Source organism: Ostrinia furnacalis, unplaced genomic scaffold, assembly GCF_004193835.3.
Source record: "Ostrinia furnacalis isolate ACB-3 unplaced genomic scaffold, ASM419383v2 OfSCF3000, whole genome shotgun sequence".
In the NCBI taxonomy this organism is placed as follows: domain Eukaryota; kingdom Metazoa; phylum Arthropoda; class Insecta; order Lepidoptera; family Crambidae; genus Ostrinia; species Ostrinia furnacalis.
In genome coordinates, this window is record NW_021133239.1 from 1 (window position 1) to 266,257 (window position 266,257).

At 37.1% G+C, this 266,257-nt stretch overlaps 4 protein-coding genes and 1 long non-coding RNA gene across 12 annotated transcripts; 2 read left to right on the forward strand and 3 right to left on the reverse strand.

The window, feature by feature from the left end:
- The first annotated feature begins 8,696 nt into the window (after positions 1–8,696).
- On the forward strand, positions 8,697–24,551 carry Cpr (Cytochrome P450 reductase). Of its 2 annotated transcripts, XM_028310305.1 has the most exons (13): positions 8,697–9,084; positions 17,235–17,421; positions 17,808–17,957; positions 19,749–19,873; positions 19,972–20,166; positions 20,332–20,459; positions 20,543–20,784; positions 20,915–21,112; positions 21,198–21,361; positions 21,723–21,897; positions 22,135–22,292; positions 22,476–22,917; positions 24,307–24,551. In XM_028310305.1, the coding sequence occupies exons 1-12, from the start codon at positions 8,903–8,905 to the stop codon at positions 22,618–22,620; spliced, it is 2,049 nt and encodes a 682-aa protein (XP_028166106.1). In that variant the 5' UTR covers positions 8,697–8,902; the 3' UTR covers positions 22,621–22,917; positions 24,307–24,551. The 2 variants fall into 2 exon arrangements, with proteins under 2 accessions (XP_028166106.1, XP_028166107.1); XM_028310306.1 differs by lacking the exons at positions 8,697–9,084; positions 17,235–17,421; positions 17,808–17,957; positions 24,307–24,551 and adding an exon at positions 19,247–19,383 and having other exon boundaries at positions 22,476–22,896.
- Positions 24,552–25,464: 913 nt separating this feature from the next.
- Positions 25,465–35,154, reverse strand: spoon (A-kinase anchor protein spoonbill). 4 transcript variants are annotated; one of them, XM_028310309.1, is made up of 8 exons: positions 34,989–35,154; positions 32,811–33,673; positions 32,395–32,635; positions 32,179–32,318; positions 31,856–32,027; positions 31,300–31,518; positions 29,162–29,295; positions 25,465–27,457 (listed from the first exon to the last, which is right to left on the reverse strand). In XM_028310309.1, the coding sequence occupies exons 2-8, from the start codon at positions 33,645–33,647 to the stop codon at positions 27,386–27,388; spliced, it is 1,815 nt and encodes a 604-aa protein (XP_028166110.1). In that variant the 5' UTR covers positions 33,648–33,673; positions 34,989–35,154; the 3' UTR covers positions 25,465–27,385. The 4 variants fall into 4 exon arrangements, with proteins under 4 accessions (XP_028166110.1, XP_028166111.1, XP_028166108.1 ...); XM_028310310.1 differs by lacking the exon at positions 34,989–35,154 and adding an exon at positions 34,350–34,777; XM_028310307.1 differs by having other exon boundaries at positions 25,516–27,457; positions 31,856–32,033.
- Positions 35,155–37,943: 2,789 nt separating this feature from the next.
- eIF1A (eukaryotic translation initiation factor 1A) lies at positions 37,944–38,843 on the reverse strand. The gene has a single exon (XM_028310316.1). The coding sequence runs from the start codon at positions 38,733–38,735 to the stop codon at positions 38,289–38,291; it is 447 nt and encodes a 148-aa protein (XP_028166117.1). The 5' UTR covers positions 38,736–38,843; the 3' UTR covers positions 37,944–38,288.
- Positions 38,844–72,949: 34,106 nt separating this feature from the next.
- Eip75B (Ecdysone-induced protein 75B) lies at positions 72,950–184,238 on the forward strand. Of its 4 annotated transcripts, none has more exons than XM_028310312.1 (5): positions 72,950–73,505; positions 170,913–171,001; positions 177,094–177,238; positions 182,027–182,262; positions 182,373–184,238. In XM_028310312.1, the coding sequence occupies exons 1-5, from the start codon at positions 73,235–73,237 to the stop codon at positions 183,897–183,899; spliced, it is 2,268 nt and encodes a 755-aa protein (XP_028166113.1). In that variant the 5' UTR covers positions 72,950–73,234; the 3' UTR covers positions 183,900–184,238. The 4 variants fall into 4 exon arrangements, with proteins under 4 accessions (XP_028166113.1, XP_028166116.1, XP_028166114.1 ...); XM_028310315.1 differs by lacking the exon at positions 72,950–73,505 and adding an exon at positions 135,982–136,203; XM_028310313.1 differs by lacking the exon at positions 72,950–73,505 and adding an exon at positions 166,890–167,499 and having other exon boundaries at positions 182,373–184,084.
- LOC114356921 (uncharacterized) lies at positions 88,164–89,553 on the reverse strand. Its single transcript, XR_003656261.1, has 2 exons — positions 88,989–89,553; positions 88,164–88,572 (listed from the first exon to the last, which is right to left on the reverse strand). It is a non-coding gene; the product is annotated as an uncharacterized LOC114356921 (long non-coding RNA).
- Positions 184,239–266,257: the final 82,019 nt, after the last annotated feature.

Here is a 266,257-nt window from a genome sequence, read left to right on the forward strand (position 1 = left end):
AAAACAACCTATATGTTATTCTGGGTTATAAACAATAATACTGTAAAGTTTCATCAAAATCAGTTCAGTAGTTTTTGCTTGAAAGAGTAACAAACATCCACACAAACTTTCGCGTTTATAATATTAGTAGGATGCATGCAGTACAAAATTTCAGTGTCCTAGATAGGCTAGATATGATATTTACAGGTATGCGCTACTATCAATGCTGGGTTATTATAATTCCGATTTTTTTCACTTCACATTTTTCGTTCATGCCATGGACGAAATAACAAAAATGATAATACCATGGAGTCCATGGTATTATCATTTTTGTTATAATCTTACTAATTAAAAGTTCTGTACACTTTTACGAAAACAAACATCGTTGGTTATGAGTCAGAAGGAATAAAAAAAGGAAACAGTAAAAATGTGAACACCAAAACACAAGAAAAAGAAATTATTGCATGCAAACCTACTTAATTTAAATAAGTTGGTGTTAGTTTGTACTTATTACTATCGTGCGTGATACCTTTATAATACTATGTACCTGTTTTGTCTAATAGGTAGTTGATGAAAGTAAGTAATTAAGGGTTACTCATTGTTTTATTCTTAAAACCAACATCTACCAGCTGACAGAGGTAAAACCTAGCATATACTGAATTCGAATGGTAAAAGCTCGAAAAAATCGTCGTATTTTCAGAAATACATACATTTACCAACTCATGTCGGTAAATCCTAAGACTTACACTTAAATCTTAAGATTAACCGTAGTTCGAGCTTTTACAGTAACATATACATCATACGTNCAAATTCAGAACTTGAATATTCAACTGCAATGTCTGCTCATGAACGCTTCAAACTCGGTACTTCTTTCCCAATTCCATAAAATTCAAAACTTAGAAAGTGACAAAAAAATTTAAAATAGGTAGTTGAAACAGACTACAGCTAATTTTCATAGTGGACTGTACCATACGATAAACATGTCAGTCAATTTGACAACCTTTGTCGGAAACATTATTCAATGAAAATATTGTCCGAACCCTTAGTATTTGTCTTCGACAAATACATTAACACATCGTGAACCACTTTTCTTTCACGACTATAAAAATATTTTAGCAATTTAATACACGAAATCAATTGCACACATTTAAAATAAAGTTTGTTTACCTACACTTTGACAACAATAGACTGACATGCATGGTGACATGTGAATGAAGTTTTCAGTTACTGTTGCCATTAAAAGAAATTAGTACCATTAGTTTTCCGCAACATGGCGAGGGTTTTTATGTTCCTGCCCCCCTAGACAAAACGCACTTTTTGATCGAATCGAAAATCGAATCTGTCAAAACTCCATACAAAAAAAGGGCTTTTCGACCACTTTTCGACTGGTTTGCGATCATAATTTGCACTTTGTCTAGACCCACTGGTCAGGCTATAATCTATTTAATTACCACAGATAACTCATATTTTACTAACTAAACAAACTGTTTCCAGTGTTGCCAGTAGGGTCTTGTCAGATTTACCAGAAATAGAAAAAAAAGTAACCCTCACACGTGCGATTGATATTATAGCCTGACCAGGAACATAAAAACCCTTTTAGGTTCAAATTCGACTGCTCTAGTGGACGCACGGAACGGCAACGTCGCAGTCGACCCATATTATTTGAATTATTTGGCGGGAAAATAGTTTTTGGCTTTTAATTCTGAAACTAAGAGGCCTAGAGATTTGAAATTATGTCTCGTGTGTACTTCAATTATAACGAATTATTTGATCTTTAAAACGCAACTCTAACTTATACGGTTTTAATAATCCACCGTGTGTTACGTGTCACCAGCTTACACATACGTATCGGTTCGTAGTTCGAAAACGGTTCGAAATAAAGCTTTGAAAGAATTGAAGTCGGGTTTTTTTATTCGACTTTAATTTATGAGATATAAAACATTGATGTAGCTTAAATATTTACGAAGATACAGATGTGTAAGCTGGAGACACGGTACTCCAGCTCGCACATAGTTTTTTGATCGTGGTTTTAACAGTATTTGAGCTAAAGTCTTGAAAAGTGGAAAGCCTACTATTTGGATTCGACTGTAATTTTTGAGGTATAATACATTATCGTAGCATAAATATTTACGAAGATACAGATGTGTCAGCTGGAGACACGTGTCCTCAGCTTACACATAGAAAACAACTCATAGTTATGAAGTTCTAATGGCTCTAATTGAATGACTGAGAGGTTTGATGACTCTAATTAGGCTTTTATTGATGGTATACTTGGAATTGCTCTAGGGCCAATGAGGAAGTTGGAGACATTCTCTTCGCACGCGCCCTCCCCCCGGCGCCCCGGCCGGCCCCCCGCCCCGCCCCGCAGGCGGAAGCGGAAGAGTGGCCGCCGCTGCCGCCGCCCGAACGCGTGGCCCCCCGCGCCGCCCCTCCGGCGGAAGCGGACGAGTGGCCCCCGCTGCCGCCACCCGAGCACCTGGCCGACCCCACCTCCTTCGTGCGCCAAGCGACGGACACGATCGTCCAGGTCCTGTCCGACCTGGCGTACGGAGAGGAGGATCTTCGTGAGACGGCGCAGCGCAACCTTGCGCTGCTCCGCCAACGCTTCAACATGGAGTAGAAATCTCCCCTGGCGCCTCGCTCGCCCGCCTGCTCGCTGGTAGCTCACTGGGCCTCGACGAACGTCGACTCACCCGGTGGGTTGTACCGCGCCGAGGGCGGGCCCAGGGCGCTAGGGTGGAGACTAACGCCTCGCAATGAGGCGAACACAGCCACCGGACGGAAGAATCTGCCCGAGAAGACGCCCGGGTAATGAGCGTGAAGCTCGAGACCCGCACCGGCCTAACAAGCCGAAGAAGCCAGGATCGATCTTAACTACGAAACAGATTAATTACTTAATTTGAACTAATTGACATGATGTTGCTAACATTAATTCTGACTCTCTTTGACGTCGCTAACAGTTACATTATCGTACTTAAATAGTGCTAGCGACGCGTGTGTCCATAAATTACCAATTTTAGGAGGACATTTTGAGTCGCTTTATTTAACTTCTTTTTTTGCACAAATGAGATCAGTATCAATAACTCATTACCCAGATTTTTTTTTTCGGTGATAAAAATTTTGTGGTGTATAATATCATTGGGATTGAGGAATTTTATTATCCCTTAGTTTAGTTATAAGGCTTAGTTATACGCCTACCTACTTATTTTCCTTGGTCATGCACGGCAGCATCACGCGTGAACGGCTGGTAAAATTTCCTAATTAATTTACATATTTTTTGAAATAGGAATGACTTGTAAATATAATATATTTTTTTATTTTATGATAATGCCTCACTTATCTAAGTAATTTGTTTGATAACTATGTTTATCATTGATGAGTGTGTTTGTTGATAATACATTACTAAATATGGCAATTATAGGTAGGTATAGAGGTAGTACGAGTACGACCTAGGTATGTAGGTAGATACTACTACACACTTTAATTATGTCTAAAAATTACGCATCTATTATTCGGCATGTGACGATGCACAGCATCTGGTGAGAGATGCGTCTACTTCCGGTGTAGTTTTTTACCTTTTTATACCTTAAATGACGTCATTTCCGCAATTATTTAATAGGAATTGATTTGACTTACTTCCGTTTGCCGCCATTTTAGTCACCTGGGGGCGAGCTTGCTCGGAGTTCTACATAGCGTCTTTAACTTCCAAACTAGCAACATCGTAAGCAGAAACTCTGCTCAGATTTTTACTGAAATAATTTATTTCTCAAGGTTCTTATACTAAGTTTAAAATTAAAAAGTGCAATTGACCGCGCGTGTGTGACCACGAACGACATGTACGTGATGGTGGTTGGCGCAAAAGGGGACGAGTGTCTTCCGGACGACGAGCAGGTGGACCCAGAGCGTCGGATACCGGAGAAACTCGGACCCCGGCGAGATTCAAAACGGATGAAACGAGGTACGTGGGATTCTGATAGCTTTAACACTCTTTTCGATCAAATGAGCATTCTCGTGAATCTCTATATTGTATTAATAGATTGAATAACGTACCCACAACCATCTTATCCAATTTTAACGGCGGCCCCGTCAGCCCCAATCGCAAACATTACCAATCAAAATACGTTGTTAGCATCACCACAATCGAACGATAACTCTTTCTGGTACGAGTTTCTTAATAAATACCCATTTAAACTACAACTATTAGTAGACTGGGTGGCCAACCCCAACACTGAGCCAGCTTACAGCTTGAATTATTAAATTCTAATGTTTTTTGCAAATCAAGAAGCTTAATAAGTATGAAAAAATGTGCTAAGTGCATCGAACATGTATACTTTTATTTTGCAACAACATATAAATTGTAATGTGAAATGCAATAAACGTTTTTGAATTTGAATTTGAACATGTCACGAGCGTATTCTGGCTAAAATTCCTAATAAGCATTGTGCGAGGAGCACCCTCCCAGTGCTGGATTTTTGTTCGGCAAAATCACCCTGTGCTCGTACTGGTGATATCTAAAAAAAGCCATACGGGCAAATTATATCAATACACACTCAATCTGCATTTTAATGAGGAAAGAATTTCTGAATTCAGTTCAGTAGCTTTCCAGTTTATTCATTTCAAACATACAAAAGTACAAACCCTCCTACTTTGTGATATTAGTGCTGCTCTCACTGTGCATTTAGAACAAAACATGTTAATACCCTGAAATTAATCATGTTCTAATCTAGTTCTGTTACAGAAACTCGAAAACTTTCATCACATAGCGCCATTGGCAAGTAGTCACCAGGAGCTAATAAACAAGTCTCTCACCAGATGCTGTGCATCGTCACATGCCGAATAATAGTACAAGTTTTACAAAACAATAAAACTTGTATTATTGAGCAGAGACGATGCACAGCATCCCAAGAAGGCCTCCTGGTGAGCTCTCTATGAAGAACTCCGAGCAAGCTCGCCCCCAGGTGACTAAAATGGCGGCAAACGGAAGTAAGTCAAATCAATTCCTATTAAATAATTGCGGAAATGACGTCATTTAAGGTATAAAAAGGTAAAAAACTACACCGGAAGTAGACGCATCTCTCACCAGATGCTGTGCATCGTCTCTGCTCAATAATACAAGTTTTATTGTTTTGTAAAACTTGTACTATTAAGTAGGTAGGTAGGTAGGTACTGTAAAAACCGGCCAAACGCGTGAATTTTTTTTTTAAATTCTAGTTATTTGTATGAAAGATCTGAAACGTGGCCTCTCACTATAGGCCTTATACAGAAGCTCAAAGTTGCACAACGTGCTATGGAGAGGGCTATGCTTGGTGTTTCTTTGCGAGATCGAATCAGAAATGAGGAGATCCGTAAACGAACCAAAGTCGCTGACATAGCCCGACGGATTAGCAAGCTGTAAAGTGCCCCATAAGGGCTACCTTTTTCTTTTTTTATTATTTTCTATTGACGTTCATAAGTGCCACTTGTGGTCTAAACTGAATAAATATTTTTTGATTTTGATTTTGATTTTGATTTTTGATTTTGATTTTGAAGTGGCAATGGGCAGGGAGGGCACATAGTACGCAGAGCTGACGGCCGATGGGGCAGAAAGGTTCTGGAATGGAGGCCGCGTACCGAAAAACGCAGCGTGGGACGTCCACCTACAAGGTGGACCGACGACATCGTAAAGGTAGCAGGGAAGCGCTGGATGCAGGCCGCTACCAATCGATCAACATGGAAAGCATTGGGGGAGGCCTAGCAACCTTTTTAGTTGTGTTTTTTTTATTATAATATCTAATATTCTTTCTAATATCGTCTGACCCGGTAATTTCGTAATTGTCAAAATGTGTTGGCATAAGAACTCACACAGAGCCATTGAATAAAGATATTTTGAGTGTTTTACAAGACCCAGATTTGTTGTGTGATGACGAAGAAGACAAATTAGTGTATTTTTGTACCAAAATGATTTATTTATCTTCACACATTCGATTTCACACATATTTAATCAGAAAATGTACGCAAAATTAATGTTTATTCATATTTTTATTAACGTTCTTTACGGTTAACATCTTTTTTTTTTTAATATATGATATAAGTAATATGTGTTTATTTTAATGAAGTATTATTCATATAACACATGTTTCGCAGTTTATTGTAATGCTTGGACATTTTAATGACAGCCATCAATTATTAGAACCTTGTATTTATCTGTTATCTACCTAAAAAAAAAATTTCACCAACACTAATTATTAATTGCTAGAAAAATCAAAGTGACCCTGTGTGCCGTGCCGTGCGTGACCAAGGAAAATACCTACCTTTAAAAATTCCTCAATCCTTTTGGTTTGATCCATACTTGCAGAGACACCCTGTATTTAAGAAGATTATCTTTCTATTATTAAAATTCTCCACCAATTTTTAAAATAAATATCTATATAGTTATATAAAAGAAAAAAAGTCGTGTTAGTTACTGCTTATAACTCAAGAACGGCTGAACCGATTTAGCTGAAAATTGTCAGGGAGGTAGTTTAGAGCCAGGAGAAGGACATAGGATACTTTTTATCCCGTTCGAAATAAAAAAAAAGTCTGCTTATTTATTGCCATTAAGGCGGAACAAAGTTCGCCGGGTCAGCTAGTAATAAATATATAAACTGGTGTTGGTGAGTAGTGACACAGACTGACACATATCACAGAGTTTGTTGTTAATATCCGAGTAACGTGCTCCGAGAGTCGAACAAGACCCTCGTCTTCGGCTTGCCGAAGTGAAAATCAAAGAGGGTCTCAGTCTGCAGGACTCTCACCTCTGGTTTGCATTAACTGGACGCGCCATGTTAACATTATAAATGCTAATGGTGAAGTCAGTATTGATATCATCATTTTAATTATTTTAATTTTCATACAAACGATCTTATTAATCTAAGCAAACGATTTTATAAAATTTATTTAGTATGAACTATGAACATTTAAAAATTTGTCCAGACCTATAAAAAAAATTAGACTGAAGTCGAATAAAAGTCTCTAAGTCGAATTTTCACCACGTCTTTACTTAATGCTCGGGCCACACTAACGGGAAATGCCATTAATTATTGCGATAATGGATTTTAACCTTAGGTGTAGCCACGACTTAACGCGATAATTTGAGACTAAAACTCGAGATTAATGCGATGAAGCGGCCACACCACACTACGTCAGTGTCACAATAATGGAGAAGTTTCCTGATGTTGAAATCTGAAATCTCTGAATAGGATTAAAATATAGACCAAAACTAAAAAGACGGTAAAGGTTTTTTTGAAATCCATCAAGAAATGGCTGATAAATTAATTACTTAAAATACCTATTAAAAAAAAACTCCAGCCAAACTATTGGTTTTAGAGAAAAACTTGTGCAGCATTCATTCATCAGAATAACGTAACCTATCGACAAGTATTTTTTTCAAATAGAAATTGTGAAAAAAGTCGCTATGTCCATAAATCGCAATTTCGATCCATAGCGTGGCGCGAATATTTGTTATGCGCAACTTTAGGACCCTGTAACTTCTTTATTTGTAGATATTTTCATGATTCTCTCACAATTATTATAAATAAGTTTTACTTATATTTTCAAGTTTTATTAAAAGAAAAAACTTCTCCATTATCGCGATAATGGGCATTGACGTTAGCCGTTACTGTGGCCCCAGCTTAATAGGTACCTACAGACAGTCTAAAGAAAATCATAGTTAACTAGGTAGTCCTGCAAAAATAAAAATTCATTCACTTACTTACGGGGCTGCGTTTTTGTGGAAACGTTTCTTTTGGTTACGTAAATGCTGATGGTCCCCTACAATACTTAAAGAAAATGATGTTTTATTGCGATATTAATTTAGGTTAATTGTACATAGGTATAGATTTATACATAAATACCATAAACTGTAAAGTGTCGGCCCCACGCCGGCCGTCACCTTGAGTGGCTGACCCCTTATTGCGTCACAACAAAATACATAATTAAAATCGAGGACAGTGTTCCTGCAGAGTCGTCTTGATAGCATACGATTGTGGCCTCGAGTTCGCAATTTAGTTTCGTTAAGATTATGTTAAGAGGTACCCTCAGATCATAGAAAGGGAATAGATATGAACTCGCGCGTAACTTCTACAACTGACGTACCGAACCTACCTAAAAGTATGAGGTATTTTTCGAAGTGCACCCATTTTGAGGCGCACCTAAAGTATTTCTCGAAGCGCACCTATGTTTACTATTATAAGATTTTAAACTTTAATATTTGTTTACTAAGAGGAATAAAAACTAAAAAGTACCAGTCAAAAGTTTTTTTGACCTAAGTCTAATTACTTAATAGAATGAAGAACCTAATTCAGATTAATTTCTGAGATTAATGCGTTAATTAGGTAGGGTTAACGTAACGATTATCGTATTTTTGTGACCATTAAATTTTACACAGAAAATAAAGGAGTAAAGGTTAGCAAAGTCATTAAATAAGTTAAAATCTCTAAAAATTCACAGTCACTGCAAGAGCAGTGCCGCATCGCGGCATCGTATGCTGTTCGCTTGCAGCTATTTCGCGGAGCTCCATTCGAATTTTCATAATTCGCTGATACGTGGCACGTGGAACAAACTTGTTTTAAAGTTTACATAGACACTCTCGTCTCTCACGTACCCCCGTCTTTAATCGGCTAAACTCGGCTACAATCGTTAGTTGTCGTGTCGACGGAATATGCCGATAGTCATTCGTATTCACTCTGATAACACGAATTCCGTCAGCAAACTCGCACACACAGTCAAACTACGTCAAACTTTAGCAATTTAGTACTGTTCAAGTAGAGTGTATAGTGGGACGTGTCCATGTTGAGTGTCATGTGTTCGTCGGGTAATGTGTTAGACAATTAATAACGAATTTATACCTCTATCTAAAAAGTTATTGATACATAACGTGATTATTGTGCAAAGACATAACCTCAAAATGTCAGATAACGCGCAGGACGTGCTTCAGGATGCAGCCGCCGCGGTCGCTGGCGGATCACTATTCAGCACATTTGATATAATTATGCTCGTCGTGTTATTGGGAGCAGCGGTTTGGTGGCTTTACAGTTCTAGGAAGGAAAACAAGAAGGACGAAATCATTCTTAGCAAATACTCAATACAGTAAGTATGATCGGCTGTTGCTGTGGCGTAAGTGATTGTTTATGCAGTTAATTACTCAGTAATCATGATAGTGCAAAATCATTTTTTATGTTTATAAAAATTGGGTACGTATGAAGCACTTGCGCAATAAGTCTTAATATTGTTAAAAGAATAAGTCCTTAGTTAAAATAAGTTCAATAAACTGAATATCTACTCATGATTATTAGGTAAATATCCTCCACCGACTCTCTCTTATATCAAGTTACTAGATAGGTATTACACAATAGCTACGTACAAAATATAGCAGTAATCATTACATTATGTGATTGGCAAGACTTTCGCTGAAGTTAAAACTGCATGTGCAGTTTATTAATGTAGTAGAGTTAAGCAATTGACACAAATTAAATTTAAGAATTTAAGAAACTAATTACAAAACTTATAAAATTATAAGAGTAGTTAGCCTTAAATAAGAACAGTTGCATTGTTCAGATTTAGTGAACCTGGCACCCATAAGAATTGACACCCATCCACGAATCCATAATAATGTCAAAAACAGATTAGTCAAGCAAATAGGATCCGAATGATGTAGAGATAAGGTGTATTATTAATCAACCGTAGTAGACGGCACTAATACCACTAATTACTCGAAGTAGTTGGTAGTGTCCTGTGACTCCTGTGTATTTATTAAAAGCACCTTATGCCATCGCAATTTTTATTCTGCATTACGCAGGCTATGTATAATTTTTGTCTAAATAAGAATTTAAAAACTGATATAGAAAAAAAAATCTGTTTGCAATACATTATAATTCGAGTGGCCTTAAGCCTTATGGCAATGGCAATACTCTAGTAAGGTAATGTCGCACTCAACAATTTTGCAAGTATAATTCCTATTTTGGAACGTGCTGCCAGCCACTTCAATGGTAAACCTAGAGGTAGGTACATAGTAGCCTGTATTCTGTGGTGTAGGCCGGTTGTGTAATGTAATAATTTTAAACCTTGCTCAAGGCAGGCGTAGACAGATATCATAACCAACAGCCGAGTTACGTCTGAGGCAAGACCCGTAGACGCAGAGAATGGTCAGTTTAATAACGATAACGTAAGGCAAAGACCTGGACTTGCTGAAGGTCAAGTTCGACTAATTAAATATGCGGACCCAATTTGCGTTATCTTAAAGAATTACCTACTCACAGTATATTTTTTACGAAGACCAAGATGGAGGTTCTCAAGAAAAGACTACGCACAGACGCCTTTACCGCGAATAAAATAATCTTACGCACAATCATTGTTATCATAGTTACAGTTGTTATCCGCGGTTCGAGTATACAGTTGATTACCTAGTACTATACTAGTATTATATTATTTGTGCTACTATCATGTCATCCATGCAAAGGGTTACCAACCGTCCGGAAATGTCCGGACTTTTAGACCAGTCCGGCTCGCGGCTCTTTAATTATTATTTTATTTTAATTAGATGGATATAAGTATTAAAACTAACATGCCTACCATACCACTATGAGGTGGGTATTCCTCAAAGCGCACCCATTTTGAGGCGCACCTAATAAAGCGCACCTATATTTCTCGACGAAGCGCAGTCCTATTAGTCCTATTACTTAGTTTAGGTGCGCCTCAAAATGGGTGCGCTTCGCTTCAAGGACGATTTTTTTTAATTGTGACTAGAATGTCCGGCCTTTTATCGAAATTTCAGGCCAGTATTTTTCAAATTCCAATTCAAAGTTTAACGTTACAGGCATCTCGCTAAAAGAGTGAAGAAAGTGCATGCACACAAAATGTGGTGGTGCAAAGCTCCGAAATTACTTAGCGATCCGCGTAGGTACGCGCTGCTAAGTAGGTACTGTGTTTGATAATGTCGAACTCAAGTCTCACACATAATATGTATAAGGTAAAATGGCAAAGTATTTTCAACGGCTTAATAATTGTACATGAACCATTTTACCTTCGTGATCGTGACACACCTAGTTTTCCTTCTAAGCTACCATTCACTGCACGGATCTTTGTACGGTTAGAAATAAATAAATCTGAAGCAGAGAGCTATCGTATTGCTTGTTGGGCTGCTGCTGAATGCTGCTGGCTAGAACAGTGACTCCAACTGGTGCGTGCGAAACAAATTACATATGCGCCACTGGGCGAGTAGGTCGTTCCTGAAGTCCTGACACCACCTAGGCACCTGACAGAGTAGTACTTACTAGTTAGTAGCTTTCACTCACTAGGTACCTATAACGTATTTACAAACGATGCTTGCTTATGTGAAGCAGCAAATCGAACGCTCAGCGTTGAATAGAGCTCTACTGTGAATGATTCATGTGTCACCCTGTGCGTCCACGCGCACTGTGAGACCTCATAGTAATGTTTGTGAATACGGGCGTTGCAAAGAGCTACAACTAACTAATAACACTATTTTGCTAATAGGCTATTCCCCATTCCAAGTAATCTATGCTCAAGTCATAAAATTCTTTAGAATGTAACTGTAGCATTTACGTAGGCTAGTTGCAATAGGTGCTAATTTGTAACAAATAGGCATACATTTATGTAAAATATGAATCTACGAGTAACTTCAGTTAGGTATATTATAGACCCCTACCTACTACGAGTACGGTATAAAATACTACGGCGCGCGTACTATAATAAATAAAATAGATGTCGACGTCATTCAGTTTGAATCAGGTTGTTGTTTATCCGTGGACGGTAAATGGTTAAATGACGTATTCCTTAATAATTATTACTCGTATGTTTTTTTATAGAAATAAACGTCAAAGTAGTTATTTCCGCAAGTTCCGCAACAAATACCTACCTACTTAGTTGTGTAATTTACAAGTATGAAATCATAAAAGTGGTTGTATAATTATTTAAAAGGATAGGTACCTTGTTTTTAGTATTTAACACAAATAACGTATGATGTATATGTTACTGTAAAAGCTCGAACTACGGTTAATCTTAAGATTTAAGTGTAAGTCTTAGGATTTACCGACATGAGTTGGTAAATGTATGTATTTCTGAAAATACGACGATTTTTTCGAGCTTTTACCATTCGAATTCAGTATATGCTAGGTTTTACCTCTGTCAGCTGGTAGATGTTGGTTTTAAGAATAAAACAATGAGTAACCCTTAATTACTTACTTTCATCAACTACCTATTAGACAAAACAGGTACATAGTATTATAAAGGTATCACGCACGATAGTAATAAGTACAAACTAACACCAACTTATTTAAATTAAGTAGGTTTGCATGCAATAATTTCTTTTTCTTGTGTTTTGGTGTTCACATTTTTACTGTTTCCTTTTTTTATTCCTTCTGACTCATAACCAACGATGTTTGTTTTCGTAAAAGTGTACAGAACTTTTAATTAGTAAGATTATAACAAAAATGATAATACCATGGACTCCATGGTATTATCATTTTTGTTATTTCGTCCATGGCATGAACGAAAAATGTGAAGTGAAAAAAATCGGAATTATAATAACCCAGCATTGATAGTAGCGCATACCTGTAAATATCATATCTAGCCTATCTAGGACACTGAAATTTTGTACTGCATGCATCCTACTAATATTATAAACGCGAAAGTTTGTGTGGATGTTTGTTACTCTTTCAAGCAAAAACTACTGAACTGATTTTGATGAAACTTTACAGTATTATTGTTTATAACCCAGAATAACATATAGGTTGTTTTGTTTTTCAACATTTACCGTGCTATTAATGTTAATCCTAAGATTTACCAACGAAATGGTGGTAAGAGTTCGAATCGCAAACCTTTTGGGACATTTACCATTAGGAATTGGTAGATCTTAGGTTTTACTGGAATATCTTAGGATTTACTGCAATTCGAGCTTTTACAGTAACATAATATACATTTAATGGAATTAGACATAACTAGAAGTGCTTGCTCCAAAAATATCAACTTTACCAATGTTGCAATTGCAAGGCTACAATAATTGCTTAAGTTGCTTGGCATTGAAGGCCCGCAAGCTTAAGGGACATGAAACTTGCACAAAATATGTCTTGTCTCAGCTGCAAAAAACTTACACAGCGTCAGCCCAAAACTCCGCCACAAGAGTGGCGTTGACAGTTCAGCAGCCTTCGTTAAATCTTCCTGCGTGCAGTAACAGTTTTTGGGTTGAAAGTTGAATTCATTCCTTTCTTTTTTTTATAAATAATCATCAACATGATGATTGTCTTACATTCAGAGAGAATCGCGTTTTGACTGCCCCAAAAAATTGAATTCAGCCAATGATTGGTGGCGTGATATCGTCAAACACCCTATTCCCAATTGTAAATTTTATATTTATTTAGAACTTACATGCACATAACACTGTACATAAGGCGGACTTAATGCCAGTCGGCATTCTCCTCCAGTCAACCTTAGGGTCAAACTGAGAATATCGTAGGAGGTACAAAATTAGTATTACCACAGAATGATAATACTGGTATAATTCCATCGCACAGTGTTAGACTGTGAAACTGTGATACGGCGATACATCGACATTCTTGTCAAGTCATTCCAAACGGCGATAAAACTAACGGATAAAATCATACGTCATCAATAACCAGGCATGAATCCGCTTTGTAATGTTCCGGCCAGCAGAACAATGTATATTACTACTGGCACAGTATATTATTTTGAATTGAAAATCATTAAAAGAACGGGAAATATAGCGCTCTCTGAAAAACATCAATCTTATAAACTGCGATCTCCCGCTTGCCAAGCGTGGGGATTATGGCAAAACCCTCCACTATATGTATAGTGCAAGAGGTTCATGGTCCAGCACAGTGGCGGATTTACAGTTTTGCCGCCCGTAGGCTAGGGTGGAGTTGGATCTTTATTTAACTTTTATCTTCTGAAATCGAGTAAGCGTCATCTGAAATCTGCCGCCCCTAGGCCGCGGCCTATACTCGTACAGCCTATTGACAGATCCAGGACTGGTCCAGCAGCGGACTGTGTAGGGCTGTTGATAATGATTATGATGAAAATCATTAAATTTTTGTAAGGCTCTTAAAGAGCATTTTTTACGTTCCAACCTTACCACTGCTTCGGGCATGAGCCAGTGCTGAGAAGAAGCAGCGCAAAAAACAGTCACTATCCACAGTAATTATGTAATTTGAATAATGTAGGTACCCAGTATTAATTATAAATTTTTATTACTAGTCGACCGGTGGGTGTATTGTTTCGTAACGTACTATGCCAGAGGTTGCGGGTTCGATGCCTGCATAGTATGCATGAACATAATAATATTGTTTGTATTGGCACAGATAATATAATACTAGTGTATTGGTCTGGTTTTTTTTAACTGTTAATGTTAAAAAGTACATATTTATGATGTAGGTAACTATGTCATGTATATCAAGTTGATATTATCAACTGTCTGGTACCCTAAACTTTGGTTTGTTGGCGCAGTTTTTTTAGCATAGTAAACACAAAATAGTAGACTTCAGCTCTTCTGCTCAGGAAGACCACATCTTACGCTAACTTTGCGATCGATCTTGGGTTCCATAAGTATTTACTGCAACCATCGGTTTTCACAATGTTACAATAATTAAGAAAAAAATATAACGCTGATTAATTTCAAAATTGTTGTTTCTTATAGAATTAAGGAGTTAGGCGTCTTTTTAACGTCGGCACGTTAACCTAGTTTGTATTAAGTATAGTAATTAATTTTTATTTGGTTTTGTATCAATTAAGAACCCCTGTGCGGCAGACTAGGGTGCGAACTCGTCTATCAAACAATGGCTAATTGAACGACCATCTCATATTCATATTAGTTACCTAATTAATTGCTCAACTAAACTACTGATTTTTAACCTATTGATACAATAGTAGGTACACCGACCTACATTCTAAGTACTCGTTGTAAATAATCGATTTATGTTAAGATATTATAAATTTTACGTGTACTTACGTACCTACAATACAATAATACACAGACATTATAAGCCATTATTGGCTTAGGGATAGGTGTAAGCTAAAAGATTCCCTACGATCGCCTCGCAGCGAATTTTAATCGAACCAGTACCTCTAGTAGGAAAAACTTTCGAGTTCGTTTCGTTGCGTATTCAGTGTCATCGAAAAATTTTGTATGAAAAATTAAACAGCGCCCCCTATATTATAGCCGCCCTAGGGGGCGCTGTTTGTTGTTGCTGCAGTGACTCCAATTCCAACTGTGCAGCGCGATGCCGAACACCATTGGGCTATTGCTGAATGAATAACTAACTACATATTTAACTTTTGTTTTTATTAAATACATTGCTTATTAGTTTTTGACGAATTAAATACAAAATCCTTGGGGGGAGGTCATCTCATAAAGCACAAAATCTATTTTAAGTCTCAAGAACTTTTCATCAACGATATTAAACGGTATTCAATTCAATATCGTTGTTATGCTATGCAATTCGCTAAGTTTCCCAGTAGAATACCTAGCTATGTTTTGTTAATTAATTGTTATTATTCTGTTCTTTGTTTTACTAAGTAATGCTAAATTGGTGGAAATAAAGCATTATGTTAAAATAGAGAAACACGTATTTCTTATACGAGTTAAATGACGTAGGAACAATATAATAAAATCAAATAGTAATGTTATTCCTTATAACAAAAAGATAAAGAATGCTTTATTTTCTCACCACAACAACCATTTACGTACCTGCCTGTTATACATTGTAACTATTTAGGTAGCTTAGGTTACCTATCTAACTTACCTAGGTACTTGAAAACTTTCCAAATATGTAAATGTTTTGTTCAAACCCGCAGAGATTTTAGATTCATAGGTATACGATTACCTTATCAGTCAGGCAATCAGGATCTCTACAGTTAAGTAAGTACTCACTATAATCTATAAATGAGAAGATAAGTATAGATAGGAGTTCGTTACAAAAGTTAAGTAGTTTGACTCACAGTTCAATGCGTAAAACATTATTTATTTGATTTTGTAATCACGCACATATTGTTCTGTAAAAGACTGAAGATAAAGAGGGTCTTATCGGCAACTGGCGGGTATAACACCAGCCAGAATAATAAGTGATAAAGAAAGTGTCGAAGAATAATAATGGATTTTTAGAATTTGCTTTGTAATAATGACATGAAATAATTATGAATTACCTACCTATTTAATTAATTAAATTAATTTTGTAGTAAAATCAAAAAAAGACTACTACATACTTATAGGTACCAAGAATACCAAGTTATTCAGCTACAACAAACAAAAAAACACTAAATTTTGATGTCTAAATTGGCACTACCACACCTTCATACCTACTCAAATGTGATTTGCAACAAAAATATATAAGGTATTTATACAAGGTACTATTTATACTTACTCTGATACAGTGTCACGTGATGTCGACTGTACAAAGGTCAGTAAAGCATATATTTTGTACAATTTATGGCAATAGACAAAGACCGCGACGCGAACATGTGATATCATCGTGATTTAGTATTTAGAGTCTCTATAAACATAATTTGGGTAGATAACAGGAAAACCTGCAGATATATTATGTCCAAAGTCCATGTACAAATTACTCAGATTGGCCGTTTTTCTAAACGATGAAGATATTAGTAGTAGACTAGTATTATATTATCTGTGTTAGTAGTTAGGACTATCCTACATAAGCATCATTTAAAAACAATCCACATTATTTGTTAATTTTGCATTTCGGATAAGTAACTACCTATTTAGGTAACTATTTTACTTATAAATAGCTTGAAAAAATCGAATTGCCTCGAATCGAACCCACTACATATTAGGTAGGTATATTTATTGTCTTCTGCCTATCACTATTTTAGGACCACTTGGGACATTATGTCAATAAAGTAACTGCTCTGCATAGTCTGCATCCCAAATCTCTTGCGCAGATCCATATAGCACACATCCCCTCTCTTCATCTCTTTAGCTTAACTCACTTCTCACAGGTTTCCACCATAGCTAAAACCGAGGCGAGAGTAATGAAGGGATTCTGTTCGTTCTTAACCACATCCCCTGCTCGCTACCCATCGTCGCACATCTCTGGTCGAAACGCACCCTTAATGAGATATAAACAAGTGCCTAATATTGTTATGCCTACCTCTTAACTGTACCTATCTACCGACGGACATTACGATGTTTCTTACGTTACGATGAAACGACTAAAAATACAAATACACTTACAATTCATAATTTGTTACAGAACTGCGGGCTCTATTCAAGTCACAGAAAACTCTTTTATCAAAAAATTAAAATCATCTGGTAGAAGCTTAGTAGTCTTCTATGGATCGCAAACGGGCACCGGTGAAGAGTTTGCTGGTCGCCTCGCCAAAGAAGGTGTGCGATACAAGATGAAAGGCATGGTTGCAGACCCTGAGGAGTGTGATATGGTTTGTCCTGATACTAAATTATACTAGGTAATCTAAGTAAATAGATCTAGGCATTCACGAACTCGGCAACAAACAGTTGTATATTGTTGAGTTCAGAAAACGGGTATAAATATTAATGAAGTGATAATGTTGGTGGAATTCTACGATCAGTAGCTACCTATAGAAAGTTTAAAGAATATATTCTAGATTAGTTTTTTAAAATTCTGAAGTTTTTCGTCTAAGGTTGGTGTTTGTTTTTAGCAAAGCTAAACTTAAAAGATGCTAGGTACATCGAATCGAAAGTATATACAGATTTCGTTAATTACTTGCTTAATATCCATCTTCTCGGTTTATTCGTTATGATTTCCTGTATTGCATTATGAATGTATGTAACTTTTACATTTTAGGAGGAACTTACAAAACTCCAAGAAATCCCTAATTCGTTGGCAGTGTTCTGTATGGCGACATATGGAGAAGGAGATCCAACAGACAATGCCATGGAGTTTTATGAATGGTTAAAGAATGGAGACCCTGACCTCACTGGACTTAATTATGCGGTATGTATGATGATTATGTATACCTGGGACAAGTAGTCCAGATATAGGTAGGTCAAGCGCAGAGTTCTGGTAGCTTCTCGATATACCGCAGTTTCTCAAGACAAAAGACTTTGATCAGTGTGTTGCCAGTGACAGTGATGACATACAGAACGGATTCGTGGTAAGCTCACCTAAAATGCTATGGAGCGTGTTATGCTCGGAGTTTACCCTGCGTGATCGAATCAGAAATGAGGAGATCCACAGGAAAACCAAAGAGACCGATAAAAATTAATCAGAATTGCTAAACTCAAGTGGCAGTACAGTACAGTACAGTTAGGAGGAGCACACAGCTCGAGGAGCTGATGGCAGTTGGGGACTTGGGGCAGAAAGTTCTTGTAGGAAAAACTCCCACTAGGTAGACCAACGATCTGGTAAAGATACGGGTAGTGCAGAACCAGTAGTTGTGTGTGGTCTAAAGTTAAACAACCAAAAGGTGCCACCTACCCAGCGTTGCCAGTTTTTTTTTTCGCCAAGTCGGGACTTTGGTACTTTTTGAGTGAAAATAGCGGGATTCTTCCGTCAAAAGCGGGATATAGTAAAAAAAAAACGTATATAATCAAAGGTTTTCAAATATGTATCTTTTTATTGACTTAAAATTACGTTTACGTGACAATAGATAGCAAAAGTAGCCATAGAAAATGTATTTTAACAAAAAAAATTTATTTTAAATCAGATTTACTCTATAGTTAAATTCGTCTTTAGAATAAAAAATTAAAAAAGTTTTATTCTTTATAATAATATGGCGTTTCAAACAATAGTCTGGTGAAGTGAGTGTCTCTCTCCGAAAAGCGGGACAGAGCCTGTCCCGCGCGGGACATTTAAATTTGATTTAAAAATCGGGACGTCCCGCCAAAATCGGGACGTCTGGCAACGCTGCACCTACCACTCGAAGCTAAGGTGTTTTATCTTAGGCCTTTGGATAAATTAGGATTGAGCCAGCGCCGTCAATCGTTTCAATAAAAAAAGAAAAAGTCATTCGTTGATATGTGATATGTCAACATGACGTATTGAGGACACAGTTCAAATGGTTCAAATCGTGCAGTTTTGTAAATAAAAATACCTAAAATGTACAGAAAGTTTTACAATCACATTATTAAACGTGATTTGTTGTAAATTTCAGTAAAACTAATTATTATTAGCTTTACGGATCTAATCTGGACTTGTGATCGTAGTGAGTTTTAATTATGAGAAGAGTTTGATAGTTAGGTTAGATTTGTGAAGAATTTCATTGAATTTATTCTTATTAAAGTGTTAATATTAGAGAGTTACATGTATATTTATAAATATATTAAATATGAATGCGTTATTGAGGATAAATCCACGTTTCATAAGCGAAATTGTGAATGTTAGACGTATTATATCACCATTCAAGAAACTCAAGTATATGGTACGAAAACCTTAATTAATCTAAGACGAAAACTTATTTATTAGACTTAATGCTAATATTTTTAATATAAAAGCATATTATTGTTAATATGCAAGGTTTTTAAAACATATAAATAACATATTTATTGAACAAGACCTTGGCATAGTAGGTATACATAGATTGATGTCATACAAGGCTTAGATTTCTAATTATATCGGTTATATGCAAAATTTGTCTTTTTTTAATGTAAAACCGCCAATCAGAGCTAGATTAAATGATTTCTATTACTGTTAAGTAGAATTTTTAGAATGGTTTTTACATTATCTATTCAATTCTGCTTTAGTAACTAAATCTAGTATTGCCTAATATTTATGGATTGTTACCAGGTATTTGGATTGGGGAACAAAACGTACGAGCACTACAATGCTGTAGCCATCTATTTGGACAAGCGTCTTGAAGAATTGGGAGCCACAAGAGTATTTGAGCTCGGTCTTGGGGATGATGATGCAAAGTGAGTGTTGAATTATACACAAATATTCAATTTTGAAAATAGGTGCTAATAATATTAGCATAGGTGCTAATAAGGACTAACAAAAATCTTAATTTCAGTATAGAAGATGATTTCATTACATGGAAAGACAGATTTTGGCCCGCTGTGTGTGAAAAATACAACATTGAGAGTACGGGCGAGGAAGAGTTGACACGCCAGTTCCGTCTTGTCACTCATCCCCCAGGTGAAGTGGTTCCAGAAAATGTCTTCACTGGAGAGATTGCTCGGCTCCACACCTACCAAGTTCAAAGACCGTAAGATATCCATATTTTAATTAATATAATACTAATCTGCTATACACTTATTAATTTCAACAACACACACTATCTTTATAGGCAAAACATTATACTCAGAATAATATATTTTAAATATTGAATATTGTATTTGACTGAGGTTTCTCAATTTTCACACGATTTCAGACCATATGATGCTAAGAATCCCTTCTTGGCAGCAATCAAAGTCAATAAGGAATTGCACAATGGTGGAGGCAGATCTTGTCTACATGTTGAGTTGGATATTTCTGACTCTAAAATGCGATATGAAGCTGGTAAGTGAAATTTAAATTATTTTCAGATCAATATAATACATTTTGATCAGTCTTATAGCTAATTAATAACATTCCTATTACAGGTGACCATGTGGCTGTGTATCCAATAAATGATTCAAATCTTGTGGATCGTCTTGGAGCATTAACTAATGCAGATCTGGATGAAATATTCTCACTGATAAATACTGACCAAGAAAGCAGCAAAAAGAATCCATTCCCTTGTCCTACATCTTACCGTACTGCTTTGTCACATTATTTAGAAATTACAGCATTACCACGCACTCATATACTGAGAGAACTTGCGGAGTACTGTACTGATGAGGAAGTTAGTAGTTTTAAATATTATAACGACGAAATTAAAAATTCATGGGCAAAAGAAATTTTAACTAAAAACTTGTTGATTTATAGCAAAATAATTTATTTTGAAACAAAACATAATTTGATTCATTTCACAGGACAAGAAGAAACTTCTACTTATGGCTACCAACTCCCAAGAGGGCAAGGCTCTGTTCCAGTCATTTATAACAGATGCTTGTAGAAATATTGTGCACATTTTAGAAGATGTACCATCGTGTAAACCTCCCCTAGATCATCTATGTGAATTATTACCTCGTTTGCAACCTAGATACTATTCAATTTCATCAAGTCCTAAGGTATAATGATTTTATATTAGCTGAAATATCTCATCAACAAGCAATGAATGAATAAATAAATAATAATAATATTTAAACATTTCAGCTACACCCTGAGACTGTTCACATAACTGCAGTGGTTGTGGAGTACAAAACATCAACGGGTCGCGTCAACAAAGGCGTGGCCACAACTTGGTTGGCCAAACATAAACCTGAAGAAGGAAAGCCTTTGCCACGTGTCCCTGTGTACATAAGGAAGTCCCAATTCAGGTCTGAACCACCTTATATTGCACACACAGAAATGTATCTGATTCTGCAGTTAATTATACTTAATAGAAGCTGAAGTGTTTGTTTGGTAGAACGCGCTAATTTCAGGAACTACTGATCCGATTTGAAAATTCTTTTTGTGTTGGATAGCCCATTTATTGATGAAGACAAGGGCGGAGAAGTAAAGAAAAATGTTGCAAAAACGGGAAATATTATTCAAACTATTTTCACTCGTACAAAGTCGCGGGCACAGCTAGTTTATTAATAAAAAGAGTCGTCATTTTCTACTTTTTTTTGTGAGATTAGCAATCAAACTTCTTGCCATTTATGAATCTATAGTAACAATTATTGTTATTTTTTATAGGTTGCCACTTCAAACACAGACTCCTATTATAATGGTGGGCCCGGGAACAGGGCTGGCACCTTTCCGCGGGTTTCTTCAGGAGCGAGCTCACGCTCGCGCCAATGGCAAAGAAGTCGGCGAAAATATACTATACTTTGGATGTAGACATCGCAACCAAGATTACATTTACCAAAACGTAAGATTTATAACATTCGATTTCTCGTAACATAAAACCCATATTGACAGTGAGACAAGCTTCACTCCTTCAAGGCCCCCATTTAAATAATGCAGCGCAATTCGACTCTATTTATAGAGCGTCATGACCAAATTGTTGAGTCGCCATCATTACCGTAATTTACTTAATTACCTACTTTTATACTGGTATGTTGCAGTCCTATTCAAACATCTTTAATTATGCAATGTTTGTTTTCAGGAACTCGAGGACTATGAGAAGAATGGTGACGTTATACTTAATGTCGCCTTCTCTCGCGACCAAGAACATAAAGTGTATGTAACTCATCTTTTGGAGAAAAATATTGATAAAATTTGGGATATTCTTGGAAATCGCAATGGTCACTTCTATGTTTGTGGGTGAGTTATGGCATTGATTTATTATAATATTAATTTCGTCCGATAACAAAAGATAACTTATTCAATTTTGTACCATGTGTCGACACTGGTTTCATAAAGTCGAATGGTGAAAGTAATGTACATATAGCTACTTAATTTTTGATGTACATAATTTCGGAATTCATGTTGAAAATATTTTCCCAGGGATGCTAAGAACATGGCAGTTGACGTGAGGAATATCGTCCTGAAGGCTGTTCAAGAGAAGGGAGGCCGCACAGAAGCAGAGGCTGTGCAATTCCTAAAGAAACTTGACTCTATGAAGAAATATTCATCTGATGTTTGGAGTTAAGATTTTGTATCGTCTTATCATTAGATAATTACAACTACTGTAGGCAATTGTTCATTTTAATATAGTTAAATAAAGACGTAATTTCCTTGTTGTGATAATATGCAAGCTATGGGGCACAAACAGTGAATGGCGGGTTTCGTACCATTGATTGGTAACATTTTTATATTTTAAACCTATTGATTAATTGTTTTCGTCGATTCAATTTGAATGAGTGTGGTTTGTGAAAACGTAAAGTTATTTGCCTTAATCAGTTTATCTAAACCGTTTAATAGATAGCATAAGTACATGATATGATTGCATTAGTCCAGTCAATGAATGCCTTAACGACGGTGTAGAGAGAAATCCGTGGAACACAATTTCTGACCTCGGGACTTTATTTAGCCTAGTTAGGTGGTGAACATAGCAAAAGTCCCCGCCCTTAGCCCTTGAGCCGGCAGGGAGAGGGGGGTTTAAAGGTACCACTTTTCGGTTTTTCGCTTAATCCTCGGAAACTATGCGTCCTAGTGACATGACTACTATGAACCAAAAAAAGCCTATTCAATTTGCTACAGGTGAGACCGTCAAGTTTTTCTATATCTTGTATAGTTTTTGCGGCATCTGCTCTAGAAGGTCTGTAAAATTGGAAATTTTATTGTTGTCTTACATGTTCCTTTCAGGAGAAAATCGACTAAATCAACATTGAGCAAACACTATAGACATGCGGGAGCATGTTAAGCCTAGTTCCATGGAGGGGACTGCACCGTGCGTATATTTAGACGAACCAATTAGAGCCACTTTTGACTCCTCATCATTCAAAAACTACTGTGCATTAACACTTCAAATTTGGCTCATGTATTGAGACTTGCAAGATGTACATCAGCTTCAAATTTCATAAATATACCTCAAACGGTTATTTAGGTATTGACGTTCAAAAATCGATATTTAGAGCACTACTATCTATCTATCACATGTGAAATGTTAAAATTTACTGGTTTTTTATTTGTTCCTTTGTATTTACATAACTACCTTTCTGGATGCCAAATTTGAACCTTCGAGGTCATCTGGAAGTGGTTAGAATTTGGTCTATAGGTCAGACATGTAGATTTTTGGACGTCAATATCTAAAGAACCGTTTGAGGCATATTTATGAAATTTGAAACTGATGTATATCTTGCAAGTCTCAACACATGAGCCAAATTTGAAGTGTTAATGCACAGTAGTTTTTGAGTGATGAGGAGTCAAAAGTGGCTCAAAGTGATTCGTCTAAATATACGCACGGTGTAGTCCCCTCGCTGGAACTAGGCTTAACATGCTCCCGCATGTCTAGAATGATTGCTCAATGTTGATTTAGTCGATTTTCTCCTGATGGGAACATGTAAGACAAAAATAAAATTTCCAATATTACAGACCTTCTAGAGCAGATGCCGCGAAAACTATACAATTTATAGAAAAACTTGTCCATCTCATCTGTAGCAAATTGAATAAGCTTTTTTTGGTTCATAGTAGTCATGTCACTAGGACGCATAGTTTCCGAGGATTAAGCGAAAAACCGAAAAGTGGCACCTTTAAACCCCCCTCTCCCCGCCGGCTCAAGGGCTAAGGGCGGGGACTTTTGCTATGTTCACCTCCTAACTAGTCTAAATAAAGTCCTGATGTCAGAAATTGTGTTCTACAGTTTTCCATCTATAATGCTTTATTGACTGGACTATATGTGTACTGCCGTGTTTAATTCCACAGACTGTCGCTCTTCCATGATTTGCATAATAGTATATTTTTATATAGGCAATAGTAATATAAAAATACCATATATTTAGTGATTCTTATGTCGTACTGCGTGAACAATAATAAAATTAAGAACAGTTACTTCAAAACTAAAATTTTAGAAAAATGACTATTGTTGTTATGTGTAAATCATTTTTATGACTTGTTGGTAGGTTTATTTTATATTAAGTGGACTGGGATATAAATATATACGAAAGAAATAAAATATGTAATTTTTTATGTATAACTTGAATACAGTTTTTATTATATAACCCAACCTGTTTGATATTTTTACCCTGTTTTCAGATTTTAATATAGAGAGATACTAAATCATCTCTTGAGTAAATAGTTTTAGAAAATCCAAATAGAATGCGGGTGTACTCCGTAATACACCTCGTTTGCTTTTTTGTGTGAAATATTTTTTTTACTTTATAATACATCTTGAAGAAGTGTAGAACTTATCTTGCTTGTGTTGAATAAAGAAGTTATTGTTATCTGGGGTTGATAAACATTATTTGTGGTAAATGACACTATGAATATCAATTCGAATCATAATGGCCGCATAATTAAGGTTGCACCTTTATTTGATTTGTAAATATGGATCATTATGGAGATTCAGCGTTTTCGTGTTCCATTAAATTTGAACCTAAGAACAACGTAACGTTGTGTGTTGTGTCGTGGTAGGTGTAACATCACTAGCAACGTGAATTTTTATGAAGGTAGACGAAGATCTTCACTACCCGCAAAAATGTCGCGAGACACCGTGTATGCTGTGTAACCAGTCGCTTTAGTGGTTAGACACTCTAATCTGTGACCAGTCGTATAGTAATAGTCGAAACGTCACATGTAAGTAAAATACCTTCTCATAAAAATGACGTTTTGAGACCCATAATAAATTGGTCTCGCTCGACTATTGAGAATAGTGCATTTGCAGTCTCCTACATTTGTAGGACTAATGCGTTACAAAAAATCGAGAAAAGGTACATTCTTTATCCAACACTCAGCTTCAATACATTAGCCCACATTAAATCGATAATCCTATAATAAGAAACTTGCACAAAGGAGCAAAGGTCTTTGGAGAACGTACGTAAATAAAAGTCTTTTGTTAAAACGATAATTTATTGATTTAACCGCAAATATATTAGTTTATTTACAATAGGGACGTCAACAAAATGCAAACGGAGAGCCAGCTATCTAAGTAATCATTACACTAACCAATTATTTTTTGTTATGTACCAACTATGTATTCAACATGATTTTTAACATAACTTCTCTGGCTTGGTACTTTATAATCATAATAATCTAAGTCACGACTCGATGATGTAAAATTAACTACAGTCTAATAGTCACAAAGTTCCCATGAGTTTGCCAAGATTACTACACAATACGCATACAAAAAAAATTACCACTAAGACGAAACACTTATTTTTTCAACATATTAAAAATACTGAATTTACTAAAAGAACACTGAATATTGCTTTATAACTACTTAAACGCTCTATTATGTACACTATTATACTATCAAAATCAGGATAGTCAACTTGCTCATTATAGTTTCAGTTCAAACTAAATAATTTGTTAGTTACCACAAAGCTTCAATGCAGAAGTTGCACAAAGTTATTAAATGTGCCATCTGAAAGAAAATAGATTTAAATATTTGATCGATAGGAAATCAATATTCAATAAGATGGCCAGTTGTCTTGCAGATGTTTTGGCATTTGTGGAATGAAACTGGAAGTATGTTAATGTGTTGTAATAAAAAAAGGGGTTTAAAAGAAGTTTTGAAGAAAAGTTTTCAGTGCACTGCAATGAAATTAGCCACCCTATCAAAGTAATTAAAGGAAGATAAGGATTTCATATATCATACCAGTACAATAACATCTTTACTTGAACCAGCCACATCGTGATGTCCTATTGTACTTTTATACACAGATAATATACAACACTAATATACATTCTCAGTCATTCATAATTAATTACAAAGAAGATCACTGAAACACCGCTTCGTGTGGGTACAACATAAGTAAAATACTTTTTTGTCACAACATTGGTGAATCCAAGGTACAGTTCTTACTATTATAAGTACCATTCAAGAAGATGGTCAATTAGTACAAAAATTTGCATCATGTGACAAATACTATTTTAGATACATTTCATTTCATGTAATGAAATTAGTTTTTAATCACTGGAAATTAAAATTTATCAGAAGGCACGTCTTAAAAAGGCATTAATTGCCTTTATATTTCTACATAATAAGTACAAATTAAAAAAAAACTAATTCGGCAAAAATATGAATGCAACTTTTGGCACATTAGAAAAAAATAGCTATGTAATTACAAATTTGTAACAAAATTAACTAATTTTGTTTTGAGGATCAGAAATAACGTTTCTGGCGCGTTAATACGAAAATGCATAAGGCAGTGTCAACAAAAAATGTATAATGAGCGCATCCTGCATTTGTATCCAAAACCTACAAAATTTATCATCATTATCATAAAAGATAATTTAGGAAATGGACAAAAAGTCCCAAAAACGTAAAAATAACCTTATAATATAATTACAACAACAATTTGCGGTATACTTTATGAATTTATCTAATCAATCATATCATAAGCGTATTGTATCTAACAGTTCCTATTGTGGGAGCTCCGACAAAGAGTATCAATAGTAAGTTACAAGCGAATAGGGCTTTAGATCTAGGTTCGCGGTACTGATACGTACAAACAGTACATATTCCTATTCCCGTTTTAATTTACTACTTATACATAACGAGTCAATAGCAAAGTAGCAGCCTAAAGTTCTCGCTAACGAACCAAAAAAGAGAAACTGAAATCGTAACATTTATTAATTTAAGAGCTTACAAGTGACAACTCGCACAACTAGTCGTAGGTGAGAGACTACACGATCTTTCACTACAGCAATCGGTAAACGGTGACATTTAAATTATGTACAATCAATAGTGTCAATAGAAATGCAACCCCATAAAACTAGTCAGCTTCATAAAATAAAAGTAGTCTCGGAGCGGTTCACGAGTCCGGCGGCACGTCCCACTCCGCCAACCCGCGCTCCACCAGCTCTCGGTTCAGGAATATTACTTGCTGCGAACGAAAATAGCCGTTTAAATTGTCAATAGCCGAAAACATGCTAAAGTTTCAGCGGTTGCCATGGCGATGGCCATTTGGCTAACTATTTCTAACAAGCGCTATTTTCTGACAAGCGTAGCCAACAACTTTAGGATTCAGCAGTGGACGTCACTTGAAAGAAAAGATGACCCAGTTATAGTCTGGTCCGTGAGCACGTAGAATTTTGTCCAATGACCCCAAGCTACCCATCCTTATCGCTCGCGCGTAATTATGTTGCTGTTGCGCTTGCACACTCACTGCGGGCGCCCGTCGCACAGTCGCGGCAGCAATATAATTACGCGCCAGCGATAAGGATGGGTAGCTTGGGGTCATTGGACAAAATTCTACGTGCTCAGAGACCAGACTATAGCCGAAAACATGCTTAAGTTTCGGCGATTGCTATGGCGATGGCCATTTTGCTAACTATTTCTAACGAGCGCTATTTTCCGACAAGCGTAGCCAACAACTTTAGGATTCAGCAGTGGACGTCACTTGAAAGAAAAGATGACCCAGTTATAGTCTGGTCCGTGAGCACGTAGAATTTTGTCCAATGACCCCAAGCTACCCAACCTTATCGCTCGCGCGTAATTATGTTGCTGTTGCGCTTGCACACTCACTGCGGGCGCCCGCACAGTCGCGGCAGCAATATAATTACGCGCCAGCGATAAGGATGGGTAGCTTGGGGTCATTGGACAAAATTCTACGTGCTCAGAGACCAGACTATAGCCGAAAACATGCTAAAGTTTCAGCGATTGCCATGGCGATGGCCATTTGGCTAACTATTTCTAACAAGCGCTATTTTCCGACAAGCGTAGCCAACAACTTTAGGGTTCAGCAGTGGACGTCACTTGAAAGGAAAGATGAGCCAGTTAGAGTAGGCGCACACCGTTGATTTTTCGTCGGGCAGTTCGATCAGTATGGGCATGTATGGGAGTGCGCACACTACGCCGATTCGATTTGGCCGATTCTTCATACAATTTGAAATCGGGCACAACTATCGGCCAACTAAAAATCAACGGTGTGCGCCTACTCTTAGACTGGTGATTAGGGTGGTCCTTATTCCTACGAAAAAAATTTTTTTTCTTATATTTTGCGGGGCACCACGTAACTTGAATATATACCATATGAAAGTCTTTCATTATTATTTTTTTAATTTTTAAAGGACATTTAGGGGTCGCTACCAAGGTTTGAATTTTAAGTAAAAACAAAATCTGTTTTTGTTAGATTCATTTATTTTTAAAGCCAAAGCCAAATAAAAATATTACAAAATTATTGTTGTTGTTATGAACTAAGATATTATGTACAATGTACATATTTGAATCAATTATTTTTAAGATATAAGAGTTTACTTGTTAGTATCTCGACGCGTCGGTACCATGGTCGGTACAGAAGGTTGAGGGGAGAAGGGGACAAGAAGCGATTGTCTATTCTATTTATGCGATGTTCATTTGCACGTAAAATGTGATATAAACACTTAAATAAAACATTTATGAAACCATGATTTAAGATTTTCAAAGCTTTTGTAAATATTTTGACAGCTGGTCGACCTCTAAATCTTAACTAAAAAAAAAAACAAAAAAAAGCTAATTTCATATTTAGAGGTATATAATCGAATGAGAAAGTGCCCCAGGGATAATTCAAAAGTCGAAAAATAAGGACCACCCTACTGGTGATACTGACCTGCGGGTTAAGTGTGAGGTAGAGGTGGACGAGCGGCAGGCCCGCCTCGTCGTAGCCGGCCACCTGCGCGTGCAGCAGCTGCCCGGCGGTGAGCCCGGCCATGATGCGGAGCGCCTCGCCGCTCCACTCCGCTTCTGTGGGGGAAAACGGAAAAAGGGAAAATGAACTTTCATTTTAGACCAGGGTTCGGAAGGATAATATCAATGATAATTATCATGACAATTATCTTGATAATAACAGATGGATAATTATCGGTTGATAATATAAAAAAATTAGCTTGTGAAAATATAAATATACAGGGTGTTAGGTAAATGGGTATATGAGCCGACACTAGCCCATGTTAACATGGTCATATAAATGGTATGGTGAAGTCAGAAAATTAATATCTTCATTTTAAATATTTTATTTTTCATACAAATCGGATTTTATATAATTTATTTTGTATGAAAATAAAATAAAAAAAATGATAATATCAAATTTCTGACTTCACCATACCATTTATATGCCTGTACAATATAATATAATATAAATATCCTTGGACATTTTACACTGCGCTTCTAGTCCCAAACTAAGCAAAGCTTGTACTATGGGTACTAGATAACGGATATAAACATACTTAAATACTTTTTTTTTGTAAATACAAACATATTATACATATATAGAAAACACCCAGTCCAATACAAACAAATATGTTCATGCACACAAATGTTTGTACTGTGCGGGAATCGAACCCGCAACCCCCGGAATAGTAGTCCGTTTCGAACCACTACACCAAACGGCCGACTAAATGAACTGTATTCGAAGTTTTCGAACGTGTATTTCCGCACTTGTTTCTAGTGGTGGGTGTTAATCAACATAGATAGTTATAAAACCTATGTATTTAGCTCCACAATGATCACTAGTTATCTAGGGTCAAAATATTTATCTATTTTCTAAGCTTTATGCGACTAGCGATGGATAACTTGACAACAAAAAGCAACCAAAAACATAAAGCAACATTTGGAATCAGAATTTCTTATGAAACAATATGACAAATGTTTCTTATACTGTTGATAATTATCGGATAATTCATCATGAAGCGTAATTATCGGATAATAATCGAACCCTGTTTTAGAATAGTGACCCGCCCCGGCTTTGCACGGGTGCTAAGTATACATATTTTATAAACCTTCCTTTTGAATCACTCTATCTAAAAAAACCGCATCAAAATCCATTGCGTAGTTTTAAAGATCTAAGCATACATAGGGACAGACAAAGCGACTGTTTTATACTATGTAGATTGTGATATACTTCGTTATTTTATGGGATAACGAATATGAAAGATAACATGTCACTGTAAAATTGTGTATTCCATCAGATTATAATCTGACATAGTTAGTTTACAATCTAACCTACCCCACTGTTTACGATCTCTGCTTCGTTAGTCTGTGGGATAACAAACATGATGATAGCCCAAACTTACTAATAATTCGTTATACATGTTATATGGGTCGCACATTTTTTAGTGCTGAACAAAGCAGGTATTTGACTGCAATCACATTCGGCCGTGTTGGTGGAGTTATGGGAATTTTTAACTTCAACCTTTAGGTTGAAGCTAAAAACTAGCCAAGATCTTTAGATCTTGGCTAGTTTTTGAACTTCACGAGTTCGAAACGCTTTTCATGATTATCAAAATCAGGATCCATGATTCCATGTAAAGGATCTCATAAAAAAGGAGGTCTCTAGTCGACTCGACCTTGATAAATAGATGTTAAACATAATTTGACATTCCTTCCTATATGAAAGATTTAATTATGCACTTTAATCATATGATCCTAATTAAACTACACTGCAATAGTATAATTGAAAAGAAAAAAAAAACATTACAAAATTACAAGTAGGTACTCACCATGCACTTAAATCATAATGGATTGCAAGTGGATTAATGATAATTTAAAAGCAATTGTTGATGATTGGATATAATTAAAATAATCATTCAATTAATTGAAGGGAAAACATTTACAATGTAAAGTGATAATAATTAAATTGCAATTGTTTCGTCATTAATTGTATTACGTCCAAAAAGCAGATGTGAAAAAAACTAAATGGGAAGAAAGCGGGAAGATGGAGCAAGCGAAAAATAATGTGAATCAATTAACCATTATTTGCTGGTTTCACGAAGGCCAGAAGGGCTTCTGTTGCCTGGAAGGGCAGGGTCATGAAATCTGAACGGATCTGTTTGAGCTGGTCGTTGTCCACGGTGAGGTAGCCCCCGAAGTCGACCAGCTTCACCACAGACGTGTCATTCTCCTCCGACGTGGAGATCACCTGCGCGCGGTACCAGTTGTTCTCTGTCGGCGCCGCGCATATGGAGCCCTCTGTAAAACGAAACATTATTATTAGCATTTGATTGTAAAAAAGACTGAATCTTCTCATTTGTCTAAGGAAAATAACAAAGAAACTTAAAATTCAATAATAAAAACAAATGTTTCATAATATGCAAATTTTCACCAAAAGTTATAAAATAATCATATTAGCATAAATTGTAAATTAGCTTTAACCTATTTCTGTAAGGTCATATTATTTTAATATGTATTTTGCGAATGCCAAACCAGTACACATCGGCCGCAAGATACTTTGGTACCTTGGAAAAAATGCTCTCATTAAGTTGAAAGATCGAGTAATGACGGCGTAAAACCGGTTTACGAAAGTTACCTTTAACAGGGCGCGGTAAAGCCGGCACATCCGGATTTTGGTAGGTGGCGGCCATGAGGCGGTGCAGTGCGTGCAGAGAGGGGAAGGTGGGGTGCAGGGGCTGCTGCAGGAAGAAGTGCCCCGCGCTCACGAGGCACGTCATTATGGTGTCGTTGTTCACCGATTCCACAAGCTGCAACTGACAAGTTCAGCATAAATGTCCACACGCTTAACCATGTAAACCCATACTGTTTGAGTTACATCAAAAAAATACAAAATAATGTGCACCATAATAAATGTAACGTGTGGTTTTGGATACGACAAAGATAAAATCGAAAACTCACTTGAAGGAACTCTGGTACGAGAGGAGCCAGCTTTTGATATAGCTCAGCACTGATTTCCTGAAGTGAGAAGTTAGGAAATCTCTTTTCAGGGAATTTCTCCTTGATCATTTCTAATGCTGCTTCAATTTCACTCTGAGTTCCTGAAATCAGAACATAAGTATTATAAATGGTTCAAATAAAAATGTGACAAATTAAGAAAGAAGGAGATTATTTTACCTTCAACTGCACAAATCTTTTGCTTGACAGAATCAGGATGTCTCCTAACATACACACTTGCACCAGTTTTAGCCTTAATTTGGGTGACAAAGGACCCATGTTTTCCTATTAGCAGACCAACCAGGGTCTGTGGTATAATAAATTGATGAATTCTAAGCCCTGCATCTGAGGGAACCATGTTTAAATTTGCTGGAGGTGGGCTAGCCGCCTCTGAGCATCCTTTTCCACTGTCACTTGAACCCTAAAACACAAATACCAGAAAATGAATGAATTAGCACTATGGTTATGCTATGATATTATAAAAACATATAAATATAATAATGTCATTCATGTAGCCTTGACTGGAACTGAGAAGGTTGGGTTAAATGTTAAAGCAACAAAGCTGATAAGCCAGGTAGATTTATATGCATAATTACCTCACTGTGGTTATCTGAAAAGTGACACATTGATGGACTAGCTAGCATTGGGTCCACTGGACTGTGATTGGCAGAATCTCTTTCTGAGATACGTCTTGTTTGTGCTGCTGAGAATCTATTTTCACTGTCATTACTATCACTAGGTTCATCAACAACATTATTATTATTATTCATATTTAATTCTTCTGTATCTGCTACTGTACTGTCGTCAGTAGTGTTGACTTCAGATGCAGCAGTATCTAGTTTTGTACTATTCTGTTGTGAATATTCTGCTTCCAGTTCATCTGTAATACTATCCTTAGAAATCACAACTTTTGCATCAATTTCATTGGTTTTTATAGAACAAGCATCAACATCATTCTTATTGTAAGTATTTTCTGTTTCAAGTGATGAAAATAAGTTGGAAGGGGTTTCTTTGATGACAAATGAAGACTCCATTTTACAACTGTTAGCAACTAAGCTTTGGGTACCAGTCCCAAAAGACATCCTCTTTTCCTTTTCAAGGGATTTTTTCCTTATGATTTTTTCTATCTCTATATCTACTTCTTCATCAGTAAGTTGTAAGGGCGATGATCGTTGAGAACCACTACCATTAGGGACAATGTCAATTGGAGCGGATTTAATGATTGAGCGGTCTGTTTTGCCACACGGGGAAATTCTCATAGCCTGAGCCTCTGCATTCAAAACTTCAGCTAATTCTTCTTTTAAGCTTTTTAGTCTTTCTCTTCCACCAGGGTCAGACTTGGCATACTCCCTCTTTTTTCGGAACCAGAAAATTCCCAATAAAACTGCTATTGATGGGACAGACCACATAAGTAGTTGACGACAAGGTGCCATTGTAAAAAGCCACTTTTACCAATAATCTACAACAAAATAAACTACATGTTATCACCTATGAAAAACACAACCTAATCTTATTATAATAAAAAGTAGACTAATTGGTGCTTTATCAGTCATGTTTGTAAATAGCTACCTAAACCAGCCTTATTTTGATAACTATAAAATTGTTACTGAACATTTAAAATTTTCAGGTAAATTACACAAGGATAATAAAAGCTTGTAAAAAGAAACTTTATGTAACTTACTTCCTAAGCATTTATCAATATAAATAAAAATTTAAGCTATTTCTTTTTCAAATAAAGCAAAGGAAAACCTAAGATATTGAACACTATAAATACTTATTAATGACTTGTAGGTATAATAAACTGCCGGTAATTATTAAATAATATTTAGTTTTTGATGTATTTTTTTTATGAATTAAAACATAACTAAGAAACAAAATAAATAAATAAAACAAAAAACCATACAGCCCTAATTTAAAAAGAAATCAACACAGTTATAATTACTGTAGTAAATATTAAATTAAATTGTTTAACTTACTAACCAGAAACGCACAAATTAATTAAAATAAAAGTATTTATAATTATTTTTTAAATGTACTAGGTATTTACTCACAAAGCACATGTCTAAATAATTCTGTCACAGTACTGTAAACTCTGCAAATTTTGATAATTTTAGATAAGTAATTGACCTACTTACTGTGGGCCATTCCATTATATCAGATTGTTTTTTATCACAGTTTATCATTAGTTACTAACGCAAGTAGGTTAATGTCCTTGCAAAAATGCAGACTAAACTAAATACACTTTTATGAAAGTCCTAACGAGATGTACTTGTATGTCTAACTTTCAGGTTAGATCAGTATGTTGTAGTAATTGTGCAGTAAAAATCCAGATCACCGCTTAGCGAAAACCGCTTGAGGCAAGCATGGTCCACAAAGTACAATCACCGCGTTTGATCACAATCACTTCCCCAGACACTTATACGAAACAAATATAATTTTAGCAATGCTTGAAATATAAAAATAAAATAGACACGTGTTCTTAGTTTTTTCGACACACAAAACGTACTACTTCGTTGAGGGTCACGAGCAATGTGCGGAAACCTTCACATCCAACACGTAAGCAAATGTGATGTGATTACAAAATGAAAGGTTACGCAATTTTAAATAAGTCACAGAGGCTCTCAAAATGTGATAGAATAATGTTGTTTAAATTATGGTATGTATTTGTTTAGGTGCTACAGTTGTAGCATCATGACCTACGAGGCTACCGACTAAACCCCATGATGAACTAAATGATGTGTATCATTGCCGGCTTATCCCAAGAACGTACTTACTTAGATTTCCAATAAATGTTGATCGCACTTTTAGGAGAGCAATTGAAAACAATCCAAAAAACTGAATAACTGATATTACTACCAAATTTCGCCAAAATGAATCCAACAATCCACGTGCTCACAATGTTTTCGAAGCACAACAAAATTCAACATGGCGCTGGCAAGTTGGCAACATTTAAAAAAAAAGTGTTTTACAACCATAGACAAGTTTGAACAATGAAGCTAAAAAAACGTCAAAATTCAAAGATGGACTCGAGCGGGTATTGGTTAATTTTTAGAAAGTAGTTATCAAATATTGTAGAACACACTCGATTTTCGCAGAGATAATACTTTACGAATTTGCATACAAAGTAAAGCTATGCTACGCTGGAGCGTACGCGCCCGCTCCATCGTTTTACTTTGTCTGCGTTTCCTATAAATGACAGGCAGCGCACAGATTGACAGGGGGGCGCCACCATCACCACCATTGAACTTTAAAGTTTCCAACTGGCAAAAATCGGAACCTGCGATCCAGTATTGACGGTGGCGCCCCCTATCAATGTCACAGGTGGGCAGTGTTGCCAACCCCAGCATAGAGCCAAACTGTAGCTTTTCTCAAAAAAAACTGTAATATCAAATTAAAAAACAGTAAATCTACAGCTGAATATTTTTATCATTGAATGATGTTAAAAACAATGATATTATAGAACTATAGATATGTTACGTTCATAGAAATTACGATTTGAATCCGTGCCGAGCTATTCCAAATTGCACACATTGACAAATGTAACTGATAAGTGAAACAAAAGATACGAAATAGCACGCAAATGAAAGAGATAGCTATAGTTTTAACGATTCTGCACTAACTAATCTATGTCCGCAGCGCACGCATCCTTATCGCTCTAACGTCAAAACAAGATCGCTTTCTCTTTCTTAACTTGAACATGGCGCATGGCGTCTTGATTGTTTGCATAAATAATTGAAAATATAAATACTGAATAATTTGTGGTATGGTAATAATTTGCATAATCACATGTGGTAAGAGATCCCTTGTATTTTGTTTACTTTAGAGTCATAATTGGTACACTTTCGAAACATACACGATGGCATTTTTTATTTATTTTGGTAAGAACACAGGAACTTACGGTGTGGTACGCACGCGATTGCGCACGACGCAGGCCACACGAAGACTAAACACAAGACGTCCCAATTGGGACGTATTTGAGTATTCACAGCGCGAGCGCTTATAACATATCTGCTTTTGTTTTTATATAATATCATTGGTTAAAAAATATAATAAATTTTAGAAAGGCAATTAAAAACAAGAAAATTCATGTGATTCTCGATTCCCTAGTAAGAAAAATAGAATAGAATGTCGGTAAAACGGACATCGACCGAAACAATCTGCGACTGTCCACTACTAACGCCATCTATTAAATCGACTGATGACTACTACCTCAGGTTCGATGATAGTTAGCTGCTTTTACACTGCGCGGTGTAAAAGCAGCAAACTATCATCAATCAAGTCAAAAAAACAGTGGGGTGGGGTCCCCACCGTGGGGATGAAAAATGAATGAATTTTTATCCCCACTCCTCTGTTTTTTTTACTTGAATCGGCTAATTTCCGCATAGTGTAAATCGGCCAGTTGGTTTTACTGAAGTTGACTTAATGCACGGACTACCACGTAGCAAATAAAGGTGGCGCTAGAATCATAAGCACAAAACTGTAGATTTCGAGGCCTAAACTAAAAACTGACAGAATTTCCAAGAAACTGTAGATCTACAGTTAAAACTGTAGGGTTGGCTACACTGCGGGTGGGACAGTTCGTTGTATGTATTACTTTTCTCTATGGTTGTAGTTCATCTTGGGCAGCAGAGCCCCGATTACGGTCATTTTTATTTTTAACATCTCCAATCCAGACGCGCTTCATCGATTCTGCGATACGTTTGGTCAAAACACAAAAAAAAAAACAGCGTACGTCAGCTGTTTTGACCAATCGTATCGCAGAATCGATGAAGCGCGTCTGGATTGGAGACGTTAAAAATTACCGTAATCGGGGCTCTGCATTGGGCTTAGGTTTGGGTTCGACTTCTCGATAGATTTTTCTTTGCAACCGATTGTATTGGTTAAATTAATGAAAAATAAGGGTTCTTGTCTACGGACTACGGAACCCTAAAAAAGAGAATTTATACAAAAAAAAATTGTTCCCCAATGTAAATTTAATATTCTAAAAATTGGTTCTAAATTATAACTTTCACTGGCTACGTAATTTAATTCAGGTTACCTATGAGAAAGAAACTATGATACCCTTTTATGTTACATAGTACCTACTTGTAATTTTTTAAAAGCCCTAGATAAAGTTATTCTTATTAAAATAAAGACAACTTGATGCAGCTACAGACATCAAGAAAAGAATATCTCAAATGGATACATTTTTCTGTAATGTGTATTGTATGTAATTTTGTTATTGAGCACTAATATTGTAAACATCTTGATGCTGATATAGGTAGGTACTGAGACATAAGTACCAAAATAAAATTCTGAGTTCAAAATAGCTATAGTTCATGCCAATACAAATTGGCAATCTTGCAAAGAAAAATAAGCCTGAGTAACACTGACCCTGAATGGCCTAGGTCTCCTAGTAAGTATGGTAATGTTGAGAAAGTTCTTGTAATCTTAATCCAGCACTGCACTCATGGCATTGCATAATAGTGTGCAAAACCATTTTTGTCAAACCCACCTGTAATTATCATAATATTGAAGTGACCACTGCTTCACCACAGCAGCGAATAATAGGTTTTGGTAGATGTCTTTTGTGTTTAATTTTTTTGTATCCAGTGTAAGACGCACTGCAAAAAAAAACCTAGTGGTATGATGGAACCTAAAACACTTATTACACTTCATCTGTGCACAATGGCAGAGCTTATAGGAATTAGTTGCTTAAAATAAAAGGATCAAACAAATAATAATGTACATTTGACAGTATGTATTTTTAATTTATATACATTCCTTATTTTTTTAAGGTTCTAAAATGGTTATGAGAAGAACAATTTTATTCAAGGAATGTTGCACAATTGGACTATTAAATTAGTAATTTTATGATATTAATATTCATCTTCCAATGATACATAGAAACTTGTGTTATGAACACTTACAATTTGGAGCAATACTGAGGGTGAATATGGATTCGGGTGTATTACAATCAAGTTTAGTATAGATTTTGAGAACTAAACTTTACAAAGATCACAAAGTCATGTTTATTTATAACAGCAAAATAAATTTACACAGACTTACGGTAAAAATTATAAATATAGCTAAGTTTAGATATTATCGACTGCATCTGCTTCATCTTCTGAACTGACTTCATCTCCGAATTCAATGTCCTCGTCCAGACCATCCACAGAATATACCACTGTCTCATTGATGCGCACTGTCTCTGGGAACTCTCCATAGGTCTTCAGATTCCTTGCTTCATCTGGAGTATACTTTAGGATGACATCTGCCTTCGCGTCTTGGTAGTCTCGCAAACCGATTAAGATAATATCTCCTTGATTTATCCATACCTTTTTTCTTAGCTTTCCTCGAATATGACACAGACGTTTTATGCCATCAAAGCACATGGCCTCCAAGCGGCCATTACCGAGCATCTTTGTGACTTGGGCGTACTCTTGTCCGTCTTCTTTGAAGACCAACTCACGTTTCTCTGTTTCATTTTCGTTCTTTCCTCTCCTCCTGTTTTTACCTCCTTTTCCTTTATTTTTCGGCATAATTTATATAATCTTGAGTACAAACATATACAATTATCTACGAAAACCTCATGAAGTTTTTGGTGGAGTCGCGTTTGACGTTTGACAAGTCGACGACTAAAGATTGTCTATGATTTTCTGATGACACGACAAAGTTTTTTTTATAATATAACTGGCATTGGAATTAATAATTTGACCTTTATCGCTTGTCGCAGCGATCTACCTGCACTCGACGATTTAATATCGCAATTTCTTTTGTGTTCTCAATTAATGTATGATTTGCCTTTGTGAATCAGCTGTGGGTCTAGTCAAAATACCATCGCAAACCAATAGGAAGTTTTCACTAATGTCAGTCGCCGCGTCACCAGTAATTCGATTCGATCGGAAAATGGCAGCCAAAATGCACATTGAACCACCAACGACGCGGCGATATAAAAGTTCATTCAAAATCGAATAAAAGTTAGAAAATGTCTATGACTTTGCGATTGTTTTTACTTTTTTTAGCTTTTTTTTTTTTAATTTGTTTCTTCCTTCTTTCTGCTCTCTGTTTACGTCTATGCTTCGCCGTCAAAGTAACTGTCAAAACGACATCGCGATTAGAGATGGGTAGTGGGTAAAAACCCATTTCACCCGATTGGGTTTAAACCGGGTGTTTTGGGTTAAAACCCGGTTTTTACCCATTATCACCCATTCTGGCGGGTGAAAACAAAAATAGCGTTTTTTTTAAGTGAGAAGTGGTATTTGTTGCTAAGGGGGCGTTCTAGTGTTACGTAATGCAATCTGGGGGGAGAGGAGGTCTTGAAAAACGTTACAATGCGTTACAGTGGCGGAAGGGCGGTCGATTTCAAGTTTTTAAGCAGAAGTACTTTGTAGTTGGTGTTGTTATTTGTAACTTTATACCGTAATGTCATCAAAGAGAGTGTTTGGCATCTTTGGCATCCCCCCCTCCATGTCCTTGCCATGATCACAAATTATTGTGTTCCTACTAAATTTCTTTTAAATCGGTTCAACGATTCTTGAAATAACACCATTTTATAAAATAATTGGTCACATCATCATAACGTGATCAATTTTACGATTTGGCCACGATATTAATGCATATTAGTGTTAAATTTCACTTATTACTTATTAATCAATAAACTTAAATGAGAAAAATTCAATAAAAATAAAGAAAAGATACCAATTGAAATAATTATAAAATTATTTGTTTTCACCCGGTGTAAACACCCACGGGTGGAATGAAACGGGTTTTTATTGGGTTATAACCCTCATGTGGGTTTTTACCCGGGTGGAAACCCATCTCTAATCGCGATACGGATTTGTCAAAACAGCCTTAGGGTGGGTTGCACCATCTTAGTTTAACTTTGACAAACGTCTAAAATCTGTCAAACTCCATACAAAAAACTCCGGTTAACGTCATAGTTACGGTCAAAGTTAGGTGGTGAAACTCACCCTATTGGTTTTCGATCGAATCGAAGCTTATCACCGGGGTTTTAGTAATCGCAATGAAAATGGCGGGTGTTGCGATTCGATTCGATTTTGATTGAGTCTTAAATGCATGTTGGCCAGAGAGCAGAAATAACAGGAGTAGCAGCGCGCGTTTATTTCCATACAAAAAAATTTCGCCATTTCCTGAGGGGGACGAGGTAATGACATTTGTGTAACAGCTGATGGCGCTGAGACACTATCGATATTTTTGTCGATGAGAATCATTGCTCTATGGTTCATAGTCTATGGCTCGTTTAAAAAAATGATATGAATTAATTTATTATCCTATGGGAGATTCAACATTTCAGATCTCTATTTAAAGGAAAATACGCAAAAGTTTGGCATTTCTTCCCTAGCACGAATACGAATTGTGAAAGTTAAGAGTTATATGAAAAAAACTAAAAAGTAATCGCAATGAAAATGGCGGGTGTTGCGATTCGATTCGATTTTGATTGAGTCTTAAATGCATGTTGGCTAAGCCTTTGTATGGGAAATTTCAATCCAGTCTTTCGATTATCGATAGGTAGGGCTTTGCGATTCGACTTTTTGCCGTTTGACTAAGCCTTTTTTGTTATCGACCTCTTTTGCGATTTGTTTATTTGTTTGCGACTGGTTTGCGATGGGTTTGCGATTTTAAAGTGCGTTTTGACTAGACCCGCTGGATAAGTTTGCAATGGGCATTGTTCGCTACACTGGGTTTTTAGACAGCTGCTCAAATATTATTAGGTCTGGCAACTCAGAACACTTGGTCGCTATGACTCATGACGAGTTCTTGGCGGGAAAGTGAAACGATAAGTTAATGTTTTGATAATTCCTAAAATTTGTGTTTAGGTAAATAAATGTATGTGAGAGTGAAGTTAATAGGTACGAGTGTACATAGCAGTTATAGTTACTTTAGTGAAACTCAAGGTAAGCAGAGGAATATATTTTATCATGCGTTTCATAATTTTGAGTGCTTACAAATTAAAACGGGAGCCAGAAACTATTTATAGACATAAATAATGAGGGTTTTCGCGATTGAAAAATCCGCCAGATGGCAATACGTAGGTCGTAGACGCGAGGTCCATATGGCGTGGGCATCTTATCACTATTAAGCAAATATTTTATATCATGCGATAGCTAATAAAAATATCTATTGGTAGAAGTAGAAAACAGATACAAGTTTCATGCATTTTATGGGAGTAATTTTATTTATTTTTTATTTTTTTTTATTTTTATTTTATTGAGAAAACCAACAGCGTATTTATACAATTTTACCATACATTGTATAAATTTTACATACAATATGGCCAATAACAGGTTTCCCTTAAATTATTACCAATAGTACTAGTAAAGGTTGGAATGCTACCAATACCTATCCACACAAGTTCACACAACACTACCTAAACAATACACTACAAAACAAAGATCATCCCGATAGCCAACTCAATGTCAGTTGAGATACAGAAAAGATATTATGTAGTTTACATCCTACTATTATTATAAATACGAAAGTTTATTAAGTTTACACAAACATCTATTTGAGTACATTGCGTAAGAATGGATTTATGTAGAAAAAACATGACTTTTTTAACTTCTTTTCCAACACAAGAAAAACCAGGTCCTTAAAGATGTTTTATTTGCATTGTATTATTAGTATTTGAATATTATATTCTACAACACGATGTAAATTTATTAGTCTACCGTCTATTAGTTTCGACGTTATTGTTGAACAAAGATAGGTACCTACTACCCGTTCGCGATAAGTTTGCCGGTCCGTGGAATGCGCGTCCCCTCCCCCAAATGCGATTAAACGCAATTTGTTAGTCATTAAACGCAATTAAGTGTTTTATTTTACGAAAATACACAATTTTTATCAATATTAATAAATAAAAAATATTTTCAGTATAGTTTGCTAAAGTTATAGACGCATTCCTTCGAGTGACGTCATATCGCCAGCGGTAAACTTATCGCGAACGGATAGTACCTTTAGAGTTAAGATAGATATTTCCACGCGTTCGAAGTCGCGGGCACAGTTAGTTAAAAATATAAATGTTATTTTTTTACTTTTTAGAGCAGTTTTTTGTAGCAGCCCCTCTAGACAAGTGGCCAAATGTGACAGTTGTATTGTCGAAAAATGGTCAAAAGGCCTTTTTAGGGTTCCGTAGTCCGTACAAGGAACCCTTATAGTTTCGATATATCTGTCTGTCTGTTCGAGGTTTTGCTTGAAAACTGTTGGCACTAGAGAGGTGTAATTTTGTGGAGGTATGTATACTTAGTCGGTTCATAAGTTCTGTCACATGTTTATTGTGAAATAATTGATACTATATTTGTTTTTACGGTAATCATTTATACACCGATAGAAAGGCACTAAAACAAAGATTTTGTGTTTATAAAAAATATTTAAAATTTTCCTCACAATTATGAATACAAGGGTTTCAAACTGCGCTGTCAGAGATCTCTAGAAACACGAGCGAGTTTCGTAGCAATATCGGCGGCTGGTTTAATACAGGATGCCTTGAGGGACTCCAAATCAGTATGAGGCATAGAGCAGGCCTTCCTCTCCAAATGTTACCATATTTTGTAATCCAACTGATTAGAGTCTGGACTGGATGAGGGCCAGATTTCGTGCCGGCTGAGGTCAATTTTACGCCATACGAGCGGGTTTTGCGCGCTTTTCGCTCTATGAGCCGGCGCAGAATCCTACTGGAACTCTCAGTGTCTGTTATTGGGCATGATATGTGATATACGTTCCATAAGCTTTGTGAGAACTGAATTTCGATACAGGACGGCATTCTTTTTTATGCCTTTCATGCAAAAAATACCCCAAAAAAGCCCAAATTTGAGACATGCTACCAAACCTTGAGTGACGATAAAAGCTGGCCTAGCTGGACAGCCGAAATTAAGCTGGTGCTTCTTCATTGATGTACGCATCCAACTTATCATTTTGTTTTTTGTAACTCTCTGTCATGGTTAAAAAAAATATTCTAAATATTTTTTTCAAGGTACTTATTCCCACGTACCACTTAAAATGAAAATGAAATATTTTCTATAATATAACTTAAGCAAAACTTGGGATTTTTTTCAATCTCTGGTCTTTTAAACGCGCATCCAAGTATTTTTTTATTCAAAAAGTTTGAAGACTTGAGTCTTTATAAATACCAATTTCACCCTGGTTCTGCTTAAGCCTACCTCTAGGACAGGCAAAGTCTGCTAACGCATGGTATTTTTTTGAGTTCGCGCCTTCGCAGCTTTTAACGATGCTGGAGTCCTAACCGTGCGAGGACAATTGCTTTTGTATTGTGTCTTCTACACTTAAAACTTAATTATATCGTTTGATGAAACGATAAACGTAAAATTGATATTCAATTCAAAATTTTCAGCACATTGCAATTGGCCCGTAACCGCACCAATGCAGCGTATTAACTTCAGTACCTCTAGTAGGAAAAACTTTCGAGTTCGTTTCGTTGCGTATTCAAAGTGTCATCGAAAAATTTTGTATGAAAAATTAAACAGCGCCCCCTATATGTATTATAGCCGCCCTAGGGGGCGCTGTTTAATTTTCAACCGACTTCAAAAAAGGAGGAGGTTCTCAATTCGACCCGTATGTTTTTTTTTTTTTAATAATTAGTTAACTAAAAAGCAAGAAATAAGTAAAATTTTATAAAAAAAAATAAAACCGACTCCAAAAACCTACACTAAAACGTAGAAAAATAATTACTAATTACCTACTTATTTATTAGGACGAATTATTAATATTTATGTAGGTATACCATGATTGATACTTTTGGAGTCGGTGCAGGCAAACTTTACATGTTTCATAATCTTGGCACCGACTCCAGAAGTTTTCAGAACGAACTCGAAAGTTTTTCCTACTAGAGGTACGTTCGGTATTCTTTAAGCGTCCACTACATATTGATTAAAACAATTGAAATTCAAAATAGGGTACATTTTTAATTTCGTTAAATATTGTAAATTCTAATTCAATAAATATTTTTGAGACCTTCATTCAAAATTTAAAAGTAATGATCATGTGACAGAACTTATGACCAGACTAGGTATTAATCACGCCGACAAAAACCCCCTCTAAAAACTGTTGGCTTGAAAAATTCGTGATAATACTGCTTTCTATGAACTTTCAAGGAAAAACATCAGTTAGTTTAAGAGTAATAGTAATAATAGTCATTTAACTTGTGTATTATAAAATTTCGTAACTAGTAAAAAATATTTACAAGAAAATATTAAAAGTGACTTAGATGAAGAACTTGGCTAATTTTTATTGTATGGAGTTACCAACGGATTCGATTTTTGATTCGATCAAAAAGTGCTATTTGTCTAGACCTACTGTACTGTTAATGTAGAATTGTAGATAGGTATTACCACATTTTTTTAATATTAATTATTTTGTTTTTAGTATGCCTTGTTTCTTTTGTTTCAGCGTTTGTACTTTTAAGGATGTATTTTTTTGTTAGTGGGCATGTTTAGCTTTTTTGAGAGATGAGTTCTGCGACATATGAATTTCTGAGTTAGCCAGCAAAAGGGCACTACTTAGCTAGGGTAAGGTATGATTTTTTTATTTATTTAGTAGTTATTTTATTGTTTAAAGCTTTTCTTTTGAGCAGCAATCCATTTTTATCACTTTATCAATGAATTATCCATGTACCTATAGGTAGATAATTATGTTGTATGCGTCAAGAGGTCTCTAGCCTGCTTGAACGAAGTCTGAAACTGCATGCATACAGAAAATTGGGCGTGGCTTTTTGCTAATGTCACGGTACTTCAAGTGTGCGAGTAGGTACAAACAACATTCGAGTTTTCAAGCTCCCCTCGGCAGTGGCGGATTTATCAGCAGGCTGAGGCCTAGGCCGGCAAATTTTAAGGGGCAGCAGATTTAGTTCTTTTATTTTTTACATACACAAAGTAGGTAGTGCGAGTATTTTTGATACGAATACTTATATCAATGTTCGCCAGGCCAGTCAAATAAGATCCAACAACAACAGTCTGCGGGCGGAAAATCTGTAAATCCGCCACTGCCCCTCGGGCCCATACGTGATGTTTTTTACATTGTGCTATTTTTCAGATCTGTTTCCCGGGTTCTTTACTGAAGAGCGGTGATCAAGACGCATTGGTTGGGGTTGGGCGTTTTCATCTCCTCTCTTAAACGGAAAAAGAAGAGATTCCAAACTAGTGTAAAGCATGTTGTTCTTTAAAAGAGCTAAGCTCTAGTTTTGTCTAGCCCTAGAGAATAATCTTAATGTAATAAGTTTTCAATCGGTATGACAGTGCGCTACCATTACATTGGATTTGTAAGGAAAAAGGGACTAGTACCTGTTTTCACCATCAATCCCTAATTTATAAGTGACCCATATGAACACAAACACAATTTGTTACCTTAAGTGTCACTTAAAAAATAGTGATTGATGGTGAAAACGAGGCTAGGACTACCAATTCTCTAGAATCTAGAGTCTAGATGAACCTCGACCAGCGGTACGTGTTTTTAGGATTTGAGTGTGAATTTATTTTTTTACCTAGGGTGCCAGAGTGACTGGTGCTAGCTTTGATCCTGAAATCTGGATGACCTGAATTGAAACTTGAAAGTTATTTGTATTCTAGGTACGTAAATATTGTGCGACAAAGAGCCTCCATAATAACATAATAACTATGTATTTGGTTAGTACAAAAATATGCTAGCACAAAATTACCTACTAAATTTTATAAATACTGTATCTACGAGTGTCTTAAAATTTCGAGTGTACAACTTTTTCAATGTAAGAATGTTGTCTCTTATATTCAGAACATTATTATAAATTGATCAATAGACACTTGCGTGGTAAATATTGAATGGAGCTGAGACAATCGCGCCGGGTCGTTGTACGTACAGCTCGAGCTCCCTGACTAGACCTTCAGCCTTGATAGCAGCAGTAGGTAAAAAGTGTTGGCTTGCAGTATGGCAGGCGTGCACTCGGGTCGTCGGCTAGGGGCGAGGTGGGTGGCTTGCAGGGGTGAGGCCAGACGGCGAATGAACTGCAGAAAGGGTTAACGCTCGCTTCCCCTGCAACGCCGCCTGCGCTCGCCCGCCCACGTTCTATGCTGATGTACCTATGAATAAACCTTCGAAAATGAAAACGTGATACAATGTAAAAAAGTTAATTTAGCTTTTGCGGGAACATTGCTTTATTAACTTTATAATGCGCAGGTATGTATCACAGATCACTTGATAAAAATCATTGTGTACAAAGTAATCTTGTGGTTATCACATCCATAAAAATTACCCTGACTATATTTTCAGATGATTACATTCTTAACATGTTATGCACTGTATCAAGTCCTAAGTACCAATGTTATTTTACAGAATGAAATATAATGTTCAGTTTTCCAAAACGCAAAAGGCCCTCTAGATTTCCCCAAATGCTTCTGCTCCCATGCTCCCATCTTATGTGTGTTTTATGACAAGTAGGTTTTTTTTGGAAACTTGAGTTTCACTTACTTATTGGTCTTAATCAGATTAAAATTGCATGCATGCATGTCATGTCCCTATAGTTACCTACTTCCAAAACATTCTGGAGAGCAGGGTGCCTCCTATCATCATCTCCTATCATCAAATTAATTATAGTTAATCCATGGTTATAGGTAGTAATCTAAAAACACCAGAATAACTACTTACAGAACTACTTGCTGAAATTCAGAAAATTGCGAGATAGAGCCATACCATAATCACACAATCTGAAATAAAGTCATTTCGTCATTCAAAGTCTCAACTTACTCACTTAATGAAGTAGGTAGGTAGGTATAATAATTTAAGAAGCGACAAATATAGCCCACAGTTTCGCTATCGGGCCGTCTCAAGAGATCGCTATACTTCGGCCATTGCCTTCAATTTGACTACCGTCGTGAAACATTTTTTAATTAGCAGATTAGTTTAAATAATTTTTAAATAGATAATGTACTATTTTTCGTTAAAACACTGGTCCTAAAAGTCAGTTTCTGTAAGAGTCCATGATCTGAAATTCCTAATTAGGAATTCCTACTCGTACTACTCTTTCACCAGCTCTTGAGAGAACCGCTTCACTCATGATATAACAAGGGGAAGCGAATGATCTTTTCACAGGGTTTCATTAAAACCTTTTAGACAACATAAAACATCGAAATTATATTGGTTTTAGGTAGGGGGCACTGAAAGGTTTTGAGGTTCAGACCATGTTATTCCACATAAGTATCTACTTATTTGGTATATTTTGATAAATACGACTATAGCGTATCATGATTGTGACAATTCGGGAGCTAGTTCGATCCCCATCGGCCGCTGGAATATTGAAGAGAACCCACGTCCTCCTGACACAAGCATTTAGTTTACCTGAAACCTTTTCAGGTAAGCTTAAGGGAATATTTGTAAGTGCACCAGAAATTGCTAGGTATAGCAAAAAAGTAACGTTTTCGACCTCCTTGCCGAACAAAGACACGGTAATACTATCTATACAGTATTCCAACTCGGCCATATTTTTGAAAAAAATGTCAACAGCCGCGCGGTACGTCACGGTATGACAACATGCGATAGGGCTGCTCACCTACAGTACCTACCCATTCTAATAAAATTACATCTGTCTACTTAGAATTTCTATCTACATAGTTTTGTGATTGTGATTTTTTTTTATTTAGACAAACAAAATACTTTGTGACGGAATAATTATTAATCTACTTATTTGTAATGACCTACGTATGTAGGTAAGTATGCATTCATTATGGTAAACCTTGGGAGAGGCCTTTGTCCAGCAGTGGACGTCATTTGGCTGAAACGAACGAACGCATTCTGAGCAGTAGTCATAGTAGGTTAGGTTCCTATACTATCTTAAGAATTATTGATTACCTACATAGAAAGAAGAAAGAAAGAAAGAAAGAAAGACACATTTATTACAACATACTACATTACATGGCCAACATACCTTTCAGCATCTTTGGGAAGCGAAAAAAAAAAGATAAATCCGGTAGATTACTTTTCGAATTTAAACACCCGAACGCCGCACAATATTTCTTTCTCTTTATGTCCATTTTTAAATAATACTTCGATCATAGAATTATAATCATACTACAACGCACGCCAGCGCCCTGACGAGCGCGCGCGTGACCCTCGACTGATATAATACCCGCCGGCGCGGGGCGCTTCGCTGTAGGTAATTATCGGATGTACCGCGCGGAGTGAGCCAGGCCTGCTGTTACTTTAATTTCAGGCGGGTGAAATCGTTGGCAAAAGCTGGTTTTATACAATACATATAATTTTCATTTCAAATCAAACTGACTGAAAATGACAATTTCTGACCGTTAATTACTAGTTTTTGACGGTCAGTCAAATTCAATCACCTTAGTCATTTTCAACACTAGGCCATCGACGTCCGTTCGGCACATTCGCGACACCCCTAACTTTTGGATTTCGACCACGTCCCGAGATTTGAAATTCGAAGGAAAGCTCGCGTTTCGTCGGTTTATATGAAGTTACAATACTGTATGATATTATTACCGTGACAAAGACGTGTTATAACAATAAGACTAAGAAAGCCCGATTTCGTTAATTTCGAATTTTTGGCTACAGTCGACACAAATGTTGAAAGCCTACAATTTCTAAGGGAGTTTCACAATAATTCCAGTCTCTGACGTCAAGTGCGAAGGGTGAAGGAAGGCTAAATAGGCACGTCACGCTACACTAGTCTTGCTAAGTTTAACGTATTTTAGATAATTAATTCACAATCCTCAAAATCAATCGGGTCACTGGCCTCTGGAAATCAAAGAAAAGTTTTTATTAAATGGATAGTAAGAATTGGAAACTTGTGCGCATTTCTCATGTTATTATGTTTATTAATCTGAGTTCATTCGTTTCAGAATACATTCATTATTGCAGAGTTAAATACCAAATTCACAAACTTACTCATTTTAATTATTTCAATGAGGAAGCCTGGAATACAAGGAAGGGCTGTTATAAAGTTTGCAGAGTTTTAGATGCGTGGAAGGAATAAGTAGCACAAGAAGATCCGGTTGGGACTAACTCAGGTACAACATTATCTCTCGGTAAGAGATCGAGTGAGACACTAATGCCCGTTTTCACCTGATCCCTAATTTTTAAAAAGTAACCCCTATAAAAACAAAATTTCTATTAAGTGAATAAAAATTAGGGATTGGTGGTGAAAACGGGCATAAGACGGTCCTATAGCCACTTTGCATTGAATTACCTTACCTACTTAATTGGCAATAAGATTCAAAAGAAAGAAGGAGTTCAGTACCTCTAGTACGAAAAACTTTCGAGTTCGTTTCGTTGCGTACCTCTAGTACGAAAAACTTTCGAGTTTTTCGTAATAGAGGTACAGTGCTCCGCCCAGTCGAATCTAAATCCGTTAGCAGCTTAGATAATTAAAGCGCTTTCCTTTGTTCACATTATCCCATTTAATGTAGTCGGTTTCAACGTCAGTAACGCCAAGCTATAGACATTTTGCTCGTCCTTTGTGTATTCTATGGTTATTTTTCAATTGGTACTTTAGTAACTATACACCACTATTAAAACAATGTGTTGTAATGTGAGGTCCCATTTACTAATAATTATAATCTTTCTTCTCGAACCCGTTACTACTTTACCTACATATAGTTACCTACTGCTGCTTACGCGACGGCTTCCAGTAATTTATATTACCGATTTCATTTCCATTAATTCCATTAAGTCCAATCGTAGAACCCTTAGCCGAAATGTCTAACGAGTTGTTGTGTAAAATGTTAAGCTTTGGACTAGGTACTTACACGAGACTAACGCGCGCCACCATAGTGTGAACGGCCATTTCAGGCAGTATTGACACCTCACGATACGATTTGATAGTGATTTTGTATCTCTAACTCGGAAGGAACTAACTACATACCTACTGCGAATAATCCTATTTTCCCAATTTTCACATTCTAGGTCTGCAATCTGCAATTTTAAAGCTGTACCACTATAGTATACTGTGCTTGCTACAGTGGCGTATACGCCATCAGATTCGGGAAATAACTCGTGATTTAACTATTATTTTGTAAGTAAAATTGTTAAGTATCATTTTTGAATCATACTTTTCAGTACTGCCAGAACCTTAGTTGCTTTAACGATATCTAGCGCTATTTTTTACACAAGAATTTTAATTTTTTCAGATCAGAATTTTAAAGATGATGGGGCACACATCTGTTCAAAATCAAAAAGAAACATGATAAAATGAAATGTTCTTTAATGTAAATTACTAGCATAGACTTGAGATAATAGCAGCAATAGCAATCTTATCAGACGTGTCTGAGAATCAGGCGCACGGATGGAGCAAAGCGTCGCTGAAACCGTTCAAATGGCTCTTAAAACTTTTGGGTCTGATTATTCCGGGAATCTGTTCGATTTCCACAACGCATCGTCAGCGATAGGCTTTCTGTAATAAAGTGTGAATTGATAAAGCCGGGGCGGGAGGCGCGGAGGCTGCGCGTGTCAAGGCCGCGTCCTCGACCGTGACCGCCCCCGCCCCGCTCGCACTCCGCAAGCAACTTTACCACTGGAAACTTATTGGATTGTAATGGGTACACACTTCCTATGCTTCAGCAAACACATTAATCACTGTATTTGCATTGGACTTGGACATCTGTGCCCGTATAACACATGCGAGTAAAGTCGGTGTAGTCGGTAGAAGCGATCACGAAAACGAATCTATACAGGATGTTAGGTAAATGGGTATATGAGCCGACACCAGCCCATATTAACATGGGCATATAAATGGTATGGTGAAGTCAGAAAATTGATATCTTCATTTTAATTATTTTAATTTTCATACAAATCGGATTTTATAAAATTTATTTTGTATGCAAATTAAAAAATATAAAATTATGATATCAAATTTCTGACTTCACCATACCATTTATGTGCCCATGTTAACATGGGTTAGTGTCGGCTCATATACCCATTTACCTAACACCCTGTATAGGTACACAATATTACAATTAGCTTGTCACCACTAAAAAGTTATATTACACAGTTTGACATCCAGTTCAGTACAAAATACTCTAGCGCATTTTTAGAAATTTATTAAAAACCATTTTAACTACTAGCCCCATTACTTTTCCCGTGACAATTAATTTAAAACCATTTAAGTAAGTAAATGGTATCTAATTGTATTAAAATATAATCACAGGATTTCCGAGAGAGAAGCGTCCCCGAAGGTTTCACGGCAAGGAAGGCTCAAAGCTAACGCAAAAGCGGGAAGTCTTGGAAAATCCGGAACGGTTGGCTTACCTAGCTACATTGAATTTGTCTTAAGGCCCTGAAGCTTTTGTTAGTGTTTTCCTAATTGCGTGAATTGGTGATAAATTCTAATAATGAATTACTTATCTATGGAGAATTGGGTTCACCTGAGATCGTATTCTATACGTCTCTCCCAAATTGGTATGAAAAAAAATTGAGTTCATATTTTTATTACTATCCATAGATGGAGGTAGGTTACTTGGCCCCAAATACGACTTTGTTTAAAACCATAATCGGTTTTGACAAAGTTTTGGCAATATTTTAATATTTTTTAGTAATAACGAAACATATCGGGCTTAGATTCTACAACGACGCGACGTTTTAATTTGGTTAGACTTTTTAAAATAAATCCAGTTGTTAATGTAGCTAGGGGTGGCGTTTTGAGAAAAATAACTTTAATAAAACTTGGAGAATTTGCTATTTGACCTGAGGTAATTTCCCAATGAGCAAAGATTGAAAATTTAATTCAAGTAAGTAATTCTGTTCCCTATTGAAAACATGTTAAGGTACATGACATATTGGATAGCAAAGTCTGTGTTAAAGGTGAAATTATTTTTGGAGATATTTAAGGTCTACTAAATGGGGTTACTGTCCTAACCTGAACTGTTATTAGCTACCATGACACCAAAATACAGCGACCACTTTCTTCATCCTTCCCTAATACCTAATCAAAATATGAGACATTATAGGCATACCTAAAGTACCTAGTTAGTATTGATCTCTCTCATATCTTTTTTAATCTATTTTGGGTAATAATTTGAGATATTAGAAATAAGTCTCGTTTCTAAGGAATGCGAAGCGAGTACGAAAATAATAAATGTGTAGATTGAATTATTCTGGTCTTTTATAGCCAATTTCAGTAAAAATAAACCTGTTTTTTTATAATTAAATATCGTAACAAAGAATGAATATCGTTTTTAAAAATAAAACATGTACGAGTCGGTAAGTATGTACATTTTTACACCGATTCATAGTAACGTTACTTATTAACATTTATGTAGCGGATCGATACGCCTGAACTCGATGTACTTACTAGACCTGCTGCTCAATTCACTGCAATTGGTGTGGGTGGTGGTCAATAAACTTAAATTTTCAAAATGCGATTCTGCCATAGATTTTGTACGGCAAAGGGAAGCTATGATATTACTAGTTCGCGAACTCAATTGACTATAAACTATTTATTACCTTCAGAGCTACTGAAAATTGATATTTACAGCAAATTGTAAACCGCAACTCAGTTTTCAGGACTGAATGGGTTGGTTAAGGTTAATGGGATGTTAAGAGAAGGTTTGTCTTGGAATCATTGATTAAATTATTTAGTGACCACTACTCAGGTCCTTATAATGAACCTTCAAAACGTATCCTGGGTAAGTAAACCAAGTGGAGTCTCTTCGAAATGTGAAAAAATCAAATGGTCGTTTATTGCCAAATACGTGTACATTTGATGAGATTGAATCAGTAAACAGACCGAGTACCTCGCTTGGAAAATTGAGTTTCTGGAACGGCAATATAGGCTGTGAGCCTCAACGCCCACACATCGGCATACACGTGCCGCAGGTCATGTCATGGTGAAGGTCGCCCGGAGCGATCCACCCTGAAATACAGACCTCGGCCGTCGACCCCAAGGAAATCTTCCAGGGAACGTGACCTTGACCTTTACACGCGCACGCGCTCTTACGCTCACCCAGTACCCTGACCCCGTTACGAAAGAAACAGCCTATGTACTCAATTTGTACATAATGTATTACTAAACAATGCCGGCTTTCAAGTTCAGCGGATCGTGTTCCGGAACACATTATCGTGATATGAGTTACAGAAAAACATTTTTTCAAGTAAGTAAGTAGCTAAGTAAGTAAGTTTTTTATTGTGTATATTTCTTTTGTTATTATTAGGGTTTCTGATTTCTCGACCAATTTTTTTTCTCGAGTTTCGGGAATTCTCGAGGCCAAAGTCTCGAGTTTTCTCGGGTCTCGAGTCTTTTAATGAAAATTGTTGAAATCGGTTGAAATTTAATAAAAACACTGGTTTTTTAATCTAATATACCTACTTTTATTGCACAACAACCAATATTAGAATTTAATACCACTTGTTATGGGTAAGGAAAGTAACAAAAAATTAAATCTTCTTTCATAATTAACTAGCTGACCCGGCGAACTTTGTTCCGCCTTAATGGCAATAAATAAGCAGACTTTTTTTTATTTCGAACGGGATAAAAAGTATCCTATGTCCTTCTCCTGGCTCTAAACTACCTCCCTGACAATTTTCAGCTAAATCGGTTCAGCCGTTCTTGAGTTATAAGTGGAGTAACTAACACGACTTTCTTTTATAGAATACTAGCTGACCCGGCGAACTTTGTTCCGCCTTAATGGCAATAAATAACGGGATAAAAAGTATCCTATGTCCTTCTCCTGGCTCTAAACTACCTCCCTGACAATTTTCAGCTAAATCAGTTCAGCCGTTCTTGAGTTATAAGTGGAGTAACTAACACGACTTTCTTTTATATAATAGATATAGATATGAACTAATAATCATAACAAAAGTCATAAAGTCGCGTGTACTTTAAGGATAAATAAAAATAAAAATCTGGAGCTACAATTGAATAACTTGTTTTCCAAATAACACAAGTCCAAATAGCAAAATTACGATAAATAGTTCTTTTTTATAAACCAAAAAAACTTTTTAATAAATGTTTAAATTTCTTAAACATAACGACTTGAATAAACTTTACGAGGAGGTACGAGTATCTGACTTAACAGACAGTTAACAAATTTTTCAGTCTTTAAATCAGTCAGAGTAAAACATACATAATAAATATAGCATACTTGTTGGTGAACATTATTACTTAGTTTCGATTGAGATCATTAGGTACTTGCAAATCAAATCAGTTAAAAAAGGAAAGACTAGGCCAGTCTAAAAGCAACAATAACCTATTGAATAATTAAAAACTAACTTTGGTCTAAGAAAATAGGCTTTCAAGAATATTAAAGCCTCAAAATCGGAACTCGAGAATTCTCGAGCTCCGGTAATTTTTTTCTCGTCTCGAATGAAGCCAAATTTCTCGAGTTTTCTCGAGTTCGAGAAAGCTCGAGCAGAAACCCTAGTTATTATGATACATTAAGTGCTAAATGTTACCTTAAGATACAAGAACCTACTTCTGCGTGTGGCTTCCCTTCCCCCGCGTCGCCCGCGAGTATTTCGGTCTGACACTAGAAAGTTATTAGGTAGTTAGGTACCCTGATCAAAACACTTTATTTCCAAAACAAAAAAAAAATGTTTTCTTACCTGTATGACAAAATTATTAATACCAAAATTCATCTAACAGTATTTATACTCAAAAACTAGTGTAGAAAATGGAATATACATACATAAATACTATCTACTCTCTCTATAAATGTGTAGGTATTATTCATCTTGGTACATAATATTATTATGTTGCAGTCAAAACTCATAATTGTTCACACTTAATCATAACACTTTGTATGAATTTTTACTAATTGATATAATTTTAAATCAGGCGATATCACTTTTGAATGATTTATTGAATGATCAAACGAACTTACCAAGTGAAGTTCGATCTAAATTATCCTGTTTTCGCCGAAGAGATTTAAGAATGGCTACTGGGTAACATCTCGCATTACCTCGGAGCAAAAAAATGGCTACTGGTTAACATCGCGCGTTAACTTGGAGCTAAAAATGGGTCAAAGTTACGCGTCGTGTCACAACGCTTATAATAAAAATGTACGAGCACTTGCACAAAATAGTTGTTACAACCAACCTTTTGTTGGGTCTAATTCTCGTCACTACACTGCACAACTTAAAATAATTACGTTTTTTGTCGGTAAAAACGTCCTGGTGACGTCACTTAAGCATTTTTCTTATACTGCGTGCGGTCGTTGCGCGTGCGCACAAAGGAATGAGACCGCTCGGACACCGAGCCCACAGCGTGGTAGGGGTGGGGTTGCCCGCTCTTTTGTTTTTTAATACTACTACGCTGAATATTGTGTGCGGATTGGGTTGTCGTACAGGGGTACTACATGGTAAAATAAATCTCGGAGGCGAAAGCAGGATAATTGCAGTTAAAAGTGCCTTTGACTAACGCCCTTGGTCAAAACCACTTTAATTGGAAAAATTAGTCAAAAGTGATATTGACCAAGAGCATCAGTTTTGACTGTAACACATACACTACGGTAGGTAGCACGTCAGATTATAGCTTTTGAAGCAAAATGGAACCTTTTACAAGAGTCGTAAGGCACCTTTGGCACCTTTTACAAGACCTCTTAGGTCGAAAGCTTGATAAGATTTACGCTCGCCGCTATTACGGGCTTAGGGGTCTGTCTGTCTCGGCGTCAATTAACCTTCTTCATAGAAATGCGTACCTACCAAATTGAAAATTATTATCAAATACTCAGGTTTAGCTTGTAGACTGTCAACAGAATCACAACATACGGCCATTTATGCCGTATAATTATTATTATGTAGGGTTTCCCTGAAATTATGAATTTTAGTAAGTAAAAATGTATCTTAACAAAAAAAGAACTTACAAGGCAAAGAAAGATTCGGTGCTTGTGGTTTTATCGCGAACTTTACAAACTAGCATTTAACAACAAAGCTACAACTTGTTACAGAATTAAGTATGGTGGTACAAAAAGATAGAGAAGAGGATGGAAAGGCGGTTACGGAACCTTCACTGTAAGAGTCAGATTCGCACTTGATGGTTAAATTAAAATTATGAGTAAACCTACGCCTAAGTAGTGGTGGCTCGAGTTAATTGGTTTTCTATTGTATCAACCTTAACGCATTTAATTAAAGTGTTAATTCACATAGTGATTAACTTTGTTAATAAATTAAATTAGTAGGTGTTATGATCTTACTCTTGCTAGTACTGTACTTCATTTAAATATTTAATCTTTAACATAAAGGGTGATATAAATATACAGGGTGGAATTTTGTAATGCCACCTGGAGGGAAAGTACTCTTAATACTGTAGATAGAAAATTTTACTGAAAGAAAACATTCCTTTATTTTTGAAAAGAAAGAGAACTGCATTCAAAAATTTTCGAAATTTTTTCGAAAATTCTCTACCATACCATACAATTTCCTGTACACATTAAAAATAATTTAAGATTTCATGGTTTTCCTTTCATTTGATTTATCAAGTTTGTTAGAGAGATTTCATCCTTATACTTAACCCTAACGATCGATGTAATAAAAATACAGGGTGTAATTTTTAGCAGATTTTAGTTGGTTCGATTCCCGGGTGTGGCAGGCAAATTATAGGAAATCTTTGATTGCAATTCTATTTCTTTTCAAAAATAAACGAATGTTTTCTTTGAGAAAAATTTTCTATCTACAATATTAAGAGTACTTTCCCTCCAGGTGGCATTAAAAAATTCCACCCTGTATATCTAAAATAGAGCTAATTAGCTCTCTCGGTCATCTTAGGTCCGGGTGAAGTCCTCATAATCACCATTTTAACCACAGGACGAAGGACTGAGAACCAAAGGACTGAGAGAAGTGAGCGGAGCAAACAAGTAGTAAGTGGAATTGAAACGGTGGAGTTATATCAGGCGCGCCGCCGCAATGTACTAATGTAGTCGTGCAGACGATATCTAACTTTGGACACTTTCCACCCTGTAGGTTGCGTCGGGAAATGCTTTGCGCATACCCACTGGCCGATGGGGACAGTCAGTGGGTTATGTGGGTCTCTCTCTGCCAGGAGGACGGGGCCTACCCACTAAAACCCGATGGTCCTCTGGGGCCATTGAAACGAAGCCGCGAGTTATTGTCCTAATGTTGGACATTCGTCCGCGGCTCCGTCGCAGGCTACGGCTTGCTCTTGGGCGAGCCCCTCCAGCTTCAAGGGGAACGGTGTCCGCTAACGGCGCACTGGAAACTGGCTGCTAGGCGGCCGCTAGGCATCCCCACACCCGTTGGTCGAGGCCCCTAAGGACGAGCGTGGAGGTTATAAACCCTCCTGCGGCGTCCTGGACGACATAGGGCCATCAGCCGAAGCCTCTCGCTCCCTCTCCGCCGCCTCCTTCTGCGACATAACTCGTAGAAAAGCGCCTAAGTTAACTATTATACCTGTCAGCGTCTAATGAAGACGCGGGGTGAATTAAGTGCTTTCCTACGCGTTACTGCAGAACTTAAATTGTTTTCTCTTATCACATAACATTATCTTTAGCGAAGGTTTTCTAAAATATTAGATAAGCGTGCCAGCCGCTAAAACCTAAAGATATGGTCGGTCAATTCTGTCGCCAACATTGTCCTCCCGGTGTGGCAACACAAGAGGAGTAATGGCAACGGAACACTAAACTCGGATCGGAACAAGTTTTCGGACAGGTCTGCGCAAAGAGCCACCCTTTACAGCGATTTAGTTCCAACGGGACACAATTTCAACGGGACACATTTTCAATCAGACACATTCCCACGTGGACACAGCGATTTGGTTCCAACGAGACACAATTTCAACGGGACACATTTTCAATCAGACACATTCCCACGTGGACACATCAATTATTGTATCATCAGTTAAATGTTTTAATGAAAAAAAAATGTGTTAATTGTCATGGGTATGTATTCGTCTGCCGTTTGGTGTAGTGGTTCAGAACGGACTACTATGCCGAGAGGTCCCGTGTTCGACTCTCACAACCCCGTCGTGTCCCAGAAAAAATATAGTAATGCGGCCGATTTTCATTATAGTTTAAACTGGCTAGTTATCTGCGCTTAGCTTTCTTGTGTGATTTGGCCATTAGTATGCGTTAATTTAAGCGTCACTTGTAAATCTAATTTTTTCAGGAATAATAACCTACCTTATTTTATTTAAATTCAGAATTATTAAGGTATATTACATAGATGTAAATGCTAAATGTTAAGAATGGTATAGTTATACAGGGTGGAATTTTGTAATGCCACCTGAAGGGAAAGTACCTACCCTTAATACTGTAAATAGAAAATTTAACTCAAAGAAAACATTCCTTCATTTTTGAAAAGAAAAAGAACTGCGTTCAAAGATTTCCGAAAATTCACCACCATAGCATAACATTATCTGTAAATAATTAAAATTATTTAAGATTTCATGGTTTTGCCTTTCATTTAATTTATTAAGTTTATTAGAGAGATGTCATTCTTATACTTAACCCTAAAGATCGATGAAATAAAAAATACTGGGTGTAATTTTTAACAGATTTTCGTTGGTTCGATTACTGGGTGTGGCTAGCAAATTTTTGTAAATCTTGGAATGCAGTTCTATTTCTTTTCAAAAATAAAGGAATGTTTTCTTTGAGTAAAATTTTTATATCTACAATATTAAAAGTACCTTCCTTTCCCTCCAGTGGTACTTCAAAATTCCACCCTGTATACAGGGTGTTACTTTGCATTCTTGCCATATTTACAGAGGTTACTATATTACTGATACTGAACACAAATCCGTAAAAAAATAATGCCCGAAAAAAATTTTTTTTAATCTTGAGTATTTTATTTTATCGACAATCTGTTAAACACATCACTAATTATCGTAACGCATGCACATCACTTGTTGGCGATGGCGATGAAGACTTTTTTTTACTTTTTATTGTATTTTTAAATATCTATTGCAATCTATTGTCTTTAAAATGTCTTTTTGACACTTGTAAAAAACTGAGAAATCCATCAATCACAAATCACGTTATAAATAATACAAAAATGTCTGAAGTGTATTCAAACAACGAATAATTTAATCAAAATGGTGCTTGGAGTGTCTGCAAGACGTCTTAGACGAAATGCTTGATGACGTACCTTTAGCGTTACACCAAATGCTCTACTACCAGCAGGATGGTGCTCCCCCACAATAAGGACGTCAAGTGCGCGAATATTACGTTTGGTGAACAGTGGATTGGACGAGTGGTCCAGTAGCTTGGCCACCACGATCCTCGGACCTGACACCAATGGATTTTTGGAGTGACTTGAAACGACTGGTATGCGCAGAAGAGATAAACAGTGTAAACGCTACATTATTACATGAAAGGATTGTTTTAGTGAAACTGTGAGACAAAACGTTTATGTGTTGCGAAAACTAAAGCGAAAAACCTACGCTTCGCCGTGCTAGACTGTGCCTTCATCAGAAAGGAGGACACTTTGAACACTTGCTTCGCAGTACGTAAACTTTGTAAGTAGGAACTTATAAATAAATAATTAATTGTGAATAAGGTGATTTCATTTCATACTTAATTTATTAATTTGTAAAAATAGGGTACAATGTTAAAATTAATTAAAACCCTAATAATTATAACGTATTTTTGACGGTCCTAAGCCCGTAAAGTAGAAAGGAAAATCTGAAATCAACTGAAGAGTATTTTAAAATAATTATTATGACTGGATAAAAAGGCTGGTACCCAGAGCCATAAAACAACAGATTATTAAGAACTAGGCCACGCCTACTAGGTTTATTCCACTTGCACCTGTAGAACGTGCGAGACAAAATGGGTTTATTCCAATTTGTACTGAAAACCCAAATTTACTAAAATCTTAGTGTACTTTCTTTATGGGAGTCTCTTGTTTATCTTAAATAATAGGTATTGTTCCCTTCTTTTATCTCTGTGAATATGGCAAGAATGCAAAGTAACACGGTGTATAGGCTAAAATAAAATAATAAAATAAAAAAATAAAATTTCATTTATTTCAGGCCAGGGCCCATAAAATTTCAATAATAATTGCATTAAATAATTAAAAATATATTAAATCAATCAAAATAATAGAGAGAAATTATTAAAAAAAAAAAATTATTTTTTTGTAGTTATTTAATTTTTAGCGTTAAGAGTCGCATCTCAAGTCAATCTCGCCCGGCAAGCGTAAGGTCGTGGGTTCAATTCCCGCCTTAGGCAGTTCGATTTTTTCAAGTTATTTATAATTTTCAAATTTATTTTGTTATTTTATTATTTTATTTTAACCTATATACAGGGTGGAATTTTGAAGTACGGTTAAGAATAAGTAAATACGGCTTAAATACGTCATACTTTAGTTTCATTAAAAGCATCATTATACTACGGCGTCTGACATTCCCGATCCACCTACCACTTTTTCAGAGAACGCCATGAAAATATTTGATATTTTCTATAAGAGTTTCAGCTCTGGTTTACGTCTTAATTTGTGCAAATTTCATGAAGATTAAGTCCACATCTCACCCATTAAAGCTTGTTATTTCATATTTACTATCAAGCTCAAAAATCACGATTAAACACACATAAAATCATCAACTGAAATGAAAATGGATTAACCGAATAGTGTAACAGATTAGTGTCTACCAAAATTTCAGTATTTACCTACTGTTTCTGAAGTTTAACAACCTCGTAGCTCCAAGAATTCGTAGCGATAGGCGCGACCTACGACTACGAGACTACGTAGAAATTGTAGATTAATCATTCTAGTGAATAGGCTAGTTGCCTAAAAAAATTTTTTTAGTCCGTAATGTTAAATATCAANAGTCCGTAATGTTTAATATCAAAAAATATTGGACACATATATTTTTATTTGTCAATCTAACAAATAATTACATAGTTATGGTGCGTTGAAGTTGTGCACGACGTCACAACGTGCGGCATTTTTAAGCAAGCGTTGACGTCACGGGCCTCTTCTTATGAACTTTGGGGCGCTTTATCTCTTTAAATTTTCATTAGTTTGAAAAAGTGAAAAATACGTGTAGAGTATTTTTTGATAAGTTAAATGACGGACTAATTAAAACTCTTGCTTTTTGACCCAGGCAACATCCCCATTGTTTGGCCAGGCTTAGGCAACAGTTAGGGCACTTACACTAAATATTGTGCTAAATATTAGTTTTTGACCCGTAGCATAGCATAGTCGCCGACCTAATCTCTCGTTCACCCAATCGCTGCCACCAAATAGTGCGGTTAGTCTTGAAACAAGAACTTGAAAATGTATCATGTTTTAATCAGATACTCTCTTATTACTCAATATTCTATTGTTTATTGCTTTACCACATTTAAGTAGAGCATTTAAATTAGGTCTTACAATTTTTTACAAAGTCGTTCTTTTTTAGACGTCCAATTTGAAATGACGTACAATTAATTGTATTCATTGCCTTTGCGTGCGACAACGACCGCACCTAGCTAACGTAATCTTTAATATTTTTTATTTTATCATTTAATTGGGTTGAGATATATCGCTCATAATTATTGTCTATTACTTGTCATGCATGGTCACACAGAGCTAGGTTTTAAAGTGCATTACTACAACTAACTTGGACAGTGAAAGTGTTAAGAATTATTAGATACAATTTGAGCGCAATTACAAATTTTTTGTACATCATATTATTAAGATAGTAATTGTTTACAATAAACATTTATATGATGTTGATTTTAATTTATTTGAATTTAACAAAGAAGATTTGAGATTCATAATTTTATAAGAAAAAGTACCTACAGCCATAACTTGAGATCGAACCGTGAATTGTTAATAGAAAAAAAAAGTAAGGTTTTGTTATTAACCCTAAGTTGAAAGCGCATTAAAGCACGATAGACACGACACACAGTTTATGTTAAACTAGCGGCCGCCCGCGACTTCGTACGCGTGAATCCCGTTTTTCCCGCTAATTCCCGTTCCCGTGGGAATTTCGGGAATTCCTTTCTTAGTGCACCTCTACGGTACCTAAGCTACGTCCCTTCCAAATTTCAAGTGCCTACGTTTAGCCGTTTAGGCTGTGCGTTGATCTGTCAGTCAGTCAGTCAGTTTCTCCTTTTATATATTTAGATATATTTTAGCAAGTTTGCAGTATCTTTTACAAGAAGAACAAATCACCGTCGCGAAGTTTATAGTTTACGAGTAGGGTGTGTCACGAAACGAAATGAACTTAAAAAAAAAAACAATGCGCCATCGTTTCATTGTCTCAAGTATGCGACTGGGTAATCGGTTTCATTAGTTCAAACGAATCAACGAGAGCCGAGACTCGATGAGAGCGAAGTAAAAACCGTGCTGAGGCCGCCGGATACGGGTTCCCGATGGAGCGGCGGGAGGCGGGCGCGGGGCGCGGCTCCGGGAGTGCATCGGGACATTGACTGTCTGGCCCTGCCTGCGTTATCTGCAGTTGCCCTTTCGTACGATGCACCGTAAACCCTCCTGCCACCCCCTGGGAGGCATCAGACTACTGCAGCCCCCTCAGAAATTTTCCAGAATTCGCTATTGACCTGAAATAAGATGGTAAACAAGTTGGTAGATGGTTTGTTATTTTGTTGAGTATGTTTCATCAAAAGAACGCTAGTAAAAAGTAATATGCTTTGATTTTGTTGTGAACTCATTTAAAATGCAATGAAAATTTATACCCCCACTCCAAAATCAATTTTATAGCTGGTGTGACTACTAATTTATTTAAAAAAAGTTATATTATGATTGAAGTATAACAATAATTACGCTAAATTCTATATGACGTAAGGTCACAAGATAGAAAAGTAGTCAGGTGTACATCAATACCTATCCAGATAGAATCCAGATATCCGAAATAATCCGGGTATCTGGATTCGATGCTCAGGAGGGCACAATTTTTTTTAATGAAAATCAAACCAAAACTTTTAACAATAGGTAGGTAGTTAGGGGTTTAGTAGTTAAGTAACGTGGTAATAAGCAATTCATCGAATTAACCTTAATTCGATAAATTGCTTATTTTCGTTCTTCGAAGATTCCTTCGACTTTGCTTAAAATACGTTTAGTTCAATTTAAATTTTGAAATTTTCAACCCCAATAAATATTTCTTTCTTTTATTACAAGTTAGAAACAATAATGGTATGAGTATCACAACATCCACGGAACAAATAGACAACACGTACACATTAATTATCAGGGGATGAGAGAGACCGGGGACCTTGACGGGATATGAGGTCAACATTTTATTCAGAGAGCTGAGATATGCGTCCCTTTTTAGATGTATAATGTACGACTGGTGTTGTTTTCCCGAGGGCGTGATATTACGATAATACATAAATTATTGCCAATAAGCCTTGAACCTGAAGTGTAAGGACCTACGCGATGCGCGTGCGTTGTTTATTGACCATTGTTCAATATAACAGCCCGCTATCGTGATACGGTCATAGTCATAGCATTATGTTATAACTAATATGTATTACGTGCTTATTCAACGCGATTACGAATTGACCTTTGTTAAAAACAAAATCATCAAAATGTTTTTTCTGAATAACAAAATTATATAATTTTACATACTTACCTAGGTAGACTACAGCTCATCAAGCTATCATAGTTGTATGGGCGATTTTATAGCAAAAATGTACCGTCGTCTTTACGCACGTGTAACTACGTGTAATAGTTTGAAAGAATAATTAATTTGATGATGATTATTGGGCTCTGATAAATGTTAGTGACGCACCTTGCTTAAGTGAAGCAGCAAATCGAAAGCACAGCGTTGAATAGAGCTCTGTGATTGGTTCGTGTGTGCGTCCACGCGCACTGTGAGTCCTCATAGTAATGTTTGTGAATACGGGCGTAGGTAAGTCTCTAAAAACCCGACTGAAATATCACCGTTTGTGGGTGATGATCGTTATATTTTAATTGTTCGTAAAAATATTCCAAATGAAATCCAAAATGGTTTTAAAAAGGAAAAGGCAAATCCACATCGCGCAGCTCTTACCTATCTAAAAGCACGCACGCGCGCGTTTGCGTATTTTAGTTGTGCTGTTGCGGGTAAAAAATAGGCACTAGGTTAACTAATATATTGATTGGAATTTCCATTTACAAGTGAAAAACATTAATTTATGGCTATCACTTTCATTTTTAATAAAAAGTTGTACCTATTACTTTTGAATAATAAAATTCCAAAAGGTGTTAGTTTCTAAAAATGGAAAGTACCTATCCAGGAAACCACAAAGGTAGCGCTTATCTATATCGCGCGTTACTTCTTTGTTTCAGTTACTTTATAAAAGTAGGTAGGTAATTTAACAGTGTAATTTTAATAAACCTGATGTATAATCGGACTAGAGCTGTCGTAAAGCCTAATGTAATGTTTAAGTGATCTGTGACAACAATCAAGGTCGGCCATAATACTCCGTTCACTGTTTTGGGCTTTGTGACCTTGGAGAGAGCGTCCTCGAGCCAAGTCAACGACAGCCAGGACCTCGGTTCGTGCTGTGAACCCTCCCCCCTGCCCGGGCCGGTTCAACCTCGCCCCACCCCCAAACCGACTAACTTCCAGAAATTTAATGAACTTAACTATAACCGTATCTAGAGTTAGAATTTTGGTGTAAATAAGTCGGAAACTCATTCTGCTTCATGGATTTTCTTAATGTCTAGGTTAGCGCAATAATTAAATGATGCCTTTTGTCTGACAGATAGCTTACTACCCGTAGGTATTTTCTACTGATTTACTTAATTACCGTAAAGATTTTATAAATAAGTACCTATAGAGGTAATTGATACCATGATCAGGTTACTTGTTTGTTGTATTAGTATCAGATAGTTAAGTAAACAGATTATCTACACCTCCCCATGATAGTAAACTAATTAAATCTTTACGAAAAACTCGATATTACTAGGGATATTCTCATAAAAATGTTTGCTATCGTTGCTGTTAATATCAAAGGTTTATCTCAGACTTCGTACATATCAATCTCTGCAGAACACTAAAATCGAAACATTAATTAATTAATTGAAATTACACAACATCGCGCTGCTGTAAGCGGTGACTAATTACGCCTTTAGCTTTGGCACTGGAAAGACTTCCAAGCAGATGGTTTAATAAGATTTGTGGCTTGCTGCTAATCTGTATTGGTTGCAGGGCGAAGGGTGCGGCGGGCGCGAGGGCATCGACTGCAAGCGCGGCCGACATTGAGTTACCCTTGCAAGGGCATTCCTTAGCGTTGCCAGATCCGTTTTTCTTATAATCGGGACAAAGCGGGATTCTGGGACGAAAAGTCGGGACGTGGAAAAGGGCATTACGTACCATAATTTGTTTACTGCTATAATAATAGATAGGTCCAAAGGATGTGTGGGAGTGACTTTCAAATGGCATAAGGTTTGCTTTTGTGTTATAAATGTTGAGTGAGAAAGTTTTAAATAACTTAAATAATTAAGTAGATTTTGTTCTTTAGCGGGTTTTTCAGCATCCTCACGGTATTGATGGGAAGCGTCCTGGGAGCATTTAAAAATGAACCGCCCTCCGAAAGCGGGACATCTGGCCATACTAGAACTCCTCTACTGCAGTCTTCAAGGCCTGGACCAAACTCACCCGCTCTTAGATACAGCTTAGCCTATTGTCAGCGGGCATACAGTTCCATGCACTATTGACATTGAAACTTTGCCGTAACAAGGGTTTAATTATACGAAAATATGCAAATTCAAAATGAAGTCGAGCTCAGTTATTATTTAATTAGCTTCAATTTATCTCATAGAAAGGATTGTAAATGATTATTTAGTGTAATTGGTAGTTAGGTGATTAATACGTATAATTAATTTTTATTGAATGGGGCTTACGAGATGTATTAGCTTACTGTTAATACTTTGAGAGTTAATTTATTGAACTAGAATATGACCAGTTATGGCTGTTTTTAATAGCATAGTAAAAATATAAGCACGTGCCTAATTTGCGAAGCTTTTATGACGGAATTAATAAAAACTATGAACTCCACAGTAAAGCTTTATTTTGATCTATATTCTGAGTGTAAGCTGTTATAAAATTAAAAAAAACACCTGAATGCAATAGTTTTCGTCGTAAAAGGCTTTTACTTTCGTGTTCATAATAATGTGTTATAAGATATTTTACTGTACGAGTATCTATGTTACATTATACTTAGTAGCTGCTTTAGTCCAAGTCATATCTCATACTTATAACGTGTCTTATCAAATCATGGTAAAAATTCCTTTTAAATCTTAGAAGTCTGTTGATTTCTCAAGCATCTACTAGGTATGTATTTGTAGAAGCGGATACAGTTCACCACACGGTCTCCCGCCGTCTCTCCCAGTTGGCGGACTGTCTGGCGCAGTCAACGCGGTTTCCTACTGCGGGTTTCACTTGGTCAGTATAGCGCATCTGGTTTCCTCCACTTTTCCCTTTAAAATCAATCATCCGCTCTATGGAGTCGTTATTCCGCTTAGCGATACGAGTATGTTGAAATTATAAGGTATATGCGATTGTACTACAGCCGACAAACGCTACGTGATGCCTAGCTCCTGTCTGTACATGTGTTTGTTTATACCAACGTGGGGCACATTAACTTTCCGAAATCTACCTCTATCCATTACCACATTTTATTGGTTATATTATACTAACGGAGAGGCAAGTATTGGCGGTAGAAGCACTTTACTATCAGAAAACAAAAGGAAATGCATTGTTCAAGGAAGTGTTGTAACAATCAAAAGAGGCTTGTTTACAGGATTCAAAGTGCACACCCATCACGAAAGCAGCAGTTTCAGGCGTTATTTAAGATCGAGAGAAGAGTTCAGTAACTTTAAGTGGATTTAATGTAATTTAAATATCAAGTGTAAGTACGAGTATTATTCCATATACGAGATACATACTTACTTAATGATAAATGATCTCTCATTATTATTTCTAATTATTATTAATATTTTAATTTTGAATATTGGTGAAAATTCATTTATTTCATTTTTTTTTTATTTTGTCGTCGTGGAAAACTATTTTCTTGTAAAGTGTTAACTTGCAAACAGGACAATAAGTACATATGAGCTTTACATCTTTATCTAAATACCGACATAAAAAGTGGGTAAAGTTAAATATGAAGGGTCCACTAATAAGGCACATATTCAAATAGCACCGTGTTACAATAATTTTTGTATTTCGACCACACATCCGTCTCTGGTTCATTAAAGAATAAATATTTATTACTGAATTTTGACTTTATTTAATGTAGTGTGTGATAAAAATAAATGTGACAAATAGACTGATAATAACCTGACAATATAGTAGCCTCAGTATTCTTTTCGTTGGTTGTAGACATTCTTAAAATCTTATTCATTGTTTTAGTGCTACGAGCATTCTTTATTTTAATAGTTACTAAACATTTCGCCAGTACCTAGAGAATCTTCCAGAAATGGGTCGTTATAGTTGAAGCGGCTTTAAAAACCGCGTTAGCGGTAGACGTCTGAGGACCTGCTTATAGCCTGGGGAGGAATGCACTGTCCCGCCGGCGGGTATCGATCGCGGCGCGGTGCAGGATGCACTCACACCGATTTACCCTTGTTCAAGAATTATATTTTTTTACATTATTAACCACTAGTTAATGATTTTTTGTTCTGGTTTATAATTTTGCACGGAAAAGTGCGTGGTAGACTACAAAACTTTTGCTGTAAGTTTTCATGTAAAGATTTTAAGTTAAAACTTAATACTGATAGCAACTAACTATAATTATTAGTTTTTGAAACAGTAATTCATAAACATTTTCATGTAAAACAGTTGCGTTTATATGGTTTGCACTGGCAAAAAGTTATTGTAGAGCTAAGCTTCTAACTCTACACCTTGGACGAATAAACCACTGGACACGAAACCTACAAGATTTCTAAGGAAACACGATCAACCACTTTTTGCGGGGGGAGAGGTTTGACAATTGTCAAATAATGACATTTAGTGCTGGGAAAAGATCGTAAATTTTTATCGATAGTTATGTAAATGAATGAATGAATGAACCTAACGAGATAAATGAATTATGGATTGATTTAATATTGAAAGTTTCTTTAATTGAAAGACTATAATTAATTATTGTATCGTGTTTATTATAATGCCATTGGTAAATCATAGGTACAAATATTACAAATTATTCATATAGGTAGGTAACTAGGTGAAATATTTTTTGGCTGTGTTATCATTATCAAATTCGTAAAGCAATAAACAAGTAATATTCTGTTACGATCGACTGCTAACTAGCTTTTGGTCTCAACAAATGTTATAATCTGTCTCACGTCACGGACAAAAGTTTCATCAATAGCCTATTTCTATACATTTCATGAAACACAATTTGATAACATTATGACAATGTATTGCTTTGTAGCGCTTGCAGTACGGATGCACTATCTGAGAATATTTAATTCTTATCTAATGTTGTTGATATTCTTATGTTTAGGTCATTCGAGAAGACCTCCTAGTACTTATTTCAGTTTTGAAGACGTCGGTATATCCTAACTTCATTGATTCCAGAGCAATTTCGCGTTTCCGCTGTAAGCTGGATATTATCTTTGGTCGAAGATGTGTACACAGGGTACCTATACTGTTGATAAAAAATCTATCAAAATCTAAAATTAATTTGAATAATTTCAGTTTCAGTTTGTTTGGTATATCGATAAACTTATCGACATTTTTCAAGCCCTTTACGTCATAAAAAATGAGATGTGAATGAATGAATGAAACCTATAATCCAACCAAATTAAATATGCTACATGTTTTAAGCATTTACATGTACAATGAGTACTTTTTAAAATGACGTAATCTTATTTTGTTTACATATCAAATTTTATTTATTTTACGAAAAAATAGCTACTATAATAGATTTAAAATGTACTTACGCGTGATAAGAAACATTTCTTGTGTGACAGGAATAATTTTTGCAATAAAGTACGGCGCATTTACCCATTTTTCGTGATATTTTTACTCTTCGAGAGCTGGCGTCATACTGACAAAGTGACAACCTGACAACATTTACCATGGCTAATTTAGCCATGGTAAGTGCTAGCGGGGTAAAGACGAAAACGTCACTCGTTACGCGTCCAGTGGTTTATTCGTCCAAGCTCTACACGCATTAACTTTACGAACTTTCCAACTTAGTCAAAATATGTGGTAGTTTGGCTGTTTCGCCACTGTCACATGGAAGTAAAGTGAAAATTTTATTCAATGTGCATTACTTTTTACTTACTTGCAGTAACTAGTAGTCAGGAAAATATTTACAACTTACGAACTTAATTCAAATTGGTCATGTTAAACAAAGTTTCAGTTTGTCTATTGTATTTTAATTTAAGAGCAATAAAGAAGACAGATTTAGTGCTTCTATTGGAAAACATTTTGCAGGAAATACTTATTCTTAATTGTTTAACTTATAGTTCAAAGTTAATTAAAACATTTTGTACGTTTTAATTTTTTTTTATGATATACTTACACTTTGAATAATTTTCATAGTGATAGGTTTCATAGACAAATAAATATTTTTAAAGGTCTTTTATTATCTCCATGCACGGTGTGAGTGCAAGTCCCATCCTGTCTGGTGCACGGCGCATGCGCGCGCTCCAGACACCCTCCGGTGCACCCCATTGCTTCGTGTCCTGGTGCCCTTCCCATAGCAGCCAACTTTCACTCCGAGCCCGACCCGACTATACCTCTATCTATAAAAACTATCGACAATATCGCAATGCGTCTATCCAAAATGATTCCCTTATTTCCTTACTCGTTAGGTTCAAATTATTGCATGCATTTCCCACTGCTCATCCCCAGCTTTCATGTTTGAAAAGATATGACGTAAACTTGTTTAGGCGCTTGGTAGAAACGAGAATGCTAGAGCTTCTAAGTTATGTAAAGTGAACGCAATATCATTTGAAATAAATTGAATCTGTAATGAGAGAATTGTGAGAATAATTTATTTATAAGAAACTAAGGAATTTAATCTATTTTCGCAAATAGCAAAAACATGCGTTCATTGCTTCATGAGACACTCCAATTTTACCATGGCTGACTCTACTCGTACATCAAAATGTTTTCACTAATATGTCTTTATAAAAATCCATTAGCCATTTGCTTCGCGTAGTAGTTTTAGTTGGGTAAACTTAAATTATGGAATGAAAACCATTTCAGCGAGCAGGCTATAATTCTGCGAAATAACGTTAGAGCTTTTTTCATAAAATTCGTTTTGCAGGGTCAGGGAACGCAAAGGTCACCTAGTACAAAGGACTTACCAGGTTATATTTTGGCCTTCAAGAATATTTTTTGTAATGGCGAAGTTTTAAATTACACTTGCTGTTAAATGCTGTTTTTGATTTGATTAAAACGGTTAGTATTATGTTTATGTGACATGATATTAATAATCTAAATGAGTAGTGCCCTAGTCTATGAAATTCGCGACGGAATGCCTTTAAAGTGAGGAAGGAAACGGAAATGACTATTGGGTACATTCAGCCTACTAAACTTAATTGTTTGTTTGTAAACCACAACGTCGGGCTTTAGTAAGTCAAACTGCTCAAAGGGTATCTTGCCACGAATGAAGGGCTATGAGTAAACCGTAAAACATGCAAGTTAAAGTTTTTCCTTCGTGTTTTGTTTGAGTTGTTTTCGAAGAATATACCTAAAAATAACTTAAATGTATTGGAAGTCAAATCACAGATTCAGGTTCATTGAGACTTGTCGCCAAAATAGACGTGAGCGTTGGTTGGTCTCGACCGTGAGCCGCCAGTGGCAGTGACCCCGGCGCACCCTGCGACTGCACCGCCCGACGCCACCGCCGCCCACGCCTAATGCCCGACACCCCCGCCCGCCTTCACGGTTCAAAACTATGTATTTAGACAATCAAATTGGACTACGTGCATTTTAAAAGTAATCAAACCTATCATCGATTTACGAACGACACATTTTTGAGGTCAAAGAGTATAAAGATATCGATTGATCGCGATTAATTCATTGATATCAGACATTTCTTCCACATTCTTCTATTTATTTAAATCATGAAATTGTGGAAAATTGGAAGCACGGGACCGAGTCATCGCTTGAGGTGCGTGCCAAGAGTCAAAAACAAAACTGCCTCGCGCACGTTTGAAGGCGATAAGGGATTAGCGTTATATCTTCAATCGGAGATAGAGTGATGCTTCTGTTTAATGCACACGCGTGGTGTTATCTAGCAGATAGTTATCAGCAGCTAAGCGACGTGCCCCGCGGTCAGGATCGATTGCCGAGACTCGTATCGCGTGGACGACGGAAACAGAGTCACTGTTACGTATTATTCGGCCAAAATTGACCGAGTTTAAAGATTCAGCTAAAGTGACTTCTGCGTTTTATTTAAAAAATTCAATTTCTATATGATTTAAAGCTTTGTTTTGTTTCGTTTCTTCTTTGCAATATAGTTTTGGAGTATGTTAAATAGGATTGAATTGGAATACCTACATCCTTTGAAGAGTGTTTTAGGGAAGATATATAAGTTTGCGTCCATACTCTTGTAATGATGTTATTTCATGATGCAAGCGTATTCGTAAGATTAGAAAACTTGTATTGAAATTTATAATTTCAGCTTATTGCACTCGGATACTGTATTTCTCGTGGCGTCTCAGATAACAAATATTTTTTTCAGTAAGGACGTTTTATGGAGGACACTCTAAAGGTAAGATTATGCTGAAATTCTTTCCTGAAAAGACGCCTTAATAGATACGTATTGAATAATTGCGATAAATTATGCACAAGGTAATCGCCGGTGACCTTACAAGACCATTTTGTTTCCTACATATTCTTATCTTTAGGATTAGCGTCACAAGTATTTCACACCTATTTTGTCTCGTCCTAGATTTTCTAGGTAAAGTTATGCTGTAAGTTTACAACAATTCAAAATTTATTCTGTAAGAAACTTCGGAATAATAAAGAACTATGCTCGATGATTGAACTACATAGTAGATTCTAATCTAAAGTATCACAGTTTTTAATGATGTTCCACCTATAAGTTTTGATTTATTTGGTTAAACCACGCCAGATTTTAAATCATTTGAGCTCCGAGGACACCAGTATTTTTAAAACTCAAGTTAGTATTTTAAAGACGTAGTGTGAGTCAGGTCAAGTTTTTATTCATATGTGTGTCAATTCATTGACTCAAGGTCGAGGACATGTAGAAAAATGTGTTAGAATATGACTTGTTGAATTATTAACTGTAGGCTGAAACGACATTCAAAGTTGGGCGCTACTAGGTACTTTGACTGTCATCGTTATTGTATTTATGACAATGAAATATGATGACTCTACAGAAAACACACCATCATACATAAGTAATAGTTAATTATCTTCTATTGATATGGTTATTCTTAGTTAAATTATATTATAGGAAGGTTTTTTTATCCTCGGAATTAAACGTTTTTGTAGGTGGTGTAGGTAGAGCTTTAAAGTCGCTGAACTCAGTAGCAAAACGTTAATATCAATAATGCCATTTTGGTTTAATTATGTATTAAATATTTAGTTTTTCACAGTTGATTACGCGAATGTACATATTTTAAGTAATTAATCAATTAGCACAGTTTTTTTTCTATTGAACTATACCTAATTTCAGCGCTATTTCATAGATACGTGCTCTTTTGTGTTAGAATAGTAATAGATATTGCAAGGTGTCGTCGGGGTACAGTGCACTCGAGTAAAGGTCAGAGTTAAGGTTAAAGTTGATGTCGGATGGGCGTTGCAGCGGCGTCGTCGGCGCTGGGCGGGCGCTGCAGGGAGCAGGTCGCAGGGCGCAGGGCGCAGGGCAGCACCTGGGGCGCGGGCGCGGGGCGCGGGGCGCCGTGCAGATTCACTTTCGTCCAGCCGCGGCCGCCCGCCACGCCAGTGAGAGAAAGTTAGCCGCCGCGAGCGAACGACTCTCGCGAGCAGCGAGGAGCGGCGTGCCGCGCACGCACGATACGCGCTCACCCCGCCGGCCTTGCACTTCCCATGCAACAGTAAACAAAATGCGCTGAAATGTCAATGTAAACAAGAAGATTTCCGCATTCTATGTGTATTTATTAATTATGTGTGGATTGTTTAAGAACTTTTGAACAGTTTTTTTGTTGAATTAGACTGATATAGAGACTTGAACTCGAAGTTTTTGAGGACGGAACAATGCAGTGTTTTCCCAAGTTGTCGCCTAAGCGCGAGCCGGCCGATGTGGGGTACGAGATGGAGGTGATGCCGGCGGTGCGGCGGCTGGAGCTGCCGGCGCCGCCGGGCAAGGAGTTCCGCGCGCCCGTGCTGCTGGCTGCGCCGGCGCCGATGGCCGCGCACTCGGTGATCCAGTGCATGAGGCCGCCGCCGCCACCGCCGCCTCCGCCGCCACCACGGCTTCTCAAACCACCCTCCTTCGAGGAACCATCCAGCTCCATTCCAGATCTAGGTAAGATTTAATGTAGAGTTTCTTAGATTAATAATATTGGCAGGTGCTTACCTGTTTATTGATTGTTATTATGTAGTAATAATTTCTGATCAGATGGAAAATAAGCATATCTAGTTACTTCAATCGTCTGTAATTGATAACGAATTGCGCCTATTGTTTATTTCGGGCATAAATTGTCGAATGCCTACCTAAAAATATTCAGAAAAATAAAATTGACATTGAAAATTATTATGTAACTTCCTAAAAGTATTAGGTTAATTCAGATAGATTCACGAAGGTATCGAATAAATTTACAGTTTACGTAAGTATTTTATCAAGGTCAATTCTGCTAGGACGTGGTATTAGCGGTTATTTATGTTTAAAATGTTTGTTTGTATAAATTTTTCGAGAACCTTGGATTATAGAAACTAGGTGACATGTCGATAAACAATGTTGTGATTGACCAGAATTTTGCCTCACCTTGGCCGAGGCAAATACTTCCTGCTTCGGAAAATTGTAACGTGTTGCTCGCTTCCGCGTCATGACGCGAAGGCCGCGGTACGACATACTGCACTGATCTGTCGTTTTTGCATTTACTAATTAACCATCTTGTTTGTATTTATTGGAACTACTCGTACCTACGAGTATTATTTACTATTCAATAGATAGATTTTCCTCAAGAGTCTACTTAAAGTTTTTATAGAGACAATCTGGCATACATGATTTAGCCAAGTGAACTTTTGAATGTTGTTTTAAATACTCAAACGAACAGTCAAGTCAAATTTTCCGCATAAAAACTCTTAAAAATAAATGTAGAGTTTTATATGGCAGTTTATAAGTTAAGTTCAAGGTGCAAAGCAAAAAGTTGACCATGAATTTTTTATCTCATAAGAGTCTCTTTTTATTTAAAACATAGCTTAGCCTTACTTAGAAGATCATTTGCCATACACGACATTTTTCCAAAATCTCCATTTCTATAATTGTTAGCATCGACAAAGTAAATTATAAATGAAAGACTATCCCAAAAACAACATATTATGTAAATGTATAAAAGCAGCTAAGTTTGATAGATAGAACAGGATATAAACGATACTTTCAGCGTCAGAGTATGTGTTGAGAAGAAAATTATCCAGGGAAAATTATTCAGGTTTTGAAAAGAGCCCTCCATAGGTATTAAAGTAAGATAATTTCCAATTAGGTATGTCACCGTTGACAACTTCGTTTTCAAATTGTTGCACAATAGAGCATAACGTGATATCTCATTGAGAAATTCACCTGAAAATTTTCGTGATAACGAATTTTTTCGACTTTTCTATAAGAATCTGAAATGTATGTGGAAAGAGACGTATGAAGTTAAAATATTGGTTTATTATGTCTTCTGGGACTATAGAGAAGGGCGATCGCAAGACTTATGGCAATCAAGGACTAAAAATGGTTTAAGAACACCAAGCTTCAGAAAAAACTGAAGGCTTCTGAAACCAATCAGTCAATATCAGTTCTCTTTATATTTTATATTAGTGTTACTTAGATACCTGACCTAAACAATACAAACTTTTTGACCATCAAAACCGGATTGCGATTGTCCTTTATTCGTATTCTTTAAACGATGCAAACAAAAAATCTCATTTAGCATCTTAGTTAAACATGCGCTCGGGCACGTGAGTGATAACGTCGTGGGTGTTTGATATTATAGGAAATAATTACACTATCTTCAATGCATATCACGTGTGAAATTGAAAAAATTAAAATGTTTTTATTATTCGCAATAATTTTGCTTTTATATAAATTAAACGCCATTATCATAATCTAAGATTATGAAAGTAACATTGATACATTAAACGATTCATGTTGGTTTTTTATTAGAATTTTTCTATTAAATTTCTATTTGGTTCCTAAAATTTCAACGGAAGTAATTTTCCTTAAAAAGCTTTAATTTTGAAAGAAATAAAAAACATTTAGTACCAAAAATTTTTTCAGGTTTTTCCTATTTATCAAAAAAATACATTTCCTATTTTTATGAAAATTTCAATATTAAGTTTACAGCAACTTTATTTCAACTTTTGAGAAACTTTTGAGGTTTAGATTTTTTCATACAAATGTTTTTTCCAGCTAACTCCCATTCCCGTGGGAATTTTGCAATATCCTGTTGTAACTAAGCTTTGAGTTTACTAAGGTACCTGCATCTCAAATTTCAAGCGTCTAACTTAAGCGGTTTAGATTTTTCATACAAAAGATTTACCCACTAATTCCCGTTCCCGTAGGAATTTCGGGAATTACTTGTTGTAACTAAGCTTTAAGTTTACTAAGGTACCCTACATGCCAAATTTCAAGCGTCTAACTTAAGCGGTTTAGATATTTCATACAAAAGGATTTTCCCGCTAATTCCTGTTCCCGTGGGAATTCCTAAGTATACTATAACCTGCCCAGGAGTATGAAGAATAATTGTACCAAGTTTCGTTAAAATCCGTCTAGTAGTTTTTGTTTCTATAAGGAACATACAGACGGACAGACAGACAGACAAAAAATTTACTGATTGCATTTATGGCATCAGTATCGATCACTAATCACCCCCTGATAGTTATTTCATGTACAGAATTGACCTCTCTACAGATTTATTATAAGTATAGATGAACTCATAAATCTGGAAGAAAAATCAACCATTTCATTACATACGAACGTAAGTACATGATAGAGTCAATTCTTCAATGATTTTATTTACTACAAATACGACAATTAAACATTTATTAAAAAAACGCAGAGAAGTTTGAATATACATAAATAATCCCGTAACAGTACCTTTATTTTTGCGAATGGAAGATTAGATAATTATCACAAGGTCAGAACGCCGTGTAGTGACGACGCGTCATTCGGTGTCATTGAGGTCACTGTGACATTGGGCCGATAACAGTGACAAAATAATAGCCATATCTTATCTGGCAATGTCATATGCGCGGGCGCAACAGGTGCGCGCGACCCCTGCACCCTGATAGTTTGCGGAGCCGGAGCGAGGATCTGACAGCCATCCAAGTGACTCATTTAATTCGCGCTGGAACAGGACTAAATTGTTCTGGCTCGGCAGGTCAGGGTTACGTAAAGGACACGGAAAGGACTTTAACTTTAGTCTCGACTTTGAAGCCGCTCTGTCTTGGAGTTTATTTTAACGCACTGCGGCTTGGCTGCGTGATTTTGAAAGATTTTTTAACCTTTCTTTAAACCAGATCCACCTATATTTTTATCTAAAATGTCTTTGTTTGAATTAGCTGCTTCAAATTATCAACTACGTATAACTGGGGCTTAGAGACTATAATAGTTTACTGTAGGTACTCTGTCTTCCAACTTTTATTTATCCTTAGACTTTGTGAGCCTCCACCGTTAGCAATAATGTGTTTTCAGTCGTACCATCGACCCTTCATCGACCAAATAAGTTTATTATCAAGTTATCGGAAAATGTCAAATCAACTAATAAAGTAGGCTGGCGGAAGTATTGTTGGCCTTGTTCTTCCAAGGATAGTAGATGGTCATTCGATCGGAAGCGTCCCTGGATAAATAGACAGAGACTTAATACTATGGGAGAGATAATGAAGAGTGATTGACGATGAAAATGAAATAGTTGGAGTAGAGTATAGATAGATCTACCGACATAGTGAGCTGAGTGATGTTAGTGCCCTTTTCCTGTGATTATCCGTTCCGCGTGCGTGTAGCCCGCAGAATAGGAAAAAAAATGTACTATGAAATAATGAAATGACCAGATCTGCACGCGTGCCGAAATCTGCATTATAGGAAAAAGGCACTAATATGCTCGTCTTTCAAATGTATTATTCAACAACGTCATGAATTCTAATTTTTTTTAACATTGAAAACTCATCTTCTTACTTCTAAAAACTACATGTAAATTACTCAGGAAAACATAGGTAAATGACGAACATAGAAGTGCAATGACTAAATAAACAATCTCAAACAATGTTGTTCCTTCTTGACCTTTAATAGTATAATTTATGCAAACGGATAAGTTTTTGTAGTATGTAATAATTTTGTAGAATCTAATAAAATCATATTGACATAAATATAATAGGAGATCTTCATCGACCTTTTAAAATTGTATGAAAAATATCAGACTAAAATGATATTATTCCAATTTCAGAGAATCTTTTAATAATACTCACAGGGGCAGAATATTTCCTATGTCAGGCAACTAACATTTGAAGATTATCAATATGAAATACAATATGACGTATCGCTTTTATGTGGTCACATCTCATGACGACTAGGTACACCATTATGTTGGAGGTAATTTTTGAAGTATCAGTAAAGTATCAGAATTCTATACACACAGGAATTTGCACAAGTCGTATGATGTGAGTTCGCATGCAAATTAGAACCTTAATGCATCGAAATACGTGCCCTATATATTTTGTGCCAGAGTATCACACAGCGCGTTATCACCACATAACCTTCTGTTAGAGCAAATTACTTCCCGCTGATAATCATTTGTGATATTATCGCTCTCTGCCTTCCTGATTTTAGGACGATATTCATAATTTATATAATGCAATTTTATCAACAAGGTCTTCATTAATCCTTTCTATGAGACTATTTGTTATATTTATTTCAATGTCATACAAAGTACTTCCATACTTTGTATGAAGGTACATAATCATGATGCTATGTTTGAAAATGGAAGATCATTCAATGTAAATAGGTACGTTTCATTTTTGCGGTGGAAGAGTAATTTAGGGAAAATTACTTCTGCAACATCTCATTCTAATTAAGTAAGATCCAGGGAAAACATCTTGAACGAAATCGTAATTATTCTAAAGCAAATAAAACAAGGGAACGTTAAAGAACCTACGTTATTTCTTTATCTATGACTGATGTCATAATGTAGAGCTATATGAAGTTATAATATGTGTTGTTCTGTATCGATTAATTACCGTTAATAACGCTATATAATATATAACTTATCCGATGAATGACACTTTTTGTAAGGAAAATAGTTTTTTTTTAAACATTATTCTGCTGATTAAAGTACGTGATCGAAGAATTGCCCGAAATACGACCGAGTCTAGATATTTATAGAACGGAAAAATGTTATTTTGGGTTTATACAGTATAGTTAACCTTGAATACTCATACTTACCTCTTTTAATTTATCAAATCATGTTTTGATAGAAGTTAATGTTTACCTATATTTATTCTTTAATAAGGTGACCCACAATTATAATAATTAACAAGTCTTCGATAAACTTGCTCATTCTATGATAATTCATTTACTTGGTAATGTGTTAAGTTGTGAAGTCCGGAAGACAATATAGAATCGCTTTGCTCTACAAGCGTTCAATCGAGATGACACATACGTATGTAGATACGTACCGTGTTGTGTGAGTACACAGGGAAGTGCTGGCTCGCAACCTTGGCCGAGGTCGCATGCGCGTCACTCGCAACACTTATAATAAATTGTTTCATAACACATCAACAAGTGTCGTGTAAATCCAGCTAATTGCTATCATTACCGAAGGCGTTTGATCAGTTGGTATGGAAACAAGTGAGCCTCTAAAAGGTCTATTCACTCTGCCCCCTCCCCGCGAGCTGCGCGGCCTTCGCTTTGAACCCCTCCCACGCCTCCATCAACCCCGACGGTGTGACCGAGCAGGGGTCATGGTCACACGTATTTCTGAAGCACGTGCCCTGTCTATTTTTTATTAAAGCTACAGTTAATAATACCTTGGAATAGTAAAATTTGTATGTATAATACTTTATTAGGAGAAGAAAGGTATATTTCATAGTACTGAAACCTTTAAAGAAAAATAGTTTCAGACATTAAATAGCCATTTCATCCTATTCTGGGTATTAAATACAGTCGTCTCAGCTCTTATTGTGTATCTTGATGGTTTTAGTTGGAAAGGAGGTGTTTATTACATTTTACCATTGTGCTAGCGAAGAGAAATGATAAATTCTACAATATTTCACCAGCACAATATTATGAACACAAATAATGAAGGTGTGATAATAAACCCGATCTTTATTACCTATCAAGTACCTACCTACTCCACGCATGTAACGTATGTTACTTTGTAAGTAAGTAGGTAGTACTTTATCAAGGTTCGCCACGGTCACGGTCACGGGTAGCAAATGAATAAACTTCAAGTACTTAGCAAAACCGAAGCATTAATTCTTACTTCTAATCACATCCTTTAAATTAACGTGACGCGTGATTAAAGTTCAATTAAGCAGTGACTTAATTAAAACTTTAAAAATATTGATCGTCTTAATTTTCTTTTTTACACCTCATACTTTGATAATAACAATATTGTAAGTCATTCACCTCTGGGTTATGACGTAAAAGCTGTTATCTTTAGGTCATACCAAAGTGACCCATTAGTACATTTACAGTATTATCAAGGATCAAAAATGCATATCAGTAAAAAAACAAAGAACATTCAGTTGACACGAATAATCAGAGAACATAACTTTATGTTTCTGATTGTGCAAGTCCAGAGTTGCAATGAAGGTCATTGATAAGAAATCTGCAATATTACCTGATGTGCTTTATGCCAAGAGCAATAAAAACGTAACAATCTCGAGATTTACTAAGCCAATAGCAATTTATATGACGATTCAACCGGTTTTGGATTCAATTGAGATGTTAATGTTCATTTTTGTGTTTATCTGTATCGGTCAAAAGAGTCGATTTGGGAAAGACCAAATGCATCTCACTCAAAGTCCCCTTCTGTTTGTGATGTTCACAAAAAATATAGATTTGCTAGAGAGATGTGTTTGATGACTATGGAAATTGAATGTAATGGTGGTAATGGGTTTAAAAGGCTTTTAGCCACCGAGTATTACGAGTATAATGCTTTCAGGTTTCACAGCCTTGCCTCAGGGGCGCAGCCTTCACCGAGGCAGCCTTGACATTGTGTCCGCTACGCACCCTTGACCGGTTCGGTTTACATGAGGAAGAGCATTTTAATAATATGATTTTAATGGCCAGCAACTATGAAGTTATCGATCTGCGCTCTATAGGTAGGAACCTCATATGAAAAAGTAATAATAAAAACATGACAAAAAATACTGCAGAAAATACAAAACAGAAATAAATAAATCTTTGGACAATTTCGCACAGCGCCAGCTAGCCCCAAAGTAAGCAACTTATATGCTTGTGTTATGGTTGCTAGCTTAACGGATATACTACTTATATACTTTTTAAATAGATAAGAGTCCGCTAATTTGGACCAGTTTTTTTCAAACCCATTTTACACATGGTTTTCTTTTGTTTTTGCTAATGTCCATGGTATATAATAAAAGATACATTATTCAACTTACTATTTCATAAGTATTAATTAACATGATTGTTGTATATTTAGCACAAATCAACAAAGTACGAGTTCAGAGCTTCGGTCCAATTTAGCCAACCGGTTCGATAATTTGTACCACAGGGTTACTAAATTGGATTTCAATAAATTTCAAGCCTATAAAAAAACTATGGCAAAATATTATACGATACATTCTTAAAAATTAGGAAACGAAAAGAAACAGTAGTTAATAACATAGACAACCGATATTTTTTTACACGTTATCACGATTTTGATTACAAGTTTTGTAATTCCAATTATCGTAACGCACACTTGTACCTAATCTACTTTGCCAGTCTTTTGCTTTCATTTATTGTTAGTCAAACATAACTACGCTATTATAATTACAAAATATGATTTACTAAAAAAAAAATCAAAATCCTTTGGTAAAGTTCCATACAACTTGATGTGGTACAATTTAGCCGACTAGGTGATAGTGCTTTTAAAAAATCGGTAAAAAATATAGCTTATAAATACCGAAAAATGTTTCAAATAATTGTAATCCACACTAATTTACGCTTCTAAATAATATATTAGAAACACCCTGTGATTAAATTTAACAAAATTACAAACTAAACATGTATTGTCAAAAGTTACTTGAAAACAATGAAAAAATACTTTTCAAAATAAAACACACGTGTTTGTTGTCACGGCAAAAACCACATGGCCGATATTAATTGATTTTAGTTGTGTATCGCTGAGTGTTGCAATTACAGACATTCAATAAATACTTTACGAAATATGAGGGTGGTACAATTTACCCGGCGGTACAATATACCGAACTCTCCCCTATATGTTATACATAGTAACACCCATACCCGTCACAGAAATTAAAAATCATCTTTTCAATTTCTGCCCGGCCGAGAATCGAACCCGGGACCTCACTGCATAGTAATCCGTTCAGTACAGCTAGCACGAAAAACTTTCGAGTTCAAATCGTTTGCGTACTCGAATCGCCATCAAAAGATTTAGTAAGAAAACCACAACAGCGCCCTTGTGAACGTGTCGTAAAGTGAACTTAGTATGAGATGTGGTTGCACGTTACTTATTTTGAGAATCAAAATTGTCACGTTATCGTTTAATTCGAAGATTGAGTATCGAATTTTATCGAGTACGCAAACGATTCGAAGACGAAAGTTGTTCATGCTAGAGGTACTGAACCACTACGTCAAACGGCCGAACGCTCTAATAAGTCTACATCTATCTATATTATATAAAGCTCGATTCCTACTCACTCACTGACTCACTGACTGATCAGGGGTATTTTTGGGGTATTTAGAGGGGAGGGGGGTAAAGTTGTTGGTGTTTGTTTTTTACTAGATTTTTTGACACCCAGGTTTTTTATATTTTTTGAATCAAAAAACAAAATGGCGGCATTTTTTGAGACACTAACTTTTTTGTCTTTGGTCCTGAATTTTTTATTTTTTGGTGGTTGGTTGGGGTTGCCAAGGTGTGCTAAAAAAATTGAGAAAAAATTAGAAAAACAAAATGGCCGCGCCGCCATCTTGGATTGAAAATGCGATTTCGGGGTGTTTTTAGGGAGGTGTCACTCCGAGATGCGCAATTGTTTTTGAAAAATTCTTTTGAGTGTTTGTGACTCATATAGTCTGCTTCAGAGCCCCATTCACAGATTATCAAAAAACAAGATGGCGGCTGAGCCGTCGGCCATTTTGTTGCGATCAAAAAATTTCTAAACTTTGACAGCAATTTTCCGGTAGATGGCGACACTGGAGCGGGGTACAATGTTCCAGGCGATTGTTGGTTTGTTCCTCGAGTGTTGCCATGAATCGGAAAAAACTACCATTTTGGTAGAAAATTTTCCACCACGGCCCCGGATAGTAGAAAATGGAAATTTCCAGAAATTCCAAAAACTCGGTATGCAGTTTGGTGACGTTTGGGGACCCGAATGACATTTCGCCATTTTTACGAAAAAAGTCTGGCAACACTGAAAGTTATGGGGAAAAGTTTTTTTTGCGACATGGGTGTCTTTAAAGTTAGTGACAGACAGAAAGAATAATGGCAGAAAAAAAATAAAAATGAGGTTTGGCGGATATACGACCCAGATTATGGGAAAAATCCGAAATGTCAGAAAATCAAGATGGCGGCGGCGTGGGCGGCCATTTTGTAAAAAGTTGAAAATTTCGAAATTTTGGAATTCATTTTTCGAGTAGTTGGCAACATTTTGGAAAGTCGAGTTGTATGAGGCGGTTGTGTGTCTTGTCGAGAGGTTTCGCTTGGGTGAAGAAATTTCTCCAGTGTTGCCACACTTTGGGAGATTTGGTCCAAAAATGTCGAAAGTAGAAATAACGACTTCCGGTCAAAAATTTGGACGACGCCTCCTGCAAAGGGGTCGTGCAAATGACATTTGACCATTTTCATCTCGATCACCTGGCAACACTGGGAGCTACGGGGAAAAGTATTTTTTTCGACATGGGTGTCTTTAAAGTTAAGGACGGACAGAAGGAGATATGGCAGAAAAAATCTAAAAATGGGGTTTGGTCGGTTATACGACCCAGACTATGGGAAAAATCCGAAATGTCAGAAATTCAAGATGGCGGCTGAGCGGGTGGCCATTTTGTAAAAAGTTTCAGTTTTCTGGTTTTTCAAATGCGTTTCTCGGGTAGTTGGCAAAATTTGGGAAAGTCGGGTTGTATGTGGCGATTATGTAGTTTGTCAAGGAGTATCGTTTGGGAAAACTAAAATTTCCAGTGTTGCCATACTTTGAGAGTTTTGGTCCAAAAATGTAAAAAATGGAAATAACGACTTTCGGTCAGAAATTTGGATGACGCCTCCTGCAAATAGGTCAAACTAATGACATTTGACCATTTTTAGCTCGATGACCTGGCAACACTGGGAGTTACGGAAACTCAAAATTTTGGGACATGGGTGGTTTTAAGGAATTGTTTTACGGGATTGGGTGAAGTTAGAAAAAAAGTAAAAATGGGGTTCGGCGCGGAAAATGGTCCAGATTAAGGAAAAAATGCAAAATTTTGGAAATCCAAGATGGCCGCCAAGCGTTCACCCGTTTTCCTAAAGGGACTAAACTCTCCATACAAATTGTATGCAGGGGGGCTCAGCTAACGTAGAAAAAGGCGAGGCCGAAGGCCGAGCGATAGCTTAAAGCCTGTGAGTCGCCATAGATTTATTTTTAATGCGTCAAAAAAGGACTAGAGCCCAGTGACAGACAGAAAGGCGAGGCCGAAGGCCGAGCGATGGTTCAAATCCCGAGAGTTACCACAGTTAAACTTGTGTTGCGTCAAAAAAGCAAAAGAGCCTTGCCACGAACGATAAACGCCCCGTGTAATTTTTGCGAGGCCGAAGGCCGAGCTCCGAATGCGAGGCCGCAGGCCGAGCGCCGCGTAGGGCGAAGCCCGGAGCGGCCAGCATCGCAGATCTAGCTTTTGTAGCCCGCGTAGCGGGCGACCAAAGCTAGTCTATATATATAAAAATGAAACCCGTTTCGCGTTGTCACGGCATCACGTGTGAACGGCTGAACCGATTTCGATAATTCTTTTTTTTAAATGTTTGTGGAAGTCCAAGGATGGTTCTTACGGAAAAAAATATTAAGAAAATCTCTACGCTAAGGCGGTACGAAGTTCGCCGGGTCATTACTCATAATATTGTAGAGCCTACAGTCCTTCACTATAAAATGAATTCTTGCTAAAATATTTAATTTTATTTGAGATGGAATAAAGAATACTTATATTATGGTTTGCTCCTTAAAGCAATGCAATTAAAACATCTTTACAGCATATTTAGAGAAGAACTTTTTAACAAAATCTTTTTTAGATTTCACTATAAATCTTCTGAGAAAAGTTCTCGGTTATGAGTCTGGGGCCTGGATTCTATTGCAGTAATATGTGGATTTGAACGCTACGGCCCTGACCCACGCACCGAGGCTCGGGTTGCCATGGTCACGGCCGATCGATTCGCCGGGGTGCATCCCTAGGGTTGCCAATTTCAATGCATAAGTATCTACAATAACTTAATTTATTTTTAAAGTTTAACTCAGAGGGGATTTTTAAAGTAGTTAAAGTGTTTGTATAATGATGGCTTAATTTTAAATAGTGCGCTGACATGATCAAAAGTAGAGTAAAAATACTAGAAACTATCCACAAGTTTCATAGGAATCGATTTATTCAGCCTTTTTAATCAAAACGATGAACACACGCGAGCAAGTCATTTATTCACTTAAATCGGTTTTAATAAGTCGATAAAAGTACCTATTGATGGATGACATGGTCCGCCTCGGACCCAAAAGGGTTAAATTAAATGTACACAACTTTATCGCAAAAGACTGTCTCGTACATGTTCAAAACATAGAAGTTAGTGAATTTAATTTTCTACATAATGAAATGGCAACAGACTCAATTAAAACGTTTAAACTGAAGATTTTTCTGTACCTTTTACAATAATTTAAATTCAAGAAATAAATTAAGAAACGAGAAGAAAAACACCATATACACTGAAGAGTCAACCCTGCAATTAGCGTTGCCAACATTTCATCAGCGAAATATAGTATTTTCCAAAATAAGGTGTAAAAAAATATAGTACATTTAAAAAAAAAATAGTATTTTATGGTAAAAAAACAAAAAAATAGACAAATAAACAACGTGTCCCAAAATTCAAGGATAAGCCGGCGCCGTAGGATGGACATAGTGATGACTACTTTAGGAAAAATAAGGAAAAAATCAATCTCAATTATTTTTTAAGTTACACAATAAATAACGAAATTCTTCGAAAATTGACACCCCTTATGATATTTTACATTACCACGACCACCATTTTTCAAATATTTGTTTTTTTGTTTGTATCGGCAACTTAAGTAGTGCTGCTGTTCACCCCAACTCTTAAAACCCCCAGAATCCTTGCAGTTTTTACACAAAAGTTAATCAAAATATGTTATTTCCTTAAAATTTTCAACGATTTTTACTTTCACTCCACTTTGACTCATCGTTTTGTAAAAAAAAAGTATGAACACTACTGCGGCAAGTTTTTTATAAGTTGACGCAACTATCCAAGATTCCAAAATGGTATAATACTCTAAGAAACCTAGTCGCAAAAAAGATATGCGTACCATTTTTACTTGGCTTGTTACTTAGTATGGGATAAATCTTGCACCTGAATTTAAAACCAGTTCTTCTCAACCGATTGAGCTGAAATTTGGTATACTTATGTAAGTACGATGAAAATGCAATATTATGGTACTATTGAGCTGAATGGAGACTGGAGGTGGCCATAGGAACTTCTAAACGAAACGGCGGAATTGCATCTACACTTGCAAGCAAAAGTATGGAATCACTTACATGAAGTTGTTTCCACGCGATCTTGTGAACTAACGAATTTGTTAGTAACAAAAAAAGTAGCACCATTTTAAAGATTAAACTTTTAACTTTTAATTGATACCAAATTCATTTAAATCACACCAGTATTTAAAAAGATATCCCGGCTGATGTAAAGAAGTAAGGAAAAAGACATGTATCAACTGTTTGATACGTCGCGAGTTGCGGCCTATTTACCCCCTATAAAAGCACGTGTTTTCGGATTTTTGCTTTCACACGTTGATCCTTACACATCTCCGCTTCTTTTGACACTTTACCTGGGATTCTACACCTTCAGAAGCAGCATAAATCGTTGCACTATTGCAAGAAGGGCTCAGCCAGCGGGCTGTCGCACGTCAGCTCCACATAAGGCAGTCTTGGGTTTCTAAAGTTTTAAGACGCCTTCAGGAGACTGGTGGCTTTATCCCGAGACCAAGTTCTGAACAGCGCCGGTGCACATCGCAGAGGGATGACCGTTTTTTCATGTCAAACTCTCTATGAAATCGTTATTTGACTGATATCGACGTCCAGCAAGAGCTCAGAAATGTTCGTAGGATAGCTGTTAGCGAGTGGACAGTTCGTCTAAGATATGAGCAATAGAATTTGACTCCAAAAAGGTCTGCCACAGGCTCGAAACTGACGGTAAGTCACCGACTAGCACGCTTTCAATTAGCTCGCACTTATTTTGATGGGAAGGCGAGTAATGGAGGCGAGTTTTGTTCTCCGTTGAATGCAGACTGTGTTTGCAGTGCAGCAGTCGAAAAGGTCGGGTCTATAGGCGGCCTGGGGAGAGATTTGTGCAGTGCTGGTTCGCTGAAACAGTGGCTTATAGGGGTGGCTTGCTCGACTTATCATCGAGATGTGTACGAGCAAATTGAAAGCGTGCTTATCGGTGACCTGCCGTCAATTTCGAGCCCGTGGCAGGCCTTTTTGGAGTCAAATTCTATTGCTTATATCTTAGACGAACTGTCCACTTGCTAACAGCTATCCTACGAACATTTCTGAGCTCTTGCTGGACGTCGATACCAGTCTCCCGAAAGCGTCTTAAAACTTTCGAAACCCAGGACTGGCTTATGTGGAGCTGACGTGCGACAGCCCGCTGGCTGAGCTCTTCTTGCAATAGTGCAACGATTTGTGCTGCTTCTGAAGGTGTAGAACACCAGGTGTCAAAAGAAGCGGAGATGTGTAAGGATCAACGTGTGAAAGCAAAATCCGAAAACACGTGCTTTTATAGGGGGTAAATAGGCCGCAACTCGCGACGTATCAAAGAGTTGATACATGTCTTTTTCCTTACTTCTTCACACTAACCGGGATATCTTTTTAAATACTGATGTGATTTAAATAAACTTGGTATCAATTTAAAGTTAAAAGTTTAATCTTTAAAATGGTGTCACTTTTTTTGTTACTAACAAATTCGTTAGTACACAAGATCGCATGGAAACAACTTCATGTAAGTGATTCCATACTTTTGCTCGCGAGTGTAGTTTGGGTTCGTTGAATTTGTCTTTTCGAGCACTTTAGTGCTAGATGATGTCCAGGGTCCTGATGATGAAGTCAAGAGGTGGCAGGACGTGCGCAATAGGTTATATGACTTAGCCATCCTAACAGTTAAAAGTTACTTTAAAGGCGCGTTTTTATTTTTTTTTAAATTAAGGATTTGTTTGTTAGGTTTGTCGGTGTTGAAAATATAGTATTTTTGCGTACTATATATTTTTTCAACAGTATACAGGGTGTTGATTTCAATACTCGCCATATTTATTTAGGTGATATATTATGACTTACATAAACGCATTATCCACCAAAAAATAAATTACAAACGAAAGTGGAATTTTTAGCGAATATTTTCCGTGCAACATCAACTGTACTATGGCTCGCAATAATGCAATATACGTTTACTGTGGCACGGGCACCCATCGAGCTACGCGGATCGCTCGCTTATCATGTTGGATAGTCTACTGAAGGATACGTAAAGTTGGTAGTGTAAATAGGTATTTTTCTTTGACTAACTAAAGTTAAAGTTCGTTTTAAATTAGTTTGCTGTTTCCTATGTGTGTGTGAGTGTATTGGAGCGCTTTCCGCCACTACCTACCGCGACGGCGGGAGTATTTTCTACACAAAATTACCAGATTATTCACTTCCTACATTAAAAAGGAATGTCCTTTAAGTTTAGAGTTAGGTACTTACCGATGCGACTTCAGATGCGTTTCCACGTGCCCTCCCGTAACAGTAAACCATGTTTACGTATCTACTCACGAGCACTGTACGTATGGTTAGGCATATTCCTAACACTCACTCACTATTACCACACTCACTATCACACGTTCACACACTAACTACTCAAAACCGCACGAGAAAACAATCAAAAATCGCAAATTTGCACATTCGATGACCGAAGATCTTTGTTAACTAAAGATCCGTCCTATCATAATTAATGCTCTTATAGCAAGCTTCCAAAATACTCAAATGCAAATGATTTGTAGTAGCTCAATCGTTATTATTAAAACGATAAGAATATCAATACATTTTGATAGTTATTTCGTGTAAGTAATGAAATTAAGTTCATTTAAAATAATCACGAACATGATGATGAATTATTTTATGTAAGTTATGAAGAATGGAAGTTTAACCTGAACCTAACTAACAGCCTAACAGTCGTTCAGGGAATTTAAATTAAACGCCGATAGAAATTAAATTACGTTATTATTTTAAATCAAATTTTTACAGAGATAGAACACGGTAGTAAGAAGTTTATGTACTAGAAAACATTTATCAAGCAGAGAGGAAGAGAAAAGTTGATGTTACAAGGCAAGAAATAAAGAAATAGCGATTGAGTACTAGGAATTCTAAATACGAGCTAGATTTCGCGGAGCGTGCGCGCAGCCTCTCAACGTGGGAAGCAAAATCGGACTGATGAATGGAGAAAATCGATGATCCACGATTGAGCGCCGATGACGCCCGAAACACGAAGATGAGCGAAGTATGTATTGTCAGTGCGAGCCCGATATCCGTGCGGCGGTATTATTGTATTTAAATGAAAGAAGTGCTAAATGATAGAAATTTTGTTTAGATACTGAAATCAATCGAGTTTAAAAACAAAATCTTGTCTTATCTCCTATCGAAAGTGAAGGAACAAGAGTTTGCCAGTGTGTTATTTCTAGGTGTTCAGTTTGCGGTAAGTTAAGTTTTATTTTAATAATTACTATCGTAAAGACGTAAAAGTTATTAAGGTAGAGAGCTAGAAATGTAAGGAATAACGAACCTGTATGAAAGAGCATTATTGTCATCTGTTTACAGTACTTTTGAATGATAAGTAGGTACAAGCTTATCACACACATAAAAGCATGGTTTAATTTAAAAAAAATGTAGCTTCTGTAAAAATTTTTATTTTGCGGAAGGAAGCAAATTCGTGTAAAAGGTTTTTTTATTAAAGACCTACTTAATTAATTAGTTTTTAGAACAAAAAATAAACTCGTAACGTGATAAGGTGTAAGTAACTAATTTACTCATTACATTTTTAGGGTAGATTTGGATTAAGCTCCGTCCAGTAGTCGTCGTTGAACTCACAGCTGATTATGGCTGATAGTTGACTGACTCATGGGCGAGCGCGGGTAGTGGGGCGCGGGACGGGGGGCGCAGCGTTTGCCCGGGTCACCGGGTGAGCGCCGCGCGCCGTTTGCGTTGGGGGACTATTCTGCACTGTAGTGGTCGATTATGGAAATCGTAGATATTTAAAATATAATTAAAAAAAATTTGAAGTCAGTTTTTTTGCTGATTCGTGATCAGAATAAGCTACTTAATCAACTCCCTAAATATGGCGGGTATTGAAATCAACACCCTGTATAGTACGCAGACCCGAAATATAGTACAATACTATATATTATAGTACGGTTGGCAACCCTACCTGCAATGTACAGTCGGTAACGAGGACGTGCGCGCCTGCCAGATTCCTGCACACTCAGCTTCGCATTGTCGCTCCCAGATCGCAAACTAAATTGCCCCTATTATTGAATGCATTCATCGAATGTCAAGATATCTCGCTCTAAAGGTTACTTTGTATTGCACTGAGTCTGTGTCACTCATTACAATGTTTATTTTTTATCTTATTACTTTAATTATCTGTTTTATTGTCGTCACAATTCTAGAAGTTTATAATCTTAGGGGTTTACCTATGAAATTGCCGTTTTGAGTGGAAAATTTAAAGATACAAGATTTCAGTTAATAATTGCATTTTTAAGAACAACAGTTTATAAAGTTTTGTGTGTAAACTACACATGAATAATTAAGCTATGAAAATGCAAAAAAAGATTCATCAAATGGTGACAAATCGTTATGAATTTAAAGTCAAACGATTCCATAATTTGCCTAGTTAGAAACACAATTTGTATCATCTGAATATGAATAAAAAGTTGCATGAACACCAAGAGGATTACGCCGTTTACATTAATTCATTATACAGTTTCTGTAATGAAGCTTTAAAGGGCGATGAACTGCGGAGTAAAAATAAAGAGCACAAATGCAGCACGTATACCGAGGCAGTGGGCTTCACTCAGCCCACGCGGCGGCCTACTACACGTGACTCAAATTCGTGACATTCATAAACACCACACGTCAACATCTGCATAATGTCCTTTGTGCAAATTTTGCGTGGATACATTTCTGTGATTTATATCACCATTTAGGGCTTGCGGGACGACCTTGGCCGAAGAACTCATGTGGGTGACTCGTCGCAAAAATAAAATTGGTGCGAATAAACTGCTGTAGGACGGTCGAACGAGTCGTATGCAAGGAGCGCTCATTGTTGTACGGGCTCTGACGACATAGCAATTTACAAACAATGGTCTGAAGTAGTCCTTTTCAGCATGCAATAGTTTTAGGACAAGAAGGGTTGTGTGGCGAGCGAACCTTTGGTACCAGGACAGCAGAGCAGGCGAGGTGGTCGTGGTATCGCGGCGTCAGCGCGAGGTGCCCTTGCCGCTCATGTAGTTGCAGAGTGCACGCTTGACACACGCTCATTTGCACATTTGCATTGTATGTCGCTGCATTACACTGCACGCAAAACTTTACAAAGCTAACAAAATACTGAAAGGCCCTAGTATATTAAATTAATATCTTCTCAACAGCAGTGATCATATTTTTTATCTTCTAAATAAAATTAATACGTGATTAAACTTTTGATTTTGGTTTAACAATATTTATTAGAAGAAAACACCCTTTTTAATATTGACAGTTATTTATTTTACTTTTACTGCCATATACTCGTATAACTCCTATAGAGTCTTATGGCACGTACTCGTAGAAGAGACAGTTGAAGATTTCTTTTAAATTTTGGTTTGTTAGCTCTAGGGGGATATGTTTATTTTTATATTTATTGATAACTATTTAGAATCATACATTTCATAAAGGTAATGGTTTCATAATGATATAAACCTTCAATTTGTATCGAAAACAGTACTAAATTTCAGCCGCTTGTACTGCGCTACATGCATATCGGCAAAGCGCATGAGCCTACTACCACATTGACAATACAACCATACACACATTGAAATGTACGTAACACGATCATACGTTGTTCAGACGTCACCAATTCACCAGTATTACCCTTTTGATACACACATCCATGCAATATAGCCGTCTCTTGCGCACTCGTGAGCAAAAATATCTCTGTCGAAGTGCATATAAATGCACCGCGCCATTTTCTTGGCACGTACGAACTCTTCGACTGTCCTGCGAGCCTGGTACATTATAGTGAAACCTCGACTCACGATTACAGTACTTGTACCACATTACCTTACCACATAGCTTGAGCACTACTTTAGAAGAATAGCACCGAGCATTAATTATTATGATTTGAATAATGTGTGAACTTTGAGATACCTTCTTAATTTAAGATTTTTATTATAGATGTAATTGCGTAATGAATGGTTTCATTATTTTAATGATAAATTAAAAATAAGCAACTTAAAACTTTCAGGAGGAAATAAAACATAATTAAATATAGTTTTTACATACACATTGTGTGTATTACACAATCACCACTTTTCACTATGTTATTTCAAGCCAAAACTGTAATTTAGTATATTTTTTCATTTGAGAGTCTTGTCGGTATATATAAAATAACTAGCTTTCCGCCCGCGGCTTCGCCCGCGTGGAATTTTGTCTGTCACAGAAAAACTTTATCGCGCGCGTCCCTGTTTCAAAAACCGAGAAAAAAACTATCCTATGTTCTTTCCCGGGACTCAAACTATCTCTATGCCAAATTTCATCAAAATCGGTTGCGAGGTTTAAGCGGGAAAGCGTAACAGACAGACAGACAGACAGACAGACAGACAGAGTTACTTTCGCATTTATAATATTAGTTGGGAAAAACCGAGAAAAAAACTATCCTATGTTCTTTCCCGGGACTCAAACTATCTCTATGCCAAATTTCATCAAAATCGGTTGCGAGGTTTAAGCGGGAAAGCGTAACAGACAGACAGACAGACAGACAGACAGACAGACAGACAGACAGACAGACAGACAGACAGACAGAGTTACTTTCGCATTTATAATATTAGTTGGGATTATCTGATAACGACTCAATTTGCTTAACATTCCAAGCCATTCATCGAATATTATCTACTATACAAAAATGATATTGCAAAAAATGCGCGCACACGCATGTTCGGTTGCAAATGCACTTTAGTGCAACCGATTACCAGGGCAGCATTACACTTTAGGAGCTCTTTCTGCACGCCTCGTCGTGTATGAACGAACATGCAGCTTATGTAAACCACTTGGTTGCTCGGGATATTGTTATTATGCGTATGTTTGCAAACTTATTTATATACGGGTATAACTAGTAATACGCGTGAAAATAAGTAGTGCCCAATCAACCAAAACCTCATTATTGTGAAAATGTGTAATATAAAAAACGATTTTTGTTAAATGTACCTGGTCTAATATTAGGCACATAAAACAGATTTTCAATAAAACAGTGAAAATTACATAAAATGCAACACCTAACTATTTTGGTACTGTACTCCAATACTTTTGGAGTATCAGCTGCTGATACAAGCTATAGATATCAAAATATTTATTGTAGTAATCATGATAACACTTTTTCTAAATTACTCCCAAAATTAAAGTTTTTTTTCATACTACTCTATTTCAATTCACTTATTTTAGTTAAGTGTATGTTAGGCTCATGATACTAGTTAAGTAGGTATGTACTTCTAAGATTTTCATGAGTATACGAAATATAAGTTTGTGATAGGTAGGTACCCATACTCCTGACTCGATCAATCGATTATACGAAATCAATTTTGTATCATTGACTAAGATGATGTTGATGGTAGTATAGAAAGTATTGTAGAGCACAGCTGAACGAGAGTCAAACAAAGGTCGTCATTCATACTGCTGAAATGTTTTGAAAAACACACCCCGTCTTGAAACACCTACAGCCTAATTTGATTGAGATATCATAACACTCTCACTTGTACAAATATTTTTCTTTATTGTTTTTGAATTGATTGTAGTGATCATGAAGGCTATTATTTATTTGAAAACTCGCTACTGGTAAGAAGTATACAATTAGTACCTCTTGTAGAGTTATTTGAAGGTATTTTTCGTTTTCTTAGAGCATTGCGGAGGTTGATTGTGGCAAAAAAGCCTTTCTGTGAATGGTAATGTGAATGAAGATAACAGAGGCTGTGTGCCTGGTTTGAATTAAAATCGCGACAATTCCATACGTAATATTAAACGCAATTAAAGTCATTGAAAACGACGAGTGCTCTCGCTTTTACTGTATTCCAGTGTGGTGAGTCTAGCATGAGTACCTAACGCGTGTGGTAGTGAGCGTGGCACGTAATAGATGTTGCTTTCTAAGCAGTGAAGGTGAGGTGCACGGTTGGCGCATTGCTTGCAGTTCAAGTTTAGAGTTGCGCAGCGATAATTGCAGAGATCGTTGCACTTCTAACGCCCTGCGTCGGGGCAACGAACGCTCGCAGCTGCCCGGGAAATAGATCCCGTCCCGACTATTTCAGAGCACGCTCGCGCAGCTTAGACATTGCCCCTATGCGTTGCTTTTAACCGTCGCACTAACGACTTACCTGTAACGTGAGAAGCTAAAGAAAAAACGTGCTGCTAGTACTCACCGAATGAAAAAACGAATATGTAATATCAGATATCCCTGTGATCACTAGCGTTGTGGTCTGTCAATGCTAAAATAGTTTTAAGAAAACAACCTGAAAATAAACAACTAATAGTATGTTTAGTTAGTTGCAGTAAAATGATATGCCATATTCAAATATCGTTAATGATGTACGTAGTTACATCTGCCAACTCTTCAATGCTGCATGATCAGCAACCAATATTCTAGGAATTGTTTTGAAGAGTTAACAGAATCATTTGTAGACTAAACATCCCGCTGGCCTGCGAGCCGCGAAAGTTCCCTCAGAACATTTAGTCTTAAGCCGCATCTCTAGACGAATAAACGTCTCTTTAATTAAAAATTGTATTTTTTAAAAGACACTCCGGGCAGGCCACAACTTGACTGGCGCAGCCGGTAGGATTTCCGCGACGCGAAAACACTTAACTTCAGTGCGCGCCGGGCACTTTCTTGCTGCCTTAAACGGAAATCCACCGAACAAACAAATTTGTCAACTTGGAAAAGCCTCTACGACCGCACCTGGAGATTATTCGTCGGCAGACTCAACTTCGAGTGATGGGCAGTTTGTGAGTAGACCAAAATCGCTATTCCTTTCTATCCTGTCATATTCGATCCTAGATAAGTGTCTGAATCTAAAATTGCCTATTTTTCAAACATCAAAAGTAAGTAATTTTATTTTCTTTGTTAGTTTAAGTTTATGTGAAATTTTTGTGTGAAAAACCGTATTTGTGAAAGAGCGATCCTAATCACTTATATAGGTAATAAAATAAAAAATTATAGCCAAAGTATTAGATTTAGAACCCACAAAAGAAGATTTAAAAATTAACATTGATAAACTTTCCCAATTAAACAAATTAATCCACAGTAAATTTAGTGAACATTTTCTTTTTAATTTCGTAGAAATAGGTAAACAAGTAGATTATATGAAAAACTTAACTATAAGTAAACTGAGCCAAATTTCCCCGAATGTCAGAACTAAACGTGGCGTTATTAATCCCCTTGGTTCATTAATTAAAGTAATTACAGGAAATCTGGACAATGATGACGCAATTAAATATGATAGTTTGATTAAAAATATTCAAAAGAAACAAAATTCCGCTAACGACCGATTAACTTTAATAACGGAAACTGTTCAAGTCTTGGCTAACTCTACATTCCAATTAAATGACAGATTAAAACAATTAAATAAGGAAATTTCAGAATTAAGCAGTAATTTAAGTTCAAGCATTAAGAAAGAACATTTTGAAGTACAAATTATCAATACTTACAATTTATTTTATCATAACTTTCAAACGATTTACGCTAAATTAAGTGAAATCGAAACAAGTTTCGCATTAAGTAGATTAGGGATATTACATCAATCAATTATAGAATCCAGTAAGCTATTGAAATTATTAAAAAGCATTCATTCTACAGAAAAGTTAGTTTATAAACCTAAGATAGAGAACTTAGTTAAGATAGAGCAAACAATTAGTATTAAAGCATTTTCCAAGGAAAATCAAATTACTTACTTACTGGAAATACCAATTATAGACGGCGACACTTATATCTATTACAAACTGATTCCCTTACCTGTATTATCCCATGAATCCACCGTCGTCATTTTACCCAAATATCCCTACCTATTAGTGAAAGGGTTGAAGATCAAACTGCTCGACCAGCCCTGTGAAGAACTTGAAGAATCCAGCTTCCTCTGCAATCATCACGAGATGCTGCAGTATGTACGTGACCCGTGCATCACCGACCTGATGACGTACGTAGAGAACGTGACGTCATGCCAGCGTATACCTGTAGAAATTGAAGACACCAAAGTTCAGCCGTTACAGCCAAACAGATGGATCCTGTTCAGCAAGAATGAAGAAGTACTTACCAGAACCTGCACCAGCGAGATATTCCGGCAGAAAGTTAAAGGAACCTTCATACTTACCCTGGATGATCCCTGCGAAGTAAAAATCCTGGAAATAACCCTGAAAATGCATCAAATGAACACAGATAACATCAGCTACGAGAAATTACCATTAGTAAACTTACCTGCTCTACATCCAAGAAACGGAACACGAAAACCGGTAGACCTTCAGGGAGTGGACCTCACGGACTTGAAGCTTCTAACGGTAGCCCTCAAGAAAAGTGATAACAGTGAAAATGAAAGTGAAAAGGCCTTTATTGAAGTGCATAGTGTTAGTGTCTGGACTCTAGTAATTTACCTTATAATCATTGGAATTGTAATTTACTTAATAATTAAATATCGTGTAAAGATTACTAAAACGTGTAATCGAAGTTCTCCAGCTCTTCAAGCCGAGAACTTCGAACTTAAGGAGGGAGGAGTTACATCTGCCAACTCTTCAATGCTGCATGATCAGCAACCTATATTCTAGGAATTGTTTTGAAGAGTTAACAGAATCATTTGTAGACTAAACATCCCGCTGGCCTGCGAGCCGCGAAAGTTCCCTCAGAACATTTAGTCTTAAGCCGCATCTCTAGACGAATAAACGTCTCTTTAATTAAAAATTGTATTTTTTAAAAGACACTCCGGGCAGGCCACAACTTGACTAGCTACCTACGAGTAGTGTTCTCATTCGCAAATAAATTCGTTGTGCTTTTCTATTTATCATACGGATATCTAGTTAGAAGCTGCGAAAACTTAATCGAAAGTTTCCCGTAGAAATTAAAAAAAAAACCATGCTATGGCTGTGTGGCACTATCTTACTTTAACTTTAACAAACTTCAAAAATCTGTCAAACTCTATACAAAAACACCGGTTATTGTTATAGGCAGTGGCCGTTAAAGTAAGTTGGTGCACCTGAGCCTAAATGTTTAAATCACAATCAAAAGTTTATACAAATATTCATTATGCAATAACTAGTATTTGACTAGGCATACTTGAACGAATATTGTGGTAGGAATCGTTTATTAACCCAATTCAATCAGCGCTAACTGGTCATTTTCGCGTCAGAGTACATTGTGCGATCTCTAGCCGATCTATGGATAGCGCATATACTGCGGCCCACTTAGTAGCGCGAAGTTCAGCAGGGCGTTGCACTTTCGATGAGAATCCAGTGCGCTCGCGCAGCGCGCGAAAGTGATTCATAATGCGCGCTGAGCCTGCGCTGCGAGCTGTTGACATTACCCATTCATTTATGAGGATTCACTCTTTTTGCAATGTCTTGACGTCAGATAATAAGCTGCATTAAGCGAGTGCTTAAGATATGCACATTGATACAGTTTATGAATAGGTGAAATTGATTGCATCCAACATCGCAAGTAGAAGCTCGTAAAAATGGAAATAATTAATTGAATGAGTACTTTTGTGCAAATTACAAAAACTATTAAAAACAAACTAAACATAATTAAGTAGGTACCTACCTACTCCAAAAACTGTTAGTGTTGTATTCTTAGATCATCAATGATTTAAACAAAGTCTAGAAGAATATGTAAAGCAAGCGTTATAAATCTATGCAATTGAGGACGTTAGAGTCAAATTACTATGAGTAAGTGTTAAAAGTGTCGTCTAACTACGAGTATTCCTAAAGCCGTTCAAACTACCTATTTGAAAGACTGGTTCTCGATGCAAAAATAATCTAACGATTTTATTTTATGGCAGTAACTTGGATGTTAGAGCAAAAAAGATTCCTCGCTATATCTCGTTCCATGGTTATAATTCAGCGGGTGGTTGGCTTCGTATACTTATATAAGGAGTTGCTCGGTGGGAATGCTGGCAATAGAAAAAGTTGCAATGTTAGAAGTATCTAAGCTAGTCGGGTGCAGTGGCCGGCCAGTGCCAGTGACCCGCAGCGGCGTGCGCGCAGCCTCGTAGCGCGTTGCTACGGCGTGCTACGAGATACTAACCACGCGATTTCGTTGTTGTATTATTATTTTTTATCAAAAAGAAATCTAGGCGGTGATTGCAGTTGTTTTTAGACCACTTACAATTATATCTAAAAATCACATATTATTATATCTAAAGACTTTACGTTTAGTTAAAGTCAAGCTAAGGAAATAATCTAAAAAAAAAACCTTTTTTTGTATTTGTATTAATCTTTGTGGCAGAAACCAAAAGTTTATCCAAAAGCTGTTTCCTAGTGCCCGAGATAGGGATCCCAAACGACGTGATTTATGGTAATAGTTGTCGGAAAACTGAAGAGCAGCGCCAAAGGCTGTGTCATCACATCCCTCTCTAGGGAGGACCTATGACGTATCCTGCCTGATCGATACCGGGAATCCCTCTGAGTAGGCTGGTGCGATTACGATGACTCACTCCGCACTTGCTAGCCTAATAAAATGACTAAAACAATTGTCCTTTTACCGTTTAACCCATGACTTTTAGTGACCTGTTTCCAAAACCTTCAAGGTTTTAGATTCTTTGAATTTTTAAGGTTTCAACCGCTGCTTTTTTCGTCCATTCTATTTAAATTTATTTATAGGATACAGCATTGTGAAAGTTTTCCGAAAGAACAAGTAGGTACACGGGGTAATTATGGCGTAGAATTAGATCCAGTTCAAGCGTTCAATAACAACTTGTGGAAAGGGTTTGTTTTAAAATTTTAAAGTGAGATACTTATTTGTAATTCTATGTCGGGGAGCATACAATATGTACATAAATAAATGTGGAAAAATTCGTCGGATCAATGATTGGCAATACAGTGACCGGGGACTTGAGTTCGCACATTCACTCTTGTTTAATATTCTGACAATTTTATATATCGCTGTGGATGAAGATTTACATGAGAAATTCCAATGACTGTTGTTGTTTTTGTGTCCGACTTTGTTTTGAAGTTCAGCTCTTAACTTTGGTTTTATTTGAATAGATTCCGCGACGTAAAAAATAAATACGTCTTATTTGGATATCATATTACGATTAAAGTTTTTTGTATATAATAGTGTGTGCATATTGGATAATTTTGCAATATCGATTAATATTGCAGATAGATTATCAAAATAAGAAGTCGTTGCACTCGTAAATGTAAAATGCACTGAACTAACATTAGAAAGTGAAGTGAAAATCGTCCAATGAGGTGATACCTAGCCGTGGTCGTAGGAAATAGTGTAGAATTACCAGCACTGCTAATGTGCAGGCTGGTATTCCGGAAAACGGGAACCCTTCATCAGAGTAATTTAACCAGACCTTCTGGTGATTAGCGCGAACAACATTTTAAAATGTTATGCTATTCATTAATGCAGAAAATTATGCAGTAAAACAAGTGCTAATGTGATAAAAATGTGAGATCAAACTAAGGGATGTTTTCTGGTTCAATTATGTACAATTAATAGTGTAAAAACAGTAAATTTACATCTTACAAAGCTTTTTTTTTATAAATTAGAAACAGAAAATTAATTCAAAGAGTTTAGAAGTTATATGCTTAGATGAAAGTCCTTTGACATGCGCTGGTATAACAAGCATTCGAAATTGCCCTTATTTATTAATATTTCGTTCACGTAGGGACGGGCAGTAAAGATGATAATGGAGTTATGTTGCGATATCAATTCAGTGCAGGAGAGCGGGCGCGGTCGGTTTTTGCCGTCGGTTGCAAGTCGCATACAGATGCGCACCGCGACCGGGCGACGACCCGCCTGCCCGGAGGTTGACCCCGCACCTCCACAGCTGGACCCAGCTTACCTTAACCCAGCTGGAACTACAATTCTTTCCCATACGGGAAAAAATCAATCCGTGGGAAATCCATTTCCGTGATACGGGTCAATAGCGATGTGGAGGAATGTGGCCTACAATGGATAGTGGGGAATCATCACTCATCACAATATTATCATTATGATCAGTACAGGCTTATGTTATGTTATGTTTAATTTAAAAATTAAAAAGAGATGCATTCGTAAACTTGCAACTATTTCTAAAACTACTACATGCCTACCACCACCACTTTTACGCAGGTCAGTCCAAATCTCTATGATACAGTATACATACATACGTCCACCAATCAAACTAAATCCGTTCCACGAAAAGTTAAATTGTCTAGGGATACTCAAGTAAATTAAACAACTAAGAGGAGGTTGGAAGGATCTTTGGAATCCTAACTAGAATAATGTCTAAATTTCACTAAAGTAATTGAATTGAGTTGAGGATACCCATTAAGCCATTACCTAACTATTCTCAGTGCACACAGTATAATGAAATCAATTTAATTATTTTAGACGTTGACTTCATAAAGTTAATTGAAAATTAAATTAAATTGAATATCATTATTTTGGATAAATTACATCCATATGGGTTAGTAATATTAGCAATATTTTATTTTATTACAGACGATTGAGTTCATAATAAACGCGATTGTCCACCAAAAAAATCACAGAGAAAGTTTTCTCCGAAAATAATATGTCGGGGCCGATTGGGGATTCGACATGTGCCCTTGATGATATGTTTGGATGTGAGCGAGATATCCGAGTTGGAGCGGCCGCACACTTTCGACAAAAGATTAGGAGGCTTAGTGCGTCAAAAAAGTCTATAAAGATTTTAGTTCTTGAAAGTATCCGCTAGGGACGCTGTACAATCCGTCATACATTGAATGTACTTTTTTTTACGCAGTCGATATCGAATACGTTTAATATAAACTCACACTAAGCCCCCTGTAGTTTTATAATTCAACTATCTCATCATTAGTCCATAACTTATGAGCTATCCATTGACTTCCAGCGATAACGGTCCGTCGTTGGTACATCCGTTGATTTTATGCAATCTTAGAAAATTAATTACAGATGAAAAAGTACAGACGACAGCTTATCGAGGATCATTTGAGGACTTCAACAGCTTAAAATACTTACCCCCTTACTAATAAAACTTACACGCTCGTTGAACAGTGTTTTAAAGTGACGTTTAGTATGGAAATGTCATTTTAAAACAGTGTTCAGCAACTGTGTAACTTTTTATTAGTAAAGGGGTTAAAATCGTAAGAGACATTAAGCACATGAACGTATTAATTTATCTCATTAATTAAATAAACTACAAAGATTCGTTTACTTGTTTGATATTTGTTTAAAAAACACCACTAATTGCAAGAAATTAAAGAAGTCGTTCAATCCCTCCGAAATTCTATGAACAAACTATTATTATAAACGTATTATTTAATACGTAATGCTCGTATTTTGTGTAGTGACTCTACATTTTCACCAGACCGTTTAAACATCTTTTTGATTTCGTAGGTTCTCTTTATTCATTCAATTTCATTCATATAATTAATATAGTTTATTCTATTTACTTCACCAACTGAGATAATTTATTAATGATATTTTGTATTTTGCTGCTTCAATTGTCACATAAGCTACTCGTTGATATTACATATTAATATGTCATCAATGAATTTGATTGGCGGGGCACATAGCTCGTAGAGACGATGGCCGTTGGGGCAGAAAAGTTCTCGAGTGGCGACCACGACGACGGGCTGGAAGACGTAGCGTGGGCAGGCCTCCTACTAGGTGGACCAACGATCTCGTAAAGGTCGCGGGAAGAGCCTGGATGCGGGCAGCGCAGGACCGTGCATTGTGGAAAGCCTTGGAGGAGGCCTTTGTCCAGCAGTGGACGTCATTTGGCTGAAACGAACGAATTTGATTAATATAGTCAGTTAACTACATGATTTATTATTCCGAGTGAACTATTATGCAAATATGAAGTTGTTAAGAGAAATACATTGTCTTGACTCTAGTCGTAATTGGGTAATAGGTCTGTTAGTGTGCGGCTGCGTACACAGCGAGATAGGCAGTGCGTGTGTGTGAGTTCGTCGGCCGCGGCCAAGGCCCGCTCGGTCAGGGACGCAGTATCTAACACGAGTACCTACCTATCGGCTATCTCGCGTTAGTATGGAATAGAATTATGTAATATGTATACTATACGTATAGACAGAAAAATATATAGACTGCCTCTTAAAGACGATAATCATAATGATAGAGGATAATAGATTTATTAATATTCGATAGAAATAACTGCAAAATATTGAACACAGCGTACAAAATGTAGAAATATTCTCATTCAAGGTGCCAAACTAGTTACTGTCTATCACCCACCCCTATAATACTTTTCACACTTTACGACATGCCCTGTATAATGTAGGTATGTAAAGTTCAATGGAACCTAGAAGGTTTTCTTTCTCAAGTTTCCACTCCGACTATCGTACTCAGATATAAATAGGGCAAGCGTTAAACAGTTTTCCGCACCCCTGTTTAAAGGGAGGGTAGATTTTTCTTTTAATTTTACTGTGTGTGGTAATATCAAAACTTATCTTCCTTGTTATTAAACTTTCGGTGATTTTGAAGGAATGGTTCAAGAGTAGAAAATAATACAATATTTAGATATTGAGCAACTTTACATAATATTATATCTGAAAAATATTTATTAACAGAGCTAACAAAACTCAATTACGTGTCACTACTGTTATTAATAATACATTATAAAAAAACTTGATGTTCTTCTAAAAGATTTCATTACAACGATTCACTGTGTAAAAACATTCCTTTCTTAATTAGCGTAAGAATAATCTCCATTTAAAGTACGCAGGAATGTGTTCCCTTTTCTTGCGCCGTATTGCGTTTCTTTTGAGGCACTTGGCAAAGGCGTATAGAGCTACAGTGCCAGACTACATTGTGGACGATTGCCCTCGCTGCAGTTGTAAGTATACATGTTCGGTTACACATCGGTGCGGAAACGAGGTGCGTCGGGTTTCTCCCGTCTGCCCCCATCCCACCGGCCCACCCTGTCTGCAAGCCCCACCGTGCAACGCCTGCCCCCGTCCGATGTAATTCACTCTCACTAACCCACTGCAGAACAGTCAATCATGCATATCTACAGTCTATCTAATTCAAGGTGATGCCTGCTGAACACGGGTGCACCCTACTCGTAGGCACGGCGTGTTCGATTTAACAAGCTGTCAGAACCAATCAACGATATCACGCATTTAAATATCCGAAGAACAGAAAAGTAATGATTACTATCGTAATTATGTAAAATCCTTTCCTAATGATTGGGCGTATGCTTGTACCGTAACCATGAAAGTATGTAGAATTAGCTAAATTCTGAGTATTCTTACTTAAAAGTACAGTGAGCAATTATATTTTTCAAAGCTTAGATGGTGAGGGACCCAGATATTCACTGAATGGAGGTAGGTAGTAGCAAAATATTCGTACAATGTACCTACGAGCATGTACGTATTTTCAAATTCATTTACTTTGCAAGTAAGCTTTTAAAAAGCTCTTTTACGTGCATTATTAAGTACTTTTTCGTTTACTGAAGTACGTACAATGGGTACTCTCGTTACGCACGTCGGACGTAGTCCCGCTCTCCACCCTAGGAAGTGCTGCACTGAAAACACCTTTTGTGATTTTTCATCTCCATTTCCCCGAGTTTTTGTTCGCGTGTCATACACCGTATCACTCAAAAGCGTCGCTGCGTTCTCTTTTTATAATGTCTGCAAGTCGGTGGTGAAAGCGCAGGGAGCAGGGTGGATCGCGGGGCGCGGGGCGCGAGGGGAAGTGCCCCCATGTCTAGACTGGGTCGGTAGTTTTCCGGGATTCAGCGGCTTTGACTGCAGTCTGCTCACCCACTCATTGTACTGTAGCTAAGCATGTGCATAGCGCCGTCTGAGGACCCTCGTCGCGTCAGACGTAGCGTTATACTTTTGTAGGTGTGTGGTATTGCAGCCAGTAGGGAAGGAGGGATCAATACCCATTTACGAAAACCTTTCACGATTGTGTTACAGATTAATGTCAGGGTTATGTGTTACATTAATGTGCCATCGGTACGCAATCAACCGTTGGAACCATGGCTTTGAAATATACGCTCCCATTTAATATTTATCGACCCATTATTCGAATTGAGACGGGCCATTTTAACACTTTTGTGGTGTTTTGGTAGGTATTATTGCGCAGTTGTATTATAATACAATTATGTTACATTTACTTGGATTGACTGGAACAATTAAGAAATAATTTCTAGCAAGGGCTTGACGTCTTTGCATGGTTAATTTGGTTGCGTCAATAAAAATCCTTAATTTGATTTATTGCTTAATCGGTGATAAGTTTGACCTTAGCTTCATAAAAATGCTGAACTTACACGAGCGGATAGAATTACTTATCGATATATGAACACTTAAAAACATCGTGATCGACTAATATGTCTGCAAAAAAGTACCTACTACGGGAAATAAAATAGACATAAATCATGAACATTTTTACAAAATCAGTACAAAAATCATAATTTTAGTTCGCCAATGATTTCCTACATAATTTTATTTGGGGTTGAAGAAGTATTGTCACCGAAGACTACTAGGTATTTTGCGTTTACTGAAATATTCGCCCACAGTAGTACTCGTAGCTACTTTTCTACAGCTTACGCTCCATTGCATTGGTATTCATGTTGCGATCGACAACTTTTGTTGCTATTCTTTTTAACTCTCCAAGGGTAAAAGTATTTTTAAGAGTTCCAACAATAATGTCTGATTTTTACAAGGAACTAGGTACCTATATTAATATTTGGTTTTCATATTATTTGGCGTAATCGCATAAAACGCTAATTTAAGTACAGTAGAGTCGACTTATTTTCTGAATTACGAGTATTTATTAGCAGACTATTTTTGAGATGACTTAAATATTGATTGCATGGCCTTATCGCGTGGATGTAACGTGTGATTTGGAGAATAATACTATTTTAACCAAATAATCGGCAGACATATCGATAAGCTTAAATATGAATTGATTTTTGCTTACCTAGTTATTGTAACTAACTTAGTTTGAGTGGTTTGTTTTGTGAATACATACTTATTCAAGAAATAAGAGTCGTATTGAATTAGTAAGGCAAATTAAATTACCACCTTTTGACTAACACTACTTTGCAAAAGGTTTGGTACGACCTACGTAACGTAATGATTTAAGCAATCATGCCTTTTTGAACGTTCACCAAAAATAGTATCAGCTCTTAATTTGGGTGGAAACGAAGGTAGATAAATACGCACATTTTCAATAAACACGATAGTAAAAAAAATATACCGTTTGTCTTACTACTCGTACTAGACAATAAAGTATTTTTATAATAACGACTAAACATACAATACAAACGACGTTTTATACTATTAATCTACACATATTCACCATAGCTTACATAATATGTTCTGAAATTCTAATCTTTGCCCCATATAATTATTCTAATTTAATGACTTGATGATTCACCAGACAGTAACAATGCACCAGACGTCGTCCTGTTCGATTCCCGGGAGGCGGTCGTGTTGCAGCTAAACAACACATTCAAAGGCCCGCAAATAGTGCGTCTATGAACCTATGACAATAGACTGTTTCCATTTAACAAGCCTTTGTGACACCGAGCTGTGTCTATTCGCTTCTACCGCCAGGAAAACGACTCTTGTAGGCTGTGTTCCAAGTAATATCAAATTGCCAGCCAAACTACGGAGGGACGACAAGTGACATTGACAAACGATTAATTACGTTTGTTAGATTAATTAGTTGTTAGATAGAAAACAAATGAAAGTCAGACATAGGTGAACGGAAATCACAAAAAACGACCTTAAAACACAAGTTCTTACGCGAAATTCGATAATACGCGCTCATTTATTTACATCTTTAAAAGTTTTTTCATTTTGACGCTTGAAAACTATCTATTATTAGGTAGGTAAATACCTGCGAGTAATTTGTATTCGTTTATATTTTTTAAAGCGCATACTGACCCAATTTTATAACGTCAAACTTAATCAAAAGCTTAGTCTCGGCGCGGACGCAGACGAAATACTTACCTCAAAATAGTAGAGCTAATTGCGTTTCGTAATAGGCTGAAGGGACTGATGTACCTATATTTAGAGGCGAGGAGCGCGGGGCGCGGGGGGCAATGACGCGGAAGCGTAGGGCGGGCGGAGGGCGATGACCGTGAACGTGGGGCGGCATCGATCCGGCCATACCCTCGCGCAACGGGAAAGTGTATGCCGTCTTTGCGACGGAATGCGTACCATCTTTGACCACTCGTCGTTATCATTAGCCGACGCGCGTTTTCAAAGAGCCTGAAGAGCAGTCTCGAGTCACCTTTTCAGGCGAGTTAAAAGAACTTGCGTCAAAGGGTGCATTCGCTGAATGCATGGCAATTACGCTTATTTTGTAAGTGCAGCGGAAATAATGGATTTTACTTACTTAATTACGATCGTGGTATTTTCTTAACTAGTGTGATTTTGCGAATTTATTTACCAGTAAATTAAATGTACCGGTGCCAATTTAAAAATCGAGATACGGTTATGATTACATTTTGCAAACGAAGTGTAACTTATGTTTACCTACGTCTTGCGAGTTTAGGTACCCACGCACACTTTTTCACGAACCCTTGTGACGTTAAGATATTACGCCGGTTAAAATAGGGCGGCAGATCAAGAGGGAAGTGGCGCACGGTGCAAGCACTTAGGGTAGGCCGACTTATATCGGCGTTCGCTTGTAGCAATCCTGTGATGTTATTTTTGATCAGAAGTTTTTGTTGTGTTGAGATAAATAGGTATAGTGTACTAGTCTTGTCTTGTTAACTTGTCTTTTATTTATTTCTCACTTCAAAGTATGTTTTTCAACTAATAATTTTAATTCAGATTATTCTACTACCTAAGTTTAATTAAAAAACATGTATTAATGATTTTATATTTCTTAAATAACACAAACATCACTCGCAGCATAATACAAAGCAAAGCACATGTGAATTGATTCACACGTTTTGTCATTGAAAGCTTTATTAAGTCCTTAGATATTCAAAATATTTGTAAATAAAAGTCAATTTTCTCCAGTGCAGAAATTAATAGTACCATATTTAAGATTAATATAGTCGTTTCCATATTTTAATTTAAGATCATATTTAACGTTCCGGGTTAAACTTAACCTGGTAAACTATAGTTCTTTAATTTTATTCTGGCCCAAGGAATAACATTTGAGACACAATACAGGAGTAAAATGATCGCGTGCTCCGATAAACTAGTAACACAAGGAAGACTCCCGGGCGTCCCTTCTTGGCTCGCCCTTCGATCCACCCGAATGAAAGTTAGTAGGGTTTGGTTAGGGGGCAGAGCGTGCAAGGAACTCGTCTATATTTATACAGACAACACATTTTATTGCGAATTCATACAGCATGGATACAGCTAACCAATAATATAAGGGTTCCTTATCAGGACTACGGAAGCCTAAAAAGGACATATGCAAATCTACTCATTTTAAGAAATGGCAATCATGCGAATAAAGCAACGGAAGAGATCTTACCTACTCGTGCACGTACATATTTACTTAGTAATATTAACAAATAACAACAATAATTTCATACTCGTTCCTCTCAGTTTGTTCCAAGAATGAAATGATCATTCAGCGTTAATGTTTTGCTCGGGAAAACGTCCCCGGGATTTCAGTGGGAGGTTTACATTGTAATTCGGGGGAGGAAGATAAATAACGCAAAATATTGCGTAATAAAATTCCGTGTAATACATAAGTATTACGCATATTATTACCTGTTTCAAGGACACTTTAATCAAATCCATGTATTTTTGATGCTAAACACGATAATAAATAGATTATCTTAAAATATTTACAAATACCTTATTTCTTATTACGGTTTACTTCTAAAACATTAATTGTGGTAGCGAGTTCGATTTTCATCAGGAACAAACCTTACAGTAATTATAATTTTCTCAATTTTCATACACAGATATAATCAATCACACAAGAAATAGGACAGAAGTCAGCAAAGTTATTATGAGTACAGAATGCAGACTAAATATTCGTTCGTTCGTTCGTTTCAGCCGAAAGACGTCCACTGCTGGACAAAGGATTTCCAAGACTAAATATATTAAGTAATAATAAATTATACAGTAATTTTAAATAATATTTATATTTGGATTCATTGACCTTAAATTGGTGTGGTTGTCGCTATATTACTTTATAACGCAAATGGTCCCGCCTAGCAAGGTGTTATTAATACTTACAAATACTTTGTGATGAGAAAAGCGTTATTAATTCAGTAGGTATACCTAGAGCTTATAAATAAGATAAACCAAAGTTACGCCGCAAAATGATTTTCAATACATATTCAATTTGAATAATTCAAAGAGGCCCGAGCTTGGTGGAAAGCTTTCAAAGAAAACTGCTGCTCTATTCAGTAAAGATAAGTTATGTATGATTACGTTTTCGTAGTTTCATTCAATGACTTATGACCTACTCGACACCTTTCATACATGCGGTAGTAAAACTAACAAGTGAATTGAATGTAAAAACTAATAGGTATAGTTAGACTCTATAATTACAATTTAAGTTAATTAAATTTGAACGCAATTGTAATCGTACCAACCTTGTTTCCTGTCGCATAAAGCTTATAAATTTCCATAAATAAATATTTCCCGGGGTATTGATAGGGAGATAGGTAGTGATAACGTGCAGCGGGCGGGCGGGCGAGGGTTGGGGAAGGTTGAATGTCGGGCAAGGGCGGCGTGAGTCATGGCCGCCGGCGATCAATACTGCAAGAAATGCGTGCACGGCGCCGGTTACGGCCGCTTCGGCTGCATTCCCGGTAGTGATGTTCGTTAAAGTTATCGATAGATTTGATTTAATGATAATATTTAAATATTGGTCATAATAATACATAATATGTCGTGTTGTTTTCTGTTCTAAATCAATGAAAGAAAGTTGAGTTGTAGGCTAAGAGTTTCCCCGTTGTGGATAAAAAAGCTCCTAAATTAAGCGCTATTACGACCAAACGTTTCTTTTGGGCTATTTTAGACTCGTACTGGGTATTCGTATTTTTCATTTTGAAAATTTTAATCGCATAATATAGTCTAATACATCGTTTCTCTGTATCCTCTTCCATATCTTACACATTTTAATAAAAATGCCTCGAGGTATCGATATTCTAAAGGTACCAACACAACCATAACGATCATTATCAGAGAAGCGCTGAACCCGCTTTTGGAGTTTAGGCGCAGCGTGAATCATCCACTTTTAAAATCCGGATTTATCAGTAATTTTACGGGATATTCATAATTTTATTTATTACCTTTAAAACTGAAATCTTAATTTATCCCTTATTTATAAAGTCAGGAGGTAGTCAATTAGCAAAAATGAATAAATATTTTCCGCCTATGATTAACTACATATAAATAAAATTTTCGATGTTTAAATTTAATTTGAGAGCCAGGGAGTTGAATATCGGGCAAGGGCGGCGTGAGTCATGGCCATCGCCGTTCCGCGTTTCTAGCATTCCGGGCAGTGATGCTTTGGGAATTTATCGATAGTCGAAAATTTATATAAATTCATTTAATTAAACGGGATATTTAATTCAAGTATAATTAAATTAAGGCATTAACTAAAGCAATTGATGACAATGAAAAAGAGGAGAATGTCCTATATTATAAAAATGAATCACAAAATGTGTTGGTAAGCGCATAACTCATCAACGTGTGGCCAATTTTACCCATTATTTTTTTTAAATGTTCGTTGAAATCCAAGGATGGTTTTTACGGTGAGAAAAATTCGAATAATTTCCGGGAAACCCCTAAAAAGAGCCCTTTTCTTCTTGCCATACAAACATTTTCTAAATAAAACATAGAGTCAATTTAAACTCAATGTATTTGAAGAGAGTTGACATTTAAAATGTATGCTCTATAGATGCTAGCAATGGATTTTACGAAACTCCACCCCTGAAGGGGTAAAACAGGGTCCACGCGTACAAAGTCGCAGGCGGCCGCTAGTCAGAAATATAAATACATATTATGTAGGTCTTAGGTATTTGCAATGTCGAAGATACTACAATAACGCAGATGGGGGAAAAATTGGACAAACAGCCACATTCACGTTAGAGGAACTACTAAAAGCACTAGACTTCTTATTAATACATTTGTTGTTAACCATCGGACTTTCCTTCGGATACCTAGAGCTGCTTTCCATTACTCTAACCCATTTCAATGCAGTTGGATCTGCGGTATTTCCGGATGTATTATGTAGGTGTAGGGGACCTCGAGAAGTTCATCTTCATTTATAGTAATAGACAAGGTTTGAGATTGCGTCGAGATCTCTTACTGAATACTCGTCTAATGACTCCATTTTTCTCTGCATTCAGACAGCCATATGATTTAACGGAAATTATTTTCAACTTTGAAATTCTAAAAAGAGCATATAGTATAAAATCATTGTAACAGGCATAAAATATGCGAGTATCACGACTCTTAGTTTTCTAACGAACATACTTTTTAACTTTCCATGAAAATCAAGAGTTATTTTCAACAATGATTTCAGTTTTCAGATACCTACTGCTGACTATGTAGTCATGACATCGATATTATTAATTTACTCATTATTTTATCTTTTGACTGAAATAGAGACGTCTTTAACTAAAACACTCGTCATCATCATTGTCATTTAGTCTCTACTCTAGTGCAGGAGCACGAGCCTAATTTACAAGAGTCAAATGGAGGACTTGGCCTGCTGCTGACCAGACGAGTTGATTTTATTCAATTTCATGTAGGTATAGCTTGCTAGTTTTAAATAAGATACGAAAAAATACAAATGTTACAAACAATTGCTTGTTAGGTTACACGATGTTTTTTTCATATCGTTGTGGTTTGTTATTACGTAAGTAACATAGGCACGGTATGATTTAACACAGAATCTTCAATATGAAAGATCACTAGAAACCATACAAAATGTCTAGCAGATTAAGTCTGGAATACTGCCATTTGGCTAAAACTACCATAGACCTGTCACTGACGTAACTGTAGCTGATTCGATAGGTACGTAAGAAGACTAAGCGGTAATTGTGAAATATTTATACATACTTTTACAGGTTATGTCGAATCCCGAATTAATAAGCATTATAGTACCTACCTATATTCATCATGAAAAAGTTACGACGAAGGCTTTGACCCGAAATAATAATGTGAAACCTTTTAGGGATGCTCGGAATAAAATTAGCTTTTTGTTGTGTTAACCTTGAAAAGTACGAACGAGTTCGAAAGTTCCGAGGCCTAAATGAAAAGTGGCTGAAGACTTCATTCAGAATTGATATATTCATGTATACCTTTAAAAACAACATTTAACATCTAAGTTATTTTACTACAACTGCATATTATTGTTAAACGTGTCCCCAATGTAAGGTTTTTGTACTCTAGATAGATAATATAATTAAACTGCCGAAAACATCTAAGTTATTTTACTACAACTGCATATTATTGTTAAACGTGTCCCCAATGTAAGGTTTTTGTACTCTAGATAGATAATATAATTAAACTGCCGAAAACTGGCTGCAATCGTTAGTCTTAATAAATATTCATATTCTGGTCACCTTTAAAGCGACACATCAAAGTTATCTTAGTGTAACTGCAAGTTTATTGATGTAGGTAAGTGCACAAATATCATGTTTTTGTAGGTAAGAGTCTATGTAGATAAGTATCTTAAAACAACAGAAATAATTATGAACAAATAACAACGATGATACGTTCATTGTTATCTTCGGATCTGTATGAAAACCACATGTGTTTTTACGTAACGTGAAAAAAAGTTATCCAAGATGTTAACTTGACTTTTTATTCCGAGAAAATCGTTGTTAGTATATTTTCGCCTGACCAGAGCCGCCATTATGCTTGCGTGTGTTTTGTGGCATTGAGAACTAATAATATCGGTGAACTTGACATTGAGAACGGAGGCTCGTCATCGTAACGAGATTCGCCGTCTCTTCCCCACCGCTCTGCCGTCGCAAGCGAGAGAAGGAGAGATAACGTTATCATTCGATGTTCGCGACTGTTTGTAGGTCAGTCGTGAGTTTGTTCCGGACGATAGTCCGAAAGTCGGCTGGAGGTTACATTACGTAGTTATTTACGATAGAATCCTGCATAATTTAAGCATAGACAAATAATGAACGCGACGCGAATGTGCCAAATCGCGGTAATTAGCATGTCGTGACGGGAAATGTTTGCGTAATTTTATTACCTACCTGACGTCCTTTTGTCCTCCAGTATTTGGATAGGAATGAAAATGAGCAAATATACAAGTAGGTACTCGTAGGTAACACAAACTTGCGGGCACGAAAATCTAGATTTTTTATTCGTGTAGAGTGGTTCAATTATAATTAGCTCTGAAGAGAAATCATTTCATTGCGAAGTTTTCAAAGTTCAGTAAGTACGATAATAATTAATAATATCGTTTTTCTTCCATTTTCCATTTTTAGGGAAGGATTCCGAATAAGTTATCTTTTTTCCCTATACAAACTTTGGACCCCCGTTTCACCCCCTTAGAGTGTTAAAAACATTTTCTTAGCGCTCCTCTATTTCTCGGAAGAAGCCAACTACGTGCCAAAGTGAGTCTCTAAACTGTGCGTCATCAGTCAGTCAGTCAGTGTATGTGTACAGATTGTTTTGAGAATAATAGATACAAAATTTTCCTGAAATACTTGAATACCTACTGAAATACTGAAGGTACACGAAATACCTGCTACGTTATAAATTTCAACATGTTCAAATCTCAAAAACTTTTTAAAAGCCTACTTCTCATTCTTCTCTCTCTTCTTGTTATTTTAAATTAATTTACCGTGTGATAAAACTAAAAATCAACTTCAAGTAGCTTAAATTTTCCTTTAGTTCGTTTCAGAATATTCGACAATTACAGCATTAAAACAATTACACCACCAATTAACTGACGCATTGATAGTGATAGCGATGTCACGTCATCGACGACATTGACATCATCACTATACAATAATTTAAGATCTTGGAATACATACAGCAGCACTTCATTATACCTATTCCTTATTAACATTTGTCTCTACCGGAATTCAAACTTCCAACTGCAAGGTACGCAAATTATCAGGCTATAGGCAGGCAGGTGACTCTATATAAATTAAGTGAATAAGTACTAGCTATTTTCTTTGATTTGTAATCCAAATCCTTGTTTATCTGTAAAATCGGCGGCAAATTTTCAATCTTCGCTATTTTTCAGAAAGTATCAAAACCACCACCTAATGTAGTTACCATTTCAAGAAAATCATAGATGGCGCTGTATACGCTAAAACGTACAGCGGTATCTAGTAGCGGTCTCGCAACCTTCTTTGTAACGTTCACCCCGAAAAGCCTTCTTTGTTCAGGAAAATTCCGCTAGGCGGCGCTACATCTGCTCGGCCGTCTAAGTACGTAGTCTTGTTAAACTGCAATAGATGGCGCTGAAAGGTCCGTATTAGAAAAAGAGTGTGGTAAAAGAATTAATTAGCAATTTTATAGAATCGCAATTACATACCGATTTTTATTACGTTATCTGTATTATGGAATAGTAACAAGAGCTATTTCGCACTTTATAAAATAAGTGGTATAAATAAACTTAAGGTTAACAGTAACAAAGTTAATAATAAACGTAGTGCGAGTAAGTTACAAGACCTTACATTATTCCTACATTTTTAAAAGCCGCAATAAATAATTTAACCGCGATATGCAAACCAGTAGTGTGGATATTGATTGATTTATTTCCATACAAGAAACAGTCTGTAACCTGACCTGCCAGGCTATTCAAGTCTACGTAACCAGTAAATGTAGAGACTTTAAACTCGGATTGTCTATTTTTACCCGACTGCGCCAGAAGGAGGGTTATGTTTTTTCGAGTGTATGTATTTATTGAGATATTTTTAAAATCCTGTGACATGCATTATTAATGACTCATTAACAATGAGTGATAACAAAGTTTGTCAATGATAAAAGAGAGTTCTAATACCGGACCTCAGTAATAAAGTATTGTGGCTCCTCACTTGTCAATAGATGAACACCAACATTGTTTACGACTACTAGTATAGGTAAATATTTGTTTATGTATCAGTACCTCTAGTACGAAAAACTTTCGAGTTCGTTTCGTTGCGTATTCAAAGTGTCATCGAAAAATTTTGTATGAAAAATTAAACAGCGCCCCCTGGGGCGGCTATAATTATAGGGGGCGCTGTTTAATTTTTCATACGAAATTTTTCGATGACACTATGAATACGCAACGAAACGAACTCGAAAGTTTTTCGTACTAGAGGTACTGAAGATGTAACTTGTTTGCCATTCGTATTAATTGTTGCGGTGACATAAAATCGTAACATCTACTGTGAGGCATTTGCCTCGTGTTCATTGTGACTAGGATCTGAATTTTAGTGTGTTTGATTGGTTTTAAATCAGTGGCGCTAACCGTGTTCAATGCTGTCCGGATTACTAATGATTTTGTTAATAAACTAATTAGACTAATTGAATTTGTAGTATACACAGCGGTGTCAGTTATTTCGGCAAGTCGGCCGAGGCGAACGTCAGAGCGCGCGTGTCATTTTGTTCGTGTCGAGTGGAGTGCGTGTGGCTACGTAGCCGCTTGTAGCCCGTAGCCGTGCCGCGGCGTCATACAGAGTGCGTCACCGGACGTCGCTCCCCATTGCAAGAAACAAACGACGATCTGACTCATTTTGTTTGTTGCCTTCGCATTACACGTGTATTTTTACACTATCTTGCGTGTGACATATTCAAAGTATGTGCCCTTGTTTACTGTCATCAATAGCGTATTCGTTTCGAATTACAAAGCATCTTTATGTCTATTAATCTATATTCTCTCATAAACATGTTAAATTAGGGTTAGGTACAGTTATAAACTTTATAAAGTTAAACTGGCGGTTATTGGGCCAAATAATTGAAATCATTTATTTTCATAGCATGTGTGATTAACAGGTGTAAATGGATATCAAAAGCTTTCATCTAAAATTAAGTGTGTAATAGAAACTTTCGACGACTGTTTATGATTGTTACAAAAATGTAGTTACCAAGCATTAGAAATATTTAATTAAAATAATGAGGTCATTTTAAAATTAGTTTCATCAAAGTTATAGTCGTTTTATTTTCTGTTTGCAAAAAAGCTTAGAATGTAGAGCCAAGATTCTAGAGCTTGCGAAAGTTAGTTACGCTACTCACCGCTAGATGGCGGTATAAGGCAGCTCGGCGTAGAGCGTTTCATACTGAAATATGAGAATCGCGACTGAAATATTCGATGTTTTCAAATAATTTAGTAATATTTAGTATAAAATTGTGATACATGATTAATATTTCTTCGCTTTTAATTCCTAAAAGAAATAAGTGTCTTAAAGTTCCATGGTTGGCCTTGTTTACGACTTTAGCTTTAGAGTTGATAAAAAATTCTGAACCTAATTATTTGAGTCATGTTATCTAAGTTTAAAGAACAATAATAGCTTTTCATTTCAAGCATTTAATTTAATCATGAAAGATATCATAATCTTATTCACAGTCTTACTGAACAAGAATTGACTTTTCATTTAAATGAAAATTCGCGATGAAAATTGCAATGTTTGTGACACCGAGGTGTATAATCCGTGAGACCTTCGGGCTCCGTATTGATATGACAGCGGAGTAATAAAATAAAATAGTTGTTGGAGAAGGGCGGGTATCGTAACTGTTGCCTGCGGGGCAACCTTGCAGAGTTTATTGCACCGCGCGGCGGGCGCGGGCGGCGGGGCTAACCTCCACTGACATGCTCTAACCACGACTAAACTGCACTGCATCACTGCAAATATGTATAATTGGTACATAGATATCGCAGATACCATTCTTGTGTGTGTGTATGGAAAGGTTTGGTTTCGCGTCTGAATAATGATTAATTATTGATTTCCAAGGTTGGTCAAGCACCTATCATTAAATAATCCCAGTCATAGGATGTATGATGTGTAATGTATGATTAAATTTATTTAAAAAAAACCTCCTAAGTATTGGATTTTGTTTAAAAATGTGAACAGTTGGTACTCATTATTCTGAAAATAACCAGTCAAGAGTTTTGTTTCCATTTTATGCTCACTACAATACTACTACTAAAATACTCATCTATGCATCTTGATTGTTTTCTGAAACATTATACGAGTACATAGCATGTCGCTGGTGCTCTAATGGCTCGTTGATATCACATTATTGTAGCACAAGGGTGAGTTATCCTTGGCGTCACGTCATGTCACAAAGCAACAAGTAGGTCAAGTAAGTCGCCTCGATTCAGTATTGGCGAAGTAATAACTTCCAAGATTAAAGAGCGATTCAGTTGAGGAATAACTTTGAGATAACTCTAGAACACAGAATATTAATCACCTCAGTTCTGAAGAAACTTTAAAGAGTGATTGATTTTCATGAATTGAAATTACGAACTGTAAGTGGTTTCACAGCCCTACTCAGCTTTTTGCTCCAGTGTATGCAAATGCAATCAGCAATAAGCTATATCATTAACCGGCTATCAGTACGAAAACATAATGAGATAATTATTTAACTATCGAACAAAATTATCGCGCGTTCTTGATGGAGTTTATTGTTCCACTTGCAGGTTGTTTACTTCTTCGATTACACGCATTGTAGCATTTAGCGTAATCCTTCGTTACTGAATCAATGTATGTAAATAAATACGAAACTTAACGTTCATTTGAAAGTGTGATAGACAATAACAAAGTTTTCCATCATAATTAACCATGTCTCAGCTCTCACGGAAATCAACGTTTCTTTTAAGGCTTACTAAAACACACTAAATTCTCAACGCTTTCGAAAAAGTTGCAGTAAGTGCATGTTAAAATATTATACATGTAAATACAACGTTTTGGTGTCAACTGTCTTATAATCCTTATAAATTATGCCCTCAAGAATAAACTGATGACGTCATTGGTGTACACTTAGGAACAAAATGTTTTACATGTTTACAGGCGATGTGGGTGTTTAGATAAATATGTAACAATAGCGCTGTATTATGATCGGCCTAGATTTTGACGGAATCGCTCATGTTGAGATTATGCCGGCGCTCCGGTACCTACAGATGTTTACACGTCCAGTCGACGTGACCTATATACACACAATAGAATTATTTATGAGTCTCTTCAAACGTATTTTGAGGTGAAAACAACCTGCGACATTTCTGGAATTATCTAATAAAGTTAACAAGAAACGTTAAAATTGAAAAAACATTTTAAATTAAAAAAACTTCCTACAAAATGGCGAGTTCATTATTTTAGTAATTCAATGAATTCAAGGTTTTGCATCTATTTTAATTTATTTTTAATTTGTAATAAATGGTAAATTCTGCGAAAATATATTCAAATGTTTATTTTTTACATAAAATAACATTTTCATGAGGGGTTGTATCTATCTAGTAGAATATCGTCCGTCCAAATGTAAATTATGCGGGACTGGAAAATTTTCATTTATTCTAGAGAATTTTGCATTATATGTAGGTATTGTTAACAAAAATAGGTCGTGGAGTAAAAATTTTATATTTTATGAACGTGTCCCACCACTATACACACAAACAAAGCGATTGATTATAGATACATAATGCAAAACACTATTTAAGCAAAATTCTTTAGTTCTCTGTTTGTATTTATAATTCCACATCTTGTTTAAGTAAATTCATGCATACTTCGCTTTTAAACTCTTGATATGAAAGGGATAAAAATAATTCATGTTGGCGTTGATATCGTTTGTATGCGAATATAAATTTATTTTTAATTCATTCAAGCCAGTATGCTATAATTACGCGTGTATTTTTTCTTCATTGATTAATTTGGCCATGAACAATCATGCAATAGTTATATTAGTAATCTCTAATGGATGTAGGGCTATGTTTTCAGTTCGAACTCTATCCCCAGGGTTCTCTGACTGTTATTCGTGGCTGAATTATGAATAGTATGTTTAGTTAATACACAAGATGAGTAATCTATGTCCATTAGTGGATTAAATGAGTGCAGTCAGTATGGTCGGACCTCGCGAGGGCGATAATTACGAAGGTCGCAGCGCAGCTGGATCCAGCGTCACACGCCCAACTCCTCCATGTGATATCAATAGTTAGGTTGTTCATGACGATATACCATCTAATGGGCCTGCAGACGAAATGACGACATCGCGAAATAAAAATAAGGTGCAATTTAGATTGACGGTCGCCGCGGTCGGTGGCCTTACCTCATTTGAGTTCATGCACCCGAGCGAAACTGGGGCACGTACCGCGTGCTCCCCCCTACCCGCCGGCTGCCCTCCATCGTCCCGTTACCTACCACTAGATTTTCATTGAAATGTATATATCACTCACTTCAGGAAAATTATATGCATAATGTACCAATAACGACCCATTTGCCTAGGAATGCTGGCGATATTTGTTTATTAAACTTCGCAGAATGTTCTTTGTGTAGATTGCGGACCTGCAAGCAGTAATGATAAGGTCGATTAAAATAATCGAACCACAATCTGGACAGTTACTATCTGTAATTTTAGCAAATTCTTGTCAAGTTAACTGTCGTGTCGTAATAAATCGCGAATTTATTGCTGTTAAATATTACATGGGCTTGTTCTGTAAATTAATAATAACGAAAGCTTATTCCATAAATACCGATAAATATCAGTTTTAACATTATCCTTATGTTTCCAACATCTAGATCGATTTGCATAATGTTATCGTTTTGAGTTACTTCGAAAATGAAAAATTTTAACGATTAAGATAATAACGAAAACAACTAATTTGTCGTAATGGAAATGTTGTCGTCGGTGAGTGAACCAGTATTGCGCTGCTTGCGCAAGCGCCGCGAGAAAGTGCGAGTAAAAGTTGACGCAACGCGCGCGTCACACGCCGTTCGCGCCGCGTCACACATGCGCACCACCGTGCCCAGTGTGTGCGCAGGGCGATCTATACCATAAGACAACATATAACAATCAAAGAAATGGTGAATGCTCTCTAGGTTAGCCTTAAATACGACTCAATAAATACTGTCCTTAGGTACTTGCGCTGCGTTTTCAGCATCGCAGCTTTGCGCGCGACTAATAGTAGGTACTAAAGCTTTGATGTCAGTGGAATGACTTCATCCATGTATAATAATAAAATAAGCAATTGGAAACCTACTTCGTTATTTGTAACAATCATAAGACCGATAGTAATAATCATTACCCTAATTTCCATGTCCATCTCTATCTGCAGGAGTTCGACACAAACATTTAAGTTTTAAGAGGATTTACCACATTTCAAAGGCATATACTGATGGTCGAACGTTGGTATATGTGAATCGACCTTTTTAAAGATGTCACTTGCAGTAACATGACGACACTCGATTACAATCGAATGTTATACAACTGTTCACAAGAACATCACTACGCCGAACAACAACTCTAATAATGAAGCATGTTACGAAGGCGTTACCGCACTGTTTGTGAAGGTTCATGTTTTAATTTTAATTAGAAATATCAACAGTATACCGAATGTCTGACCGAAGCTTTATAAGTAAGTTTTTAAATAAGCGAAAAAACTTTCGCCCGCATAAGCCATATTTGCGTGACTACCGAAACAAGCTATTAAGCTGTCGTAAAATGTGTTACATTCAATAAATATTGTTCACGGTTCAATGTGTTGCTAACGTTGCTATAAACAAACCGACTACCACATTTCAGTATTCGGCTTCTTACCTTGAAGCTATTTACTCCAACATGTTTGTTGGCTATAACACTTTATCTTTAGATCAGATTAAGGATGTCTACAAAGACTAATTAAATTAAATTTTGGCATTCAAAATATCTGTTATCAGAGAAATGATTAATATTCTACCCACTTAATAAAGTAAAGGACCAAAGTAAATCTTTCGAGAAAAATGTTTTCAGTACCTCTAGTAGGAAAAACTTTCGAGTTCGTTTCGTTGCGTATTCAAAATGTCATCGAAAAATTTTGTATGAAAAATTAAACAGCGCCCCCTAGGGCGGCTATAATATAGGGGGCGCTGTTTAATTTTTCATACAAAATTTTTCGATGACACTTTGAATACGCAACGAAACGAACTCGAAAGTTTTTCCTACTAGAGGTACAGAATAAGCATTTTCCTGTCACTAATCAAATTTTCATCGCTAAAAGATTCAATTCATTTCATCTTCTAAAATTTACCTAACACTTGTGTAATTTGGAGTAATTTGAACGTGGAGGGTTGAGGGAGGAACGCGGGACTCGGGAGGGGGAGTACTGTGGCGACAGAAATAGGGCGCGGAGGACAGAGCAAGGCTGCCCCCGATGCCGGCCGTCGACCCGGCATCGTACACTCACACTCCTCTCTGTACTCTAAAATATACTTTAGCACTCTGAAACAAAACTCAAATAAACTTGTCGCGCTGAACGCGACTACGATTGTGCATGTATGCGTAGCCACTCGCTACGAGCATACTACGAGGTTGCACTCTGACGTAGTTATACCGCTCTGATAGGGATGCATCGGGGTAATTTACGTTAGGTCGTGTGCTCTTCGGTTGTTTTAATGAAACATTTTGTTAAGTTTATTACTGAAAAAAAAAAAGAAAAACATCTACTGATAACTACGCAGCCGCTACTGCTGTGGCTTAATAATAAAGCTCATCTGACTCATTTAATTTCATTATTTGTTGAAAATATTCAGTTGTTGTTCATTTGTTAGGTTTCCTTGTAAGGTTCCTTTGTTTCAGGTTTTCATATACCTACATAAAGAACAGTCAAACTCTCTGTGATATCAATGAAGTCAGAGTATTTATAGTCAAATATGTGTTATATTATAAGAGAAACAAACAGGTATCAAGCAAATATCAATTTCCTAAAATAATCATAATTTTGCACATGAAAGCTACAATTTAAGCGCCATCTGGTGTAGAGTAGGTGAACGTAAAGTTACCGCGAAGCGCTTAGCGCATTCCGCGCGCCCCGCGCCCGCGCCGCGCCGCTCTCTGCGATAAGGGCACGAGTTCGTTGCCCCGATAGAAGCTGACCTCAAAAACGAGGACACTGCAAAATTAGGACGATGACAACATAACGACTCGAGCGCCTTCTACCTACGAATGACTTTCGACTCCAACTCGCTGACATAAGATTTATAACGCCACAACACGAGCGGCTGAACTACATATATTTGATCAATTAGGCAAATACGCTGACTCCGACAGCACTGAGCTAGCTTGAAGTGTTTCACTATGTGATAATAATAGGCTTTACAATAACTAAAAATGTTGTACTCTATCTACAGTCATAAATACAGTTCATTCATTATACGACTTACTTATGCTTGAAAGTAATATCTTAATAAAATAAACGACTCGACTTGTTCTGATTATTATTCAATAATTGAAGGTTCACTATGACTATCGCTGACGCTTAGATTCTGATTGTTATTGTCGTTTAACCGTGTTAATGTTATAATATGATGTTTACTGTCTGACTTTTGTTTTGTTACTACATAGATTTACGTCACTGATTCAGTTTCTTTGTTTCCAGGTAAGTTTACGAGCTGGGAGTCGGCTGATGAACAATACAAGTGAGTTATTAGCAACTAACTCATCGTGTAGTTAGGTGCCATGATATAAGGTAGAGTCACTGAAATTGGACAGTCGATAAAATGAGCTTACCATAACTTTCAAATAACAGGTGATTTGACACAATATATTATTTTACCTTGCGTTACATCAGCAGCTCTGCCAAGAGGTCAGGGATAAATCTCTTGCCATCAAATGTTTCTAGAGCTTTAAGAATGTCACTTGATATAAAATAAATATTGTTACTTAGATACATCGTTTTTGAAGACTTCAGGCATAACTAAAAGATACGGGCATATACAAAAATAGATCGTCTGTTTTTACTCTAGAAAGATCCGAGTAAACAAAGTAGTAATATAGGGGATTATCTGGCATACGTCGCTGCACTAACATACACAGCGATAACGAATGCAATTGAAAATATGTGTAGGGTGCAGTCGGGAGGCGGACTAAAAATACCCGGGCGCCGCAACCGGGTCGCAGCCCCCCCAATATAACTATAACCCCCTACCCCATCAATCTTTTCACCCGGGTTTATGACCGTGTTGTTGTTTACAGATGAAACTGAAGGTAGATGCATACCTGTGCACAGAATTTGCATTTAATAGCACCCATTTTCATGATTGAACAGTGGCATGCATCAATATGGAAATCGTCTGCCGGTGCTATAGGTTTGAAGACCCCATTGGCCTTGTTAGTTTTTATGTAGTTTGTATTGTTATTAGGACTTATGTAAATGCTTTATTTAATTTTTATAACAAACAAACAACTGCATATCTTGCTTAACGGTTAATTTATTTATAGTTGTAAGCTTATCAAAGCAACTTTACATATTTTTTTCTGAATATAAAAAGATTCGGAAATGTCTTAGACAAGTGAAAACTTTAAAAGGTAACTAATTGGTATATTTGTGAAAAATCAATTCTTTGCATGAGTGGCTAATCTAGGGTTTCTGCTCGAGCTTTCTCGAACTCGAGAAAACTCGAGAAATTTGGCTTCATTCGAGACGAGAAAAAAATTACCGGAGCTCGAGAATTCTCGAGTTTCGATTTTGAAGCTTTAATATTCTTGAAAGCCTATTTTCTTAGACAAAAGTAAGATTTTAATTATTTAATAGGTTAATGTTGCGTTTAGACTGGCCTAGTCTTTCCTTTTTTTAACTAATTTGATTTGCAAGTAATGATCTTAACCAAAACTAATAATGATCACCTACGAGTATGCTATATTTTTTTATGTTTGTATAACTGACTGATTTAAAGACTGAATTTTTTTTGTTAACTATCTGTTAGTTTAGGTACTCGTAAATACGTTTATTCAAGTCGTTATCTTTAAGTTTAAAAAATTATTTAAATGTTTTTTTTCCCAGGCCAGAAACTGGGTATTAGCATCATATTAAGTATTATTATGTTCAATACAAACAATCATTAAGTTACACTCACCCCAACCGCGTCTCCGCATTGCATCGAATCCTATGAAAATGTGGTTTTTGGACATAGCAATACTTATTTTTCACAATTTTTATTTTTAAAAATTACTGGTCGATAGTTTACTTTATTTTGAAGAATAAATGTTATTAAAAGTTTTTTTCTAAAACTGATAGTTTAGCCGGAAAAAAATATTTTCCATCCCATTAGTACGCCGGCTGCGCTCGATTCGGATATAATGACGTCACGCGGCCTAGCGTACGTTGACTTTTAGCGGCAAAAACGGCCTATGTTTATTACTTAATATCTTCGTAAGTAATGGTCCGATTTGGATAATTCAAAAAGATATATCTTTCTTATGTCTTAAAGATTAACGTAGATACTAGTTTTATTGAATTTTCTACAACAGTACTGATCCTCATTGAGTCCTGTCTATTATAGTTGTTGTGAGCTTTTTGGTATGCATACCAACATTTGTATAATTGAAGAAGCTTATTTATGTTTATAGCGTCATTGTTTTATTCACGCCTTATGTCATACATATCCATATACCCAGTGATTAAAACTTTGTACAAAGTCTTTTGACTCATGCTAAAGTTTACTAAACGTATGTAAACTTTACCATTGTTCGTCCTTGACCTTGTGACGGTAGCTGTGTGTTTCATACTAAAGACAAAGTCGTTTCAAAGTTTTACTCGTTTTATTCTTGAAAAAGTTTAAAAAATGAAATGCCCTGTGTGTCCATGGTCTTAGCGGCGGGAGCGGCGCGGGCATGTCGCAAGCGGGTGCACGGCCGGCCGTCGGCACCGCGCCGACCCTGACTGACTTATCTTGCGAACGTGCGCCGCGCGCAAATTCGCATTCTAATACTAGCGAATTTAACAAACCAACCTTATTGTTGCGCACTGAAATCGCCTCGGACGCTCCTCTATACATAACGATGTCACAATCGATAATTGAACGACCGAGATTCAGAAGATACCGTTTTCTGTAGACCTAATTTGACTAATTGAGACATCGTTATGAAACTTCGCCATTAAAATAATAAGGTAACAATAACTGCACGTTAAACATTTTATTCAAGCAGGGAAAACCTCAGAGAGGTCGTGTCCTGTAAGAGGAAAACTTATTTGACCTAAAAATTTTATAACGTTGTCACAATTTGTAACTTGGTTAATTAATAATTATTTATGATAAATTAAATTTTACAATAAAGAGTGCTTTTATAAAATCACTTTTTACATTGTTATTGCTTAATAAAGCATCTTAGACAAGGTCATTTGCATAAAATATTTTTCAGTTACTAACTCACGTAGGCAGGTAGAGGCACTATTGATTTACAGAGCGGCTTTCAGGTCAGATCGGGGAGGCCGAGAGGATATTATTGATAGTGAATCAATAAAGCACTTGCTGTAGCTAGAGTTAGTTTGGTTTCTTTAGATATCTGTCGATAGACAATGTAGAGTTCTTTATTCTATTTTATTAATTCGCGTTTTTTATACCTTAGATACTATCTAATTTAGGGTGGATTCGACTGAACAAGAGTAAATATTAATCTCAGAATAAATCGTCAGTTTTGACATATTTCCCATACTGAGGGTGGGATGCACCATCTTACTTTTACTTTGACAAACGTCAAAAATCTGTCATACTCCATACAAAAAGCACCGGTAATCGGCATAGTTACCGTTAAAGTTAGGTGGTGCAACTCAGCCTGAAACTGTCAATGTGTCAGTTATACCAAGAGTTATTCTCGGATAAAAGTTTGGTTGAATCGGGCCTTAGGGATGTAAGTAAATAGGTACAAAGCCCCAACGAAATCCAATTTGAGACTAATAATTCTAGATTGTTTTTATTGCTAGCATACATCTGAAAATCTTTAAAAATATATCTGTACTTAAGTATCTGTTTACAAATTGCAAAGTTCGAACCGGCGCCGTCATAAGAATTGCTTATAATGGTAAAAGAGGTTCATAACTTATTTCTCGATAAATATTCAATTTAATAATGCAAACGACAAATAGCTAGTTAGAGTCAAAAGCCCTTGTACTCCGTGGTATTTAAGATACCGATAAAGTCTTGAAATTGAAAGTAAAACGGCTCGAGCCGTTCACAGGCGAGTTTCAACAATTTATTATCCGTTTAGCCTATAATCTGCTCATACTTACTGAGTCTTGTTACACGAATCACTGAACCCTGGGGTTTTGAGTAAGACATTTGAATATTGATGCTTTTAAAAACGTACACAAAAAGTTAGTCAGTTGTTTTTTGCAGATTTCTGATTCAGGTTTCAGCACGGTTCAGTAGGTAGACAATGGTTTTTGTAAGACTAATGGTTTTTAAGCCTGACTGTAATATATTAGATATTCTTTATAGTAGAGTCCCCAAAAACTGACAGTTATAGTTTTTAATGTGATCGCTTAACTTTTTTCCAATTACTACCCATAATGTTTTCCTCTTTCCTAAAACAAGGTTTCCTCTAACAAAATTAACCTACGTAATTATTTTAGTAATTAACCTATTTAAAAGTATGAAGAACTTGTTCCAAATGTAAACAATAACTGAGGTATCAGTTACAACTGAACGGAAGGCCTAAAATAAATGCTTGCGTTGTAAATATTTGTTGTTTCTTTTAATTACAACTAAGCATTGTTAATGAAGAGGGCATTGCACTTAAATAAGTTTAACGTGTAAAATATCTAGTTATTTCGCGTAAGTGTTTTGCGCATGCCCGATAAACTACCCAGTACGTTATTGTTCTTGGAACTAGGGAGCAACATAACTATTATCGTTCATGTAATAATAGAAAACGTGGCTCTATTTTATGTAAGTGCACACTAATTGAACTATTACAAATTGTTAGAATTTGACTTTTTACCAAAATGAGCTTTATTGAAATACACATACGGCTCCTGGAATTTTCACAAAACTTTCAAAACGATTTCTAATTTAACAGCCAATTGTAGAGAACTAATAGGTGTTACTTAAAGATATAATCTGAACAGCAGTAAGTTTTAACATTAAACTTTTAGTAATTCTGTCCAAGGAAAACCAAACATTTGGGACACTGTTTGCTAATATGCGTTTTAAAGCGTGTGCGCTAACGTCGAGAAACGAACTTAGCTACAGATTTTTCACGCATTTTCTCACACGAAAAGCGTTGCTGCATACCTACTTATTTATTATTCTATTTTCAAATTACTAAAAGATGTTAATCATAAGAATGGAGTAAAAGGTTTCAGGAGTTGTAATAATGTTTAGTAAAACCTATCATGATTTTCAGTGGTTATCATGTCTTTATCAATAGTATTTTTTATCTGCGAGTAGCCTCAGTATTTGTAATATCTACTTTAAAAGGTTGTAGGCTGTTTGTTTCACCTTGACGTAATGAGTTACAGGCATAGGCCGTAGGTATCGGCGTGAGGTAAGAGGCGAGCCTAGGCTGGATCTCAAAGGCAGAGTGGCAGGGAGCGGCCGCCACTCGGACTTTGTAATACATTCGGCCTAGTCAGCGTTCGTTGCCCTAGCGCTCGAGGCCGCTGCACAGCGCTGCGAGCGGCCCGAGTGGAACCGACTGCCCACGGAAATTGCCGAACGACAAGTTGCCGCGAAATTTAAACGAAACATCATTTTGCAGATTTCAATTTATTTTTTTCAGTTTTGCATCAAACTAACCAAACTGACACGCAAAAACACAGCAGTGAAGATGAAATACGTAACTGCTCTACATTTTCAGTCAATTGCAGCTACTTTCAAAACAAAACGACTTATGCCCGTTTTCAGCATCAATCCCTAATTTTTAAGTGACCCCTATGGTAACATATAACAGGAATTTTGTTTCCATAGGGGTCACTTAAAAATTAGGGATTGATGGTGAAAACGGGCATTAGACCTTTTAGCATCAAATAAGTGTTAATGCTGAACGAGTTGGACAAATAACGTATAGATGTTTCAAAAAGTAAAAGTTTTGAATACATAACCTGCTGCATTAGTCATTTCCTTTATCAAAAGTAGAAGTCAATACTTATGTAAGAAGTCAGAAAGTAGTCTCGTGACACTTTAACCCAGTGCTGCATATTCCGGAGCTGCTAGCCCGACGCACCCGTTTCGCGCTCATTAGTATGGAGACAGCGCCTCACCACTTTCACTCTCACCAATAACAAGTCTTACGCAAGCTGCCGTCACTCCAACAACTCTCTACTCGCTACTATCTCCGCATCGTAAACGCACTCCCACTCCAGCTGTGACGGATTCAGCTCGAGCAAGAAAAGAACAGAATTCTCGCAATAATGGTGTAACGATACAAGACGACGCAAGATGCATCCTCGGGCATAATGACAGTCAGAAATGAAAGTGAACAGTGTTTCGGCTAGTTCATAGTGGGTCAGCGGAGTAGGGCACCGGGGGTCGTCGCCCGCGCAGCCTCGCTGGGTGAAAGTGGCCCTCTCGTCCCCGCGCCCTCCTCCTCCAATGGCGGCGAGGCGTTGACGTTGCCTGCGCACGCGCCTGCTTTTTTGCAACTTGGCCATGGAACCTATTACGATAACTGCGAAACAACAGGCTACTGGCAAATAAATGCATGGCCTTTAATTGTTTGTACACGACATACAGCACAAATAGTTCAAGATTGTTAATCTAGCAAAGAAAATGGGGACACCCATGGAAATTTGACTATCTGAATTAGTAAGAAATAGTAAAAAAACATTCACAGCACAACTATTTGTCAATATTGGACGCAACAGAGCAGAGATGTGTGCCAACAAGGGCAAGAAGCTTTTCGTATCCAGTTATGGGTGATGTATATGATAAACTTAACGAAAATCTAAAACCTTGGCCTTGAGGGCTTAAAACCTTTACCATATGTAGATAAATCCATTATGTAAGATCCATTATGGCCCAGAAGCTTAATAAGAATAAATACACTTGAATTAATTTGTAACAAGTTGCATTAGCAACAGTATGTAATGTTAACCTGACACAGAAACACATAAAGGTTAACCAAAATTGATCGTTCCGAGCTCTGATTACCCTAATACTGGCGTCTTTTGAAATAGACCCAGTTTTTTTCAAGGTGACGTCACACATTAGAACTGTGACGCGCCGATACCATGCAAAGAATGGTTTAGGTTTATGTAACCACACGGTAACAACGGAGTGATTGAATAGGCTCATCTTACGTAAATATAACCTACTCACTCACACACGGAAAGAATCAGTTATGTAATAAAGGATATCGTTAGTTGTCTTGACATAATTTTTCATGAATAAAAAAAATCACGCAAGTTGTGTAACGTGTAGTGACACATTAAAAAAAACAAGCTGAAAGCGTAAATAAATGTTCATTATCCTGTTCGTACATAATTGTACTTCGTACGTTACCACAATATGACTCATGATTTCAGTCATTTCGAGAAATTTCCGATAAAAAGATCTTATTTCTAGAACTTGTATAGGTACAGGAGCGAGATACTATTTTTATTATTGAGATTATTTTTGTTTGACATCAAAATCAGTCATTAAGATAACGATTAATCGGGTTGTCCATTAATATAAATAATTATTATCATGTGTACGGAAATCTGGTAAAAATACACGTGGATATATTATATTACTATAACGAATAACTGTATAGTAAATATTAAACGCTTTTTAAACCCCTTAACAAAAGTAGGTACACGTTAAGAACTTAAGTATCTTCTGCCTCAATATTTGACAAGAAGCAATACGGATTCAATTCGGATCAAATAGAATAAATGACTAGGTAGTTCGAAGTTAAACTGTTAGTTCTGGCTTAGCTCGTGAAACTTGTATTACTATAGATCAATATACCACCAAGGCTTTCGATACAACGCCTAGGTTTTCCTTCGACAGTTCAATAAATACTTGGAAACTAGTTTTATAGGGAATATAAGCGAAGGTTATGCAATAGCGGTTAGTAACTTCATCGTGTTTGAATAAAACAATTGTAAAATCAACACGAACAATTTATAGCTACCTACGTAACGTGTTTCGCCCGTAAATACTTTAGTTTTGTAACCGTAACATAGGCGTACCTACGTAGCGAATAGCTAAGCACTGGTCATTAAATCTCTCTGTTTTTATGACTAGCACCTCTCGTTCTATTTTCAAAATTGGGTCAACGGGAGTATGCTCATAGTCACGTCGGGCAATCGTATTTTGGACGGCCGAAGGCTCAAACTGATCCGAGGCTGGTGTTGCGACAGCGAACAAAGAAAGCGGCAGCGCGGCGGCCTTGCGGAGTTCATCGACCGACTTCTGCGGGTCGCAAGGTTTCGCCAATCGGGCTTCTCGTGGCTCCAGGATATTGCCAATTCAACGCGATCAAGGCTGCGCCAGGGCACGCTGAGCCTCTTACTTTTAGTTTCCATTGTGAGGAAAACACGTTCATGCGTTAATGTTTTTGTATGGCATCTGTATTATGATTTTATTGCTGAATAATCAATTTCGACGATACAAAATTAATCTGTTACCAAGGTTAGTTGCAAAGCCCTAAATCTCAAAGTGTAACTGAACACTGTCGTCAAATGTGAATGTTTTCAGGCGGTACACAAATGAATGTTCTTTTCTATCTGAAATACTGCCCCATTTCAAAAGTTTATAAAAAATACTTAGGGCTTCAACAGTGCACTAATTTATTTAGTAATGTTTTTAAAATTTTAGAAATATTTTATTAACGGTTACTGATATTGCATTGGGTAGGTTTAAGTGTACAGGCACACAAAAATATTTATTTCAAATATTGATTTATGATCATGAGAAGCAGCAACCAAAAGTCGAAATATTGGTAATGCAGCTGCCAACAGAAAATATTTAAATATTTACCGATAAATAGACTGGCAGTGGTCATTAATGGTAATTTGGGTAATTTCAATGTCACCATTCGGTATTGTTTTAAAAAGTATTTTTACGATTAGGACTCTATGACATTTTCTTAGTTTCGACTGTTAGTTATTATTGTTCTTCGGATGATTCTTGATAGTTTTATCGCTAAATAAGACCAAAATGTGACGTTACTGAAAGACCCTGATAGGAAGAGTTGTCATTAAAGTGTTATCGCAGTCGCCCATTTATTAATAGGTAGGTGTACTTCATCATTATTGTGAAAGAGTCATGAAATTACATCATTTGAGAATGTCTTGTGTGATTTAGGCTATAAAAAATATGGAAGATTGATATGCAAACCTAATGAAAATGTCGTTTCCATTATCATTCACATATTTATTCGTATAATATTCTTCGTAATACAACATGTAACTTTCAAGGCCATTTTTAGGGATTTCTAAGAATCTTCACAACTGATATCGAAATATTTTCTGTAACGTTATTAAAGACAATTTGTGTGTTGCTAATTTTATTGTAACTTACAATAGTTAATCTATGTATATATATAAAAGAAAGTCGTGTTAGTTACTCCACTTATAACTCAAGAACGGCTGAACCGATTTAGCTGAAAATTGTCAGGGAGATAGTTTAGAGCCAGGAAAAGGACATAGGATACTTTTTATCCCGTTCGAAATAAAAAAAGTCTGCTTATTTAATGCCATTAAGGCGGAACAAAGTTCGCCGGGTCAGCTAGTATTTCATAAATTATGAACACAAATGGTTTTTCCAATTTAACACTTCTTACTTTACATAAATGTTAGATTTTTGCCCTTCGTACAATGTACTGCACGCAAGTAAACTATTTTGTGATAAAAAAAAGTAAATTGCGTGAAGTGCGTGCCCTTATTAGGCTGTGACATACACAAACATTTCAGCCTACAAATACGCGAGTCCACGAAGTTTCGTGCTCAAAACCTAGATCCTGGCTAGCAACACGGTTAGCTTTATCTGAAACGATCGGGCCTGTCGTTCAGGGGCATGTGTAATTATGTACACGTAGTTGACACCAAAAGGGCGCCGTTCTGAATATGTAGTCATTTATGGCGTCAAAAGTACCGACCATAACATGTAATAACAATTGAATGACAGGAAAAAACATTTGGACTTTAAAATGCGGTATAATCGAAAAACAATTTTAACAATCCAACAATGAGTTAGCAGGGTTGTCAAGTGACAACCCTGCTAACTTTGTCAAACAAATTGTCAGTAAGTACTGACAATTTTTTTTAAGCACACGTCATGTGTTGTATACAAATGTGTTTTATTATTTATTTATTTGAATACATATTTAAAAGTTACCCATGTAACTTTTTACACTTTTTACTATCTAGATATAGTTGAATATATTGTTTGACAAAGGAGTGGTTGTGAACAATTGTTAGCAATTAATAGCCCGTGGTCCAATACTACATAAATCGGATATGCGTACAAATAAATCAAAGCTATAAATTACGTAAAAATAAACCTTCGAACTGACGTCTAACATCAATAACTATTTTACGATGGAGCGAGAAAATAGCTGTGCGACCCTGAATGATAAACAGAATGTCCCGTTAGTGGAACAAAAGCGAGCCATGAACACGTATATAGTACAGTTTTTCGAGTCATTTCCTGTGACACATGCATATTCAAATGTAAACGGCGAGGCGAGAAGAAAAAATGGTTCATTTACATTGAATGCTGGCCCTTCACGACCTATATAAGTCGGGACACGTCGCTTTGTGACGGTTGTACTCTTACTGTGAAAGGTTACTGGAATGTTTATTCCGTTACCAATTACCAACACAATTACTGTAAATAACAGTACGTGGTCAGAGTAAAGTGTCAGGATTCCTGAATCATGTCAAACATTAATAATTACCCATAATATGTTGTTATGTAACACATTATGATATATGATAAACAATACAAAAGCGTTCGCTCGTGTTTTTTTTGCGTGCAGTTTAAAACTTAATGTCTCATCCCCCTTAGGTGTATATTCTTATTTCTTCTTCTACATAAATTATAAGCCGAAACTTCAATTCTAATTTCCTTATTTGAAAACCCATTTTATTTTACAAAAATTAAGCCTCCTATTTACCCTTTGCTGTTGCCCTGTCGTGAAAAATATTCGCACTCTGACTGACTGACTCTGACGCACTACCACAGCTGGAAATTTTGTAACCTTACGCATGACCCTCTAGTTTGTGTTCTTGAAAAAACAATATTGTATTTCTAAATCTTCTGATTGTGAGAGCTCTACCATCCCTTAGCAGATTTTCCATATACTATAGGTACTCGTATATCCTTTATTCTTAAATAGTTCAAGAGGACTTCTATAACTCTACTATATTAAATTATGACTCTCTGTATTGTAATTAAGACTACTTCAATTCAAAAAGTCCCTTTTCAAAGATCGGGTTTTCAGTATCGACAGTTTGCACGAGTTTCTCATCTAAGATCCGGGTTCTTATCCCCGTTACCTTAATTGTTTTATAATAGCGACCTTACAGTTATTGACCTTCAAATACTTAGTCCCAAGAAATGGCAACTAACGAGAAGAACGAGTTAACAAAAATACGGTATTGTTTGTAACCAAGGACCAATTTAGTATTGTGGGTCAATTAATTAATTGACATTTGGGTTACACATTCCGTAATTTGTTGGCACGTTAGCGGTTTATCTTTTGTTGCGTGAACCGTTCCAATAATAAAATGGAGAAACTTAAGGAAACCATTGTACATAATTAGATTATGCCAAGTGTTGTAAACAATATTACATACATTCAGCATAAAGCTTAATAAAAGTTATTAAAGTGTAGTTGTAATTCGAAACATTCAACATAATATTTATCTTTAATAATACGTATGAATTAACAGGATGACTCAGTGTGGAGTGATAGAGTTGTATGGAGCCATTCGTCAATTCGTTGAGTCAACTTGTCGATCTTATCATTGTTATTGAGATAAATTGTCGGTCTATCAAAATATAATTGGTTCCAGCGGCTAAAAGAAAGTGGGGCATCACAATGATGTTTAGCATCAAAACATCAGTCAAACAAATGCGATCACAATGCATTTAGAAAGCAAATTGCACAAGTGCCGTGGCTCTATCAGAAGAAAGCGCGTCCACCGTAGGAAAGTTGCGGCGGGGGGCAGGGAGGGGGCCTGCGCGCACGCAGCACACAAGTAGTACACTTTCGATCTCGACTCGCGCCGGTGAGAGTTGTGCGAAAATGAAAGTGGTGTTGTCATTATGGTCCACTTTCCACACTGGGGTCAACAAACCTGTCTACCTCTAAGCGACTTCGAGTTAATTATAAACCACTGCTAGTCCCCAGTTACGTATGCTAGTCAGTTATGGCGATGTTATTATAATGAACAAAGTAAAATTTTGTAACCCAAGCAATGTCTTGGCAATGTAGTACTTATTTGATTTCTATTACTGGAATCTTCTCTCACATTACATTACAAGTAATGAAAGTGAGAGTGGCTCTGAAATGTAGCGCCATGTTTCCAATTCCAATACTCGTACGTTACGAACAAAACAACAATTTTAACCCTAAAGTTAATGAAACTTTCGCCTTATCTATATGCAGGAACAAAACGGAAAGGTGGGTCGATTTAGAAAATTAAGTTTATCGCATGGGTTGGTATTTTGGAGTCCCACGCTGAGTGCGTGATACTGGCTTCACAAAATGGGGCACGCCCTCGATACAGATAACGTAAATTGGTGCTAAGAAATTTTGCAATGTCTGTCTGTTTGTTATCGATGGCAATACAATATATTTTTCACTAAATTCAGTTTCTTCCTATGCCTTATGTATGAATATTTAAAAAAATCTTGAGTAAAATACATTAGCAACGAGTTCTGTTAGATCTTACAAAGGCAAGGCCCATTATGCTCGAGCTACCAGAAAGTGAAATTCAACTAAGATTTATTTTAGTTCATAGGTCAGATCGAGAGTGTGGGAAGAAACCTAAAAGGTTACATAAAATGATGCACTTTGCAAACCTGACTGTGTAATAAGAAAGTAGTACAATGTAGCTGTAAGTAATATTTTATTCGACAAAAGAAACCTATAAAATTAGCTTGCAAGCTTTTAAATGTTACAGCGATCACAGCGGCGATAAAAACTTTGGTAAACATTAAGTTTTAAAATTGTTTGATGATTTGAAATTGGCATTTACTTTTACGAGCAATAGCATGAAATCCAACTTATTAAGTATGGCAGTTCAAAAATAGTGCAATGGACGAGTAAAGTGAAATTTGCATTAGTTCGGGCGTAATTTGAATGCATATTGCAGAGGTAGGAGCTGGTACCGTTGCAAGCTGAATGTGGAACGAGGGTTGGCAGGGCGCGGGAGGGGCAGGGGTGGTTGACCGGCGTTGACGTCAGCAGCGACCTGATGCTGCCGGGCTTGAGGTTGACCCGAACTATGACCTCGTACACTCCTCTCTGTAGCACTTTACATAACACGATTGACACAGGTTGGATAGGCTCTTGATTGATGCAATTGAACTACATAGGCTTGTTAGTACACTAGGATTATGTAGAGCACTGAAATTTTTAGCTCTATAATGGAATTTCCGATTTACGAGTAACTATTTGATTGTACTGAGAATTCATCAATAAGTTACGCATGTTTTTCTGGTGAATTAAGTTTAATAGACTTTTCGTGTAAAATAACGCAGACTGAGGAAGAGCAATGTCTAGCAGTGGAATGCTCTAAGCTGACGAGAATGATGATTTTAATGGTCTTCAAGAAAAAGTCCTTAATTCTAATATACGTAAAAATGGCTGCTTCTATCTCGTGTTGTTTTATCGTAAACACAGCATGTTTATCATTGCAAAGTGTTCACTGAAAAAAAAAACGATTTAAAAAATGTTTTCAGAAGAATGTACGCTCAGGCGAGTTCCTGGCGGCATAATTGGTTGCCTTGGCCTATAAACTCCACTCACCGAATCATTCGCCAATTCTAGATTTAGGTTTTCAGTTCAGTGGGTTGGACTGGACGCTTCCGATCTCGGCCGGTTTCGGCAACGCTCCGCCGATCAGCGCTTTGTTTCACCTCTCTTCGTCCACTTAAAAGAGTTTTATGGCTTTTTGTTAGATAATCTAATTACCTTAATTACAGTGTTTGAGAATGAATGAATCATTTACAGCAATTTAACTGATAGAAATAACTTTTAAAATGCAATTAAGAAAACCAAATGTAAGTGTAATTACTCGTACAACTGTATAACAAAGACACGAGGAAAGTATAATAATCTTTTGTTCGTTAACCACAATTGGAACATAGATGAAGACAGAAGAGATCACCTAGATAAGCGTTACTGTTATCCGTATTTAGCTTATAACGCGTATTTCTTTGTTGTTATACGGTACACAAATGAAGTCAATTAACGAGATAACATATTTTTGGCTCAAGCTGGATTGCACTATGCACAAACATTACGTGTAAGCACAGATTCGGGTCAAGGATATCACTCAAATCACGATAGCGAAAAACACTTGTGCTTGTGCCTTTTTATTTTTGGTTTCGATGTGTAGACAGCATGTTCTCTTTTTTTCTTTGTGTCTGTTATAACAGGCTCTTTGTTAAATTATATATTAAAAATTAATTATTATTATAAATTCAAAATTTAAATTAAGAAACAAAAATAAAACAACAGCGACCTCTCAATAAAATTTAATCAGGAAATTCAGAATAGATAAACAATTTTCAATAATAAAGACGAATCCTTTGTTCAACTGTATTTCATTTTAAGCTACTGGGATCACGGTTATAATATTGAGGTTTATTTAATTTCACAGAGATTTGTTATGTTAAGCTTTTAGGGTCCTTTTAATATTTTTGATAGCATATTAATTTATACAGTTGGATAAATATCGACTGTTCCTCGATTACAAGCGTTATTTTGTGAAAAGTTCTGGCGATTAAGTTTATGGCGCGTGTGATGTTATATCATTTGCTTCTCGGATAAGTTTTATACAGTAGGCTGCACCTGTGAAGCTGACAAGTTAATCGCACGTGACGAGTTAGGGGTAGTAAACATTGGTTAGGGGAGTTTTTAGGGGCGGGCGGCGCGTAGCGTCTACGTGCGCCCGCGGGCGGCGTAGCGAGCGGAGCGCCATTCGCGCCGACGCCGCCGTCGGCCGCACGCGCTACTATCGCGCGGCACATGCGACTCCCGCACCCAGACATGACTGTGACCGAGTGCTCCCGCCACCAACACCTGGACCACGACAGCTCCCAGCCACCTGAACCACCCCCGCCGACCGACGCCGACGTCCTCCTCGGCCGCGTGCTAGCAGGTGAGCTGTCAACGATCAGCTGATCTTGACACCTGTCATTGTGACATCAAGACTAGTGCTGTGCATCATCTGAACCTCCATCAGTGCTTAGTAGTTCCTAACACCTTAGTAAACTGATGCAACTGGTCATTAGGTACCTTAGGTACAGTGTTGTTTTCAGTGATCAAGTGTGTGTAGTGTAGACTGCAGCATGTGCACGTTGAGTTCCGATGCATTCGAAGTTGCATCGGGATAAAGTAAAGTCCTTTTCACTTTCCTGAGTTGCGAGGCGGCGGGGGCGCGCGGCGGCTGCGCGGGCGCGGGGGGGCCGGATCTGGGTCAAGCGGAGTTCGTTGCCCTCGGCCTTCCCGGCTATATTCGACGTCGCTAATCACCGTCTCCCCGCGCGCGCCGCCGCCGCCGTCGCCACAGAGACGAACTCTATGTTATATTTTATAATTTAGTTATGTTATAATGATCTTAACTTAATCAATAACTTAACGATAATTTGATGAATCGAATTAGTTAAGATGCATCATTTATTACGTGAATTCAGTAATCAAACATTTACATAAATAATTAATTTGAAAGGTTTATTATAAGAAGACTACCAATATTAATTCTTATATGAACTGTTATTCCATATACATATAAAAATCAAAAGCATATAATTTGCATTAATAATGCATAACATGCCTACTCAAGAAATATGCCTCATAACCAATGTTAGTCAAAACGATTGCATTATTTGCAAAGAGGAGTGAGTCTCTGCGCTCGACATCATGGTCGAGTTGCGTTTCGCAAGTAGAGCCCATCGCTGAATGCCATTTTATTTTGGAGGCCGCGCGCGCAGCCGGAGGGCCCGCGGTCAACGGCCCCGCGCGCTATCTAGGTCGCCTCAGAATAACCTAGCGCCGATACTCTAATAATAATCCAACCGAAGCCTTGAAACATACTGTTGTCCCACTCCAACTTATGACAACTCTCGGCTAGCGACTAGCAACAGCACTCCTTTCGCAATATCTACTTTAGTACTCTATACGCGCAGCCGTTAAGAGAATCTGTCTCTCTCACTCTTACTGGCGAACCTAAGTTGACAGAACAAGTTGACTAGAAAATTCTAGACTTCTGCACGTATTAATAATGCACTTAATTTACGTAACACCTGACTTATATTTTGACGTTCCTTTGCCATTTGAACTAATTTTGAATATGTGCCAAATGAATCTAATGCATTTTATAAATGACGTTCAATAAGAAATACATTTTACATTAAACATTAACCTTGACCTTGAGTTAAATTAATGTATTTTCAATATGATGAAATAAGAATAATTAAAATTTTAAATAGTAAATTAACACACTCGTAAAACTTGTAAAATAACTTAAGTAAAGTTGACAAAGGATATTTAGAAAATTGTTAACCTAATTCAGAGTTATGTAACAATTTATTTATTCTAATCAGATAAAAATCTTGTCAATGATGGTGAATACAATATGTTGCTAAGTCATAAGAGCAATTTAAAAAATATTTTAAAAAATTCTGAAACAATGTATTGCGTGCGGTGTGACGTAGGCTGCAAGCGGGCTGGCGCTCGGTATTGCGATCAAGGCCCCGAGTTCGTTCACCCGCCGGCAATTGGGTCACGCTCGCTCGTGCCCCCTCCTCCGCGCACACAAATAACCGTTTAAAATTACACTAAATCCTTCCCTGTAACGTCACATGTGCGAACGTCTTTTGTTTCGTGCTCTGGATATGAGTGATGTTTCATAAAATGACAGTAATTTGCAATGACAAGTTAATAAAATGTAAAGATTTTTTTCATGAAAAAAACAATAGTGATTCAATTGCGTTAGAGTGCGTACCTGTCGGTTATTAATAAATAATTAACACGTGTTTCTTTTATTAATAACTGGTTCAGCATAAGATTCTAATCTTTGCTAATTAATAAACCAATTTACTTCATTGATAATGTAGAGTTCCTAACTACTCACAAGTAACTTATGTAATCGAATTGTGAGGCGGACTCAAAACACTTCACTGCTGTAATGACAATACAATCTTACGTGTACTACGTTAAGTAGAGAAAATTATAAACTTCACTTTCTATTTTTAATTTGTGAAGTAATAAAATCCCTAGTCATTCCATTACGCTGTACACTTATCTGTCAGAATTTCAATGACCACTTTAATATGGATATAAAACGGTCATCGCCTTCAGCGAAAGTTGCAAGGAAAAGTAGCGAGGTTGCAAGCAAAGCGAGGACGAATGTAGGGGTAGAGGCGGGGTTAGCGCGGGGAGGGGGCGCGCGAGAGGCTGCGGCCCTGCGGGTCGACGCCCGCGCTGCCCTGACCCCAATTCGCTGCGCTCGCGTCATACCGCGCGGACCGAGTCCAGGCATACTCAGCGGAAAATACCCATTCTTTCAACATTACTTCATGAAACTTTAATGTTTTTCATACATTTAAATCTTACTTACATTCAGCAGCGAACGGGTAATCAGTTCGATTCCTGGGTCGGGCAGTAGTATAAGAATGAATATTGTAGAATAGTCGCGTTACAAGTCACTTATAGCACCTGTTAGCTTTTTTCGTAGATGAATTCAATAACGCTAACATTTTAGAGCTGTATTATCATTATAATATTTTCATATTTTTATGAATTTAAGTATTGCATGGAGTAGTTTTTTTCACAAGAGTGGGACATCATTAGTTGGTTGTATTGAGACTAGGCCACCCGAAAGCATCCGTCGTGCTCTTCATTTCGCGTGATATTTCCCTCGTAACCCGCTAACCTGACCACGATCCACTGTTCGGACCTTTTTTGAGCGTCGGACTTTGTCTTCGTTGCCTCATTTTTTGTAACATTACCTTTTTATCTTCATCTTAAATGTTGTAGTAATTTGTAAATCCGTTATAGCACCCGGCTTACGACACACATTTTATTTTGAGACGGATTCATTATGGTTCTCCACTTCTATACGGTACCATCTTAACAGAATTGTTCATATTTTTAGTAGCTGATATAAAATCATTGTACAGTGCTAACTTAGAAAACTTACTTTTAGAAAACGAGGCAGAAGTGAGATCGTAACGACACGTCACATTCAATTGTCAGACGTTATGTAAGAGCGCATGCAGCGAATACGAACAATCACGCTTCCCGCGCAAAATGGAACCATTAAGTCCCGTCGATACGTGAATTAATTTATCATTAATTACATCGCGAGTGATTAATTAACCGCTGTTGGCAGCTGTGCAGCGGCTGCGGATGACGTCAAGCGCGTTACAAACTGTTTACATGTGGTACTACAGATGAACGAATAGCTAGCACTAGCACTTGATAGTCTTGTAATCTTTGGTTTCAGAAATATACAAAAAATAATTTAAGGGTGTTTGGGAAATAACATGTGTATCTTACAAATTGTCTCGTATTAAATGATGTTATTTATACTTAGCGTGACATAATTTAAATTGTTGCTCTACTCTAAAAATATAATCACTTGACCAACAAAACAAAAAGACTTAATATTTCCATGTCGAGTGAGTCACTTGACCACGAGTAAGGATCTGGGTCTTTTATTACATGGACATTTAAATATGACAACGCAACCGCTACGCTTACTCTATGCTGATGATTAAGTATAGTGGGTCATGAGTCAGTGGTGACCCAGATGTAGCAGGCTGTATCGACGGTGCTCCCGCTCACCCGCCCGTGCTCCAAATACTGAGTAGGTTAGGGAGCGAGGGCAACGACCTCAGCTCGCTCTACCTACCCCGCCGAACTTTTCAGGCCATTGGACACAAATTTAAATAGGCCGAGAAATCTTGCTCGGCACAGTTTCAAATAATATTCGAATGTTATTAATTTTATAAGTACTGTAAAAACTAATAGAGTTCATCTCTTTTTTTTTTTTGTTTAAATTATTTAATTTTATGAGATATTTGAGTTCATAAATATACTAAACACCATTATGTCCTATACACAAAAGTATATTTTTTCACGTCAACATATTAAACTAAATTCTGTACAATAAATTTTCAAATAATGTCCACTAATTTGCTGTTAAAATCACGTGTAAAAGTTTCATTCTTATTCAAAATTAAATAAATCCAGAGAAATTCGAACCAAAAACAAATATTTCCAACTACACTTATAATAGACAATTATGTACGTTTGTTATTTATCAACTCATTTATTTTCTAATTTTATCATTGTATTTTTGTAACATTAACATCTAATCTGCTACGAGATTTCAAAGAAATTGTAGCGCGGCGCGCGGTAAAGATGTTTCGTAGACGTTTGGGAACCTTTCGCTGTAGAGCGCCATCTAGCGTCGAGTAGATTTATTCCGGAACTTCGATAGATGTCGCTAGTATCTGATGATCGTAGACATTTCTAACGTAGCAAGACTTACTCTACTCACTCGTAATGGTATTCTTGAGTTGTGATAATAATATTATACAACATGTATATTTAAATAATTTAAAAAAATATTATTTTATGAAGTATCAGTATAAGAGTTCAAGGCTAAAAAATGCATACCTAAGTAGTAATTATTGCTAAGTAGTATTTATATTTTAATTATATTGGGACCATCAAATTGATGACGCTTATAACTTACGATATCAACTACAAGAATAGCTACAATCGATAGTGTAGGTGACACAGTAGATTTATTCTGTAGCATTTGGTGTTTTACGCCATGTCGACTGGATGAGATGAACTTTTGACATTCACGGTATTGATTTTGCGCTGCTGACTTTGCTACGTAATGCCTAACTATATTTCAATTTATCGACATACAGAGCGTTGGTAGTACAGGCACAGTAGATAAATATAATATACATACTATGGTACAGGTGAGTTTTAGTAACATTTACTATAATCACTTTACATGTAGAGATCATTGATGCTAATCAGTCGGGCACTATTAATGAATGAATTAATGATGAAGATTCACATAAATATGGAATGAATGTTTATGAATGGTGTTCTCTAATTTTAAATGCCATGTTTTGTTTTTAGTAGTTTTTACCACTAAACGACAACTCATTCAATTACGCATAATTGTAATGACTGTTGACCATAAAACCTAAATTAATTTGAAACGGTTAGATGGTTTTTAAATTAATAGAATGTCTATTACATACTTATCACAATATTTTACGTATACGAGTAGTAGAATAGTGTTTTAGTGCATGTAATATTATTGTGCTTTATATGGTACGAATATATTTTTTCTTTCTTACACACATTATGGCATTAGGGCATTTCAAAAGTAGATTGTTAAATCCATTAACGATATCAAGTAGGAATATCTGCCCACATCTTTGAAAGGGGATCAAGCAAATGTCATCGGTCAAATGTAGAGTCGCTTTTCCAACTGATTATTCAAGCATAGAATTTCCGACGTGGGATTTATGCAGGCCATCTAGCTCGGAACTAAAAATAGCAGTTTGAGCGGGCAGCCGGGCCCGGGTGGCGTGACCGTGAACTCCGCCGACCCTTCACCACCCCACTGGGGTTCACCCCTTGGAACCACCTTCGCGAACTTTGTACAGTATATTGGGGCTTTATTCTAAGTAATACAATTTACGATGTAATGTTTCAGCTCTCTTTATTTGACGTTTTTATGTTATTAGGCCTACTTGAAGTAGGTACAAATTTGGTAATAGGTTTGCAGGTGGTTGTATAAATTTTTTATAGTTATGGCGAAGTACTGCGACTAGACAACTATAAAAACTATTTAAATCAATACTTTGCTATTAATGAAGAACGTCGTACATGTCTAGATTGCAAATGTTAATTAGTATCGTTGTAAAGCAATCATCGTAATTTCAAAACTGATTTGCATATAAAGAATGATTTTCGATTTTGGTACGCACGTACTCGTAATTGGGATGAGATCAGATCAGATCAAAATATCAGGCGACAATTATACCGTAGTAATAAGAGGGTATGTTGTACTTTTAATTAATCCTAGTGGGTGTCAGGGGGTTCTCCATTGACGTCACGGGGGCGCATGCGCGCGGCCGCCCACATGGGCGCGCGATCTGCCGGCGTACTTTCGCGCCAACCCGCCTCGCCAGACGCGCGTCTCGCATAACCTAACTTTACCAAACACATTTTCGTTCACAACATACCTTCTGCCTCTTACCATTCAACTTATTTGTCAACACCATGGAGGAAAACAGCGTTGGAAACACGCGCCATGGATTTGCAGGTGAGTTGTACAGCTTTTCTTCGTACTCGTTATCATTCTAAGATTCAGCGGTCATTGAACTTTGTCCTTTAAAACCGTCGCCCACTATAGCTATAAATTTTATTATTATCTTGAGATTTATCGAATCGTAATTGAAATGAGAGTCAATAAGCTTAAAAGAGGATAATTAATTTTGAATTTTTGAAGTTCATATAAATAGGCATCTTTTCGGGTTAACGCTCTTAACGTAGCAGTTATAACAATAACAATATGATATTGATTTTTTATAAATTTATAATTTTTTATTATTTTAATATTGCATATTAATATGAATAAGAAATTTCAATTATTAAGAATAAATAACTTAAAAAAAGGAATATTAAATTGAAACTGTAAAAAAATACCTTATCATTCTTCGATTGTTAAATAAGAATGATTCGGTTCTATGAAAATGTGATATGACATCAATATCAAATGTGCCTTTATATGCACGTAATCACTCTAATCCTTACTAGGGTATTGAACTCTACTTTTTCATGATAAAATCTTAGAAACCATTTTATAATTTTAATAAAACTCTAAAATACAAATGGATGTCCGTACATACAAATTTCAGTTACATCGAGTTACCAAACTTATTTACATAACGAATGATTTTAAAGTTACCTAGTTATTGCACAAAAGCACACGATTTAATGAATTTTTGATAAAAATGAATGGGCAAAATTACTGGAACGTGAAATCTGGCCGATACATAATATATCCATGTTAACGCATCATCGACTGCAGCCGACTGGGTGCCTCGGTGAATATGTTGGCGTTACGTGTTTGCTGACCGTCGAATTTGTAAGAGCGATGGCTATCTCGTCTCGAAGTTGTCATGAGTCAGGCGTGGCAGTGGTGACGGTGAGTCACGAGCTCATTCAGACCGGAACCGCGCCTGTTACCTGCACCCTCGCGGTCACCGCGCTCCATTGCACATTAGCGCACGGTGCATCGATATCCGTTCCACTTTTACGAATATCCACCGCCCTATGCGTTGTATAATGTTATTGCAGTGCGTGGGCACCCGTTTTGCATTCGGCCGCCGCTCGAACGGCTCAGCGAGCTTTATGGAGCCCGGCGCATAAGGATGCACGCTTAAAATGTGCATCGTGTTACCAACTGCTAGCCGTAGATTTTAAAACATCCGTTGGTGTAGGTAATGGTTGCCAGTGTTGGCACGCAGTTTATTGAAGTATATTTCAATAAACTGCAACTGCAAGTAGGTATACCTAGTTTTTATTGACCCAAAAAGCATCTCATAGCAGGCTCTATGCTTACTTATTACATTACATACGTAACATAACACTTGAAATAAAATTTTATCATATAAAACTGAAAATATGAAACAGACTGCTGAAATACATCTAAAGCACTACTAACTATTATTGTTCACAGTGTTGTTGTATCATTAATTATCAGCATCCAAAGGCGCTGTACTGCCTTAAGAATGTGCAGCGAGTTTCAATTTCCTTCAGGCCGCTGAAAGCGTCCTTTTGATGTAAACATTTTTGTAAGGGACTCGTCGCCCTACACAGCTGCGGATAGAAAAAAAAATAGGTGTGTGCCCGAGTGTGCGTGGATTCGAGTACGCTACGAGTACGTACTCGGAGTGCATCGCTCCCGGGCGCCGAGTCGTCGCACTGCATATAGGCCAGTGCACGCGAATGCCCGGGCCCCCCGCCGCCCGCTGCACCTCGCGATTTTCCATTTCCATCGGTCCCCACTCGCTAATTCCACCGGTCGGCGCGGTGTCGCAACGCGGGGAAATTTCTTAGACCTTTCTCTGTTACGATCTTCCGCCAAAGGGTGTGCGCGTTTGTTGCGAAAGATGAAAGTACAAGTTGAACTCATTATTCAATTTGATAATTTTGCCTTTGATGTTTTTTTACGAATGTTTCGAATGATAAATTAAGAATTTAGACAGATTACCCTCACTTCTGAATAAGTGTCTCAAGAAATTCTTTATTGAATTAAACTTTTTAAAAGTTGATCAATCGATTCCAATTAATTACTTAAGTCCTCTGATCTCGTTGATGTTAACCATGTGAATCGTTTCGCTGAAAGATAATTTATTTGTAGTCAGTATCTCGAGCTTAAAATGAAATAACGTTGAATTAGTCATCTTTCAAAATTAGCGACATAACGCGGAAGACGAATCGGTTTGCGAAGAAGGCAGCGAGTTCAAAGCGCTCGGTGATTGCGCGGCGCTGAAACGGCGTATGTTCGCGGCGCGGTAACGCGCGGCGTTGTGTTGCGTCATTATGCTTCTGAGCCGTCGGATGTAGTTACAAGTTCCCGCGGTCGTTGCCCGCCCGATGCGTGCGACTCCCCTATATCGGCTAACTGTGGCGCGGAAACTGAAAGAGCTCACCTATACGCCATATGTCGCCACGTAACGTTCATACGACATTGATACATTTTCTTGCATCACCTTTTAAGACTTGATCACACTTAAAAAAATTAAACGTTCTGAGACCTGCTTTGAACTTTTTGTTGAGCTTTAAAATCAAGTTTTGGGTGAGTAATTAAAAACCAGAATTAACAAAACATTTTTTTTTTTAATTAAAATTATTGCCTGTGCATGATTATGAGTTGTTAAAAACGAATATAATCAGAAAGCCTTAGATGCAGTTACTCAAAATTTACAAATCTTATGTTCGTAACTCTTTATCATGTTTGGACAAAATAAAAAATTGGGCAAGAATCGGTAGGCTGCATTATGTGTTTTCTACCATAAAAATTTTACTGATGGTTCGTTGGTTTCAAATGTGAAGGATGTATTCTGCTCTACATGTTATGGAATAAAATAGTGAAATATTATTAAATATAAGTACATTGTAGATGCGAATGCGTGGACGCGGAAACGGGCGGGTGCCGTTAACTAACTGTACGAGTCTGGTCTAGAACAATCCTGCGGCGCCGATAGGATCGTCGACACGTCCTGAATGATGATCATTCGCTAATCGAACTTTTCCGCAAACAAATCAAAACTTTATTGCCTACGACACTTTTAAACCAACCGATTTTATAACTCATTGTTCTTCATCGGTAACGCAATTGACGTGCCTGATTTGGTAACGCGCTTTTTACAATCGTTCCAATGCAACAAAACAATTGAGTAACGTTGACTATGTAGAGATTACCATAGAACTTATACCACGAAGTCAAGTATTAAGTGTAGAGTACACATGCTTACCATAGATGGAAGTAAAATGAGGATAGCAGAAGTTGCCAACTCATGAATGTTTACAAAAGTTATTCCGAAAATAGTTGAATGAGGGGGATATGGGGTGAGCTGGGGAGGGCTAGGGCGCCGGGGCGGGCCCGGGGCAACGACCGCGCACGTCGCATTGTCGTGCGGCTAGACGACACACTTCACTCATTAGAATTGCATACTATCCGACTGTGGAATTAAATGCCAATTATTTCAATTCAATCTATCGGTACATAAATTAGACGACAACAAAAAGAATTTATCTACCTACCTACTTTAACGTTTAAATAAAGAAACAAAAACCAATGACCTCTCAACGGCTCGCTCCAGCGTTTTATCTAATGATCTTATCCACAACATACCTATTTAAAATTTGAATCGTAAATCGTTTTGATTGCTTCACACAAATAAACTTTATCATAATGGAATAAGGTTTCGCGTGGCATAACACGATTTCAATCAGTCGATCACCCCTGCTGACGTAAACGGCGTCCTTGAAGCGAATCTACAAACACAATTGTACAAATATCTGCTAGGACTGGGTCAGTCACCCCCGCCAGAGCTTTGGTACGCTTTTGCGTTACAGAAATAAATTTTAGGCGCGCTCATTCTGTGTAAATAACATAACCAGCTCGTGTTGATTGGTTATTATATTAGACACCGAGACGCCCCATTTTGCAATAAGTCAGACCATCTATCTTGATGACGGAATTCTACGGAATTACGGAATGCTCTGTTTTACACATGTAAGAATTCAATAAACTCACGACCATACCTCTGTTAAAATTAACAGGTATTGTTTTCTAATTTTATTGTACCTGGTGTTCTTTTGTCTTTTTACATAACGTTTTTCTTTCTTTAATTTTTACCAACTTTTTTCTGATTTAAAAAAATGTTAATGGTTCGCTCTGGACTTAAAATTCTAGAAGCCTAACAGGACCAACGAAAGAATTGACATAAACAAAATTCAAGCATTTTGACATCAGTGACAAGCACATTCACAAGCTACATGGTGATCCTGACTCACTCAGTTCACCGAGTACGTTGACATGCGCCTTTTGAAAGGCACAGCACCACGTGGTCGAACCAAATTCCATCATTGGCCGCCAGCAACAAAGTGACATTTAAAATAAGTTTGTGAAAAACATTTCCAGTCAATGTGCTTTACTTTGTTTTGTTACGGATTCATTAGCATATTCATTGTCAAATTACTCATCATGAAACAAATGAACTGAAGAACGATGTTTAACAGTTACATGATTGGTAGGTGAAGAACCTACGTAAGAACGTGTAGTAGGTATAACGACTTCCGGACACCAAAGAGGGTTTTATCAACGAATTGCTGACGTCTTCAAAATTCAAATATTATTTTCAAAGTTACAATTTAATTTTGTCATAAAATATATCATTGATGTAATATTATTCGTCGAAAATTCAACAGACAAATTGTGCTCGTACGGGCTATAAAAAATAACTCTTTAGGGAAGATTAATGAAACAAAATGTAACATTTTATAATCAGACGAAAAAATTAAACACGTTACAACAAAAAAGCACGAAACATGATTTAAAAAACTTTCTCATTGTATTGTACTTTTTTGGATAAAAACTTTTTGACAACAAGTATAATCCCACATTATTGGTAAAGACAAAAAATACTCAATCCGCGTGTAGTGAGTTGACAAAGAGTCAGACTTGTTTAATGAAAATTTGTCTTTGTTAGTGTTAATTTCTAATTTAATAATGTGGGCAAAGCTTTAAGCAACCTTCACCCCTCGGCCTTAAGCACAGGGATCGGCAACACAGTCCTTTGTTCGAGCGCGGTGGAGGGCCGGCTTTATCAGTGACATACATAACTCCGGCGATAGCGGGCTGCGATAAGGCGAACAAAACATCGCCTCGGTACAATGACCCAGAATTATATAAAAATGTCCTCGATTCTGATAACGACGCTCTGGCAATGAAATTTCATGACGAACGAGCTTTTATTAACGATACATGATTACCAGGCGTGCTCTTTATTTAAAAGTAAACAGAAATTATTAATAAACATATTATATGATAAAATTAACACATATTCTTACCTAAGATTACAAATTGTTTACTTTAGTTACATACTAAAATATAATAAATAGCTAGAAATCGTAATAAATTATATCGTAATCAAACAGCTTAACTTATCCTCTTCAAGTATCTTGTTGTGCTCTATCCAATGCATTAAGCTCTAAAATCATTTTACCACACACAATAGACAAACTTTCCAAGAAAATTTTAGAATGTAACATTTCTGAAAAACATTCTCTGTTCAAGAGAAAGTACGAAGGTTCTCGGTTATTCTCTAATTTACTTCACTGCTGTATGTGTGGAAGCAATAATCTCGAATGCTTTTGAGCTGCATAAAGATCAAATCTGGCGTGGCAGTTGCTAATTGGGGTGCATCGACGCACCGCGGTCGTCGGTCGGAGCGCTGCAACGGATGTCAACTTTCTCGCGTTGCGTAACCGAGATGTACTGGAACGTTCGGAGTCATCGACCACGGCCGCGCTTACGAAACAGCCCACTAGTGCACTACACCCGGACGTGAACAAGCCCATGAATTCCAATATAATCCAATTTAACTATTTCAGTACGAGGTGCACGAACTTGGAATAGCAATTAATTGATGAGAGAAAAAGGTTAGAGGTTGCTCGTGAAAGTTTACTTTGTTCCTTTTGTTGCACTTGACGGCCTGAAGGTTTTACTTACAGTACTGTAGGTTCAGATGTGGTTGCAGGTTCTATCCCCGCTGGTGACAAATGTCAGTGTTAGGAGCGTGAGTCACAGTCTACATTTGTAGCATTTGTCTAATGGCCAAAATTGACGCTTCTAGTTTAAGGATATGATGGTTAAAATAATTTATTCCTTTATTATGAGATAACCCAAAATTATTCTATTATTTGTATATTAAAGTTGTCAGAAATGTGAGCAATTATTAGGTTACTTTGAATATTTAGTTCCTTCAGGTGTTTACGTTCATTTGTTTTAATAATTGAATGGGTTGACGTGCCAGCCGTTGCGCGCAGACATGTGGTGGTGGTTGCCAGGCCGGGTCGTCGCTCGCGGGCGGGGTCATCGCGCGGACTCGCTCGCTTAGCTTAGCTTTCACGTCTTACAGGCTCTACCACCCTTATCCTACACTTCCCATAAAACGAGTTTTACAACCATTCATTACGCTTTACGATACACACTTCAATACCAAACGACCTGCGATACAAGGACAAGTTGTCGACATGATTAGCAGGAAAATTATTATTGCATCTGGGAATATTAATGATAGCAGAATCACTTATGACGATGCATATGAGATTATTTTTAACTTGCCTGTTTAAAATTGCTATGCTAATGATTCTTTAGTAGGTGGGGGCGTTTTAAAACATCATTATAAGAAACTACGCGTCGATCATCTTGATCTATTTTGCCAGTCGTCTTTTCCGGAGGTTGGGGGAATTTTAAATATGTATTGTTGACGTTCTGTAAGTCAATTCGACCTCAAATCGCTTCCTTTATGTAAAGTGGTATTGTGTTATGTTTATTATTGTAACGGGGTCAATATCAAAACAATATTAGTCTAGCTTTTGTGTATGCATTATTTATTGTTTCTATCTGTTGACTTTCTTCGTTATCTCCTTTGTGGGTCAGTGGATGAGTAATTATGCGTCTGTTTGCTGTCCTACCCTAACTATTGTTACATTATCCACGATAGGGCTAATCACCCACCGATGACGAAATCCAATAAAAGTCAACAAGACGTAGTAATCTTCCTAATTCGTCTCTAACAAAGAGAAATAAAAGAGTAATAAGAACTCTACCCTACATTGCACTACTAATAGTTTATATAATACTGATAAAGTTCGTAACTATCTCAAAAAGAACATTTGTAATATTTACAAGATTTTAAATATGTACATTTAAACGCACACGTCACCTAAATAATGATTAGGTTCATGAATGTCAAATGTGTTGGTAAAATGAAACAAGTAAGATAAATAAAAAGAAAGAAAGGAGAATTAAAATGTTTATGTTTTGTTTATTACTGGGAACTTGTTAACAAAGTGTACAGTGTGCCTACCATGAGTTTACGTTAGGTGTGCTCGTTAGCGACTGCGTAAAAAAATGACATTTAAATGTATGACATATTGTGCAGCGCCCCTAGTGGCTACTTTCAAGAAATAAAATCTTCATAGAAATTTTTGACGTATTCGCTAGCGAGCTCACCTAACGTAAACTCATGGTAGGCACACAGAACTTTCATACAAGATATACGTAAACGGCGTTTGTTAGAACGTATACCATGACCATAAGTACGTGTTAAGTTGTGATATCTCTATTAATGTCACGGACATATTTGTTACGTTAAGGTAAAACTGTATACATAAGTAGAAGGGTCGAGAGCACGTTCATGACACGCCAGCAATGGGGATGTTGCCTGGGTCAAAAAGCAAGAGTTTTAACTGACGGACTCAGTTAACTTATCAAAAAATACTCTACTCGTATTTTTCACTTTTTCAAACTAATGATTTAAAGAGATAAAGCGCCCCAAAGTTCATAAGAAGAGGCCCGTGACGTCAACGCTTGCTTAAAAATGCCGCACGTTGTGACGTCGTGCGCAACTTCAACGCACCATAACTATGTAATTATTTGTTAGATTGACAAATAAAATTATACGTGTCCAATATATTTTGATATTAAACATTACGGACTAAAAAAATTTTTTTAGGCAACTAGCCTATTATAAGTATACGAGGCGTCACTGAACCCGTGTTATTGCGAAACAACGGAAACCAGTCCAGTGCGCCCGCGCACCCCCGCCCCCGCCCCCGCCCCGCTGCACACACCTGCTGCGAATCTTTAAAATCCTAGATCATAGTTGACATGCGGGCAGCTCCCACCACACGTGATTCGCATATCTAAAGTTGACCGGTTACATCACTATTTTCTACACCCAGCGCGAATCAACCAGCAAACTTGTTTTTATGACGATCCCCTATAATTATTATCGTTCCCGTCATGTGATCTAACCTTTACAAAAAACTTGCGAGATTAAAAATAAAATATAGCAAGTTTTTGTGTCAGTCAATGTACAATGTCTGACTGCAACATCGTTAAGATATGAATTAAATTTAATTCAACCACATCACAACATAAGCTTTCTTGTAAAGTGAGTATTTTTTTACTAAATGCAACTTATTCTGCTCATGCTATGACTATTTTTAACGTTCACCAGAAACGTCTTCAGAGATAAGAAACATTGAATTAGAAATTACAAGCCTTTTTCCGCTACCTATCATTTTCACGAAACAATATTTTTTTTCTCTACAAAAACTATGACGATGACTTTGCTGTCTGTACACTGCCTAGCAGCGACCTATAAAGATACGTGCTCGATAGTGGTACATTCAGGGACAACGGCCGAGCTGCCTCATTCGCAAGAACCACAGGTAGGCTAAGGGGTTAAAGAACTCCAGTGCACTATATCAAATACCATTGAACTCGCTCCGTCCCTCTTGCACGCTGCACCCCGCGATGCATCGCTTGCACTCCGCACCGTGCGAATCCTGTCTGATTACGCGCCACGCATGCGTATGACATTATCATTCTAGCCATCTACTTAACTACGGGCGATACTTCAATCACTATGCTTTGAGCTAGCAGGAAAATTACGTGGCAGTGAACTGTAAGAACGCGTCGCTTCTTCCTTAAACGAGGAATGAATAAACATTTTGTAAGCTTTAAGTAACTTACTTTAAGCAAAATTGTAAAGATTTCTTTAAGACAATACACATAGCCTTCATGAACTAAACAACTTTCACGCCCTTCAAAGTTCTTTATTCAACTTTTGGAGGTTTTCAATTACGTATAGTAATACGTGCGGCTGCGCCGGTTTATTTAGAAACCCAATCGCTTACGTAACTCCTACGTTACTAGCTTAGGTGGCACCCATCGCGTGTCAATAATCAAGTTTAACCAGTGGAAAGTTCAGGCGGGGCATTGACATCGTCGGCGCAGCTTTGACGCTCAGTGGCTGGAAAATCGCACATTCGCGAGACACTTGATCGCTACACTATGATGCTTCTATCGTCACGAACTCACTGTGAACCAGGAAGAAATTCAGATCGTGTTGCGCACACGTCGCCGACCTGTGTGGCACTAAGCTCTCATAGATTTTCTACATGATTAACTTCATGTGACGTATTCATTACCTGATCAACTGAGTCATCATTACTTAAATCGACTAGGTGTTGTTGAAAAACCGTGGCGGCAAAGAAATCTGAAATAGATGCCAATAGGTATTAACAAAAACAATTTAAATTCAAATTAGTACGTTTATTTCAGACAACACAGATAGATACATTTGTAATTAAAAAAAAAACAATTAAGCAATGGATAAAAGTGATTCTATAGTGAAATTGGCTAGGTTCATAATATTCCAAGAACAATAAAATTGTTATTTAGTTTTAAAATATTGTACCTACCTATTATAATAAAAATGTCAATAGCAGACAAAGAGATAATTTCAAGGCGACGTGATTAAAGTGTCATTGAACTTGATAAAGAGAAATTTGAACACGACTAGCGCTGAAACTTGAGATAACCTATCCAATTTATATTGCAACATAATGTATAAATATTGCAGTAGAATAATAACGTGTTTACACCGTTTTATTTTAAAGAGTAATTTTTGGTGTAAACCAATATACAAAGAACATACCTACATATGAAACATAATCTAAATATAAGTTTCAATTCCCATCATGATATAAAGTAAAAACTGGCTCTAAACCATCAACCAAACTAGTATTGTAAGTTGTAAACAAATGATCTAATCAAATCGTTTTTCGTCCAATCAGTCGGCATGCGTGCGGCCCCGTGACCGGTGGGCCAATTCCCCAAATCGGCGAGCGTTTCCCACAGACCTCGAGAGCCAGCCTGCTGGTACACTGGCTCACTGACCGCTCGCCCCCTCTTCTCCACCCGGTTACGAATCAAGTTTTTGTCACTCGTAGCCTCGTAGACGCTACGGCGTAGCACGAAAGCTACATTTATAGACATGCCAGCAAACTTTATTAAATTATTATTTCATATCATTTCGGTGTGTATGTTTTTGTTATTTCATTTTACAATTATGTAACAAAGTATGTTATCCATCCATGAATTGGACTAGGGTGTTTTGGGATAAAGTGGGCTCTTTTCGGCTTGCAAAATACATCATTTATCAAATCATGAAAAACAATGTCTAACATTCATCACTGGTTGTTTTGTCAAATCCGAATGTATTAAAGCTCGATTTACAAGCGATATTGAACTTTCGATGGTGTAGGCCTCGTTTTAAATTCAAGGATATTTTTTCGCGTTTTGCGTCTTTAAATCGTAGCCTGTCGTTTTTCCTGGATAGAAACTAGGAGCGTTATTATTATTCGGGTTTCGGGATTACTTCATGCCACGTTGGCCTGACACGTGTGTAGGTACGTGCCCCGCTTTACGCAGTAAATTTTTATACTTATATCGGTGTCGATGTTAAAATAACGATATACGTCACGTGTACTTACACCACGAGTATTTTGCTAATTTATATGAATATAATGAAGCATACAAATAGAATTCATTATTTTAGCCGACAAGAATTTTTACTAATATCAAGTCAACATAAGCATTAGCATGTAAATGCGAGAAGAAATCATATTATATTCCACGCGCTGCAGCTCTTTTTAATAAAATAATGAATACAGTGCCTACATAATTATATAAGGCAGGTTTTATATCTGTTGTATGTATAGATAGGTGGTATCTACGCCACTTGTTTACCGCGATGTGCGCAGACCTTGAAATTCGGCGGCGGTCACTGCCCCGAGTCGCACGCGTAATGTAACAAATCTTTTTATCGCCTGCCTACCTCGGGCGAGCGGTTGCGAATAGCTGCCCGACTCTATCCGGAAATTAGTCACTCGAAATAAAGCAGACTATTTATATTCGTCGGCTCTAGGATGAGGTTTTTGGCTCTGGATCGTTAACGTCTAATTTGACCTTAGTCCGAAGAAAACAACTTATACAGTGTGTCCGGGCATGTAGTGATCAAACTTTAAGGGCGTAATCTATGGACAATTTTATCGGTGAAAATACTTTAAATTTGAGGCTTGACCCATTTCTCGCATATTTACAACGATTTAAGTTTTTAATTTTAAGTTTTCACCTCTTCCTTCAAAAACAAGTGATAGCGTGGGTAGTTCAACATTAATAAGCAAAAATTTTGTATCATGCGATAGCCAATAAAATTATCTATTAGTAGAAGTAGAAAACAGATACAAGTTTCATACATTTTAAGGGTGTAAGAATGGATTTAATTAGAAATAAACATGTTTTTTTTCACATCTTTTTCAGTTATTTCCCAACACAAGAAAAACCAGGTCGTTAAGGTATATTTTATTTGCATTTTATTATTAGTATTTGAGCTATTCTACAAAACGAATGTAAATTTATTAGTCTACGTCTATTAGTTTCGACGTAATTGTTGAACAAAGATACCCCTTCCCAGCGGTTTCCATAGCGCACGCGACATGCGAAAATGCACTGCCTGAAAGAATCACACAACCTATTCCGATTACTATGGAAACCGCTGGGAATGGGTATCTCTGTTCAACAATTACGTCGAAACTAATAGACGTAGACTAATAAATTTACATTCGTTTTGTAGAATGGCTCAAATACTAATAATACAATGCAAATAAAACATACCTTAACGACCTGGTTTTTCTTGTGTTGGGAAATAACTGAAAAAGATGTGAAAAAAATCATGTTTATTTCTAATTAAATCCATTCTTACTCCCTTAAAATGTATGAAACTTGTGTCTGTTTTCTACTTCTACTAGTAGATAATTTTATTGGCTATCGCATGATATAAAATATTTGCTTATTAATGTTAAGTTACCCACGCTATCACTTGTTTTTGAAGGAAGAGGTGAAAACTTAAAATTAAAAACTTAAATCCTTGTAAATATGCGAAAAATGGGTCAAGCCCCAAATTTAAAGTATTTTCACCGATAAAATTGTCCATAGATTACGCCCTTAAAGTTTGATCACTACATGCCCGGACACACTGTATAGATTAGCTCTACCACAATTGACAGGTTGTTGTTCAGTTTTAATTATGTACATTTTAAAACTTTTGTAGGTACTCCAATACTGCGACAGTTTTAAATGAGTACCTACATTTATTTTCACTCGTTTGGACGTCATGTATTTCTGATGTGCTGTCAACTGTACAAATATTTTACCGAGCACCTTCAACATTAATGTTGTATCAAACCAGTGCCACATTGGTATGGTAGATTATCATAATATAATTTGTTTTAAAGTACGTACCTACGTACGTAACTAATAAATAATTATAAATAAAAGAGCCTGAATAATAAGAGAATCCGAGACAAAAAGACTAATTATTCTTTCAGTAATGAAAAGGAAATGTTAAGGAAGATAATCTTATTATAAACACTTTAATCTGCAACGGAGATGCTCTACTATACCAATGCTATACTCGTATTACTTACCTTACACCGAACTTCTATCTTTATGACCGCGCAGCTTATACCAAAAAATAATACGATCAAACTTTTATAAAACCAAGTCATACATCATGTTAGGTACTAACTGTAAGCCTATTCTTTCACTCCATCAACAGCTCAGTAACCGTAAGCTAGCCATCTGTTTTCTTTATACTCCTGGCCGCAAACACAAAGGCTAGATAATTTATTAGGCGAACGTTCAAGACTGACGTGTTATTTTCACATTCGGTTCAGTTTTCACGGCGCGGTCCGTTGACTCCAGCTTGCGTGTGTTGGTAACAGCTCGTTTCATTGCTCGCCGCTGGTGTGGGTTAACTTTCTTGAGTTACTCGGGCCGTGTGTGCGCGGTTACAGCATCGTGACACGCCAAATTTCACGTTTGTGTTGGTGATTGGCGATTTTTGTGGCGGTCTCAAGGACGACCGGCTCGAGTTCAGTAGCCACCTTCCACTGTGAACGACACCATTTCGAACGTTGACCCTACCCATTTCCTGTGCCAACCGAAGAAACAGTCAATAGATCAGTTGAAATTCTTATTATTGTACTTACTAATTATATGCGCACTATTTAATCGACTTTGACTTAGAAACAATACACGCATTAGCATATAAAGTGAATTTGTACGTGAGGTATTATAAGCTTTGACAGCTTAATTTGAGGTGTACAGTTGGTTAGAATGATTTCTTGAAAATGAACATGATTTAAACGTCATCTAATTTAACATTTGTCTTTGTTACAGGTAAGGTTTTGCTGAGGTAGCTCGAGTGGTCGCAAGCAGACGTACCGGTAAAGTTTCGTTGGTTCGTTTATGATTGCACGTAATGCTGTGTTCTCGTTAGAGCACAATGCACCAGGCTGCAGTGCTGGAGTCAGTCACCCCGTCCTAACGGGGCTCGCCCTATGCCCGCCGCGACTCGCGACTCGCGGCTGCCGTCATCATGCTGCAATTGTCGTGCAATCCAGCTTACTAATGCCACTGCAACTGGACTCCATACGCATACTAATGAAGACATTCCACCACGCCTATGCTTGACTAATAGGAAAGAAATTCCATGGTCTCATATTTCTTTCCGAAAACCAAATAATTTGTACTATTGACCACAGTAATGACGAGCAAACTTCCCGCTGCGCTTTCAACACAAAAGTCACAATGTACCCGAACCTAGTCCGATTGTTTACTGTAAAAAAGTAAGCATAATTTTGCATTTAATTGTACCGCATAACAATTGTTTACTCGATTTGCAATGCTGACCATTGTATTAATAACATTTATTTCAAGCAAAAGTTGTTCACACAGTTTAACGTCTGAGAAAATACTTCAAATGACAAATTACTAAAAAGAAGCTACAGTCGTAGCTGATTTATAACAAAGTATCTATCATTCGTGTAATTTTACTTTTTACGTCAAATATAGAATAAATGCCTAAATTATGAGAATACAATGTTGTGAAAATATTGCGCGGCGTCCCGCTGGTATTTTATCATTAAGACGAACATTTGAAAGGGCATCACTCGATCGCGATATCGTTTAGCGAGGACACAATGCGTCGCGTATCTGGGAATGTCGGTTACGAACCCATCCAACAAAAGGAAGTTAAAAAACTATTCCTAAAAAGTTCAATCCACACATTTTTTGTCGCCGAAAAAGATTTCGATTAAACAATAACTCGGAGCTTTTTCAAATCTTCACAGAAGAGTTGGGTATCGCGAAACTACACAAAGATACACATTGAGCAAAAAGTTGAACTTTACCTGTTCGTGAAATCCGATATGAAAGAAAGGGTAGGTCGAATCGCACTGTGATTTTTTTCATACTTAAATGGACCCGATTTTACCTGCTTTTTTGCGAAATAGGTAAAAATTGGAATCTTTAAAGTCTAAATTAAAAAGGAAGTCACCTTAAGGGTTAGAATATTTCTATAGATCTATTATAAAGGTAGCAGATGGTTAAATTCGCTCATTGCTCTCTGATCCTGCGACAATGTGGGTCACGACCATGGGGCGCACAATGTCCGTCAACCTACATCATAACAACAAGGACACGAACACTTATTTTTATTTTAAAAGCCCTTTGTTTACGACGCATTGAAAACTGTGGCTACGCAATAATAAACTCGGGCATTGCCCAAAGAAAAAGGTCTCATTCAAAACAAAGTAACGAACAAACAATTGGGACTTTCGAGGAATAACAAAAGTCATTATTAGTGATAATTTCTCTAATAAATCACTAGACAAAACTAGCGTCGTTCCCTTCTTTTATTGTTTCTTGAAATCGGCAAATTGAAGACAATTAGATATAACCCTAAAAACTCTATATTTTATCTTACTTTTATTGAATATTGCAAGATTTTTTTTATCAATGTGATTTAACAAATAGGCATTGCTTGTCACAAGCAGCTTAACTAATTGTGCCTACAAAATCTTAGATTGTTTCATATTTCTGAATATTTTTACCTATTTCGCTTTTCAGTTAATACTATTCGCTAAATGCTGAACCGAGCATGTTTTTGCCTTTTACCAGTGTAATAGCAGAATGGTATAGCAAAAGCGTTGTGCACCGTTACACGCACTCGCCGAGTTGAGTGCTCGCGCGCGCGGTCGCCGACACCACCAGTTGTGACCCGCGTCCCGGCTTCTATTAATTCAATCTAAATTGCAACTTATTGAAAGCCAGCAAATGAAATTACTAGGTACAAATGGTACAACTGTCCCACCGCCCTCGCGCCAGCCGGCTGCGACGTGGCACGCGGCCGCGCGCGTGGCCGGAGCGTCTCCCGCCCTCTTCCAACTAAAAAACACACCACAAAAGACACACCACAAAAGACACACCTATGTAAATGACGATCTTTCCACTTATCCACTTTTTAATAATGACAAGGTGCAGTCCCATACCATGTTTCACCGCCAGCTGGGAAACGAGGAAGTGAGAACAATGCGGAACGAGCCACGAATTGCCAAAATCGTAAACGCTTTAACATAATGACGTGAACCTCAAAATATTATTATTATATTACCACGTTCAGTCACTTGTTTTTGATCTGCTAAGTAAATGTCACTTTGGCCGATTCACTTTTAATGATTAACTTGCAGATAATAATTTCATTATTATTTAAATTCTCAGAAAATCTGGGTAATATTTATGCATTATACGCTGCCGTAAATTTAAATAACAAAACAATATTCAGACCTGTACTCACAGCGATTATTACAATAAAGAATAAATTTGGTGTAGTTGTGACGCACGAATTTTTCAGGAATGAGACCATGCCGTAGAAAAAAACCTTATCAAAACCGGTCTTTGATAAGTATGAAAGTTTTTTATAGGTAAAAGGCTTACTTTCTCTGAGAACTAAGTTATTTGCGCCCTACTTACAAATAAATCCATGTCACGCTCTTATTTTATCAATACTAGTTAACTGTCTAAAAAAGTCAACAAAATTCATCCTGTTGGATTTCCAAATCGATAAATCTGTCGCGAGCAACGCTATTGAAATACAAAAATGTTTTTTCAAAGTTATCTAAGGGGACGGGCGGAGTGGTCTATTTAAATAAAATCAAGGGGATCATTTGCGTCGCAAACCGGGGTCAGTAACTCCGGTGGGGCGCGCAACTGCCGAATTTATCGCGGCTACACGCGCGCGCGGCCAACGCTCGCGCCAAGGCCGCGCTGCCTCCTCCCGCCGGCTCCGTGCCCCATCGCCCCATCGCTCCACCGCCAGCCCAGCCTCACCTGACTCTCGATTAATTTAAGACAAATTATACACATCACTCAAGAGCGCAAAGAAAAAATCCTTGCGATTCTCCAATAATTGCTTTCCTGAATATTTATCACACTAATTATTTTGACAACCCGTTTTGGTTTCATTGTAATAAAGCAGGAACAGCAATTAGTAATTAAAGAATCATCAAGTCTAGCTCTTAACTATAATACCTATATGAATATACTTTCTAATAATATACAGAAAGATAATTGATTTGAAAGTTACTTCATATTTTGTTGGATGAAGATTGCTCAAGTTTCAATTCACATTCACATAAGTGTGATAATCAGTACGGCTAATGAAGGCTATTTATCCAGTTGGCGAACGATCGAGAGATCATTACCATCGTAGAGGAGGCGAGAAAGGTTGGGCGGGTGGCGGAAGCGATGCGCGGGGCGGGGCGGGCTGCGGCGTCAACGCGCGGCCGTGAACTTTCTTCGGACACGTTTTCAGGAGCGAATGCTGCGCAATATTCCGCCTGGCTAAGCCTGCGGGGCCCCCGGCCCCCCGCCCGCGAGCCCCGCGCCTACACCTAATCATTACATATTCGCGATGCTGACAGATTGTGTCACGTCACACAAAAACTTTACCAGCTCCTACCACAGTAGCTAACACCAAAAAAACGTTACAATAGCATCTCCGCCTAGATTACCCGCATAACGAACAAAATTAAATCTAATCTCCCCTTGTTTTTGTTAGTTTATCAAAATGTATTTAGCGCGAGTTCAGGCTAGCTGGTGTTCATCGCATATGTATATAAGCGCCGGTTGTCGAAAATTCGGGACAAATCAGCATAATGTGTCCGGGTTGTATTCAAGTTGAATAAGGTCACATTATGCGTGCTAGAATTAACTTGGTTATTTAGAATATCTGATAAACAACTTTCAAATGGCGGAAGAAGGTGTACAAAATGTAGAGATCGTTTGGCCTAGTATGGCGGTGTAGATGAAGAAAATAATCGTTAGCTGTTAAAGAGGTCGCGAAAATGTAACACTAGGAAATAAGTGTTCCTCGTTCTTGCGCGCCGGGTAGGTGTGTAGGTGAGTAGTGCAACGTAACTTGCGCGCGCGCACACAGGCGCGGCGTTATACAACCGGCGCATCAGCGCGCGGGGAGAACCGCCGACATACTCTGATTACGCGAGAACCTACTGCGCAACTCATCTCTGATATACATATTTACCACGTTGCGTTATTGTAACGTACAATTAAGCAGACTGAAAGCTCTGGAATCTTGGACCAATAGCCGATTTCAACGCTCTAATTGGCATGTTCGCGTTCGGTTTTGTTTCGGTCGGCGGGCTGGGGTATATCGCTCCATTTGTACCTTGTAACTTCTAGTTAAGATCGCGTTGGTGGCCGTAAGGAACTCTTAACATTACGGAAGTCGCTATTTGGACTAGTCGTCCTTAACAGACTAGGAAGCTTCGTTTCATGTAAATATCAAGGCAATGTCTCAACGGAGAAAGGTGTTCTTTCATTATTTGCTGCCTTGAAAGGTTTTCTTCTTTTCATTGTAAAATTGATAAGTGGAATATCGCTTTTGTCTGATGCTGGATGTGTGACCGTATTCAGGCATATAATTTGGGTGCATTAACATATACATAAACTCCTGCGATTATGCTTTTAAATGGCTTAAATTTAATTGTGAATTTAATGAGTATGAAATGAATGAGCAATGAAATTAGTACGAACGAATCTTGCATTGGAGATGTCCTTTGACACAGAAATTATGCTTACATGAAAATGTTAATTAAAATTTACTCGCATTAATTTTCAAGGATTAGTCATTATCATTATGTCAACTTCGTAGCTGATCTAAATAAATCGAAGGTTTTTCCAACATATTGGAATAATTGTTTGTAACCACAACACAATATCATGTAACCTTGTGCAAATTCGGTTATGTGGTTGTCGAATAATGGCACAGTTTCCTCGTGTGGGTTCGCCTTGAGGCTGACATTGCTGCTAATTCGGCGGGAGCGACATTGACATGTTCCGATATTCAAACGAGGAAGCACTCCTAGTTTATTCTCTGTCGGGGTCGTGCAGTGTTTGTATGTTAGTTAACATTAATTATAAGTAGGTAATGTCTTTTTGCAACGTAATTTTTTCCTTAAAACATGTTGCTATGTACAGTCGACAGCACCATTCTATACACATTTGTTGCTAAATAGCGCCAATTACAACCTAAAGATTAAGCAAACTCACAAAAATGGCAAAGTTTAGAGTGAATCGATACTTGTTTAAAAAAACATAATAGTAAAGTAACTAAACGTGAATGTACCACTATATGCAATAATACATATAAACATGCTCTCGATTATGGTTTCCAGTGATCGAACAGTATAGAAGCCCATACATATACAGAAATAACGCTTCAAATTCCAACTATTATTTATATCTTTAAAAACCAGAACTGGCGGAATAATATGTTTATGGTTTCTAACTATTGAATCACGCGGTGCGAGGTCATTGTAGCAGCTCATTTGCATGTCTAATATTATGTTTTTGCCAGGCTTTGAAGGTCACACACGTCAACGGCTTAAATTTAAAACAGACAACAAATCTTCTTCATACCTACCCACCTACGATTGTTTTTAGAAAAACTATAATTTCTCTAATTTGTTTACGTAGACATACAATTTTGGCAGAGAGCTAAACATTACAATAAAGTGTTATTAATACCATACGAATCTCAAGTAAAATGTAGAGTCTTTATAACTTTATTTGGAACCTTATTCATTTACAAATAATTCTAAATGTATTTACTGAATCAACATTTAAATACGTACATAAATATTCAAGGCATTGATAGCTTACATCCTTGCAAATGACCGAGAACACCTTATCTGAGCGTCTTCCGTTCTCGCAAATGCTGAAATTTACAAAGACTCTTCAAGGTGGTTCTAATTCGGTCTTTATGTTTAGTAAATTGCGTCACTAGGCTAGGCAGTAAAGGTGACGCTGGGGCCCCAGGCACATCGGGCCACTAATTGAGAGCACCCGGCGGTGGCCTTGCCCTTGGCACGGGTTGCCGAAATGGACGAGGTCGCCCGCGATTGAAGCGTCCGGATCGCACGGTCGTGTCAGCTAGGCTTGCCTATTCATTATACATAATAGACTTTATATAGACAACCACAAACGGCTTCATTGTGCACCACTGATTGAATATGGAGAGCGGCTTCTATGTTTGTTGGCTCTAATGTAAATATCATATTTGGCTTAGCTTAGACTTTACATCCTGAAAATTGGGTTCTTTCGGGATTGGGTTGGATTGATTTCCATTTATTTGGTGTATTTGTAGGTATGGTAAAATTATTTGTTTTTTAATAAAAAAAAATATAACATATTCAAATTCATATTTACTCAGAAAAGAGGTTTAAAACATATTGAAGAGTAAAATAATGTTAATGATAGAGCCATCATCGTTAGTTTTGTTTTGTTACCAAATCTAACTACCAAATCTAAATGTATCAATCTTTCATTCTTATGTGTTTTGCAGGCCTGGCTAAAACCAAATTATGAGACTATATCATATAACTTGGAATCTCAGTACAGAAGAGTCGCATAGCGTTGTAGTGTCGAAGCGGGTGGCGCGGGCGCAGCGTCGTCGCCGGCGCCGCCCGCCCGGGGTAATTGACTCGCGCTGACCTCGCGCCGCTTCGGCTACACTCGCCATCGCTCGGCACTCTTCGCCGCTTCCCCCACCACCCACCGCTTGCGCAATTTTTTTCATAACAGAATTCAGGCACATCAAAACAACAAAATACTCCGCCGTGGCCCCAATTTTTTTAATCATCTTGCAAAATACTTTAACACTATTTAAACAATCAAAAAGTAATTCATGAAAATTTGAAACGTCATACGAGTGCATTCCATTAAACCGTGTCAACGCTGGACACCCGATACCATTGTAGGTAACATGGTCAAGCATGCTCGCGAATGATATTACGAAAACGTAACCAACAACAATGCGGAGCGGTTCGAATTTCACGAAGTGCGCATCGGATGTAGTGCCGGCTCAGCGAGACCTTGACCGCGCCGACATTCGGCTGCGGCTGCCGAGGAGGCTCCTCGTGACTTCGCAGAACTTTCCGCCCGAATCGCCCGCACCAACCTCTGAACACACGTTTATTGCGCATTTACAACGTGAGTTTTTATTAGGAATTCACGTGAACTCTTTACATAACAATAAATTACGCTTCAATTCAACACTTACTCGATCACCTCGACCTAGATATGACCTGAAAAGATCCTTCCTATACGCGCTATTTAAGTTTTACCACGAACTTCATGAATTGATCACATTAATCACGTTCTCTGCTGAAGAAGAATGTTATTGGCCAAACAACATGTTCGTACGATCAGCAGTCTCAGCCGAGGCCATATACTTGGTGCGTTTATTTTCTAGTGTTTTTATTTTCCACACAAGTTCCCGTTTTACTCGCACCTTACGCGAAATAAAACGACCACGAATCATATTTCAACGAGCTCCTGCGGTTGACAGTCGTAAAAAGGGATCCTTGACCACATTCTTTGCGAAGTAAAGTTGTTAAACTAATTTACGAGCGGAATAGTAAATATGGCGTTGGGTCCCGTTGGGCCGGTATACAATAATCCGCGGGCCCATTGTACTAATGTCCTTCGCACGTCACGGGAAGGACGCTCGACCCCTCATCGTTTAAAAAACACGTTTATTAATGGTCACTCACTTGAATACATTTTTGACTAAATCAATATTACATTGACGCGCAGAGGGCATTTGTTACATTTGTTTAACTTCAATCATTACCATAAATTGGATATTTTACCCTCAAAAAACTTTGCGACAAAGCCATACGACGAAATTATAATCCGGAACTGCAAAAAGGTGAAGCCATAAATAGCAAACAATATGGCAGTCGATATACTTTTTATTTATTAGACAAAAAACACGTCCGATCAATTGAGATCATCAAAAGTGCGTCCCATCGACTGTGGTCATATGAACAATGAAACTATACATGTGGCTACCGACTGGCGGCACCCGACTTCGAGTTTTTTTGGCTTGGACGACCCATGCTAAAATGAGTTTTAACGCCTGAGATATTAAATACATTTTCAAAGTTAAACTTAGAGGGGTTGGCTATAGTAATTTGATATTCGCGCCCTGGCATTAAAAAGCGAGGACAGCGGAAGGAAGTAAAAAAGTGGGTTCCTATTCACTTTCACGTTTAATCGTTATACACATATGGTGCAAAAGTGTTTGCAGAACCAAAATTCTNGTCGTACAGTGGGAGTTTTTGTGAAGAGCTTAATGTAGAAACCTGAATAAAAATAATAATCAGTTATTGAGTTAGGTAAAATGTTTTAGGAATTAATTTGAAATAATTTCTGTCAATGCCCACTTCCTACAGAAAAAGTTTAAAATTAACGTATGGTATTGACGATGCATTAATTGTATCGTCTTAACATCTGTTTCAATATTTTCAAAAGTTAAATGTAAATTACAAATAAGTGATTTCCAAAATACGCTTGCAAATACATATTACAATACCATCATTTTTTGATTTGTTCGAATAAGAATCTAAAAGTGTTTTTATGGTCGAATTGAAACCAAATGCATGTAGGAGGATATTTGCGAAGCCATTTAAAAAGCTTCCTTTTGTGCAAAAAGGGAAAGTATTGAAGCGCAATAATGACAACAAAAAATGTAAATAAAACCAGAGCACCTTTTGGTCAGATGCCGGCAACCCTTTTTTACCTTTGTGTTTGGTAGAGCTATTATTCGCGTGTCGCGTGCATCTGGCGACGAAACATTATTACTAATGTTTTTGAATTTGCAACACCAAATAAAGTCATGTTCGCTGTATAATAAGGCTGGAACTAGATTGAGGTCTAGATCAATGAAGAACCCTCGTCTGGCCAAAAACTTGATAACCGCCAACCGTCATGGGCTTTCTCCCTCTGTCTGGCTTATAAAAATACGAACCAACGGGTTACTCGCAATTAAACGACTCTTTTTTGCTTATGTTGCTGACAAATCAATAAGCCATCACTTTTGTCTTTCTTAGCTATTCTTTGTACCTATCATTCAACATATTATAACTTTGAGTAATCAGACAAATCAAAACCAAAATTCACTCTAATTAATTTTAAAGTAATACATTGGTACCTAATGCGTTGAAGTCTTATCTAAGGGAAGTCTTTTTCAGGTAAAGGGCTCGGTAAAATTTTCAATAAATTCAATATTATTAGTCTTGAAAACTTGTTGGAATCATTCTAAGCAGTACATACTAACATGTAAGTGTACTTACTTATCCAAATTGACAATGCACATGTTTTTGAATAACTGATTCCCGATTCAGTTTTGCATTCGAGAAAAATCGTTTCGTATTGTGAAACCAAATTTTATTCCTGTAACCTGCAATTGATCCGAACTTGATAAAGAGCTAAGTGGGTAATGAAATTCACGGGCGCTCGGCTGCTGTGCGGCTAAAGAGCCTTACACATGGACCGACTCACATTTATTTACCAAGTTTTCAGTAAATAAAAATATAAATTGACAGTCGGTGTTGTTTATTATTAAGAAACATGATTTCTTTACAAAATGATAACAATTACTTTACTAATAATACATATGTATACTTATTTGTATAAAACAATTAGTGAAAAAAATGTTATTGGAAAAAATATTGGCAATGTTTTTATTGCTGAAAATCATATTCATTCAACAAATTATATTATTATGTAAGTATTTATTTAATTATGTATTACTTTTCATAAAATCTAACACATTGCGTGTGTGTGTGTTAAATAATTTATTTTTATGTCAGATTGATATTATTCAAACACAAAATGCGATGAGGATATGCAACACTACTTTAAAATGTTTATTCTGACAACATAATCAACCAGCAGCAGAAGCTTTTTCGTAGCATTTGGGCGCGTACCTACAACAGACAGTATTACACGGTGTTGTTGTGCAGCATTACAGGATTGTTGTTGTAAATATTGCGTGCGGGTAAACATTGCGCGGTGTGCGCGGGCCACTATGGCCCGCGGCCTTGACCGGCCTGCGCCAAAATTTCCCGGCCGTTCACCCGCGACGCCCACCGGCGCGCGCTTTATCTCGACTCGCTCGCGCGCGATCCAACTCAAACCTTACCCGAACACCAATAAAACTCACATTCCAACGGCAACCCACATTCGTTATATAAACCAGTGTTTATGTACCATTGTTGATACCAACGTATTTATCAATAAGCAAGCACTTAACGTGCTGGCTACGTGGATGCGAAACTTGTCGCGTGCCCATTTCTGCTTCGGTCAGGTACGCGTGATCTTTGGGAACTTTTTGCATTTTAGATAAGGTCACCAATTAACAATCATAAAATGTGAACGTTATCATTATGTACTGGATTATGGACATTAGTTCCTTTTTGTTTAAAAAACTATCCGGTAAGCCTTTATCTATACGTCACCTACTCTACATAAGAATTCTATTTGTTGTTGAGTTTCAAGTAAGTCATTCTGTGAAGATAACCAATGAAGCCAACGATGATAAATTGGGGCAAACTTAAGCTTCACAGAAATTATGGGGAATCTACTTGAATCCCGGAAGTGTGTGGCAGGAGGGAAGCGGACCGGCAGCGGGTCACTCCGTCACGCGGCGACCTACAGGCGGGCGATCCATTTGCTCGATTTCGTGTTCAAGTTCACTCGTGTTCCATCACCAAAAATATTTTCGTAGTGTGACGCAACCGGCAGCGGTGTCCCACTCCAACGCTCGGGCGGCTCAGTCTCGCGCGACCTTGGCCGCGGTGAGCCGCAAGGTTCGGGTCTTCGAACTCAGCGCGCGGAGCGGGCGCGGGACGGGGCCCGGTAGCCCTCCAATCGCTCGCCGCGCTCGTCTGAGCGCGCTCGCGATTGGTCCGTCAAAGGCGCGGCAATGACCTCGGAGACCGGAGTTCGAAGCGCGCCGATCCTCGCTTCGAAGCGCAGACCGTCAGGCTTCGTAGACCGATAGAGGCGAAATTCGCTCGGCGTGCCGCGGGTCGCCGTCGAACCGATTGTATCGCACGGAGCGCTGATCTTTTTGCAGACTTTCACTCTTAAGGGGCGGCTCGCGTGGCTTCGAGCAGGAGCGCGCGCGGCCGCCGCTCAGTTCGTCGATCGAGCTCGAGTGAGACGCACGCGGCGCGTGCAGCGGCTTCGGCGACCTTCATCCCTCGCGACGTGCCGGCCGCGCGCCTCGGCTCATGCACTCCTGTCCTATATTCGGTGATCGAGCGCGAAGGACGATTGTGACTAGGCATTGTAGCCGACAGGCTCGGATGTGGTATTCGTGTAGTGCAGTGTGGAGGAGGACTATTTACTAGTTTTAAGCACATATGACTTTAGTGATGTCTCCGGACAGCAGTTATGGGCGCTATGATGCGCCTGCGCCTGTTGACAGCAGAATTATGAGTCCTGTCACGGTGCACAAGGAACGGGAGCCAGAACTTCATATAGGTAGGCCACAACAACAAACGATTGTTGTTGACATTGGGTATTATCCTGGGTTTTGATCTTGTTCGCTGATATTGCTAGCCGATCAGCATTTTAGTACCTTTCTATAAATTTTGCATGTTCTGAAATATTTTTGTAGTATATTGCCTGCTTTCTATTATTGCAATTCTTATCAATTTTATCATCATCAAAAATGTTGTGAATGTTACTGTTACAAAACACCAATTCCAAAATACTTCCATTTATATTTTAGATTTAATTAGGATCTATTTATATTTAATACTACACTACATCTACGAGTACGACTATATGTTATGAATGTTATGATCATGATAATATTCCTATTTTTACTAAACTTGCCACCTGTTGGTTCTGGTAACTGACTATATCTATAATATCCACCCATATTTACTTGTCCCATAACCATAATCTATTTGTATTTTATGGCAGTACCTACTACTTTACATTTGCATTGATGAAATAATACACCTTTCTTCTGTCACCAAGTCCTATTAAAGCTCTTTCTTGGAAAATATTTTAAATTAATGGATCTGATTTTATGGCTGACTTTGTTAAAACGTGTATAACTGAAACTATTTCGTTGATTGATGATGTTATTACGTTTCTAGTTACAGCGTCAAAGGGTACAATACTAAATATTACTTTTCCTCAACAGCAACAGCCCTTTGCAGAACGAATTGTTGATTGATTGAAAATGTCCGTGTGAATAGACACAACGAGAAACAATTAAAATAACATTGTGCAAAATATGTTCAGCTTAGCAAATGGAACTAGCAGCCCCCAAACGATCGGGTTCAACATCAGCGTGACCGCGGGGAGTCCTTATCGATTCCACTTCGATCGCTAATGATCTTATCGTTTTTTATCGATTGACTTTCAAATGTTTTCTCTCGTGAAATTTGGAGTTAACAAAGAGTTAACCGTTATTCGCACCCCAGTGTGTACACGGAAATTTAGTTAATGATCGATAGTAAATAGTGAATGATGTAAGAAAGTAGTGTGCAGCGAGCTGGTGCGAGCGACAGCTGCCTCGCCGCACAACTTTTACTTTTCTCCCGACGTTGCACTGCGAGTTTATTCACTAGCTGCCACTTGGTGACGTTTCACCTGCACTCTCGAAGACAACATTATTATCAAGTTGATTAGAACATTTCTAAAGCGATTGGTAAAATCATCGGGATGGTTGCTGACGCTAATCTCTACTACGTCCTACTAATAGACCTGAATATAATGCTGAATTATAAAATACTAGTATGATTTCAATGGAAAATTACAAGAAAATTTTATTGATAAAATCCATACCTCCTAAAAAAATCTTGAAGAAAACCGACGTGCAAACGCAAAATGCAAGAAAGCGTAAGAGAAAGTAAATACCTCAGCTATTAATTAAATAGATAAATGCGTAATATTCTATTAGACAAAACACTCAAATATGGAGACTACTTCAACCATAACTTACGTGATAGTAACTAGGAAACAGACTGAGAGACGTGATCGACTATTGTTGTTGATCAAATATTTACAAACAAACATCACCGTGACACAGATCGGGGCAGCCACGTCTTGCACGGTCAGCCGCGTTACGTGGCGCAAGACTTTCTCGAGCGCTTTCCTCGCCTCTTAATTGACGTAACGAACGAACGACTCTCACACGCGCCGCACAGAAAAACGCATAGGTTGCATCACACGAGGAGAAATGGCTGCACGCTACTGACTCTGTTGCAATTGCACCAGTTACGTCTCACGGCGCTTTCCCTGCTCTATTGTGATCCCCACTAGCTGCATCCAGCACGCACCGACGAAAGTGCTGAGATGAGACAGAAATTGCGTTGAGGGCGCTACACACCGCATCTAGAAAAAAGAAAGTAACACTATAGAAAGCGACGCCGTCGAACGTCGACCCGCGGCGAGTGGTGCACGCCAGAAATAGAAAGTTCCTTCCAAAAGGCTCGCCGTGACTCGTTCCCTTCAACAAATAAACAAATGACTGGATGAGGAAAGTGAGAGCAGTCGGGGGCGCGATCGAACCAGTTCCCAGCGCCCCTCGAACCCGCGCCCGCGCCGGAGGGCCCCGATCACCTGTCGTCACCTCGGATTATGTCCATCACTGACCTACTAACGAAATCACTTCGCCCATTAACTGTCTCGGCGTTTCATGTCTAATGTCTTTTAGGTACTTATCGACATTACTAAATTAGTAATTATTTATGCAATTACAAAGACACAATTAATACACTCAATTAATTTAGCATTATTTGTACGATGTGCGATGCGGTAACTAGGGTCAATGACTCCATCATGAATAGAGAGACTCGCCACTTTCTAAAATAACTATTCAGTGTCACCTTGACGCACGCAACGTGATGGCCGTTGCGTCATACATTTCATTAGTATCAATATTAGCTGCATTTAATTCTAATTTTGTGTTTATTAACGATTTAATTGAAGATGCATTTTAGAACCTGGCGTGATTATACTGGCAGACTAGGGTTCATTAATACAGTTACTATCTGTTGCTGTGCATCGTTCATCATTAGCAGTTAGGTAACAATTAGATAACAACGACCTACTTTTATTTCTTCCTATTTTGGCTTTTTCAGGTGATTTCCAACGTTACATGTGTGAGGAATTAAATTGTATCGCACTAGTAACTAGTGCCTTTATGTGTTGAACTATTCTAATACTGCCCACTCTTATCGTGGCGACGAGGCATTATTCACGCGACTTCGCGCACGTGAAGTTGATAAGCGAACTTAACTTGCATAACAAATCTTAGGACGCTATTTTTTCGCTGATTACGCAGATTCCAACCTTGAAATTGGAGTATGTTGTTTTAAATGTTTTGTACTTTATTAACGTTTTGAATCATGCGCATTAAGATATAAACATCGTCTTCGTGACCAACTCTTAGATCCCCTAAATTTTATAACATAGCGACTGATAATGGAGCACACATCATCATTACATACTCGTAGTATAAAACAAAGTAATGTCTGTGATTTTTGTCCCTATGTATGCTTAGTTCTATAAATCTACGCAACGGATTTTGATACGGATTTATTTGATAGATAGATAGAGTGATTCAATAGAAAGGTTTATATGTATGTATATCAGCGTTTTACCTGTGCGAAGCCGGGGCGGGTCGCTAGTTTTACATAAAGTAGTGTGAATTAAATGATGTGTCTAAGTTGAACGTTCTGGTTCGAGGCAAGGTCATGTAGTTACCATCAGAATCACGTGCGTAGGCGCGCAAGTGTTTGTTATACAGCCCGCTGCCCGGCGCACAAGTCAGGATGTTTAGCAAACCTAAACCACCGCGTAATCTTTACAACATCATAAATTTTAACCCGCGATAAAATTAGGTTCTCCATTAATTTGCGTTTTGTTTGTTACAGAGTTCGATGGTACTACAGTGTTATGCCGCGTATGCGGTGACAAAGCCAGTGGATTTCATTACGGTGTCCATTCCTGTGAAGGCTGCAAGGTAATTTTCAACTTACTTTTATTTTTAATTTATTTTTTATGTTGTCGTCAAAACATGCTTACCAGCACCAAGACTAGCACCACCATCATCGACTTTTAATATGCTTACTAAATTCTTATAGGAATCATTTTGTTACTTTATTGTACGGTAAAGCGTTACGGCATAGTTGATATTAAATGACTAATGGAGACACATGCGGGTCCTGCCGGCACTGAAGCAGGAAGCGTGTGCGCTGGAGGCAGAAAGTCATTCTGCTTCTTGTAAAGGCCTAGTCTCGTTCTAGGTGCCAGCCCAGCGCTAGCACCAAGGCCGAGCATACGGAAGACAATCTCTGCTCACTGAACAAAGCCCAACCAGATGACCTTATTTGCTATGAAATGTAAACATGATGTGCTTCCACCTCGTTGCCGGTACTAATAAAACTATCGATACAATATAACAATCGAATAGAGTGGTGTGAACTTGTTACGTCAAAAGCGGTTTTTGGGTCGACGAATAAGTCGCACCTACCTGCTGGCCTCGGCCGAGCGCCGGTCAGCCCCTTGCGCCCCATTTCTATTACCTTTATTCCTTTTGTCGATACCCACATAGGAACAATCACACGGGAACGAAAAGTTTAAACGAGCTCAGTTCAAAACAAGTGCATAGGTGCAGCGGTCGAGGTCGACATATAAATATAAACGTCACGTAAAGGTCAGACGTCAGGGAACATCGCCCCTATGGTCCGTTGATGGTTTTAAATTTATCGCTTCCCCCATTCGTCACAAACTACTTTCAAATGCAGCTCATGACAAGTTCCGAGTATTAGATGGGTCACGAACCAGCCGTAAGGACATTTGGAGAGCACTTGAGACGTTTTGTCCTTAAAAGTTTAACTGCAGGGCATCGCCCGCATGTGTACATCCTTTTTGACGACGAGTTTTTGTTACTAAGAATATAAAGAAATGTGCCGGGCAGACGGTTCCCAAGTCCTCAATTCGAAAGTGCAAGTAAGAAATAAAAGTACAAAACTGAAACAGGTCGGCCAAGGCGACGGTTCCAAATAAAAAATGACGAACCAAGGTCGTGAGCTCGCGCTCGGATCGTCTCCGATGTATGTGTAGGTTACAGAGATGTCAACAATGTAAGATACATTTTAAAATAGCACTGAACATAACGATTGTCATAAAAAAAAACTCAATTGGACAGTGGAATACGAAAAAAATGATAGGATCACTCATTCAAAAGCGAAACGCCGTCTCATGACTGCTAATAGAATAATAATGCAGTAATACGCCGGTTTCCATTTAAGTTCAATTTGCATTAACATTGCTAAATTGTGGAGTCGGTAACCGCCCCTCGACCCAAAGGTCGTATTCATGAGCGTGAAAGCGATGCGAGGAAGCAGACGGGAATAGAAGTGCAAGTGTACTGCAAACTGGTTTGGTGGCTGGTCGGGCAGCCGGGACAAAGCTCGTCCTTCGCGCGGCGGTCGTCGGGTGCATTGTGCAGCCCAGACGACTTTCAGACGGTTATAACTACCGCCTCGGGCAAATTCATCTTCAATTACCCTTTGGGTAACTGCCCCAATTTGTGTCTCACAGCTGTTAATATGGCGAACGTTATAAATCAACCATATAATACGTTCTTAGCCATTTCATGCTAAACATTTCTCAGAGATACTTAAATGCAAAAAAATTTTGAAAGTAAATAATAAGAATAACCATGAATAATCAAATAAGTAATTTAAGAATTAAGAGTTATTAAACAATGTAGAGTGAGAAACTACGAGTAGAGTAAGAAATATGTTTGTGTTTCTCATTTTATATTTCTAGGGTAAAACTTTTAAAATATATTTTTTCACGTTATTTATTTCCACTATTTAAGCTGTAAAATAACTTTATCTAAATTAATTAAGTAATTTTTGTTAGCAAATCTTATCAACTACGAGCCAAACGCCAACTGACGTCAAACGCCAACTGGTGGTAGTATTGCGAAACACATCAAACAGTTCCACTACTCGCCGCTAGATGGCGCAGCGTTGTGTAGCCGCGACAGTGCTGCCGTAGCGTACCGCGGATACGAGCGTTCAACGTACGAATGAATGACGAGCGCGCGTTAGTTTTATGGCTCGCTACGAGGCGTAGTGCTACGTAGCCCGTAGTCGTACACACCGAAGTCAACGAACTTGTAATTATGTAGCAGTTGAACTACGTAATTAATCAGATTTAGTACATAAATAGAGCCCAATTCATATTTTTAACACCACACTTTTACATGAAAGCTCTAATGATAAACAAATAATTTTTTGTGTTCTAAATTAAATTTAGCTGGCTTGGCATGTGGCATATTAAGCGTACTCTGACCTATATTTCATACTTGGAAGATTTTCAAAATTCTTTTTGATGCGTTAAATAAAATAATGTTACAATAAAAGAATACATTTATGTTTTATAATAACGTAGGTGTTCGTACAGTTGCTAAGACAACAGGGAGCCGTGTTCTTTGTTCTGGGTTGACCGAGTTATTTCCGCATGTAGTAGTAGGTCGCTTATTTTTCGGCACCGATCCGCGGTGCAGGGCGTTCGGGCGTCGACCTCGCCGCTAACACCGTCGCAGGGTTATCAAATCTAAATCAATATTTTAACAAGATTAGTAATTGTTTAAATCAGTATAATTATACATTTCTGCATTTTGTTTATCAAGACAAAATAGTTCATTACACACACATACTCGTATTATTATGAATATGTATATTTAGAAACATACGAATTGACATAATAATATCAGTATTATACGAGTATATCAACATTTGTTTTCTTCAGAAATTAAAGAAATAAAACAATTTGCAAGTCAATCAATAAGGAACTAACGCTGATGACAACTCTGGATATTTTGAAAATGATGTAACATGAAAACAATTGACTATCGGCCGATAGTTCTATTGTAATAAATGTTACGTCTAACATAAATACGATAGATTGCAGTGTAACAGTTACAACAAATTGTAGTATTAGGTAGTATTTGTGTTCGCCAGCCCTACCCACCGCTCTCCTCGCCTCGCCGTAAACAACTTCTACGGGCAACGAATGTACGCGCGACGTGAACGTAACCCACATTATTTTTGAACTGTCAGCTTAAAAGGTCGTTGATCTCTGAACGGTCACATTTATTGGGAGCATCGTGCGCTGTTGCGTTTGCGTTTATGATTTCCTGTTGGGCAGATGTGTTTACTGTTTACCGTATAGGTGAGTTAATATTCGAACCCAAATATTTTGTGAGTCAACAATTTTTATGCCATTTTAGTAAACATTCCCTGTACAAGAAGTAAATATTTAGTCGTCGCATTCTTGTTTGAATAAGAAATCGTGTCTCTTTCAAGAATAAAACATCAGTTTAACATCTCGTAACAGACAATAAATTACTTGATAAGCGAGTGATCGGAATTAGTGATTTCGAATACATAACCAAGCAATTAGAATTTTAGAGTTTGTTTATGTCACTGTTTCACAAACATGCCTTTAGTAATGGCTCTTATCGATACTTCGAATGGAATATCATTCGTAGCTATTTTTAGGACTAAGAACTGACGGCGATTACGGAGTTGGCGTCCTCAATGACGTATGAGGTAAATTAAAATCGCGATACGTGAGCGGGAAGTGAATCACAACCCCGCGCCCGCGTGAGTCAGAGCGTTATCAAACATCTGGGCGCCAGCGGCACGTAGTGGACTGTTAGCCGCGAGGTCGCTTCCTCGGCAACTCGGATGCGTCAGCATGTTTTCGGTGTTGGCGAAGTCGTTGCCCGATGCACCGTTAGCCGCCACCGTCGCGCTTGTCGCCATAGCCTCATTCGAGATAACCATCTACCTAATTTCAGTGTACGTCTAGCTAGAACAATGATTCTACAGGCATGTTTTAAAAGTATAGTGAAAATGTAAAACAAACAATATAAGTGACATTTCTTGTATGATAAAGTAGTCATTCATTGTAAACAATTTCTATTTATTTAAGTACGTCAGGTACATGTAGAAACTGGCAAAATATCCTCCATCCTTTTTTATTTAGGCACATATTACAGCAAATTAAAGTAATTAAACTAAAGGACATTACATATGCCTATGTACCAACATATAAAATAATTCAGTTGAAAAGACAAAACTACCTAGAAACAAAATCCCACAAAGGCAAAAAATTCCTCGCAAGAGTTCTTTTTATTTACCTATTTCATATTAATTACTGCAAGAGGTGGTAGAGCAGAGCATTGGTGAAATACAGTAAAGTATTTTTAATGGTTGCTAGCAAAATGTGTTTGAAACTATTTGCCAACTTATTGTTCCATTGACTGTGTACCCACCGCTCTACTACTCGTAGTCTACGCGGCCAAACTATGTCGAAAAGCCTAGATGGATAGCGAACGCGACCTACTTTGCTCTGACGAAATCTTCAACATAGCGCTTTAATATAATTTATTCGTAGTTTCTTTATCCTATATCAGTATAACTAACTGCAGATTAAATGACTAGCAAAGGTTCTACCGTTTTACTCATTCTTCATAAAACATGAAACAAAGAAAAATCATTTTACAACTATAAATTAACTGAAAGCTCTACCTATGTTTCTCACACTTATTATAAACATACTGACTCACAAAATTATCAAACCGACCTAAAATAAACGCGCTACTTACAGTTAGCAGAATCCAATAAGCAACGGATGTAAAGAGAATATCTATTTTTTAGAACTCAAAACTAAGTCACCGTGTTAATTAGCTAGCGGTCGTTGACATATCGAGGCTATTTAATTAAAACGAACAGTGTATCAGCAGTCATACAAACAGGAAAAAGAGATGATGATTACACATATTAATCATTTCACCGTATAAGGTGGGGACTTAACGCTTTTTGAGACCATAATGATGTGCGCTCTTCTACATTCAAAGCTACGCATACTTAGTTACGTCGACTACAATTCATGCGATATTTATCATAGTCATACACGGTACGTGTGAGGTGTGATGCGGGGCGGCGGGAAAGGTTTTGTTTTCGCGGCGAGAGGTCAACGACCGTACGATCGGTCACTGCCCGCGCTGCGACCAATTATGGGCCACTCGTACAACGCACAATGGATCGATGGCAGCGCGAAATTGGGCCACCGACCCGAACGCCTCTCACGCTGCCCCGCGCCCTCTCTTTCGCTCAGCTCGCGGCCGCGCAGCCTCCGTAAAGCTCCTCCACTGGCGCTTTATGATAATAACTTCGCATAATTAATTAACGATATTATATCAAAAATAGTAAAAAAAGGACTTTTAGTTAATAGACAAAGCATTATGATGACTGAGAAACTCAACTAGCTCATCTAGGCTAGAGCCTACTATAATAACTATTATAGTAATATAGCAAGGAACTTTCAACGTAATGCAGTAGCATGTAATAGTGATCCCGTAATTAATTGGATCATTGCAGCCCCTAGCGCTGAGCGCGCGCGCATTGAGGTAGGCCGTGACGTGTACTCAACGTCATCGGGTGTAGAGCCGGTCGTCGACCTGAGTGAGCTGCGCCCTAGCTCCCGGGCGACGGAGGGTGTAGAGGGGAGGGGCGGCAGTTGTGCAATCGAACGGTCGGTGACCCGGGGTGAACGGCCGTGCGCCGCGACGCCGCCGGGATGCGCCCGGCCTATATCCGGCGCACCGGTGCAGCGGCAGCGGCGCATTCTAGAGCGGCGTGGACCGTTAGGAGCGCGCGCGGGCGCCGCGCGGGGGCTGGGGGCACTCTCACTTTCTCGGTTGGGTCGGCGGCCGGCAAGTAGGTCGCGCGGGTAACTGTGCGCCGCGCGGCGCAGCGCCCGCACAGTCCGCTGTCAGTCGCCATTCGTGTCGGTGCAGCGCGCAAACTATAGCCGTACAGTCACGTCATAGCTAGGCGAGTGGTGGTGCTAGTGGCGAGTGTGTGTTAGTGAATGGTGCGTGCCATGTCGTGCGGCGCGGAGCTACGCGAGCGGCACTCGGTGCTGGTCAGCATGTTGGAGGCCAGGCGGGAGTCCAGCGACTCTGGCTGCTCCAGTGACGACAGTTCGGACGTCGAGAGAGATTCTAATTGCCGCTGTGATCCTCAGGGTTTCTTCCGGCGGTCGATACAACAGAAGATACAATACAGACCCTGCACGAAAAACCAACAGTGCTCCATCCTTAGAATCAACAGAAATCGGTGTCAATATTGCCGATTGAAAAAATGCATCGCTGTTGGCATGAGCAGAGATGGTAAGTGTTTATATTTCATTTATAAAAAATCGAAAAATCTGATTGAAATATTTTTCTGATAGAAAACGTAAAATAATGTGATTTTTTTAGAGAAATCTGTAAAAAATCAGTCTAATTTGCTTTCATTTTTTTCGATGATCTATCTTTAAATTATAAATTACTTATGCCAAAATTTAAATTTTCAAAAACGTATCCAAAAAATTTATTTATCAAAGTAAAAAATATTTTTGTTCAAAATAATAAATAGGTAGGCTAAATTTTTTGGCACAAGTAATTTATTTTCAGTGTTTCTTATATTTTTTTCTCATAAATCTGTAAAATATGTCATTCAGCACGCTTTTACTCTAAAATAATTATGCAAGTGCACATCATAGTGATGCCGTGTTAATTGGTTGCGCGTCGCGTTGCGAAGTCGGGTGCATACGCAATGGGCGGGAAGGTCGTCCGTGCCCGCAGCGTCAGCGCGCGCGGGCAAGTGGCGCGCGCGTGCTGCTTCGCGAACAGATCCTATTTCGCGCGAGGGCGCGCAGGGCGCGGTGTGGGAGGTCGGTTATGCAAGCGCGGGTGAGCGCACGCTAAGCGGGTCGACGGCCGCGCTCTAGGGCTGCCACCGTCACTTCAGCTGAAGTGCATTCGGTCTTGTAAACATAGGTACACCGCGTCTCGAATAATTGACTAAAATAAACGCGTCTTACTAGTCGTAACATAAATAAAACTGTAAACGTGCGATAAAAACGCTGTTGACACATTAATTACTAAAAAGCTCAAAAATATATTTTACTCGTAAACGTAAATCTTCTTAAGCATCTCCAAGAGCAGGTTACAAAGAACAGGTAGTAGCCCTGAGTACAGCGCATCGCTTCGCTCCGCACGTTGCGCCACTCGCCTCTTGCGGCTTCGGTGAAAGCGGAGAAAGGCGCGTTTCGTAAGCGCGAGAGTGAAAATATAAAATTTCACTTTCGTAACGCAGTTCGATGCCCTCGCGTTTCTTTTGATGCAAAGTATGCATCATCTACATAATCAAAACATTCGAAACAGATTTTGTTTGTTTGGGATTTTTAAGAAACATGAATTGTTTGAAAACAATGTTTAGTACACTATCCCGTAGTAAAACTCAAGTAAAACTTTAAACATCTTAGTTGCTTACCATTTATGAAATTAAACCATGTATTATTAATTAATTAGTATTGAAAAGTATTAAGTAGTAGATAACAAGATTGAAATTAAAATATTCCAAAGTCTAATTTAAGCACGTACATTTATTAAAACATGACTGAGCAAGCATCCTTTAAACTGAACCAGAAATCAAGGTTTCACCAAAAGTCCGATATGGCCGAACCATTAGTTTCGCTACCCACCGCTAGATGGCGCGCAACAGCGACTCTAGCGCTGCGTTACGAAGTGGTGCTACGGGGAACTACAGTGAACTACGAGACCCAAAATGTCAGTCCATCACTGATGTTAGTAGGTTTAACATTAATTTGCTAGTGTTTTGTTATTTTCTAAATTTAAAAATTATTAAACTAATTGGTTATCCATTTCAATATCCATTACATTTTAATTATTTGTTATAATGGATTTCATTAATATTACTTATCTCTATCTTATTATCTATTGAGTATTTAATCAACTATTGCCACTTTTAATAATTACAAATTTATAAAGTTAATTAATTATATAATAAAGTTGGTTAACCCTTAAATGGTTTCTGTCCGTTATAAAGGACATGTCAAACAATTACCTACAGAATCTAAATTAAAGAAATTTATCGACTTTCAAGGGATATTTTATAAAAAGCATGATATTTTATGTGAAACACGGGGCAGTAGTTCCATAAAAAACCGCGAATTTAAAAAAATAAGACAGTTGAATAACTGCAACAGCAAGGTCAAGTTTTCGCTGTTGATAAATATGGCAACACTGTGGGTATTATCCTTGTTCTTGTGCTTTATTGACTGATTTTAGAATATTAACGAATAAAACTGACGATTATTGCCAAAACTGTAAAAAAATATCGATTTTTTTTCATTCATTTCAAGGTTACAAATGTTATGTCACTTAAAACGGACAACGCCATGTATCAGTAATAAATACTCATGTTGATTTTTAGACATTTTTACCCCATTTCCCCCTTTTAGGGGTTGAATTCTGAAATAACCTGAAACACGTGTTTATTAATTTATCCATAGGAGTACTCCTGTGAAGTTTCGAATTAAATAGTGCAACTAATTTTGTTTCGCCCTACAAACTTTGGACCCCCATTTCACCCCCTTAGGGGGTAATTTTGGAAAAATCCTTTCTGATAACACCCTTAGACCCTAATAAGGAACCTACACGCCAAAATTTGAGTCTTTATACCCACCGGTTTGGGATTTATGTTGATATATCAGGCAGTCAGTTTCTTTTTTTATATGTCAGGGTATTTTTTGATAAATGTATGTAAAATGAACAGTAAATAGTCCGGATGGATTGCAAAAGGCGCTGGATTAGCCAGAGGCTGATTATCAGGGATTCCTGTATTGTTATTAATAAAAGTTGTTTTACGTTTGTTTTCCTAAACTGGCAATGTCCGCCCTAAGTGACATGGATGTAATGCTAAATAATTGGCAATGTCCGTTTTGAGTGACATGTCATAACTTCTATACTAATTGAAATTTTTTCAAAAAGAAAATATTTTTTTCTTAATCTATCAAAACAATACCTAAATCCCAAATTTGACCATTTTTGAAGCAAGGGTTCAATGAGTGCCAATTTAAGGGTTAATTTATGAATTAATTATAAATTAATAATTTTATTAAAGTAATTAAAAATAGAAACTTGATTAAAATATTCTCATGGTAGAGTGTCAAATATAGGGAACTAAATATAATAATCTTCATGCTTTATAATAAATAATCATAACAATAAAATTTTATATTATGATGACGGTATGAACGTCCTTAGGTAGTAGGTATTAGGATTGCGATCTTCCGCAACCTCGTCATTTCCTGACTACATAAATTTGTCGTACAAAAATACCCAAACCCGGAAGAGGAAAATCATCAGCATGAAAACAAGTCGGCAGAACAATTAATAATAAGCAATATTCGCGAATCTTGTCAAACCGTCAAGGTTCAAGTGGTAGGTGGTTCGAGCGGAGGGGGGCGCGGTGGGGGGAGCTCGCGGGGGCAGGGGCCTGCGCGGAGTTTATTGACGGCTCCCCGCCGCTCGGGCCCCGCGTCAAGTTCAAGGTTGGCGCGGCGCGCGCCGCGGCGCAGTGCGAGGGAGTCCGGCCCGCGCACCGGTCGTCAGCCCTCTTGCTATCGCTATGTCAGTGAACGACTCCGCACTTCGGCTCGAGTACGCGACGATCGCTCACAGTGACTGCTCCGGTGTCCGCCGCTAACTCTCGCGGTGCGCTGAGCTTACACTCTCATTGGATTACAACTCTACATTGGGATTACAGTGTTTGTGCGAATAATTCAAATCTACATGTGCTATGTGACACTCTACTTAGTGATTTAATTCAAATTAGTCATAAACTAACATAAAGTTACCATTTATATTATCTGTGGCCAACGGCTGTGAATTAGTTATTAGTGAAAAACTGAAATGGTGTCAGACATGGGAGAAGACTTGCCGATCCTGAAAGGCATCCTTAATGGTGTCGTTAAATATCACAATGCTCGTACGTATATTTAATTATTTTTCAGTAATTATTCAAACTTTTTTTACAAATTCATTTTCTTTACTTGTTTATTTATCAACGATATTCAATTTTGCTACGAATGCTACGAGGATTGTAGCAATTTTACCTTTACTATTCATTAATTATTTTTCTATTTTACATTATTTTGACAAAATATAGAGCAAAGGAATGATGTTTGGGTATATTAATAACATCATATTATATTATAATGAATTACAAAGACATAATAGTTGGTAATTACTAGGAAAGTAAATAAAATTTATATCTCGTTCAATTAACATAAGATATTTTTAAATATTATTATCAACTCTTTATAAACGGTTTATTTATTAAAAAAAAACATTCAAATGCTACATTACGGAATAAATTCATAGATACATGGATACTATATCATCATTTAATAATAACATGATCTAATAGAAGATAAGAGTGGACTCTATAAAACAAAAATACAAAAAACAGTTTACGAGAAACTGTAGGTGTTTACGGGTAACAATGAAATGTAAATAAAAGTAATCGATTCGGAAATGACAAACAATGGGCCAAGCATCTGGTGCGAGCTGCGGCCCACATCGCGCAGCGAAAGTCGGGAGAAATGGCGAGAGGGCGCTCTCCGCTTTCGTTTTCAATAGTGAGCGCGCTCAAACACTTTCACCGGCGCGCGCGCACGAACGCCGCAAGCGCCGAGCCCGCCCCCACCGCATACTACCTTTTCGTTCGCAACGCGCCTAGCGCGAGAAAGTCGTAACACTTTTTAGCGTGACCTCGGGTTTCGCGCTTTGTCACTCGTCATTCGAACTAGTTCACTTAACCGCGACGCGTACAGCCGGTCCTGCGATTTTGTGAAGCCGTACCAGACAAGGGTGGCCCGCGACCGGTGCGACGGGCGATGAACTCTACCCTCTCGCCGTCAGCTGCGAGTGCACATGGCCGACGGCGCGCCCGCATGCACGCGCACCTCGCGACAGCTGCAACCCGGTGTACTTACATGTCTAGCCGCGACCTTGCACAACATTTGTGTTGTTAACCGCTCGATTTAATTTTAATGGCCGTTTGTGTCCTTGAAGCATGCAGCTAACGTTTGTTTTCTTTTGTTATAGCTGTCCGGTTCGGACGCGTGCCAAAGCGCGAGAAAGCGCGAATCCTTGCTGCGATGCAGCAGTCGTCGACGACCCGGGCCCACGAGCAAGCAGCCGCCGCAGAGCTCGATGATGCGCCGCGGTTACTTGCGCGGGTGGTCCGCGCTCACTACGACACCTGCGAGTTCACCAGCGACCGCGTCGCAGAGATGCGCGCGCGCGCTCGTGACTGTCCCACCTATTCACAACCCACTCTGGTAAGCATCATACTTCAAATTACTCGTGCTATACGCATAACTGATCAATCTGTCCTAACCACGTCTTCTTGTGACAATTGAAAGCTAACAGTTCTTTCCCTTTGTTCTAGGCGTGTCCACTAAACCCAGCGCCAGAGTTACAGTCAGAGAAGGAATTCTCTCAAAGATTCGCGCACGTTATACGTGGCGTGATCGACTTCGCCGGGCTCATCCCCGGCTTCCAGCTGCTCACACAAGACGACAAATTCACGTTGCTCAAGAGTGGTCTCTTCGACGCATTATTCGTGAGGCTCATCTGCATGTTTGATGCGCCACTGAATAGCATAATCTGCCTAAATGGACAACTTATGAAGCGAGACTCCATCCAAAGCGGTGCCAACGCCAGGTTTCTCGTTGATTCAACGTTCAAATTCGCAGAGCGGATGAACTCTATGAACCTAACAGACGCCGAAATCGGTCTCTTCTGCGCAATCGTACTCATTACTCCAGACCGACCGGGTCTTCGCAACATTGAACTAGTAGAACGAATGCACGCGCGACTGAAATCGTGTCTACAAACCGTCATTGCCCAGAACAGGCCCGATAGGCCAGGCTTCCTTCGGGAGTTGATGGACACTCTTCCCGATTTGAGGACGCTGAGTACGTTGCACACGGAAAAGCTTGTCGTATTCCGCACAGAACACAAAGAGCTGTTAAGGCAAAAGATGTGGGGAGACGAGGAAGGAGTATCATGGGTTGACTCTGGAGCTGATGAATCAGCCCGCAGCCCTATTGGCTCAGTATCCAGCAGCGAATCCGGCGAAGCGGCCGGCGACTGTGGCACGCCCCTTCTGGCGGCCACTCTGGCGGGCAGACGGCGACTCGACTCGCGAGGGTCAGTCGACGAAGAAGCACTCGGTGTGGCTCATCTCGCACACAATGGTCTCACTGTCACACCGGTGCGCCCCCCGCCCCGCTACCGCAAGCTGGACTCTCCTACTGACTCAGGCATCGAATCCGGCAATGAGAAGCACGAGAGGATAGTCGGACCCGGCTCCGGCTGTTCGAGCCCCCGCTCTTCGCTCGAGGAACACTTGGAGGACAGGCGGCCAGCCCCAGCCGATGACATGCCCGTGCTGAAGCGCGTACTGCAAGCGCCGCCACTGTACGACGCCAGCTCGTTGATGGACGAAGCGTACAAGCCGCACAAGAAGTTCCGCGCTATGCGCCGTGATACCGGCGAGGCCGAGGCGAGGCCCGTGCGGCCGACGCCGTCGCCGCAGCCCGTGCTGCACCCGCACCCGGCCAGCCCGGCGCATCCGGCTCACTCGCCGCGCCCGCTGCGCGCCTCGCTGTCGTCGACGCACTCCGTGCTGGCCAAGAGCCTCATGGAGGGCCCGCGCATGACGCCCGAGCAGCTGAAGCGCACGGACATCATCCAGCAGTACATGCGGCGCAGCGAGGCCGGCGCCGCCGAGGGCTGCCCCATGCGCGCGGGCGGCCTGCTGACGTGCTACCGCGGCGCCTCGCCCGCGCCGCAGTCGGTGCTCGCGCTGCAGGTGGACGTCGCCGAGGCGGACGCCCCTCAGCCGCTCAACCTCTCCAAGAAGTCGCCGTCGCCGCCGCGCTCCTATATGCCACAGATGTTACCGGCGTGAGGCCGGCCCGCGGAGCCGCTCGTCTCCGCCACCCCACCCCGACCTACTTTAAATTAAATAAAAAACTAGTTAATAATAATCGTTCGCAGATCGTTTTAATATATTATATGTGATAATTCGTTTAGGAAGCGTGCGTGCGTGGCCGGCGCCGGACGAGGAGAGCGCAATAGACTGACCATAATTTATAAGACTATAAGTGTAATTTATAAAAATGCATTGCAGCGCCGGTCGCGGAGTGTTAGTGTGTGTATCGTATGTGCGTATGTGAGCGTGCTCAGTCATTTGTTTGTTAATATAAATAATGACAGGTTGTCGAATTAAAACAAACTTGTAAAAATTGCTTCTGAATTTTATTCCCAAAATCCTATGACCCTAAGACTATGAAAAAACATCCTAGAGATAGGCAGAAACTGCAAAGAAATCACAACTAAGCTCACTGAAAACCGTCAGGAAAACAAGAGATAGAAAAACACATTAACTTAACACAAAGATAAAGCTTAAGCTCTATTTGACATTACACCATAGGTACACATCTATATTTTAACAACAATATTCTTTATAATGATCTTATCTATCAAACTGTCAATAATATTTGATTAACGACATAAAAAAGTAAACTAGGTACTACATTTAATCTGAAAGATTGACTAAAGAAGCTGCACTGCAAATAAGAGTTGGCCGCTATCCGAGAAAAGTAAATAGTTTCCAGCGTAAGTATCGAGGTGAAGTATAAAAGAAATAGACTCGATTTAATTTAATGAAAATTGAAGCTAATATTTAATCTTAGTACTTATTGAAATCCTTGTCGAACTACCACTTGCGATAATATATTTAAAGCAGGCAAATTGCTACGAAATTGGATTTTATTTGTGTCAATATCCATGTTGCAATAAAAATGCACTCATGCGCAGACAAGGCTACTAGTTAGCTATTTCATCTAAATTACCTACTTATTAAAGAAATTGTATGTTGATGGAAAAGCGTCAACATGTGTGTACATAATATGACTACTAACTCGGATGGTAAATGGGGAAACAAACACAATTTTTTTATGAATGAATGGACTAATTACTAACGTTAGAAGAAGAAGCTTTATATCTAAGTAGGAAGAAGGAGGCGAAATACGTCAGTTAGATCAGCTCAGAGAAAGAGAGAGATCAGAGTTCTATCACGCATTAAATGTTCGAAGAAATAATACTTTTGCTTTTCTTCTTATAAACAAAGCTTATCATTATGTTCAACGGCACTAAAATGACAATAACAATGCATCCATACGAATTACTGTTTCTTTTGTTCTTTTAATTTAAATAAAAAACAATTTTAGAAGGTTGAATCACAAATTCAGCCCGCTGAAGGTTATGCCAAGATTTATTGGCCAGAAGATGCCTGCAGCCTTATAAAAGTGACTCCGGAGCACGTTGCGCGTCGCAGCGTGTTCCACTCGTGCAAAAACTTAACCTGCCGATCTCGACTAATGCGACAAAAAAGCGAGAAGGGCGTTCGGTCAGCGACCCTCGCTCGCTTCCGCTCCCGCTGCCGCGGCCGCTTCCACCGGGCCCGTGTTCCGCGTTCTCAATACCGCCGCCATGCCTTGCTGGATATTAAGGTTTCTAGGAAATAAAATAGACACACTGTGATTGTAATTATAAAATGAACTAGTTTATCGAGGCAACTCTTCTCGTTTGATTTCAACCTTTTATAGGTGAACTGTTATTAGTACATTAGTGCAGATTTATTCACTTTCTATATTCATGTCCTTTTCAACAGTGATTACATGTTATTACTAACTATTAAGATATTTTATCTATCACACATAAAAGTCGACATTTAAATTGTTTAATATAAATTAAGACAACTGGTGCGAGATGCACTGGCATGTAGAGTAGGGGTTTCCAAGTACACAAGTAGGTTTAGAATAATTCAAATAGAAAAAATATGTTTCACGCTCGAACGCGTTTCCATTTTTATAATCGAGATAAACAAGACCCTATGAATATGAAAATCATTTTATGGTTAATATTCTTTCAATTTATATGATTTAGTTCGAAAAAAGTTTACCTACACCCTTCAAATGGTTTCTGAGAAAATTTTCAGTCACAGAGACGTGACCTATTACGTTAATTTATTTATGAATTACGTTAATTTCTAACTTTATTTAGACTGTGATTACTCACATAAATAACTTGTAGCTGTCTACCTTTTATGATAGAGACGATAGCGATATGCTGATGTAATAATTAGTAAAGTTTCACACGCCTTTACTAGAGAAATGACATCCATAGTAAATCGCAGTATACATAGGTACTTGTATTGTATTGAAAGCGAAATTCTATTATCTTTTATTATACACAACCAGGCACAATAGAGTACGTAATCTGTCGATGAATTTTTATTTAGCACTACGAGTATATTTGAGACTATCTTAGATATCATTATTACGTGACACCTTTTGGGCTATTACTTAATTTATGTCAGATGTACTATGAAAGTTTCCAATCAAATTACTAATTAATTGAATTATACTTTATTAGATAAATCATTCAGTCAATACATAATAGGTATATGGATTATGATGTTATTCAGTCTCAAGTCTAGGCAGAACAAACGTCTTACAAAATTAGAATCGATCGGTTCTATTCCTGCGCCTCAGTGGTCTCCATACTTGAAAATCCATTTAGGTCAGCAAGTAACCAGATCTTGAGGTCAGGTTTAAAGAACAAGAATTTTAAGATTTTTTCAAGTTATTTATAATTTACAATTTAGTTCGAAATACAATGAAATAACTAGATTTGAAGAAGTTTTAAGTAACACTTTTCCTTGAAAAGATCAGTATAATTTGCTTATATGTATAACAGTGGATATCATAATTTTATGCAATTTTGAAAACCTATTAGTATTATTTTCTTTTTGCCAGGTAAACACTATTGATTAGTTTCTTTTTTCTGGAAATGGTTATCGTTACGTAAAGCGGGTCCATTCCTAAAAAATATTTCAGTGCAATCAAATCAACCCTACGCGTTTTTCATTACCAATTTCCCAAGGCGTTTATAACGTACTCGTATGTCGAATAGATAACACGTAAATAGCTTATTTGCGTTTATCTTTACAGCAATAATAAACAGATGATGCAGCTTTATTGCTTTTCACTTTATAAACAATAATAATAACATGGAATTGTTCAGTGCAAGAATAGGTAATGTTTTCCTCAAGGGCATCGTGCTCATTTCGGGTTGCTTTCGTGCATGTTTTTGTTATTGTTTAGTTGATAATATGTCATTGGATAAAGTTATTGCAAAACAAACGTTTGTGTGTAAACATATTTTATTTGGACCTGAAATTTAGTTGCGTACCTAGAAATATGCAACTAACCGGGTTGTGGGCCACGCTATTTATTATTATGTAGAAACATTTTTGAATTTTTGATGAACTTTATCAGGGTTTTCTGTTCCCGATTAGAAAGAAATATAAGGAATACTGTATTTATTATTTTGTTTTAAAATATTCTTAGGCTCTACCAACTTTATTTCCATCAATATTTACTTTTGATTGCGCGTATTTCCAGCATCCTTTTGGTAAATTATGGAAATATTTTGATTTGTTGGTTATCCATAAATATTGATATTTATTTTTAAATAAATTAATAAAGAAATGCTATAATATAATCGAACAGGAATTGCGTATCATCACGAAGGCAATATTTTGGCTGATTTAGCCGTTTCTGCTGCGTGATTGATTAATATTAAACATTGGCAGTTTCGTAATCGAGAATGAATTGCGTCGTACGTTTCCAGAAGGATATTCCAGGGGGCAAATGCTATTGACCGGTCGCTGAGCGCATGTCGCGGTGGCCGCTTCGGCGCAGTGCGCGCGGCCGTGCACTTGACTCCCGGTGCATCGGCCGCCCGTGTGCCGACACGCGCAGCTTGCACCCACCACCCTCCACCCCCCATCACCCCCTTAACCACTAACCCCCTACCCTCCGCCCACACAGCCTCCGCACCACCTACACAGCTTTAAACCTTTGATACGCCATCTTATTTCACAAATATCGAAGTGCAATAAAGCCCTCTTATCGATTTTCAATAAAAGCGCTCGCTATTTCTCATATAGCCATTCCAGTTGATTTCATTTCAGTGATGTCACTTGATTAAGGCTGCGCTCCTTTTCTAAGCACATGATGTTATGTGAGATATACTCGTATTATTATAGTTATACCTACATTATTCGACAATCAGTTTGTCCTTCTATAGAACGAACGAAGCCAATAACGGTATCAGGGATTTTCCACTGCACACACTCACATTACTTGTATCCTTGTCAGCCTGTGCCAAGTACACGATATGTGTATCCAAACAAACATTAAACATACGCACTCGTATTCATTTGATTCGTTTTTCCCGTTACAGAATATCTACGCAATAAAATATTATTTTTATTTTCAATACTACGAGTAAGTACCTAATTATAATATTTTAAGTACCAACTCATAGTCATAAGATAATTTAGTTCATTCAGGATTAAATTAAACTCCTTTCAGTATGTCTAGATTCCTCCGCTTCCTGTTAGATACAAACCGATGTGTTCCGAGAACCACGCTGTGATCTCATTTATACCTACTTATGATATCCAGGCTGGCTTCTACTATGTAGAGTTCCGCCATTGTGACCGTGACCGATACGGTTACGTAAAACGAGATACTGGATGATGTGCTGAGGAAAAGATATTATTGTGACGCACTTTTTATGCTAAATTAGCCTTATCAATTCCAAACAAGGACAAGTTTAAATTATGTAATGGTATGTTTCCAACTGTTAAATATTTTAAATGTACCTATTTATTTTATCATTTATTGTTCCTTTCTTATTTATGAAGTTAACCGATTCAAGTTATGTTGAAATAGATTTACACCTCAATAGAAACTACGTCTTGCTCATATTATTGAGAATTTAGATAAGCTTAAGTTTTAATCAATAGTTGTAACCACGGAACCACGATTATTTTGTCACTTGCCCTCCCCATATGCATAATTGCAAACTCTCTTGTCGATTAAAGTAACTAAAACAGTGATAAAAATATCAAGACAACTAAAGCATTTCGCGGAACATACAGTCGTGGTCAACTAATTAGGGACAGATAGAATACTAAGCAATACTAAGTGTTCATATCCTATTATTGTGAGCTTCATTCGATATTACTGACTGTTAGTTTGTAAACATATTGACTATCAAGTACTCTATTTATAGAATACAATAACAACAAAAAAAACTTAGTAACTTAATAAAAAATCTTAATCAAATCACATGAATCGGTAATTATGGTACAGACGGTCTGGCCACCTAATTAGGGACGCTTAAGTTTTTCATTCTAAATTAAAAAAAATAAAAAGTAATAACTATTATTCTGTTCATTTGTAATTTCGGCGTCAATTTGAAAAGTGATATTCTTATCTTGCGAGTTAAAAACTCATCAAATTATTAAAGGTAATGGGCTGAAAGAAAAGCAACAATGCGCTAAGTTATAATCAATCTTTATCAGTGTGGATGGCCATACCGGTAAATTGCAGATCATCTGAAATGTTCCAAAAACATGAATCTACGATGCAGTGGCTTATTTCAAAATCATGAAACCACAGAAAGTATGCCTAGAAGGAAGAGGCCAATAAAAACAACCCCACAAGATGATCGCAGAATGGTCACTCTCGCAAAGAGAGACCCCTTTAAGGGTTCCGTTCTGATCAAGAGCGAGATTTTTGGACCAGAACCGACTGCTGGAGTATCTGCGAGGACCGTCAGAAGGCGACTGGTGGAGGCAAAGCTTGTAGGAAGAGTTCCTGGAAAAGTTCCACTACTGAAGATGGAACACAAAGAAGCAAGATTGGCGTTTACATGAATGTATGAATTAGGCTTTTGCTCAATGGATAAATGTGCTGTTTTCTGATGAGACCAAGATAAATCTTATTTCATCCGATGGCAGACAATACGTGCGACGACCTATAAAGTCCGAAATTATACCAAAGTAAACGAAGAAGCAGGTGAAACATAGTGGCGGCAATATAAAAATCTGGGGCTGTTTTTCTGGACATAGAGTGTGACCTATAAAAACAATTGAAGTTAAACTTGAGCAATTCCAATTCAAATAAATATTGGAGAAAACGATGCTATCGTATGCTGAAGAAGTCTTACCAGTCTCATGAACATTTCAACACGATAACGACCCAAAACATACTGCGTTCTCTGTTTAATCGTTCCTAGCGCAACAGTCAGTGACGGTACTAGATCCCTATAGAGCTTATGGTATGAAACGAAGGAAAAAGTTGCAGCTCAACGTACTGGCACTAAAAATCAGCTTTTCGTGGCATTTCATGGTGTTTGGAATAATATTTCTTTAGAAACCTGTGATGATTTGATTGCATCCATGCCGCGCCGATGTTAAATGGTTATAACCAACAAAACCTACCATATTGGTTATAAAAATACGTTTGATGATTTTGTTTTGTATTCTATATTTATTAATGAAAACTTTTTATGTAATAAACACTTAAATAATTTCCAATTTATTTACATTTACAGTGAAAGTGTTACGTGTCCCTAATTAGTTGTCCATCCCTAGGTCAATAAATGTGTAGGTGGCAATGATTTATCTATTTTAAAAATATTGATCGCAACTAGCTAGTTTCTCTTCTGGCCTGTAAATATTTAGAATACTAGCCAAATTACTTGTTATTAATAGGCACAAGCTACAAAGCCTCGTGAAGATTTTTTTTTCGGACTGGAGAGACAGTCTTGTGTTTTAGTCATATAACGTCCCTAATTAGTTGACCACGACNGCTATCGTATGCTGAAGAAGTCTTACCAGTCTCATGAACATTTCAACACGATAACGACCCAAAACATACTGCGTTCTCTGTTTAATCGTTCCTAGCGCAACAGTCAGTGACGGTACTAGATCCCTATAGAGCTTATGGTATGAAACGAAGGAAAAAGTTGCAGCTCAACGTACTGGCACTAAAAATCAGCTTTTCGTGGCATTTCATGGTGTTTGGAATAATATTTCTTTAGAAACCTGTGATGATTTGATTGCATCCATGCCGCGCCGATGTTAAATGGTTATAACCAACAAAACCTACCATATTGGTTATAAAAATACGTTTGATGATTTTGTTTTGTATTCTATATTTATTAATGAAAACTTTTTATGTAATAAACACTTAAATAATTTCCAATTTATTTACATTTACAGTGAAAGTGTTACGTGTCCCTAATTAGTTGTCCATCCCTAGGTCAATAAATGTGTAGGTGGCAATGATTTATCTATTTTAAAAATATTGATCGCAACTAGCTAGTTTCTCTTCTGGCCTGTAAATATTTAGAATACTAGCCAAATTACTTGTTATTAATAGGCACAAGCTACAAAGCCTCGTGAAGATTTTTTTTTCGGACTGGAGAGACAGTCTTGTGTTTTAGTCATATAACGTCCCTAATTAGTTGACCACGACGTATATGGCGATCGTATTAGTCATGGGGCATCATTGTCAGTATAAATACGGTGCATTCTTTGAATCGAAACCGATCAAGTACTTATGTGAAAAGAAGCAATGATTGAAAATTGCTGAAATGTTTAAAAATGTTTGAGAAATTCAAATGATTTGTACAATTTACATGCATTTGTGAAAAAACCAATTTAACCTAATAGTCGCTACTACTATTTACTGCATTTAAATACGTACGAATTTACTTAACTATAAACACGGAAGGATCATGAAAATTTAAATATTGCTAATAAATTACCTCACGCTGAAAGATACACCTGAAACAATTTTCCAATTTGAAATTCATGAATGTGAAGACAAATAGCCGTGAATTCTGACCTTGGACGTTGCCATATTTAAATATGCATATGTAAATGATTGCGAAAATTAAAAAGAACTTTTTGTTCCTTGTTTAGGTACAAGGTTGCAAATAGTCAAATTACAGGCTTCAGGCCAGGCAACTAGCGAAAACCACGACCTCTGCTAAACAGCACACTGTTTATATTAACTATAGTTCTCGTTCAACACATAATATAAATAAATAAGTTAATTATATTTCTTTGTTCTACTTATAATCGCGTTAGTCACTAACCATTCCAATGCCGCAATAATATAAATTAATGTTATAATTAATTCCTACATGATTTCAAGTCTTTCCTCTTAGAAAACTTCAACAAAATGTAGAGTCAACTTTAAAACGAAACGATAAACGTTTAATAAGGTTATATTCGAAATGTCAGTAATAATATCATAACTTAAGTCTAAAGAGCAATATAATTATAGCATAGACACATCAAGAAAACAATAAACAGACTGTGTAATATTTAACCAGCTACATTTTCGTATTGAGATTTCGGTGGCCGTCCGTGTTTCGGTCAACGTATTCCCTTCAGTTCCGTGCCCTCATACGTGCATACCTAGAGATATTAAATTTTGCACGGAGCGTGGGCGGCGGGAGATAGGGCGGCTCGCGTGGGCGTCCGCGCAGGGTGGCGCGCGGGCGCGGGCGCTCAAGGTCACCGAGTCACAGCCGGGCAAGGTCACCGTGCCCGCGCGTGCCCCACCCGCCCCGCGCCCCGCGCTCACCCGACAACTCCCTAGATTTGCGTGGGAGGTGACCTTTATCCTCCTCCGGAATAATTGTATAAATACTTAATGCTTTTTTTCAGGCCTACATCTAACACGCGGCGCCCGTTTCTGGAAATCATTAGATCTGACCGCTGTGGCTGCTAGGATCATGTTTTCGGAACAGTATTTAAGTACATAATGTAAAGACGTTCTTGTCTCATATTGTTTTAACAATTAGAGCCATCAACATGGTTTTACGAATTAACTTTAACTTTATTCTTTGATTCTATAAATTATGAACTCTAATATCATGACTTGTCATCCACAAAATTCAGTATATAAATACAATTCATAAAATAAGTATAAAAATGCAAATAAACATTAATTGAAGTGTATCTTTTCACACATTTTCCGAATCATTTTTTCTTACAACCTGAAGTAGTTTTCTTTTCCGCATTGAATTAGTGATGCTAGAAAATAGGTTGACCTTTCTTGTGAGCTCGTTATTGTTATGTTAACGCCCGTGAATGGCGGGTGATAAGTTTTCCGGGAACGCAGGCGCCCGAGCCCCGGCCTTCGCAATTCGCATACACGCGCTACGCCATCACTGTAGTGCCACCATGCGCCTGGACTTTCGGGAGACGTCCTTGTTAGGTAAGCCACGAGTTATTAACTCCTATATTGTATTTTATATATCACTACTACACTGAAAAAAATGTTTGGTTACTGCTTAAACAACAAAAGTGACCACCGAACACTTTGGTTATGAGGAACAAAATGTTGTGTAAATTAAACAAATAATTCTGTAGTGTGAGCTAGACTTAGTATAGTTAACACTAAGTTCGGTGGTCACTTTTGTTGTGTAAGCAGTAACCAAACATTTTTTTCAGTGTAGTCAGTTCAGTATGTAATTTGACAGCCGTCTGGCCGAGTGCTTACTGCGTATAGGACATCAACGACAATAACTATAATGGTGGGTTTGATTCCCACAGGAAATGTATGTATTTGCGTATTAGATGAAAATATAAAAATAAATGGATTATGAAAACAGTACGCAATTCCATGTCAGATATCCACAGTTTTCGTGATTAATGGAACGTTTAGCAAGCAATTAAGTAAAACGGGTGTTCCGAATTCTAGGGACGGGGCTCTATTTCTTTATTTTCTCTGAATACCACTCCGTAATATACAGTTACGTAGTAGTAGTACTAGAAAAAAGCTAACTATCCTGTTTTAAAGAAAATATGAATGGTAACTCTACCTTCAAAGTGCCAACATAACACGACTATCAAGCTGTACAGATTGTGTGAACGTCAACACACAACATGCAAAAATATTTCATTTATAGTTAAACTTATCAGCTTCTTCGAATTCAATGTATATTTGGCGTTAGCCAAAGGAACGTGTAAAGTTTCGTTTAATTGCCGCTTTTAATACCAATTTGCATAAAAACGTACTATTAAAGGTCAAAGTATTCAGGTTTATAAATAGAAAAAAACGGACACATACAGCTAATTTCTGAAGTAAAAATTATTATGAAATCAAAATAAAGAATTTATACGAGCAAATCAGGAGAGGTTAATTTTTTTTAATCAATGACTGAATCTGTACATAAACATATTATAAAGCAGAAGAGTTTGTTGGTGTTTGGGTTGAGCGCGCTAATCTCAGAAACCAATGCTGTCCATTTATTTAGGAAGGATATTTTGTAACATCAGGATACGACCAATAGGAGCAGAGCATCATTGCAAAAATGGGAAAAGTTATTCAAACGATTTTCACGCGTACGAAGTCGCGGGCGCGGCTAGTATCAATTATAATAAGAATAAACAGCGAAATCATTAACTTTCATTTTCTCGAAAGTCGTCGTGACCTTGTTGTGTATCTAGAATAAAAGTACGAATGTTTTTCAATGATAACATAGGTCATTTGTTTTTTCAGGAGGAAGACAATACCTATTCTTGTTGACGTAAGAAACTGAAATGCATCGTAAAATTACATTAAAACTTATTTATTTTTATATTATTTATATTATTAAATACCAGAGTTAAGTAAGCTGCATTAACTGAAACGACGGCACATTCTGGACATGGAGAGCCAGAATTAATCATCCAGAGTCCCAGTGGGGATTTTGCTCTCACCGCTTCTAATCACAGAAAAAATCTGCTCGTAGTCTTCTGACTGATCGCATGATAGAGATAGAGTAGATTAAAAAAAAAGTAAGCTGCATTATAATTCTGCACAGTCAGCGCTCTTAGTTCGTTCAAAAAGCTTAGTAATTATTTATATTTGATAAATTAATAGTAAAATACATATTTTAGTTACAACATATTATTTTAATGTTATATCCTTACTTAGCAGGCAGACTTTTCTATAAGCTCTCTTTTAATTTATCCACATACCTACCTATATTATATAGCTCAAGTTTTCCCCCTGGACATAGATACGCCGCAGACATTTTGCCGATTTATTGAGTGGAATAGTTTGAAATATTTATAAATGCTTAAAGTTGGCGGATTAGTTTAAAAAATTAATGCTTATTCAGTATATCGTAATATTCAATACCTTTCAAAATTTTATAATCTTTTTTTATTACGAGTAGACAACAATGAAGATTGCCTAGATGATTATCGTTATTCTCTTCGCCCTCAATACAAGTTATTGTATTAATTAACCGCACAAAGTACTAAAGTGCGTACGTGCCTCCCTCGGTGTCCTTGGTGGAACATTTCGGCAAGAATTTAGGTCGGGTGGAGGCGGACCGAGGATAACGCCGTGTCGAAATCACGCGGGATGACCTAAATAATACGTCTGTTGTCCTTCATGGTGTACCCAAATGATTAAAATGAGTGGAAATAAACTCTGGCTGTATTTTTCCCTAAGCTTGATATCGCTGGAAAAAAGGGCGTTTTTCCCTTTCGACATATTTATAAGGTAGGTACGACGTACATAACCTAGGTATACGTTTACATACTTTGGCTAGGTTTTTTGCTGTATATTTACTGACAAAAAACGACGTCATTTTACAGTTAGATATTTTTTTATTCACTCTTTCAGGGCCGGCAAAGGAAAGCTTACCATTCAAATCAAATAGTAAATTATTAATTTCTTTTAATAAATTAAAGAAAAGAACGACAACAAGACCAATCTTGTAATATATAGTTATTTTTCTGTGTTTAACAGGCGAAACAAGATGTCACAACATGACGCACGTCCTACAGGGTAGGTCACAACGTCCCAGCAGTTATTCGTGAATATTGATTTGTTGCGAAGCTCGTAAAGATAGCAACAGAGCAATCACTAAAAACGCCTCACGGAATATCAACCTGTAAATACCATACCTACCAAAATACAGGGTGGCGAAATAGATACATCTGTAATATTTAGGTATGTGATTATGCTAATCAAAATGAATTTATTATTTTACAGTATGAGTAGAAATTTGAATTGCAATAAGTACCTATTGAATAACGGAAAGCGCGCAACAAAAATATTATTATTAAAAAAGAGTAAAAAAGAGCACTACCGTGCCCCCACCAAGTCGAGCAAAAAAGCGGCACGGCCGTACCATCCTTTTCTCGAAGCAATTCAGGCCATTTTCGACTGCCTGTAACTTCGTTGTGGATAAAACTAGAAGGCTGAATTTTCATTAGCTATGCAGGCATTGTAAATTCAAATTCAAATTTTAAAATTCAAATTCAAATTCAAATATTTATTTGCACAATTTTGGGTAAACATAGTGGTCTTAAAACTAGTATAAGTAGATCGCCAAAATTTGCTGTATAATTAGTCAGCGTACAAATATTTAAATAATTTCTACAAGAATAAATTACAAATATTATGTCATTTACTAAATGAAAATAATTAAATATGTCAGAAATATAAAAAATAAAACAATGTCAAAACAATCAAAATAAATTAAATCAAACAATAAAATAATGCCATTAAAAGAATAATTAAAAATAAGTAATAAATGTCATTTTCGATTGAAATACACGGTATATTTAAAATTTCATTCAATTTGAACCAGTAGTAGTTTAAGAATTATAACGGGTCAAAGTTACTTAATTTTGTCACTCACTGACTCACTGACTGACTGACTCACCGATCATCAAAATTCTAAGGCACTTCTAGCAGACCTAGAAGCTTCAAATTTGGAATATAAGTAGTGTTTGGTGTATGAATCAAGGAAAAACTAAAATATTTGGGGGCACGGTAGTGCAACCGCCAAGTCGAGTAAAATTTTTCAATTTCGGTCCAGTTTTCTAGATACATAACTGCTGTCTACAAAATACAAAAAGAAATGAGATTTGGGGGCACGGTAGCGCAACCGCCAAGTCGAGTAAAATTTTTCAATTTCGGTCCAGTTTTCTAGATACATAACTGCTGTCTACAAAATACAAAAAGAACCAACCCCTCGTAGTAAGCTAAACGGGCGTTATGAGTGGGTTCATCACAATAGGCGGCACTGGGGATCGAACCCGCGTTCCTCGGATCTTCTGTAATAGATATTTGGCGTTGCCCTCTCTATGAATCACCTACTACGCTTACGCATTTAAAGTGAGAATGCAATAAATAATTTAAAAGTACAGACATCTAAAAACGCACTCCAACCTATACTTTAGGTTTCATGAACACCGTCAATAAAATAGTTTATTTATTTAAGATGTATTTTTTACTTGTGAACTGTAACTACATATTTACATTTAAGACAAATAAGAATAACTTTAATACAACTTAATATTTATCTGTCCCTAAGCCGTCTCTCCGTCCTTCAGTAAAGTCAAACAGCAATACATAGGACCCATCACGACATGTTTCGCCTCGAAATTTGAATTGTAGATAGGCCGTCACGAATCCGAAATGAATCTATTCAAGAGGCTTCCCTGATTACTTCAAGGTTGAAGGTTGTTCGGCGTCCTGGGCGGGCGGCGTAGGGCGCGGTGCGCGGCTAAGGTCGCCGCAAGGTCGTCACGGGTCGCGATGATATTGTCTATGAAGTAGCTATACAGGGTGAGCTGTTGTTACTAAGAAAGATTAGAAGAGGTGTACTTAGTTTCGGGTTAATTGTTTGGCAAAAGAAAATGCGTAACAGTCTGGAGGTTTCTCGTGTAATTGAAATGAAAATACCTGAAGATTATATCATCAAACTAACCAAATGTTGTTTCGATCTTTCTTTCAATCAAATTAAACGTGATGTCTGGTTGAAAATTATTCTCTTTATGAATATTGCCAAACTCTACATATGGCCAAATATACTCGTAGTATAAAATCAAGTCGCATATCTGTCTCTACGACGAAAAACTACGCAACGGCTTTATTACATGCAGATCTTATTTTAAATATTATTATAAAACTTATTTAGTCCTACTCAAAATTAAAGCAAACGAGTATGTTAAATACTACTCTACTACACTACTAACTACATGAAATAATAGCTTAACTTTTGCGAGTAAAATATAAAAAGCTACTCACTTCTAAATAAACTACATATTTATACCGACTTAAGTATTTTCCACATCTCACTACTTAAGGCGAACCGAACCCTGTATACTTGATCGTAGAGACATACCTACTAACTGTTGTATAGGATTTCTTTTTTTCCGATAGGGAGAGACCTCCTTACGAATCTGGGCAGCCGCCCGACCCTTATGTATTAGAAGGAGGCTTTAAGGTTATATGTACAAGTTCAGTTTTTGTATTTGTTAGTATTTCTCGGGGTTATATCAATGTTGGGTGTTTTTGTAATAATAATGATTCCACGAGATTTCTACTCATACTATCGTTCATCTTGAAATTCACCTGAAAGACCACCTTAATTGGACTGCAGAATAATCTGATTTTAACTGGAAATTTGTTGGATCTGATCTCCATGATTTTAATGAGATTATTAATTAGGTCACACGTGTAATGAACGTAGCGAAATGGGCTAATAAAAGCTTTATAAATTAATGCATTATGGTGGCAACGTGAGTGCCATCATTAGCTGAGGTTGTAGACAGGTGCATATATGCGTGTTATCATTTCTTATTGCTGTATGTAGCACATCAAGCAAGGCGCCATGATATTTAATTCATAAGGACCGCTGATGAGGGCATACTCCAGGTCCAGAGAAATAAATTAGCACATACTGCTTATGTGCCCTACATCTTAAGTCGATCACACTTGGTTTGGTAAATGTGGTATTTGTATGTATTTACTCTGGCGTGGTCTACGCAATCAAAACTCCGAGTATTTTTTGTACAAGGAATGTAGGTACTTAAAGTAGGTATCTCAAGTGTAAACTATCGTTACAAATACAGATCTAAAACCATATAATTTACTTAAATCGGAAGAAAATTCATAAGTACGTATATGTTACTGTAAATATACTACGGTTACACAGTTAAGTTTTCACAGACTCCCTACGTCTTCAGACATTAAGCATAGTCTTAGTAGGTACATTACGTACGAGAGACGAAAGAGAAATTTCAGAGATGTCTTAACATTGTTACGTAATTACTAGTGAAATTACTTATTAATATCATTGTATTTTTAAAAGCCCTTTACAAACACTAATGTTTCCACTATTTTCCTGACGTACGACGACCTACTATTTTTTGTATAGAAGAAATTGGCGCAGATGTCAATCAATGTGACTCGTTGACATTAAAATTTAAGGGCCTAAATAATATTACATAAGTTGAATAGTTTTTGGAGGGCTGTAAGGGCGTGGGGGTGGGGGGTGACGACCTTGTGAGGGCGTATTAGCGAGGATGTAGGTCAGTGAGACTCGCCGCCCTTGACCGAGGCGCCCTTCACGCCGACCGCTAAGAGACTCCGCCAAATACCGCTAGACTAGACAAGGGCGTTCTCGACTTATTTTAAAATAATATTAACAATAATAACGTTCTTGAAATTCGCTATTATTAGGTAAGTTTCTTGTAACAGACCGATAAATAGATCATAGATTTGTAGAGAAAGCTAAGATTGTTACCTACCTATTAATAAGAAAAATCTAAAAATTGGGTGTAATTTGCAACCGATTATTCAAATTAAACTGAAACAAATACAAGCTTACCTCAAATCAAATGAACTATTAAGGAAAACCGTATCAAAATCTCTAAAGTTTTGAGACAGGCAGACAGATTGTTATCGATTAATACAAACATGGTGGATTAGTCTTAGTCATAATCTTTACCAAAGAAGTTAATATGTCAAGCTCTGCTGTACCTGACTCTACGCGTCGCTGTCAGGACAGCTATAAACTTAATTTAAACGCCAGTTACTATAAAATATTTCTACTCAACTAGCACATAACATGTACTCTAAGGGCCATAAAGTCTGCCAAGGAGTACCTACCTGAACCACCTCACCGGCCTAAAATAGCTGCCCGACTTTACTATGACCTTGCGCAAAAATACATATATCGACATCGGTGTGCTACGATGCACAAAGGAAAACCGTGTTTTCGCGAATTATTCCGGGAAGTGCTGATAGAGGCGTGTAACGGGTTGGCTGCGATTATTCAGATATCGCGAACACACAGAGACGGGTATATCTACTGCGCGGCATGTGCGCACAGGCTGCTAGTGTGTGAGTGTGCGTGACATTGAACTTCACACTTCACGCGGCAGCGCACGAGTTGCGTAACCCGCGCTACATCGCGTAGCGCCCGCCGCAGGGTTCACATCTACTTGTTGAGAGCGTGCGCAAATAAATTCGCATTATCTTTTAATTCCTGGAGATGTATTTTGGGAGCTCAATTTGTTAGTTATTGGTTTCAGTTTTGTCCAAAGGACAAAAGCTTCAGCACCTGCCTACTTTTCATCAATCAATCAAATCAAGACGTACATACACAATTTGCGACGGCCATGAACAAATGGAGCTTGGTGAGAAGTTCAAAGCGAGGTGCGCTCGCTTTGAACTCTAACATCATTCTGTGCTGTTTGCATTTATTTCTTCAAATCCGCCTTTGAGCCATTGCCATAATTGCCAATCAAAGATACTGTACGAATAGTAAGGAATATTAATGCTATTTTGAAATTTATTTTACCCTTATGATGTCTCTGGTCCTTATTATTTTTACTTTTACCTAATACCAGCGTTGCCAGACGTCCCGATTTTGGCGGGACGTCCCGATTTTTAAGAGCGTTTACGCCGTTTGGCGCAAAAACAGTACTTTTTCAACTCGTTACAATCATTAACCAGTAATACTACAAATATGTTATAGGCATAAATAGTTAGGCAATTTCGTCGTCTAAATAGTTAATTGAGAAAATATTGCGATTAGTTTAGTATTTAAGAATTCTATCAAGATAAGTCCACACAGGTTTTGTAAATTTCCACTTTAGCGTCAGTTTACAAGCTGAAATGTTTATAAAAATACTATGAAAACGATTTAAAAAACATTTATATCCTATAGCATAGATCCTTGGGCAAATAGTTATCTGAGAAAATTTTTAGATTTAAGCATTTTACAATAAGAAATCACAAATTAAAAGAACGTGAAATACCCAAAAATCAAAGTGATTTTTTCACCAATATTCTTCTTTTATTCAACATAAAAATAGCTTAATATAATAAAACAACATCTTCTTTAAAATATTTACTTTGAAACGATATTTAATTCATTGTTATTGTTTTGCTATAAACATTTGAAAACTATTAAAAAACGCCGCGCGCGAATCACTTCCAATGATGCCCCTTGAAACGCCGCGCTTCGCGTAAACGCTCTTAAATCAAATTTAAATGTCCCGCGCGGGACAGGCTCTGTCCCGCTTTTCGGAGAGAGACACTCACTTCATCAGACTATTGTTTGAAACTCCATATTATTCTAAAGAATATTTTTTTTATTTCGATTTTTCTTTTTTTATTCTAAAGACGAATTTAACGATAGAGTAAATCTGATTTAAAATATTATTTTTTTGTTAAAATACATTTTCTATGGCTACTTTTGCTATCTATTGTCACGTAAACGTAATTTTAAGTCAAATAAAAGGATAAATATTTGAAAACCTTTGATTATATACGTTTTTTTACTATGTCCCGCTTCTGACGGAAGAATCCCGCTATTTTCACTCAAAAAGTACCAAAGTCCCGACTTGGCGAAAAAAAAAACTGGCAACGCTGCCTAATACTGATAAACAGCACATGCGGAAAATGGTATTTCCAGAAAATAAATTTTCATGAGTAATTTGTAGTACACTGCACTATAGAAAATTGTGGTGTTCGGTTTATTGCAAATTTTCAGGGTAGGAAGTATATGCTACTCGCAGTTAGAGGACCGTGGTGACATAACGCGAAATTATAATGAAAACAAAAGAATTTGGCAACAAGACCGAGTGTGACCTTTTGTCTATCGTTATCGAAAATACGTGATATTGTATTTTTTCAATGTCGCAATAATAATATCTGCTATGGCGACTGTAATGTTCCAGCCAGAGTATCTGATAACTACAAGGTTATACACTTTTAGACGTACCTAACACGAATGTATGTTACTATATGAACTTAGGGGTTAATAAAGGTCACAATAATTCACAGAATTAAAAATCAACCACAAAACAAATTTTGTATAAGCGTGGACTAAGGATCCACATGGTTTATTACTGCTTAGTAATGTACTTTTATTTCATAATAATTACAATTTAATCTAATTTATGTCATATGATCGGAAACGTGACTTTACTACTGTTACACACATGTCAAAAATATTGAGTAATTTTTAATAAATATTGGCATATTTTCTCAGACTACGCTCGTATACATATACAATGTACCTAGCCGTGGCGCATTGACTAAATATAAAGCAGACAGGCATTTTTACTCTTCTTTAGCATATAGATGTAAAAATAGTGTCTTCAACGATAAATTAATTTTCCTTGATATTAGTACAATTTTATTCTTCTTGATTTATAAAATGCATTAGCATTTTATGTATAGTTCACGTAGGTAGGGTACTCCTAGACTTACTCTTTTCCTAGTCGCTGTAGTCCGATTATTACCTTTTATTATATTGTCCAATGAACGCACAGCGAATTAGAGCCCATTGGATCGCTGAGTCAATTTAATACAACATTGATATTGCGCGCGAGTCGCGAGAGGAGCAGGAGTCACGTGCGTTGATTTTGACACTGACATTGACCGCCTGCGCCACGGCGGGTGATGTAGATGACCGTATTTCTCTTGACAAAAATCATTTATCGTGTTCGTGTATCGTGAACACGTTGTATGTGTATTTTTATGAAAACGTGTTTGTTATAACCTAAAATTTCAGTTATTTTCTTTCTATCTCTCTCTCTCCCTCTTTTGCATTTTCAGTATTCTGTATATCTTAAATTTAATTCTCTACGTTTTTATAATCATTTCGTACCCCACAACACGTGGACTTTTTTAACATTAGGATCTTTACAGTAAGTAGAGCTACTTTTCAAAATAGCCATTTCCAGAAAACTTGGGTACTTTTCTGGAAATGTTATCGATTCACATATTTCCTAATCCTTGTTTCTATAGATTTCCTTATGTCGCAAAAATCTACATGTGCTGATAAGATAACACGGCCATATTCATATTCGTTTCCTTATTAGAATTGCCATATAGATGTGTAAATAGCTGTTGGATAATCGTGGCGAATAGCGTCAGAGACAAACAGATTTTACGAGGTAGTGTGTCCTTGTAGGCTATGTACTAATTTGCAAGCGTTCGCTTCCGCGAGCGCCGAGGCCGACTCCTGCAATAACGATATTTATTGGCAGCTCGCGGTCGCGTCGCGACGTGGCCCCATCTCAGTTGTTTCCGCGAATGACAATGAGCAATTAATCGCTCTTTATTACGTATTCAAGGAACGGGAGTCAATGCCACTCCTTGCGTTCTCACTCGACAGCTGAGCGCGGCGTTTATTAGCTTATTAATCATTCCAATTTTATTGCTTTTATTTGCACACATTACTAGTAGTAAAACAATGATGATATCACACAATTGTAATTTGATCTAGTATTGACTTCTCGTTATATTCCACGCGTACGCTCGATGTATCTAGCAAATAAAATAACCCAAACCATGCTCGATAAAAGAAGATAGAGCCTTAATAAAATATTAATGTTGGGAAAATCTTGCCCTCAATTGGATAATAGATGGGTACATTGTAAAGATCGAATGGGTAGTATAGTTAACCCTTAATTACTCGCATGGGGTCAAAGCATTTTCGGATTCAAAAATGAAGCACTTGGCGCGGCCCGATTTCCTCCGCGCCCCCGGTAGCTTCATAAAACACGTCTTAGTTTGTATTTTGATAGCGACTAATTTACGAGAGTGGAATGATGCGTCGCTGCGCTCTTGAGTGGTGACCCCATGCGAGTAATTACGTAACTTTTTTGGAAGAGGTAAGTTTTTTGTTTTATGTATTTATTTTGTGTATTATGAATAATATTTGTGTTATTGTATATTCAGTGAATAAATGTTTGTTATAAATGTGTTTTTACAGCTCTAAACAATAAAAATGTTGATAAATTCAGTTTTACTACTACTTTGTCTTTTTTTTTCAGAGTTAGTAGAGATAGGAAAAAATAGCAAATTGTGCAATGGTTGGAAGATGTTTCTGATGAAGAAGAAAGTGGAGGGTCGAGTTCTGAGCCAGAGTTAGATGAAATAACAAAAAGTGATCATGATAGCCCTAATGAGATCGAGAAATCTTCCGCACAATCAAGTGAATCGAAAATGCAAGAAATGTACAAGATTTGTGTGCAATGATCACTCTGAAATATACTGTCAACAGTGTAACAAGAATGATTCGGAGAGTTCCTAAAAAAGACTAGTATTGCCTATGATCTCAGTATACCTAAGTACAAATTGTTAATTTTTGTCAATTATTTTAATTTAGCTTGTTTTTGTATAATTAGTAAGAAATTCATGTTATTATCATCTTATATGTTAAAGAATAAATAAAGCATTTTTATAATAATATAGTTTCATTTACTATAAATTTCAGTATGTATTAAAAACTACTCACACAATTTGGGGTCATGTGTGACCCCATGCGAGCAGTTATGTAAGATTCTTTATGCGAGTAGTTAAGGGTTAATGCTGGTGGCCTCCGCAAATAATAATCAATAAGTGGCAAGTCCGGGTGACGCAGAGCGCAGAGCGGCGCGGGCGCGGGCGGCGGTCGCCTATCTGACTGTACAAATAGCGGCGACCTTGAGATTCGGCGCGCGCGGCAAGGTCACCGCGCAAATCGTTATCACCGTGACGTCAGCGCGTGACCTCCGCCGAGGTGCCCGCGAGATAACGCGCGATACTGATGCCGACCGATAGTGTGGAGTCGCACGCGCAGCGCCGCGCGGCGGCTCTTCCGCGTCACGTCACGCTACTACCTCCAACAACAACTGTACAAGATGTTCTTCAATCAACTAAATTAATCCATATAAATTAGTTCTAGGACATGGGCCATGACATTCCGACAAAATCAATCAAACAGTAGACAAGCATAAATTGTTGTAGGTTTTATCAGACCTTCAAGATTTCGTGAAATGCCACGGAATCAATATAACAGTACCGATTTATACTGTCACGACTATTTCAGCGATTGGAATTATGCCAAAAGTATCGCTGTAACTATATCGAAATCACTTTCTACGCGTTATCGTCGCTGACTGCAAAAATATTGTGTCGACCTTGTGTATTCATGGTCGCGCAAAAATATCAACTTGACATTCAAACGATTTCCCGATCTTTCAGTTGCTAACCAGGAAGCATCGGTTAACATTGACCACACCTCACACCTCGAGGCCAAACTCAAATAGATAAAATGGTTAGACGAAGCATAAAGCACGTGCCATGCCTTTTGTTTATGAGAATTTCGTATTTTTAGTTTATACGTAAATCGAATAAAATTAACAGCAAATTATTAATCTTTTGGTAGAGTTTTGAACATACAACATGACAATCCATTACTGTAGAGTGAAGTTATGAGACTTAAGGCTATAGCAAGTTATGAGTACCTATGTATTGAGCAATCAAAGCTAGCGTGGAGGGACACGTGAGAAATAGGAACAGCCGTAGAAGCCAATTTGTGGCTGGTGTAATAAAACGAGTTGAACTACCAAGCTTACCTAAATTTTACGCGTCATTTTTTCCTGTTTTCCTCAGTGAACTAAAAATAAAAAACGAAATCTTTAACGTGCTTCCACTCTATGAAAATAATAATACGAGTATATCCTATTTATTTCCTTTTAATACGAGTACATGCAATTAAATAAAAAGTACGATGATAAAAAAAATTCTGAAAAATATTTTACTTTATCAATTTTTGAGCATACTTTTGGCAATTGTAATCGGCAAATAAATATTTCTCCTTGTTAAGTATATGGAAATATGTCTGAATACAATGTTTCCAGCTACGTTTCCAAAAAAATATGTAGAGTGTATTTTATTGAAAAGATAATGGCTGCCCTTGTACGCTGAAGCCGCAAGGATTTTCCTGTTACATCACTCCAGGAAGATGCGTCCACTTAGCTGTTTCCGGCCAAGCGAAGGTTCTGATAACAATGACATTTATGGAACTATATTAATTAAAAATACAATTAATAATTTACCTTAGCCCTATGACGCAAATTGTTGTGTCGCCGATAATTAACCTGTGTTTCAGTCATATTGTTTCTATATTGGGAAAACATGTTTTACTAGGTAGTTTTATAACTTAAATTAGGCTGAGTTGCACCATCTAACTTTGAACGTAACTATAACGATAACCGGTGCTTTTTGTATGGAGTTTGACATAGGCTGAGCTGAGTTGCACCACCTAACTTTGACCGCAACTATAACGATAACCGGTGATTTTTCTATGGGGTATGACAGATTTTTAACGTTTGTCAAAGTTAAAGAGACCCAGACATAATATTTTTGACGTTTGTTAAAGTTAACGTGTGATGGTGCAACCCTGCCGTAATGTTGAATTTTATTGCTGAGACTTGCCAGCCAGTCGTTTCAATGGGATAATTCAACTTTCAATGGTAGGTAGTTTAAATAAGAAGCCAAGAAAAGTAGAGTTTCTCAAGGATTTGCAGAGATGGGAAAAATTGGGAGGTAAAAACATAGATAAATATTTTAGTGAAATTAAAAGTTTGGCAATTATTTTTTTAAATAGTGTACCTGATTGTTTTCACTTTAGAGTAATAAAGGAGCGTGCTCATTCATACGTGTCTATCTGTTGCCTATTGTGATTCAAATCACTTGACTGACGCAAGTACACTACTAATAAGGTATCACCATCATAACTTCATAACAGTCAACATAAAAACACATGTTTTATTTAAATGAGCGCATGTTTAAATTTGTTTTCGTATAATAACTAGATCAAACTAAGTTTAATGGCCCCTGTTAGCATGCTAAACAAAATTAATACCCATTAATATCCATATTAATGAACTCAATGCTGAAATTATCTACGAGTAAGTAACTACTCGTAGATATGCACTTGTTTGATTTTAAGAGATTATGGATATGTTTTGAGAAATCCACTATTAACGCAGGAGGACGCTTTATGGTAGTACATATCTACAAGAATGACTGAATATATTGAAATTAGAATAACGTCTCTTATTTCTACTTTAAATTTTAAGGCCAGGCGACTAACAAACACTAGAAAACCATCTGTACTTGTAGTACAAAACATAATTTTCTAACTTAACTTACTACGTAGGTATTAAACTATTAATAGAGCTTATAAATCTATGAAGATAAAGATAAAAATTATTTATTCACCGACCAATTGAAAGTTAAATCTTACTAATATTTATTACTAGCGGCCGCCCGCGACTTCGTACGCGTGGATCCCGTTTTACCCCCTTCATCTATGTTACGCGGTTTAGATTTTTTCATACAAATGTTTTTTCCTAACTCCCGTTCCCGTGGGAATTTTGCAATATCCTGTTGTAACTAAGCTTTTTAAGTTTACTAAGATACCTGCATGCCAAATTTCAAGCGTCTAACTTAAGCGGTTTAGATTTTTTCATAAAAATGTTTTTTCCCGCTAACTCCCGTTCCCGTGGGAATTTTGCATTATCCTGTTGTAACTAAGCTTTAAATTTACTAAGATACCTGCATGCCAAATTTAAAGTGACTAACTTAAGCGTTTTAGATTTTTCATTCAAAAGGATTTTCCCGCTAATTCCCATTCCCGTGGGAATTCCTAAGTATCCTATAACCTGCCCAGGAGTACGAAGAATAATTGTACCAAATTTCGTTAAAATCCGTCGAGTAGTTTTTGTTTCTATAAGGAACATACAGACGGACAGACAGACAGACAGACAATTTTACTGATTGCATTTTTGGCATCAGTATCGATCACTAATCACCCCCTGATAGTTATTTTGAAAATATATTTCATGTACAGAATTGTCCTCTCTACAGATTTATTATAAGTATAGATAACCCAGAATAATATAATAGGTAGGTAAGCCATAATTTATGACGATATGTGACAAACTAAATTTCACGCGTTTGAAGCCGTGGGCAAAGGCTAGTGAATCCTAATTTTGAAAGAATGATGTTTTTGTGTACAAATTGTGATAATATGTGATGTGATGTCTAATATGTTATAGAAATTTCTCAATGCAGGTATCGCGGTCTCCTGTTCATCTCAGAAGTAAACCAGTGTGTTTGGGCGCCTGACCTGAATCCGAATACGGGCACGCAAGAGAAATCTCGGGCTGTGAAACCAAAATCAAATTCAAGACAGTAGGCTCTTTATTTACATTAGATGCAGTTGTTTCTTTCTTAAATAAACTAATTTTTAATATTACCTTTTATCTTCTGCTTAACACTGGACTGTAAAAAGGGCTAAACTTTTCCCCAAAACTGTCCTTTTCCATTTTAAGCCTTTATTCCAGACAAAATGTAGATCCTGGCTACGGGTAGATTAGGTCAGAAAAGTATAGGCTGTCTCGTACATATCTTAAAGATGCTGTTTATTGAATTTTGCAGCTTGAAATAGTATATCAAAATCTATGAAAAATGCCAGGATTTGCAAAAGCTCACGAAAAAGCTCCAAGTTTTTGAAAGATGAAGAGAACAAAAGAGTGAGACGTGAGAAAAGATCATAAATAGTGTATGACTTGCTCATCACTTAGTAAGAAGTAATCCTACCGCAGCTTTGTTTTGCTATAGCGAAACTCACGCGCAGCGTGGTGGGCGCATGCGCGAGGAGAAAGGACTCCATCCTTTATGGGCTATGAATGCTGCGATACGCCTCCTAACGAGCACTCTTTCTCATTTGTTTAATTGTTCTTACTTTCATGACTCCATTAGTTTTTACTTTCTTTAGATCGGAGACGATAAAAGCGTTTGACAAAATGTAACTAGGTGAATAGGAATAATATTTATGATGATATAAGTGCGTATGGATATTATTTAAGTATTGTATAGTAAGATTAAGAAAAATTTGTGAATGTCCCTACTAAAAATTTTAGGTTAGGGGTCAGGTTGATTGATGTATTTAACAGATCAAACAAAATGCTCAAAATTAATAGAGTCAGTCTCAATGAAATAAAAAATAAAATTCTGCTTAAGTAAACTAGTAGTAAATATTAACGAAAGTGGGACAATCATTTTCCTGATAAGTTTGACCTTTTAAATCCAAAAATTCATAATTAATTATTTTCTCCGCAACTTACTAAAATGTTTATCATTTTCTTCGGCGCGGTCGTGTCGAGAAACGCGTATCCACAGTGACATCTTTATTGGCCACTAGGACAGAAAGTACAGTCGTTATAAGTGATATCACCTCAATTTCTCTGGCGGCATATGGCGAGGGCGCGGCGGGCAGCTGGTTGCGCTCGCAATGGGCGGAGAAACGCTTGGATGCTGTCATCGCCCGTGCCACGTTTGACTTATGACTTACAAAATCTACATACAATCATCAGCCATGTGGGTCAGGGCAGTGGGCCGCCACGCGCCGCCGCACGCCGCGACACCACATGCGTTAAGGCGTAAAAAGGGCCATAAAATATTGTTTTATGGATTCATTAATTAAACGCCAAAATGTTATCAGCGCGTTTTATAAACTAGATGAAATCTATATCTCAACCTACTCACGAGCCCTCCTAAATCACTGAAATAGTTAAGTGAAAGCAAGTAAAGATCCATCATATTTCAGGAGCGGGCATGCTAGAAGAGCTCTAATGCTAGCTAGTACTTAGCTGAAAGTGGAGCCTCCGATCCGCGACCTTATTCGCGTGGCTCGTGTAACGAAGTGGCCAATTTACCCGCTGGCTTTGCTGACTGGAAGCTCGTCGAATTTCAGCGCAACGCAGATCCGGTGAAGCGTTTTTTTCGCCGGTCGCTGACCTGCATTTCGCGCGGACGCCGCGACACTCGGATCTTTTTCCGATTTATCGCCGTTTACTTTGGGCATGTACTTTCTTTTTTGTTTGGGCTCGGTGACAAATGGCACACAGGAGACAAACGAGCGCAACGACCGTCTTAACAGCGTTTATTTTCAGAATTAGAAACTCAAAATAGCATTTTTAAACGGAACGATTAAGAATCAAGACAGTATATCAGCAACTAATTTATAGCTGTCTAACTCAGGGAATTTATATATTTTTTACAAGAATAAGCTGGTATGACGTTCGAGTGATTATTTTGTTAGAAGAAAACAGTTTAGTCAGACACTCGTTTATAGTCGGGAGTAATAACCCGCTTAAACGTGACAAGTGTATTGTTTGAGAGTTGAATATTAACAATACTCAATACTGTGTTCGTTTATATGGAATATGGCAAGGGTAGGTTAAGTATGACATTTAGCTGACAGTGGACTGCATAGGGCACTTATGTAGAGTGCAAAGACATCAGTTGCATGGAGGCGCGCGGCTGCGGCGCAAAAGCGTTATCGCGGGCACACGTGGCGGGCAGCGTGCGCGCAGCATGCTCCTGTAACGTGATACAATGCACCGTGCACATGACGCCTAATTGCAGGCTTTCACAGTGCACCTTAATTGCAGAAAACGTGATTGCATTTCTAACTTAGAACGACATCGAAATTTCCCATGGTATTTTAAGTTTGTTTACGTAATTTTCTTTGTGTTTTCTCATGAATCACCCATGATTGATTCGTATAAACTAAGTAATTACATTAATACAACAATGTGCGTATGATAGGTCGTAAGTTAATTTTTTGACTTCAAAGAGACCAATTTCGTGTTGCAACGGATTTACAACCCAATGTCTGACCTTACAGATTTTGCAGAAACATTTGCCGACTGAAATTTTCCTAGAGTTGAATCCAAATCAATTTCAATTAGTTTTTCAGCAGGCAAGCTGATTCAGGTATTGAATTACTTCCCCAATGACCTCGTGTCGAAGAAATGCTGGCAAGATGCTCTGAGACAATATTTTATTTTCTTGGCCAGTTCATTGGATGTTTGAAAGTAAAATCTTGGTACATAGTATATACCTACTATATACCATATCTATGATATAACATAAGGCCATCGCGATAGATATGGGATGAAAATTGTAGATTATTATACGTTAATTGACTATACAATTACAAATTGACCAAATTGATATTATGACATGTATGCAACTCGGAAAGTAATGAGTATAACTAACATTTTTTGTGTATAGAGGAAAATTTTAATTTACCGTCATTGCGGTGACCTCCATAGTGACTTATAAGTAGGTAGTAAATCCAAAGTATAGCGTAAGTTTAAAAGTAATTACATTTTATTCGAAACCTTATTATTTGTGGAAATGAATCGGTTATAAAACAACTTGTCGTGATTAGTAATATCTACATCTATACTAATATTATAAATGCGAAAGCAACACTGTCTGTCTGTCTGTCCTGCTTTCACTTTTCACTTTGCCTAAACCACTGAACCGATTTTGATGAAATTTGGCATAGAGATAGTTTGAGTCCCAGGAAAGGACATAGGATAGTTTTTATCGCGGTTTTTGAAATAGGGACGCACACTTCTGTGACAGACAAAACTCCACGCGGGCGAAGCCGCAGGCGGAAAGCTAGTTGCTTATAAAGGAATATTCGCTACTAACACGAGATGTATGACATTTGTATGAGATCGGGGCATACACATATTATGTGTAAAGACAATAACTTGTGGCTTCACTTTAAGTCCAGTCAAACTATATGCATGTTAAAACCCCGTAATACCTATTTTGTGCCGGAAAATTTTATGTGTTTGAAAATACACCAAATTCATGTAAACTACGACTTGTTTTCCGGGAAAACACTAACAAAATCAATACTGGAGAAAGATCTGTGCTCGTTTAAATGTTTTACAAAGACAAATATAACAAAATCCCAAACATTCAGATAAAATATGTTATAGAATTTTTTTTGCTTCAGCTATTCTGTGCAAAACATTCTTTTACAAAGTTCTGGCACTGAAATACCTACTGAATTTTTATTTTCAACAAGGTTGTTAATTTTTTCGAACCGCTTTTTTAAACGTTTGCTTTTTTGCAAAGTGTGGGCAGTGTGTTTACTGCTGCGATCCGCGTCTGATTTACAGCTTCGCATACACAGCTAATAATATTTTAATCGGATTCAAGGTCGTGGCGTGGTCCACAGGAAATGTTAAATATTCTTTACGGTTTGCCAAAGCGCTCATCCATTTGCTCTACTGGTACTACACAATAACCAGCAAGAACTCTCAACACATGGCTGCGTAACGAGTTACATGGCCGTATTCAGTGTTATCTAACTGAAACTTGTTTGCTCTCTTTCGTACGGACTAAATTTAGTTGTCAGCCAGACTGAAAAAAACTTTACATTTCAGACTTCCTGAAATTATATGACATAATATGTACGATGTTTATTTATTGTTGTAGGATCACTTTCAGGATTCGCAAGCTTTTTCAGTATCTGTAACCAGTTTTTTTATATCTTGTATAGTTTAGAAATGATCAAGTGAGCTAAATACCTAACCATAATGGTATAACATATTTTAAAAAAAGTTAAATTTGGAATAGTGCCGTATTTCGCTGGTTCACAAGACAATAAGAATTCCTGAAGAGTCTCGATCAAATATCAATTCTATAAAACGGAATGTTCATTTTGTGGTTTCATCTTTTTATTCCATAAAAGGAGCGTGCGGGCGACGGGGGTGGCGCTGTGCGACCTTGTGCAGCATCATGCGATATTTTCGCTCTCGGCGCTAACGCGGAAGACTATTTCAAGAGTCAGGGTCGCGGCGCCCGTCACCCGCGCCCGCGCAGCGCTGACGTCGCGGTGTCGGGTTACACCGTGACGACACACCCTTCACCCTTTGACAGCACACTCAAGGGGACACGGAAATGTCTTTGTCAGTGTTAGAAGGATCACCGTCAAAGTCAGACTGACATGTGAATGGCAATTGTATAATTTATTAATATTAACAACATTATTCATTACTCACCACATGTCTGTAGTTCATACTTACCGAACTTCTGGCACCTGCTCCTCCGACCTCATTGGTTTTAATTAACATATTATAATACCATTTAATCAACATGCGACCTTGCGTCCTTGGCAATATCAAACTTTGGGGAATTTCCCATACGAGCCCAATGGCAAACATAATACTCGTAGCATGACATAAAATAATAATATAGTACCTACTCCTAGTATACTTGCTTTAAAATTCAATATATGATTTCAATATACATATTTTGCGATATTTGGTTAAAAGAACTGCTCTATTGAATAAAGTAGGAAAAGCCTTGAAAATTTTATTTAACTAGCTAAGTACCTAAATTACGAACCTATGTTGAAATTATATAGAAATGCTATAATATAAATATTTTATAGTTAATACTTACCACCTGTTTCATGTAATACGTTAATCGTACGTCGTTATGCCCTTTATTAAATATTTACTTATGTATCTCTCTCATTTTATGTAAAGTAAAATTACTTTACAAATAGTTATAGCTACTCAACTAAATTGCTCTACAAACTTTAACGGGATAATCCAAACTAAAAAGTATGTAACCTTAACGGACATTTGTTTCGTAAACGCATCATTCAGATTCCACTCTTTGTATTGTCGTGTAGTCTCGTTAAATAAGTGGACGAATTCCACCACACGTCAATGCAGAACTCGTTGCATTTTCATTAGAACCCTTTCAACCTATTTACAACGTCCATAAAAGTCTTTGAGATTTAATAGGTTGTAACTTTTAACGGCGAGACAATAGACGCCGATGGCAATGTCGGCGGTCTCGAGTTCGAAGCGCGCGGCCTCAACCCGCTTCTGTGAAGGCAGCATGTGCCGATGTAAATAGGCAGGAAGCCCGAGCAATGTCAGGAGCCCGATCATCAGATGCTATCTATAGGTCACCGCACAATGATCGAAACAACATTACGCCTGCCTGTCTGGTAATTACGGTATTATTGTTATTATCAATTGACTTTTATAGTTAAAGTATGAGACTAATGTCACGGCCCTCATGGGCCATTGAGTTTTTAGATCAAAGTAGGTCAATAAATAAGGAAGCATACGTCATTATAAATATGTTATTCTCAATCGGCAGTGAAGAATTGAATTCAGAATGCAAGTTTTACCTATACATAAATTGCCTAAATAACTATAGTCTAGCATCAAATTGTGCGGTTTGTATGAAAAAAGTTTGTAATTTTATAACATAAACCCTTCAAGAGTGGTAGTAAGCCATCGCTGACTTGTCAAAAAGTACAGCCAGAATCTACTCGTTGAATTTATCTTTATTAACCCTTCATTTGGCAGTGATGCTTTTAAGCAACAGCCACTTTGAATATTTCTGCAGCACCAAATAATAAGTTTTGTGCAAATCATTCGATTTTGTTACAAAGCTTAGTTCAGAAAAACACTAGTAAATCGGTTGTCGACTGAGTTTTGAGTGATTTCATATTCATATTTCTGTCAGACGCCAAGATGACGCGCAATGAGAATAACAAAGACGGAAGTTTTATGATTTTGTACTATTTTATCATCTCTAATTGTTTTTGTTTTGTCTAAATTTAATTCACAATAAATCAAACTAATCATATAAAGCAATATTTGGCGTAGAAACTGTGTTTTCTAATACAATACATGCTTCCGAACCTCGATGTTGCCTAGAAGCAACAGTGCCAAACATCTAACAAAATAGGTTTAGCTTTTTTTTAATACAAAAGAGTGTCAATACATAATAAATCAATCATGTTTTACATTAATAATGTTATAGAGATGGTATAGTAATTACTTTTGATGCAATTATGGACCCTGTCGGGCTCGAGAGAGGAAGAATTTGCTGTCTGTCTCTGTGTTNCCGTTCGTCGTTGTGACTAATGCAACAGCTTGATGGAATTTGACGTGGGAAGTGTCATGATTCAGCCTTATCTACAAGATATCTGGTTGATAAACAGACAGTAAAGGTGGCGTCAATGCTTTAGGTTTGTTGTAGAGGTAGAGCTGAAGTAAAGAGACCACGTCGTCTTAAACAAAAAAACTCTATCGAAAAAAGTTTCAGATCGTGCTCTTTGGTTATTCTTTAAAACATTTATTCACTGCAATCTTAGGGTTACAAATTAAGGAATGGACTTCCTCTATTAAGTACATAAAGCACCTGTGTCAGAGGAAGCCGCTCTTCCATAGCATAGCATTGTAAGAAACCTTGGTAGGGTGCAGTAAACATACAACAAACAGTAACTTTATTGGACTGTAACTAATTTATGATGAATCATGTATTCTTACTTATTATTCGAAGTTATAAATAGAAATAGATTTTGATTCCACTGAAACTGTTCCACTAGTGGAAAATTACCATTACCTTTTTTGCGATGCGAATGAACGTGATAAGACTTGTCATAATGATATTGGCAATCTTTTATCGCTGTGTAGGCGTTGATGGAATATAATGAAGCTTATAAGCTTTTGGTAATTAGCTCGTATGATATTGTTTTCAGAAAGTTTATCACAATTCATTACCATAACCACACCAAAATTAAGGCGGCATATTCTAAAGACAGGTTTAGATTCTGTTATCAACTTGACCTCCTTAATTTACATTTCATTAAGTATGAAAACTGGGTTTGTTATCGGTGCTAGTACATGATAAAGGTAGATAGCATGTGACACACTGTCATTAGGGATATTTGCAAGTTTTCGCAGGTCGACAAGCTTACATTTTAATCTGATAGATAAGTGACATGATCGGACTAAATTGCTACTAGGAGGTAGCGCGTAGTATTTTACTTAATGAAAAAAACATCAAACTGTCCGATACTAATGGAGGATTTATGAGCAAAATATATTATGTATTGAGATAAAGCACCGTTGGATTAAAATGATTTAAATGTTTTCGTTCCTTTTTCCTTCTTCATAGTCTTGATTCCTAATAAAGGCATATCTGTGCTTCTGAGGGAACGTTTATTTTCTTTAGCAGGGGGGCAGAGGGTAATATCTTTTCGTTGCGCTGTAATTTTGACAACATTTCTGGCAGTAATGGGACTATTCCCATCTCTCGTTCTCACCGCTGCAACTCCTGTGTACCCAGGATCTAGCTTGACCGCCAATGAAAACCCAACCAGTGAAGGTCAAGTTTGTCCCGGGGGAAAATTAAACTGTTACTGGACCTGCAACGAAATTAATCAGAAAAACATAGGAGGAGTTCGAAGGCGGTGTGTTGCAGGATTGTGAGCGCGAAGTGAACCTATGGCTTTAATCCTTCATTCCCGGTCCCTGCATTTGGTCTGTTCCATGAGCCATGTCATACGCCCATCATAGCGGCTCATGCAGCCTGACATCACGCGATGAGCGGCTGAGGAGGAAATGTATTAAATTGGCTATTGCCCAGGTATACTATGTATGAGTGCACCCAACGCCGAGCGCTGGCGACGGCCACCGTTTGAATTAATTACAGCCTGTCATGGAGGTTGCGCCTAAGCAAATACTTGTATGTCACAGCCAAGGAATAAGGGTTACAGGAAGCGCTACGGTTTATTATAACTTGAAAAAATGGGTTATACTAAGGTGGGAATCGAACCCACGACATTACGCTTGCCGGGCGACGGCTGTGACAGTTTGAATCCCACCTTAGGAAATTACATTTTTTCAAGGCATTTTAGTGAAAGACGCAACGCTTGACGCTAAAAAATGATACACTCAAGTAAGAATATTATTATAATCGTTTGAATCGAGCTATCTCTGAAGATCGTTGTAAGGTTACCTCTTTTGCTATAATCTCTTTGACGCTCAATTGTAAAATTAAATTTAAACATTTTATTTAAACCAAGTAACGTTTCAGTGTAGATAAATCGAAAAGTATAACTAGGTAAATAAATGTTTGTTTTAATCTTTGTTTCAGAAATTCTGAAACATTTCACAAAAAATGGGGGCCTATTTTCTCTTTTGATTTTAGAGATACGTTTTAATAGCTTCATTTAGCCGAATAATTGCAGAAACCACTAACTGTGCCTTTCCAGTTAATCCAAACTAGTAGCTGCAGTAATTGCATACGCAAACATGTAAAACTGGGATTGGAACGGTTGCAACAAGTCTGTGGTGAGGCAAATAGATTACTATAGCATTCATTCAACCTAATAACAGGCTACGTCTAAGGTTCAGCGTACATTACAGTCACGACAGTTTCCAAGGTTTTTAAAAAAGAACTTGACTTACAATGTTCTAACAAAACTAAGAACAAAATAATACAGAGCATCTTTACGATACTGTGTCCTATCTTAATACGAGGTCTAGATTTCCTGGTCCCCAGTCTGGAATCACGTTGTCAAAGCGAATATCACACCGTGGAGCACACCCACTTCAAGTAGGCTTGCGTTTACGCGTAGGATGTAGCGGCCTCTATCTGGACCGTATAGGTTTATTTATTGAAATGAAATGACTCCAATATACAGGATGTAAGATACAGGATGGAAAAAATTAAGTAAATAAAATAGTAAGACTGAGTTGCACCATCTTACTTTAACTTGAGTGACTGACATAGCCCGCAGAATCGCTAAAATCAAGTGGCAGTGGGCGGGGCACATAGCTCGGAGAGCTGATGGCCGCTGGGGCAGGAAAGTTCTTGAGTGGCAACCACGAGCCGGAAGACGTAGCGTGGGCAGGCCTCCCACTAGGTGGACCGACGATCTGGTGAAGGTCGCGGGAGGTGCCTGGATGCGAGTGGCGCAGGACCGGACTTTGTGGAAGTCCTTGGGGGAGGCCTTTGTCCAGCAGTGGACGTCATTTGGCTGAAACGAAGAAAGAACGAAATAAGTAGATGAACCGAACTCGACATCAATAAAAGTGTATATTTCTTTGTTAATTAAACCAGAACGTTTTAATTCCTATCTTTATTACTTCTCGATAAACACAATTTGTAGTAACTTATCACCGTCCAACTATCAGTATTGTCATCATCATCCTCAACATCATTATCAGCCTGTGGACAAAAGCTCCCGAATAAGCTCCATAAAGCACAAACACAACCCCCCAAAGCGACATGCACTACGTTTGTAAATTTTCCAAGAAAATATTACACTGATTTTCAATTCAAAGAATGGGTTTAACTCTCTTGAGACAACTACAGATACAAAGTGAAAATTTTCTATTATTATGACTCAAGTTTTAAAGCAATTCTGGAATGTAATGTAAAGTATGGAGTAATAAAAAAGCAAAGAAACAACTTAAAACTTATTAACTACATCTAAAACTTAAAAATAAACTAAACAGTCAAACTGTTTTGATTTTTGTGACTAATGAAGACTTAAATCTACTTTGAAGTGAACATAAATAAAAAGATTAGAAAACAATAACCTGGATTTGAAACTTATTAATTTTTGATTACATTCTTATTATAATGAAACAATCTATCATTTTGTAGGCAAAATACTACGGTATTATGCTAAATAATTTCCCTAACAATGGGTATAACGGAACCAATAAATTACAATATGAAATACATCTTACGCGTTCCAAATAAATATTGAAATCAGTTATACCTGCCAGAATACACTACGCCTTTATCAGTTATCTTAGAGAAGTGTAGTGCGCGGGCCAAGTTGCGGTCAATCTATGAAATTTTAAAGCAGCGTATCAGACCAGGCAGTAACCACTCAGGGCGGTTTTACGAAGAAATCATTTTGTTTTTGTAATATTTCTCATGCTTATCATTATCAGACATAGACAAGGATTTGCCTGATAGCGAACTTAATCGTAGTCTTACGTATTATCACCTTCAAAGCCTACCTTACACATGTACCTATTACAAAGCTCACGTCTTCTGTTCAATATAATCTTTAGACCTAATATTAGGTAATGTGTTTTACATCACCTTTAATAACTAACAGACGTTAAAATGTTTTTAAAAATTGTACATTTGTAACTTTAATTCTTAAAAAACATAACCCTCCTTTTGGCGCAGTCAGGTAAGAATCAACAATGCACTTAATTCTCAAATAATAAAGCTAAAAATCGAAAATCTTGGCCTTCCAGTGAAATTGGTGAAACGTCGTTTTGTCCCACTATAATACCTACTCGTAGTTCCGCGTTTGATGATCGCTATCCGAGGTTAAGTCCGCTGAATTTTAATCTACATAGCCTGCGGTTATTTCGTTCAAATTAAGTTATTGTTTAGATGTATCTTATGTTTCTTTATTAAAATCAATGAATTTAATTTCAAAGTTTTGTTCTTTTTTTGCACTTTAACTTTTTCCATGGCGAACACGAAGTGAGCGACATGATCAACGTAATCCGTGAATCATTTAGGAATGAATGAATGATTGAAGGTATATTCACACACCTACGTATCCTATTAGATGAGCGCCTGTTACGGTGATTCGCGTACTAATCAAGTCAGAAGTCACAGGTTCTATCCCAATAGGTACAATATTTGTTCCAATCGTTCTTTCGTTCGTTTCAGCCAAATGACGTCCACAATTTGTTCCAATATTTTGGGCCAAAGTCCACATTGCGGCATAATGTATAATGTAAAAATAATAATAAAAATAAAAACAAGAAGCTATAATCATTGGCGTAGTTACTACTGTGGTGTATTATTGTTACATTTATTTACCTTTACTTATCAAAACTAATATACCGCGGCTGCCTTTATAATGTAATTAATTACTTAATGCAGGAAAATCCCCTAATTCAGAATTAATCTCGCCGTGAGAACCTCATTAGTGAAGATCAAATAAAATACACATACGCCGTTTTATTCAACGCGAATTCGTGCGAAAAATAAGAGCCAAAGCATACGATGCGTTGCGGTGGCGGTGCGACGCCGGAGCGGTGTCGCTGCGACGCGTCGTCTTACTATAGTTTTTTTGTGGCGGGCACACGAGCGTTAGCGATACGGCAAAATCTTTGCGGTGCGGCGCCGCAGCGGATCGTGTGCTGTGGCTCTAAATGCGAGTTGAAATGATAAAAAGCGCAATAAATTTTCAATGATAAGAAGCAATTTCACTACACTTCGGGATAAAATATGGCCAGAGCTGTGGGACGCAATTATTTTTTAACCCCCCACCAGCGCTCGGCTTTTGAAATTGACAGAATATTTGTCTTGAGACGATTTAGCGTCGATCGCTATACCGTTTACAATCAATAATAAGGTACTTGATACAAATAAGGCCTACGTTCTAATAAAGCCTATACATCAGAAAACACAGATAAACAAATCCAACCGGGATAATACTTCAAGGACACGTACTCATATGCCCTACAACCCGGTAGAGTGCAAGAGCGTCCCAATCCACGATCCCAGCACCAATTGGCACGCGTTCTTCTAAGGTGGTGGGTGATTTCGTGCTCTCTTATAAAAATCTGGTGATTTCATCTTAAATTTTCGGTAAAATAACGCTGTTTTAGATTAAGCTTTTCTTAGTAATCGTTTCTAAATATTTCTTACTAGATAATAATTACCTTAATTTGTACTACTGGCTATAGATGCATTATTTGTAAATTTTTAAAGACAACAAGAGCGAAATATCTAATAAGGCCTAGGCCTTATTTCAGCATGGTAGGCCATATTGGATACTTATGTCAACACCTGATTACGGACAAATTCATTAAACTAAATGAGTCAAAGTGTAACGAAATATTTATTTAATAAGAATGTTACTAACAGCTCAGAAAATAAAAAGAAAACAGAGTAAAAAAAAATTACTAAACCTGTAAAAAAAAGAAACAAAATACAAAACCAATAAAAAATAAGAAAAAAAAGCCGTATGTATAATTCTAAAGGATTAAGGCTGATATTATCATGCTTGTCTCGAAGACAATGTAACAGATGTGCTACCATAAAGGACTGCTTTTGGTGGTATCATAAAGATTGTGTAGGAGTTCGTAAAGATGATTCAGAAGCCTTTTTATGCCCTGGTTCTAACAAAAATAGAGATCTCATTTTGTTTACAAAAAATCAAGACTAAATGATGTTCCTAAACTGATTTATTTAAAAGGTTTTATGTGTAGGCCTTATTCGAACACGGTGTTTTAATAAGCCCTATACAAAAAAATAATATTGTTTGTTTTTGATATTTTTTTTGATAATTTAAGTAAGGTATCATTAATTTGTTACTATGAATATTTAATTTTATCTATAATTTATGTATTATTCTTAATAAGTGGAATTTAAGTTTATCTAGAGATATACAGTATATTTCTGTTTACTTGGTATTTAAAATTTTAATAACGCAAACAAATCGACGTGTTTAATGTTATAAGACCGCATTTTGTTTAATACAACCTCAATTTTAAGGTCTACAGGCATTTGAATCATAATAGGCCTTATTCCGTGTAGGTGATTTAATAAAGCCAAAATCAGTGGTTTCGTAATTTGCTTATTTTGAATAGATTTAGTTAAAAATTGTGTTATTTTTTGTAATATTGCTAAAATTAAAGGATGGAAGAAGTTAATTAACCTTGTTTTTGTTGACTGGCGTTAATATTTATTGAAATATAAGCATTTAAAGTTAGGTAGGCCTTATTTGTATCAAGTACCTTAATGTAAAAGGCTGCTCGCACGCAATGCTTGGGCAGTAAATAATCTTCGTTTATAGGTTAATGTTAAAATTAAATGTTAGGTTTGCCTGCGGGCTTCACTCATACAGAATTTGGTTACTTACCGACACATTACACAAACAATCTAACCATCGGAAAATGAAATGAAATTACCAGGAAAAAGTGTAAGCAAGGCTTTTGAATTTATTTTCGGAATATATCAAGGATGAAATTGCGGATTCGTAGAAAACAGAGAAATATAATTCAACAGATTCTGGAATATCCATATAAGTAAGAAAGCGTTCTGGTTTCCGCGTTGCAATTAGAGTTTACAATCATCAGCCCCTATCAAGGAATCTACATAACCCCTCCACTTGAGACCAATTTAAATTGTCGATTTCACAACCAGATTCGAATACCTCAAACCTTATGCTATCCGAAATACATCGGCTGTCACTTGTCACCGGCATGTCGCTCCACATTTATTTCGAGATGATATAAAGCGCAGTACCTATCGAATTAACTCTTCATGTTGTCGCGACGTTATCGTCACTCGACATCGGTAGCGACAAGCGGCAATCTGTCGCGCGCGTTTTATTTTACACGGGCCTGACAGACCGGCCCGCGACAGCCGGTTAGATGAACCGGGCACTTGAAAGATAATCCTAGTAATTTATATTTTAATTATGTTGTCAATCCATGTGGAAGGTGGTCTTTATCAATTATATTGTAATTTTTGTAAGCGGTAGAGGTAATGAAATTGTATGTGGTGAGATAGGTTGGTACGCGGAGGGTTATTGCATTTTTATTGAATAGGAGTTTGCACAAGAAGCTTAATAGAATTTTAAACTGTTGTTTAACTAGTAGCTTAATATTAATAACGAATACAGGTAAGTACAAGATGTTTTTCTTCCTTTTACATTATAAAATTACTAAAGGCTTACAGTTTGAATTATGGTTAAAATAAAGCTAGTAAATTTTCATCATGTTTGCCACGCCTGGATTCCAAAAATGACTCTACGTACTCTTAAAAAAGTTAGGTTAATTTTATTTTAAGTTGTTATTAATTTTAATTGATTTTCTCAAGCACTTGTTGATTTTGACAAGGCATTTTGTAACGAGGTTTCCCCGTTAAGGAAGGAATAGATAGGCTAGTTAGTTACGCTTTCATTCAAGAGAGAAAATTACATTAGAAGTATCATCATAAAATCGCACAATAAACTTGATAGACTCACGTAATGTAATAACCTGCTGAAAAGGCGTAAGAAATTCAATAGCCTATCGCCGGCATTACAGCATTAGAAACTATCATAATAAATTGAATTTTGCTAAACTTAAATAGTCTTATAAGGGTAAGCTATTCCCTAACCATTTGCTATATCGGGCTCTGGCGTTAAATTTTATTAGTAAGGGATATATTTTACTAAACTAATACGGAATACTAGCTCTAGTAGAACTGTCTCTATCATCGTATAAATCAAAATCAAAATTATCTTTATTTGTATAGACTAATTAAATTAGTACTTACAAATCGTCAAATGCTCCTAAGGAAGCCTATACAATTATACATGTCTTATTCTTTTTTTGCCCTACCAGCGCTTCGAGACAAACATTTGGCAAGTGCTGAGAAGAAGCGCGCAACAAACTCAGTCACCACTATAGGCATCCCAATTCGGTTAAAACCAATGTAGAGGGATACTACCCATAGTGTTCTAGACCTTGACAACAACCTGCACCTTGCAGATCCCTGTCTAGCCCAAAAAGAAATTAGAGTCCACGGAACAAAAATAAATCTAGGCAATTTTGACCAGAGCACAGCCAGAACCAAAAGAAAGAAAAAAAAAACATGTGGGATCTCAGATGTAGAGCATCCATTTCACATTGTCGCTGCGTTACTTTGTATCACACTTACGTCACATCGCATCTTGGGGCCGAAACTTTATATTTACCCGCACCTAAACCGACACAATAAAAGTCTACACATTGTAGATAGTACCACTTACCAGTAATAAAAAATATTGCTTAATAACACGTTGCAGGGGCCTGTCGCAAAATATACAAATCGTGGGTGGCAGCGTGGTTTGAAATTAAAATATTTACCCGGCTCCGGGCAATGCCAGCTATCTAATTAAGAGCGATCGACACTAGTGATGTGATCGGCTACAATTTTAGAATCGAATAGAGACGCCATCGATATGAAAAATGACGCATTAATACAGTTTACTGTTTGTCAATGAATTGTTTCAAAAGTCGCATCTTGCAAGGGTTTGGAGATATTACAAACTGGAGACAAAAAATTAGACTTATGGCACTGTTTACTAAAAACAAAATATTTTTAACATTTAACTGTATAATTAATCGATAACTATTGAGTAAACTGACTGCCAGAACGTTGCTAATCGAATATGAAAATAACTATTATTAACTTGTCAAAAAGTGAATAAACTTTGGCAATAAATTCATCGAAATTCTTGATTGTAGGGTTGTCACGTCTTAATAAATTATGTATCGTTCATATAATATTTTTGGCATACGTGATCAACTAAACAAGACGTAACGATCAGGAGAAACTAATCCTATACTTATTATGAATGTGAAAGTTTGTGAAAATGGAGTGCTCGCAAAAAGTATTGAACTGATTTTAATAAAATTTTACGTACATTTGGAAAGTAAGCGGGTTTTTCTGTGGCAAACTGAATTTTACGCGAGTAAAGCCGCGGGCGATAGTTAGGTTTTCATAATACTGTCATTGAATATTAATTAGCAGCTATACCAAAAACTAATCAAGCCTAATCTTCGGCTGTCTTTACATCGACGCATGTTTTGAGTTTTTTTACAATGTCCGTGTCATGTTGATAGTAGCGGCACTTTGGTTATTATCTGAAGGGTCCGCACTTAAAAGTATAAGAATATTATAACTTATAAGGATACAATCTAAGTGTTTTGATGATAAATTGTTTTTGTAATAACGTGCCGGCAGTTTGAAAATATTCGAACATCATTAAATTTTTTAATGTTATTTTTATCTAGGATGTTTATCAAGCAAATAAATGGATTTGGATATGATTTCATTTAGGCTATACGAGCATTGTAGGGATCCTTTTGAGTATGATTATGAATCAATCAAATCTTAACGTTTACTCCGAGGGATTAACAGAATCTGTCCAACCCTTAATAAGCTTAATGCTTGTCAGTAAGTGGGTACATCTTAATAGTCCAGCAGTCCAAATCGAGCTAGCGTAAATCTCTTGATTGTGTGATTTCTGACAAACATTTCATACTAGTCTTTCACAGAAACTGACCGACAAAAAGTCTTCAATAAAGACACTTAACTCATGAAAACTATTATTGCCTATGTTAACAGAGAATGTCCTTAATAAACTCGATAATCTCCAATCGGACAATCTGGTTTTATTTACAATACATTTTGATGGAAGACGAGCGTTGTCTGCCGTTGTGGCGTGTACGGCATTTATGGGCATATAAATATTGGCGGATGGGCCGTCGCGGTCGCGGGACACCCCTACCACGGGTTCTGACGGACTTTGGCATTCAAATATAGTCTTTAAAGGCAATAAAAAAGTCATTAAAATTAGCAACGTCCGAACTTTCGTTTTTTAAAAAGACCGCGATAGGCTTAACTTTAATTTTGCGTCGCAAAAAACATGAAAGGAAGTACTTTAAATTACGTTATAATTGTCTTATAATTGATTACATCAATATTATGATATTTTTATTAATATATTTTTATATTAAAGTAAATTTTCTTAAATATTTAATGAACAGCTGCGGTTGGATAAATTAATTCGGATTTTTGGCAATCTCAGATAAAATCTTTTGGCAATTTAGAGCAATTTTAACTTATTTCCATGATAAATACATCACCTTTTGTTTATCTTGTCAATCAACACAAAGGTAAGTACCTAAAAATCAGTAGATAAAGGTATCATACAGATTTTTTTAACTAGAAGCTCATCGATACTTTGATACTCAATAATGTCATCACACATTATGGAATAAAATAATGAACTACTGACAGTAGTGCTGTATTTAGTTGAATTCTAATTTATATCGATTCCCAAGAATAATCAGATGAGACACTTCATTTTATCGCTTATCCTACGGCACATGCATGTCGATGGTTATCAGCCCGCTTATTGATTTCACGCGCTATCTAAGATCTCGCATTTTGCATTGCGAATTTTTCGGCAACATCATGGTAGGGGCAAGTCCCCGGGCACAGAAACCGGTAATAATTTTTATTCTTCGTCCGGTGAACAATTTCGGTAAATTTGTTTGCTTGTTCCAGGTTTTGTTTGGGCATTAGCGTCGGCAGAGTTATGGATGCGATGTTAAGCAATAATTATTATGATTGTTTTGCAGTTTCGTGTTGCGTTTACCGGGAATTTGGATGGATAGTTGCATATTTAGGGAAGATTGCTCCCGAGTCTTACATTGTGTTCCCAAGGATGTATTTGCACCAGCCACTGAGAAAGTGAAAGTGCGTTTTTGATCTACCGCAGATGAATGACGTCATGCTGCTAAGTTCGAAACATTGAAACAATCTGGGGGCACGGCAGTGCCCCCGCCAAGTCGAGCGCGAAGCAAACACTGCAGTACCATCCTTTACTGCAACCATTTCGCCGCATTTTCAGGCCTCTATTTGAGAACCTCTGGATAAGACCAGAACGCAGAAATTTTTGTCATCTAGTAAGCTATAATCACATACTTAAAATCCAAAATTTCAAGTCTGTAGGTCATTTAGTTCCGAAGTTAAGCGAAAGCAAAGTTTCGCATTTACGACATTCACTCACTCACTGATGATCATCAAAATAGAACTAGTACTTCCCATTAACTCAGAGAGCTGAAATTTGGTACTGAGTTAGGGTTTAATGATTACATAAAGGGAAAACTATAAAAACTATGAAAATCGAAGATCTGGAGTAACACCACATTCATAATCAATACTACTAGCGCCACACCGGCACCGTGGTGTTCGCCTGTACCGCTCACCGCTAGGTGGNTCTGTGTTGTCTGTCTTCACACTTATACCGCTGAACTGATTTAAATGATAAACACATTTTTCTTGCGTTGAAGTCAACAACTATAGCAGATAACGGTAACATACCAGTTTCAGAAGCTAAAGAGAAAATAAAAAGCCAACTTTGGCTCGGCATATTGATCGTGAAGTATGATGACACACGTCATCTATCAAATGTTGGAGAAAAAGGTCATTGTCGACTTTGCGAAAATGGCCAAAAAAAGTTTAATGCATAAAATGTGAAATACGATTGTTTTTTTTAAGATTTTCATATAAAAAACTTAATTTATGTCAATATATGTCAATGTTTTATTTAAGTACCCCTATTTGGCAATGTGGTAAATAAGCAACAATCGTTTTTCGCGAAAATACCGACCAAATATTTTTTTTACTATTTTTCTTAACTTTATTTGATAGTAACAATTAGGTCTAAATAGATTTTATTGAAAAAATCAAACAATTTGTGTCTTGCCAAATGAAGGGTTAAGAAGCCGACTACGAAATAAGAAAATCTAACTCGCTACGAAACATTGCTACGAAACTAGACTTGAAGAGTGAGGGTAGTAAAACTTTTGAGCAAATTCGACAACCGTTTTTTAAAAAGCGGTAAAAGTTTTAAAGTCTGTGGAACCCGTCTGAATAAATAAGTTATTGTTTGTTCAGATGTAGACATTTTGCATCACAAAACTATTGTAATTTAAATGATAAGTCGTATGAAAGTCGCGACTGAGATCACCTCTAGTTTGCAAATGATACCAAGGCCGTTCTAGTGTTCATTCGACCTTCATTTTTTCCTAAACGTGTATAAGTCAATATGTAATTTACGTAGAGGACGGCGGGGCAAAAGGATATACGCGATGTCAACTGTGAATTAAGTGGTATTATTATAATTTGAGTAAATATTTATACTTTAGATAAGTTTTAAGTGGTTTTATTGTCATCTGCTGCTAACGTATCGTACCTACTTTTAGGGATCCGTATAACTGTAGGTACTGTGTATTCCTAAGAATTAAATTAATTCTAATTTCAATCAAACGAAAACGCAGAACCTAAGTACTATTCATAACCCATTTTACCAATATCCAAAAGTAGCACGTCAAAAAAATGAGGATATTTTTTATTTCATTATAATATTTATGTTACGGTTAATGTGATAAATTGAAAATTATTAATAATAACCGGTTATTATGAATAATTACCGACAGTCGCGGTAAAAGTGATAAATTAATCACATTTAACAGTGATTATTTAATAATTCAATCTTAGTAGGTAACAAATTTCATAAAAGAGAACAACATCTTGTGTACGTGCTCGTGTACAACCAAACTTTTGAACGTTTTGATATCATATATTAATATAATTTGGCATAATGAGTTTGGAATGTTTCTTGCATAATCTTACTTTTCTATGATGCCCATAACATAATGTTTTGATTTAAAGTGAAAAATAGGTTAAGGTGCGGCGGGGGTGGCCCTTGGGCCACCCCTAAGCCGCCTATTTAGTTTTATACACACTTAAATGACCTCATATTAATCACATTTACCAAATCATGCGGGAATTATTCATAATAACCGGCGATTATTCATAATTTTCACATTTATCACTTTGACCGTAACATTTATATTTCCTTTACCTCCATAACACCTGGATATAATTTATCAGTTCTTCTTGCATTAACTGCATGAAAGTAGGTTGCAGCTTGCAGCCGAGTGTGGCGCACCTGGCGGTTTCAGCCAGATGACTTGTGACCTCAAAACATTCGTATATGATTATTTGTTGTAAGGAAATCGTCTTTACTACCTACAATGCCTGCCTACCTGCCGCCATCAAGGCTATCTTGACCCAAACTTTCTGTAGCAGAGAATTATTAATAAATATTCGTTCGTTCGTCAATGACTGATACTATACAGGGCAACAATAAGAAAGTAATTTGTGCTTATCTTATTTTTGTCCTTTATGTGGAACAAAAAACTCAAATGTCTTTAGGCACACCACACCACTCTGATCTCAGATTTCTTACAAAAAGGGTAAGATAACGCATTGAATAAATAAAAATGAAGGATACAGAGAGAAAGGGGACCGTTTTATTTATTAACCATCTCCCTCCCGAAGTTTGGTACTTTAAGCAAGGCCACAGCCGAACCGGGTGCCAAACGCTCCAGATTTTGATAGGACGGGGCAAGGACTGCCTGGTGTCCTCGGCGAAACCTTCACAGAAGTACGTTGTTCCCCTGCCGTTGTTAGCAGGGCCTTGAACCTTGCGAGCGTGCTGGTAAACATGTTTGTGCGGTGAGCACTGCGCACTGTAGGTACATTACTCAGTGACGTCTTCTCGCATATTCAGTGTTTTGTATATTATTCGTGTTATTCCGTTACGGCACGTGGCGTCTCGATCAGACGCAGTTCTCGAGTGAATGAGTTGAACTAGCCCTAAACAGTTACTTGTGTGTCAAATATGTATGGCAACGACCGATGAACTCAAAACAACGTCTGAAGAAGTAAATAAGGACATTGGAACATGATTGGAAGCGATCGAGATATTATTTGGAACACAGACAAGACAACATTAGCCAACGTTACTGTAGTCTAACGATGCTAATTTCTGCCCTTGTACACAAACCAGACTCTCCTTAGACCGTTTAATGTTAATCTTTTTCTATTCGCATGAATTGATAGCTCCATTTTTGTTAGTTCTGATGTCATAATTTACCTATTTTGTTGACCATTCATTCATCTTAATTTGAATTTTTATGTTAATTAATACAAAACAGTTTCATTGTTAGTAATCGCTCGATACAAAAATGATGTCTTCCTGATTCTCGGGCTATTACATATAATAGCGAAAACAAATGATCAAGGAAAACAATCCTGTTTGTTTGCATGGTTGTTTAATGAAGTCCTTTGTGACGTCACGCCATGGTGACCGCGGCGGCCGAGATAATGCGCGCGTCAAGGGCAACGCGTGTTAATTACAATTACCGTGAGTGGACATTCTTTGTTCCAATAATGATTAATGCCGGTCGCAAGTGTCGTGAGATAACAGGAAGCGTCCGTGCGCGCCAATGTCATCTCGCAAGGTCGTTCCCCGCGCACCCCTCGCACTCGCCGCCCCCCTCTCCCCTACACGTCACCACCCTCCCCCCTCCATTGTCCACTCCTCCACCCCTCTTCACCATCAACAATTTACCCACCACAGCAGAGTACATAAACGCGATAGGACGCAAAATTTTCCAGCACGTGTTTTTTATATCTTCTTCGTATGAATAGGAAATACGTAATAGATTCTGAATACATATTTTATGGCGACATTTACGCAACACAATTAAATATTTTACTATTCCGTGTGCACATGTATATTGAACGTGTAAACTGTAACCTTGTAGAGGCAACAAATCAGCAGAATTACAGTTATTGTTTTTTTCATTGAACATTCAGCGCTTATAGGAAACTCAAACGTACGACCTAAACCAATGAATCCAAATTAGATTGGCTAGCTCGTTTTCTTATCGTCATAGTCCTAATCAGAAAAGCGGTAAGGCCTTGAGCCTGACCCTGGATATTTTTATCCGCATTTTTCGCGAATGGTATCGTAGATATTAAACACGAGTATGAATATGTGTGCCTATAGTAGATTTATCAGAAAATTGTACTACATAGCATCTAGCATATTATAGGTATTGCTGAGTCTTTCCATCGGTGTGCGTTATGAGATAATGTCTACCTAAACAAAGATCCATTTATGCAAAAGAACAGGAGTGGTGTCTTGGCTGGCGAGGTCGCACCGTCTATCTAGGAAGTCGAACAATTTAACCTCGACCTTGTATGTGCGAAAAAATATTCGGCAGCTAGCAGTTACGACGCACTAAGCCGCCCGCGCCCCGCACTCCCCGCGGGGGTCGCTCGTTATACCCCCTCAACCCCGTAAGGACTCAACTTGATCATCCACAGATTGTAACTTTAAGCATTACTCAAATCGTTTAAATTATTTTTTCAATTATTTGTTTAGTTATAAACATGAAGATTTATTAATAAATTACAACAAGTAATTTTATAGAATAAGTTACGTGCAATGGAAAATGTATCTTGAATAGGAAACATTTTCCGTCATTATTTTCCATAGCGGGAATGTCTACCTATTAATCGTGGAAAACTTGGAATCTAGTTCATAGGATCATATTGGCATGAAAGTTAATATTTTTGACACTCAATCTTATGACGAGGTAGAGTTATCAATTCTTTAAGTTAACGCTTATTTATTTTTGAAAATAGTTGTTTGAAATTAGTCATATGGTTATTAGCTCATCATAACTGTGATGCGGTATAAGCTTGACTCATGCCCGACCAGACATAACACTTTATTAATCTAATCATGGAACGCTATGATCTCACTTCCTCCCCAAAGTTTCTGGGAATGCAAACTGAAAATAATTATACCTACCACTTTAGGCTGATTAGCTAAACTGTGATGAATAGAATTAAAAGCTGTCCTTGATAGATTTAACCTTCTTTACATTGACTAAACAAGCAAAATTCCAAACTTACAAGGAAACGGCATTTAATATTTTCCCTATCCTACTAATATTATAAGTAATTGCGAAAGTTTGTATAGATAACATGTCTGGATGTTTTTTACTCTATATCTGTATACAGTGTGTCCGGGCTTGTAGTGATCAAACTTTAATGGCGTAATCGATGGACAATTTTATCGATGAAAATACTTCAAATTTGGGGCTTGACCCATTTGTCGCAAAATTACGAGGATTTAAGTTTTTAATTTTTAGTTTTCACCTCTTTCTTCAAAAACAAGTGAAAACGTGGGTAACTTAACATTAATAAGCGAATATTTGATATCATGCGATAGTCAATAAAATTATCTATTAGTAGAAGTAGAAAACGGACACAAGTTTCATACATTTTATGGAAGTAAGAATGGATTGAATTAGAAAAAGACATGATTTTTTTCAATTCTTTTTCAGTTATTTTCCAACACAAGAAAAACCAGGTCGTTAAAGTATGTTTTATTTACATTGTATTATTAGTATTTGAGCTATTCTACAAAACGAATGTAAAGACCACCCTGTATAATCCGGCTGTATCTCCAGGTCACCTAGATACATTCCATAGCAGCTGTAATAGACATTTAGGTACAAACATTTACCAATTTTGGTGATAAATAGGCATTTTGTATTAGTTTTTGTATAACGCCTGAACAAAAACAAAAGGTAAAATTTTGGTGTTATACATTGATTTCGAATATAAAAAATATATAATTCAACTAATTAGGACATGACAAAAAAACTGAGGTATGTCTCGTTTCTGTCGGGCCTGGGTCACAGATGACCGTTCTTCTTTATTAGTCTACGTCTATTAGTTTCGACGTAATTGTTGAACAAAGATACCCCTTCCCAGCCGGTTCCACTTGTGTCCGTTTTCTACTTCTACTAATAGATAATTTTATTGACTATCGCATGATATCAAATATTCGCTTATTAATGTTAAGTTACCCACGTTTTCACTTGTTTTTGAAGGAAGAGGTGAAAACTAAAAATTAAAAACTTAAATCCTCGTAATTGTGCGACAAATGGGTCAAGCCCCAAATTTGAAGTATTTTCATCGATAAAATTGTCTATAGATTACGCCATTAAAGGTTGATCACTACAAGCCCGGACACACTGTATATCTATCGATGACTGTACTTTATTACATAAACTTTGTTATGACTAGAATTTCATATCTTTACGGGAAAAACGAAGGTTACAAAATATGTAGAGCTTAGCATGTGTATATGCTATAATGATGTGGTTTTCACGCAATTCAAGCTATTGCAGGAAGGACGTCGCGAGTGTTGCACGGGCGATTGTCGCCCTGTGTTATGGCAACACTCGCCGACTCAGCCATTGTTCTGGTTTGTTGCGCAACGTTGTTTATTAAACATCCACCGCCGCGGCCAATTGTTGCCTATCAATGTGTACAAACAAGATATACGTGCTGCGCAGTATTTAACTCAAGTAGGTACTGCATCAGAACTGAAAATAATTTAATAACTTTATGGGTACACAAAAGACCATTTACACTATTTCATCCCATCCATCTCTTTGCATGAACTTAGTAAGTTAATTAGAAGTCTTAACATTAATCCATGGTTTTCACGCCAAATATGTAACAGATTTATTCATGAATTTTTCTTTACAGATAGAGCAAGAAAAAATACTTAGGCTTATAAATAAGCAATGGACTGTATGGACTTCATAGAATTTTTTAAAATCTTTGAATAACAAGGTACTTAGCCTGTTGGTATAATGGAATAATAACAATTCCATTAACATTAAGAGATATTTCAATAAGTAGGTACATTATACCCATTAATCAACTCTCGCTATGTCGCTGACCTTATAAAAGGTCAATAAATATATTATGGTCATTATTATAATGATTTGCTCTATTTAAATGTTAGCTAGATAAATAAATAATAAATAAATTAAATAATAAATAAATATCCTTGGACATTTTACACTGCGCTTCTAGTCCCAAACTAAGCAAAGCTTGTACTATGGGTACTAGACAACGGATATAAACATACTTAAATACTTCTTTTTTTGTAAATACATACATATTATACATAGAAAACACCCAGTCCAATACAAACAAATATGTTCATGCACACAAATGTTTGTACTGTGCGGGAATCGAACCCGCAACCACCGGAATAGTAGTCCGTCTCGAACCACTACACTAAACGGCCGACTAGCGGAGATATTTACATTTTTTTTTTCTTTCAAAGTCATCATTTAAGAACCAAAACAAATCCCTATTTTCACAATAGGAATCGACCATAGTTCAAATAGAATCGATACACTGTGGTAAATTTTATTTTTACCTCTCACGTCCTATTTTTGTGGATGAAATCTGTCTTTTTAGTATGGACTGTGTGTAAAAAAAACTTTAATTGAAAAATAGAGTTATTAACTAGCCTCGGCAAATCATGCTACGAGTATCATAGAAAGTGCTAAATACTTCGTCATACATTTTAATTACACACACACATGGAAAACTGAACTGCCTAGATTAAGAAGATAAATAAGAACAAAGTTTCGCACCAGCTCGGATACAGCAGTTTGTTTAGCTATTAAACAAGAGTCCAAGGAATATGTGCTGGTCACAGACAACCTACACGCTCGGCTTACCGGCCTCGTTCCGAATTTAACTAAACAATACGCGACTGTTACACAACGTGCTATCCTCAATTAAAGGAACATATCGCTCTATTTGCTGGCTTCAGCTACTTGTGTGTCATTAGCTTAGTAGCTTAGCACAGTAAATATGTTTTTGACCCCAAGGCGCGCGTTAGATCGAGTGACCTTAATCTTGAACGATAGACGCGAGCAGCGCCCCCGCCTTATCAGCCACTTGTTGCCTTTCATCCAGTTGTTTACAACATGCACTTTAATTAAAACGATGACGTCTGTATTAAACGGTAACATTTAACATTTAAACTGTAAATGCGCGTGTATAATCAAATGTATGCTGTGAAGACTTGTTTTAACTTTACGACTGATGTAAATAAACGTTAACTTAACCCACCATCAGCTCTACCGAAAATATAAGGTATTTATGTCATTATTATTGATCCAATATTTCTTAACATACTTTCGATATATTTTTCTAGTTATATTTTCGTTTAACTTCGCAACACCAATAATAAAATCACAATCATTTCTACGAAAATTGTGTAAGTTTATTTTTGTTGGAAGCGGTACACCTATAGGTATAACAAATATACTAAGCAGTGTTTATGAACACAGTACAAAGAAACTGTTGTGTTACAGTGCAAATATAACATTATTCTAGGAAGATATTCTTTGCGGCCTTTGTCATATCTGCACAATGTCGCTCTTCAATGTGTATACTTATCTGTACTCCAACACATTCCACCTTTTTATTCTTGCAACTGGTCGGCACCCATGTTGCACATTGTCAAACATTGATGATATCAGGGCGATAAGTACGTCTATTTTGGCGCCATCTGCTTAACCTATATTTATTGACCTAAATAGTGTGTTGGTTTTAACTTATAAGGGAATGCCAAATATAAGGTGTGACTGAGAATTCCTAGAATGATACCCACTTATTCCTATATGACCCACTTTGATACTCGTAAAATACGAAAAGCTCAATATAATCGACTATGTATTACTACTTATGAAGACAAATACCTACCTAGTTTTAGAGAAAATTCTCATCATAAACAACAGCAGCGAATAAGGTGCAGACCACCAGTCTCTTGGGAGACCACCACTGTTAAGCTCTCTTAACAGACTTTCAAGTCTCTACTTGAAAGCGCAAAATATGCCACCGTCGACCACCCAGGATAGACTCTCTTGATGCAGACTGACGCTGTTGCAAAAGGACTGACTCCAGATAAATTACGAACTGGACGGGACGAAAAGGAAGTGGTTCATGTTGTGGGTACAATTTTGTGCAGTTTTTTGTATGTAATTGAGTTTGATGTAGGTACCTATTCGTATTGTGTCATAAACGTTAAAAATACATTTTAAGACACAAGCTACTGAAATGATTGTTATATCTATATTTAAATGAGCATATATGGCCCTGAGTAGAGATCACGGGTAAATACAATCTACATACATACTTGGAGTAATCGCGCAGAACGCCCGGCGACTTCCTTGTTTGTCTTTGTGCTCTTATTGCTGCAAAAATAACAATAAAAACACCAAGTGTCCAAGGTTGCGGTGACCTTGTTTACTAGGAACAGATGTGTCAGTTTGAGTATTTATTTCTAATTATGTCCATTGATACTTACTAGTACTACGCACTTAGCTGGGCGACCACGCGGCTTGTTGCCAGAATGAACAGTAAACAAATCATTATTTTGTAAATCTTGCGGTCGTACCTACAAATCGTTCTAAAGTTCATCATCGTTTGTGAAGGCTATTCATATGCATTTAACCTTTTATGTTACCTACTGTAGCTAGTTACATACTTAATCAAATTAAAGGGCAAGCAGAGTTCACCGTTTTCTCTTATCAACAACGGTTTCACTTTTGATTTTAATTTGAATTTATGCATTTCGTCCTCAATAATACGTGAAAAAAATGTATTCTAATAATACACGTAGTTCTAACCATGTCATAAATGATATTGTCCTTATTTAGCAAACTCGTAAATAGCGTAGACTCTTACATAGCATAAAAGTTCTCTTAACAGTTGCCTACCTCGTTAGGCACAGACAACAGACGTGCCTCAAAAAATAAATATTCATAACACACATTTTCAATAACGCACGTGAATGTCGACCCGATTTGAAATACATTCATATTGTCGGTCATTAACAAAAAACAAACAGCAATAGGCATTGAGAAGCGAATGTGTGTCAAGAGTGTGCGTAGGGCCGCCGCTGCATCTCCGCGGCCGCGCGCGGGGCCGGCCCGTCTCACATTGTTCCTATTGCGATCGACGAAACTTAATTGGCCCGACCTAGCTCGTAAAAGCGTTGTAAAAAGTGTGAAGGTCTGGCGGAGGTAAGGACTCGACGAAAAGAGGTCAAGTGTAATGCTTCGCGTTCCACTGACCTCATTTGGGAGTCGACGCGATGCCGCGCGGCGCTCGCTTGCCTTTCATACGAATATGTCCTAGATTGCCTCCGTGCTACCATTTATCGTTTGTTTAAAAGTAAAATCAAGAATGCAGTAGAAATTTTACAAATTAACTGGTTTACAAACATACTAACTTGTTTATTTCATCTTAATAAGTAACCGCTGAAGATCGCGTAACTTCGAACGAAATGTGTTTGTCGATTTGTTTTCTTATATTTTTATTTTTATACTTACTTAAATTTCCAGTAATACAAAACGACATCATAGAAATTATAAATGGACAATAACTTCACAAAACTTACTTTAATTAACTAGTGATTTTTTTTAAAGTTCATTAATTATCATTTTCATTGCATCTACATACGAGTATAACTGACTATCAACTTGTACCTGAACTTCAAAAATAAATTAGCGCTACAGCTGGTTAGGGGAGACTGGGTACGGTTGAAACAATTTTGCTTTTATTGTCTATAATTTTGTTGTTTAATAACCAAGTGACGATTACGATACATGAAATTGAAATTTGAAGTTTTAGCTACGATATGGCTGTATCATTATAGTTCCCGGGTTACTATTTTTAGAAATATACGAAATTTAAAAAAAAAGAAATTTTGTTTCAACCGTCCCCATGCCAGGGTCGGTTGAAACAGCGATTGGGGTCTGTTGAAATACATACAAATAATACAATAATTACTAATAAAACGTGTTTTTTATCATTAATACTACGAATATTAAAATTATGGTAGCACATGACGACATTAATCAGTCTAGGTTTTTAATATTTCTAAAATATTAATTAGCCTTTGATAAGTAGTAAATTTTTTAAAAAATAACAGAAATATGATAAAATAAATGATATTTGCAAATCTAATAAACATTAATAATAAAATAATATTAACATTCTGAAGAAAGTTAACGAAAATCTTAATTTATTTTTCAAACCATACTTTTCCGCCGCTTTCCGCAGTGAATCTCCAGCTTTTACCTCCTCTTATGCTTTACCAAGTCAATTTCCTCCCTGGAAATCTTCCTTACCCAAACTCTCGGCATCTACAAAAAATAAACATTAATACATTTTCTGTTTCAACCGTACCCAAAAAAAATGTTTCAACCGTCCCCAACCCCACTTTTGGTAAAATATACTTTATAGTTTCGACATTAATAATCACACATTAAAAATAGTTACTGTCCCTTATTCTACAAGCTTCATTATAATTGCAAACGCAAATGTGATACATTCACATAAAAAGAACAGATAGTATAAGCGTTAATGTCTGAAGAGAAATACTTACTTTGGGTAGTAAAAAACTAAATGGTGTTTTATACACAACGTCAAAGCGTTAGGAAGTTATTAGGCACTAAATTCGTGTTCGGACCTGTCTTCCGCTTCTTTTTCCCCTAGGACCCCTCACTCCCCGCGGAACCGTTTACGAGATATTTGCTCTGTTTCAACCGTCCTTTGTTTCAACCGTACCCAGTCTCCCCTACTAATGTACTAATTTACTCTTTCGCTGCGAAGAAAAATACGGAAATATAGCAGAGGTGACCTCTTGGTGTCGAACGCAACCTTCAGCTGCTATTATTAACGTTGCGGCCGCGAAATCGGAGCGCTTACATATATCGCGCCCGAATAATGCCATATACTCCATAATTCATAGAGACCTTGGCCCCGATGCCGGCGCGAGAGTCGAGCCTCACCACCTCGCCGCCACTTCCGACGGACGACACTTTCCATTTAAGCTTCACTGCCACACGACTCACTCTGAAACGGGAACACGACGGTGATTTGTCTACGACGACACTAGCTCGTTTCGTGACACATTTCAGCTACTTACGCGGTGGCACACTTTCAGTTGAAGAGGGAACAGATTTGGTCCCGTTGTATTTGGGACAACCGATCAATATTATTCCTTGTGCCGCTTTTTGTGGGAGTTCTGTTACCTTCAGCCAAGAACTCCATCGTCATGAAACTTCTAAGAAAATCCTGTGATTTTTGCGCGTATCTTCCAGCGTAGAGTGCCCGTCGGGCATCAATTTAGTAGTCTAAGGACTTGGTGACGATAAAAAATGAAATTAATTTTAACTTCAAAATTTTTTTACCTACAGATTCTATAGAAACGTACGAGTACCATCCAAAATTAAAAATGTGCACAAGAACAATGTCATTCAGACTCTACCAACATAGCTCCACTACAATATAGGCCAAGGTTCCCCAACAAGCTCATGAACATATTTTGTGATACTCGTTATGCCTCGGCAGGAAGTCCTTTTTAGAGATAACCGTCATTAATATTCGAAAAATATTTTAAAAGCAGGTATTATATAATAATTAGCATAACATCCTATCAACTAAATAACTTTTATGCGAACATATCGTAGCAATAGGTACCTATTTATGTTTTTTTATTTTTTTTATTGATATAGATTCACTAACAACATATAATTTCACATGCATTTTACATTAAAAGAGCCTTGGTTTGTTTGATTAGAATACTAACTAAATAAAACTTAACCTAGTTTCAAAATATATTTTAAGTCCAAAAAGCTTTCTCGAATTATTATTTATTGAAAGCTGCTGTAAGGATTTCCATGGTAGAGTCTGAGATAAACCAATATATGTATATGTTACAGGAAATGTATGAAATCCGTCATTGTATACAATTCCTAGGAATTGTGTATAATTCCTAAAATCACCCGGAAATGTGTGATGTAAATTATATTAGACACATTTCCTAGCAAATTTACACATTTCCTAAACAGCAATCGGAAATGTAATATAAGATTTCAATGAATACGCGTAGACATGCGGTGCGAGGGGAGGGAATTGCATCATCCGATTACGCGGGGTCTCTATCGAATCGCCAAATTTTTTGTACGCCTAAGTAATTGTCTATGGCACACAAATTTTAAGCCTAAAATTTTTTTACACAATTATTTTTGTTACGCCACTTTTTTTTTCTCCGAAACTTAAATAGCGCTCGGTGGCCGCTACCGCGGCAGCTGTGTATGTATGTGTAAGGTCGCAAGTCTAACCTAACCTAACCGAGACTTTATTATCCAGCTACAAGAGTACTAAAACCTTCATGCCAATAATTGTTTAATGAAAGAGATGTTAAAATTAGGGATGTCCAATACTTCAGCGTAATATGCGTAATGCCGAAAGAAAGGTATGCCAATAAATTTTAAGCTAATATGTTTTTCGGCCAAAGTATAATAGTGCGAAAACAACTGTCAGGCTAAACAATAATAATTGTGAGTTAAAAGTACCTATCGGCCAATGTAGTTTGGCTAAATGAAATTTTAGGCGTACCGAGAGGCACCCGATCACGCGACCGCGCTAGTGCCGCTTAGTTTTATACATTTCCTAATACAATATTGGAATTCTATAAAATAGGAAAAGTATACATTTCCTAGGATATGTGCGTATTAAAAAATCTCTGAAGCAATATTTTATACATTTCTTAAATAGCTTCGGATTTGTATACATTTCCTAGGCATAGTATACAAATCCTAGAATTCATACATTTCCTGTAACATATACATACTAAAGCACGCTGCTGGAGACTTCAATTTATAAATACATATTTATGTAGGTGACATAAGCTCCTGGCTAAAAAAAAGATTTTAACAGATGGTGAATTGAAAAAATCAAAAATAATGTCAAATAGAGAAATTCCTAAGCTTTTAACATAAATAAAAAACTATTATAAAAAATAATGAGTATACAAAGGCAAGAAGTCTTAAAAAAATTAACCACGTCCTAGTTACGGGTGGTTAATATAAATAATACCAGGTATATTTTCAAACGATTAATGAACGTAGACAAGATTATTAATTAGATACATACATTCTATGCAAGGATAACGCCAACCACGTCACCGTCACAGGCAAATAGTATAGACATGCGTAATGCAACCACATGCAGGCAGAGTGCAGAGGCAGCAAAGTCAACGCGGAAGCCGTCGGGTATGTATCACTTAACCAGAGAACAAATAACTTTTGCCACAGATCAAGGCGACTTTGTGAATGCATTCAATATTCTCGTTTGACCTTAAAGTATGTACTGAGGCTTATTGTTTATTTTATTCAAAATCCTTGTGAATAATGAACGGCGTCCTTATACAAGTGAACATTTGTATAAACAATGAGGTGAATTGAAAATTATATTTCTGGGTGCGCTATTGCGATGAAACTACTAAATGCAACGATTTACATAAGCAAGTGCACATAATAAAAACAGCTGCAGTATTGTTTATTAAATTACTGTTGAGGTCTTTACCAAATTCCGATTGTCGGCCGTTTGGTGTAGTGGTTCGAAACGGACTACTATTCCGGTTGTAGCGGGTTCGATTCCCGCATAGTACAAACATTTGTGTGCATGAACATATTTGTTTGTATTGGACTGGGTGTTTTCTATGTATAATAAGTATTTATTTACAAAAAAAAGTATTTAAGTATGTTATATCCGTTGTCTAGTACCCATAGTACAAGCTTTGCTTAGTATGGGACTAGAAGCGCAGTGTAAAATGTCCAAGGAATATTTATTTATTTATTTTATTTATTATCAAAGGAGTCCTATTTCAGTCACAATAACACAATATGCTTCTAATCAATCTTAAACTATTTTTTCAGTAAAACTTTTTTCAGTTAAACTCCAAAGCAATTTTTTTCGCACCCAGTTTAGCTATGCCGTTGTCTGACTGGAATCGATATCGATCCTTAGGAATAAGCTATTATTAGCATTTTCCGAGCTTTTATTTCAGTTTATCCACTCGTATATTCCTCTATAATAATCAGAAGAAAATATTGTGGACTTAGAAGTAAAGTAAATTAGACTTCCCTGCCTTGTAACTGGGAAACATGACTAAAAATAGAAACGAATACTAAACCTTTCCGAGAATTCGTATCACATGCGGTTTCGATACAGTTTTTAAGCTATTCATATGACGTCGTAGTCAATAAAAGAAGAACAGATAAAGGTAGGGCATGTCCGACGCATGTTTACCCATATTATACAGTATTTGTAGTTTATAAGTGATTCATTGACGTCAGTGTCTACTGGAAGTCCAGAAGTAGGTACAGACGATGCCCGACGGAGTTATGCTTTGTGTTTTTCCAGGTTTTTCGTTTCACATAATATATTATATATTTTGTTCTTATTCTTCCTAACGCTTGATATTGGTCTCAATCAAATTCATATACATATTATATTGAAATATACACACTCCATATTTCTTAAATACTACTGACTCAGAAATAATAAGTAAGTATGAATTTCTTGTAATATTATTTTCAGAATTAAACTATGATGATACAGTTTCAGACAAAGCTTTATTTTTATAGGTACTTTCAACGTCTGATCTGATCTGATAAATAACACTTACCTAATATTCAATGACATAAAAAAACTTCATTTGGAACAAATACACGACAAATATAATATAGTGATGTACACAAACTCCCAATCCCTCGTGGGATTCAAACTTGTGAAAAATAACTAAGCAGTAAAGTATTGTTAGCGCCAGACGGCTATCAAAGTAAATAATACTAGTACCTATCTAGGTATGTATAAAGTAAATATAGTAGGTATATATAAATAGGTATTAGTATGTTGTTCTTGCTATTCCGGCAACTTCGTAAGCGTGGAAATCCTTTCCAATCAATTGTCTAGTGAAGAACCGAAAACTCTTATGTATAACTTTATTCAATACAATATTTTATTAATCGAATAAAAGAACTTAAAAAAATACTCTACATTGTAAGTAACCATTCTTCAACAGTTCTGTCAGTTTAAAATTTCAATACAGTTTTTAAACTCTGAATAAGATTGAATAAGGTACCTACCTACCTACTCTTAGAATACCTATTCGTAACTTCCTTCACACAATCACTTATTATGCAAGAACAAAAACCTGAATTTACCTAGGTCTGTTTGGCGGTCAGCAATGATTCTAAAAATACATTGATAGTTCCACCAAGCTCTCAAATCATTATGATGTCATTCGAATGCAGTTACCAGACATATTATCGCATTGTTTATATTTAGGCGGTGGTTGTGGTTTCATTATAAACGGTTGGGCGTTTTTATAGCTGATTAAAAATGGTTCGAAATACATAGATATAATATAAAATATTTATTTTAATTAAAATACATATTAATAGTAGTTTTTAACTTTTATAGGTAATAGAAGCTAAAAACTGCTATTGATATTTTCTACAACCTAACTCTGAAAACGTAACTTACCGAAAAACAAAAACATATACATATGTAGGTATTTATAATGCGCATTTGCAGAAGTTCGAAATAACTTATCTTCGAATTACGTTCCAAATGATTCAGATATTCGGAGAAGAACACAGTCATTCACATTGTAGTGGATTGTAGAGCAGCTTTAAAAATGCAAACATTAATTATAATTTTCAGTTTTCTGTGCCTTCACGGGTGAATTGTGTTTAGTCAATGAATGGATGAAATGGGTAGCTCCTAATTTCCTTTTAAGTAAGTGTAGGTATACGTAATATTTCTGCTATGAATGCAGGATTATTTAAGCTTTTGCGTGTGGAAATTACTTGTTTAATAAGCAACGGCCCGATATTAGTTATCTCTTGAAGGTAACTTCTTGTAACAATAAAGTGACCGATAAAAGACGTCCGTTGCATGCATGGAGTCGTCTTTCATGCCAATCAGGAGAGGTCGGATAGTATTACTTCAAGGTCTCCGTGCTGACAAGCTGACCTCGTCGTATCGGTCGCGGAGGACAGACGGGCGCAAATATTTGTGCGCGCGAGAGGCGAGCGCGGGGGGCGCGGGGCGCGGGCGCGGGTGGGTGACCTTGCCGCGCGTCTGCCGCGCGACCTTGATCTTGAGACGACCGCGACAGAGCGACCGCCCTCGCGGCGACGCGCACGACACCTACTCCGGTTGCCAACCATTGTGATGGCCCATTACAGGAGCGATCGCGCTTCAAGTGATGGCCACGAAAATTGCTCAAGTATCAAGTGGACGTTCGTTCGTATGAGCTTACAATTACACATTGCAATTCTTGGAAAGAAACGTGTTCCTTGTATTCATAGCACCACTCATGTTACTCATGTCATGTGGTAAAGTCTGAGACTGTCTTAAAAAATGGTAACTACCTACCTTAAAATCAATTGAAAAACAAGTCATTAGTAAATAAATAGGCATATACTCTCAGAAAGCTGGTTTAAATCACTAAAAATTTACGAATGGCAGAAACTCGACTCAATTTCGTTTTTTTTATTTATGAAACATAACTCTACTTTTTAAAAATAGGTAATGAATAAAGTGAAACCTTAGGGCTAAAATAACTCATTTTATTAAGTCTATATCGCGTTACCATTTACTGAAAAGCTTTTAGGTTGTTTAAAATGGTTAGGTTAGGTTAGAGTACGACTCCATATTTAGTGGAGTCACGTTTATTAATTGATTTTCATAAATTTCAAGGCTATTAAAAAGTGGTGACTATTAGGTTATCCGAGTGGCATGCGTGTTTTAATCGATAGGCAACGCATGCGAAAAGACACGTGTCGTTTCAAAGGCGCTGTACCGCGCACGAGTAGGCTACACTTCACAACACACTACGTCGTACATGCACTTCCGTCTTCCACCTATGTACCAATCAGTCGCGTGCGTCAGTCTTCCTTGACCTACGCCTGTAATTCACAAGTTTGCTAATAAATTAATTGGCCACGCAGAAAACACAGAATTACTTTACTTCAAAATTGTTTTCCTCAACGATAACGAACTGATTGAACCTGTACCTCTATTACGATATTATAGCCCCTATATTATAGCCGCCCTAGGGGGCGCTGTTTAATTTTTCATACAAAATTTTTCGATGGCACTTTGAATACGCAAACGAAACGAACTCGAAAGTTTTTCGTAATAGAGGTACAGGTTCAATTTAAGTCAATATTTGACAACGATATTTGCAAAAAAAAAATGGTTCGGGTAGGAGTATTATAAAACCTAGTACCTACCTAACTTAAAAAAGAAATACTCATAGTTCCTGATTTAAGACTATCTATCAAGAAGATGAAAAAAGCATACTGTAGATGTAGAGTTAGACTTTTATTTAAAAACTTAACTATGAAAAATTGTTGTCTTGTAGAGATGTCTTTTAACATCAGCAATCAAAAAAGTAAAACACATAGAAATATAGATAATTATTATTATTAGAGATTTCCCATAGCAACAAGTAAAACGAAAAAATAAATTAAGTCTGTATGGTAGAGCAAGAGATCAATTGGTCAAACAATAAGCGAGTGGATATCCACGGCCGTTGCACGCAGCTGCACCTGGCCCAGGTATTATGACCTCGGGGGAATGTGCCATTGTTATTGCACTACTCCATGTAATAAAACCTGATTGATGTGTTTAAATGCAGATCAGAACACGTGTGTAGATTCGCAGTAAGCACACCCATATTTTAACCGTGACTATAACGAGAACCGGTGTTTTTGGATGGTGTTTCTGTGCACATTGTCACCCTGCCTAAGTAGTCAAAATATTTAATGTTTGAGTTATTAATTTTCTACTTTACAATTCTTTCTTACCTTGAATGACAACAATTTTACCTACGTAAGGACAGTTTAAACCCGTACAATAAAACTTAATCTCCTATAATCGTACATAACATTAAGAATGCTGCGATATTCATTCAAGTAATTATGTGGGAAATTTAATAAAGACGAAGTCATTGGAAAAAGATACGATACTAAGATTACACAAAGGAATCTTATTTACTTATGTAATCATCTTCTCATCTTGTGTGGTCGTACATACAGCACAAATTACGACTTTGTAGTTGTCGAAGTATAATTTTATTATGCTGATGTTGCACTAGTAATACATACCAGTTAACACAGGATTAATGTTTGCTCCTAGTTAGCAATTAATCCAGTCTTTAATACCTAAATAATTATACTTAATTGACATAAATACATAACAAACGACTATTGTTTCAAAGTAGGCACACATTCTGTAGTGTCATCCCAAGAAGGTCATACTGGTTTCAATCTGGATATTTATCGGAAACAATGTAGCATATCTACGTACTTACGCATCTAGAATAAATCTAGGTACACGTGTAAGTTTACTGCGCGGGGTGCACGCGCGACCTTGCGAGGTGCGCGGGCGCAGAGAAATGCGCAGTGACGCGCTCTCCCTTATCGGCGCTTATCGCAAGGCTGCGCGCCACGTGTCGCTGACCACTCCGCGCATGCCCTGCCACTGCAACAAAACGCCTCCATCTTGTTAATCTTGTTTCATACAATTCTCTTTGCTGATTAGCAACGTTAATTGCCGTTGACGGCAACTGATTAACAAATCTATGTTCATGTTAACATCTTTATTTGTTAGCACATGGTAATTAGCCTTTGGGCAAATCAAGACTAATTATAGTACACATTTAAATAACTTTAGATCTTAGGCACCTACGGCCTTTGCCATAAAATAATAGTTTCTTATATGTAGAATTCCCCGAGCTGCATTTAAACATTACATTGGGTAATCAAATAAATTGCTGAAATCAATGAACAGTCAACGGGTCTGTCCTTAAATAAATAAACAACTTAATAAAAGTCCTTTTGATATTAATTAAAAGGTCCGTAGAGCATCCGGCGCGAGCCCGTCTCGTAGACGTGTGCTACGACGTAGCGGCCGACGAAACTTGTTTAATGAAATTGGAAAGTTATTTTCATTTACTTTTTTTGCATTTTTATTACATAATATTTTAGATACACTTATCTAAGTAAAGTATGATTTTTATACCTTTAACTTTTCAAGTGAGTATTGATGTATGAGTGATATTAAATCACTACTACTATTTTACGTATACAGTTATGCACATATTAACCATTCCTTTTTATAGCACCTATATTTAATCAAAGTATGTACTAAAATTAAGCTAAAAATAGGTTGTGAACGTGGTATCAGACATGAGGTCCTATGAAGAATAGGTATACTACATACAAGTAAACATGAAATCCAAAATGAAAACTCATCGCCTTTTTAAAATTGACGATATATTAGTAAACAACTGTAGATACACGTAAAGGTTAACCACATTATTATACTGTCAAGGTTGTCTGTTATAAAAATATTTCCAAGAAACCGGGCGAAACTTATTTATTTTGTGTTAGTATGATGACAAAGAAATACTAATCTGCGTCTCAGGTCACCTCCCTTCGTCTGAATGTTCGATTCGTCTGCGTTATTAATTCTTATGAAAAATACAGCTCAATGTTGTGTATATTCTTTTATAACAGATTCTGTGATACGTGTTGCGTTGACTTGTTGACAGGTAGGTCGGCTTGTCCATTTATATTTGGTTAGTATTGAATGTGACCGGCCGGGCACCGCGTCCCTGCCGGAAAGGGGGGTGACATTGTCCGACCGCTGCGTTTTTATACAACTGTTGATGCGCTGACGCACACCGACGGCTAGGATATCTGCAAGGTCGCCTTCAGACGTATTGTGTTGTTTGTGCAAATTTTCGCGGTCATAAATGGCAAAAAATTAAATATTTTTGTCATCATCAAAAATGTGCAATCAAACTTTGTTCTTGCAATGTGCATCTCATGCATTGAAGTATTTTGTATCAAATTCTCTGCATTTACGGAATCTAGCGAAGTTTAGAATTTTACAATAAAGTATTGTGAATTGCTGCGACACTTCGATATAAATAGTTCAGTGTGCCTACCATGAGTTTACGTTAGGTGTGCTCGCTAGCGACTGCGTAAAAAAATGACATTTAAATGTATGACATATTGTGCAGCGCCCCTAGTGGCTACTTTCAAGAAATAAGACCTTCATAGAATTTTTTGACGTATTCGCTAGCGAACTCACCTAACGTAAACTCATGGTAGGCACACTGATCTTTTAGCTATTTAAATGAATCATTCCACGCGTCATATGGTATATCGTATATTTCAAATACAAATTCAAATATAGTCATGGAAATAGGTCTACATCTATTTGCGACTTGTAGCAAATACCTATTTTGAATTATTTATGAGTTTGTCTCGAAAACGCCGAGTTTATGTAACGAATGTTCCGAAATAGAGCAACAACTTCAGAAGTCCTTCCCGGCTGCCCCCATGTTTGAACTATTAATTCTATAGTTACAGTCTGGAACCGTTTCGGTGGAATAAATTATAATATATGTAATAAACATACATTCAATTTTACCCTACTACTATTTCGGTTGACATTTATGAAATCAGACAAAAAATTAGATTACCTTTTCATTGTTTTATGAACTTAGTGCGGCATCGCCATCGCTTTCTCCTGAAAGCGAGCTTGATTCGGATAGTGATTGATGCAGCTTAAACTCATCAAATCTCTTATTCCAGGTGCAATCATTAACTTTAATTGAGCTATAAAGGTGCAGATATCATCTTTTATAAAAGAACTAGCTGTGCCCGCGACTTCGTACGCAGGTTGACCCGCTCTGCACCTATTACTCGTAGCGTGATGGTTTACAGCTTATAGCCTTCCTCAATAAATGGGCTATCTAACACTGAAAGAATTTTTCAAATCGGACCGGTAGTTCCTGAGATTAGCGCGTTCAAGTAAACAAACAAACTCTTCAGCTTTATAATATTAGTATAGATGACATCAATATTTTAGATACAGTGTCCTATTTACAAAACTTAGGGGAATAGAAAAATCGAGGGCGATTATCGATTGTTTATTGGTGACCGATGCAGCGCGCCCATTGTTGACTCACCCACAACACATTACGGGCACTTGCGTCAGTGGGGGCAAACAATGGGCGCTGACGAGAATACCAACGCAAACATCGATCATCGCGTGTCGTGCAGCAAACGGTTACTTGCGCGGCACCAGCCTCTGTCATACAAATCGGACATGGCCATACATCACTGACCATGTGTCTGTTTAGCACCCAAAAAGATAAGCATTGGACTCTCAAGTCAGAGACACTCGGTCGATAAATGCTTAACTTTTTTTATTTATTTCACTGTTTTAATTATTTTATTTCAGAAACATCAAGGTCGTCATAAATGATTGCATTCACAATTTAAAAGCAGTATGATTTTATTTCTTCGTTTATATTGACTACCATTTCCAAAAGCAATCTGATGATAATTTTAATGCATGCCACGACGTGCCAAGTATTTTGTTCTTGTTTATTTCAATTTGTTCTGTCATGTCATAGGGTAAGTGCGTTAGTTTTCGTCCAATTATCGGAGTTGCCAACTTTGTGATGCGAAATAAATATTTTAAAATACCCTTACTCATATGTATCATATGTCGTTTTAGTCCTTACATAGTCTACTTTACGTTAATATTATATGACAATAAGTAAATACCACGGGTTTTTTTATAAAAAATATTTTATGCAAAAGAGGCGATTTCACTAGTTTTCGTCCAAAAAAATCAGTTTTCGTCCTAGTGTACGCTAGTTTTCGACCACTGTGTAGAAAAAAGGGTGCAGTTGAATTATTAACTTAAAACCAACTCTACAATACAGTAACTATGGATTGTAGTATATCATTTGAAAGGTAATTTTGTTAGCTTTCAAATGATATCAAAAAGATTTAAATAAGTTTCTTACCTAAATTCAGGAAAATATTTCAATAGGTCGAAGGACAAATGGACGAAAACTAATCTACAGGAATAGCTAATTTTGGTTTTCGTCCACCCCAGTGCTTGCTCATGACGTCATGGACGAAAACACAACAACGTTTAAAGCTGTTTTTTGTTTTCGTCCACATCTTTTTAACGGTTTTTATGGGTTTATCACTGTTAAAAAGTGGACGTAAACTAAAATGTTTAATGTAATAGCAATAAAGATCATATTGGAAGAAAAAACATTGTATTTTGTAGGTCCATTGAAGTAAAATGATTATTAAAAATATTAACTAGGTGTCAGGGTTTCCGTCCACGTGGACGAAAACCAAAATCTTGCAAAATTGTTATGCTAGTATTAGTCCACTTAATTATCTAAGATTTCTATACAAAAGCTTTCATAAACCCTTAAAATAGTGTTTATTATGCTAATAATTAGACATACGTGCCAAAAACATTTACATAAAGTAGTTAAAACAGTAATTAAACATACCATGAAAGTTCCCTACCAGCACGTTTTTTTTCTAACTTGACGACGTTTTCCATTCACCTGTGTGCAGCAGCAACTTCCGTAGATTTTTTTGGAGTTATTACTTATCAAATTACATTTTCATGCAGGCAGAACTGTTACTTAGATATTATAGATTGTAACAAGTCCAAACTTGCACGGAAAGTTAGGTTTGTATTCTAATTTTCCGTATTTGTTTGTGGCAAGTCGGTCAAATGGACGAAAACAGGAGCTGGACGGAAAACCGGCGCAATTACCCTACCTAATGTTCCTGACAGCCACACCATGATAAATTACTTTTGTCTGTCCCACAAAAATCAGTACACCACAAAACTGAACCCCATGTATAACCAGACCTACAAATAACCGACGTAAATTAGAAATAGAACGAGTTTGGCAGTGGTGCAACGATGCTTTATAATTAGCGATGCACAAATGAAGTGGCTTCGAAGGAATTGGGTCGTCGCGAGGCGAGGGGCAAGAGGGGGGAGGAGGGACGTGAGGAATTCGCGTAACGTTACGTCAGAGGGCGTCGGCCTCACGGCGGTCACTGACCTGCGACTATCTCTAGCATGGCCGCTAGTCGCATGCGCATAATTACGCACTACATACGTACGTGCCCAATGAATATACTGTATGCAACAACAGTGCAAAGTTTAAATCACACGATTGATTCGACTGATTGTTCATTGGCTGAATGTAATCACTTCGCCCTTCTAGCCTAGGAACATTACTAAGACTGGCCTTTCACTTCTTAACTTGCCAAAGACATTTACATGATTACGGTTTCTGTTTGATGCAAACAGTGACGTGGAATTTAGTTTCTATACCTAGCCCACCCTTTTGATGCCTACGACTAGGACATAATCCGTCTTACTTTTGGAAAGAGAAGACGCATTGGGTTTACCCGCCAACGGCGCCAACAGAGCGGTGTCGTAGTGGTCATTGACTTCAGAATTCAGATAGACAACCTCGGCTCTAAAATAATATAGAATTAACCAATTTAGGTAATTATAGGTTTCCTGTTATAATAAAATGATTGATAAACGAGGAGAGGAGTATTTAGTGCTCTATGTACTATTCGCCAATTTGTCATTCAAAGTTGCCTATGGCAGATAGAAATATATCCTACAATTACTGAAGGATTGAAAATTAAAATATCTTTAATTATTTATAATGAGACCATGGCGATTAACTGGTATTGAACCTTATTGTACATAGAATACTCTAATCTCAGAAGCAAGCATACCTACTCATTGCTCACATGACAGAATGGCATTGGAACTTAACCACTGTAATCTCATTGTCAGTGAAATCGTAACGGATGCAACTAAGTAGGTACCTAGTTTCATACTTGCTTAGCACTTCAGCGCCAATGGCTATGTAAGCAAACAACAGCACAACAAAAATAACACATCCCACATTTACATTCTACAGCATGTTTACATAATAGACACTCATACTCATAAAAGACAAACTGTGCAAGACGCAAATAAATACGTCGTAGAGCATGATTTATGCTACTTATACGAGTGCAAATATTAGACAAGAGTTCGGGTTAAAAATCGTGTCGCAAAACGTGCCCGAGGTTGTCGACCTTTTTCTGTATCTCGGCAGTAGAGGTTGAGGCATAAAGGTACACACTTGCCTACCTACACTGAACAAAACGGGATATAATACGGTTCATTCCATTTGAAGGTAGAGCAGCACGTCGAACTTATATTTCACAACAGTGTGTTTATTTTCCATCCGTCATAGCGTGTTGTAAGCCAATGTATTAATGAAACTCGTTAATTCTTTTCAGTCATCCGGACCTGAGAATCGGTGTTGGCGCCACAGCGTATTCTCGAACCTTCTGGGCTTATGCATTCAAACAGATGTAAATACATAGGTATTTAATAATACAAAACTCGTATTTTTGACGTACCCTGTAAATTAGGTATTATTTTTGAGTATTATATTTAATACTTAATAAAAATAGCAATATTTGATAAATGGATACTTTATGATCTTCCTGGTAAGCAAAACATAATAATATATTAAACAACGAAATGTTTATTAGTCGCAATACATATGTTTCTAAGTTTATAAATCAAGCACTTAGGAATTCATAGTTTTAAATGAGCACTAAACGCAACTAATGAGTAGCCTAATTGGCCAGCTTGGCACTCACGCGCTTTCCGCACTGAAATTGGGCCGCGCGCGCTTGCAACGCGAGCACGTAACCGCTGCTGGCTAGACTTTAGCAAAACTTCGACTTGTAAAATAAATTGAATATTAAATGATAAATTTAATTTTGTTATGACAACAACCTCTATTTTTTTTTTAAATGATTTGCTGCTAGATAGATTTCCAATTTTTTTTATATTCCTAAATCTCTCACCCACATTACCCACGCTGTGCGTTCCATAAACTTTTCTCCACTCAAGTAGGTATACGATCCATCACTTGTCGGGTCTTCAGCAGGTAACCTTCTGTGAGCTTCGTCCGCTGGAAGCTCTGTCGTACTCAATGTAAGTTCATAAAATGTATCACCATAAACAATTCAAGTTTCCGACTACTTATTTTATGTGACTACCTCCGAACTAACTACCTATTTATTTTATCTCGCCTCATCATCGCTACATTGCTTCGAGGAAATTCCTTGAGCGAACCTACTAATTGCTGATTTTACCAAGTTAAAGAATCTAAAAATTCAAACAAATTACCCCTCTTTTCTCCGATACCATACGCGTAGTTATGGACTTCTCATTCACTTGAACCGAGACCACGACATGTCGCATCGCATTGTATTGTGAAAAATAGCTTAACTTCTTTTGTAATGAAGTGAAATTGCGATGTCATTACCACTCGGGGCCATTAATCATGCTATTTGGAAAATAAAAGAGCCGAACTTTCTCGCGGCCGGCGCCGCTGCAGCGCTGCTTTCTAGAGCCTCCGCCCGAGCGCTATTGTGCTGCAGCAACTGTGCCGTGAGCTATATAGAGCTCAGATTCCTATCATTACACCCACTTGTCTATACTGTCACGTTTCTGTGTCTAATAAAAATAACCTTTGGCACAAACCTTTCTTTTACATTCCAAGCTTTATCCAGCTTGTACTAAGTACATCTACTTCAAATGACAAATGAAAGTGAAATATTCATTACACCTAACATAAAGTTCTTAAAGAGCTAATAAATACGCTTGACATTCAAAGAAAGCTGAAATCTCGTAGCCCTATAACCTAGATTTTAACTGGATTAAGAGGGTAGAGTAGAGCTTTCTCGTTGATATCCCTGTTGTGTAAATTAATGAAAACCCAGCAGTGCCGAATTGACCTCAATGTTTCTATTTCCCAACCAATTTGTTCCTGAAGGTATGGTTAGTTTTGTTATTTGTCATTTGTTCAATACATTCTTAGCTATAAGTATGTATGAGTGTGGTTTGAGCTAGGATGTTTTCGCTCCTAATGGATTGTATGTCAAAAAGTGTGAAAACAACAAATACCCGGAAGTTGTAAGAAGTGTAACTAATAGATAAAATAAAAAAGCGCGAGAAAGCGCGCGGCGCGGGGCGCAGGCGCAAGGAACTGGGTCACTTTCATTTTCGTTCATTTCTTTTCGGATGCACCGCGTTGAACATTTGCCGTGCTGCTTAGCACGTATCCATTACCTCCTTTCTTTACATACTTATTAGTAAAACCTGATTTCAGAGGTAAGAATAGCTGAATTACTTATGCATGCATATTAAAATTAACTTAAAAGTGTCATTTTTCACTAATTGAAAGTTGAGAAGTTTAACATTTAATAAGAAAGCTACTTGAAATATTGAAACAACAGCAAAATGTGTGTTAAAAGTTACTCTTAATAGCGTAAGAGCGATTAAAAAGCTCCTAGTACTACAGAAAAGCTTTTGATACACGCAAAACAGTAATCACTTTACCAATATGTTATCTACTTTCATCAAATAAAATTTACCAACAAATAGTACCTATTACAAGCAATCGTGAATGTGTAGATATAAAATGTTTTAAAATAAACACACTTTCTATCACTCATATTCATCAATCATAAAAGAAACTTACAAACACTGTCAACAGAAGTAGGCAAAATGGCTTTTTCAATTTCATCGCTTTTTCTTTTTATTAATGCTTGTGCTATCCCATTGGTGTGTTAAGCCACATATGCCTCCTTTATTTTCCCTTATTTAAGATTTTCCTGTATCTACCAATTCGTTGTAACGTACTCATACAAGGAGGTATGTTTGTCAGTAACTTCATTAAAGGTTTGATAAAGGGAAAACAATATTTAGGTACTTTCAGTTTCTTTTAAAATTTTAATTGCCTCGCACTTTTTTATACTTATCTGTGTTCATGACACATAGTCATGAACATAACAATATTATGACCATCAATCATAAACGATGTCTCCAAAAATGTGAACCGGATTTTAGGCACAGAGCATGGGCTTCGGACAGACCACGGGCTTTGTGCGCAGGCGATGAAAGTAACCACTTTCTAGGCCACTTCACAGTCACGCTGATCACGCACTTATAACACTAGAGTTTTCTAATGCCATAAAGCTTAGCAAAACAATATGGTAATAGCCACTTTTTATCACTTTTTTATAGCGAGCATGTGCCTTATGACGAGTCGATTGTTTTATGATCACTTACCTACCCACACTCACTTTTAATCATTAATTGGTTGTTGAGTATGAGTTCACCTGTTGCCACAAAGACGGTAAATGTGGTGAATTATGAATGAATAGTGATAAGTATATTGACCTTCATGTGTCGAGGGCAAGATTTTAGTAATCAAACGATAAAATAATTTACTGCGAGTATCCCCCAAGCAAATTTTTAGGCAAGGAAGAGGTTTTCTTCAGTGTAAATAAGATAACTAATACATAATTTAAATTAAAGAACTACCTATTTGTAAGGTATAATTTATTAATTGTAGATATTCCTTAAGTTTCACTAACCTAAAATCTAAGGAAAAATTAAATGTCTCAGCTTTCCTATTTCAACAGCACAGTAACCTAATTTCTGCAGTACCGAATCAGCTTTCTACGGAAAGTCCGCACTCGGGTCAAACAGCACGGTGCGATAGTAAAGTGGAAAAGGTGAAATTTAGCGGAGCGAGAAATCGACGGGATGCGATGTTTATTGTAACGAGCCCGCGATCGGGCGTGCGCGCAAGAGAAACTGAAAGTAATGGCGCCGCAGTCAACCCACTTTCACTGCTCCGCTGCGCCGGCGCAGCTGCCGCGGGCCACCGCTGTCACCGCAGATTATACCTTAGGGTTCATGCTGTCACTCACTGCGACCGCCATCCGTTCGGCGTGCGCATTGCGCCTGCACATGTCGCCAACCACCTTCTCCATACCTGAATCGCACACAATAAAACCTTGCGAAGTAACAGGTGATAGCACTTACTTTATTTCTGAAAGTCTGAACGAATACATAGTTTAAACAGTTCGCGATAATAATGTAACAACATGCAAGTTGATTTTAAATGGGGCAAATTAAATTGTTATTTACTACTATCCTTCCTCAGCCATTCAAATTATTCTGTGAACGGTTATTGAACTAAAACCATGGTCCATGACAAATATTACCTATTTTCATGCTCTAATTTAATATCCTTTCTATTTGGTATCAAATTGTATAGAACACATTGAAATAATTTAATTTCGAACTTGGATCGTGCTTTTGCAAGAGATACACGAAGAACGGCCTCCTGAAGCCTGCTTCTTAGGCTGCGTTTCCACCAGAGAGGTGCGAGGATGCGTAACTATGCGTAAATAGCTGTATTCACCTCTTCTCGGTTATCACAGCTCGGGTGAAAACGGCTTTGCAGGCCAAGGTTTTTGTGCATACAAAACAACAAGAGAGGGATGTGTGCGCGGGATGTGGGTAAGGTATTTTTTGGCCAAAAACGAATCCACTGACAATTTTGAATGGCTTTTGGCTGAACGGAATTTTGGCCTTTCGTTTATAAGCAGCGATATGCTATGGATGGGCCAAGCAACCATATTATTAATCAGTTGCCTGGTTACCTTTAAACAGTACAAATGCGCTAATGTTAGCTCTCAAAAGAGCCTGCTACATATCCTCGCACCGCTCATCTGCGTACTGGTTTACTACACATCTTCGTAGTTCGTAAAATTTTTGTCTGTCTGTCTGACACTCTCACGGGAACGGGAGTTAGCAGGAAAAAACATTTGTATGAAAAAATCTAAACCGCGTAAGATAGATGAAGGGGGTAAAACGGGATCCACGCGTACGAAGTCGCGGGCGGCCGCTATAATAGTATTTAATAAAGACAAAAATGGTGGATTCATGATATTGAATTCTATCATTGAGATTTTTCTTTTAATCCCAAAAAATTACACAGAATTTCTATGTAACTTTTATGGATTAAAACTATAATATTTATTTATCTATGTATATTTGTATGTTTTATATCATTCATATTTGTTAATTGCATATGGTTATACAATAGGTGTTACAAAAATACATATATCAAGTCACACAATTTTGTAGAGTTAATTCGTGATACCTACAATGATTAATTGTACTCGTATTGTTACAAAATTACAATAATTCATTTATTTATTCAGAAACTCAACAGCTGTTTTACAATATTCATGTTAGTTTGTTGAGCATTAAACGTTAACTTTTACATTAACTTTATAATATTAGCATTAGAATACCGTAAATAAAACTAAAAATATAAGACTCGAAGGATGCGCATATCTTTTTGCCCTAAACCATCGCGCTGCGCACACGAGCAGGCTCGACCAAGGTTAGTTAACTTGACTACCTGCTTATGCAGGATGTTGTTATGTATGTGCACAATCAAGTTCAGAAAAACAATAAATACATGGTATTTATCATTATCGTACTCATCATTAAAATGTATGTAGGTACCTAGTAGTAGGTAGGCATTGTAGGTATACAATTTATCAACTTCTGTTGAAAAATATAGCTTATTAAAGAGATCGAATCAGAAATGAGGAGATCCTCATAAGCTATATTTTACTATTAAGCTATATATACGGATCTCCGTAAACGAACTAAAGTCTCTGACATAGCCCGACGGTTTAGCAAGCTGAAGTGGCAATGGGCATGGCATGGCACATAGTAGGTACGCAGAACTGACGGCCGATGGGGCAGCAAGGTTCTGGAATGGATGCCGCGTACCGGAAAACGAAGCGTGTGACGTCCATCTACAAGGTAGACCGAAGACATCGTAAATCAAAATCAAAAACAAAAATGTTTATTCAGTTTAGACCACAAGTGGCACTTATGGTAAAGGTAGCAGGGAAGCGCTGGACGCAGGCCGCTACCAATCGATCAACATGGAAAGCATTGTGGGAGGCCTACTTATGTTCAGCAGTGGACGTCCTATGGCTGAAATGATGATGAAAGTGCATCTAGCATTGATTCAATTATAAAATGTAAATATTACTCTTCTCTGATTTTAAATATAAATGACAAGACGAATATTAATAAAATATTCGGATCTCTACATAATGCGCATTTGCACATTTTTGAAATGTGAGAAGTCGACCTAGTCGAATCATACTCATACATTTTATTACAAAAGGTTCAAAATCAAAATCAAAATCAAAATCAAAAATATTTATTCAGTTTAGACCACAAGTGGCACTTATGAACGTCAATAGAAAATAATAAAAAAAAGAAAAGGTAGCCCTTATGGGGCACTTTACATGTCTCCTTATCTTTTGGGCCCTACCAGCGCTTCGAGACAAACATATGGCAAGTGCTGAGAAGAAACGCCGGAACAAACTCAGTCACCACTTATTGCCAGGAATTATCTAACGGTAAGAATAGTCAAATTTAAGTACATCAAATATGTGCAGACTGAACTGACCACGCATCCTTGTCATCAATATAGTCTCGAACCTTGTAGTACCCTTTGGACATAAGGGTATTTTTTATATGTATCTTAAATTTGTTTATTGGCAATTCGACAAGGTTGTGTGGTATTTTGTTAAATATGGTAATACATTTCCCCAAGAATGAATTACCTATCTTATGCAACCTATTCTATTTCCTTGCTCGATGGCACAAAATGGTGTTGAAATGACGCTATTTGACCGCAATGATCAGAATTAACAAAATTTATTATTGATTTCTCTAGCACTAAGCAGTTACAGAATATATTGTCTAAGCAAGTAGCTGATGTTGGAGTCACCCTAGTTGGTTCAGAGAAAAGATTTAACAAGTTAAAAGATTTGAATAAATTTAAAAACCGTATTGAAAGAGAGGAATCTTCTATTATATTGATATTAAAGTCTCCACATACAACTACTTTCTTTGAACTATTACACACTCTTCTAAGTACCTCTTCCATTGTGGTTTCAAATAATTCATAGTTACTAGATGGGGGTCTATATACACATACAATAACATAGTCGTCCAGTTCTGCACATGACAGCTCAATAGTTCGCTCAACAGAGAGAGATACAATATCTTTAGGTTAATAGGTATGATCAGGCTGTAGAATTACAGAATTTCCAACTCCTATTCTTCCCTATTCTAATCAAGGGTTGAATTTTGTAAATCTTTATTAATTGAATTATTAAATCTAATACTCTATAAAAAAGCTAAATTCGATTAGTGGGTGAATGGTAAGTATTCCATTTATATAGAATGAAATCAGATAAAATGTAGAGTAGGTAGTTAGTTATACATTTTACAATCAACTAGTTCAACTGGACTCTGTTGCGAACGCTTCGGGCGGACGTTTATTTATTAGCTATAGTTTAGGATTGTGGGTGTAAACTGGACTTTTTTTATAAAATCAATTCGTTAGCTATAACAAGGACAACCGTTTGACAATCAACACAATCAAGCCAAAACGCCAGCGGATAACTTTAATTGACTCGCACCGTTAACTAAAATGAGTTTTTGACGAAGATGGAACCAAAGCAACTGTTTATGTTATGTTTTCATTCGTTATGCACGGAATGAGGACGTCGAACGCTTCTTCACTTCTGAAACTGTACCAACGTCCTTTCATGAATTAATTAATAAAATTTAGCTAAACCATGAACACATTACTGAATGTGTTTGGAAAATACACTTTTTGACTTATCTGGCATGTACTCATTAAACTATTAAACCACAGAGGTCAATATGAATAGGTACCATAGCATGATGCAGATAACGGGAAAATACGATTTAATAATAGGCACGTTTTACTGCATGACCCAAATAAATAAATATTTGCTTACAAATGACTCATATTACCTTATACCTAAACACATTCTACACTTATACATATACAAAATTATTAAATGCCTTCATTCAATACTGAATTACAATACGTAAAGTAATGCCACCTAATAGCATTAAGGCTCATCAACCTACATTTAACGAAGATTGTTGTAATAAATGAGTATGTATCGTTCAATGTTTTGTATCTGTTATTATACTGGTGCTCATTTCAAGTGAAGTAGCACAAATCCTAATAAAAGGATTAACGTTTCCACGGACATTTGTGACTTTTCAACAAAATACCTTCCCCTTGAAGCGTTAATACCACTGTAACAGTAACTTGTAATCACGATTTTTCACGGATGCACCTGCCAAAGAGAAGTAACATAACGTCCGTTTAAATAAAGTGCGTTAAAAGATTGTAAAATTTTGCGGATGATTTGGTGAAGCTGTCGCGAGCGCGAACGCGGGCGCGGGGCGAGCGGAGTCGGCCGGTGTCGCTGAACCCGCGCGAGTCAAGGGCCTCGGTCGACGACCGCCCGCGGCCCGCGCGGGCCCGCACAATACACGCGGTCGCCGGACGCCACCGACTTAGGCCTGCCATTGTACACAACTTAACCGCATTCAAATAACAACGTTACAATCGCGTAATTCATCAATGTCCGCTTTTCACAGACTAAGCAATGTAGATCGGGCCTCTAACAAACTTTACAGCGAGCAAGAAAGCTTTCAGAACGGCACGCTAGCAACTCTTCCCTCAACATAATTTATTACCAGCCTTGGCCAATCCCTGCTCCCAATTTCACATACTAAAATACTACTGCCCCCGGTTAGGAACTAATAAGCGTAGGTACCTACTTGTTTAAAGAGGCTCTTAATCTTTTTAAAAGCTTTTATCAACTGAAAAATAATTTCTGCAGTCATCAACCCTGTTTCATCTTTTTACCAGCCTTGGCCAATCCCTGCTCCCAATTTCAAAAAATAAAATACCTCTGCCCGCGGTTAGGAACTAGTAATCATACCTACTTGTTTTATTAAAGAGGCTCTCAATCTTAAAAGCTTTTTATAAGCTGAAAAATAATTTCTGCAGTTATCAGCCCTTTATATTCATCTGAACTCTCGTAGCAAAATATTTATGAACGATATTTTCGTACCTCTAATCTCTTTTTGTAGAGATAACTTCTGATTACAGGCTAATATTAGGCGTGCATTACAACATTTTCAGTGTAATGACCCGAACAAACTTTTATAATACACACCATAACTTTGTTCTACTCTCCTGTAGACATCCAAGAAAGCGCGCTTGAAAGAAGGAAAAAAAGATCATGCTACGAACGATTTATCAAATTTTTAAATTGATCAAAATATTCCATACGTACCTAAATAGGATATGCTTTAAATATTATAAAAAAATTTGCCTCTCTTCAATCTCTACAAGAAAATTTTTCATGTTTAAGGCAGGGATTTCGTTGTTATTTTCAATATTTTCTCACCTAGATGCCTGATACACTAAAATTAAAAAACAGACATGCACGCTTACGTAATTTAGTGCAACGGGCGTGCATCGCAAGTAGGTGGTATTCCATTGAGCTCGTCGAGTCGGACTAGCAGGCGGTTAAGCCAAATATGTATCGTGCTATGCGTGCAACGGCCGCCTGCCACGGCCGGTCGACGAACCCATTACGATACAAACAACAAACCACTCACTTCGATTCCGACACTTCGGGTCCGAATTATTAGTTTCATGCAATTATTGCAAAACTAACAGTTAGGTTTTTGTTTCGTTTAGATAATTTTGAGTTTTAGCTAGGTACAAAATTTGAGAATGTGGTGATTGTATTGTATTGTAGGCAAAGTATGAGTCGTTTTCAGGATTTAAGCTCTATACAATTCTACATGAATAGGTATAAGGAGTTATACTTATTACAAAACAACTCAAAGTCTTTTTAAGCAATATTTATAACTTATTGGGCTTTATCTTTAGCTGTCAAGACATTAGGATTAAGTTTATTACATACGAGTACCTTCTAATCGAAATATTGGGTCAATACATAAAGCAGATAGTCAGTAATTAAACTTGACAACGGTCTATAAATTAGTTTAAATCGCGCTAATGCATAAGCCAAAATGAAGTATTTACACTCAATTTAACTGCTTTGTCTTAGTTTTATCACGCTCTACTTAAGAAGCAAAGCTAAGTGTAAAATAGAGCTAAACAACTCTACCGATTGTTTGTATCAGTTACATATCTAAAAAGAGTTTTACATTTAACCGCTTGCAACGCAAAATACGGTAAAGTAAAACGGTTTAGAAATTAGTGGGAAAATTGTAATAGGTAACATAATATCTTACCACATAGCACCCATAACACTCTCTCTAAAATATAAATTAAGTTCAAATAAAGTGTTAATGCGATGCAATTATGCTCGAAATAGTTTTATATAAACAATTCTCTTATCGTATTTATTAGAAATATCTAATAATTAATATTTAAGTATATTTCCAAAATTTTCTGTTACTATGCGACATGCTAATGCGAGTAATACAAAACCAGGATTTAAAATAACTATCGCCATCTAGCGGCGACAGTAAAAACAACGCTGAAACATTGTGCGATGATGCTTTATCGGGCACTTCAGAGACACGCGCGAACCCATAGTACTTTCACGGTAATAATATCATACAGTATTGTAACTTCATATAAACTGACGAAACGAGAACTTTCTTTCGAAATTCAAATCTCGGTATGCGCTCGGTATGCAAAAGTCGGGGGTGTCGCGAATGTGCCGAATGGACGTCGGTGGTCAAGTGTTAAAAATGACAAAACTGATTGAATTTGACTGACCGTCATTTACGCTCAAATTGGTCAAAAACTAGTCAAATTGTCATTTTCAGTCAGTTTGATTTGAAATGAAAATTATATTGTATCAAACCAGCTTTTGTCCACGACTTCGCCCGCCCGAAATTAAAGTAACAGATCATTATGATTATTAAAGTTTCGAAATTATTTAAATAGTTTTTACTAAATTAAATCTAATCACAAAACAACACACATTTTTAGCCTATTCCATTCCCAAAGTATTTTGTTTGTCTAACTAAATAAAAAAATACAATCACAAAACTATATAGAAATTCTAAGTAGGCAGATGTAATTAAACTGGGTACTGTAGGTGGGCAGCCCTATCGCATGTTGTCATATTGTGACGTACCACGCGATTGTTGACATTTATTTCAAAAATATGGCCGAGTTGGAATACTGTATAGATAGTATTACCGTGGTACTTTGGAGGATGTCCCATAATAATGGAAGGTCGTCTGTCACCCCCCACCCACCAAGGGTGATGGGTGTTATGTGTGCGCATATATTGACCTTAACCCAGAAAAGAACCATAATGATCAATCCATCAATATTTAACGACAACGATAGTTATTGTCTTGTAATTACATATATAACTTAGATTAATTCCGTAGTAAATAACTACACGTAAGCTATTAAGATAAGGTCTAGTTAAAGTTAGTAAAAGCTACAAAAAGCTTTAGACTTAGTGAAGTCATGACAATACCAAACAACTTGGCCACGTCACCAGAAGAGCGTTTAACCAACGAACTAATTAATGTTGTTGTGACCTCAGAAAGACTTAATTGAAACGATAATAAAACGTAGAAAGCACATCGCGAGCGGCGACAGTTCGACGCAGGTTTTATTATCGAGCAGTCATCGTAAAATGTCTGGAAGGTATTCGTAACAAGAATGGCGTCACCTTCGGCGGGCCTATTTAAGAATCCATTTCGGCTAACGACCGTTCGCGGAGAGGTTAATCGTCGTTCACCTGCGGGTAACTGTGCGGCCGGGGCTTTGTTTGCCGTTGTTCGCTGGCGCGGCGCGGCCGTGAACGTGGTCGCTCAACTCGCCACAACCACTAAACTTGCGGACTTTATTGGGCGGGGGCGGCCAACTGTCCGCGAGATTTGTGTAACGTCCCCTCAAAGCCACATCCATCCGCGGCTCGATGACTCTCCGAACCGAGAAGAATGGGCTATCACGTAAAATAATACTGACGCACAGTGGCATGCAACTTATTGTCTCAACGAAGCCCAACGTTGACTGACTAATAAGTGCACGCACAAAACAATTGCAGAATTATTATCATGATGATGACTGACAATATTTGAATGTGGATCGTTAGATATACCTATTATATTATATGCGATGAATACAGGGCGGAAACGATTAGTGATCTCACTTGATTATTTCTAAAGTTTACAAGATATCGAAAAACTGGTTATACTGATTGAAAATGGTTCACGAACTCTACCAAACGATATCATTAACAGGTTACAAATAAATTGGACCCGTAAATTAATTTTTTTCAGCTTCCATACGTTTAGTTATTATTTAATTAAATTTCACTTCTAATATTGTATATCTGTACTAAATGTACCTATGGAACCTGGTTACATTGACTATATATTTAATATAGATCCAATTTATTCTGTTTATTGGCATCGTTTGATAGAGCTTGTGAAGCACTTTCAGAATCAGTAACCAGTTACCCGATATGTTGTAGGTATAGTTTAAAAATAATAGAGTGAGATCACTTATCGTTTCCACCCTGTATGTGCTTTTCGAATTTCAACTTTGCCATCTACCTACCTAAGTAAGTTTGCCGTGCGCACCGCTACACAGGGTGGAATTTTGTAATGCCACCTGGAGGAAAAGTACCTACTCTTAATACTGTAGGTAGAAAATGTTACTCAAAGGAAACCTTCTTTAATTTAGCAAAAGAAATAGAACTGCATTCATAGATTTCCAAAAAATTGCTTGCCACACCCGGGAATCGAACCAATTAAAATCTGTTAAAAATTACAACCTGTATTTTTATTACATCGATCGTTAGGGTTAAGAATAAGGATCAAATCTCTCTAACAAACTTGATAATTCAAATGAAAGGAAGACCATGAAATCTTAAGTTATTTTAATTATGTACAGAAGAGTGTATGGTATTTACGAAAATCCTTGAATGCAGTTGTCTTTCTTTTGAAAAATAAAGGAATGTTTTCTTTCAGTAAAATTTTCTATCTACAGTATTAAGTTAAGAGTACTTTCTCTCCAGGTGGCATTAAAAAATTCCACCCTGTATAAAAATAAATAGATAATTTGGTTTTCTAAAGGATAGGTTTGAGAAAAATAAAGCTTTGGAAAAAATGGTACATAATATTCAGAAATGGGTTAGGTTTTCGAAAAGTTAGGTTTGAAGTCAGGTTTTCAACAATATACGAAAACCTAACCCTCTGAAACATGTTTAAAATTCGAAACCTAACTTTTCTAAAACTTAGCTTTCTGAAAACCTAACTCAAAAAACCTTAATATTGAAAACCCGGGTTTTCGAAAACTCATTCTTTATACTCGTACTTTGCGGCCTCCTACGCCAATATATTAAAATGGAAATAAAATTAATTTCAGAACTGTAAATTTGCAAAATATGTTCCGTTACGAAGATGACTCCATAGATATCTACTTACTAACTACCCAACCTTATTTATTACTTATTATCATACTATCTACCTTACTTTTATTATGGTGCTGGTGACAAACAAAACCTATTTCAGGCACCAGTCCCACACAAACTTAGTATTAAGTACCTATAGCATAATGTATTTTCTACCAACTGTAATTGCTAATCTAAGTTTGTGAGGGGAAAGAAATGATTTATTTATTATTATTTAACTTACTAAGATGGCCCCAGCGACGCAAAGTGAGTCTTGGCCTCCGACAATAAAGACCTACCTACTTCTAAACGTGTTCTACTTGTTACCAATTTGCTAGGATTCCTAGTGGTAGATAGATAGATGATTGATCAGCAATAGATGGTACGTGACGTATCTACAGTAAGTTCCACACAGGTCTGCTACAAATAGTGAGTTATTCTACAATAAAATCCAACTAAAGTTTCATAAAGCGAGGGGTCATGGCAAAGTATGGAAATCGGATGAATAGTAGTCATGAAAGCGGAACTAGTAACGTATAAATACTGTGTCATTGTTAATTTTCACAACTTTTTATTATAACCTACATTTAAATAAATTTCGATGAGCTCGTTTCAACTTCAAATATAATTTCAAGACGGCAAAAAAGCTCCAATCCAAAGAAATACCCTTTCACTAATTCTCGTTGTCGAGCCGCGAACTTAAGATCCCAAATCTTTTATGGAAGTAGGTATATACATATTTATGTAGGGATAAAGGGACGTTTGGGGCAACCAAGTGGAATGGAACCCGCGACCTTGTGAGGGCGAGGTCACAACGCCACCCACCGCTCCCCGCCGCTGCCGCTACCTGCCTGCGCCTCCGCGGACGTCACTCCGAACCCTCATACCCTACATAGCTACCAATACATTTAATAAACGCGGCCGACCTTAATTTGGAACAGAAGGTCAAACTCGTAACGTACTTATGTACCTTACGTACCTATCTACAAAAAATATCGATGAAAGGGACAACTTGAACATAAGAATATTTTAAGTTATGTTTATGATCAAAGAAACTAGGTAGGTAAGTACTAATAGGTAGGTAGTCTATCTTGCTTGAGTCACAGAATAAAAGTAGGTACCTACCTACCCCACTCTTGAATGATAGTAGTACGAGGGTATTAATAAGATTTATGTAGAAAATTATTAACATCTTTTTTTTAAATAAGCAGTTTTGGTGTAGGTGCGCCGCAAGTAACCGAACGCCGCGGCTGGGTTTTCAATCGGTAAGATTTGCAAAAAATTGGGTTATAGAATAAAATAGTTTTGGAATAATGAGGATTTCAGAAGTTGCGTTAAGTTTCAAAAAGTAAATTCTAATCTAAATACTAAAAACGTGGAGCTGTACACAATGACGAATCATTCCTTTAACTTTAAAATACCTAACTTTACGAAACCAAACAGAATATTCTAAATTATGTCGGCCGTTTGGTGTAGTGGTTCAGAACGGACTACTATGCCGAGAGGTCTCGGGTTCGATTCCCGGCCGGGCAGAAATTGGAATGATGAATTTTAATTTCTGTGACGGGTCTGGGTGTTTTCTACATATGTATAATATGTATGTATTTACAAAAAAAAAGTATTTAAGTATGTTTATAATTATCCGTTGTCTAGTACCCATAGTACAAGCTTTGCTTAGTTTGGGGCTAGCGGCGCAGTGTAAATTAATGTCCAATGATATTTATTTATTTATTATTATTTATGTTTATGATCAATGAAACTTTTTATCTACTTCTGACAAAAATTGACATGATGATCCTGACAATTAAAAGCGGGAGCGGGTCGGTAGATCAGAATCAATGGGCGGATTGGGCGGGCAGGCGAAAAGAGCTAGCGCTAGCGTGTGCGGGCAAGAGCGCGCAGGCGGCAAACGCTTGTAGAATTTTCTTTTTTGCTAAGAGATAAAAATAGGAATATAATACAGAAACAGAACGACGTAATGAAAACACAGCAATATCCTAAATATTTTAATTAATAATTTAATCCTTTGATTAACTCTATTATAAATCGGCCTCCGAAAATTATTGATACTCAAGTGATTCAATTTATGGCCTAGGCCTAGACACAGGTCTCTGACTAGGTATACCCCGATTTCTGAACTGAGATTTTAGCTTGAGCGAGCTTCTAAAAATCTCTTCTAATATCAGAATCCGGGCTTACTGAGATAAAATATTAATTTTGAAACAGTTATTGAGTTCAGATTCATAGTTATGTTTAGTGTAGTTTCGTAATACGGACCTAAGAAGTAAAACCTCTAGTAGCATAATAAGCTTATACCATAT

What these genes read in the sequence shown, in the direction of transcription:
- Cpr (XM_028310305.1), top strand. Translation starts at nt 8,903, where the DNA reads ATGTCAGATAACGCGCAGGACGTGCTTCAGGATGCAGCCGCCGCGGTC. An exon ending in CTTAGCAAATACTCAATACA is followed by an intron (nt 9,085 to 17,234) that starts GTAAGTATGATC and finishes AATTTGTTACAG; the next exon opens with AACTGCGGGCTCTATTCAAG. An exon ending in ACCCTGAGGAGTGTGATATG is followed by an intron (nt 17,422 to 17,807) that starts GTTTGTCCTGAT and finishes TTTACATTTTAG; the next exon opens with GAGGAACTTACAAAACTCCA.
- spoon (XM_028310307.1), bottom strand. Translation starts at nt 33,647, where the DNA reads ATGGCACCTTGTCGTCAACTACTTATGTGGTCTGTCCCATCAATAGCA. An exon ending in AAAGATTTGTGCAGTTGAAG is followed by an intron (nt 32,319 to 32,394) that starts GTAAAATAATCT and finishes TTCTGATTTCAG; the next exon opens with GAACTCAGAGTGAAATTGAA. An exon ending in TTTACCGCGCCCTGTTAAAG is followed by an intron (nt 31,519 to 31,855) that starts GTAACTTTCGTA and finishes TTCGTTTTACAG; the next exon opens with AGGGCTCCATATGCGCGGCG.
- eIF1A (XM_028310316.1), bottom strand. Translation starts at nt 38,735, where the DNA reads ATGCCGAAAAATAAAGGAAAAGGAGGTAAAAACAGGAGGAGAGGAAAG.
- Eip75B (XM_028310312.1), top strand. Translation starts at nt 73,235, where the DNA reads ATGCAGTGTTTTCCCAAGTTGTCGCCTAAGCGCGAGCCGGCCGATGTG. An exon ending in CAGCTCCATTCCAGATCTAG is followed by an intron (nt 73,506 to 170,912) that starts GTAAGATTTAAT and finishes TGTTTGTTACAG; the next exon opens with AGTTCGATGGTACTACAGTG. An exon ending in CCTATTCACAACCCACTCTG is followed by an intron (nt 182,263 to 182,372) that starts GTAAGCATCATA and finishes CCTTTGTTCTAG; the next exon opens with GCGTGTCCACTAAACCCAGC.